Below are 266,975 nucleotides of genomic sequence, written 5' to 3'. Positions count from 1 at the left end.
CAAATCCAAGAACTCAAAAGAATGCCAGAGGCTGCTCGTGCCCATTGCTTCTCTACTCTCCTGGCAACAACTGCCTTGACTGTACATATGCTGTATGGTTATCTTGTTTGGGGATGCTGCTGGCCTTGAAACACAGCATTGGCCCCTGCCTCTGGGTACCACTCAGTGGTCCCAGCTGAGCAGTTACCTAATGTTTTAAAACTGCTCCAATCATCTTTGATGTATTTATAAATGCAGTGAGCATCTAAAATTAGGACACCTGTTCAGTCCAAATTCAGGAGCATTTAATCAAGTGTTTATGGTCACTGATCTTAAAGCTCTGCTCTCTGAGGACTATGAACAGCTCTATTAGTTTTCCAGAGAAGGCTTGTCAAAAATGTTTTGATAGCCAGCATCAGAATTCCTTTGAACTCCTGTTTGTGTGCTGGCAGTCTGATTCGGGAAACTTATGCAGTCTAAATTTCCTAGCAGTTAGGATTTGCCTTCTAGAAAATAAACAATCAAACTGACACTTCTGACCCAGTCTTCATCCTGTGCTTCTAAGAGCTTGGGGCAAGACAGGATGGCAGAGGTTGAGGAAAATTTTCCAGAAGCATCAGAACAAGCCACTTGAGATGCTGAATTGCTGGAGTATTGGAGGTCTCATTTTTATAGGTAAGTAATGCAAACAGGGATCTGACAAAAATTTTTGGTTTAGCCAGTCCGATGCCTTGATTTTCAGTAGGTTGGGAATTGCACTTAACCCATTCAGTCTTTTGCTACAGCTTAGCATGCACGTGGAAACATCTAAGGTGAAAAGGGGAAGATCTCCAGTGGGACATCACAATATCCCAACATTCTGAGTTAGAAGGGACCCACAAGGATGATGAAAGACTACCTTAGCCAAGAAAGAGAATGGCCTTTGTCAAGATGAATGTGTGAGAAGGCCACTTTTATTTACAGTCACTTTAGCTGTTCCCTGCTTGGGGTGTTCTAGTCTCAGGAATCAAAGCTTCTGGTTTTGTTTAGGGTGAGTGTCCATGTTGATGTTATGTAAATGAAATGCCTGATTTCTAGGTCAGTAATGGAAGTCTTACAGCCCTGTTTACTTAATTCTTTAACTGCAGGATGGGAGTGGTAGATTTCAGGACTTCCTGCTAATGGAAGACTGTCTTTTGAGAGAGTAAGTCAAGTGTGGTGGAAGTTAATGGCATGGGTCACGAACCTTTTGGCTGAGGTGCACTTGCAGGTGCTTTTGCAATTGTGCAACTGGCCTTGGGTCACTCTAGGCAGTTTTCTGGATGTTTGTGTGTGTGTGTAGGAGCACTGACATTTCAAGTTCAGCTTCTGACAGCTTTACAAGAGACAATCCATCATCCTGTCAAATAGTGTGGAGGTTCTCATGTTCTGTTCCAGCTAAAACAAAAGCCTTTGTGGCACAACAGTGCAATAGAACAGCTGTTGGTGTTCTAGTCCAAATTAGATAGTGAGGTGGGAGATCTTGGGCCCAAAGACTTCTCCCTGTGTAGGCCTAGGGATCATACTGATCCCTGATAGTAGGGAATGAAGACAGCCAGATTAATCTTAGTAGCATCCCTGGCAAGGGAAGATGGCATAGATTTGAAAATACTCTCTGAACAGGACAAAACACTTCTTTTACAGGAAGTGGTAAAACACACATGTGGAATCTGTACAGATTCAAAACCCAGCTGATGATGTGCTGGGCAAATGTCTCCAGCAGCTCCTGCTTTGGGCAGGGAGTTGGGCTAGGAGATCTCAAGAGGTTTGTGCAAACTAAATGATTCCAGAAGTGCTCCTGCTAGCTTTCCTGGGCTTACTGTTGTGTCCAACCCTACCTTCATCTGGTGATCTTTCCAGTGAAAGAGGTTCAACAGCTGCATGCCACAGCCTGGTAAGTTTTAGAGTCGGTCTCTAACTCACCCTAGTAGTGTTAGGAACCTTCAGGCAGGACTAAGACACTGCCTTGAGGTTGTAGGTGAGCCATCCTGAAAAAGCTTCTCATAATCACTTGTGGCTGTGGAGTTTTGATGGGGGAAATAGATGGCTGGATGAGTAATAGTAGTAGCTGGTCAATTTGCAGCCTGTTAGGATAGCATTTAATAAATTAATGATAGCTAATGGCTGAAGGAGAAGGTTAGTGAGGATTAAGGGCCTGCTAATAAGATCAGTCTCATTATTTGGGTGATACTATAGCTTAGACGGTAGACAAGCAGGTAATGCAGGAGTGCAGCTGGTGGCCCTGCTGCAGGCAATGCACCCTGGGTGTTCCGGCCTTCAGCCCTTGCGCTCTTGGGGCTAAGGCAGCAGTGTCTGCTGCTCTGGTGGGGTGGGCCGCTCTCGGGAATTGTTCGCCAGCAACCTGGGCACCACGAGTAATAAAATTACTGCTTTCCTGCATTTATGTGTGTCACTTCTGTGACTATACTGTGTTTTTTGGACTCAGTCCAGTTAAGAGAAAAACTGGTTTGCTAACTGTTGAGTAACTGAGGGGAGTTCCCATAATCTTGCCGGCCATTTCCAGTGGTGGTGGGTGGGAAATACTAGAGACACTTGAAAATTTCTCCTTCAAATACTGCTGTTAAAAATGGCTTTTCTTTGGAAGTTTTCATGCTGTAATAGACAATTAAGGAAGTTTAACTCAGTTTTTTAAATCAGACTTCTCAGTTAAAAACATTCAGCTCTGAAAAACTTGTGTAAAATTGAGTCTTGAAAAGTAATCTTTTTTTACCATTTTTTTTTACACATGAGATTAGTAGGTATTTGAGATGGCAGTGTGTATTGATATTCTGGGGGATGCAATGTAAGTATAAAGAAAAAAATGTCGTCTTCAACCAAAGGGGACAATTCTGAAACTTGTGGTACTATATTTTATACCTGTGCTTAACAGAACCTTGGAAAGGAGGTTGAATCGTCTTTGGGACAGAGAAAGAGATAACGGAGAATTTGAGAGTTCTCTTTTCTATTAATACCTGCCTTTTATCATTAGTACAGATGTGTGATTGGAATGAGGAGAACTAGCTTATATCTGCTCCAGTTTCTGGCTTTGAAAAAGAGTTCTCTCCTACAAGAATAGATAGCTTGTCAGGTTATCCATTTACTCTGTTTTTGAAGAATTCAGTTGTTGATAGCTGTGTATAGACTAAAAAATAAGGGGTTTTAGGACTTTCACTAAGTTTATGAAGAAAATACAGAAATTACTGGAGAAGTGATGAGGACCTTAGTTGTCCAGTTTCCTCTAAGGACAAACTGATATCATAGTGTCATCTTTGGATGATGTAAAATATTGAAATGGTTGACTCCCTTCTACCTGCTTCTTAGAAAAATAATTCCTGTGCATTTTCAAATATTAACTATGGAGAAGAGAGCATTTATTTCAGTGTCCTGAATTTGAGAGTCCTGAGATACAGTTCAAGAAATTGTGCAAAGATCAACTGGGACACCTTCAACACAGAAGATCCAGTAAAGATGATTTTAGCAGTAAGAGCCTAAAGATGAGGCATGTTCCCTGCACAACTTGGGTGATGTGACACAATAGCTCCTGATGACATTATTGAGAGTTTCAGCTTCAAGCTGTTGAAGAATGGGTCTGCTTTTAACTGGGTGCTATATGTCTGCAGAGTAGCAGATAGTTCCTGCTCCAAGGTCCTGCCATTCAAACAGGATGTCATGCAGTGTTCTGCAGCAACTGCACACTGGTACTTGGCTTTTTCAGGAGCTGAACAGGAAATTATAGTGAAAAAAAGGAGCTGGAAAAGAAAGGGGGTGAAAGAATATAAAATTAGGAGAACAGCATGAGAGGAAGACAAAAGTTTGATGCAAATGATTAATAATTGGTGCAAGATGAATCCACCACTATTTTCTGAATAATAGCAACAATCTAGGGCTGGAATCCCTGCCTTGTTCCTGCTGGGTGTTCTCAAGTGGCAAGGGTGGTAGCTGGGTTTATACATTTCTAATGGCCCCCAAAGTTGGAATGGAGAATTTTTAGATAGTTCCAATTGCATAATCTTCATCTTGCAGATCAGACCTTTGGGTAGGCACGTACTTGCTCAGGAGTTAAACTTGCCTATTAGTAAACCAGTACTTTTACCAGTAGCAATTGACACCCTGATCAGCAAACAATGCCAACTCCTCATTCAGTACCTCTCCCTTAAGTCATTTAGGTATCACCATCTTGTGCTGGCTGGTTCCTTGCATCAAGGCAACCCCTCAGAGGTCAGGCAGGTATTCCCCTTCCTTCCAGGTCTGACAGACTTAGAATTTGGATAGTTGCTGACTGTATCATCACTACAGCACATCCCTGGTCCTGTGGTACCTTCTTAAAAGGCACAGGCTTTTTGGCAGCCAGAGAAGTGCTACTAATGGCTCTTGAGAGAAGGAATTTCTGCTAGCTTTTTATGTGTCTGGAATTGCAGAGAAGTTGTCTCTTTCTGAAGTGAGGGCTAATTATTTTTTTAAACTAAGCAGAGAGGTTTTTTTCACCCGGCTAAGATACACAGCTCTTGAAATAAAATGGGAAAAAGAGGATCAACTCTCTCCCATCTTCCCACTCTGTCATGATTTCTGAACCATTAGATGATTTGCAACCCTGGAAAGGCTGTGGGGTTTCACAGTCCCCTCTAGTTTTAAAGTCTTTAAGACTCTAGGTACCATAATTTTTTTTTCCTATTAAATAACCACTCTTTTTCAATGACTAATTAAACCTGAGGCTTTTGAAAGACCTGTGAAGCTCCCTGTGTCTGAAGTGGAAATGCAGAGTCTTTTATTGCTGCCAAATTAGTCAGACAGACTAGGAAAATCATAATTTAAGGTCTACTCTAAAGCTCTGTGGTCAGTGTAGTCTTTACATTGATCCAAAAATGTCTTGAATATGCTTAAAAATAAAGCTTCTTAATGAATGGGGATGTGTGACAATTTCCAATAATTTGGAATTGATTCACAAAGCAATGTAATATGTCATTAGAATTTTTCCTTTTTTGAAGATGCTAGAATTAAGACACTGCATAATTGATTTGCATTTTCAACTCTGAGAATGCTAGGCATTTTTCCATGGAGTTAATAATGGCATTTATTTATACATGCATTGCACTTTAAAAGGTTGCCAAGATAAAAAGTATTAGAGGATTGTCTTCTGTTGACTCTCTGAGGAAGTCATCCCCACCAGGAAGATTAAAAGCCAGTTTGGAAGTTCATCTGAAAGCCAAGAGCAAAGGAGCACTTTAGTAATTCTTCTTGTCGTTTTAATGATTCATTATTCTACCAGCAGGACAAGTTCCTTCATTTTTGAAATGGACTGTGATGCCCAGGCTAATCATGAAGGGAAGTTACTCCTCTCTGCTAGCTTTTCCATCCCCTTGCAGCACAGCAGCATAACTGGATTGATGCTGTGGGGGTTTCTGCAGGCAGTAGCTGCCCTAAAACCTCTAAAATCCTTTTGTGGTTCTTTACTGGGTCTTGGAAGGAATGCCACAATCTCCTCTGTCAGCTTTTGCTTTCCCTTGAATTTGCCTGTGTTCTGCCTTTCCCCAAGGAAGCATTAGCTAAGGAGACACATCTCCACATACCCTGAAGAAATCTTCATGTGGTCCAAGCTGGAGGACCCTAAATTGCCATGATAGAGATTCATCATTCATCTGGCATAAATTGCACTTGAACATGAGTGTTATTGCCGAGATTCTGATAAATTCTCTTTGGCTACTGAAGAGACATATAAAATGCTTTTGCTGTTTTTCTCTTCTTAAAAAATAATCCTCAATTCTCAAGCAGTGAAACTGGGGAAAACAGGGAAAGGGGTTCATATGCATTGTCCTTGTTTTCTTGGCTGCCTCTATCTAAAGATAAGTCTGCTTCCATGTTAACAGTTAAAAAATAATTAAAATCAGTCATTTGCTTGTGAAGCAGATTGGAAGTATTATCAAGCCTGAGACCTTATTTCTCATCTGCAATTGAGAGAAAAGCACGTCCTTGCATTCTGTCTGTGAAGTGTAGGCAAGCAGTTATTGAGGTAATATACTGAGTGTTCTTAAGCAAACTGGCAGTTTTCAGAGAACATCTGATGCAATTACATTTTCTATCAGAAGCATGGGGAAAATTCATCCCCTATTCAAATGTGTATGTTTATGTCTTCAGCCCTCTCTTCTGCACTGAGCCAAAGCAGGCTGTTTTCACCAAAAATGCTGAGTTACATCCATTCACTGTTTGCTTAGCAGGATGAAAGGAGTCATGTAAGTGGTATCCTCCACTTCAGCTGGGCCTTTTTTCTTCAGAGGGGAAAGGCAGATTCTAACTTGCCAATCATCCCAAAGGGCAAAATTTCACTTCCAATCTAGTACAACTCTGAAGAATACTCCAGCCTGTTCGGACAAGAGGCTTGTCTCAGCTTTTCATAGCTCTGGATTGTTTTGCTATTTCAATAATTTTTTGTAAGAATCTACTTATAATTTCACTGATGAAACAATTAGGATGCCGCATTGGTTTGTGCTTCCATCAGCTTTTCACTAATTAAAATAAAGACAAATAGAGAGTTTCCATTTCCAATCTGCCTTTAGAGAAAAATCTGCACAAGAAACTCAACTTACCTGTTTCATCAGCCAATACTAATGGTAGTTATGCCATGTGACATTGCCTGCAAGAAGCCCAACTCAACAAGTGAAGCCCACACACAGTTTCAAAGGAGAAGGCAGAGGAAGGTTGTCTATCTATCTGTAAACCACGGATTTGCATCTTGCTACTAAGTGCTTCTCTGTGCTTTCTTCCTGTTTCTGGAGGTGTGACAGGGACAATGTTAGCAACATACTGGTTTAAAAGCACTCTGAAGAAATCCCAGCACCTTATGTTGTAAAGGTAAGCATTTATGCACAGATGAGAAACAGTAGCTGTGGTTCGCTTTCAGAGTGTAAGTGGGTGGAGGTTCTAGGAATTGTTATTTTGTGGCTAAATATGACCAGTAATGTCTGCTAGAGTTGAACTAGATCAACAATGAAATTCTCCCCTTTAGGATGATAGGTAAGTTAAAATCTGCCTATCCCCTTTGAGGAAAAAAGGCCCAACTCAAGTGGAGGTTACTCTCTGAGATTTAAAATATGTTCCTCAGAATATTTTGCTTTCGTGTTTTCACAACTTTCATGTACAGAAGTAGGTTGGCTGGGTTTTTTTAATTCCCCCAGGGAGATATTTGAGTGTTGTAGGTAAAGGCACGCCTTTTTTTTTTTTTTTCATATTAGTCCTATTTCTTCAGTTCTCACCATCAGTTTCCCTTTTGTGGATGCAAGAAATCTCCGAATAAATCTACTTATTTACTTTTTGAGTTTTTGTGAAAACCACAGACACTACTGCTACTCCCTCCTCTTGGTCTTATTTTCTATTCAAAATACAGAGCTGGTGTGTTTAATTGTTTGATGAACTCCAGCTATTCTGACCTTTTTGGGTCCACAGTCATTCTTGCAAGATTACTTCTGAACAGTGGAGTTAAAATGAAGTCTATCCTTGTGGGCAATACTCTGTCCTGAATCTCTGTGCTTGAGGACAGGAGACTGTCTAGTGTGACAGGTACACAGCAAAAAAGCTTTTCACCTCTTGAACAGAGATTTTATTTACCTCTTCAGTGAAGCTTAGAAGACTGTTCAGGGCACCTACAGAAGACTGCTGAATACAGCCTACATGAACCTGTGGCCAGGCAGAAAACAGCCCCATGTCAGATCCTTACTGTTGCTCATGGTATGTGTATGTTCTAATTCACTCATCACGGGGAGGGTCTATCTCCTCTGCTAACTTGCAGCCTCAAAGTAGATCCTAGCAAGGAAATTCTTTTCCAGGCTTACTTGTTTGGCACAGTGCAGCAATCTCAGTAATATGGAGAAGAAAACAAAAGTGGCATAAGAATTTTGAGCCATTCAGTCAAGCTCCCCACAGCAATAAATCCAACATTCTCAGCTCAATTTGAATTAACTTACCAAAGAGGTTTTTAGCTATTTGCCATGTATAATTCTTCTATTTTTGTTTGAAGACATAAGTCCTAATTTTTATCTTAAAGCTGCTTTTTTTTCCCCCCAAAACATTCTCTACTATAGTAGAGCAGTTTTTTGCAATTACTTAATTAAAAAAAGCACTTTAGAAAATCAGTGGAGCCTTAGCTTTATGGGGAGCTGTGCTTAAGCAAGAACAGAACCCTGAAAAATACCTATGCAAGAGGATTGGCCATACCCATGAGTCAATTTCTACCTTCAGTTCCACCACATTTTTCTTCTCTGTCATGTGGAAGTCTGGGAAGTAGCTTGAAGGTCCTGTCATCGTGCTGTCCCTGCTGACTTGCTTCCAGGATATTAACAGTATTTCATGGCATTAAACCCTCAGCTCTCTTCCAGCTCCTAGGTTTGCATGCAAGTAAATCAGATGAAAATTTTATTATAGGAAAACTGATTTATGTAGTACAACATTGAAGCACACCTGTGACTTCCCTTTATGTGCTTCCACTAAAGGCCACTGAAATCTCTTTTTGATTTCAGTGGTATCTGGATCAAGCCCTCAGTCTTGACCATCTGTGGGGCTGGTCCTGATACAGTATGTTCTTAAGGATATGCTTCATTTCATCCCCATTTAATAAAGCAATTAAGTGTGTGATTAACTTGAGTAAGAGGTGAAGCCTATGCTAAAAATCAAGCATGAGCTTTGCTGAACTGGGATATAAATACTAATTTGCTTTAGAGGCTGTCCTCACTCAGCAGCTGGAAAATAAGGCTTCTTCAGACACACAGCCCTGGTAGATATCACTGTGCATACAGATCTTTTCAGACCACAGCTATCTAAAATCCAACCATTTTGAAGAAAAACACTCTGGCTTGTTTGTGCCTTCTCATGTACACGGGTCCTTCATTTTACAGTAAATTTGGCTACACTGCCAGAGTGTACTCATAATGACAGCCAGTTATTTCAAAGCAAAAACTGGTAGAAATTATTGATAAAACAGAAACAGTGTCAACAGTGCCTTAACTCACCATAATTGCTTCTTTTTCAGTCCAGGTGGTTTGTTTTGTTCTGCAGTCCTGAGGACCTCAAAAATTTACTTCAGTAAGTACTATGCAAATGAATATTTCCACTAATAAAATATTCATGGACATCTGAAATGCAAAACATGTACATAAATTGCCGTGTGTTTGCTGAGGCATAGGAGCTCTATGTGTGACCTGAGCACATGAGAAGTAATTCAAATCAGCTTAGCACTAGCTGAGCTGGCAATCCAGAGAGCTAGGAGGGGCTGCCTTTTTTAAATAAACTTGAACTTGCCAGAGACTAGAGGCACTGCTAAATGAGATCCTGTGAATGGCTCTGTGGTGGCCTATGGAGTTATGTCCTCCACTTACTGACAGTCTTGGAAGTTGCCCCTTTCCACAGCAAAACCAGCAGAACAGGAGGTGTGCCCCACCCCAGCTGCTTTACTGCCAGTCTGCTTCTTGCTTTAAACTGCAGGTGAAGTGAAATTTTACCTAAACCAACAGACTTGACACTGAAGCTGTTGGGGCATTGAGTACATTCTCTTGACATCACTTTGAGCATGGCAACCACAAATATGGTGTTAGTAACTCCTTAAATTGTTGCAAAAAAGGTGTGATAAGTTCATCTATTAATACCCTGACAATCAATATCAACTTCATCTCAGCTGATGTGGGAGGTCCTGTTACCCCCATGACTTAGACCTGTGGCTTTTGTGCTCTGTGGCACGCCAGGGGATTGCTCTTTTAAGCACAGCTTGCAAAGAACTGTGCTGCAGGAATTGTCTTTTTAATTGCAACGAGATGACTGCCAAAAAAAGGGTAACTCATCAGCTCATGTTTATGGGATTTACAGCCAAAATATCTTCAGATGGCTACTAAAACACTTTAGTGTTTCCTTTTGTGATTGTTCAGCCTTGAAGGTTGTGCATAGGGAAAAGCAATATATGTTAACTATCCTCTAAAAAAACAGACAAGGTAAACAGTGTTTTATTTCTTCCCTTCTAAGGGTTTAAAAGAACTAAGAATATCTGCCAGATTTACAAGGAGGGTGTGTTTTGGTGGCGTGGCTAAGATGAATTCAGATTGTAGATGAGCTCAAAGGATGAATATTTCTGCAGCTGAAAACAGGAGTGAGTGCATTGGATGCATATCATGTCCGTGTGGCAGAAAAAAAACCTGTAAAATTTCCTTCTTGCTTAAATTACAATTCCATAAAATTAAAATGCCTTCAGCCCTTTCAGTATTGAGGCCAACTCTAATCTCTTCAGTACTAGCATGACTTCTCTGGCCTCTGTAATACAATTCCTGATTTACTGCAAGAGATCAAGCTCAAGGCCACTGCAGCTCCATTTTACTAGTCCATTCAATGTGTTGTGTATGTTGCTTATTAAATTGTCAACTATCACTGCACAGGCAATATCAACTGTGCGACTATAATTCCCATCTGTGGGTTGGGCACCCCACTGAATAGCCCTCTAGTCACATTCCTCCCAGTAAAAAAAAAAAATAGCAAAAATATAAAGGGCCCCCAAACCTGCAGCTTTGATGTATTCTCACTGAAGAATGCTCAAGTTACCGTGCCACTGGAGTGTTACAGAAGGGGCAATCGCTTCAGACAGAGAGACTGGGGTTTAAAAGCTGCTGTCTTCAGTTTACCTGACTGAATTTGCTAGATTGAAAGTGCATGTGTGACTGCAGTCTCTTCTTCCAGCAGAACTAGATGATGGGCCATGCTGAGCAGCTGGAAAATGGCAATGTCTCCAGTCATTACTACACTTCACAAAATGGACATCTGTTGTGGGCTGAGCTAGGCACCTAAGGGAATCCCTACATGATCTTCTGCAGGAAGGCTTAGGCTTTCTCTGCCCACATCCCAAGCAGGAGTGTGCTGCAGACTGGAGAAAACCCAAGCAGCCATGTTAGGAGGGCAATAAGCATGAATTAATATTCCCAGCCTCCCAGCAGCATTACTAGGTCAGGTTTGGCACTTTACTCCTGAGAACCATGCTCCTGGCTCCAAGCAGCTCATGTCTGGGAGACACAGCTCCACAGCAGCCGTGCGTGACACAGGTAGGACTGATGGAAGAGATGAACAAAGTGCCTGAACCAAGCGTCTCACCTCCCACACCCCAGAATGCTGTAGACTGTACATCCAATGCCCGGGTGCTTTGTTCTTTGTTCCCTTCATAGGGATGATAGGCACAGTGCCGTGAACAGCAGCGTTTCATTTCGCTTTAAGGTATGGCATCATCAGTGTGACAACATCCAAAATGGCACTAAATAACAAAGTGTTACTTTGGATCTTCCCCAAGGACCAGAATCTGACTTTGCAAAAAATCATATTTTGTTAGGAAACGTGTGCTAGGGGTCTATTAACCTCTCCACAGCCAACCCTCAAGGCCGTGTGTGCAGCAATTGGTTACAATGCCACTAAACCTGGTAATTTAATTATGGGATGCCAGTCCTTTCTTCTCTGTTGTGAAGTGAACATAGTCATCACTTGTTTCTATTTTTGCATGAAAATGATTCATAATGTAGAATGTACTGTACTACAAAAGGCATGGAAGAAAATAGTTCCATGATACATGTTGGGAGACAGAAGCAATGGCTTGCTGCTGTGATTCACGCTTGTACTGCCCAGGCATTCCAAAAATGCTTTTCTTCACAATTAGCCACAAAATCTGTAAACCATAAAAGGAAAACCATCAGTTTAACAGCAAGTGATTCCGGCTGGCTGCTTGAAATAAAGGAAGGTGATAATTCATGGAGCAAGTAAAATATCAAAATTAACTGGACATTTTCTCCTAATTAACTTTACAATCAGGCAGCCCACAGTGGCAGTCTTTGCTCTGAAACTGAAAAGACTTACTGTGCTTCAAGAATCGATACGGTCTGATGAGAACCAATCCCTGGTACTTACTATGGTGTGTCTGTGGCACAGTGCCCTCTGTGCAGCCGCCTGTTGAGGACAGGGGCACATAAGGGATTGGCTGGACTGCAGCCCTGCTCCCCTGCCCACATATTCCCTGTGGAACAGACTTGGCAGAGAGAAGGCAGTGAGTAGGCTGAGCCCTGGCAGATTGCTCTTCCCCCAGCACAACAAATAAGTGAAAACAACATTGCTGAGAGCACTCAGCTGGATGTCAGCTGAAATATGAAAATGTGGGTGTTGCTTCCCTCAACAAGCCTTTTTGCATTTTTGGGACCTCCTCAAGCCTGGCATAACTAGATATGTCTCAAGAACAACGTGCTTCTTTCAAGGTTTTTTATGAGGTCTGAGGACCTGTCATCTTTGATTAGGAGAAGTTTACAGTTACAAGACAGGGTGAACTGGAGCTATAGCTAATGATGTCCCTCTTAAAATTTATAAGAAGAATATTTATTAACACATGCCTCCTGAAAGGTTCCATGTACTTGGGAATGACTCTGGGAAAACATATATACAGCTATTACTACAGAAACATGCACAATTTATTACAGCTGCCAATGTACTTTTTTAAACCAGAATCAGCAGTGATAATGCTTGTGTGCATTCTGCCTTGTGCCTGCCATACCTAACTCAGCCATGGTCTTGGCTGTATTTATTACAGTAGACAGAGAGCCCTTTTACCTTTTTGGGCTAAATCTATTTGCTGATCAACACTCTCAAGGTGCCACTAACTACTAGATATCAGAAGAAAATGAGAAAAAGGGCTTCTATATCCCGAGTTATCTATGCCTTGCCATATTTATAATTCTAGTAAAATAGTATTTTTAAGACTTGAAATAAGCATCACTCCAGTTCCTCAGTGTTTGTTTGAAAGTATAGTAAAGGATTGTATTAATACCAATTATCATGGGACAGATGCTCTCATTTAAGTAAAAACTAACCTTTTATTTGGAAATCCTTTAGGATCTCATTAACTGCTCCATGCCAGGTAACCTATTTTGGTAGGAGAGCTGTTCTGAGTAAACAGCAACTTCCTAAATGAGTTACAAATACTGCTATTATACAATAATTTGCAGCAAACTATCTCTAACACTTCTAATGTTGTACTTGTAGCCTTGGAATTTCAGCCAGAATCTGGAGTGCTTTGTGGACAAACTAGAGCTGCTTGGCTGCTGATTTGGAGAACACATTTACACTTTGTGTTTATTTTGCTGTGTAGCTGTTTTGTGCCAGAAATGTTCTCCTCTGACCTCAAGCTAACAACCAGTTATAAATGGCATCTGTGCTGAGGTTTTTCATCGTATACCCTAAGTAATCTCATAAGCAACTGCTCCCCTTCTAAATTTCATCATCATCACCATAATGACACAAACTGATGCACTAGTGCAGTGCCACTGTGTGTGGGAACTAGCTTTTCAATTTCATAAATGCATGTCAGCATCCTGGGAATGGCTTAGAATACAGTTACGGTCAGTAAAAGGATTTTGTAAAAGCAATGGCTCTGTGTTCTATATTCATTCTGAATTATAAACATAGCAGAATATACACAAGTCCTACTTTCCAGATGTTTTCCTTATCCTGGTATTAACTGTTAGGGGAAAGCTCTGTGCTATTAGCAATCTCAGGTCTATTGCTAAATGTCAGCTGCTCCACATGTAAGAACTTTTCTTTGTCACTTCAACATTTCCAATATTCTTTTAATTAACCCCTCCCTCCAAAACAGTCCTTTAACAGTCACCACCCCAAGGGTCTGTGACTCAGGATTAAGGGCTTCTGGGATTTCTTTCTGGGGTCCTGTGTCTGAAAGGACCTTTCTCACCAATCACCTTTACTTAATCATCCCCAAGGCAAATTTGCTGGACTTAAAAATTAAGGGTCCAATCTTCTGCCAGCTCTTACTCAGCAAAGTCTCAGCACTCCTTGGTTTAGCTCAGGGAGAAGGATCATGGGCCTCCAAAGACCAGTCTGATTATGCTTTTCCCCTTCCCTCCTGCTCATCACTGAAAGCATAACCAGGTCTCTGAAGCTGACATGCAGTCCCCCTGCAGCTGCTGCTGAGGGTCAGGTCGGTGCAGCCCCAGGGGCTCAGGCTGCCACCATGCAGCAGGGACAGCCTGGAGCTTGGGCATTCAGCTGCCACTGTCGTGCTTGTCAGGCTCCTGCCTCAAGGACTCCAGCCCCCTTCTGCAAGCCTCTGAAACTTGTTTTTGCAGTGCTTGGTCACTGCAGTGTTTGTTTCACCACTTGAGTGGCATCGTGGCCTGTGGATTATGTCCATGGCTGCCTTCCCTCAGTAGCTCTGCTGCTTGCTTTCCCCAGCACACCAGAAACTTGAGTTTAGCAGGAAACCTTACTCTTCCTTGTCCCAACAGCCGAAAGTAATCTCCCCCTTGACCTTGCCTGACCATTTGGCCTTTTCTTTGATGAAGGAGAAGGCGTATAATTTACAAACCATTCCCATGTGGCGTAAAAACATCCTCTAAAAGGATTTGTTCCTATCTCCCTCAGGGGACCAGTACATTTGAATATGCCAAATGTATATAGAAGTGTTTCTGTGAGTGTTAGAGAACCGTGGCAAGCCTTGCCACCTCTCTGGGAGGCTGCTGCAAGCTGGTTGCAGTTGGTGGCTATCAGGTGTAGTATTAAGGTGCTTGTACTTTCTTATGTACTTCTCTTTTGAAGCACACATAACAGCTATTGCTAATCAGCAGCAATTGAACTCTTGTCCTGGAATCCCATCAATGAAGCAGTATTTGTAATGGCAGGATGCAACAGATGCTCACTAGCTTGTAGGCTGGCACATGCTCTACCTACTTCCACAGCCATCTAAGGTCAAAATGCCTCAAGAGCCAAGAGAAATCTATTAATATCATTCTAAGTGTCGTGGCTAAGGTCCAGGTAAGGAGAGCCTCAAGAAGGTATCTTTAGACAAGCAAAATTCTCTGTTTCCCATCTATATTATGACAACTCATAATCTGCTTTTATGGGTAGTCATTAAACGAATGACAAATCAGTTACAGTGTGGTTTACATGCCGTGCAAGTAACAGTCATGGTGGATGTGAGATAGGCTAAAACTGTGGTCTGTTTTGGACAGCTGACTTTTCCAAATTCTTTTCATTCATAAACCTGCTTTCTTTAGTCATCTGCAACCTCTGTCATTCTTTTCCCTTGTTGCTCATTCTTCTTTCCTCTTCTCTGTCTTGTCCATAGGATTACACTTGGCATCCTACCCACTTTTATTTCAAACATGCCAACTTTGATCTATCTGATCTTCTATTCTAGCTGACCAACACAACAAAAATTATGGCTCAAAACTTAGGGAAAATTCTGCTGAAGTTTAAGGAAGAAATCCAGTAAGCTTCCTTCTTTTATAATTACTTACTGTATTTTGTGTTTACTATTTGTCATAAGGTTGATCTTTAGAATGCAGGATTCTAAGCTTCCCATCCTAGATGACAGGAGTATTTGATGGCACAGTAATTTATTCAGGATGATGAAGGCTAATTCTTTGTTAGACTGCAAAGGAAAGACATGATGCAGATTTTTTACTGTGCATCTCATGACATTTTATATTTAAATGGGACTTATGTGGTTCATGAATTGGCCTTAAATCATCTACATGCTGTCACTAAGCATTTTCTTAACAGCTGTTCTTTCCTTTAGTTAATTACTTATCAAATGTCAAAATGTGATGGCTGAGTGAAATGTCCTGTTATCTGAGCAAACCCTAACTTAACAATCATTTTCTGCAGACAAACAAAATTAAATGCTACATGAAAAATCACAAGACATTGTGACTGCACAAAAGCTTCATTTTTATGCCTGACTAAACCTGACAATCAAAAAATAAGGGAGGAGAACAGGGAGAGTGAATAAATATACATTGCCCTACCTAATGGTTATGAATAGGCTCAGGATGGACCTCAGCTGTTGAAGAGCAAGTTGTGGGTTTTTTTCTGGAGACAAATATAAAATCCTTTTATGGAAGATTGTAATTCAGAATTGGCTGGTGGAAGTTGTTGGGGTTTTTTTCAGATGAGTATTCCAAAATCTGCTCATATTCAACAAAATGTATGTTTTCATTCAAGATGGGACTAATTACTGAAACTTCTGGAAAAGCAGACATGACTGTGATTACTGACTAGCATTACCTATATCTTCTGTGTCTACAAAATTATTATTTGGGTATGGTTTGGAATGGGGTTGAGGATTGAATTATCTGTTCAAAAATGTAAGCTTCAGCTCATTTCCCAATAAAAAAAAATAGCATAGCCATTAGAAAGAAACATATAAATACAAAGCAAATGTATTGCATAATATGCTAAGGCTATTTTAGTGTGCTTTTCCTCTTCACAGAGTTGCTATGTATTTTCTTAATGGCAGAGATCAACTTCCAAATATAGCTAGGAATGCCTTTTCTGGATTGCTTTTGATTGCTTCGATTGCAACAATTTCAAGTTTGGGCTTAAAATGAGGTAAGAATATGCAGAGGAAAGCTTGAGTTATGGTGCAGTTTGCTGTCAATGTCTACAAACAAGTGACATGGATAGGACTTCAGTTTCATATTAAGAGGAACTTCCCTAAATAATATTCCTTGTTAGTTCTCCTCTAACCCTGAAATGACAGGAGATGCTAAAATAACATGAGAATTTTATACCAGTGTCTATCAAGTCTAATCTAATCAGAAATAAGCCTTTAATGTGTCACTGACAAAAAAAAAAAAAAAAAAAAGAAAAAAGTGAGGCCAGAATCTTGTTATATATACCAAAGCATTTTAGCTCAATAGGATGAGTCTACATTTATTTTAAACCTTGCAGTTATTTCTGTGAATGAAGAGGGGGATCAGAGCGTCTCAGGAACGAAATCTCTGTTTGCAGCTCTGCTCTGGAAAGTGTGGCTCTCATTTGCCCATCTAAAGCCCACCGGATAAAAAGCTCTAGTGAAAGGAGCAGAGAGCCCTGGCTGAGCCCTGCAGCAGCTTGAGCTGTCCAGCAAACAAAGGCAGGAGGACCATGGTTAAAAAAAAAAAGGTGCCAGGCAGTGTTTGCTCTGAGGACTGGAAAAGAAGGTACGGGATGTGCTGCCTTACTCTGGGACTGTGTTAACTCACAAAACGTGAGTGTGACTGCCTGGAGAGAGAAAAGCAAGAAAGTAGCATAAAAAGGGGTTAAATCCCTACCAGGCATTCACAACACCAGGCAGGGGAAACTGAGGCAAGGGTTGTTGCCTGCAGCGCTGTCAGCAGCTGTATTTTCCTTTCATTCTATATTTAAAAAGGAGCTTATTTAGCACTCTTCTGTTAGCTCCTTTCCCTCCCTTCTTTGCCTGTTAGGAGCGAAGTATGGCCTATCATGGCATTTCAGGGAAGACATTTTCTTTTCCAATGCCCTGAGCAAAAGGAATTCTTTCTCCTTTTTGTTGCTAATTGTACCTAAGAAAAGAGTTACATCTACTGTTTATAAGCAGCAAATTATTCTGTGAAATCTGACTGCAGTCTAAACAATGATGAAAAATTTAGGAATTAGTAGTGATGTACTGGAAGATAATGAAGTTCTCAACTTCTTGTTTATATTACAGTATCCATATGTAATGTTTGATAATGTATTTGCTGTGACATTGACACGATTATCTGCATCAGTCAAAATGAGTGGTAATTTATAATCAACTGTGATTGGAACACTGTTCCATGGCAATGAGTTAATCTCAACAAGAAATGTTCCATTAATCAATCCAAGAGACTAAAGGGCAGGGTTAAAAAAAAGAAAAAACTGCCTACAAGTGCTAATGATGTTTTTAAGCAATTTTTTTTCCTGGTGTTTCTTAAAAATGCTCACTTACTTTGAAACAAGTATTCATGAGAAATTTCCTCCTTGTGCATTGCTTTCCTTGAAAGTACTTGCATAAATGAAAATAGAAATATATATTTATATACAAATATATAAATAGTATGGAGGACTCAAAAATTAAGACTGTTCTTTAAAAACCTCTTTGAAAATGGGAAAGACCCCTGAACAGAAAAATAACTGTCTCCTTTTACTCTAGGGACTGATGATTTGGCATATGCACTGCAGAATGTTTTTCCTCAGTTACATGCTCATTGTATGAGCTGCACCAATGACTTGCAGGATGTGTGGCACACTGCAAAGCCAGGCTGCTAGAAACCACTGCGTAAAGTGAATGTTCCTCATCAGCATCACTGCTCATTCTTCACTGCTTGATTGGGGTGATCTTGTGCTTTCCAAGTGCTATTATGCATGCTGTTTGTTTAAAAAATCAAAGCAGCAGCAGCAGCAAACTTTCAGTGCATCGAGATGATTCACATCACAGCTACTGGTGCTCAAAATATTGTGAGCTACATATGGTAAAGAACACACTTTAAAGGCATTTATCTAACACCAAAAATCTTCTGTTGTTGATGGGCAATGCAAGGTCTGTGAGTCACCCACCACACTTCATCACCATGTCTAATAATTGGAGAACAGGAGCTCCCCATGGAAGCTGTTGTGTAATGTTGATTTTAATAGCTCCTTGCTCAAGCCTACCCTTTTGCATAACGTGAGGGCACCTGGTATCTCTGCCACATGAATAACCCCAGTGACGTGACTGTGAGGGGAGCACGGAGTGTTGTGAAAGCCTGGCTCCACCAAAGCCAGCGGTAAAACCCGCCCTGCGTGCGGCGAGGACAAGATCTCACCTGCAAGGTCCCTCTGCTCGGCTCTGCCAAGGGAGAGACGAGAGTCATGGGCCCAATGTCCTCTCGTGTCCTCGCTAGGTGAAATGGGTGAAATGCTTGGCAGCCATGCTGGCACCAGTCTTGAACTCGGAGGTATTCTTTCCTCTCCTTGAGTCTCAGGTGCTTTGTATTCACTTTAATGTCATCTGCCATTTTTGTGTCTCATTTTTGTGTCTCTTTGAATCCTACTTTCAACCAAGTATTTCCACAAATCGGTGTGAGTTCCAATCCCTGCTTCAAATCTGTCAGTGCAGGAAGCAGATCTTGCAATCACTTTGCTGATGTGCAGAGGTGCCAGGTTTTGCCTAGCTGACTGTCCCCTGGACAGGGAGGAGGCTGTGTGCTCCTCCTGGGAAGGCTGGCATGGATGGGGCAGAGCAACAGCCGGGGCAGGATCCCTGCTGCAGCTCATTTGTAAAATTGGCCTCACAGTGCTGTGACTCAGCTGGTTTTATTTGTGGCAGAAATGCAAATGTCTGGGCTCCGAGGCAGCTGCTACACAAAAAACTTTGTTCAGCAAGCTTAGGAACACAAGGCTGCCTTGCTGTTCAGGTGCATAAGTCCCTGAGTTTAATTCAGATTTTACTCCTAGCTGGGGTTGTTCATCCCCTCTGTAAATGAAGACTTAATATCCTCTTGGATATTAAATCTTCAGCATGGGTAGTCAGCATGGTTTTAGAGCAGATCCTCAGGTTAGAAAACTTTGACCTCAAGTTTTATTTACAGTGTGGGACTCTCACGCAAATTGCAACACCGAGTGGGGGCGGGGGGGAAATACAACATCTGGTGGGGTTTTACAGCTTCTACTCTAATGCATCATGGCAAATCCATTTAAGTAAGCTGCACAAAAACATCATCACTTCTGCTTAATTATAAATCTGCTGCATATAATTTCGGGTTCTGAAAATGAATATGAATAAAGAGACTTACCTCTAATCTATATTGATCTCTATCAAGAGATGAACAGATGATGAACTTAAACCATCCAGTTCTATTCCAGTGCATTTCCCATCTGTACAGAAATGGAAAAATGTTTACTGTAATTAAGACCTAACACTTGAAGTAAACAAGTGAAAGATAAAAAAAAAAACCAAAACAGTAAAAAGCAAAACCACATGTGAGAAAATGTCACTGCAATTTGCCAAGGTCAGCTGGCACCAGAATACAGAAGGCAGGACATGTGCTCATCAGTTTGAGTAATGGGTGTGTTCTTCCTCTAGGCAAAATGCATAAAGGTGAGCATATTGCTTAACAGCTTTGTCTCCTCCAAAGTGGGGATAATAGCTTTCTAAAATGTGTCTGAGAACACTGGGTTGGTTTTTATGCTGATGCTGTATTAGTCAGAAGAGACAATCGCTCATCTTCCAGGTCTATCACTGCACTGGGAAAGAGACACAACTGGAATGCTGGGGAAGTGAAAAAATTCAAACTTATGAGTGGCAAAAAGGCAAATGACATTCATGATAAACTGCAAAGGCCAAGAGGGCATTAACCTCTGTTCCTTGTGTGAAGATTCTTGCTGACTTAGGTTTATAAGTATGACAACATCTTGAAATTTCCATCTGCCAGGAAAGTATTTACTGCTTTTAGTGGATGAAGAATCCCTCAATAGAACTGTGGAACAGTATGTGACCTGGTTGCTACTTGTGAGTCCTGTAATCTGTCACTCTTGTCTGCCTGGATTTGGAGAAAGAAGATCTCTATTTCCTCTACTTTCAGCTCCTCATCACGTGTCTGATGTAAGTTCTTTGGAAAGTGTCTGAACAAACAACTTGATTAACATGACGACCACAGGGATGTACATCCAGAGATGGATCTGGATGTACATCCAGTCTCAGTGACTATGGGCTTAGTCTACTTAGCCAGCTGTGAGAAGGACACATGAACAAGGATGAGACCATTTTCAGCTTAGCCAAGGATGAAGACATCCAAGACTTCCTTTTCAGCTGTGACTTGAATTATCACCAGTGTCTGGATGCTCAAGGTAGCCCTGGGATCAATTAGCATGTGCTGTATGTACTCCATCCACACCTCTGAATAGCTCTTCCTTTGAGGAATGTATTTAGAAAACTGCAAATCACAACCCAATGATTCTTTCTCCAGAAACAAGAATCATCACAGCACATTTATTTCTTCCTTGGAGAAGGAAATATATACACAGCTCTTTTTTATTCCTTCCATCTGAAGCAGCAGAAGATAATTATCTTATTTCAATGTCCTATTCCAATTACATCCTGCTTTATGATCCTATAAAATTCAAAACAACATGAAAAATCCTTAGATGCCTATATCGTGTTATATGTAAAACTTTGTGGGTTTAGAGCCAAAAAGTTTAAAAAGAAATCCAGTGTAATTTTTTTGTGCTTGCTTACTTGCTTTACTTTTCAGCTCAAATAATACCAATTAGATGGTTTCTGATTATTTCACATTGAATTTCACTGCAGGCTCCCTCTGCACCAGCACAGCTCTTCAGTGGTTCACTGGTTGCAGATCCTGTGGGGAGAAAAATTATTTCTTTGTTGAAAGATAAAGTTTAGTCTGGAATTGGTTTTAATTGCTGCTGCCTGCTGATCAATCCTGGACTTTATCAGAGACTCGTTAACATGTCAGCCCTGATACTTTGGATGGTATGGATGCCGTGGCAAACCTCAAACACAGATTGGAAATCCCTGTAATGTCAAATAATTAAATCCCTGACCCACTGAGTGCCAGGAGTGAGGAGTAAGTAAAAGAGAGCAAGGTTAAAAAGGTAAGTAACTGAAGTAAGAGTTTGGGTGCAGTGACTCAGCCAAGAGCCAGGGAATCCCACACTGGCTCGTGTTCAGGGGGTGGCTTGAGTCCCACTGGCACACAGCACACCATGGCCTGGTCACTAGTTCCACCAGGGAGGTAACAAAGGGCTGATGCTTTTTAAAATGAGTTCACTCTCAGCCTGGGTCTCCTACTGAGCCTGTTGCAGAGGTTGGTGCCCACTCTCCCTCTAAGAACGTGAGTTGGTGAGTTGAAAACAGAACTGTGTGTGCTTGTCAGTGAGGAAACTCCAGAGACCTTCCTGGACAAGTTTTACTGCACTTTCTGTTTGTTGGAGGCAGTGTGGCTCAGCAGTGCACTCGGTGGGGACTGAAGAGCTCTGGAGACCGTGGGTAAGTAATTTCATCCTTATGTTACTTTGACTTCCCTACACATCAGCAGAGATAATGACCTCTCCCCTCGGATGGCTGCTGTGGAGGTCACAATGACATTGGCTGCTCAAGGCATTAGTGCCATCTAGACATGGCACAAGGGAGGCTGGGCTCTTATTGTGATCTTTCAGACCCTTTTGCAGCACAGCATTCTTAAAGGAAGTCCTTTTCTTATAGCCCTGGAAGTTGGCCACTCATTATTCCCTTTAATACATTTATTCCATTATACCATTATTCCATTAATACCTTTATCTGGTATTCCTTGGGTTTGATTTGTGTGGGCAACAATAGGGCCTGGAGGCTGTGGTGGCTTCCCAAGCAGCAGGAACTCTTGCAGGCTGGTTGGGAGCATGTCATCTCCATCAGCTTGCAAAGCAGCACCAGGAATACAAAGGAGGAGGGCAATGCCACCTCTCTCCAGACACAATTTCTCACCTGGGGGAACCCTGGAGGGGGCTCAGGGGAGCTGCAAATGAAGAGGGAGTGAGAGGAAGTTGTAGGCCATGCAACTCAGAGGAAGAAAAAAATATTCAGGGCTGTGGGAGGAAAGGCAATTGAATAATTTTTCTAAAAAACCTGAACAGCCCTCTGGCAGAACAAGTAGAAATAAGCCTGAAAAGAAATTGCAAGAGGCTGCAACTAGGTAAATGTTAATCAGAAAAGAAGGGTCTAAACTTCAGGTAATGTACTTGTTGATGGCAATAGAAGAACGTGAAAACTCTGCACATTTTATTTTCTGGCCTGATTCTAGGATTGTACTTCAGTCTATGTATAATTTAAAGTTTTGACTTCAGTGGGAATACTTGTGTTCTGAGAGCCCTGCGTGTGTGTTATGTGTCTGTTGGAGCCAAGGGCCCTGGTGGGAGCAGTGCTTTCTGTGCTGGTTAAGGTTGCTAAAGTGTTTTTAACGCTATTTTTGCTCTTCCTCTGGTGCTTACTATTGCTTGCAGCTTTCTGAAACTTTATGTACTGAGCTGAACTCTTCCAGATGGTTTCCTTTTGAAACTGGTTTCATGCATGTGGGCAAGAGAAAAACCAGTTCAGCCATTTGAAATCAGGAATGGCCTTTATTTCCATGCACTGGTTTTAAATCGTTCAGAAATGCCTTCTAACCCATACCGTTGTTTCCAATTAGAGGTCAAACTTGCAAGGTGTAAGAACCTTCTCTCCTGAGACCTGAAAAACTGAGCACCTCAGTAAAGTTTACCTTTATTTGATTTGCTTTTTATTTTTATTTTTAATAATTTTCTTGAAGTAGTCCTAAAAATGCAGAAAGCATTGTTCATAAACTGATGCAGTGTGCCATGTTCCCAGTGTAGGTGCAGTTTTAGATTTCTGCTTAGGTGAGTGAAATAAATAACTGGGTTCTAATACTCCAAGTGAAGTTGGACATGGCCAAGGGAAACTGTGGAATAAGCTTTTGAAATTAAAAAATGGTACATTAATGTAGTTCTCCTCTATGGGAAACTGAGCAAAGTCCTGGAAAACTTTGTATTAACAGAGAGGGGTTGGTGAGACAGGGTATGTGTTGGCCAATGGCAAGCTGAAGCAAGCACGAACCTTCCTGGAGGTGTTTTATTTATGTGGTCCTGGTGATCCTCAGGCAGGAAAAGCTTTCTACATGGTGCCATTGCTCAGACTCACTCAGAAAACACTGAACTGCTTTTAAAAGACAGTCAAATATTCTGCTCTTAATGTGGCAGTGGAGTCTGCAAGGTGGCTTTGGTGCCCCATGTGTGACTGCCTCATCTGCTGATCGCTGTTAGCAGCACCTGTGCCGGGCTCAGGCACTGTGCCAGGAAGGTGTCCAGCTGCTGAGAGAGGGAGAATCCCTTGTTTCAGCTGATGCTTCACATCCTTCTCTGGTGGCACAGTTTCCTTGGTAGCAGTGGAAAGGGTCACCCTGGTGCTCTGGGTGAAATGGAAAGACAAGAAAAGTGGGTGCTGAGCTGTGCCATGTGCTCAGGCCACCATCCCGAGGGTGGTGCTCCCTTAGGAGCAGAAGGATGAGCATGGCCAGGAGTTGTACAGGGAACCTCTGTGAACAAGTTACAGCAACACAGAAACACTTCCCCCTCATTTCATTTGTCTCTCACAGCTGTCCTAAATCTTCCTCCCTGTGGAGTTTCTCTTGGCTGGCGTGATGATTTCCACCTAGCCAGGAGAGGAGGTGGGTTCCCCTGGTACACCCAAAGGAAAAGAGATACTGTCGTGTGTCATTGCTTTTCCATGTGGAAAGACCCAGGAGAAGGAAGGTGGGGCAGATGGGTGTGGCCTGCCTCGAAGGAGAGCAAGGCCGAGTGAAGAAATACGGGGCTGGGAGAGCCACCCTTATCAAACATCATAAATCGCTTTCCTTGTGACACATCAAAGCAGAAAGCTTTAATATCTTCTGGTATTTCTTGCTACAGGAAGGCTTCAGAAGAGTTGGGGCAATCCTGAGCAGACCTCCCCCAGCATGAGGTGGGACTGGTATCTGCTCTTGTCCCTGGGATGAAGGATGCCTTTGCATCCCGTGAAGTATTTGTAGTGATGTGATAGGCTCTGGTAATCAGTACCTAGCTAAGGCTATGAGATAAAATAGAGTGGCTTACTGCACTCAGCACGTGGGAGCCATTTCAGACACTGGCAGGAGCGTGGTAGAGCGCTTATCAACCACTCCTGCCTGTGCCCTGCTTACCATTTTTGCAGCGTGGTGTTCCTCAAGGGGCAAGGGAAGGGACTTGCTGCCGGGGTCTGTGTGCTGCCCAGCTTGCCTCCAGCTCTGCCCTGGTGTTAAGGCAATGCATTGTATTTCAGCCCCCTGTGCCCTGGTGCTGATCTGTGGACAAATTGCACTCCCATTCCCTGTTAGCAAGCCCAGGCATTATCTGCTTCAGCTGTAAACAGTGAGACAAAGCTCCTTGTGGCTTTACAGCCTCTAGCTCAGGGTGAATCCAGTCCTGAATCAGACTTTGCACTGTCTTGAAATTTGAATAATTCTACAGGTAACTTCTCTTGTGGAGGTTGGGAGAAACTTGTTCCCAAAATAAGAGGGCAGCTTAGGCAGCCATCTGCTGTGTTGTGAGCACTTGTAATAGAGAGACAGCCCCAGACTACCTTTTCTTGTCAGTCCCTGTAAGTAACAGATTCCTTTGTGCTCCATGTAAATGACCGGGACAAAGTGTGTGTAGAAGAGCCTGATTGTGCCTACAAGCTGTGTGCCACTCCTTAGTGCCAGGAAGTGCAAAGGTTTCTTGACTTGCTTTACTGCCAGACCTGCCGGGACACATCTGCCTGGGAGATCTTTTGCTCTTCTAGTACACGGAGAACCTGGAGGATCTTTCAAGAGGCATTCAGAAATGCTAGTTCAGAAAAGGAAATGAAGTGAGGATGCTGCAGACAGCCTGATCCTTTCCTTGTTTGCAGCACTGTTAATTCGGTGTGTTCCCCTGTGGTCAGCAGGATGTCAACCCCGCAGAGTCAGCAACAGCCCTGCTGCGGCTGGTGGCGCGTTCAACGGCCCAGGGAGCTGCTGTCCTTCCTGATAAGGGTCCTTGGCCTTTGTTTTCTAAGCAAGATCCCAAGATCCCAGTTCTGAAGCCCCCTCCCCCCTCTAACCTGCTTGCCCCAGGGTGGAGAAGTCAATGACCGTACGTGCTTGTGTTGCCACCAACACTTCAGCTATTGTCAGCTGAAGACAGCCCTTGACTGGTGCCCGGTTGAGGGCTGGCCTTTGCTCTCAGGTTACCCCCATGTGAAAGGATCTGCCGTGCCTGATTTAATGAGTGTCCCTGAGAAGCGGTCACACTGTCCTCTCCTTCCCTGAATGGAAGGAAAAGACCGATGAATAACTCAAAGCCGCAACCTGATCTGCGGGTTTGTTGCCACCAATTATGTTTTCTGCTACTGTAACCCTGGGCTTCCCCTTCCAGCGGGTGAGGCTGATCCCTCATCCCCCTCCTGCAAACGGCCCTCGTGGTCTGTGATACTGGTATTCCCACTGTGTAGGGAAAATACATCCTCTGATGGGTTTAAAATCAACAGATACCTCTCTAAAGTGGTGCTGAGTAGAAATTGATAGAGATTGATGCCGGTGAGCTTGGTACAATGAGCCTCCTTGTGTGGCTGTTTGTCTGAAGGTGGCTCCCATTGTACGGACGTGCCTGCCGGGTAGGCAGCAGGGGATGCATGGCTGAGTTTTCTTTATAGCTGCTTTCAAATATTTATCTGCGGGAGGATAATGGGAGAGCTGTGTTTCCTCTTGTCGTCAGAGTTTCAGAAGGGATTTTAATTCCCTGTGCTCCTGCTGCTCGTGGAGCCCTGACAAAAGTGGCTTGATGCTGCTGGTACAGGACTACCCCTCCTTCTTGATGGCCCCCAGCAGGGATCTACTTGGACTTGACAGACTCAGCAGCACAGAGGGAAACTTTTGGGAACTTGACTGAATCTGCTTTTCTGAGCCACAGGGTATAAGAGAGCAAATAGGGGCTCCTACTCTTTCTCCCCTTTTTTCCCCTGTGTTCCACCACTTCCCCTTTGTACTGGTGAGAAACTGAGGGAAGCTGGAGGATGCACAAGTCTTGACTCCAGTATGAGATGCAGGTGTCCAGCACATCCCAGCAATGAGCACCGATTTCCTTCTTGCCAGCGTGGCCATTAATGTGAGCTTGCCTTAAGATGATGTGGACCTGACTGCAGCTTTTGTTCCAAATGCTTATGACTTATGAAGGGTTTCAAATGTATTGTTAAAACCTGGTTTAAAACCTCAAAAGCTGCCACAGGGCTGGTATACTGCTCGGTTTTAAGTGAGATTACACTGCCTGGTACTCCTTACAACAGGTCTGTCCACGGGGACTTCCTTAACTTGCAGTCTGCTGATCCCTGCTAAGTGCCTCATATTTCCTTCAGTCTGAAGGTCTTCTCTTCCTTTGCTGTATCTCTGTGTGGGCAATTCAGGGTTTTATTGTGCCTTTGGAAGTAGGGAGCACTGCAGCAGCTGGAGCATCATTGTGCCTGGCCTTTGCCTTAATGATGGCGTTATAGGCTGTGAATAACAGAGATAAGGATCATGTAAGGTTGCCTTCTGCCTCCCCAAGCCCTCCGAGTGACAATGTGAGCTCTTATAACACCATAAAACACAGTTCAGCAATTACTGTGCAGCTGGGGGCAGAACCTGCAAGCAGCCTGCCTCTGCTTCTCCCTGCCCCTTTTGTGAGGCACAGGCACTGCAGCGATGCTGGGGCACAGGGAGCAGGGCATGCACAGTGGCAAGGAACAGAGCTAAGTGTGTATTGCTGCCTTGTGATACTCTGCAGGGGCAGCCACGTTTCCACAGAGCAAGTGAGAAGAGGGGCTGCAGCCTCCTTCCACCATTCCAGGGTTTTCCAGAGCTGCTGCGCCTCCTTTACTCAATGCATCCCACCCCTGTGCCAAGCGGGAAAGCCATTCTTCTCCCTGAGTCCAGACATGAAGTGAAATTCCTCTGACAGCCAAGGAAAGGCTCCTTTATGTGCAGAAAGCTGCTGTGAGCTCTCCCCTCAGCCTTCTGCAAAGCAGCCACCAGCTGCTGGGCTCAAGGGTGCGAGGAGAAGAGCAGGGCCCATGTGCTCACAGCTCTTTCCAGGCCCAGCTACCATCGAGCTGTGTGTCACACTGCTCTGTGGCTCACTGTGCCAATGTACAGCCCGGAGATGGGAAGGGAAAAAATTCCTCTGTGAGATAACTGGGCAGTAAAACCTTGGACTGTCAGGTGCAACCCAGTTTGAGGTACAATACTGGGGTTAAGCTTTGCTCTACTGAGTGCTTGATAAAATAGTGGGTTGATAGATACCAAGATGGTATCTAAAATCATATATAAGATTGTGTGGGGTTTTTTTTCCAAAATAGGGCTGTTCATCAGTATGTGCACAAGTAGCAGTGTGTCAGGGGAACACCTAAGGCTCTCTAGATAAACACATCACTCCTCTCCACGTGGGAGGAGCAGCCACAGAACTGCACCACACCGAGCCCTGCTGGGTGCTCCTCCATCTGCAGCCTGCTTGGTATGCAAAGACACCTTTCCTGCAGAGAAAAGGCTTTGATTCACCCAGGTCCAGATCACTTCATCAGCATTGCAAAGGTGCCGAGAGCCTACACAGCAGATGCCCTTCTGCTTGGTTTGATCATCAGCTACCTTTGTGATCCTAGCAGAGATAATCTGCAAAGGTGTGTTTATTGCTCTGCACTTAGCAGATAGGGATATGCCTCACACTTGCACAAACATGCCCTTGGCTAAAGTCTGTTGCTAAGCAATAGTTTAAGATAAGGAATATATACAAATTCCCAAATGTTCAAATTTTAGGGCTTTAGGTACTCATAGGAGAGAGGCACAGCAGCATCTTGCCTTTGTCCACTGCCCCCAAAAGGAATGTTCATCTTTATTAGCCTGGGAACAGCACTAAATTGTAAGGATCTGCTTTGTGTTCCCCCTCCTGCAGCCAGCTGCAGTGCACAGCAGAATAAACAGGTCAGATGAGTAACCACTGTACTCCTCATCTGAGGTGACAAGGTACAGACAAAGGACAACTCCTTCTCCCTGTGCCTTTATTTATGGCAAACTTTTGCACATGGAGATCATAGAATCACAGAATAGTTTGGGTTGATAGGGACCTTTCATAGTCTTCTAGTCCAACCCCTCCTGCAGGGAGCAGTGACATCTTCAACTGGATCAGGTTGATCAAAGCCCCTTCAGCCTGACCTTGAATGTTTCCAGGGATGGGGCATCCACAACCTCTCTGGGCAACCTGTTCAGTGTTTTACCACCCTTGTTGTAAATAACCTTCTTCCTTATATCTAATCTAATCTAACCTACCTCTCCTTGAGCTTAAAGCCATTCTCTTTGTCCTGTAACTCCATGCCTTGTAAAGAGGGTCCCCCCAGCTCTCTTGTACCCTGGAAGGTGCTGTAAGGTCTCCCTGGAGCCTTCTCTCCTCCAGGCTCAACAACCCCAACTCTCAGCCTGTTTCCATAGGAGAGGTGCTCCACCCCTCTGAGCATCTTTGTGGCCCTTCTCTGGACTTGTTCTGCTGGGTCAACATCTTTCTTGTGTTGGGGTTTCAGGCAGAGCAGAGCAGAGGGGCAGAATCACCTCTCCTGTCCTGCTGCCCACACTGATTTTGATATACCCCAAAATACGACTGGCTTTCTGGGCTACCAGTGCACATTGCCAGGCCATGTCCAACCTTTCATCCACCAAATGATGGGGAGGAGCCAGAGCCTTTCACTTCTTCTCTCTCTCTGTCTCTCTCTGCTTCAGTGCCTGCTGTCCATGTGGCCCTTGTAGCTACACCTTGGTAGTGTGTCTGTCACCCACACCTTGATCCCCTCAGCCAGAGAGCCACTTCACAAGCAAAGGGGAACTCCTCCAAGGTGGGTCTCTGCTGCTCACATCTCATGGACTGCGTTGCAAACTCGGGCTGAGTGCATCTGAAATTGAACCTGCTTCTGCATTCTCCACCTGCCCACAGCTTTGAGTCACTTCATTTCTCCTCATGCTCCCTGAACAGCTTTCTCTGCTTTATGGCCTGCTGTTGGTGGATCCAAGCAGAGCTGCAGGGTAGGAAGTGAGCCCCATCCCTGCCTTTCAGCAGAAGCCTCAGGGAAAGCCTTCTTGTGCTCTTCTCTGCCTGTTTCTCCAGCGCATGTGAGGAAAAGCGAGTGGCTGCAGGAGCTTGGCAGCAGCAGCAGCAGTGGGCATGAGCTGGACCGACACGCAGGGTGCAAATAGAGTCATAAAGTATATGTGGCAGTGTGATGCATATTAAAGCAATTTGCAGGGTAATGTTTCCCTGACTATATTCTTAGTAACAGAGAGAAGTGATCTTCCCACCTTCGCTGTGGGCATGTTACCATGCCAGCTCAGAGGCTGCAGAGCTGGCTGCAGTGCTGGCTGCAGAGCTGGCTGCAGGGCTGGCTGCAGAGCTAGCTGCAGGGCTGGCTGCAGGGCTGGCTGCAGGGCCCTTCAGAGCCTGGCTGTGCCTGGGCCCCATCCCTCATGGCCAGCCTGTGCCCTGCAGCTCTGCACTGTGCAGGGGCCCTGCGCCATAAACCCACAAGTGGGCACATGCCATCCCCTGCTCCTGTCTCTCAGCTGCAAATATAAAAACATGACCAAGAAATGACTGCGTTCCCTCAGGAATAAGGAAGGGCCAGCCTGGCTAAACTGAGAGGAGAAAACTGTATATCCATGAAGTTACTAACTCTTTGTTTGGGAAAAAAGAGCTGTTTGTCTGGTGCTTCTTGGACCTTTGGCTTAATATTTAAATGACCTTCGCACAAACTTTCTCCAGCTCCTTCCCAGAGAAGACAGCAGTTACCACTTCCTTTCCCTGGCTCTTGCTTCAGAGCAGAGATTCAAAAGCTGGGCTGCAGCTGCCCTCTCCAGTGAGGCCACAAATGGAGCAACTGCACTTAAGCTCAGGAGATTTTAACCCTTCAGACTGCAGGATGGGTCACTAAAATGCCAGCTGGCAAGAGGTCTAGTGAGCTTCCCTGCAATATATCCTACAGCAGGTGAAAGGTCTTTCTCTCATCTGCTCTTTCCAGGTCTGAGACTCTGAAACTCTGGCCATGGGATTGCCTTTTCATCTCCTCTCTCCCTCTGTGCCAGCACAGAGGGTGTGTATTGCAGCGGGGTGGGCATGCCCGTGGAACAAAGGAAAAGGAAGTATTTCCTTTTGGTATATCCACATGGTTCCTCCAAAAGCTGTTGCCAAACTCCACCACCACAATTTTCTGCCCATGGTCCTGCTTGACAAGCTTCCCTTTCCCAGAATCACAGCATGGTAGAGATTTTATATCTGGAAACCACCTAGTCCTACCCCCTTCTGCAACCAGAGCAGGTTGCTGATCTGGAGGGGTTTTGTCTGTCTCCAAGGGTACGGCCCACAGCCCCTCTGGGGAGCCCATCCTTGTGCTTGGCCACCCTCACTGAAAGAAGCTTGGTTTTATTTTTAAATGGAATTTCTGGTATTTCACTGTTGCCACCAACACAGCCTTGTGTGAGCTGGGCCAGGAGTTCCTGCCTTCACATATCTGCTCAAAGAAGGATTGCCCTCCTTTTTGTGCTGCTTCTGGGATGCTACATTTGTTCCCTTGTCAACCACCTGCCCTCATCTCTCCCAAGCAGAAGGAGATGGCAATATTTCCTTTTGGTTTCCAGTGGAATTAAAAGTCTGCTTACATGGTTCTTACAGGCATGTAAAGCTGTATGTGCAGAACATAATTTAAAACACAAGTTCATCTACTTGGTGTGTGCTTTACAGTCCCTGGCAGTGGTGTTCTGGACCACCTTCATGCTTTGCTGCCAATTTCAAGGCATTTTGAAATCGTGCCCTACCTTTCCTGCAAGTAACTTGTTAACCTGCTAAGAACACTATTATTGCACAGCCTCTAAAGCCCAGCACCACCAGTGTCTGGGTTGCTGCTAACCAACAGAGCCAGAGCTTTCCTGCATATTCTCCTGGGAGGGTTGATCATGGAAGTTACTTTTGTTATATCCAATTCCACTTAATATATCTCCAATTTTCCTGTCTCTACACCAAATGTTACATGTTAGGGAGCCTCGAATAACAGCTGCTGCCACTCATGTTAACTGAGAGGAGCACAAGACACTGAAGTGTCTAGTTTCTCATCACTTACAGGATGGATAAAAGTATCTGTTGTACTGACTAGTCCATCAAATATGAATGATGCAGATAGAGTGGCTGTTTACACACAGCGATCTATTTTAGTTAAATTGAAAACACACACAGGGGAGAGTTTCAGCTTTGAGGATAGAAAACACTGGAAACGTCAGGGGTTTTTTTGTTTGTTTGTTTCATTTTTTCTGTTTGCTGGTAACAATTAACTCTTAGGAGTGCCCAGTCCATGGCTAGGAGATGATGAGCTCTGCTCTTCTAGGACAAAGATCCAGATATCATTAGCTAGCCGAAGAAATCTCACAAAATTGAGGACAAGGTGCTTGCCTTCTTTTACCACTCTAATTTTACCACAATACTCAACTCTTTTGTACAGCATTAACATAAGCATTTACAAAGCCAGTCCCTCTGGAGGATGACAGCAATTGTTTTGCTTAATGTTTAATGGCTTCCTCTCCCTCTGGACTCTGTGCCAGGGCATATTCTAATGAACAAACTCTGGAAGAATATTATAGCCTCACTTGATCTATTAGGACACTTTACGTGGAAATTTATTTTGCTCTACCACGGATTATAGAAACACACAAATTAAAGATACCTACGAAGTAATGCTTGCAGAGAGCATTGTCTGCAGCAAACTCATTAGGAGAATAAGTTACTCTGTAGAAAGTCACTTAACCTTTGTGGATTTCCTGGTACTGTGTTTATTAATGCCCTTGCTTTATTTTGAAATAATATCTCTGTGTGGTCTGAAAACATACTTCAGATTTGAAACAATGTACAGCACAAAAGTTTCCTATAAACATGCTAATGGTATTGAAAACAAAAAGTGAGGTCTCATTCTGCACTCCTGTGTCCATGCACAGAAGAGTATGGATGTGCTCATACACATCCCTGTTCAAAGACTTTTGAAAGCAAAGCTAGGCAATACAGGGCTAAACTCCCTCAGAGGAGGAAAAGGAAAATAACAACAAGGCTTTGGTTTCCATGGGCCAACGTTAATTCCAGCGGAAGGCTTCTCTGAATAGCCTTTATCAGGATTTGTCCACCGGGCTCAGCGGCCAACGTTCTGCTGTGGAAAATATTTCTTCAACAGCAAATGGAGATGGAGAAAAATATCAGACTAACTGTTTGGCAAAAGGTCTGCTTCAGTTAGAAAAACAATGCTCAACATGCACGTGTTTCTGTCAGGAAGGCAGCTAGCAGGAACATGGCAGCTCTAGTAATTTCTCAAGCAGCAAAACCAGGATGTCTGGGTACAGAGTAACCCACACAGAAGTGCTTGGCTGCAGGAAGATGGGTGTGCAGAGAGCTGCACCTGGAGATATTTTCAGTGCCAAAGCTTCGCTACTTTACATAGTATTTTTGTGGTAAAAGAAGCGAACAATTAGTCACTGAAAATTTAAAGTGACCTTGGTAACCTGACTGCTGACTCAGTCTGCAGCCCATCTTCTACAGTGGTAGAGTTCCCAGGTAAGGGAGGAGAAGCTCTTGCAGATGCCTATCAGGGTGACTCACTTGCCATCATGTTTCTGACTGCACAGACATATGGGACTACAGAATGAAGGCAATGGAAAAATTTGGTTCAGTGGGTTTTAAGTCCGTAGCCTTATTTCAGGGACAAACGATGGAAATGAAAGCAGGTGGTGATGCTGTTGTGTGTTGGAGCAGATCTGTTATTCCTTAAATCCTGTTGTGGTTTGGGGTTTGATCCTGCTTCTGTGGCACAAAGCTGCTTCTGCCTTTGCTGTGAGAAGGCCTGGCACTGTGTGCATGCTGCATCATCCTTGTATCTTATACAGCTATAATTATAACCCTGCAGGCTAAGTCAGTAGAGAACAAAGATTCCTCACTTCCACTGGGAGCTTCCAGGTGATATTAGTACAAATAATAAAACTTTGGCCTTCAGGGGAAAGCTCCAGCACAAGGCTACTTGGAATAATTACACCTATCATACAAGCCATGGCGTTCTGAAATGAGCTGGCAAGCAATATTAACCTGACTGAAACTCCAGCCTCCTTACACGTTGGAAGCCCTGGAAATGACTGCAAAGGCATTGGGGTGGGCTGCAGGCTGGTCCCAGAGCCGTGTATATTTGCTTCTGCCCATCAGCAGCTACTGCTCTACCCTTTGCACATTGTCGGTTCAATATGGAATGGTGGCTGGCAGGGGAAGGAGCTGCAGATACTGGAATGTGGATGTGGAAGGTGCTGCAGATACTGGAATGTGGATGTGGAAGGTGCTGCAGATACTGGAATGTGGATGTGGAAGGTGCTGCAGATACTGCCTGCAAAGTAAGGAGGAGCCCTGGAAGGTGGTGGAGGGAGGAATGGATGTGATGGAGAGAGGAAGATCCGAACTCCTGCAGCTTCTATGCTCTGGTGTTCCATGTCCACCTTGGAAAAGGAAGCAGCTTGTAAGGAGCTGCTAATGCAAGATGGATTATGCATCAACAGCCTTCAGTCTCCCAGGAATTATATGAACAGTCTTATTTATTGCTGGAACTTACAGGAGGTTTCCCCTGCATATTGGGGCTGTTAGATTTCTCAAGGGCAATACAAAGCATTTCACACAAGGGCTGAACAACTGAAATGCCAAGTCTATAAAAGGTCCTCACCTAAACACATTAATTTGCAAAGACAAGTGAAGCAAGGTTACACATTTCTGGTGGAGACTTACAATAGGAACATCCCTTGTAACTATTTAGATTTTTCTGCTCTAGGAGCAAAGGGAGAAGGTGATGCTGAAGTCAATGAGAGGTAAGTTGTCCTTTTCTGTAAGAAAAGCCAGTGAATTTTAAAACAGTTCTTTCTAGTGAAACCAAAACTGCTCTGATTTTGAAAACAACTTCATAGTCCTGGAGCTAGCTCCATAGTCCTGGAGCTAGAGTACAATGATTTGTATGTTGAAACAAAACATAACTTTGTTTTAGTTATGTTTTAACTGACATAACTGATAATCTTACTAACATGATCTGATTACAAATGAGTGTTTTCTAACTGTAACAGTGAAATTCTACTCTTGAACAAAACCACTTGCTGGATATTGAGCACTTCTTTACACATTTTGCATATTGAAGATACAGGACCCACTGGATGAGGACGAAAATTTCTGGTTTTGTAGTAGGCTGGTAACATGTTTCTCTCATGTAGGATGATGGAAGCACAGCTCTCAGCAATTTGGTTTTCCTGGTACAATTATTACCATGATTGCAACTGTGCATACACAGGTTTGAGAAAATGGACAGACTGTCAAATCCATGGATCAGATGTTCAGAGAGATAAAAGTTAAAGACACTTTTCAATGCAATAAGACAGACAGCTGTTAGTCTCTAAATCAGTAGTGAATGGTGAGCCCTATATGACAAATCCTCTAACTGTTTCATAGCAAATTATTCATGCTCCTCATTTTTACAGATATTTGGGGGTTTCTTTTTTTTTTTTCCTTAAAGCTCTTCAACATGCACACATTCCCATCTTCCACCTCACTCTCCCAAATGCAATCATCTCTGTGCGTGATTGACCTAAGTGATCACCATGGTTTCCAATTCAATTCAGGTCCCCAAAGAGGTCTTTTAATTAAGAAGCTCTAATAGAATCTCAGAGAAAAGTTCTAAGTCCCCAGTCTTCAGGCTGTGAGCTACAGATCCCAGGGGCGTCTGTGGCCAACTAGTACGAGACCCTGAGCATGTCCTTTGTGGAAAGGTCATATTCCAAGCAGAAATTTGTGTTAGTGAATCTTACAGATGTAGACATCCCACTGAAAGTTCCTGGGGAGCACACCAAGCTGAACATTTCTATAGCAGGCTGTTGTTGGGTAGTGACCAAGAGAGAGGGGAGATGGAAGCAGGTGTGCATGGAAATGTCTTTATATGAAATTCCAAGTGCAGTTCGTGCCCAGCCCGTGTGAGGTGCTGAGCCTCACTGCCAGTGCTGCAGCACAGGGGAGCTGCTGGCGCTGCACCCACAGACCTTGGCTGTGCTTTGCTACATGTAAGAGTGCCCATGTTTTGGTAGCAGGACCCAGCCTATTTAAGAACCAATTTCTACCCAGAAAAAAACAGCTGCAGATTTTAATCACCATGACTGGCACTGCAGAAGTGTGATTTCCAAAACTGCTTGGGACTGGTCTCTGTTTATTTCAGTGGGGCCGATCCCAGCTTGTGTGCACAGGTGTGCCGAGCAGCACATGCTGATGTTTACTCAGCAGTTGGTACTGTTCTCCAGGAAACCACCTGTGCTTGCTGGACTGTGGATGCAGTGTTTGGCAATGTTATGCAGAAGCACTTGAGAACATTTTCACACCAGGAACTTCAGTATTAGGAGAACATGCAGGAGAACAAAAAGTGGAACTGGAAAACACTTCTAAACACTTGCAAGCATGGCATTGGCTGAAAAGTAAAGTCCCAGAAAACTGAAACCTCATATAGAACTTGAGATAACTTTGATGAATAGTTCTTGGCTGGAAGACAAAAAGAAAAACTTAAATGTTCTGTGTCGATTGTTTCAGGATTAAAGATCTTGAAGTTTTGTTTCAAAATGCTCTCCCTTCTGGCAGTTCTCTCAAAAGTTCTGGTCATATAAATCTCAGTTACTGAAGACACTGCTTGAGGAGTCCTGTCAGAACAATATTTTGTTTAATTGGAAGCTTTTTAAAGCTCTTTATTTAGTTGAAAATCTCTGAAGCTTTTCTTCAGGATGTAGCTTGAAATTATTTTTTTCAGCTTATTACCACTCTGTTAGCCAGATGAACAGAAAGGACTTTGCAAGTACCCATGAGGGGATGATGGGAGAACAGAGAAAAAAAAAAAAAGATAAAAGCTTTGGCTGTGATAACTCATCCCCTTGGCACAGCACTACTCCAAGGCCAAACCTGGACCACCTGTCCAGAGAAACCTGGTGTCCAAGGTACACTTCTGTACCTTGTAATTGCACCAACCTGTGTCTGATGTGGGCCACTCTGATGATTTATAGAAGTCATTTACAGTGCATTAATATAACAAGTGAGTGGAAACTTCCATTAACTCCTCCTCCACAGAAGAGACCTTGAAAGAAAAAGGGGTTTGAAGGAGGGCTGTGCCATGCTGTGACTAGGGTAAGGTAGTCAGGGGTGGGAGGCAGACTGCAGAAAGGAGCAAAGCCTGAGTCACCGTGAAGCAAGCAGTTCTGCAGAGAAAAACACCCCTCTGTCGGCTCCACTCCTGGCAGAGTTGGTCTTTCATCTGGTGAAAAATGGGGATGAAATGCCTCCCTTGCTACCCTTTGGAAGACAATCCAGTATCCTCAAAGGGGATTTAAAAGCAGCATCATTATAAGTGGGAAATGAATTGCTCTCTTGCTGGATTTAGCAGCTTCCTGTTTTGGAAACCCGAGATGCCATCTCAAATTTCTGTTTGTTGTCAGGCTGGAAGAAGAGACTCAGAGGCTGCAAAGCCTCTGGTGAGGCAGTGCTTCATTTGCTAATTGTCTCTGCCAGACAATGCCATTTACACTGGGCACAAAATCACCTCTAGCCTCCACTGACCAGAAAATCGCCATATCCTTAACTCCCATCCGTTTGAAACAGCACCCAGCACTGCAAACCCGGACTGCCTGTGTCAGCCCCTCTCACTGGACAACAGGGATAATTATTGCTGATTCATTCACAAACACCCTAGTTTCCAGACATAATTACAATATCATAAACAACTGCATTATAAATAAAGACGTTTGACTTGTCATGCATAATGTAATGAAGCGTTTGCTTTGAGGACCGTGCTCTTTGACAGGCACAGGACTGGCATCTGCCCTAAGCACGCCGTGGAGGGGTCTGGGTCCTGTGCTCTCTGGCTGGACTGGGGCCTCTGGTGCAGGGCAGGGGCAGAACTGAGGTTCAGAGAGGTCTTTGCAGTCAGGAGGCTGCTTGGCATCTGCTCTTACTCTCACAGACTGAGGTTTTTACATGTTTCTGTCAGAAAAGCTGGTAAAGCTGGGCTTTGCCTCTGTGAGAGCTCCTCAGCAAGGGAAACATCTCCTGTTTTACAGTTTTTATTGCTCTTCTGGTTTTTTAGGCCATGTTGCAATGCTTGCCACTTTTGCTGTACAAAATTCGGCTGTTCTGCCTACCTGCTTCTCCTCCTCCATTAGCCAGATGACCCCAGCAGCTGCACCAGTTCTAAACGGGATCAGACCTGAAAGTCGCAGCTCTGACACTCAGGACAATGACCTACAAGGATCTTTTCCTGCACTGTTTAACACTTGCTTAAGTTGGAGCACTGAGAAAGCCCTTGAATCTTGCCCTTCAGCTGGTGGATCTGCGGGGATGTTTTGGCTGTGAGATGTTGCTCTTTGTTTTGGAGACAACACAGCACAAGAAACTGGCTTGACAGCCACAGCTCACTTAAATGCTCTCGTGGCTGCTGATGGCAACGCAGTAAGCCGGTGTTGCCCAAGTCTATTTTCTCTAACACCAGTCTTTAAAGAGCAGCAGGTTATTTTTCCTTTGTTGCAAAGACTGGTTCAGGCACGTCTGACTGGGATGTGACATTTCCTGAGGGATGTGGTTAAAGACAAAGTGGGGCTTTGGTGACTCCGCAAAAATCTGATCGCCTGAGACTGTCATGGAAGAGAGCATCTGGGAAGCAGCAATGCTTCTCATCTCTTCCCTTGGGAAGTTTATGGGACTGCTAAATATCTGGACCTCACATGAAGCAGGAATATATTATATAACATTCTGGTGCAGAAAGAAGTGGAGGTATGAATCAATTATTAAAATTGATATAAAATATATAATAAATTATTAAAATTGATTAAATTATTCTTCATGACCTTTCAAGAGTATTGTGTCAAAATTATAACTGAAATGCAACTGGGTTCTCTGAAAGGGAAGCAGTGATTCTGTATTAAAGGTGGAGCCCCCAAACCAACTGGAGCTCCTTCCAGCAAAAATGGGGGGCAAAAAGGCTTATTTTCTTCCCATTTAAACAGAAAGGGAATATTAAATGTCTGTGTGATGCAGAGCAGGTACCAGGCAACGTACCAGCATTAGGTACCAGCAAAGATGAGTGGTCTCCTCAGAGGGCACTGAACAATGAAATTCTCCAGCCTTTGCTTGGGCTCAGTTGCAGGCCTCCAGTTGGGATACTGCTTGGAGGGGACATGGAAGTCTTCTCCCTCCCTGCCTCCCTCCCTCCCTGCCCCACACCAGTGCTTTGCTCTCTCTCCATATCAAGAGAAAGATGGGGGAAAAGATAGAGCCAGTATTTCATTCACTTCAATTTTCAATTTTTAAGACTGTATGAGCAGCTGAAGGACTTAAATCTGTTACTGCCACAGAGGAACCTCGTTCTGCTTGATTTATGCTGAGTACACTCATCAACCAAAGCAGCCACAGTTATGAAGAAATGTTCTTCAAAAACCTCATCCTTAATCTCATTTGAGTATGAAACTAAGGGATGGACTTTTTAAGCTGGGCCTCTTGAAACCTGCCCAAAAGATTAATGTGTAACTGCACAGAATGCTCTGGAAACTCTTGAATGGAGACATTTTATTTCCAAATAACCGCAGGAGTAACTGTTTGTAGCAAAAAAGATGATTAATGGCATTGTGGCCAAAGTAAGGTAAGTCCCTCAACTTGACAGCACAGTATTTGCATGTTACCTCGATGTTAGAGTTTCTCACACTACCTTTGTTTATTTTTACTGGATGAAGCACAAGAAAAGCATGATGCTCGCTTAAATCTCCACAAATCCAAACATCTGAAGCTACATTGCTCCATTTTCCTGGCTCTGTTCCTCTCCGAAGGCACGCTGCTTGCATGCTCACTCTCGTTTTTCCCATGAACTACAGGGTGTAGGCCAAAATACCCTCTGCAACTGGTAACTCCTAGGCACATTGGGTTCCAGTTAATATAACAACTGGACATTTCATAATGCTTGAAGCATCTGTGGCATGATTAAAATCAGCAGGAAATATAAGGAGCAATTTTTGTTTTCCACAGGGTCAATTTTATTAAATTAGGTGGAAATATCATACAATGACCAGAGAAGTTACATGGAAAACTGATTCTGCCACCTGTGACAACAGTATCAGAGGGGCATGTAGGACATGTTTGGATGTACAACAGCCGAGCACCTCTCTGTGCAGTGGCTCAGGGAGGTTCTTGTATCATCATGGGCTGCTACACAATGGTGCAGTGTTGCATCCCCATCAGAGGTTTAAGCCACTGACTGGCATGTGTTTCTGTGGGAAAACCAGCTGGATCTTTTAGAGCCCAGTCACTTGGGAACCTGCCTTGGTTTCCTGGAGCTGAAGGCACAAGCCAGTTCATTAGAAGCAAAGTTGAAGAACCCATCTTGGCAACTGCTGGGTCTGTGGTTACCTCCTCTCCTGCCTCACTGACTGAGGACGATGGACGATTCAGCTTTCCATTTCTGGGAAAACAACCTTCTGTCTGATCATGCACTGACATCCTGCAGCACTGAGCAACAACTCAGCAGCAAGGAAAGCGTCCCTGGGAGCCAGGCTTAGGGAGCAGTCTGAGGGTCACTGGGCCAGCACCAGTGACGGGTGCTGCCCAGCAAGACCCTTTGGGCTGGTGGCAGCAGCCCCCCTGCAGGTGGCAGGCGCCAGGGCAGCACTGATGGCACCCAGATGGGTGCCACAGCTGTCCCTCTGGGCACAAAGCAGCTCCCCTTAGCCAAATAAGGAGGGAGAGGAGTCTCAGCTCCACATGCCCATTGCATAATTGTCAAATATGCCTGTAATACAATTGAGTCAGAGGGAATTATTGCTGCAGCACAGTTGCTTTGGGAAGCCTTCCTCTTGTAGGCTGAACTGCAACTATCAAATCTCTGTTGGTTTGGCTGAAAAAAGATCATGGCAGTGATGTCTCTTCACTAAAAAGGACTGTTTCCCACTTTGCTTTCATTAAAAAGAAATACAAACTAGCCAAACTCATTCTTTACCAAGACTCTCTGAAAATGGAACACTTCTTGGACAAAATAACTGTAATAAAACTGCAGCAGCCAGTGCTGTGCCTGCTTTGGTAACCAGCCAGTGAATTTTCCAGTAAACACCCTCCAGGACTGTTCTCCATTTGGATTTATTAGTCATTACCAAGAAAAGATAATTAGCACTTGTGAAGCATTGTGATAATCAGCAGCACGAAGTGTTTCCAATAGAAACGGACGGGGTCCGTGCGTGGCGCAGGATCCGCAGCTCCGCCGTACTCCCTGTACGGAATGAGCGCAGGCTGGGCAGACCTCAGCTGGGGAATGCTCGGAACCAACTGCTCCAGTGGCGCTAATGACACTTTACAGGGGATAAGGCAAGGAGGGGAGCTGTTCCCTGGCCTGTTGGGCTTCTCCTTCTGTTATCCCGGAGGCAGAGTCACTTTTGTTACAATATGCAATCCTCCTTGTTGGTCAAAGGCAACGGCACATACCACTCCTTTACTGCACAACAGGAAAATAGAAGGTAATTATTTTTTCTTTTTGCATGCACTCTGCCAAAAACTGGAAAAGAACCTTGTGGTGGAACAAGAGGACCGTGATACTTTAGGCAATGATGTGGGCTTTTTATCTTCTTTCAAAACTAACGAATGAGAAAACTCTGTTAAGACTCAAGTCAGTGCTAAAACTTGCAGAATTGGTTCCCCAAAGTTATTGTTCCCCAAACTTTCATTACTTATGGTCTGTAATAATCATATGAGACATGGGATGTAAATCTTCTGTTCTTAAATCTCAAACCCTGAGCATTAAGCATGCCAGGCTTTCCTGCCACGCCTATTACGGAGCTCAGGAAAGTAAGTCTATCAGATTTATCAACACTGCTATCTAAATAAATACTACAATACATAGGCTTGTCTGAAGCAGCTGTCTTTGTTTTTTTTTTAATCTGGAAGTGTGAACAAAATCCATGCTGAGTGAGAGAGGTAGCATGTAAGTTTGGGAAGACTTCTGTTTTGCTGAGCATGATTAACAAATATAGCTGGAGGATTCACCCCCAAAGTATTTGTAAGTCTGCAACAACCACTCTCTTTCCTGCATTGTACAGAGCATTTCAAGCCAATACAATACCCTTCCAGCCAAGAGGTACTTTCCATCCTCTGGGAAGCATGCAGGAAATCTCGGGATTGAGTCCAGTACGTATGCAAAGTACTTTGTCTGTAATTGTTGCAGAGGCTGTGGTGTGGTGAGCTGGTAGAGGGTACCATAGCCCTCTGATTCCTGTTGATGATGGCCTTTACTAATGCACATCTTCCCTGCAATACGTGGAGCAGAGGATCTTAGGACTGAGATTCCATTGCCAGCAACACTCATTAATGCACATAAGATGGGACCACCCTGGCAACATCTGACTTGTTGATGCACTCAAAGTATTCATTAATGTTTGCCCCTCTTCCAGGAAGATGAGTGCTGTGCCAAGTCTGATTATCATCAGGATGAAGTTTGCCTGATCGCCACAACCGTGATGGGCTGGTGGCTGTTCACAAGCTACGCGCGCAGAAGCAAATGGATCTGTGAGTGTTTGCTTTTCAGCTGCTGCTGGGAAACAGGCACCCTCCTGCCAGGTCACAGCCCAGCTACGTTACAGACCTCTAAAAGCAGCTCCTGGGTGGCAGAGGTGGATGTGCAGCTTGCACTCCAATAGCTGCCCAGTACACAGAAGTTGCTATGGCAGTGCTTTGCAAATACACATCGCACAAGGGAGCGGCGAGGCGTGACCACACAGAAGGTTCGCTCCCACCCTGGGAACTGTGGGGCAGAACAAACACCAGAATATAATATCTATCTATATGTATCTCTGCTTAAGTCTATTGTCAGATTGCATCTGACTGTGAAACTGGGCTTAAAACACCTGGGTAACAATTTACATATTATGTCAACAACAGCATCTCTCCCCCTCCCCTTCTCTTTTTTCCCCCCCGCAGTGCAGAGTGAGCTGACTTCAGAGCATCCTTCGCAGCAAAATGCGTCTCACTGCATCTATTTGTCTTGAAACTCCATTAATTCTTCTACTTTAACACCTACTCTCTCCTCTGCTGCTGTGGTGCTATTGCAAACAAGGAATGTGGCTTGGTGGGGAACACCATCTCCTTGGAAACCTGCCCCAGGCCTAAAAAAGTCCTTTTGGGTGCCTGTGTGACACTGGAAAGCCAGAGGACTCATGGGCTGAGCACCTTTCACGGCTGGGCTGCTTTCACCTGGAGTGAAATCAGCCTACATCAGATCTGGAATCCCTCAGTGGACAGATAAATAAGCTGAGCGATTGCATCTGCATCATTTAAGGAGAAAAAATAAAAATATTGGCCTGGAGTGCACCAGGCTGCTGCGAGGAACCTGAGAGCAGTGTGCTTCCCTCGGGGCAGGCATCTTGAGGGAAGGCTGGGGGCGGGAGTTCTCCGATGGTGTGGGCTGGGAGCAGCACAAGGGCCCAGCTCTCCATCAGCCTGCAGATTTCCAAATAACTGTAAACAACACTGACTTCAAGTCTGCTGCCAGAGCCTCAGGCTCTGTAAGAAACAACACCATCTTATTTATTGCCTGAGGATATTATTATTTCCAGAGTGAACTAGTTGTGGATCACAATACTGGACAGAATTATAGTACAAAGTGTGCTTTAGTGCAAACTTACTAAATAGTCACAAATCTTTGGACAAAAATGGGCGCAAAGCCCCAACCTCTTTTTATTCTTTGTAGAAAAGTGCAGCAAATTGTTGCATCATCTTTATCTTGGGACTGGTCTGGTCAGGCCTGGCTCTCATGTGACAGCACAGTCCAGCTCCACCTCACTGCCAAGGCCCTGGGGAGGTCACACAGAGCTAAGGAGCAGTTCAGCAGGGGCTGTGCCAGCTGTGTCCCCTCCCTGGCCGTGCCAGCCATGGGGAGGCTGTGTGGATCAGAAGCTCCTCACTATTACACCAGATAGGAGATGCAAAATGGTGCCATTGAAGGCTCAACTCCGTACCTCTACTGTGAAATTTCTATGGACAATCCAAGGATTTAGTTTTAAGGAAGAAGCAGTCCATATACACACATACTGCCCTTTCCCTTTCCCTTAAAAGACCGCTGCCTTCTTTTGCATCAACAAAAGATGGACATGAAAATGGTTTGTGCCAGGAATGGTAACGTGGTAGAGCAGAGTTCAGTCACTATATACTGGTAAACACTATATTCCTTGCTAAACTGATGCAATAGGAGATTAATAAGAATGAAGCTCAGAGCTTATAATTAGTTACTTCATGTAAGGCCTTTCAATAAATACGTAAGTGGAGATATTTATGTGTTTTTAATACTAGTTCAAGTGTGAACTGATCTGGTCTTTGGTCTTGCTGCTTTTGTGAGTTATACTGCAATAGCAGCTTTATTTTTAAAAAAGTATTTTTCATTTAAAACTAAAATTAATTTTAAATTTATCTAGGCAAGTGCTACACTAAATACAGTGAGCATATACAGTATATAAAAGCAAGGAAGGAAAAAGGATTATCAAAATAGATGAAATAATTTTGTAAACAGCATATATTGTATGTCTATTTGGTGCAAGTGTCATTCTTGTCCCGTCAGATCTGTGGGGAGACAGCCACATACTTAAACACAACTTGCTCAAGTTAGTTGGTGAATTTACTCCTATTAAGAGCATTTCTGGGCTTTAATTCAGGGCTTGGGGGTTCTAGTTTCAACCAACACTGAAAGGTGCAAGTGCTTTGAACAGCTGTACCCTAGCACAATCTTTCTACAGTCACCTTGAACCAGCACTTTGAAATAAGCCTTGCTATTAACTTGAACAGGAGGTTAGCCAGGCACGTGGGAAGAAAAAGGCATTCTCTGTTCCTGCCTGTTGCAAATTCTTCTTCAGTTTGGCTTATCTAAGCTAAGCCTGTAGACCTGAGCCCCGTCCTGGAATTACTTAGCCCAGTTCCAGGTTACAATGGCACTTTTTGTTGGGCTTTTTCTTTGTTTATCTGCTTGGTTTTGGTGTCTGTCCAGGCAATGCAAGTGCTTAGCTGCAGGGAGCAGTTTCAGAGCTCCCTGGGTATGACAGTGAATGGAATGACAGGACTGCTGGATTCAAGGTCCAGGGCAGTAAGGAAACATTCGATGGCAGCTTCGTTTTTCCCCTGAGCCTGCAAGACCTCTCCAAGGCTGTTCCAGGCAGTGTGGCTGGTGGTCTGGATCCGGATGGCATCTCTGAGGACTTTCTGGGCCAGCTCCCTCCGCCCAAGTCGGCTCAGCACCAGGCCCTGCCAACAAACAAGTGATGAGCAGTTAACAACAGCGCTGAAGAGAGGAAGAAATGGAGCACCTCAAGCTCCCACCAAGCTGCCCTCTGAGAGCAGGCACAGGAGTCCTATGGAGGGGGCATCTCCACCTATTTCTGAGGAATAAAAGTGATCAGTTGTTAAGTTCTGCGGTTATTGATAGTGTTGTGCTCTTTAAATAGTAACTGTGAAAATAATTTTTTTTAAAAGCAGATTCAGATTCAGCTGTGCAAGTGCTCCTGCTGTGTGTTACTGGGAGAGTGTTTACTGGTGCTATACAGAAGAAAGGTTACAGGCCCTTTAAGCATCCCTCTCTCCTTGCCCAGAAAATATACACAGGTTTGACTACAGCCAGTCCCCGAATTCATTCCTGCACATCTGCAACACCCAGCTGAGGCTGAGGTAAAGCCTCTCATCTCCTACATCCTGACCACACTGACATCCTTCTTCCCAACAAACAGGGGGCAGAGGGATGTGGTCTCCTCCCAGCCTTCTATGGGCAGGCTGTATGTAACAGCATGGGATGCTGCAGCAGCTCTGTCCTCCTGCACTTCAGTGTAGATCCTAAAGCAGCGTGGGGGAGGAGAAGGATGCAGGAACCTTGTTTAAAAAGCTGTCCTTAGGGTAAGAAAAGACACAAGTGGGTGTAACCATCTGGAAGGAACGGGAGGGGGAGGATGAAAGAAGTGTTAGGAAGAACATGTTTTCCTATAGGGCTCTCATGGATGTGTCTGAACCCACAAAGCACCTAATTAGCCAGGATCCCTGTTAATTACACAGCAGTCAACCACTGAGCCCAGATAGTCACATGGGCTTTGCAGGCCACAACATATCCGTGGCATTTCTCTGCTTCCTCCTGAAGGTGCACACACCAGGATGAACTTTCCACCAGCTTCATCCAGGTGTGGCCTCTGGAAGAAGCAGCCAGCACTGCCATGTCACCTGCCAAGCTCTGCATGGCCTCTGCCCACATTCACCCATGGAAATGCTGGCGAGTGAAATGACTGCCTGACTTCATGCTCTTCCTGGGACAATGTAGCAGGTGGATGCATATACATAAGGAAAAGCATTAGCTTAATCTTTAATCTAATTGCTTTTAGTGCATATGACAAGTAAATTTCTGATGAAAGAATGGTGATGCTTTTAGAAATAGTGAAGGTTTTTCCTCTGTTTTGTTTTGTTTGCTTTTACAAAAGTACCATTAAACACAGGGTGCACCAGCATCCTTAAGGCCAGTGATGGTACCAATACCTACAGAAACACATTAATTTGCCTGAGAGAAATATTAAGAAACAGCCATTTAATCAAATATTGGTGGTGCTATGAAAAACTTCACTGCCTCCTTCTTGCCCATAACCTTGACCTGAATAATAACTCAGTATCAAATCTGATCATTTAGAGGTGCAGTGGGGGGTGTCTTTTCTTTAGGTTCCTCTCTATGCAGGAAAACGACAAGACAACAGGCTGTAATCTTAGGATCCCCCTGAGCGCAGGCATAGGTGGCCCAGAGGTTCCCTGGTGGGAGAGGCTGGTTCCCCTGGAGGTGGCTGTCTGGAGATGACTGCAGGCACGTAATGGCAGACTGCAAGGAATTTGTGCAATTATAATTTGAGTCACCAGCCTGACAGGGATAATGAGGCATAGAAAGGGCAAGAAGTGCGGCCGTAGCAAATCTGCTGCTGAGCCAAGAATAGACAGGAGCTATCTCAGCTCAAGTTTGTCCTCAACCACAAACCCACTCTTCCTAAAATCTCTTCCTGTTGTGCCGACCGAGCAGAGCCGACTGTGCTCTCTGGTGGCGGGGGAGGCAGCGCTGTCCTCACCCTGACACTAAGCAGCATCCAGCCTCTCAGTGCTCTCCGAGGGCTGCTGGCCCTGGAGGCACAGGAGCCAGCGAGCCCGAGCAGCTGCTGCCTGTCATCCCTCTCCAACGAGGAGGGGAATTCCCTGCCCGGCTGACATCTCGCGCCTCTCAACAATGCTGCAGTGAAATCCACCTCGTCGTAAACTGCTCGTGCAGCACAGCTCCCTCGCATGCCCCAGCACCCTTGCTGGTCAAGAACCACAGCCTGGTGTGGCTTCCCTGCCGTGGCTCCCCAGGGTTTGCTGTGCCTGTGCTGGAGACCCAGGAGGAGCACTGTGCTCTGCACACCCAGCTGCTGTGCCTGCCCACCGGGGGTGGATGCCCACCAGGAAGCGCAGCTCAGGTAAAAATTTCCTCTTTGGTATGCAGTGCTTTCAAGCTCACCAGTTTGGCTGAGAAAACATCTGTGAACCCTCAGAAAGAGCTATTCCAGGCTCCCCAAAGCCAGGGGAAGGCCTCCTGTTGATGCTGCAATATACTGCACAGGTGAAAGAAAAACTGCTCTGTTTTTGGAGGAAACATTTGCTAAAGGAGTTTGAGATTTTCACCTCCTCCTTGCTTGCATCACAACTGTTGGTGCCAAATGCTGCCCAGGCCTGTGGCCCTTCCCAGGCATGCCACCATCCTGCTTCCCCCTTCTGATGAGGAACAGCCCCGTGCCCTCTTCCTGCACACATGCCTGGACGTCCACGCAGTGTGGGCACATGACCCTGGGCTCCAGGCCTCAGCCCAGGTGGAGGTTGGGGTTTGGCCAAGCCAGGTCTGCCAAGGCTTCCCAGCCCAGCACAGAGCCAGTCCTCTGCCCAGAGTGAGCTGTGACAGATGGTGTCAGCCTTTTAGCGAGGCTTAACTGAAGCGGCACAAATACGCTGCTGATGTTTAAAGGACAGGTTGAACATCATTAATTCTGCGTGCAGGAGAGTTTCTGGTTTTGCATTTCCTCTCTCCCCTCCTCCCCACACCACTCCTTGCAAACCACAAGCATTTTGAGAGCTGGAGGCTGAACAAACCTCAAAGCCTCAGGAAGATGCAGCACTGAGCACTTGAGTTTTTGTTTCTCTGAGGTATTTGCACTTGAGAGCTTCTCCTCGCTACTGAATTTCTCATTTCCCCATGGAGTCTGGCTTGCTATAAACAATGCCTGCATGTTGTTGCTATGTAGGTCCAGCTGGAATCTGCCTACAGTGCAAAAGAAAAAAATTATATCTAAATTCAGAAAGCCACCCACTGACAGGCAATTTGCATTTTTATCTGGAAGATTTTTTTTAAAGAAGATTTTTCTAATGAAAGTTCAGCTCCTGAGTTTCTATGGAAACTCATCTGCTTGGTGTGCATGCATAATTTCATAAAGTCAGATCTCAGGAAGAGGAGCAATTAGTATAAATACAAGCAGGAATGTGATTAAGGGTTTCATCCTCTTATTCCTGAAGATGGAGGGTGGGACTGGATTTGTTGTCTTTCCTCAGTTTCTATTTGTCTTTTTGCCAAAACAATGCAGAAAGTGGTGTACAAGGTAGCCTGACTCCTCTGCCACCTCCTGGCTAGCACTGGCACTTCTGGTTTTGCCCAGTGATTTTCCTCCCAAAGATGACAAGTACCTCTAAGTATGGCCCTCTCTGTCAGTGGTGTTGGTACTGAGTCAGACTCTAAGGAGCAATGAGGACAGGCTTATTTTAAAACTCAAGCATATTATAAATAGTAAAAAAAGCCCAAACCAACTCAAAAGGTGAGTGGGAATAATTTTTCCTTCAAACTCCTGTGGGCAGCCCAGGCTCCTTGTGAGCCACACACAGGCATTTCATGTCCTGCTTGCACCAACACAGCTGCACAGTGCTGGGGTGAGAACTCGCTCACTCACTCACTCACTCACTCACTCACTCACTCACTCACTCACTCACTCACTCACTCGAGAAGGTCTGAGGGTAACCTCCACAAATTAATTTGATTTCTTCTTAAGGGCTAAAGATGTACCTTGGCTCTTGTAAACACAGGCAGAGTGCTGAGGGCAGAGCTCAAGCCAGACTGTAAAAGACAGGGCTGAGAGCTCTGGCAGAAGCTCAGCTGAGGTGAAGGGCTCAGCACGGCGCGACCGGGACAGTCTAGCAGGGGACGAAGGCTGAGAGGGGACAGCGAATCTGGTCTGCTGATTTAGTCTGCCTTATTATGACAGCTGGACTCCTGAATTGATGGTTTTTAATTTCAGGGAACAGAGGGTGCCTATGGGAAGCTTTTTCAAAAGTATTTTTGACCTCGTCTGCATGCAAAACAAACAAAACCTAAACCACTTCTATGGTGACACGGGGCTGGACTCCCTTGCCTTCAGTGATGTGATACTTAGTAACTGATACTTGAGTGAGGCTATTTTTGTTTTAGAATAGGAGAGCCATATTTCAATTTAAGTTAGATGAGAAAAAAAATGACTTATTTTCAATTTTCACTAATAACGAAAACATTCAATTTTCACTAATAAAGAACATAAGCCACACTTGAAGTCCCACTTCTAGAAGGTCATGAAATTTCTACCTGCGCCTTTATTTCCTTAGGGTTTGACAAAACCTCTTCAAATGTTAGCTCTTAAAATTCCCAGAAAATAGTGCAGGAAAGACATTATGGAAGACTACAAAATAAGCCTCATGTACAAGCTGAGTTTATTTTTAGTAAAGAAAATCAAAACTTCCTTTGCAAATGTTTAGTTCAAACACCTGATGAGCTACAGGGAGTTGTCTCCTTCCAAATAGGTGGCACAGATTAGCTCATTCTTTCCTTCAGGGCTTGTATTGGAAAGACATGTCCAGAAAAACACTTCATTTCATTCCTGGAAGGTTGCTTTTTGTTGTATTTGCAAGGTCATCTCATTTTTGGAGAATTTGTATAAGTGGACTAGACTCTATCCTTTACAAGGGGATTTTAATAATCACATTAAATGCAAATTCTCACTGCCTCTTTGCATAAGACTCTAATTCCAAAGTGAGGTTATCTCTGATGCTTGTCTCCATTTAGCACAGCATTTCTGCCTAATATTGGCTGAATACCCCAAGAAGTTTCCAGAATTAATCAGACTTTGCTGCTGGGCTTCCTTCCTTAAGTGCATTATTTAATTAATTTCAAGGTAAATGCAGTATCCTTACTGTTTACTCCAATCTGTAATGTGGACATGTCCCTTGTGGTTAGTAGGAGGGAAATCAGCAGCTGGCAAAAGCAGGGCATGCTGCAGAAAAGTGATCATTCAGAAGTGTGCTTATTCAGCAGAACCCTACAAAAAGCCTTTCAAGATGCATTTGGCATTTGGTGATAACAGTCTATGTAACAGAAAAATCCGCACTGCTACAGGGCAGCACACGCTTCTGTAATTATTTAGCAATCAGAGCAAGTTGTAAGCAAAATCTCTTGCATTAACCATGAAATATCAGTGTCCTTTTAGAAAATGGCAAAGATTAACCCTGGAAATCCTAGGTCTCCTAGAATAAAGAAACACATATAAGTAGCCAATTGCTCTGTGATTCTTTCCCCCTACATTCATGACCTTTACATCTCTGAAGAGCCAGGATTTTTTTTTAGTTGTGAGCAATGAAGTGAGTTTTTGTTGCACTGTCACTTAGTGACGCAGTGCCTGGCAGCGTAGGGTAGCTGATCACCCATTTTGCTGAATCAGTCCAGGTTATGGTGAACCTGAGCTATACATTTGAGCTCTGTTTCTGAGAAGACACTGTAGGAGTACAGGGAGCAATCAGGGTCCTCTCACTGAACTGAGTTAGAGGCCACATCATAATTTGTTGCCCTAACAAAGGATGACTGGGATTGACTCTGGGAGAAAGCTTGTCTTTCAGTGTTTCTGCTGCCTCCTTTGTTGAGAGCAGCTTTTCCTCCTCTTCCTTCCCCCCCCCTCCATCTCCTCTGCCCAAGCTGCTGCATCCCCTGTCAGTCAGTGACGCTGAAGTGCTGCATTTGATAAAGCAGAGGAGGGGAAGGAGAAGGGAGGAGAGGGAAGGCAGGCAGGGCCACTGCAAAACACAGAATGTGGAAAGGAGAAACGAAGGAACAGCACTGGTGGGGGGCAACTGGCAAGTGCTGGGAAAAGCAAAAAACCTGAGACTGCATCATGATTTGTAGCACTTGTACACTGCCTGTGGCTTTTAACTCAGTAGCCTGGAGACTTCAGCTCAGCCTGGAGACTTCAGCCCCAGTACTGCAGGCACCAAAAGGCAGCCTAGCCTTTGCTGTTTAAACTTCACTGCAGCCTCTTTGTGTGCTACAGATGAGTGTGAGGAAAGGGAAGAAATGAGACTGCAAGGAGGTATCAGGAGAGACAGACTACCTGAGTGTGAAAACAGCAACAACTAAAGCCCACTAGAGACCTGGGCACATGGATATGCTTTATCAGTCACAGTGAGCGTGCAGGGAGAGAAGAAAAAGCAGAAGAAAGAAAAGACCAAAAGTGGTGAAGTCCTGAAAAGAGGGACATCCCCTCCCTTAGCTTGCCAGAGTGTTTTCCAAGGCAGTGAGTAATTGCAAAGGCAGCATCTTGCCCAGGCCCCCTGTGAGGCCAAGGCACCCCCTGCCCTGCAGAAGGGAAGCATTGTGCCATGCTGCACACTGCTCTCTGCTCAGGCTTGCTGTCTCTATTGAGTTCATCAAATGTTAGCAGGGATGTTTCTACTGTGTTTGAAGCTTAAATGTGATAAAACATTTATTGACATAAAAAGCAAACCCTAAGGCAGCATTTCAAACCAGGAGGCTCTGATCTCTTCACAGGGAGGCTCATACAAGCCTAGGGAGAATGAAGAGTTTTTCTGCCTTGTTGGATTGTCGTCACTTAAGCTTCATGCAAAGCAGAATCATCTGCTGCATGCTGAATATTCTCTAGACAGTTCTTCCTTTGCTGAGACCTACATAGAGATGAAGCAGAAAGCAAGGAAACCTAACAGGATGCCTCAACCACGTATTTGAGAGAAACTAAATCCAGTATTTGTTTCACAGTCTCTTTTCCTAGGGAAGGAGAGATTTCTCCCATCCCTGATCTTAGCAGTTGTCACAGTAATGTTGCAATAGAGAACACAGGAGATTCAACTATGACTCAGGCTCATGGTGTCATCTGCAAAAATATGCACCAAAAGAAGGTTCCAAACTAATCATAAATAACAATTTAGAACACATAATTTATAACATAAGGTTATACAATTCTGCACTGTACTGGCTTCCCTGGCAGAAAGCCTTGTGGAAATTAGTGAGATTCAGCCAAATATATCCAAGTGTTTCAAAATATCTGCAGAATTGAAACTGATAACCATCAGCAAAGAGAGAAAAGGCATGTAACACACATGCAGGATGTTGAAGAGTGGCAGGTAACCTGCTGGCTAAAGCACTTGACTAGAAAGCAGTAGCTGCGCTCCATCAGCTGCTAATACATTTCACATTGAATAATTTGTCATTACTCAGGAACAATTCTGACAGCAGGGACAGAATCAAGGGACAAGCTTTGGGAAGCAGAAGTCCTGGGTTTAAGTGTTCTCAGGCTAAGGAGGCTTGAGAACTTGCCTCTCCTGTGCCAGGGAATACATGCTAACTTCTAGCAAATGTTTTTAAGAGGGTAGGGCAGCTGTTAAGTGCCCCCATTGCCCCAGGGGAGTAAAAACTCTGCCTTTATTTTGATAGTAAGCAGGTGCCTATGTTTTGTTGCACCTAACAAGATGTTGCTGCAGATAGCTGGGGAATGTCTAGGCTTAAGAATTGGACACCAAATTAATCTGAACGTCCACAGTGTGCTGTGGCTGAGGAATAGGGAACTTCTGCTTTCTTAGGTATCTCTCCGGTGCCAGTGCTGGATCTTTCCCCAGCTTTTAATGCACTGCCTTGCAACAAAGGAGGGGCTGATGCACACATCTCCCATGCATGTTATCTTTCCCTCTGCATATAGAGTACATCTTGTCTGAATGTGTGAGTCATGAACAGGCTCTCACAGGCAACAGCCTCAGCTCTGCCGAGGGTCTCTGAGCCTCAGTCCCACAGAACTGATGGCCAGAGCAAGTGTTGCATTTGGTATGGCACTGGGGAGGGGCACAGTGCAGCAAAGACATGCTGACAGAAGCACACAGCATGCCAATGTAGATTACAGCAGATGTCTCCTGAAAAGAGAGCCGGGGTATTTAAAATATCTTAATTTGCTTAGTTTTCCACTACTGGCAGTCTCTGGGAAAGCGTGTGATTAATGATATCCTGCACACAACTACAGCCGGAGCCCCCGTGCGCAGTATCGCAGCTGAGCGCTACGCTTGGCCCAGCTGCTGGGAAACACAGCGAGCTGGGCAGGAACACACTGCTGTGCTCCAGCCAGTGCCTCCAGATTCTGCTCCAGTGCCTCTGATCCCACAAGGAGGATGTGTCCTTATCGTCTGTCAACACAGAATCTCTCCTAAATCACAAACCTCCGTGTAGAAAGAGATTTTGCTGAATTACAGTTTGCTTTTTCTGTTACATGCTCAAAAGAGAATTAATGAAGACACTCCTTGAGAAAGTAAAGACTTGATGAATACTGCACATAACATTAGTGTAAATGGAAGCTCCAGCAACATCGGAGAGCTGTGATGTTTTCATGTTTCCCATTTGTTTGGCAAGAAGGGACTTCTGCTTCCTTCTCTTGACTGTGGCCAGCTTGGTATGTATCAGGATAGCTTGCTGAAAACCTGGAAGTCCTGCTAATTCCCACGCTCCTGTTTATGCAGCTGTGTCTTATGTACCAGGAGGCAACACACTCTGCTATTGTGCTGCACACTATTTTATTTACTGCATTACCACAGTCTATGACTCGGTTCTGTCCTGCGATAACAAGCAGCCTAAATAGCACAGAATTTAAACTAATTATAACCGGTTTCCTTGTTTATGAAAAATAGTTTTTGAAGGTTGAAGTATAAAGGGGATAGTCATTCCACCCCTTCTGACACTTCCCTGAGCACTCTCTGAAATACCATTTATGAGTTCAGCTGCAGACCAACCTGACTACAACAATTTCTAGGTTTTCATTTGATCTTGGAGCAAAGCACAACAGGAGGACAATACTGCTTACTAAAACTGCAGCGGTATCTTGAGGGTTGTGTATAGGAAACCATAACTAAGGCTAGTAATTACCTAGAAGATCAGGTTGGAGCTCAGTTGAGAAGCATCTGCTGCAGGCTAAGATCAGGCCAAGGATAATGTCTTTAGACCTGCGTGCAAGTTTTATTCTCCAGGGATGACTGAACCACCCCAGGATGTCAATGGGTTTAAGAAATGTATTGGGTTCTTCTCTCATAAGGTGTTACAAACACTTTGGAGAAGAGATCAGAGAAGAGCTGGGGAGTTCTGTCTTGCAGGATTTTACTGTGGTTTCTAAAATTATATAAACAGAGCCTGAATGTGATAATGAGCGCCTCAGGGACACGGAGAATAACTTACCATAACAGCGGAAAGCAAATGATTGGCACAGATAAACAGGAGCTACAAATTCCCTGGAAACGGGGATAATCCACCTCTGAGAAGCAGAGCACCAGCCCTCCCGCTAATGGACTGAAATCTCTGCGCTGTGCACTGGATCAGATTTGCTCCTTCCAGCGACCCCAAATGCCCCAGCAGGGCTGCCTTTCGCTGGTCCGGAACTGCGCAGTTCCCCCCGGAGAGGAAATGGCCACTCCGAGTGTCTAAGTGATGGCTTCGGTGTCAGGGAATCACTTATCACCCCGTTTGTGATGGCTTCACTGTCTCCCTGGATGGAGGAAGGAAGCCTGGTAAGTGCAGAGGAAGAGAATGGGCAACAAAGCAGCAAAACAATTCTGTCAGCTTCTGAGTGGTGCTCAGGAGCCCTGATCCTGCTGCACTGCCAGGGATCCGCTCCGGTGGCTGGGCTACAGGAGCTGCCAGCTAACCAACGGATTTGCTGTGAGGATGGCAGTGGGGGAGGGCGGTTTCTGCAGCAAACAGAAATGAGGAGAACAAAGTGTTTGCAATTCCTTGGACAGTGAGTGAGCTGACACACAAACTTATTAACGTGAACATGCAAAATGCTCATTTCTCCTCTGGGAGCCAGTGACTAGAGGCAAAGCCAAGTTCTCTCCCTTCAAGCTCAGCAGCTTCAACACAAAAAATTTGAGTTAAGAGACTGCTCTAAGGATTGCTTTTCCCCAAGGAGAGCTTAGAGCAGTTATTTTGGGATATCTAAAGCACAGGAACATTCCTGGGATTCTGCAATAAGCTTCAGAGTTGGGAAAACAGAATTTGCTAACAAGCCATGGCTCGGAAGGAGACTACCAGTCATCTCCAAAAGCCAAATGTTGCTCTACTGTTGTCCTTCTTGGTGGAGATGCAAAAGGTACGTGCTGGACAGGCACCATATCCATCAGGTGAGCTTCTCTTCGTGTCAGATGAGAATCAGTGCTGGTGGCTCTCTGCAGCCCAACCCATAACCCACCTGTGTGATTTTGCAGGGTACTGCTGGTGCACTGACAGGCAGAAGACAGCTGTCCTGATTTCCCTCTGCATGACTGGGGATGCTTCCTGCCACCACGACCTTACATACAACGAGCTGCAATCACCAGCTGGGGAATTCCAGTGGAGAGCACCATCCCACAGGAGACCGTGCTGATGGTCCACCAGCAAGTGCTGCGCTCTGATGTGCCATTTTTGGAAGGAGGTGTAACTAGCTATGTCACCCCGCAGAGCAGGCTGAAAATAGGATTGCACTCACAGTGCCATGTGGCTCAGTGGTATGTCAGGACATGTATTTTTAGGAAATTCCTCCTTTGGGCAGAAAGGGTGAAGAGCTTGGCCTGGTTTGCAGGCTGCTGGCTTTGCCCAGATCTTTCTTTCTAGAGTGTGGGAGCATGTCACTCACCAGTCAGTCTGTGGAGGCTTCTAGAGCGTGGATAAAGTGCTAGTCCTGGTTACCTGCTGATCAGGGTGGCTGTGAAAGGGAAAAAGATGACTGGTCTGGGGCTGTGCTTTTCTTTGTTTCAATGCACGCATGCTTGCTGTCTCTTTGCTGGTGCTTTCAGAGAGGGAACTGACCTCCAACAGAGTAGGGACAAAGAAAAAGGTAAGGAAGATCAATGTCTTGGGAAGAGTGTGGTCCCTGAGGAGGAACAATAAAAATGTGCTTTTCAGAATGAATGTGTGAGGGGAATAAGGAGCTCAGAGAAGATATCTCATGCAGAGAAGAAACAGAGGGAGAGAGAGAGAGAAGCAGATGGTAAGTAGGGAATTTGCCTCTGGTGAGGTACTTTCTGGGTGCAGCATAATGAAAAAATGCAGTACACCTCCAGGCCAGCCAGTTACTGATGCACAGACAGTGCTGTGAAAAGGACAAGGCAAGGCAGGGCTGGACTCAGAATCAGTGTCTGACAGACACTTGCTGGCTTCCTCTTTTACCCAGAACATCATTCCTATCAGGCAGCATGTGTTCAGCTCCAGCATCTGGGCTGTGATTTTTTGGCAGCTGCACAAAATCTCTGCTATTAAATCCCACCTGCCAGTCTCATGTCTGCTCCCAGAGACCTTTGCCTATTAGCAAATGTTTCAAAATCACACTGCCAGGCACAGCACATCATTCTACAATCCTACCTCAGGCAAAAACCCTCATGCAAGGTCTTCCTTTAACTTCAGTGGGCTGCAGAACGGGAAAGGCTAGAGGACAGACCTCTAGATAATAAGCAGAAATATTCATTTAGGTCATGGCTTGCACTGCATTCCTTTCAGCACTAATGTGAAACAGCTATTTTCCCCCTGAATTATCTGAATAATACTATTTTGTCTGTCACATTCTAAGAAGCTTTCTTTTGAGACACGTTCCGTGCTACAGCTGCGCAGAGAGAATTTGTGAACTTTGCTCACTGGAATCTGTTCATGTGAAGTTGTTCTTCCTCTCTTTAAAATTCTTCCCTTCCCTTTTCTTGCTTCTTAGTCCCAGATGAGCAATACCACCAGAATGATGTGTGCATACTCTATGTTGCTCCACTGGTCAAACAGTTCCTTAGTAAAAAAAAGGCAGAAATACAGCTTGCTCATCTATCTTGGGTAAGAGATCTACCCAGAGAAAATAACTGCAATTTTTAATTCCGCACAGGGAGAAAGGGCAGAATAAACTTCCACATAAATCATCTGCTGTTATATTTCACAATCTGATTTTCCCTGGCATGAGCCTAGGCAATGAGGCTGTGCTTCTGGTGCAAAGGACAACATCTCCTGGAGACGAAATAAGCTACTTGATTATGGTATCTCTAAAATTGCAAACAAAAGAGACAATCAGTGCTTTTTGATGTGGACATCTGTCAGCAGAGAAACAACTGCTAATTGTCATGTAATAAGCACACCAGACACTTCCATAGCAGTCATCTTTTTGGAAGTCAAGCATGAAAAAAATGTTACTCATCCAAGCACCAAGCATATTTCGTCTGAATCTGGCTGCATTTCTGCAACTGTTTAAAACTCCAAAGTGATACAATGCTTTTTTATAGACAGATACTTGAGATCAAAATACTTAGCCAAAATAAAGCAATCAGTAATGGTTTTTGTTGGAATGTGGTTAAGTTATCTAGCTTTATATTCTAATATTTGCATTTTAGTTTTAGAAGCAATGTAGGTGTAGCGAGAAGAGGTGCTGCTATCTCACATAAATATAAGCACGTGGGATTTGTAGAGAATTGGTTCAGCAGCAGAACTATTCAGTTGCACTTCATTCACAGGAGTCCTTGCTCCCACAGAAGCACCGTAGGAGCTGTCAGTTTGGCAGCTCCATGGCTCTACATGAGCTCTGAGCAACGTTAAAGCAGTGCAATCCTGTCTAAAAGCCATGTGAGGGGAGGAATAGCTAATTCTCTTTGTATGAAAGGATTGACTCCAGACAGCCTGCCAACTATAGAATCCATACACGTCATTTCCTAAAGCATCTGCACGCCTCCCTTGCAGGCATGGGCTCATCAGCCCATCACTTAATTGAAGAGAATGGAAAACATAGTTGAAACCTCTCCAGGAACAACAGGTAAGGGGATGCCTTCCAATGACTGAACCAGGTTTGAACCCACCAAGAACTTCTTTGGGGTATCTCTTGTTTAGAGGGCACCCAAGCTGCCTGCACTACAGACTGGCTGTTTTGGTGGTTCTGTAGTTTGGCAGTAGTCTAATGATGGATACTGTGTTTGGAACAAATTTTCTTGAGAGCTGCCAGAGAACTGCTTGATCATCACTTAAGTGGGTAATACCAATCTCTCATGATTTTCAGCAAACCAGTAAAAAACCCGACTGCCTAAACATAAGCTGCAATCACACAGAACCATACACATAAGATACATTTTAGCACTGCCCAGAGTCCTAAGCAAGAAAATCAAAATAACAAACACCATGAAATCTTTTTTACTGGTACAGAGTGAACAGAACCCTTACAGAGCAATAAAACCTCCAGCACAGTATCCATTCCCTAGTCTAGCAAAGTCATTTCATTTTAACGAGCTTGGTTTGCCTTTGTCCCAGGAGGAATAGCCATGGGTATATTAAATGAACCAGCCTGCATTTTTGAGGTACCCAGGGAGGCAGCAATGTGGAAAAGACCCATGGTGTCTGGGGAGCACAGGAGACAGAAAATGAAGAAAGGGGCATCTTCAGTTGCTGTTGTGTCAAAGGCTCAACAAAACACAGACTCCAGCAGCAGCAGCCCCTAATGGGGATGATGTACTTGTAAAACATTTACATTTTCAGCAGGATGTTTCTAATTAAATTCAATTGGTTTGCACACCTGCTGGGAATGACTGCTCTGCACCTCATCTCCTGCTTCTACTTGAGCACAGAGGATGCAACTGCTGAGGCTACCACACAACACTGTGTTCCTTTTGTGCAGACAGTAATTGAGAAAATGGATGGTAACAGCCTGTTATGTGTTTGCTATCGTTCTAGGAAATGCTTTATTTATTTATTTTTTTCTTTTTCCCTCCAGAGCATCACAGGTTTTACAGCCCTTTTACAAGAGTGGGTGTCTGACAGTGCTTTGTGCAGTTTCCTGACTGCAGGATATGAGGATTGATGCTGGTATTAAATCCCCCAGGTCCAAGGAAGGTACCAGTACAGATCCTGACTACAATCAGATCACAAGGCAAAGGATGGTACTGAAGCATACCATGATTGGTAGTGCAAGACAGAACAGCCAGCTGTCACTAAACTCCTCTTAACATTTATGAGCACAGCCTGACTCAAACATTTTAGGAAAGGGTTTTATTGATACTGTGTTATATTGTCTGAGGCATTTATGGTTTTGCCCAGAAAGGTCTGAGACAACCAAACCTTCAAGAAAGCTGCTAAAACTGTGGACAGTCAGCAGGACTTCTGGCTTATCACTGCTGTCCTAGGCTCCCTTTCTGCATGTTTAGGGAGCCAGCAGTTGTTAGTGAGATGTAAGTCATACCTCAAAAGAATACTTGAATGTAATGGCCTTGTTGTATTGCGGTATTGCCCTGCTGTGAAATGAGAAAAATGCATTTACTGTGCTGAGGCAGCAGGTCAGCATCCCAAATGTTCTCCCCTCCAACAAGCTCACTGGGTCAGAATAATTCTGTTTTGGATTGTACAGGACAGTCTCCTGGGTAACACGCTTCACAGCAATGCTTGGGGGGAACACGCCCTTGAATGCAAGGCAGTCAATGAGATTTATAATTACTGTGTTTTATAACCTCGTTCATTCAGGCAGGGAAGGATACTGCTGAAGAGAGCTCAAACAAGAGAAATCAGCAATCTGCAGCTAGGGAAATAACTGCTGTTAATGTGATTTGAATCCCAGATGGCAGAAGGCCCTCTTTTGTCCACTGTGCTGTCCAGAGTCACACAAAAAATGCACACATTAGTTTAAAACTCAGACAGCTGTAGGATGTGGAACTCTGACTTCAGCTACCCTCTCCCAGAGAAGGGGATGTAAAATCCACTCTGTATCACTGAAATCTTCTGACTGCATTAAGCAAGGTCTTGGCTCAAGGCCAGGTCCCAGCTGTCCCTGCAGTGATAATGACCACTCTCCCCCAGGGTGCTGGGCACAGGCAGAATCCAGCTGCATTTTCACACATGCACACATGTAAATTGTCTGAACATGGTGGTGTTAATGCTTCTGGGATGGCAGACTGAACCTATAGATGTCTCATCAACAGCGAGCCCCATGCAGAATGCATTTTATTTTTGGAAAAGCCTGGAGGTAAAAAAAAAAAAAAAATCTCCTGGTACAGTTTATCTCATGCTTTGTTTTTGAGTGTCCTTGATGCATAACAGCATGCTATCATCTCTAAAGATTAAAAACAATCCCTTCTTATTGCTCTGCAGGGTATTTTCAAAGAAATTCATGCACAGATGAAAACAAATAAAAACAATGCCCAGTGGCTCTGAAGAGATCCTGGGCCTCCAGTTTCAAGTAGTCTGGAGACAATTTTAAACATACACAGATCTACTAAATCCTTAACTATGGCTCCAGTGAGGACATGCAGGCAAAACTTCAGTAGCTTTAACAGGGTAAGGCTGGTTGAGGATTTTCAACATCATCTCCATTTCGTGGTTTTTAGGGTATAGCTTAACTAAAATCCAGAGTTTATCACATGCAACACTGGACTTTCATTAGTTCTTAAATTGGAGCTTCAAGTTAAATAACACCAACTTTGTTCAGGCTTGGTTTAAACAAAAATTCAGAGAAATCAGGTTGGTTTTCATGATGTTAGTCTGGGGGTTTGGATGGACTATGGCAAGGGTGAAGAAAGTCACCCTCTTAACATCAGTGCAGGACTGGGGCCCAAAATGACTGAATTAAATGCAGTGTAAACTGAAAGGGCCTCAGGCACTGATGAAGGAACAGTTCAGCTCGCTTCAGTTAACATGTCTTTTGCTTTTACCCACTTGGCTTCATTGTTCTGAGGATCTGGCCCATTACAAGAATGAAATCCCACCCCCAGCCCCTGTTCTGCTTCCAGCTTTTGCTGCTGGCTATCTCTGATGGACAGTTGCAGGAATTTCTTAAGGAGAAATCGATGTGGCACTGCTGCACTTAGGAAAGTCTGAAAACAGGCTTTTTTCTTTACTTCTGCTTTTGCACTGGCCTTGCTCAGAGTGGGAAGCACTTTGCCAAGCTGTTTGAGGGTTTGGTTTTTAATGGCTGGGCAAAATCATTCACAAAATCATTGTGAAGCAAAATAACTTCAGATGGAACTAACCTAAGATGTTTGGGCCAAACACATGAAGGTGAGTACATGAATATTGATTTAGGGGTGTTTGTGGTATGGAGGATAACAGAGATAATGCTGAACATAAAACCATGATCTCTTGATGATAAACAGCCCCACAATGCAGTGTATCACAATACACAGAAAGGAGGACACAGCAGGTCATGTTCAGATTATACCTACTGCAGACTTCCATTGCCTTTTTAGAAAATCCCTCATTTATTTCTAAATTAACCTTATACCTGCTACGCACTGCCTACCTTCTTTACTGCAGTTGAAATTCCTTTGCTTTTAAGTCTGTATGCTGTCTGGGTGTTGAAGCCACCCTCATGTTTTTGGACAGCAATATAAAAAAGTACTCCCATAGCCTTCCCTCACCCTCTTTAAGGCATTAGACTAGTTGCTTGGCTGTGTTTGTTAACCTTGGCCATCCCCAATGCTTTGCTGTGAGGCCAGTGCTGCTGACCACACTGCTGTTAGTTGGCTGCTTGTGGTGTAAAAGCACTACCAGCAGCATTTCAGATGTACAGCACTGCAGAGAGACAGGTACTTTCAAGGCTTCTTTACCTCTTCTGCTTTGCACGGGGATTACTGGAAGCACAGTGGCTTTGGTTAGGGAGAGTTAGTTTTATCTTGTCCCTGGTTTACCTCTTGAAGTTTTCCCAGCATACTGGGAGAGTTGTGGAAGCATCAAATTCTTGTGTTGCACGCAGTGAGGTACAGCAATGTTCAAGCAAGGTTATTCAGGCTTGTCAAAGCTCTATGCAGCAATCCTAGTCGCCTGGGGAAGGGGGTGGCCTCCACACCCACAGTTGTTTCTCTAACTCCTGTCCTTGAGAATTAACAACCCAAGCCTTGATAAGCGTTAAAGGCAAGCGATGGACATTTATTCCTTGCCCCAAGCACTGGGATATTCTGCCACAGGTACCTAAAAGTCATCGTAATTCCTTTTAATTTGAAAGGTTTCACCTTTCACCATCTATGGTATCTGAGCAAAGGAAGTCTCTCTTAAAAAGGGAGCTCTCTTCTAATAGGAGATGGGGAAAGGCAGTCCTGGTTCTTCTCAAACTGTGACAGGCTCTATGACCACTGAGATGGAAAAAGTTTGCAAATTGTCTAGTTCAAAGTATGCAAAAATAGCAGGGCTGCAATTCCAACAAGGCTGCTCTTCTGTCCCTGTTTGATGGCAGCTTGTGAGAGTGAAAACGAGTAGTGCAAGACTATTGAGACTTCATCGATTGTAGAATTTTAGCTGTATGAATTTGATTTGAAAGGATTTGTGCTACATGTATATATCATGACTAGTCATTGCTGCCTGCACTGACACTACACTATGTGAGCATTCTTATACCAGAGACTAGCTGCATTGATAAAATCACTTAGTACAGCTGACCAAGCTAAAAATAAATACATAAAAAATAGGCTGCCTTTTGGCTCAAGGATCTCACATATACACACCATTTTTACTTTGTGATGCTGCTATTTTCGATGCTTCTATTTTATATTTTCTGGCTTGGGAAAGCTAATTTCAAACAATAGGTTACTTGCATACCACTTCCTTTGATTGTTCTTCCTGCACTATTCAAAGTGAGAGATAAGTTAAAATGATACATGCTTCAAGTTAGTCTGGCTTGCTGTGTCAGCCAGCAAATAATATATAATATAGAATTTTTCAGAGAACACAAAACCTATGAGCTAAGAAAGTTTTCTAATCACTGGTGTCTATGGTGAGGTTAAAAAAAATAATTTCAAGTTGAAGAAATGTGAAATTAACAGCTATCTCAAATACTTCACAAACATTTATCATTAGAGGAAAGCAGTCTTGATCTTTCGAGGCTGCTTGGTAAACATATTTGTTGTATTCCAGGAACAGCAAGGAATGCTAAGGTGAGCGTTTCTGCTCCTGAAGCCTGGAATTCTCCAGGGCTTGTCTGTTTTACTGGCCTCTCTCTCTACATTTATTTACTTTTTTTGCTCTCAAGGCAAGGCAGTTTTCAGGCAAACAAGATACCAAATGGTCCATGAACCTAGTGCCGACAATACTGCAGGCAATTTTGCTCTTAATGTGCATGAAATATGTGTGGAATCTCTTACTCTCACTGAAGTCACAAGGAGAACTGGTATCTGCTTGTACTGCAAAAGCCTGTCCTGAACTATCCTCACATAAATAATCTCAGTTCAGAAAAGGTATAAATGCTGTGGGGTCTGGTTGTGTGTTAGCAAATCTATAAGCTCTCCTACAACATCAAGCTTTGAGCCTCACAATGCAGTGAGGGATTATACAGGACTTTAGAAATGCTTCACTCTGGCATTTGTTTAATGTGACTTAGCTTCATTTGTCTGTTTTAGTCACTCCTCGGCTCTGCTGAGCTGCAAGTGACAGCCTCAAAGACAGAACACCTCTGCTGGCCAATCTGCCACAATAACTACTATAAAAAGAAATTATATGAAGTACAGTGACATCTTCAGAAGCTCTATATATTTTGCTAGATGCAAGGGAATAATACTGCTCTCAATCCCATTAGAAGTGCCAAACCTGCTCACCATTAGCTGCTTTGGGAAACACTGGCCAGGGGAGTATTTACACAAGGATGAAGCTAATCTTTCTCCAGGTTTAAAAAACTGCCACAATGTTAGAGCAGCCTGAGAATTTATTTTAGATGCAATTCATAGTTTGTCCTTCACTACCAATTTGGTTTACCCAGGCTGGTACGTTTTGCCAAATGCGCTGAACAAGTGCTGCATTTTGCTCTGCGAGGCAAGAGAGGCAGTGGGGGGGACCTGTACATGAGGGAGTGGTTTGACTGCCTAGAGTTGAATGATGGTGATGATAGGGTTGAGTGTTCAGGGTGAGAGCCAGGAGGAAGGCCAGCATGGCAGATATCCTGGTGGGAGTCTGTTATGGACCACCCAATCAGGATGCAGAGGCACACAGAATATTCTATAAGCAACTGGAAGATTTAAGTCTTACAATCACTATGTCCTTCTTGTGGGGGACTTCAACTTACCAGATGTCCCTGGAAATACAACAAAGCAGACAGGAAGCAGTCTAGGAGTTCCTGAAGTAAGATTCCTTGGATTATTCAGGCTGGAGAAATGGAGGCTCAGATAAGACCTTATTACTCTGAACAACTACCTGAAAGAAGGATGCAGCTAGGTGTCTCTTCTCCTGAGTAATAAGTGATAGGACAAGAGAGATTGCATCAAGTTGTGCCAGAGCAGGTTTGGGTTAGATATTAGGAAGAAATTCTTCAACAAAAGGGTTGCCAAGCATTGGAAGAGGCTGCCCAGGGAAGCAGTGGAGTCACCATCCCTGATATATTTAAAAAATGTGTAGATGCAGCACTCAGGGACAGGGTTTAGGGGTGGACTTGGCAGTGCTGGGGTAATGGTTGGACACAGGGATATCAGAGGTCTTTTCCAACCTAAAGAATTCCACGGTTCAGCTGTATTCTGCTTCTTTAGTGCTGGTTCATGTCATGTTCAATGGAGGTGTTAAAGTCTGCAAGACACAGACAGACTTGGCAGGCTGTGGAGAAGGACAGGGACCTGTTGCTTGTAACACAAAGAGACACAGACCACAAGACTAAGTTTACCACTGAACAGCAACAGCACGTGCTGTGCTAAGATATGGAACAGCAGCTTCTCCTGACCCCAGGGGTAACAGGCCCAGACACACGAGAGCCAAAGCAAGGATGGCAGTCTCCCAGGGCCTGTCAGTATTTGGGTTACATAGTGAGGTTTTGGTTATGTGGGGGTAAAGGGGTGGCTAAGGTCAACTCACCACACTCCATTTCAGGTACCCAGCACTGCCCTCACTCAGCCTCCAACTCTAATCACTTCAAGATCACAAACTGCTTACAAACAAAGCGTCACTATTTCAACAAATGAGACTCCTCCCTCCTGCCCTCAACTGGCTAGTTCTGCAAGCAAAGTCTTCTTTGGAATCAGCTCATACTTTCTTACTCTGCACTATCCTGGGGCACAGCCCACTTCCCAAACAGCCTTGGGGTCCTGTCCCCTTTTCAAAGCACCAGACCCCAGCCACTCCAGTGTTTTCAGGTGATGCAGGAGATGCTCCTTCCAGTTAGGGTTTCATAACCAAATCTGAGCCTGCTAAAACCAGCTGGTATTATGCTTCATGTAGCTGTGATGTACACAAGCACATGTGTGTACACAGAGACACACACAATGACACCATGTAAGTTATGGCCCTGCTGTAGGCCACAGAGGATGACAGAAGCATTCTAGCAGCTCATCTGTTTATGAACAAACAACAAAAGCCTCAAATCACATGAGGGAGCGTCCTACCAAAGGTGTCTTTCTCCAACAGCTTTACAATAACTGGTGAATTCTCATAAGGCCTAACTTGTAAAAAACTCACAAACCTCAGCACTGTGTGGTTTCTGGTAGGAAGGACACTGTGAGTTACTGAGAAATTCAGTCATGATACCACAATCTCAGCATAACTCAGAGATGGCAGCTCTGTATCTCATTTAAGCATTGAACAAACTTAATTTTCTACTTATTCTGCGTGTAAATGTTTCACTTGCTGTAAGTGGTCAGTATGTGTGATTCGTGTCTGGCCCTTAAGAACACAGGTCTTGCTTGTCATTTCTGTGTCCCAGTCTCCCTGCAGCTTTAGGAGAACTGCATTTGCTGAACAGTGACGTTTTGCACGTCACTGGGATGCAATAGCCTCATGCAATTGTACAGGCTGGACACCACCTGGGGAGAAGTAGCTCTGCAGAAAAGGACTGGGGGATGTTGGCAGACAAGTGAGCCTGAGCCAGCACAGCACCCATGCAGTGCCCAAGGCTAATGGCTTACTGTTGCTGAATTAGGTAATGCACCACAGCAGGCTGAAATTAAGTATATCTTTCTATTTGCCTCACATCTGGAGAGCTCTCACCAGTTTTGGGTTCCCCAGTGATGAAAAGAAGATGACAAACTGGAGAAGGATAGGTGAAGGGCCACTGAGAGGGCTGAGGAGCCATGATACTATGAAGAATTTGAGAGAGGAACATTTATTAAGCCTTTCCCTCTCCAGGCTAAGAAGAGATTCAAATGCCACCTTCACCTATCTAATGAGTGACTGAAAGAAAGACAGGACCAAACTTTTCTGAGAGGTGCTCAGTTGCAACAGATTAAGGTTACGGCAAGGAAAATTCTGGTTGAGCAGCTATTAAGAAAAAATTCTTCTCAAGGAATAGAACTTCTCAAGCACCAGAACTTGTGCCCAGACCAGCGACGGAATAGCCATCCTTGAAAATACTCAAGGCTCAGCTGGACACAGCCCTGAGCTACCTATATCAAATACAGATATTTGAAGCTGACCCCACTGTGAGCAGGAGGTGGGACCAGATGACCTCCATAGCAAAGGTCCTTTCTCACCTGAATTCTTCTGTGATTCTAACGTGCCTCATGACATGTGTGCTAAGATATTAAGAGCACTTAATATATCATCACTGGTGTCCGGTATCAGCAACACTTTCATCAGCTGGAACACTGCCGAGCTGACTCAAATACTGTACATCTTGTCTAAATGCAATTAAAAAGGCACATGGCAGATTCTGTGTATCTCAATTAGCCTTGTACTGTGCACACTGACATTCAAAGTCACTCAGTTCAGAGTTTATGCAGAGCTCACCTGGTTCATTGTAAATTTTACTAAGGCTCTCAAAATAAGGCTCTCCTTCAGAGTCATATTAACCACAGTTTAGACTTTGAGGGATCAGAGCAAAGCTCACAAAGTGCAAACCTAGCGAATCAAACCCTGAAAGATTCATGTTTCTGCATAAAGCAGCAAACCTCACACACAGCTCCACAGACCTGATTCTTTTATTACTCTGCTCTTAGGATGAAAGAGGAGCAACAGGGCAGTGATGTCTCTCCACTTTGGTATCTATTATTGTAACGCTAAATGCCAGCTCCTATCACTCCTGGAATCTTGTCTGGGAAGTCCTGCTACAGCATTTACATTCTTATCTTTGTTTAGTCAATGCTGGCAAATAAAAGCATAAACAAATAATCTCCACTGTACAGCCTGGCAGTACTGAGATGCTGCCATTTGTGTTCCAGTTGATTTTTATTTGCAGTCTCTTATGCTGGTGACAATCTTGGAAAGCAGGTGCAGCCTGGTAAGTGAAGCAACTGAAAACGGATGTTTTTACGAGTCTGCCCTTTTTACTCAAATGCTGAACAGGTGAACACAAGCAAAGGGAGAACTGGGCTAATTATGAAAACATCAAAGCAGTAATTTCTCTGAAACAAGTCCATGTATTTTACCTCATTTCCTGCCTTAGGCCATGCACTAGGAGATACTCAACTGCCTCATATAATTTAAAGAGGCATGTGATCTACACAAACATAGGCACCCTCTTTAATTGCACAAATCTCTCTCTGTACCTTCAGGGAAGAACAGAGGGAGATTTCCACAAAGCAATGCAGAGCAGCAGCCTAACAAAAGGAGCTCTGCCCCAGTGCTGGAGAATCCCTCTCTGGAAACAGGTAGAAAGTGTGACCAACTCATCTACCTGAACCAAAGGCTGAGAACTAGGCAATATGAATTTTCCCCACATAAATCAAAATTAGAACTTCAGACTCTCAGAAGCAAAGAAGTACAAAAGTCTGCTGTTTAGTTTATTCCTTACCCAGCCAATGGTTGTTAAGTGAAGCATTACCCATCTCATCCATTACTAGTAATGAGGACTGACTTAGGCAAATGTTGTATTTGGCAATGCCAGCAAACTGCAAAACTCCAGAGAGTAACCACAAGGTAGAGATGCTCCAGCCTGCTTCTGATTAAGAAGCTCCCAGTTGGTATGCTGTGCCCAATGATTGTCTCCAGTCCATGCCCCTCCAGATGGAAGAAAGGATCGGCTAACTGGTCATAAATCTCCCACTGAAAGGTGATTAGCTTGAAAATCCCCTGTTGTTCTGTCAGGAAGCCATAGAGGAGAGGTGCAAATCCATTGAATTACATATGGCAGACACACATCTAAGAATACATGGCATTGGGTGATACATGGAAACTACCATGTTATACCTTCAGACAGCTCGTACGAGTATTTCTTTCCAAATTACCATTCTTGCCATCTAATTCTCATTAGACTCACTCAACTGTTCCATTAATGTTGTATTTTTCCTCCCAAGGGATTAACATTGATTTTTTTTTTTGTCTTGAGCACACACAGCAAGGTCATACTGTTTCCTACAGGGTGGACTCATTCAATGAAGAACTACACAATTAAACCCAACTTGATGTTATTGTCAATAGAGCTCAGCTACCACAATGCTATTCAAGAGAATTTCCATGCAACTCTCCTGAGTCCAGCTACATCCATCATTCCACTTCACAACACACTAGACACTTGACAACTCATTAAAAATATATGTAAAAAATGGAAGTCGGGGCTGCACCCAGGGAAGCCCTATTAACATTCAAACTCCACCTCTAATTTAAAAAATAATAAACAGCAAAATAATTACAAAATGCTTCTGGGAATAGAAGTTCTCCAGCAGAAAACGAAAACAGGAAGGCAGGATAGCAAGTAGGCCTGTAAAACACTTTTAGCTGGATATTCTGCATTTCAGGTCACAGGTACATTATTAGTTCAGCCACTGGTGGGCTGGGCAGCCTGAATAGGCAACCACTAATTTGGGTTTGGTAAAGCCCTACTTTTGGGATGATCCAGTCTCTCCTTCATAACTTGATCAAGCTCCAGTGTCAGAGGGGTGAGACTGTTTTTCCCACATCATGACCTAGAAGGCTGCTTCAGAACCTCTCTGCACTGGTGGCTGGGAACCCTCTTCAATCTGCAGTAGCAACTTAGAGCAGACAAAGCTGCATCCTCTGATGCAGTTTTCCTCTCCTCACAGCATTCCCCCTTTGTTCCCACATGGATCTGCAGAGAGCAGATGTATCCCTTCCCAGCCTTTGTTTTACTGTCTTGACAAGTCAAGCTCTCTCTTGCCCATCCCTGATGATCACAGGCCTTTCATTTCCCTGTGGCTTCCCCCCTGCCCTCCATCTTTTTCTAGCCAGAGATTCTCTCAACTACCTTGGGGAAAACACAGGCAAAAGTCATATTAGCAATATTAAACAGCAGGTCATTGATAGACTAGAGCTTTATAGAAGCATGAGGAAGGTCAAGAGGAAAGAAACAAGAGGAAAAAATGTTAAAAAAACCATAAAAAAATGCACGATTTTACATGTTGCAAAGAGCAAACAGGAAACATATAGTAAGTTCCTGACTCAGGAGCTGAGTTTTCCAAAGAGCTGAAAACTTCCTCCCAATTTCTTGGTCCTGGATTGTCTGTTTTGTTACTTTCAGATACTCCCTTAACACCACCGGAACAAGCTTCTGACCTAAGTTCACTTGTGATTCTTAGTGAATTTTCCCTTTCTTTGATAAAATAGTGAATGAAAAGCATTGAAAAAAGCCATCTGGGGCAAATCAAGGTTGGGTTCATGTCCTGCAGAGATCTACAAGGTGGAAAGAAATGAAAAAGGAAAAAACATCCTATGGAACAGCTAATGGAAGAAGAAAAAAGTGATTTTAACTGTCTCTGAATGGTCAATGCTTTACCCTGGTATTTTTAAAGTAAGCAGCAGTCTATGCTTTTTTCTGTCTCTTCTGTTCCTTCCAATTCTTTCCCCTCCCCTTCCCTCTTATGCACCTATATATCACCATCTGCCTGTTCTCCAAATGTACTGGAGAAATGCAGTGCATTGAACAGAAAAAAAAAAAGCAGTGAGAAAAATTGCTCACGGCATATAGGGACTTACCCACACTGAGGGAAAACTTATGGGGTGGGCTGAAATGCTTAAATGTTCTGTACTATCAGAGCAGTCCAAAAATATCCTACTGGATATTAGGACTTAGCAAATTCACCCTTGCAGTGTTTTCCTGTGCACTCCATATTAGGTAGACCTAAGAGAGTCCCAGTGTCCATAGCTCTCAGAGCTGCAGGGCAGAAGACGTCACTGGTCTTCCTCTGGGTGGCTCAAATCTCCTGTTGACTGTCACTATTACTTACTTAAGGAAGGAAAAGGAAAAAAAAAGGCACTTCATTCAAGGTTGCTCCATTTTTGGAATTGCTTGTAATGACTGTTATTCTAATGCTGCTTCTACCTTTAGATCTGTCATCTCTCCCTTAAAAATCCAAACCCTTTCTCACCAGGGAAAAACTGCAGACCTGTACTGGTACAAGGATGGTCTGCTTGTACTGAATTTGCAGAGCAGGAGGATACATTCACTGCCAGAGAAAGGAAGCACCCTCCCTCCCCCTGCAAAAAGCTATTTTTTGCAGGCGTTGTCATATCTTATCCCCAGGAAGAGGAGAGGGCTGTGCTAGAAAGTCGTCAGAGTCACATTTGCTTCTGTTTTACTCTGTCCTTCACAGCACCACTGTAACAATGTATCCATACAGTTGAGGGCAAGGCACAACACACAGGCACAGCAGACTCCTCTAATGAAAAAACTCCTTGCGAGAGGAAGGAAGAGCTTGCAGATCTGCCTCCTAAATTCCACTCGCATCACAACGATGTTTTCACCACTACTTTACAGTTAGGCACATAAGGCTACTCAAAGCTGTAAAGCATATCATTTCTGCTGAACAGTTGCAGTACTTTGTCTAAAATAATTTGTGGTCCAAAATCCCCCATGAATAAAGGCATCTAGACATATAATTAGAATAAATAAGATTTTGCGCTTACAGTGTGTCTGTCATCTGAAAGTATGTGCAGATATTAATTAAGCTCCACAAACCCCAGATGAAGTAGATTAGTAGCTTCATCCCTGTTTTACAGAGGTTTAGAGTAAAGTGTGACACATAATCAGAGCTGAAAGTGCAGCAGGGCTGGCTGTGCCAGCGATGGTGAGAGCCAGGGCTCCACCTCCCCTCCAGCCTCTCCACTGAATTGCCTTCAATGGAAAATGACGGAGTTGCAGCTCTTTGCTCTCTGGAAGAGAAAGGCACACCCTGTTGCACAACAGTAGCAAAGCCCCAGCGTGAAATGCTTTGATAAAAACCAGGAAGCCGTGCTTAGTTTGGGAAGAGAAACCTGGAGCTCGCCTGCTCTCCAACATTTGCTTTGGGTGCTCTGTGTCTCTCTTTCTGAGACACCAAGAGATGCCCTCTGCAGCAGCACCCCCACACAGCCCCAAGAGCACAGCTCGTGGCTGTTCAAGCCTGGAGGATATGCTCTAGGGAGTATCTGAAGTACTTAAACATGCAGTATTGGCTGGCATATTTCTGTTTCTATGCATTCTTGCTACAACTCATAAGCCACACCAACCTAGGATCACACATACAGACTGTAATAAAAAACTGCAGTCAATACATACCTTCAAACCTTAAAATAACTGTCTCTTGAAGCAGGTGTTTAATTCTGTTTTACATTTTACATCTGACACCATACAAAAATATTTAAAGTAATGAACGTAAAGTATATGTGTATTAAGGAAAAAAACCCAGACCCTTAGAAAGCATCACGAGTAAATCTTCAGTGGTTTTGTATGCTAAAGAATACTTTAAAATTTATTCTGCAGGCATTACGTACTGCAATTCAAGTTCTTATGACAGCAGTTTCTCAAAGATTCCTCTTAAGTAGTAGCTGTGATATGAAAACTATTTCTCAGTATCACAAAAGTAGTACAGCTGTCCAATTCCTCAAAATTGTCCAGTCCTTAACTCTGCTTACCACCTTTGCCTAAGCAGGAGCAAGGGGAGCAGCAGGAAGAAGTCTCTCCAGAACAGACAAAAACAGGTCATTCACTGTGTCTCTCCAGACACAATTATCCATCTAATTACACTCAGGACAAATGCACAGTTGTCCTAGCGACTGGGGCATGCATTTTAATTGTCATGTTCAATTCTCTGTACACAAATATAAAAAGCTGAGCAAGAAATGTCGCTAGAAAATGGAAACAGACCACAGCATACCTATTTACAAAATAGGCAACAAATTGGGTAAACTACACACACAAAGCAGCTCCTTAGATAAATAACTCCATTAATGTGAAAACTAAGCTCTTTTGTTCTCACATTTAAACATAGAATGCATTCCAATTTCAGTATTCAAGGTAAAAATGCTTTTAATTAGCATCCTAGCTACCTTACAAGACATATAGACCTTGGTATGATGGAGCCATGATAATTTACCCATGCAGAGAATCTGCCCTGTGATTTATATCACTACTGCATGGCAGCATGAAACAAATCCCCAAGGAAGTAACACATGTCATCCTTGAAAATATTAAGCAATCAAGCCATGTTTTATTACGTGAATGGATGCCTTTGAAAACAAGGATGCATGCACCATACTGTGAGGTAAAACGAAATAAATGAACAGAAATAATTCATTTCCATGTACTAATCAGTAGAAACTGTAGTCTTCAAATTACCCTGATGCTACCAAATGCGAGTCTGGAGACAATAGGGTGACTCTTCTACTAAAATGAACATGAAATTGCATCCTAAGTACACAATGAAGGCCAAATTAAACAGTCCAAGACTTTGCAAAGTCTTTTTCTTTTTATTCAGCCCTTGCACCCCACTGAACAATTAAGAGCAGAAGATTTAAATAAAGCATCATATAGTTTTTAAACACCCAAATCTAATCAAGAGCCATGCACTTGTCTTGGGCAAAAGGAACATAATCTATAAAAAAATCTGCTCTCAGTCAAGCTCTTCAGCTTCTAGCACTACCAGCAGAGCAAGATTTGTGTTCTGCCAGCTGAAAGGATGTCTCTGGCAAGCAAAATGAAGTTTGTATATATAGCTATCGAGCAAAGACTAGAGCTGCACACTTGCTGGCTGTGCTGTACTCACAGACTGGGACACCGACATCTCTGCAAGGACCTGAGACAGGTGTTACACTGCTTACTGCTATTATTTATAACCACACATTTATCAGAGATGCTGACCATTCAGAAAATAAAATCCAGCCCCTACAGGCATGAGGAGATAGAAACAGAGGTTTGATAAAAATCAGGTTAATACAAACCAGCTGAAATAGAACACTATTTCTAGTATTTCTATGAAAATGGATATAGATATAATTACATGAGTAAAAGACTAAGGGGTGGAGAGCGTTTTTTTAAAAACTGATCTAAACCACTGCCTTTGAAGCTAAGCTATTTTTCTGTAAATCCACTATTTGCTCTAGCCTGCTTATCTTAGAAACAACAGTAAGAAGTACAGAGAGAGGTAACAGCAATAATGAAAGGAATGGAACTGGTGACAGATACCTGCAAAATCAGTAATGGGAAGGGGATGAATAAGAATCAGCAGTAAGGTATGTCTTCCAAAGTGAGAATAAGGTGCAGAAGTGTGGCTAAGAAGAGCTGCATCAAGAACATTGAGAATTTGGCAGCTCTTTGTACAGCAGAAAAGACACCTGTGGGTCTCCTTGCCAAAGGGTATTGTGGATGATGAAAGCTCCAACACAGGCTCAAGACAAGCTCATGAAGGAAAAATCCACTGGGACTTACTATGCAAGTACAATCCACCTCTACTTTGGGATGTCCCCAAGCTAAATCCTAACCTTAGAAGTAGCACATATGCAAGCCCTGGCCTCCTTCTTTCCTAGGCACTTCTTTGCTGCTGCTGGTGAGAAGGAGTAGCTGAACCTCTGGCCTGACCTGATACAGTCATGCCAATGTTATGTTGAGTATGTACTTGCAGAAAAAATTCCTGGTAATAGCTTCAGATTCACTTTGGGGAGAGGGGGTGATGGCTGGATGAAACACAGCTTTGCAGAAAAGGACTTGGTGAACAAGCAGCTGGCCATGGGCCAGCAACGTGCCCTTGCAGCAAAGGCAGCTCACAGTATCCTGGGCTGCATTAGGAAGAGTGTTGCCAAAAGGCTGAGGGAGTTCATCCTGCACCTTCACTCAGCATTGGTGAGGCCAAACCCAGAGTACTGTGTCCAGTTCTGGGCTCTCCAGTACAAGACATGGACACACTGGACAGAGTCCAGGCAAACAGATCAGGCATCGAGATCAGCAAGAAACTGGAGCATCTGTCATACAAGGAGAAGCTGAGAACTGGGACTGCTCAGCGTTGTAGGAGAGAGGGGAGACCTTATCAGTACACTTAAATATCTGATGGTGAGGTTCAAAGAAGTGAAACCTCTTAGAACTTCTCAGAGATATCCCGTGACTGAAAGGGCACAAATGGAAACACGAGAAATTCCATTTAAACATTACTCAAAGGTTTGTTTACTGTAAGAGTGATCAAACACTGGAAGAGATCGCACAGAGGTTGCTCCGTCCTTGGAGCAACTTGCCCAGCTGGACATGGTCCTGGTACCCTGCTCTAGCTGAACCTGTTAAGGTGGGAGCTGGAACTGGACTACAAGATCCCTTCCAGCCTCAACCATTCTGTGATTCTGGTATGTGGGTACTATGTCCCCAACTGCATTTACCAAGAATAACTTCTCCCAGACAACAACCAGGTCTTCCTGTGGAAAGGCCACAATCTACACTAACCTTGGAAAACGATGGTCACCAAACAGCCTACAGTCAATTTGTTGGCCCAGCTTAGGTGACTTAAACCCAGTTTGTTTTTCCAACTTCAGCTGGAGAGTATTCTGTGACTGTGAACCCTTCCTGAATGGCTGCCAATCTTATGTTTCATGGTGCAGATGACAGCCAAAGAACAACTCTTATGATTAGCACAACCTTTGTTAGCTGTGTATTCCCTTTGATTTCGTTATGGAGCAAATCAAATGTGATCACAAGATCATGTTTTCTACCCATTCATGTGATCACAACAGACCACATTATGAACAGGGACACATTAAGAACAAAACCCAAAATACAGCAGCTTTGTTTTGCTATCAAGGATAGGGATGAGGTAGTGCAGACAGCTACACCACATTCTGGTACCAACCTTATTGCCCTTGCCCCAAGTTTCCAGAGAAATAAATCATGACAGCTTTCCACTGCATTCAGTAATATCCAAGTATGAGTCAAGCAATTTTTTTGCTTTGTTTTGATGGTAGTTTTTTATTGTTTTCATTAAATCTGGCACAGTGATGGAGATGAGGGTACCCATTTCCTTCCCTTTTAAACTGACGATTCTTTCTTTTCCCTGAACTAAAACATGTTGAGAATTGCTGTGACTTGACAAAGTGCTATGTGAGCTGCACACTGGGCAGGAGTCTTCCAAGTATCTCAGTACGTGTTTAGTTTAACTTGCAATATCACATATAAAGCCTTCAGACTCAAATCCAACGTGCTGGCATTGATTTTCTCCTCCTCTGAATCAAAAGCAAGAATGGTACTGAATGCACAATGGCTGGGAACTAACAAACTTCAGTGTCTTTCTCCAGTTACATACAGGTAGGTGGGTTTGTGTATGGCTTTAAATGGAGGTGTCATCTGCCCCAGCTTATGTTATATTTTCTGACTTGGTTGGGCGCATGTCAGTTTTGTTATCACCATCCCAAAGCTGTGTATTGCATGATGTTATATAATCAAATTTGGTACATACTGAAGAAAGCCACAGCTACTTGGTTGTAGAAATGTGCTGTCACAGGTCACAGTGTAAGAGAAGGATATATGGACTAAGCCCTCGTTTCCAGACCAGCAAAGATACCTGCTCAATAGGAACTCCATCAGCCCCCAGGAGGGAGAAATGCTCTATGACCCTTGCAAGCAGCCCCCAGAAGGAGCCCATGAGAGGGAAGAAAGAAACAGAGCTGTTCTAGTAAAGGAAGAGATGATAAAAATTTTTGAGACAGCATCAGGAGCAATGTGGAAAAAGAACCCTAGCAAGTTGTATTTATTAAAGAAATGATGGTCTCATAGGATGTACAATTTTTAGGGGCCAACCCAAGCTAATTGTTTCTGGCAGCAAACTGCTATCTAACCAAAGGAGTAGCAGCCCACCTCACCAGGATTATGCTTCAAATAGCCCCGAAAACTGGTTCTGTGTGTCTCTTTCAAATGAAAACCAAATTCCTCAACAAATATACTTCCTTAGATTAGCTATTAGCCAGTAGTACTTACTCTGTAAATGCCAATGGTGGATTCCTGATAGTGGCTTAAGGATCCTGTGACATCACTCAGAAACTCTAAGTGTTACAGGAAGCAGCACAGCTGCTGTGTGTGGTATTTTCGAAGTGCCTGTGGTTTCCCATCCCCAGCACTGGACAGGAAGTGCCAAAGGCCCCTGGGACGAAGCAGAGCATGGCACCCACCCCCTGGGACATGCTTGGCACTGCAGTGCTGCTGCATGGTGCTGCTCTGCCAAGCTGCAGCGTGCTTTATATGGAAAGCACACTGATTTGACTGCTATTGTAAACACACTACAGTCACAGCAAAACACAGCCATTTTCAGCTGCACAGAGACAACTTGTGTGTATTATGGTGATGATTCTACCCCGAGTAAAGGTGAAGTTACTGACACCCAATGGACTCATTCATTGCTAGATCTGTGCCCTTCATTTAAAGCCAGCAACACTCTTCAGGTTGGAATTTTCCAAATATAGCTTTGACAACCCAGTTCCAAGAGCCCAGGGGAAGAGACATGACTACTTTGCTAATTGATGCTGATACACCAGGGAGGCTCAGCACTGTCTACAGCAGAGCTCTCCCTTAAAGTGGACTAGGTCAGTTGGATGGCAACTGTACCAAGCCAAACAGTAATTCTCACAAGCAGGTCTTCTTTCTCTAAATTATTACATATCCACAACAGTACTACCAGAGTGGGAAAACAATGTATTCAAACTGGGGGGACCAGCAGAGAAACATGTGTGAATTCAATTACATCTGCCTGTGGACATGTCTTGCATCATTTCAAACCCCTTGGATCTAGCTCATAATCTAGTTTGCTCTCTTGCATAATCCAAGACATATATTTCTCTCTGGTAGGGGACTGAACATACTGTGCTCAAGAACTTGTATTTTTAATAAAAGTACAGCTAGTACTTGGCTAATACATACATTTCAGAAAGACATTCAGTTTTCTTCTGATGGCCTCGAGGAGATTCAGAATTTACCACTTGTCACATTACATTCTCAATTGCATAAACCCAGTCTTAAGTTCTCCATGGGGACAGTGTCTCATTCAGTACACAGGACAAAATCACTTAGCTAGCAGCCACTCAATATTTTATTTTCGCCCTTTTTATTTGATGTATAGGCCTAAAAGCCTTGTTTACTGCACATTATTCCAGCTCTATTCTGAAGGCAGAATGATTAATTTCTTTACAGACATTTCTATACTGCTCATCAGATGCTTCTAACTTGTTATGTGCAATTTCCTAGCTTTTGGAAAAGCACATAAAGGAATGCCATTATGTGGCACCATATAACTACTGCCATGATTCATATCAGCAGGGATAGACCAGACCTCTGCTATCTTAGCTAACAGGTGTGAACCACAGTCTGCCAGCAGGGCCAAGTTAAAGGAGGTGAGGTACATCTTAAGCAAGTTATTTTCACTGATATTTGCTGGCACCAGGATGGGAAGATTCAGAATCTTAAGGAGACTGAAGGGCATGGAAAGGAAGTACTCTTATGGGTTCCTGCCCCTTTGTCATTCTCCTAAGACTGACCCCTTTAATTCACTCTTTCCAGCATGCCCACCCCTCCATCCATGTGTCTTCTTACCTATCCAGTCCTATCTGGCGTTATCTATATGACCCTATTTTCTATCTATCTGTATGTCTCTCACTTTCTCAGTTTCTTTCCTCTTCCCTACTTGCTTACAGACTGGGTCTCTGCCCCCAAATTTCTCATCTTACTGTCTTTTTCAGCTCTTTGGAATTTTACATCCAGCCCTTGACTAAAACATTATAGAATACTCTGAACTGGAAGGGACCCACAAGAATCTCTGAGACTGTCTCTTGGTCTCACACAAGACAGCCCCAAGAGTCACACCATGTGTCTGAGAGCATTGTCCAATTGCTTCCTGAACTCTGGCAGGCTCAGTGCTGTGACACTTCTCTGGGATGTCATTCCAGTGCCCAACTATCCTCTGGGTGAAGAATCTTTACCTTATATCCAAACTAACCCTCCCTGACACAACTTCAGGCCGTTCCCTCAGGTCCTGTCACTGGTCACCACAGAGAGAGATCAGTGCCTGCCCCTCCTCTTCCCCTCATGAGGAAGGTGTAACTGCAATGAAGTCTGTCCCCAGTCTCCTCTTCTCCAGGCTGAACAGACCAAGTGACCTCAGCCGCTCCTCATCTAGCTGCCCTTCAAGACCCTTCACCATTTTGGCTGCCCTCCTTTGGTCACTCTCTAACAGTTCAATACCCTTCTTACCCTGTGGCACCCCAAACTGCCCCAGCACTCGAGGTGAGGCCGCCCCAGCTCAGAGCAGAGCGGGACAATCCCTTCCCTTGCCCAGCTGGTGATGCTGTGCCTGATGTCCCCCAGGACAGGTTTGGCCCTCCTGGCTGCCAGGGCCCTGCTGACTCGTGTTCACCTTGTCACTGACCAGGAGCCCAGGTCCCTTCCTGTGAAGCAGCTTTCCAGCCTCTCGTGCCCCACGCTGTACGTACACCCACGGTGGCCCTGGGACAGGTGTCCTCATGCACCCACACTGGCCATGCCCAACAACTGCACTGCCTTTCAGGTGTTTTTCCATACCTCCTGGAATAATGTCTATCATTTTACCAGTCACTGATGTGAGACTGACAGGCCTGTAGTTACAAGAGTCATTCTCCTGCCCTTCTTGAAAATTACTGGAGTTTGAGGGGAATAAGCATTCACAGACCCCTTAAAACTTTAAGAAATACTTACCTACTAAGCATATATGTGCTTTTTAAAGGTTACAACTTGGATAACCTAAGATTATGGTAAAAAGCACATTCATATGTTAGCCATTCCTGACAAAAGCTGGAGATAACAAGGCACCATAAAGAAGATACTGCAGAAGATTATAAGGTCTCTTCTTTAGCCTCCTTTTCAGAAACAGCAAAGCCATGTTGAAATGACATTTTCTGAAGTAAACTGGGCCAGAACATCTGAGATGTGCACCTTGGAAACTTTTATTCCAAGTAACGGTAGTTTCAGAAAATTGCAAGCAACTGAAATGTGAAGACTTAGAATGTGGTTATGTCCATAAAATAAGAAAAAAATGAGAGCTAGTAGTATCATGTTGGCATCTAATTTGATGGCTTCTCTGGTACCAGCAACTTCCGTTAAATTATGACAGAGCAAAGAACATAATTCCATCTAGCTTGGTTTTTACTGAGTGAATTTGTGAAGGCTGTATCACAACAACAAAGTTATATTATTGCCCCATATAAGCCTGACATGTGTACAGCAGTCTTGTAATGTTCTCCTGACATGCACCAGCTATACATTTGCTATTTTTGTACTGAACATTTATTATTATCAAATATCTTGCCCTTTGCCTGTAGGTTCTACTTGTTTTGCTAACTGTAACTTCACTTAATGTTCGATCTCTTGTACACTGATACCCCTTCCGTTTTGGAGTTGTCAGCAAACCTCATCAGGACCAAATTTATGCCAGGAGACACAAATATGCTAGCAAAGACACAAAGCAGTCACATGGATATAGAATTCCTGTAAAAATTACGTTACTCAAGACAAACTTCTAAAATTACTGAGAGACCTGGTAAGGACTACAAGTTAACAAGAGACAGCATTGATGAAATATGATTAACTGCTGAGATTTCACATGAGAACTGGTTTTTGGTCTTCCCCAAAGCTCCCTGTATAATTTTTATTGTTATTAAGCTCTAGGCCCAGTGTCTGGAAAACAGTTTTGTGCTTGGTGCCCCACAAAAAGAATACTTGCTGGGTAGGAGTGTTACCAAAAAAAACCCCACAAGGGTGGAGTCCCTGCCCCTACACAAGGCTGGAACTAAGCTGCAGCTTATAACAGTAACAGATTCATTTTATTGTAAACTCTTGGTTTATCTTGATTTTAGCAGACACAAGAAACCAGCCCAAGTTTTACAAACCCCATATCTTTCTGTCTGTCTATCTATCGTGATTTAATTTGGATCTTTCAACTTTCAAACATCAGTGTTTATTTAAAATGCACAACAGTTAGTAGGAAAAGCAGCAAAGACAATGTAAGTGAGCTGACTCACAAAAGTATCAGCCTTTGTCAAATAAAAACATTTTCTTGTGACACAAGTCCTAATTAGTTAAAAAAAATTCAATCCAATCTTAAAATAGAGGTTCAAACTACCCACTTCATTCTTGGAATGGTCACTTGCTCTCAGGATTAGGAAGACAACGGCATCCAGAGCAAGCATAATCCCTCTCCCCTCTTATTACAGTTAATCAGGAACATAAATACTATAATGGAGCTGAGCCCCTGCAAACTCACCAGGCTGTGCATAATTTCCACTCCAGCTGGATTCACGGTGAGAGCTTCATCATACAATTGCTTAGCCTCCTCCAAATTGCCTTTCATCTCTGCAAGCCTCCCACGCATGTACAGTACAGCATGAGATGTGGGGAAAAGACTAGCTGCCTCCTGGGTACAAAAGCCTGCTTCTTTGAGATGCTGCTGTTCCAGGAAGAGTTCAGCTGAAGGAAAAACAAAACACCAAGCCATAAAAATAAAGCAAAGAACACCCTGCCATTAGATGAAATGAAGCAGAGACCTTTCTTCATATTAATTATATATCATCTGACTTAAGCATATTAAAATATGAGGCCATGATCCTGCACAATGCTTAGTACTATGGTTAGTGCTTATTATCATGACTGGATTCACTGAATGTATCTTTTCCTAATGCTAAGGGATCTACACAGATGTTCATGGACACCTTTGGGTGGTGTCCTGACAAAGGCCTTAAGGATTCCTCCACTGGGAAGGTAAATAGTGCTGAACTGAGCCCTAAGGAGGCTACTTGGAGTCATCACAGTATTTCTAAATAATCTGGGGGAGAAAAAACAACAGAGTAAGCTATCACTGTCTACTGAGAACTTCAAAAGTGTCAGAGTAATAGGACACATCTGAGCTGGACACTAGATAACTTACTTAGGAGAGTACTTTCCCATTTAAAAAGACGACTAAAAGTGCTTTTCTCTTCTTATTTGGCAAGTTTATGAGACAACAGTCTCTTAATTTTTCAGAAACTGTTAAAATCAAAAGGCTCTTATAATATAGACTTATTTATATTGTGTATTCACCCATTTACATTCTCATACATTACAGAAAAACAAAACACAGCTCTTGGAAGAGACTGCTCACTTGACCTATCAGCAACTGTCTTAGTGGTTTGCTTAGAAAAAAATATGTAACAGGCATATTTACGTGTTTGAATGTCAACTTGTTAATAAAATAATGTCTCATGATAAATTTCATAACATATCTCATGGTTGAACTTTAACATTTCTCAGGATTTGGACTAGATAATTGTGGTGTTGGACTGGATAATTGTTGTAGATCCCTTCCAACTGAAATATTCTAATTCTTTCAAAAGGTCAAAAAGTGATACTCAGTTTTCAGTGCCAGATGTAATTGAAAAGGGAAGCTGTTTTTATATATATATACACATACACACACATGTAAGCATGTATGTAGATAAAATAACTCTCTTCATACAGGCAGGCATTGCTCTTTGGTCCATAACCTGTGTTCTACATGCTCTCACTGCAAAAACTCAGTGTCTCTCTCTTATTTTTTTTAACTGATGTCATGCAGTAAGTATTGACAGTTCAAGAGCCCAATTCAAAATTACTAATTCAGGCTCTAGATTTAGAATAACAATTCTGAAATTAGACACAACCTTAAATGTCCTGACTTTTTAAGGCAGTGAATATTCTTAGGAAGTCTCTGTGAGGGGAGAAATTAGTGTGAAAATTCCTCTTGAATATCTTTGAAACTCTGCAGTTTTGAAACACTGGGAGACTCAGATGACTCTGGGAACTTGGCTTGGTAACGTGGAGCTTGCTAGAGGTGAGCAGGGAAGCATCTCAAAGGCAGTCCCCTGTCTGACCACAGGAAGGCTCCACCTTGTCCTATGAGACTGGGATCATAAATGGCATTTCTACTGGCACACCAAAAATGATTCTGTAGTGAAATGACAGCATGGCGGAACACCCTTCCACTTCTGAGGTGACCTTTCTAGAAGAAGGGTGAGACACTGTTGAGAAAACACTTGAATATTTCTCAGCCATCCCTAGGTTGTGGTACAAGATAAATGTCATTCTCCAAGGCTGTCAACACGAGCAAAATATTAGTTCCTTCAGAAGAGTTATACTCTTTCAGAATGACTCATACACATTTCTTCCTGGTTAATCATAAAATCTCTGCATGCATCCCTTCCCTTGGCTCCAAGAGGCTGCAGCTATCTATAATAACAGAAGGCAAGGCCATGTACCTTGTCAAGCTGAATATGTGCACAGCCTTATGCAAAAATTGGTGGGAGGACAGTATTTTCCTTGCACTTCCAAGGAACAGAGTGTTTTCCTGCCAAGAGCTGCATAGCAGCTGACGCCATGCATGTGGCATTAATGAGCCTGGGGATGTGCAAAGTGACACTTCACAGCCTGAAGATGAACACTCTATCTCCAAAGTTTGCACAAACTTAGCAGCACAAAAGAAGGGGTGAAATCCTGGCAGTGTTTGAAGTCAGCAGAAGTTCTGGATACTGCCATACTCAAAGCTCTATTAGCAACTAAGAGCATCATGTGACTTGTTTCATTTCAGAAGAGAACTGGGAGCAAGCGGGTTTAGATGTGAAATCATGCATGGTGCTTCAATGCATGCAAAATAGAGAGGACTTATTCTTCCTAAGGTGCCTGTAAATCTTCTTCAGTAATAACAATTATTTAGAGAAGTACAGCAACACAGAATCTAAATAAGAACTACAAATTGTATTTTATGGTATGGTAATGTAGCATATTAAAGTTCAGTCCATTTCTTTGCAGGCTCAATAGTCAATAAAAATGATTTAATGGTGTGGGAGTCCTAATTTGCATAAAAAAGAATGAGAGGGGTGCCTTTTGGTTATGAAAGGAAAGGAGTGCTAAAATTTTTAGCTACCTAGCTAAAAATAGACATTAAAGGACATCATTTAGGTCTGCATTAAAATGTGTTTTCTGTAAACTCATTTTTCACTTCTATTACACATTCATTTTGTTTACAGATTAACAAGATATGCTTATGTAACATGGAATAAAAACACAGCTAGAGGCAGAAATCAAACTCAAAAAACAAGGACCTATTAAATTTACCATGGTAAAACTCTCAGTGGTACTGAAAGTACTGAAACACCTGCTTTCATGTTACCTGGGTTAGCAGCTCCTGACCACTGGATTAATCAGCCATCTCCTTATATAACCTAATTTTGCTGTAAATAACATCTAACCAAATTTGCAGCCCTTGTGAGGAAGTTCTGTTATAGAGACTTGGCATCCAGTTCCACTTCAAAGCAGAGAATACCTTCTCTTGCTGACACAGGTATCTAGGATCTGTAATTCTTATCCTGTGAAAGGGTCAATGCTTCAGGGAAACCATTTATGAACCTCTCATTATTGTACTAGATTGTTCTTGGTACTGACTTTCTTCAGAGCTTTGAATCGAAAACCAAGCTTCCTTGCTCTCTCTCACTTAACACCATCTCCATAAAAACTTCAATAAATTTACATTCTGTTGTGACCTAAAAGCTCTCTGAATGCCACTGAGCAGAGAGATGACGATCCTGCACGTACCACTCATCTATTATTCTCTCTGGAGTAATGATCGAAACTCTGAGTGTGAATGACATTAGGGAATACTTCAGCACTCTCACCTACAGGAAAGAGACAGTGGCATGGATGGGCCAAGACAGCTTGAATCTCTCCTTGCATTCATTCAGTTTTTGAAGCCTGTGCCTACCCTGAGACCACGAACAGCTGACTTCAAGGCTCAGCCTAGCGCGATTCATTCCTTTTTCAGATCCACTTTTTGTTTCCCATTTGTGCTCTCTTTTGCAATACTGTGCAAAATATTCTGCTGCTCTTCCTAACAACTGCTGTCATGTGGTTATGGCCTCTTCTGTCTGGACTTGCAGCTGGACTGATGCACCCATTTTAATGCTGGGCCCAGTCCCTGAGAGCAGCACACCTCTGCACTGAGAATATTATTAACTTCTATTACAAACTCCTAGTTCTTTCAGTTATTTCTGCTAGCATTTAAGCTCATCTACAGTGAAGATCCTTAATCAAGTGAAAATTGCCAGAAGAATATCATCTACTTGTTCCTCCAAAGACCCCTAACAAATGCACAGACCAAGAGCAGTTCCCAGAACACTGACTAAGCTGGGTGTCCTGCAGTCAGCCCCTTTATTTTGTCCAAGATAAAATTATTTGCAGAGTTCTGTTAGGGAGTCCACCGGGGTGTAACAGCAGTGTAATCCAGTCATGTCTGCATCGCACTGTTGTCTGAGAAACAGAGCTGTTCAACATCACCTTAAGCACTTACTCTAATCCCCATTTCAAAGCAGTGTCAAGAGTGAGTGTGCTTGTCACTGCAGCAACAATTTTAATCCTAGCCTAAAGAAATCGAACAGATTTGAAATGTTTTTCTGCAATGTGAACAAGGCAAGAGTTAAAATTTTGTTACTTGTGAACTATGTTTGGTATTATCCAAGTGGCAGCACTTAACTACCACAAAGTAGACTGCTCCACATCCCTTGGTTGTGGTGTGCCTGATGCATCTAAAGCACTCTGCTCTCGTCCACCCCAAAAATGTTACTGCGTGGTGACACAGCCAGGGTAACCGCCAAATGCCCAGCAGGATGGCACAGTGCAGAGCAGCCCTTCACACTCAAGAAGGTAAGAGCGTCTGTGAGGGTGTTGGAAGGTGATTTCTGTTCCACATCATCTGCTTCAGGAGTTACTAATGCTTGTCACTGCAGGAGACCTCAGCCCGCTGGAAAGACCCACCCTGAGACAACTCTGCCATCAGCAGTGACTACTGAGCTATTACCATGACAAAGGGTCCCCCCACTGCCTTTCCTTGCTGGCAGATGAGGTTTAGTCATTGTTCCATGCTATGACACCACCCTGCATGCAGTAGCTTGACAATTCGTGGCAGATTAGACAGAAGATTCCTCCAGGCATATCCTGACTACAATAATTTCATTTGATGCAAATGTTTGATACAGAAGTGAAGGACAGAAACTGCTGCTTGTTCCCATACACCTGAGCTCAGCCACTTGCTCTTTTGAATGAGGCAACAGATTTACACCCTCTCTTTGCCTGCAAATGGAATTCCAGGGACTGGCTTCAAATTCCCAAGCTTCAGGTCTCACAGGGCCTGAAATGACCACCAAGCTTCTTTATTTACAAATGCAGTATTAGAGTGAAGATTTTTGGAAGCAACGCATTAAGTGCCACATGCTACCTTCTACACTAAATGGTGCAGTCAAAACATGACTAACAGCCCAGTCAAGTAAAAATTCCTATTTTCTGTCTCTGGTATGAACAAATGTCCTGCCTCCTTCATGACTGTGTACATTTTATCATTTGTCCAAACTTACTGAACAGCTGAGGAAATGCTACTTTTTGGTACCCTCAGTCATTCTCTGGCAGCACAACAGGTTTCTCTCTATCTCTTAGCAAATCTTCTACAGAATGCTAAACAAAAGGCATTGGTAGCTGCTGCCTGTTTCCATCACAAGTGAGTGTTCAAGACACATGTGAAGGTCTGCATGTCCCAGATTCTGAGAAAAGGTATGTGCAAGAGCACATGAGATTGTCCATGCCAAAGAATTACCAGTCCACAAAGTTTCACATCCTGCTCCAGCAATGAGAAACAACCAGAAGGCTCAGGAATGGAGGAGGCAATCCCAAATGCCCTGTACTGACATAAGGCTGCAAGAATCCTTTTGTCTTTTAAAATTTATTGTTGACAGAAAATAAAATAAATCAAACTGGAAAATGTAGAACAAAACTTATTAATCCCTCTTGAGAATGTTCAGATGAAGAGAAATGGGGAATTTGGTGATCTTTAGTCTCTACTACAAGTCTAGAACAGACCTTGTTGTATGAGCAGGCTCAGCAGAATTACTGCTGGCTTGTTAACTTCATTTTCAGGGGACAAAACCAGCTCACTTTACCATTTCTATCACCAGCTGAAGTGCTCCTAATCCCTCCTAGTAAGTAAATACTGCAGGGGAGCAATTGTTGCAGGACGCTTTTATTCTCCTCAGAAATGGAAGTGTAATACAGGACTCTCCTGTTCCCCCTCACCAGGTTCCAGCTTTTCACAGTGCTTTGTGTCACGGTAAAGACACACAAAAATTAGCAACATTTATGGAGCTGAAGAACTCAAATAGTGAATGGGGAAGTTCTAAACTTGAAATTCTAAAATTTGGAAGCACTTAAAAAAAGAAATAAAAATAATAGAATTGGCTCAACAACCAGCGCTGCATTACAGGACAGTATCTGACCCAGCCATTCTGGCAATATCAATAAAGATGTCTCCCTCCCCTGATTAACACCTTTAATATCAGAGCTGATTACCTGGGGGGGCTTAGGACTGCTAAAAGCTTGGAGAAGAAGAAACACTGAAGTGCCCATGTGCAGGCTGTGCAAACACAAGCTGTGCTGGGTGAGCAGGGGGCAGCAAGGGAGGGCCTGGCTGCACCCTTGGCTGCTGCCAGGATCTGGCTCCATGGCATGTCAGAGACTTCAGCCCGCTGGCCCCAACAACACTTTCTCGTGGAACAAAGCCCATCTCCTCTAACACAGCTTTTTCCCAGGAACTGGCCCATATGGAATAAAATAAATAAATCACAAGTGTTTTGCAAAAGGGGAAAAAAAAGTTCCTGCTGTACATAACTCGGGGGAGCAGATGTTTTTCCATTAGCTCACTGTTCTCTGCTGCACTGGCTCTCTTTGCCTTTCTTTTTTGTAGCATGTTCAGTAGAAACTATTTTTCCTAGGTTAAACTTTAGCATATTACTGAGACAGCAGGTAGCCCACTCCAGCCCCACTGTGAGTACATGGAGTATCCTTGTCATTTTTCTCTAAACTCTCCTTTAAATTAGCCTTAGGGTCTACCTGGTGAGGTTCACAGGCTGAGCTTAGCAGGCATTTAGCCAAACTTAGATCAAATTACCAGACCTACTTTGCTGTGAGTGGCCATATTTGGTAAAGTATTGGGTTAGTCAAGAAGCTAAATTGTCAGATATAAACTACTAGTAAAGACAAACAAAGTGGACCTTGTAGTTAAAAGTAAAGCTTAAAATAATACAGTAACAGGAGCTAGAATATTAGAACTCTTATTAAAACTGGCTTGTAGCATTCTAAAATGCTCTGTATAAATAGAGCATACAGTAATTACTGCCTGGAAATGTAATCACACATACTTTGGATAAAAAAATCATTCCAGTTACCCAAAGAGCATATAACTATTACTAATACTGACATGCTTTGCTCTCTGGGTCAAAAGTGATCTTATAAAAATGCCGAAGGAAGGTAAATTTTGGTCTTAAATTTGAAGGATTTCAAGTACATTTTCTTTAGCCAAACAGCATGACTCTATTTTCTAAACAAAACGGAGGAGTACTGGCATGACTGTTAGAAGTACTAGCACTAGTAATCTCTAGGATTCCCCTTGCAGCTCTTCCTGCAGGAAGAGGGAGGAGTTAACAAGCTTTACCAGGGCCACCGAAGTTCCTTGCCTCTTCTCAAACTTGAATTCAAGCTCTCAGCCATGAAAAGCAGAACAAAGAGGAGAAATGAGCATAAGGATTGCATAATGAACACCTCTCCTGGAGCTGCACCACCACAGCATGTGCACTGTAGCACTGTTCCTAAGTACTCCCTGAAATGAGCTGTTTCTCAGACATGGGGCCAAGAATAATGTTTAGGCTCATAAATGTTAAAGTGTTCCGAGATGACTCTTTTTAAGCAGCCATTATATTCAAGAGGACTAAGGGGGTTATTGTTAAAAGGGACCAGACAAGCTGTGTTAACAATCTCTGCTGCAGAACACTTGGAAATAGAATATGCCTGTTAGTATTCCAAGCATGCCTGCTGCAGGGGACGTCTTTAGTCTTTGAAGACAGCACACTGCTCTTCCAAAGCTGTGGCTACCTGTGCAGAAAACAGGAAGATGTGGAAGCCCACTAAGGCAATGTGACAAGTTCCGTGCTGCAGATGACTGTACTCCCAGGTGGTCCTGTAAGAGATGGCTGGACATGAGATCAACAGTGAGAATTCAGAGTTTTATTTTGATGCTTGAAAGAGAAAGGACTCTTTCTAGAGAGCACAGATCCATCAAGCAGCTCTTTGTTTACAGGAGGCTACTAAAAATTACCTTGCCAAAGATCACTAGGCATGCTGCAGGGAAAGACAAGGTACAGCATCTGTTACAGTGCAATGCATTTCGATTTAGCAGCCGCACATCCAAAGATGGTGCTTTATTGTCTTCCCTACAAAACTATGTTGGTCACAAACCCAAAAAAATTACAGATAAAGTCACCAAGTGTATGCTCTTTTATGGGTGAAATAAGTATCTTTATCACAGCACAAAAGGGATTAACTATTTGCACAGGGTTCACAGCCTTCCCTTCAGCCACTCTTAAGGGAACACACATATTCTCATAAGCTAATTGTGAAACCCGTTAGAGAACAAGGGATCTCCAGCTTGGAGGGACTGAGGACACTTCTGCACAAGGCAGGAACTCCCAATGCAGCTGCAGCTGGAAGATGATACACTAAGGATACCCCTGTGTAAGCATCACTGGATAGGTACCACCCTCTAACAGTCCCTTTTGGAAGTATATGTGCTGGCATTGTGGCCTGGCCTGGCTGCTGGAAGGCTGTAAGAGCAGCCCTGTACAGCTGTGGAATAGCTGGTTTTGTGTGCCTCTTCCCAGTCTCACTGCACAAAGTTCTAACTGGACCAGCTGGTTGGTACCATTACCTTTCATGCCCTGGGATATGAGAAGGCATGGCAACTGCAATGGCTCTAATGGCACCCAGACACCACTGCAACCTGGCACTCTCAATCCCTACCTGTGCACAGACACACGGCCAGCTGTGTCCTGTGAGTGTCTGAGAAGCACGGATGCTTTGTTATAAATTCACTGTAGTATGAGGTTAGGAAATTGTAATAACTTTATCTAAGGATTTATGAGTCACACTAAAAAGGTTGAAGTGTTAATGACAACAAAAACAACAACACACAAGTCATTTCCCAAAGGTGGATTAATGTTTTTTCCCTTTGGAGATAGGACACTGAGGTATGAAAAAGTTAGGCAACTTGCCTGGAGTCACAAGATGAGTCACTGAAAAAGGACAAGTCCAAGCTAAACCTGATGAAAATCTACAGCATACTGATGCAGACCTTCCATGAATATCAACTGACTCCATAGCAGGCATCAGAATATTACACTAATTGCCTGTTGCTTTCCACAGCCATTAATTTTGGAGTAAGCTGTAATGTAAAACCACCTATAAAACTACCTCAACTTCCTCTAACCATGCATGTCTGTTTGATTTGTTGTCTATGAAAAATCTGTTTTGGAAGGTACTTCTTACAAATATGCTTGCTCTTCCTTTCCCCTCCTTTCAGATGGGAAAGATCCTAGTAGTGAAGGTCAGTGACACCCTTTGGATTATTCCATTCACTAATCTCAGCGTAAAGCCAACCCACTTAGAAGAAGTCCTCTAATTATTCAGGCACTGTGCCCTTCTCCACAGAGAGCAAAGATTACCCCAAATACCTGCACCTCTCTTCATCCCTCAGGATACCAGAATCCAGCAGCTCCCACACTACTGTGAGAAGAGAAGGGCCAGTACCTCAGCAGGAGCTCATTAAGCTCCATCCACAACAACAACTGACTTCGGTAATGAAATGACAAAGCAGTCACAGTACATGTTTTCAAAATATCAATCCTGAATCGAGTCCAGCTAAAACTAAGCATGAAGCAAAACAAAGGCTTACAAAGTGATAAGAGAGAAAAGTTACAGCTTATAAAAATAAATTCTATCTAAAAGAATTGATTAACACCTTTCACAAAGGCACTCTATTCACACTGAAAAGCAATCATAGCAATTCACAGGAAGCACTAGGTCTTTATTGCTTTTGTCTTTTCAGACAGCAGCAAAAATGTAAACTGCCTAGAGCAAGCTGCAGGATGATGGACAACAGACACCTGACTTCTCATCATAATAAACCCCATTCATTTCGCTCCCCACCAGCCCTCTCTGCAGCCTTAAATCAGGAGTATAAACTGAATAAAGCACAATCTTGCTGGTGATTTTGAAGCCCACAGCACATCACTGAAATTTACATCCACACAAGTCATTAAGGAGAACACATGTGATTAACTTAAAGGATGATGCATTCTGTAAGGTGACTTCTTTTGTTAATATTAATCAAATTGTAGCAAAAACAATGTCATATATTTTGTTCTAGAACTAAAGGCTAATTGGTAGGAAATTACCCACAAAAATCTTTGCTGCAAAGCAGGGTGAGACTGCCAGGTCTTATGTGAGAACTGTCAATTGCATAGATTAGCGAAATGAGAATTTGAAAGGTTCCCCTGCATGAAGAATAGAAAACTATCAGCAGCTTTCCAGGGGGTTCTGCTTTTCTTTCTGCATTGCAAATGGTGAGACATCTAACAAGCAATCACAGCACTCAAAGGTAATTTCAAGTGCGCAACTGTGGGCCCAGGTTATGGAAGAAAAATTGTGTCTCCTAAAAACAAAATTACAGGGTTGGAACTCTTATCAGTTCTGAAACGCTGGAATGCAAACAGCAGAATGTGCTGGGCAACTCTGCTCCTCAACAAATGTCCGACATAAAACCCCTCCATGGGTTTGGAGATTGCTTATGGGTAATCTCCAAACCCATGGAGATTTCTGTTTTCCCTTTATGTGCTCTGTTGCAGCATCTTTGCATTAGCGTCTCCAATTGCTACACAACCCACAAGACCCTGGGAGGTTCAAACAGTCAAGGACAGAGGGGAGAACATGCTCTTTCTAATAATTTTCACTTAAACTTCAGCAAAGATTGGAATGCTTAAATCACATTTAAGACATGGTTTGCCCAGTCTTATTCCAGGGAAGCATTCAGTAAAAGGAGAATGAAAATAATTGTCCTTATGAACTACCATTTGTTAGTGAAGAACTACCTACCCTCTTTTTCAAAAAGCATATTATAGTGATGACTAAAGTTTTCTGTGTGTTTTGGAAAAACAAAAGTGAACTGAGAAATCACACTACTACAGTATTTTTTTGGGTCAAAATTAAATAAGTGGTGTTTCAAAAACCATTTGGGATAGGGAGATTTTCTGCTGGAATAAAGTGATTTTCAATTCATTATTTCAACTACTCTGTTAAGACTTATGTAATTTGATTCATCACTGGAGGGAAAGAGGAACTCCAGGTAGCTCAGGACTTACCAGCTTGTAGCCAAATTTGTTCAAGAGTTGTCCAGAGCTTCACAGGTCCCTGCTTCATTGTGCTGCTCTGCATAGTTATTTCAGACATGGCCTGTTCCAGTCTTGATGCAGCAAGGGAAGAGGCTCGTTGTGATCCTACAAACCAAACAAACAATGATATTTTATACTTACTTATGATATTTCCTTGACTTGTTAAGGCAGCGGGTCTGATCCTCCACTCACTGCATTGGTTTTATGTAATAAGAACTCAGCTGAATTTTGGCATGACAAACTGGAGAAGTATGTTTTATAAAAGGTTAATTTACTGAAAAAAACCCACTAATTATCCAAGAGCTGCAGCTCAAACAAGCAAATTAAGAGACAGTAATTTTATAAAGGTCTGCTTAGCATTCATCAAGGAAGCAACCATATTTTGGTTGTTTAGGAAGAAGAAGTCTAGCATCAAATATTTTCCAAAAATACCCATTTTATAAGCACAGTCATCATACAATTACCAAATGTGCCCCACTAAGGTAAAAAATTCACACAGCATTACAAGGTAGCTTAGCCCCATTCACAAAGCACACACATTTTAAGTGACATCAATATTGTTCTACTGATTTAGAGGCAGAGTTGTTTTTCATTTAACCCTGGGGAGCACAGAGTTCACAGCTTTGACTATATTACCCTTTAGCATGCACTGTAACATTTACACAAGAATAAAGTATTTGGTGCCCACATCTCTGGGACAAAACATCACATCAAAAGCTTATCCCAGGAGGGCTGCATGGGCAGAAATCACATTCTCCAGTACAGCAATTGGGATCATACTGGTGAGCCAACCTCTCAGAGGAGTATCAACATGGTGGTAACAAAATAAGAAGCTACGAATTGAAATTTCAGAGTTGGCTTTGAGAAATAAATATTGTAATATACATAGGTTTTAATGTGATTTTATGGTTGATAAGCTCTTTCTCTGGAGAGCTGCTGGGACTGAAGCACTTGTGTTGATTAGCATTACTCTTGAATCTACCCTTGCAGGCTGACCTCATAAACCACAAGATCCTAGAGTTAAAATCCCGCTTTTTCTCTCCTGCAGCCATGGGGCACATGCACTTAATAGTCTCTCTGAGAGGGACAGCATGCTTTTCCAGCTGGAGTGTGCTCAAGAGAGAGAGGGCTGCCAAACCACACCTCCTCACCAGCAGACCAACACATCACGGTCCCTAGCCATGGTCTCCTGGCCATCTTCACTCCGGAGGCTGAGCAGGGACCCAGCCTCCCGGCAGGCATGAGGGGAGGCTTTACTCTCCCATGCCAAGCACCTGTGCTTTGCAAGGCAGGACATGGCTGCAGCTTCTACTTAACCCGAGGTGAGCGTGTCACGGCTTGGGAGAGACCACAAGTGCAACTCCAGGCTCAGAACTGCGAAGGGAAATATTTGTCCTATTATCTCATCGCTAACTAATGTCATTCATTCAAAGCAGGAGAACTTCAAAACAGCCCTGCAGCAGGCGCCTCCCACGGCTCCCTTGGAAAATGCAAATGTGTTCTTCCCAGATGCATTTCTTAAATTCCTACATATTTGCAAAGACATTCCTGATCTAATGTTCCAAGAGATGACAGTGCAGTAATATAGCAATTATGGCTTTAAGGGTATGGGCAAAAGCCATTCAGCTTTGCAGGAAGAATTTATTGTATTTACCAGTTTATTTAACTGATCCACCTTCAGCCTGTTTCACTGCACGAGATTCCTCCCCTGCCTTTCCCACTCCCACTCCTCTCCCCCATCCCTATCTCCACTAGTGAGAATTTCACTGAAACTCCCAGAAATTTAAGTCAGACTAGAGCCATTTGACACAGGCAAAACTACCAAGCATTTATCCCCAGCCATCTAAAACTCAGACAGCTTCTCTGCAGTGCAGAGACAAGAAAATGGACACATGAACAGCTAGTGATGTTATTAGCAGAGCTCTGAAGCTAGGGCAGACTTCTTGCCTTCTAGACTGGCAAACCTGGAAAAAATTACATGAACTTTGTGGATTGTGCAGTCAGCCTAATGAGATTCTTATATTAGCATGCTTTGAACGCAACTTTCAATACCACATTTTCCTGCCAAGGTTGCCCTCTCCCAGAGAAGCTTTGTGGAGCTGTGTTTCTTGCAAGCATCCAAATGTAATGCTGGGCTCTTTGCACTGGGTGGGCAGATAGGCTGGTGTCTTATTCACGTCCTCACAGAGCTCAGGGAAATCCTCTTTTCCTTGCAAATCAATCCAAGAAAACTAAATTACCTTTGTGCATTTTGGAGAGGTTCACACGCTGCCCAAGTAGATCCAGTTAGAATCTACAAAAGCATCCTTCCCTCACAGAGCAGACTTCACAGGAATATAACAGCACAGTTGCTCTCAAAGAAACCCAAGTTAGCTGCTCCTCATCTTTTTTTTCATTAGCTCAGTAGCTACCAAGAGGGGAATTTGAGACTGATCCTGCCCAGTGCAGTGGGCATCTGCACAGCTGGACAAATGAGAGCCAAGTTACTTAGCAATTTACATGGAGGCTCTTTTCATTTAACATCCCTTGGCATTCCAATCCTTTGATGTTTACTTTCTTTTCCTTCTTTTCAGGCCTACAAGAGGAAGAAAAATATTTTAGGCAGAGACCATGCCATCCCTGCTCAGCCTCAGACACAGATACACTCCTTGCTCTGGACACGTACATGCCAAAATGATCAGGCTCTCTCCAAATGAGCCCATACTCCACTTTAGCCACCACTGTTCTTGCCCATCTCTGCTGGGATGCTCAACAGCAGTTCTCCTTAAAGCTTGCCTGACCAAATAAACTCTGTAAGAGAAGATTTTTGCCAGCCTGGTCCTTCTGGACTGAAAGGGGCTCAGTCACACTCTGAATCTCAGGCAATCAATACGGTGCCCCTGGGGGAGGGCTGATGGCTACTGCAGCCACAAAAGAGTTTACCTCTAACACACTATATCCTGAGAGGGGAGATCAGCATGTGTCACAGTGGCAGGACTCTGACCTCAGGGTGGTGGGGGGAGATGGAAAAACTTCAAGCAACATTTAAAAAATTATCTGAATGTCTCATTATAAGCTATCTCCTCCTAAAGAAACGTGCTAAAAAAACCTCCCCATAAAACCTGTCTCACAGAACTTTAATGTCATGCTTCAAAATACATGCAAATGTTGGCATACGAAGATATCATATCAATTTGTTATTTTAGTGCAGCCTCTTTCTCTATTTAACAGCTCTACCAGACAGAATATAAACTTCACATTTTACAAAAAAACCCTCCAAACATTTTGGAAATAACTCATGAAATAACAAACTGATTTTGTTGTCATGAGCTCTACACATAAGTCCTATAAAATCTATCTAAATAATTTTAAAGTACTGTTCTGGGGTGTTTTAAGACCAAAAAGACCAAGTTTAATATTTTGCATTTATGAGAAAACTGCTATCAAAATAGAAATGTAGCTCATTAGATTTACTAGGCTTATAAGAAATACAGAACTCCCAAGCCTAAATCACTTCAGGCAAAAGCATTATAAGATAAGACTAAATCAGAGAAAGAATGAAACAGCAAGGCAGCTGACTGATATCAGTGAATTTAGTTAGGAACGCTGCTTCAGTTAGGAGAAGATGAAGAAAATAAAAAGGAATTAATCTTTCTGGCAGCAAACCTAAAATTCTGGCCCAGCAAATAATCTTATTGTGGTCTAGCTGAGGGAGAGGCCAGTGTCAAAGCCAGCCACAGTGAGTGCCACCCTTCAGTGATGAGCCCAGAGATGACAGAGCGCATGCGCAGCGCAGCGATGCTGCTGCATGCTCCCGGGGGACTGCACAGCAGACAGCACTGCCTGCTCCACAGCAATGCAGAAATATCCGACCTCCTCCCTCATTCAAAGCAGGCAGCCCAAGCCTCAGCTCTGGGGAAGCACAAGGGCAAGAGGGGGTAGAGCTGTACCCTCCAATCTCACCCACTACTCTCCTCAAAGAGGCTCCCAACAGGGACAGCAGACCCAGCTGCTTCCCTTCTGCAGATGGAGAACAGCAGCACCCAGAGCCTGCAGAGAAGGGAGCCACAGAGCCCTGCTGAAACCAGCCAGTGCCAGCCCCATACTTAGGTGGGTGGTGTAATTTCAGTACCAGCTCCTTTCTTGCATTCATTGTGGGGGCAACCACGTTAGCATGGAAACCTGGATTCTCAAAGTGGAGGAGGAATATATTTCTTGGCTGAAACCAAACTGCATTCAGTGCAAATCACTTTAGGTGCATGAAAAGCTGATTCAAAGCTTGTACTTTACATTAATTGGCCCTTTCTGGCAGGCAGCACCATGGCATACAGCACAATTAAGACTCAGACAAATCCTAATTCCCTAGAGATCCATGAGATTTATATGTTAGATTCTTTTCTTGTCCATTTTCTGAGTTTGAGGTTCACTTTCTTTGCAAGTGTTTCACCCACATCCACAAGCATAAGCATTTGATTCCCTAAAAAACCCTCCAAATTAAAAGGCAAGTTTCTCACATCATCATCTGATTTTGAGCTAGGGTTTTAAAGAAGTACCAAGTATCACGAGACTTAGAACAAAAATCACAAGTCAGCAGCGCTCTCTGAAAGCTTCCTTTCCCCTCTACTGCCAAGATCAGCTTTGATGTCTCAGTTACTTCCATCTGACTGTATCTGGTACTGTGAATATGTATTTACCATACAATAAAGCATCACAAGTTCTATGCACAAATCCCAAAGCAAATCACCATCTAATAGGAATTGACACTCTCACTCAGCTTTCCAAAACCAACAATAGCGGCTGGCTTGATTAGGACATCTAAAAAGAATTAAATGAGGAGGCAGGCTGAGGGAGGGAAGGAAAAAAAATTAAAAAGAAGGACAGAATTATACATTTCAGAGAGCTTTGTGAAAGAAAGCAGGAACTCCTATCTGTTATGCATGCGGAAGCCAAGGTACAGGCAAACCACAGGGACACATTTTACAGCAGAGTTGGCCACAGAGGCAGACCTGGACCTCCTGACCAGCAACACGGACATGCACAGGCCCACCACCCTCTCCAAAGAAAACAAAATATTCACTTCTCACAAAAGCATGTGTTGAGGACAGGAAAGCACAAACCTTGTTTCCTTACCAGAATCAGTGTCATGAGCATCTGGGAGAGTGAGATGCAGTCCATTATGCTTTTTGATTACTGGTGTTTCGGTCACACTACTTCCTTTCTCAGAGCCACTGTAAAGAAACAAAATTGTGTAACCTGGACACGTCTCAGTGGAGAAACGCTCCCCTCAAAGCAGGCAATAGTTTAGCTGCCATGGGAAATGAAAAATCAAGGTTTCCAGTTGTGAGAAATGAGCTTATTGAATGTATTAACACCTGCCCCACTGTCACTGGACAGGAAGCTCAGAGACCGCCCAGGAGGGGCTCCAGGGCACACACTGGTATTACTTTATTTGGCAATAGGGAGTCTTTACAAACCACTGGACAAGAAACATGTTGGCAGCTACAAGTCAGACCAGAAGAGGCCCACTAGCAGACCCAGACCCGGCAAGAACCACCATGTCTTGGGCTTTTCTGCAGAATAATTTGTTCACAGGTCTACTGTGCTGATCCTTTTGAAACAGACCAATTACCACCTTCCACCTGGGTGCTAATTTCTTCATATGTTCATTTCAAAGGGCTTATTTTCTCCCCTTCCTCCTTTGTTCTGTTCAAATAGAGAAGGAAGATAAAAACTACCAGATAGCACTGCTTTATAAAACAGGTCTGTATATTAAACTCTGGTCTGTTCTTCTACTGGACTTCTGTCCTCACAGGACAGCCTTACAAAGAGAAACTCACCAAAAAAAAAAAAAAAAAAAATCATGTGGCTAACAAAAAGTCACTTAACACAGGTCTCTTGAGCCTTCCTGTCACCACATAGTCTGCCATCCCCCAAGGATCAGTAGTGATGATATCTCCTCTCATCATCCATTAAGGGATGAAATACCAAAAGGAAAAGTGACTGCCCTGGCTACTTTTTCTGGCACACTTCCAAGCCTGCAGCTCAGCCTTTGGACAATATTCCTTCCAGGAAGCAAGCTGTCAGAGAGACATGATTGGTGTGGATGCCCCCATCTTTCAGTCTGAGGAGTCTTTGGTAAGGATTGCACAGAATTCCCTTGAATCTGCATTGATCTAGCAGAAGAATTAGCTTGGGACTGCTTTTTGGTTTTAAAAATTATTATTCTGTTATCACAGAAAACAACAGCAAAAGACAAACCAAGTCTTGTCCTTCCCAGCTAACAACCTAAGACTGAAAGCCACTTACTATCATTCATCATAATAGCAATCATATTTACAGCAGCTAAATAACCTTTTACTTGGGCTTTAGGATCAAGCATAATGGTTTCTGTTAATGCACTCTGAACTCTTGGGCACTGGACTGCACCAATCTCTGTCTTTGAGTGGGCCTCCCTTGTCTTCCATACTGGTTTCCACACTGATAATTCATTTGAGCCTATCACATAGTGACAGAGAGAAGGGAAAATTAAATTATCTGTCCTATGCCTCAGCCTTACCTGGACAGGACTGACCCAAATGCAAGTGCCCTGGCCAGAAGTTGCTGGTGGAACTGTATGGACAGCTCAGTCTTACTCCTGTGGATACAGGAATAAGACAGCTGTAGTTCCATATATTACTGCCATAAGGCAAGTGCTACCTTAATGCAGCAGCCACCACCATGGAATCACTGCTCAGGCACATGCTGAAACACTGACTAATACACCGTGCTCCTACTCTAAGGATAGGTGAAGAGATTGGAAAATCCCAGGGTGAAAACCCAGTGTAATGCATTGTGCAAAACAGCCACTCCCAATGGCTCTGTTATCCCAGAGAAGGGCTGAAAATGAACTACCCTTTAAAAGCTGCAGTACAAAGCCTTCAGCCAGGAAAGCTTTTCAATGCATCACGGAAAGGACAGGAGCCAGATGATTTGCTTTCTACATACAGCACTGGAAAGGTTGACAGTAGGACATCTGCTGCCCATGTTGTTGAAACGTGGCAGAGACAGTGGACAAACTGGTGACAAAAATGCTGAGTGGGACACTTGGCTGTGAGACTGCAGAGGCACCAGTTTGTCAGAGAGAAGACAGGGGACTTGAACAGGGCATATGAATAGCTGCTGGGGATAAAATACTGTGCCCTGAAAGACTTTTTGGTCTGTCAGTCACAGTAATATAGTAAAGCCAGCAAAGAGACAAATGCAACTGAAGTGCCATTTAATTGTGTAGGCAATTATCTACTGATTGAACCAGTAAGGAGTACTGGGTGCAACAGCTCTCAACTTTGTGTAAATGTAACCTTCTCTTTTGCAAGAGGCCCCAAAAAATGCCTTTGTCCAAGTCTCACTGATAAGAATTCCCCTTAAGTTCCTCTGCCAGCCCTACCCAGAATACTTTACATATTTGTTAGCTGATACTGCTGCAATTTGCTAAATACACGGGGCTTCCTGGGTCACTGAATCCAGTCTAAAACTGCAGGTACCAAGTTGATTCTTGTTACCTTTCCGGTAGCATTTCCTAATAAAAAATACTTTATTATGAGTTTTTTGAAAAAAAAAAAAAAAAAAAGCCCTGCTGAGAATAGCAGTGAAATACACACTAGAGTTTTTAAAAGGAAAAGCAAAGCAATTTGTTTTGTTTAAGATTCTATGGCTAAAGCTTATCAAAAGCCTCTAAAGCTATCACATCTTGGGTTTTTAAGTATAAGAGCCAAAGCACAGCTTGGGATCCAAATGCAGTCCAAATGGCTGAACTAGTTATTTGTCTGTTTTCCAATGTACTCTCTACAGTCTCAGGCTTGGAGGCCCCCCTTGCAAGAGTAAATCTTCCTCAGTCATAATTGTTCAGTGTGGATTTGATCAGCTTCATGAGGACTACTCAAGGGTATAAAGATTATTCATGTCAGAAGTACAGGACTGAATCCTTAGCTAAAGATACTAAGGCCTAAGGAAATCAATGATTCAAGTTTGTAAAAGACCACTGCTGCTATGTAAATATCTTGATTTTTTGTGTTTGGTTTGCTGCTCATTAGCTAAACCAACAGGAATTACTAATAACCCCTCAAGGACAACTTGTACATAGACATGCACCATTCTGTACATATACTTCTGGTGTTTATAAAAATGCATACAGAAGTTGGGGAACAACTCAAGTTATATCACGCTGTTGTCTTGATTGCTGCCATCAAGCATGTTGTCCTTCCCATCAAACACAATCCCTGTGAACACTATGGGCAAGGGATCTTGGTATAATATTCCCAAGACACTGTACACTGATACCTTTACTATGGCAATATCCTAAGGGTGTGGGAAGGAAGAAAACCCAACTCAGTATCTTCCACACTTTTTCAACTTTACCTTTCAGTGGGGCAGCAGATGAAAGGGAGGAAGCAGGGAATGTAGCATTGTGTGAATGCAGATTTACTAGGAAAAGGAAAGGGTGAAAGATGCTACATCCTTTCTTTCTTTCCTTGCCCAGTTAGCACCAGGCTGTGCAAGCAGTGTGCAACTACAGCATATGAGTTTGGCATTGCGCCTTTCCTTGGCGTACTCACTTCAGGACTGTGTCACCCCCACACATTCCTGGGTGGTGCCAACTACTGCAGACTGTGAACAATAGCTGATGAAAGCTCAGCACTATTGGGGAGAAAGAAAATCTGTCCTCCATTCTGGACATCCAAATATGGATAGAGATGGTTAGACATTTGGTTCAGAAACCTGTGGTTCAAACTGCTTCTTCAATATTAAAACATTGAGGTTTTGGTTTTGTTGTTTTTTATTATTATTTTAATAATGGCCATTAAAATCTTCCCTTTTTTTTTTTTTTTAAATCACTGCTAGAAACATTACTTATCTTTTAAACAGTATTGTTTATCAGCCTTCTTGAAAAATAACTCAAGTATCTAGAAAATTAAAAGAGATAACCATGTTATCAATTACAAATCTGAACTTGCTACAGTGGAGAAAGCCTACCTGTGCTGTAAAACACTGTATACCATCTGCCACATCTGCAACATATGTCTGCATGTCACCAGAGCCTCTTCAGGTCCTTTATGTATCCATTCCAGTTTTACTTTGGTGAAGAGTAAGCTGCAAGATGAAAAAGAATAACTCCTATTTTATTGGCATCTCATAAAAGTAGAGAATCAGTATCACTCCGGCAAGATCCTGGCAGGCAGCATTTTTACTTGCTTTGTACGCACAGTAATAAAAGAAAACACCATAGCACAAAACATTTCATTTGGCTCAAGTCTGATTCCCCACAAGGAGATGAGAGGATTAACAATATTCCTCAGCTGCAGTCAAATTTGCGTCACAAAGCTGGCAGGACAGTGTTAAAAGCAAAGCACTGCAAAGCTAACAAGGTGAAACATAAACTGAATCTCATTTTATTTTGGACAGTATTAAAACCAGGAGAAACCAGAACTGCCATAATACATATGCCCAGGCTGTTTTCTTAGTCTGGCATCTCCTTATAGCACTGGCTTATATAATGAATTTCAGACAAAAACCCCAGCACACTTAACATACACAGATAATTATGTAATGCCTCACAGGAAGGAAACACTTTTTCTTAACCCCAGCTGGCAATCATCTCATGCCCCTAGGCAAGACAGCTGATAGTCTTGTACATTCTTGTTCTAGGTAGTGGAACTGCTGCTACTATTCTTATACCTAGAGAAGATGTACTTGCACAGAGCACTGGAATTCAGCAGAATTGGGTCACACAGAGGTTAGAAGACAGATTTGGCAATGACACAAGCCACCACTTGCTGCCAGCATGGCTTTTAATACCATCCTTCACTACACCCATTTTATCTATATTGTGAAGATGATATAATTTATTTCTTTCATATTAGTGAAAAACTTACCTTTGCGCTTTAAATGTTTTCATGAAGTCCAATATCAACACAATTTTAATTCACTTGATATGGCTAGCAATTAATCCACTGGAAACACATATGTGTACATACACGCATACAACAGCTGAATGTTAAAAATCCTAAAAACAGGTTTGTGAATGTGACCTGCAGGCTCCTGAGGAATCCAAACTACGTCAGAAAGAGACAAGAGCAACTGCATATATGATGTTAGAGAAGAATTCGCAGCTGAGTAAGAGATCCTTCACTTGGAATAATTAGAACTCTATTGCCAAGACTGTGTAGGGCATATCTACAGGAATGTGCTAAAATGGCAGTTCCATTTGACACTAACAAACATTAGGGTGGGCATTTTTGGTTTGGGCTTCTTGTTTGGTTGGTTGGCTTTTCCTTGGGGGGCAGGGATGACAGTGACCAAAATGTAGCCCAACTGTATCAACTGCTATAGTGAAGTCTGCTCATGGCTGCTGCTACAATTTGACCTGGTAGGACAAGCATTCCACAAAATTCCTCAGGTACAAACTTTGACTGGCAAAGGCAGATCAAGATTCATCATCAAGGGAATTTGTCTTCACCCTTTACTATTTTACATCCCTACTCTGTATCTTTGATTTTCTTGTTACTGGTGTGAGCAAAACAAATACTGGTAAGAACATAATCTGCTCTTAGACATGCTGATCCTCTAACTTGGAGGAAATTCTTTTATGATTCAAGTATTTGAGGCTAAAACACAGACTGATCAAAATTTTGCTGGGACAAAGATGTAACAGTGGATGTATGCACTGTTAAGAAAAAAGTCTGAATTCAAAGGAGTGGTTAGCAATGGAACTGGCCAGTGACGCCTGCTGTTCTGTATTTCTTGTGAACAGGGCTCATAAGAACAAAGCCTTTATCAACACAATAGGATATAGAATCAATCACTTGGATATAAGGAATACATATCACACCAGAAAGATGGGAAGTTACATCATGGAGTGCAATGGTATTAAAGAAGACAGCAAGTTCTTGAGCAACAATGCAGTTAAAAGGTCAAACAACTCTTAGCATCCCTATACAGAAATATAATCAGGTAGGAAGTAGAAGACATGGCTATTCTTGATCAGAGCATCAGTAAGACATTTATTACAATCCTGCTTCTTGTTCTTGCTCTTTGATTCCAGAGGATGACTAAAAATGGGATATGGTTCAGAAAATGCTTATGCATGGTGAAGTGAGGGCTAGAAAAATATATTTCATCAGAGGCTTGATAAGCTCAGTTTATTTGCTTTAACCAAGAAGCAGCAAAGAAATTGTTTTGCCCCAGCCTGCAGGAATCTACATGAAGTCTCTCATTGTGGGTCTTTGATGCAAAAGAAAAGATACACAGAATCTAAGAATTTGTTGGAAGCTGAAATCAGTCAAATGGAAATTTCTAAGTAAATGCATTCACGTAACTATCAAGGAAAATAATCTTTGCAGCAACTACCTTGTGAGAACAGTAAATTCTGTAGTCATTAAAGCCTTTTCAGCTAGGCAGGATAACATCTGGAAAGCAATGGTAATGTACAAACAGAAGCTGTGGGTTTGATGCATAGGCTCATGAGTGATTTTCTTTGGGCTGCACTGTGCAGAGGGGTGAGACTGCATCACCTTCCTTCCAGAAGTTACCTTATTCAAAATATTCTTCTAGTCCCAGAAGCAAGCACATTGAACAATCTATGCTATTTTAAACAAACAGAATAATTTTTAAACCACTACAAACTTTCAAAATGAAAGACCTTCTAAAGCACTCCTTGCAGCAGAAGAACAGTGGTCTAGAAGACCAAGGCCCAGAGACCTGTTGTATTACATCCCAGAATAAAGCCAAACTTCTCAACATGGTAAGATACCACTCTGTATTAATTAAATAGACAAACCTATTAGCAGTCAAACTCCAGGACAGGATGGCTATATTAAAGGGTCCTGCTCCTTCTTACACTAGCAGGGACATAGATGGCTTATCAGCAGGCAAGTAAAATCACTACATAATATCCTTATACATTGCAGTTAAACATTAAAAAGACAAAGCAAGCATTTCATCACTCTGCTGTTTACTGCTTACAGTGAGTATATCTGCAGTCATCTGCTCTGGATGAAGATGAAATGTTCTATCTCAGGAGAGAGAACAACTAATGAAACCAGGGAAAAAAAACAAGTCTCTCACAAAAACATAATGAAGCCTCAGCACAAGCTGTTTGTGGCAGTTCACCTTGGGAATAGTGTTATCCATGTTATTGTGTAGTCTTACAATGAACTAAACCAAAAGACAAATGGGAGGAATGTAAGAAGCAAAAGGAATCAACCGTACCAGTGGCAGTAGCAAACAATGCAATTAAACATGCTAAGTAAAAGGTGGAAATACAATCAGGGTCTCAGGCTGCATGTGCTATACACTGTTAGTATTTCTCAGCTTTTAATAACCTTTGTAACAGTGAAACCAGATAAGTAAATACATAGAGAAAACAGTGAGGTAGTATCATGTATCTCAAGCTTATAATTTTATTACTGAGCTAGCACTCCTACTACACATAAATCTAATGAGCATTGTGTCCTATCAGTGTCTACACACAATTTCAGGGCCATAAATAAGAATTACTTACGCACAGATCTCATTGTATTGTATTTCTTAATATCATTGTACATTTGTATGATGATTGCAGTATTAAGCAGTGTAGACTTTTAAAAGGATTCAACATATAAAAATAGCCCCAAGATTATCAATATAGTCATTGGTAATTCTATTAGCCTGTGAATATGAAAACAGATTTGGGCTAAAGCAAGTGTATAAATTGCTACTACACAAGCATAAGAAAACAGAGCTAAAAAATCCACAAATCATTTTTGTAATGTGTATGATTTCAGGCACAGTACCAGTGGAAAATAACCAGTACTTGGTCTTGATACGAGACTCTAAGCTCCCTCTCAGAAGAGGTTTTCTTTTGTGGTGCATGTGGACAGTATGCAAAGGCTTTTGTTCTCTAATGGAACATCAGGTTACTGCCCAAGCAAACACACCAATCTCTCACTCTATCACATTACTCTGGCAAATTAAAATCCAGATACAGCTGAATTTGGTGAGACCTTAAGTTCTGAAAATTCAAAATGAATGCATAATGAGGTTTCCCAAGCATCAGAACTTCAGCAGTACAAATTACCATTTCACTGTAATATGTCACACCTTGACAAAAAAGGTAGAGACTGGAATCTTGGAAGACCTACAAAAATTTTCAGAAGCAAGCAAGCTACTTCGGTTGATTTCAGAAGGCATTCAACATTTGTCTTCATAAAGGCTGATTTCAATTGTTTATAGTCATGATGTCTCAAGGCCTGGCCAAATACACCTATCTAGCACTTCCAAAAGTCTTCTAATGTTACATGGCTAAGTGCTCAGCCTTTAAGCTCTTTAATATTACCCATGAAGAAAAGAGGCAATTCTTTCCCACCCCTGAAAATTTAATTACTGAGGTTTAATAGCAAATATTTATTATCAGAAGATCTCACAAGTGCATCTGTACACCATAAACGCTTATGAGCACATCTGTGGAAGCTATAAGTTGCTGTGTATAACAATAATCAATTGAAGCCTTTATGGATGCTCTAGGACTTTATAAGATTTAATAATCAGTAATTATTGGGATTTTTAAAACCTGCTTTAAAATGGAGTTCTAAGTATCAAATGTAGCCCTTGTAATACACATTTATACAGCATCACAGTGGGATCTGTGTCTTATCACTTGACAAGCAATAAATAATGCCAGTACTATAACAAACAAGAACATCTTCAACTCATTTCAAGGTTGAGAGACTAAATTAGGACTAATGAGTATTATGTAGTCATTTGTCTACATATTTTGCCATTCACTGTCTGCTTAAAACCCCTCCAGTTTTTGAGAGCTTGTCAGCAGCTTCTCGAAGATCTACACGTCTTTGAGCTTTACCAGATCGGTGCTGTCATTCCCCAAAATCTTTCATTATTCACCCAGATTTGTCTACCTACACACACAGCTGCTGGGTTATTTTGGATTCTGAATGTAAAAGAAACAAAACAAACCACCAAAACAGCAGTGTATCTTAATTCACCAGACAACTGTGTACATTAGCATGAAGCTCCTGACCTTCTGCAGTGAATACATGTGTTTTGCTCCTCTATTAAAGGCTGGGATGCACGTGCCTGCTGGTTTGTACAGACATTTGCTCAGAGATGGAAACCAGTGACAGCTCCAAGAGCAGCAAACGCAATTCCAGTGTCTGGGTGATGGAGGTGGACAGCAAAGTGCCATGGAACAGCAAAGACCAGCTCACCCTATCACCTCTCTGAAGTCCAGATTCCACACCAGAGACAACGAAAACAACAATGCCACAACCTGGATGGGCGGAGGACCTGAGTACGCCCTCTGACAAACTGCAAGGTGTGGATCCAAACCCCTGACACTTTGATCCTCTTGAATCAGTTTCTCCTCCTTTAAGGTAATGGATATAAGGGGAGGATACAGGTGAATACAGGACACAAACTGATCTAACAGAGCTTGAAACAGGATGGAAGAGACAAGAAAAATGATCAAAGTTTTGGAACGCTTTTGATATATAGAGATAGTAAACAGACTTCTCAGCCTGAAAAACAGACTGAAAGAAGAGATGACAGAATTATAAAATCATTAATAGCATGAAGAAGATCAGGAAGTCAAAGCAATCTGTGTTGTTTCAATGAAAGAAAGAATATCCAATAAAGCAATCAAACAGTGGATTTAAAATGGGCAAACAAAGTGCTTTTTCATACAACACAAAACTAAAGTGCAAAACCCATTGCTGCAGGATGTTCTGGAGCAGACACAAATATGTTCAAAAAGGGATTAGAGGAGTTCACAGATGACAGCCCCATCAGGGGCATTAAAGACAATCTAATGTAACCTCTGGCTCCAAAAGCCTCTGAGCCAATCTGCTGACAGAAGCAGGGATCACATATGAGGGGTAGGATCATCCTACTGCTAGGTTTCTACACGCTTTTCCCTATGCATTCACCAGATGCCCTGCTGAAGCCAGACAAGCCCTAAGTTTGATCAAGAATGGCCACTCTTACATTTTGATATGGCAGGAACATGATTGCAAGTCCATATTCTTCTTATAACCCAGATTGTCTAGTCTTGTTTTATCTGCCAGTGGAACTGCAGTATCTTCACAAAAAATAAGTTACTCAGTTTCCCAGTTATTGAGTTTAGCTTCAATGGTGAGTCACCTAAACAACTCAATTAGATAATGGATATTCTTTCACCATAACTGTTATGGTTTCATTAACCTTTCTACAATACCTGCTAATACCCTAGTCAAATTATGAATAAGAAAAAAGGAAGCAAAATTGGGGAGCTGCTTTTAATCTCCTGTATTTTTGTTGATAAAAATCAACATCAAAGTTGCTGTATTCTCAAATAACTCTGTGCTTCTTGCAGTCTCCTGACATTTAAGGGCACATTCTCTAGTCAAATTAATGCCAGCAACTCTGACTGCAACCTCCTTTTATAACTTCATGCTGGGCCATGTTATCTATCACTCTCCCAACAAAAATAAATTGATCATATACTTTTACAGACATACGGTACTAATTTTTATGGCTCCCTGCCCAGTTAGCCTCCAATATGAACAAAAAAATAAAAACAAGAAATCTGTCACCATGCCCAAAGAATTACTGACTTCATCTTCCTAAGCCAGGGAAACTAGCGAACTCAGAGCTGCCATCTCCTCCTTTATAAGAATGCCCTGCTCTGAGACCAATCCTGCATGACAGCAGCAATTTGGCTAATGTTGCTCCACAAACAATGACAGCCACAGCACAGGGTGGAAACAACTTACAAGGTGGTAGATTCTAGGCTATTTAAAAGTTAACACAATGGAGACAATTTGCTATGTTCAGCCTCTTGGCACAAGGCACCTAGAAGGTCTTGCTTATAGAGGAGGGAAACAGAAAAAGAGGTGATCAGAAAAGCCAAGATTGCAGCTGAAACTGTAGGAGGAGACTGCAAAGCAAAAGCAAGGGAGGAGCCACTGGATTTTTTTTCTTGTACTGCCTCCTCCTGCAAGCTGTAGCTTGCACCTAACAGCAGAAGGGCCTCCTGTCTGTCAGGTGAAGGTCCTGCCTCTGGACTATGCCGTGTAACTCTGAACAGACCCAAATGCCTCTTCCCAAGACAACCATAGGTGTAGCCAGTCCAGCAACCTCATGCACTTATTCAGTATTCAGGTCCATCAGATTCATTTTGGATACGGAGACCAAATATGATACCAGGAATATTTATGTGGTCCATTCAGAAAGTGCCCCTTAGATCAAAAGGGCATCTTGTAGCAAACCTCCTTTATCTACTAAACCCAGGCTGGTTGTCACTTAAATGAAAAGCAACAATTAACAAATAGTCTGTAAAAAGCAAGCTGATTTGCTTGGAAAGGAAAAAAAACCAAAAGACACTGAAATTCTTCTTTATCTTTACTTGTCTTCAGTATCAAACCATATCTAGCCATACCCAAGAAAAGAAGACAAAAAAAAAAAGGGCGGTAAGAATTATTGTCTACGTTCCTTTTACTTAAGTCATTACTTTTGAATTCCAGACTTGTGGTATTTTTCTTTTTATTAAGAATGTAGGAAGCAAATTGTTCGTAGATCTGATAAAAATGCTTGTCTCACTCGGTTCATAGACTCCTTTGGGCAATACACCTGAAAAGAGTTTTTATCTTCTTCTCACCCTGATGAAGAATTGCCGACAAAACAATTTTGTACTATCACAAATCACCTGTATTTCAGTCCGTATCTTGCCTGAATAAAAATGCAAAAATAATTTTCACAGTTTAAAGTTTTACAGCAAAACTTGAGGAAAAAGTTCCCCGTTTTTCTGTGAAGTGTATTTTCATCAAGCTTTTATTTGCAATATAAAAATAGGTATCCTCAGTACAAAGAGTGAATTAAATTTTATGTTGTAACACTTCAGAAGATTCACAGATTTATTCTGCAAGTCTCCCCCAGCATTGTTTTGTGAATTTTTTCTTCTCTGACAGTCTCCACTTACATGGAATATTCCCCATTGCGCTGGACACTGTTATGAACACATTTGAAAACCAGAGCCAGGTCTTGGACATTCAAGGCTAGGAGCTTAGAGGTCCACCTCCTTATTTAATTTCAACCATGAATTCAGTAGGAGTTCAATGGATCCAGCAGACCCAAGCCCTCACACTTGAACTCAGGTGACTCTGTGGTGCAGAATCTCATTTCTGGGTGCCACCTACATGGCAATGCCAAATGCCAGTGCGATCTCAGAGGTGTTCTAGGAACACAGTCCACTGTATTCCACCCCACCCACAGGGCAGTGTGGCAAATATGCTATGGCTTGGGCTGGGGCCCTGGGAGAGCCAGGCTCCATGCCTTGCTGCCTCGCATGGCTTCTTGGCCAGTTTTGGGCAAGTCAATCCAGGCCGCTGTGCTTTAACTCTTCCAAAGGCAGAGCGGATAACGGGAATGACCTTTGCAAAGCATCCTGAGAACTAGGGCCTTCACCACTGCCTGCCCCATATCCTTTACATTTAATCTCCTAATAGGGGAGCCTCTCAACTTCAGAGTTATTTGTGGACAGGAAGGAAAGCAGGTTGAGTTCCTCTGTAACTGACATCACTTTTAAAACATATTCTCATCAGCTGGGCCTGATTCTTTAGAATTTCATCAAATGTGCCTCCTGAATAAATTCAGCCAGCCCTGATTAAATTGGAATTCACTTGGAATGGCAGAGCTGAGAACTATCATCCTGCCACAACCACTGGAACAACTTTTGATTTATAGAAACAAAAAAGGAAACCAAGACTAGGGTGTTTGATTGTTGAGCAGAGATCCTTCCAGATGAGAGAAGAGCATTAACAGACCACGCTGAATATTTAACATGCTGCCGATACTTCCTGTCCCGAAAGACTGCAGAACTGGATGCTTCACTTACACTTCTAAACTGTTGCATTTTTATAAAAGCTTCTATTATGTGTAGTTTAGGCTGCTTTTAGAGGAAAGGATACCAGGACTCTGGCTTGCAAAATAACACTCAACACCAACCTTTAAGTCACCTCAGTACAACCAATAACATAGCTTCCTTTTGGAAATGTGTGTCTGAATCTTGATCCATGTATTTAAAACAGAGTGAAATACCTCCTAATTAACCTAGTGTCAAGGTAATAAAAAGTGATAGTATGCTCCTACTATGGATCTATAAATTGTGCAACAAAATACAGTAAAGCAGAACCCCGTAACGGATTAATAAAACATTTCTACCCAACTTGACATATTTATGAAATCTTAAATGTTACTGATACTTGGAGTCAACACTCTGAAACTGCATCATGCCCCCACTGTATTAGTAAATTAGAACCACACAAAATTTGGCTTTGCTATATAGACAATAGGCATAAAATAAGCTTTTCTTTTTCAAACTGCATTATGCAATGTTCGTAAGACCTCAATCTTTTCATTATTTTAATCTGGAGCAATATAATTTATGCCACCTTGGCACTACTACAGTAACACACATATAAGAGGTCTTCTTTAAGCACAAGTCCTGCTGAAGTCAACAAGAAAACAATTATTCCTCACTTTAAAACTTAGTGTGTGCTTAAGAACCTTGGTAGATCCAGCTCTTTATGAGGAGAACGATCTATGAGATTCTCTCCTAAGTGCTTAACTTTGCAGAGGACAAAGTATTAACATGAGTAACATGTTAGGAAGGGCCAGAGTTTGCTGATATTCAGCACACACTGACTGCACATCTCAGCAGAGCTGAAAAGGTGGAAATCAATCAGTCAAACACTGCTGAATTTCACTATAGAATACTGGTTCTGGGGCACATAGCGGCATGTTTCAACCTAGGTTCTGGCTAAGACAACCTAACATACACTTATGACAGTTCAGAGGCAGTGCTTTTTAGAAGATGAGCTTGTTCTGCAAGGTATGAAGGAGCAGGTTAATATATGTCAGCCTGAAAAAGTATAGGGAAACACATGATTAAGAGGTGGAAGAAGTGACAGAAATGAAGACAGACAAAAGCTCCTTCATTTCTGAAAAAAACCCTAACAAATCCAACCCCAAAAACAACCTCCAGGAAAATGCAAAAACCCAAACAAACCCACAGTATTTAGAACAAACCTGCATTTTGGTAAGTAGACAGAAAACTGGTGGCTTCACCAGAGAAAATTCCAGAGAAAGAAATAGCTATTTTGCTACTGTTACCATCAGGAATTATATTTGCCTAGGCCTGCAAAGCAAAACCACGATGTAACTGCAGCCTGTGTCAGCACCAGCTGAACATGGTGAGTGTAGGAATAGCAGCAGGAAGTCACAGGAGCACAACCTTTAATGCAGAGCGAGGGACCAGCATACAGACCCAGGTCTGCACTTCAACAGATGTGCTGAAGACCAGCTACTGCAGTTTCACTCAGTCCTTCACTTGCACAATTGAGCTAACCTAGCAAAACTGGCGTTACCAACTGGCTTAACAGCACACTGACTCAGAAAAATCAGGCAGACAAAACTGTATTCATGGTAGTGCTGGGCTGCATTTTCACCACAAAGAGTGTTTTGAAGATGCGTTAAATCTCCTTATAAAGTTCTTACTTTATAGTTCCTTTTCACTTTGTACAAGGCTAATTGCAGAATCAGGACTTGTAGCTCCTAATCCCTGTCAGGTTTGAGACCTTGCAGATTGGCTTTGGCAATGGTAGCACTTTTTGTCACATTGTTGCCTCCCCACCACTAAAGATTCCCCACAGACCTTAGGCCAGACAGCTCAACTGATACTGTGATAGCTCCCCTTTACCATTACTCTGAGATAAAAACTCAGAATATAACTGTGAACAGCTAGGTTTGTTTCCAGCCATTTTCTTCCTAATAATTTCCCAACTACACACATCAACCCAAGGACACTGCTGACTTACAGAACCCAGTTCCACAGCTTGCATCCTTGACTACTATTCCAATGTCATGTTTTCCCATCAGAAAGCTGTGTACGGTTCAGCTGAACATGAACATAATTCAGGATCTTGCAGGCTGTATATTAAATGTGAAGCTTTATTCCTTAGCTTTGCTGTAAATTTGAACTGCACTGTTGCACATATGACTCCAGCAGGTACACCTTACACTGTATAAGTAAGCTGAGTCACTGCTCACGTGTAACAATCAGCAGTCTCAACCTGTCAGATACCTAACAGATTTCAATTAGAGCTGCCAACAAAAAATAAAAGCCTTGAAAGGTGAGAAATATATATGCATAGTAAAGAAAAAAAGAAAAAATAAAACAAATCAAAGTAAAAAGAGAATCCACAGCAGATTGAACCTAAAATCAGATTAATGGATTATTTTTCTGCAATATAGTACACCCCAGTGTGACAGATCTTCCAGATGTGCTGAGAGAAGATGACACAATATTATACATCTAAAGCACTGCATATGTGATTAGAGAAAATCCTTTGAGAAAACATGCATAGTAATTACATTTTAAACATTCAAAAATATTTGGCCTTCTTTCAATAACAGCCTGAGAAAAACACCTTAGTGTAAAATTGCAAATACACTTTAAAAGCTGGCTGGAATTAACCCGGTCTGACTGCTGAAAAACAGGTTTCATTTTACAGCATAGTGCAGGTGACAGGATTACTGGTTTTTGGTTTACTTTTATGTTCTTCACCCACCCACAGAAGGCGGGTTTTTTTTTGAGACACAGTCCAGCACTTAGCAACCACTGACCTTTACAAATTTTTACACAACAGTGCTTTTAAAACTTGAACTCTGTTCCAAAATTTAGAGCTAACAGCTGCAATGAAACAGGTAAAAAGAACTAAACATTCAGAGTCTGACAGTCAGCTGAAGGTAATCAGCTCTGCTCAACTGAAATGAATGGATTTTTTTCTTTTTAAACTCGCTGAGATCTGGCACTTAAGCTTCAAGTCAGAAAAGCTCAGGCAGCTTTAACTCCCCAGAAATGAGCATGCATCAGATAAACACAGAAATGAAGTGCAGGGTTAGTGCAGTTTGATCAGCTTGTATCAGCTGACTCCCTACTTTATGCCCTTAAATAAATGGTTCATTTGCAGAATTCTAGCCTTCCATACATCCACAAGGATTCTGCAACTGAAAAAAAAGAAAGGAACAGAAGTGGTGATGCATAGCAAGCTCCAGGCTTTCAAAGAGAAGAGTCCTATGCTTTCCTTTCTCCTCTGTGGGGAGAAAGCCCGTGCAGAAATACCTGGCTTGCAGGAGCTGCCCGTGTTGACTACGGAGAGCACAGCAGCCTGAGGCCAAACTGCACCTCAACATCTCAGCCAAGGGGAGGGACAGAAAGAGGCTGCACAGAACTCATTGAAATCTGAACACAATGAAATCTCCATGTTTATCCAGCGTTACATATTCTGTAAACTCAGTGCAGAGCTCTCTGCAGAATTGCAGCACTCTAGGATAAATCAGAAGAGTATATTTATAATCTGTGCCTTCTGATAAGTTAGCAGCATGTACCAGTTTTTTATTGAAGTAAATCAGAAGGGAAAGAACAGCTATCAACCTGAAAGCATTAAGAATATTATAACTGTCCTGTATTATAACTGCTTACCATTTACCACTAGGCATAAAAACTGCTATGCATTTATGTATGCTTTCCCCCCCCCCCTCTTAAAAGGCCACCACACAAACCAGCTGCAATTCAGAGCTCACAGTCTAATTTCTGTTTCTTTCCTTTTCCAAGCCAATATATCCAAAACACAGGTAGAGTGCTCTTCTCCCTTCACACCACACTGAGGGCATTGTATTTTCATTGGTATGTCCACACCCTTACTTAAGTATCTCACTGAAAGGGTATCCAAAAGCCACTGTGCAGAACTAAGCACCCCAAGGCAACTGCAAGTACTTGGGCTGTCTGCTGACCTGATTGACAGTTTTACCTCCAGAAAGCTTAACAGAACCTGTCATTTTGTATGTGATATATCCCACCATAATTAATTCCTTCAGGGAATGACATCCAGAGGAAGCATGGCTCAAATACATAGCATGCACCAGAAATTTGACATTTTGAAACAGATTACCAACACCAAGATGCACCCATGGAAGACCTGATAATTTTTTTTTTCCTTGACTGTAGATATATGGCATAAACTAAATCTTGTCATAAAAAGACTGGCTTAAAAACTGTTGAACCATACAGATAAAAATTGGTGTCCTTTGCTCTTGAACAGATTTAATGATTTAATTCATTAGAAATACAAAAGGTGTTTAAAATTACCACATGCCATTTAATATATGATGAAGTAACAGCTTCCTTCAGCCTTAGTCAAAAAGCTTCAGAGCTGTAATCCTTTTTCAAATAATTACCCTGTTCATCAGGCTTCAGCACAAGATGACTCCAAGAAGAAGTAAAATGGCAAAACTGACTATGAAAGCCTCAGTATATACACATACCAAGCTGAATGGCAATGAGAGCAGTTTCCAAGTGTTTGTCAAGTCACAGGCCCAAACTGGGCTAAAATTAGAACTGGGAGGGAAGAGCATATGAAGTATCAAGCTCATTGCCATATAAAAGGGTCTTTGAAGAAGAAAATGTAGGAAGGGTGGGTAGGTATGCCAAATGAATGAGGCAGCTATAGTGAATTACTGCTTTCACACGCACAACCTGTGGTTTGCTCAGCCAAGAGCTGTGCTGTGTGGCTACCCAGGGAAGTGAAGCCACATGCAGAAAAGGGAGAGTTAGTGGCTGACACCAAGAGCTAGCATAGCTTGCTGCTACCCTGCCTCAGGAGGCACGCACAAGTATCCCGCCTACGCAATTCCAGGACACCGCAACGGGATCCTTCCTCAGGATAACGGCAGCGCTTCCTACCCACAGCTCAAGGGTATCCTGCACCAGCTTGCATCAATGGTTCCTTCCAACAGAAACGGCAACATAAAACTCAACGTGCTACAAAACAGTACTGCAAATTACATCCTTAAGGTCAATTCTGGTACAGAGTATTCAGAACAGCACTCAATAAACTTCTTGGACATCTTTTTCCTGGAGGCCCTAGGGACATTAGTAGAAGTAGAGACATGTGAGTTGCAGTGCACTTTTAACATAGATGAGACAGAGAGGGAATTACTTTGGAGAAACATCAGCTCTGTTGGAAGCTGACGAATTCCTAATGCATCAGATTTGTGACTGCTTATTTTTTTTCCCCTGTGTTTTTCCTCCATTTTGTTCCTTATTTATAATTAGGTTCTACAGTGGTGACATTTGGCAGATTTGATAGAGATACTGGCTTTGTCATTAAATTTTCCTCAATCCCTTTCTCCTCCTGTTCTAGGCCAAAATCACAGCTCTATCTGTCAGGTCTCTCCAGGTCCAAGTTTATTTTTCATGTAATACCTGCATTCAATCAGTGTCAATGCATGGTTTTTCATGTGATTCCAGCTACCAAGACAGCTTCACTTCTCCACTGAAAACTAAATAATAATGTGATGTGCTTGATTGACCCAAATCTGCAGAAGGCTGCTTCAGTAATCCCTGCAGATTTATGTACTTCAAATTGCCATCCCTTCTGAGCAGTTTGCTCTTTCCAAAGGACACAAATTCTAGTATTTATGTTCAGGACTACAACCAATGGACAACTGAAGTCTCAAGTACAAAAATACCACTTTTGCAAAGCTGCTGCATCATAACCACCACAGAGTATATAATGCCCAAGTCCATAAAAGCTACCATGGAGACACTATTAATGTCGTAAAATACATCATCTACTTGGTTTGCTTCATAACACAGTTCTATAGGAGTTAACCCAGCAAAGACTACCCAGGGAAATTGATTAAACCACTGAAACATTTTGCCTCCATGTAAGCTGTGTGTTCCCTCTTGTTAAAGCAGCTAATTGCACTGACAGGGCAGCCTGATGTGGCTTGGTACAGCTCCATTCCAATTAAAGACACCACATTCCACTGTGGGCAGCATCTGCAGCAGCACACAGAGGCTCTGCTCACATGTACAAGCCCTCCCTGGATAAACAACACAACTGTGACACTCCCTATACAAGTGTGAAAAACCAGCCAGGGCACTGGACTCATCTCTTCCTCTCCTCTCCCACAGGCAGGGCGTCAGCACACATCCACTTATCAATTTTTTTTTCTGCTGCCATAAATAAAAGTTAAACTTACCTTGTCAAATGAGTCATTCCATGGTTTATTATTGCTACTCAGGAAGCAGGCCTAAATTACAAGAGTGGAAGAAATGCTATGACTGCTCTGAATTGTGTCTCTGCTTGGATCCTCAGACAATTTTTCTTCAGTTTTACAGCACAGACCAGTCCCCTGGTATGTATGAATGTATGAATACATTTTTTATGAGCATAGTGGACTGGCAGAAGGAGAAAGGAACAACCCTAAAAGCAGTGATTTCAGCATTTCAGGCCCTTGTACAAAGAGAATAGAGCCACACCAACTACTGTATTGCTATCTGCTTTCAACACTACCACCATCCTGCCAGGATCTGTGATCTACAGCTTTGGGAATTTTGTTCTAGAAAAACCCAAGGGATGAACCTGTCCAATCCACAAGCATTAGTTTGTTGACCACTGACCACAAGAACATTTATGCAGAAGACACCATGCAGAAACTGCTGAACTCTTAGAGCTACTAGACCACAACATAAAGTTAAATGCTCTTGGGAAAACAAAACAGTAGAATGAAGCCTGAAACTTACTGCCTGCATGAACTCACCCTATAATTAATTTATTAAAACAGAGACAAAAGCAAAAGTTCTTCATTAATAACCCTAACCAGAACTGTGCAGCAGAGACAGAAAAGCCAGCCAGTTCTACTAATTTTAGAATGTTCTATTATGGGATTTAGTGCTGTAGCTGATTTAAAGGAAGCCAAAAAAATTCTTTCCAATTGCAAATGCAAGAGGTAGATTGATTTATATATGGCCAGCTTTCCTTAACACTTTGAACTAAATTAGTCTTATTTAGAGCTTTTAAGATTACATTTGTGCCCTAATGATTCAAACATCTTAATACCCATCCCATCCCTTGTTAGGACATTATTTTAAATTAAATCTGAAAGTCTTAATTTATTGATGACATTAAGGAACCTAAGGCACATTGCTCACACAGGTGCTAGCTTATATGACATGGTAAAACTCCAGCTCTGTTCTCCATATTCTCCTTCTCTACAACCATCTTGTCAACTTCAATTTACAGATTATTCTTCCTAACTTCATGGTCTGATCAGATAGATACTATTGGTCCCTGTTACCCAGCTGTTTTACTCTTTCCCAATCACAGCTGCATTTCACTGGTGTATAGATTGATTACAAAATGTTTGCTGCATCACAGAGCTCCTTGGAAATTCAGAGAGTATCGCTGCAAGGAGTCTGGAACTGAAATGGTTTACTACAGTTACCATTACAGTTACAGGAAATGTACTTTTGCAAAAGAACAGCTTTTTGCTCCCTGTCTGCCGTTGGAAAAACAACCTCTCACTATGCAGAAAAGGTGAATTACCCAATTTTCTGAGTTACAGGAACAGCATCAAAAAACTACATAAAAGCTTCCGATGGATTTTTCTACCTTCCCTCAACTCCAAATAACAGATTTTCAGTTGTCTTTTACTCCTTCCCCTTCTATTTTCCTGACCTCCATTTCCTTGCCTGGTGCTCCAAATACTCTGCCACCAAATGGCTAAAGAATTGGTAGGAGCAAGTAGCTGTTGCTGGAAGGAGGAAATACAGAGCAGTAACAAATTTAGTTTTACTGGAGGCTCATAATGTAAATTGGTGTTTCACGAGCCATTTGAACAGAAAGTAGCTCGTGAAACACCAAACTTTAGACAAGACAATTCACAAACAATAGAAGAGAGGATTAGGGATGACTTAAAAAAAAAAAACACTCCTTTAATTTATGATGCAAGCACAAGGAAACCCACAGGCAGACTGTCCAAACAATCACAGCTTTGGGGCCATTCCTGTGCTTTCAGCTTGCTTCAGCAAATGCCATGCTTTCTTTAAAAACATCTTTCTGCTCCTCATAAAACAACTGTTTGGCAATAGAAAAGTTCTCCACTGAAGTTTTACAAGACATTTTATTAATAGAATAATAATTCTTTCTGCTGTTATTTAACCAGACTGCCACTTTCAGGCAGAAATTCCGTGAAAACCTTAGAAGTACCATTCCCTGGTTTCCAAGAGAGGTGCATTCCTGCAGGCCTTGCTGAGACCCAGCCTTTTACCTCACCTCCAACTTCTACTCCTGTAGAAGTTTTGTTAGGATATGCTGATTACCACTTGCAGCGTTCCTCCTTTCCTTCCTTACTCATTCTGCTATGATTTGTTACACATGCGAATGAGCAGATTAGACACAGAAACAAACAGTATGCACTTATATAGTCTTCACTTAAATGCCACAAACTGTCCTTTCCCAGGTGGTGTGCAACTTCCTACAGCTTTGCATCCTCTGCACCTGTCTCCAGCGCAATCTGTCTCTGTTTCCCCCAGCCATGCCTTCTCCCCAGAGCCACCAGCCCCTGGCAGTGCTGCTACCATGTCCCTGTGTGTTGTCCCCGCTGTCCTGCTGGCTGCTGCTAACCTTGGTACCACATGGCTCGGCTCTGCCTGCCCCCTCCAGCCTTGACTCAGCAGGCTGCTTTTAGAAAACTTGCAGAAACTTATCTTCAGGACTTCCAACACACTGTCAAAACTTGTTTTAAATCAGCCAGTATTTCCAAAAGTGTTCAAGGTATAAAAAGCCCAACTGCATAATCTCTATTTCTTTAGGAAAACAAGTTAAAAAAGCAGGAATATAATTAGAACATTTCCATTTGAAGGCAAAAGGAGCAAGTCCCTCCATAGGTTTTAGGAAAAAGAGGGGAAAAAAACCACACCAAGAGCAAACAAATGAAAATTTCTAAATACGTTTGAAAATACAGTAGTAGCTATTAAAATAGCATTGCATGCAAAACTGATAAATAAGCATATTTCAGGGACTGGATCAGAAACTGATGTCCTGCTCACTGGAAATGCTTCTTCACTAGCTAGAAACTTTGTTTTGTTACTATAGTTACTGTCACTACAAGTGGCCCTGACTAAGGCATGAAGTATTTGTTATATAAAACCTCGCCGCAACTGCAGCCTTAAACTTCAGAAAGTACCAGCTCTGTGCTCAGTCCCCTTTGCAAATTCTATTCCAAGCCCAAACTCAAAATGCTTTTGTGCCAAATAGGGCACACTCTTGAGCAGCAGTTTAACAGCCCTATTTAAGTGCTGAGAACATAATCAACATTGTTCACGATACACAGCACAACTGTGAGGGAATTTAGATGGACTGTGCACTGTGCAAGGGAGCAGCAACTTCCTCCCTGGAAAATTAATGCTCTTAGCAGTGGCTGTGAGGTACAAGAGAAACTGGCAATCAACCTTAATAAAATTTGCTGACTGACCATTGAACTTGATGGGAAAAAATGCCTGGAGCCAGGAAACGCGCACCATGTAGAAAACACATCCTGCAGCACTGCAACTTTTTTACTTCATTATATTTTCATCAGCTTAGTTTGATGAGGTTTAACATCCATAAGAAAAAAAAAATATGCTCTCTTTCTTGGCCTTTAACATATCCAGGTTTCATGTAATTTTCTTCTTGTTCTTGTGGGGGATATTTTCAGCCAGACAAACCGCTATTATGGATAATCTTGGAAAAGCAGCTTATGAGATCCCCAGTGAAAACAGGGAGATGACAGAACCTCACTTTTTAAGGTAGTCATCTGATGCTGATACTCCAGCACAATGTGCCAGTCTGCTTCAGGCCATCTGCACCATTCTCAGCTGTGCTTTTTTTCCCCTACTTGGGTAGGGTGAAACAGCCTGGCTTTCCTTCTCTTCAGCTCGAAATCCAGACACTAAGCATTTTCTTAAAAGGCCAACAGCCCACACAGAACCTGCCTGCCAGTGACTGTAAGCACTAAACGAGTGCCAAGGTCAGAAAATACATCCGCTTGTACACTTGCTTTCCTGCAGTAAGCATTGCTCAAGGTTTGGGTCAAGCCAATGATCAGGGATATTTCTACTACAGCACTATTTAGTTAACTTCTGAAATGCCAGATGTAGCCATTTATGTTACTTAGCTTAAGCTTTAAGCAATTTAAATGCTACAGAAGACTGGAAGAGAGTATCTTCTCTTTCCCTTCCGCCCTCAGAGCTGACACCCTGTACTATTCTTAGTTGGTGTTAATTTCAGAGTTCACACATCAGAGGAAGCATTTCAAATTTATTCATTCATTTGTGAGAACGTCTACAGGGCTTTGTCCTTAATGACTGAGCAACACATTTTTTTTTTTTTCTGCTGTGACATTATTTGCAACCAGTCTTACAGCTTATTACAGCCTCATAAGTGCTTAAGGGCAAACCTGCCCTACCCTGTAAGAAACATGATTTCCTTAAGGTGCTGTTTAGATACAGAATTGCTTCATCGGTTCTTCCCTGTAATAACAGTGCTTACAGTGACACCTAAAACCATGATTTCTGTCTCTTCTATGTCTGGCAGCTAATCCCAGACTAATGGCCACGTCTATGTAGGCAAATAATGAGTACCTGCTGGAATACATAATTTGTGAGTACTGCTTCTATCTTTTTGTGGCACTGCAACTTTACACTGTACTGTTGCTTAGACTGTCTTAGAGAAAAAAGAAATGATAGTTCAACTATGATATTTTTAATGCCCAGAATTCCTGGGTTCAAAGTGCAAGCTGCTAAACCACATAAAATGAGACATTTGCTCTGCCATGTGCAGAGGCCAATTAGATGAAATAGATACTGCCTTATCTCAAATACAGCTTTTGCACCAGAAGTTTGCAGGAGATCTAGGTGGAGAAATGAGTAAAGTCTAAGTTAATAACTGATGAATATCAATTAAAAAAACCTTGCAAGGATTAGGCATGTTTTGAGCCAGTGAGGCATCTGAAGAAGTTATATTTTTCTTTTAAGACTTGACTGACCTCTAGAACATCAAAAATCTGTACTAGAATTCCCTATACACTTTTCAGTGTTGCTATCACAGCTAATGAGCTGAATAAAATCCCATTGCAGCAGCTTATTTAGATACTGTCCTTCACAGTATCATCACAGGGCTTAAATAATAAACTAACATTGCAGAAGTGAAACATGTTTGTTTCTAAATCACCGCAGAAATTAAGTGAAAGGGTAAACCTTAAGTTAAGCTTGCTTTGCTGTCCTTCTTTCCCTGTGTATCAGTCAAACCTTTTAAAACAATGTCTTGATCCAGATGATCCAGATGTATTTTGCTCTTTTTTTTTTTTTTTTCCCAACTGGAAGAAATGTAATGGGGCTTCGCTCAAAAGAAGTCTTACACACGGGGGATAAAATCTGTCTGCCAAAACCAAGGAATACACCATGTCTAGGGTAGTATGGAGAAGGAAAATAACACCAAAGATCACAGGCTTTCGAATGCCAGTTTTCCTGCCCTGCACAACACACACTTGGACATCATTATCCTGCAGGATCTCCCTTCCTGTTCCCCACAGGCATTTTGCACAGGACCATGCCCCTGCTGTGGAAACCCTGACGTTTGCAGGTGGCCAGTGAAGCAGCAGGCAATTGCTGGTTGCCACAGAAAAAGAAGCAACATAATTCCAGAGTTGCTAGTAGAGCAGGCTTCAATCCCTATTATGTTTGAAAATCATCTGGTGTGAAGGCTCCAGAGAGGCCATATATATTGAATATTATTTCCTTAAGTGGACTTAAAAACCAAAAACCTTGTTTCAGTTGGCATTTCCAAACTGAAAATGTGGAGCCTCTTGATTAAGATGGGACATAGTTTATACCCCCGGCAACAAAGGAGACTCCAGACATTTCCATCTGCTTTAACAGCAGAGCAATGAACAAGAAAATGTACCATCCAGTTTGGTTTCAGAAGAATGTTTTTCATGATAAGATAATTTAGTACATGCATCCTGACTTTTACATATAAATGTATATGAAGTAGCACTAATTCATATAAGCACTCTGGATGCAAAGAAAACCAAACAAACCACAAATCCTTCCAAACAATAAACTCCCAATATTATTGTGCACAGCTTCCAACAAATCCTACTACAGAACAGCACTATAGTGGTAGCTCAAAGGCAGCTAAAGTCTCAGCACTCCCCCTCTCAGGAGCCATTCTTTCTGGAGATGTAGGAAGAGCACAGATTAAAGCAATCCTACATAGATTAAAAATCCTCCAGGGGTGAGATCAGCACAGCTGGATGGCAGCAACATGATCTACCCTAAATGAACACTGGCCCCATGCCACCTACCAGCAGCTTCCTGAGGCATTACTGCTAGCTTAATTTTAACACAGTACATGGGGCATCTAAGCCTTGGAGACTGCTTTGTGCAGGCCAGGAAAATCCCTGATGCTCCTGCTCTCAGAGTCTTTGGCTGCTATGCAGTGCTATTTATCACCAGTGCTTTGCCTGCTGTGGTGGAGCATCCCCATCTCTTTTTGAGGCTGCACTGTGAAATCTGACTGAAATCAGACTGCATCTGAGAAATCTGGGTTGTACTGATACCCTTGCTGCTGCTTTTTTAAGCTGCCTCAAGTACTCATTCTTAACGCCTGCCTTGCAAAAGCTCAGAGATCCAGGTTACTCAGTGCCCATCTGTCATTTCTGTATCTTTGTCTGGCAGGGAGTCCCACTTCTGGTGGGGCCCCTGGCATGTGCACCTGAGGGTGGGAGATGCTGTATATTCTTCTCCTCAAGTGCTATTCTGCAATGCTGCATCACACTGGTCTCTCAAAGCACTTCTGCTGCATTGGTCTGTGCAGGGCTGGAGAAGACCTAAAGCTGCTCCTCACAGCTGTATTGTTGTATCCCTTTGGATCATGCTGGGTTACATCATTCCTACTGTGCACTACTGCACACTTAAACATGACTGAAATGTCAAGAGGAAGAGTTTTCCCTATTTCTTCCCAGCACACAAAGTGCCTACATTTTGAAGATCATACAAAATGGCTGACTGATGAAACTCATGGGGCAGGAGGCAGAGCTTCCTCTTCCACTCAGGAACACAGGTCCTTGCCAGCTGGTCATCTCTCCTGTTCATTACACAGACTGCAGAGATATGTATATTCCCAGCTGGGTTCAGACCCCCACTGCACTACATACCCTACCATCAACGGAAAGACATTTATCTTGTCCTGAGAAAATACAAGAAAAACTACAGGAAAATCTCAAGTCATCACAAGCACTCAGATGGCAGATACAAATGGCCAGACTGCAGAAGGAAAAAATAAAATAAAAAAAATAGTATTAAAAAATGTCCAGAAGTCTACTCACTATGAATTTCAATTCAACTGCTTACTGGTATGAACTTGACTTGAGGTGCTAGATATCAACCTCCTGCCACTTCTCCAGCTGATAGACATATGGAATAGAGTTAATTGCAATAATTTCCAACAGCTCACAAGTCCAGCCACAGTGCTCAAAATACAATTCTATGTCATCCTTGCATAATTCTAGGTTGAATTTTCTGTTGGTATATGTAAGAAAAAACTCTGCAAACGACTGCGCTGCTTGATTAGGCCATTTAGCACTCCTGATATTCCCTCTTCCTCCTAAAATACAGCCTTGTAACAAATTTAATGCCAACCTACACACATAACAGAAAGCTTCAATTCAAGGTACAAGTGAATAAGGAAAAGTAAAATTATTCATATTATCTCTTTCCTGTTGTAAAAATGTTAGCATAATAGGAAATATGTCATGATATTTTCTAAGACATGTCGGTAACACAGCACTTTCTAAGTTACAATCTTCCTCTCCATGATAAGACCTGCATTCATTGTTATCTTTCCTTTACATAGAGACTAAAATATTAAGTAACATCAGTAGTGACAAATATCAAATAGTATGACTGTGCCTGTTTACATATTTGGTTCTGCAGAAATTAATGACAATGGCAAGAAAAGCTGACTTACCATCTAAGATGCAATTATTGCCAATTATTGCAAATATTTCTAAGACAGTGAAGAGCAAGGGCTTTCCCTGTTTTCAGAAGGTAAAAACCACATCTGTGGCTCAAAAATTACCATGCTTAGTTTGTGTTCCCTGGTGAGTTCTTCAGAATATCTGAATAAATCCCCCTCCCTCTTCTTTTTGAAGAAAATACAAATCAAAACATTTTGTGCTCTTCTCATTAGATAAATAAATACTCCTAGGACATTAGAGCAGAAGTCACTCAAGTCTGAAATTTCCAGCTGGAAATAAAAAAGCCACCCCTTTCACTGAGTGATCAGAGCATTATACTCTACTCATCTCAAGACAACATAGCTTGACTGCACTGCAGACTTCTTGGAAAGTCATTTCCTGCACTAAAAAACAATTTGCTAAGCATAACGTCCATGCCTCTTCGTATTTCAGAATCTGTTTTTCAGTAATGATTATAAACAGTAATTCTCAGTGAATTCTAATTTTTATTCTCAAAAACCAATTCCCAACAGAAACAACAACACAAAAAAAGACTCTTGATCATCCTTGCATTTGAGACTTTTTAAAGGTCTCAGAAAATTCAGAAAATATTTTCCCATACTTCCCTGGTAATCAGGGAAGCCTGATTCTGAGAGCCTCAGGAAACAATTTCAGATTATTGTATCTGTTTGTATGACAGCAAACTTTTCGAAGCCTTCACCTTCACCAGATGTGAAGCAATGAAAAAACAAGACAAGCTGGGTATTTTGTTTATTGACAGTGCCTTGAAGGAGTTCAGGAAGGCTCCAAAATCCTGTTTTCTGGCAGAACTGCTATCTGAATTTGCTAACAAAAGCTGGCACCCCATTCAGCCTCACTGAATACCTGTGTAGCCCCACAGCAGGTGGGGAAAGTTTAGCACCGGGCTTCCCACACCAACACCACTTTTCTTCTTTAGTTCTCTTTTTGATTTCCAGGCAGCAAGCACACTTTAAGTTATCCTTGGGATTGCCATGACCCAGGTCTACCTTTGGAGGTCACAAAATCACCTGGTAGAAACACAGGGATCTCAATCACTAAGTCCCTTCTCACCCTGGATAACCCCTACATGCACACACTATGGCTAAACTCCATTTCTAAAAGTTCCTACTGACAATGACTCTGCTGCCCAGATAATACACACATGCTATTTTTCAATGTACTCTGGTATCCAGGGTAGACAGTCAGGGCTCCTAAACACTACCTTTGAATATAAAGCAGAACATACTGTTCTGCTGTTCAAAAGAAAATGGTCCTTAGTAGGGAGCAAAGTGCGTGTTGGGGGGACTAACTCACTGGTAAGGCAGATATACAGAGCTCTGAAGAACAGACCCCCATGGCTTCTAGCTCAAATGAACCATACCAGTCCTGCATTTTTGAATCTATTCTTAAATTCCTTATGTCTGTATTTGCATAACTAGTGTTACCTCTGCAATGCCAAAACAAACATCTAGAAGCACTGCTGCTCACTATAAAGGCCTTAAATACATGGAGGCAGTAGCCATTTACTCAGACACTAGAGAAAAAGTTATTATGAAATAAAATTGACTTTTCATCCAGAGGAGAGATTTGAACCATTATTGTAAAGGCTGGAAAACTGCTTATCTGTTCCTTCCTTTCATATCATACTAAGAAAATTAGTCTGCAGTAGGTTTCTTCTCTAAGCTCCATTTAACTCCCTTTATTGATATCCTGAACCCTATGCTATGAATGGAATGGGAATGGAATTCTCTCCAGTTACCTTTGAATCCAGCCCTGTAATTTTAAGATGGATTGATATGCACACTAACACAAATCCATTCCTGGCACAAACTGACATTATCTAGGGGGATATTTCTTTCCACCACATCAAGCTGGTGAATAAAAGGCTATCATGCTCACCTGCTGAATTTTTGTCTTAGATCAGACTACGACCCTTAGAGAAGCATGCATATGCCAATTTGAATCTGCCAAAAGAGGAATCCAATCTTGGATACTGTAACTCAAAATTTCATTTTGTTTCTTCATCATGGGGGGTGAGGGGGCAGTGCCAGAAGTGTAAAAATAAATCCAAACCAGAAAAAAGCACCCTAGAACTTCCTAATTTTTTTTTTTAGCTCTAGGTTATCTGTGTTACCTTCAATGGAAGTCAGGAGACTACCTTAAAGCTCCTCCTTCATATATTTGCCATACAAATACTCGATATCATTACTAGTTCTACAGAGTATGGTCTCAATTATTGCAATAATATCACCAAGGTTTTTTAAGGTTAATTCTATAAAAAACAGAGAATTGTAACATGCCAACAGAAGCAAACATTCATGGTTACTACTGCAAAAACCCCAGCTCAACCCTACCTTCTCCACATCTCCCTTGCTTTAGTGAATCACAGAAGCCTAACATATTTTGTATCCTTGTAGCACAGTACTGTTATATCAAGTACATTCTTCCATTTTTTATTACTTTGTATTATTGTCTGGGGCATCAATAAAGAAATAAAAACATTTTTGGGTCACTCTCACCAGCCAGGGTGTGAACACACCACAAGAAGAAGTCAGCTTACAAAAGCTCCACCCTTAAGAGTTTTGAATATCCTATTTATAAAAGTTGTCTAGCATGATCAAATGCTACAGCCAAAATATTAATCTGTCCTTGCTTTAGATCTTACACCCTTGAGGAATTCAAACAAAACAGTATTCTGAGAATTTTAGCAAGCTGCTCTCTTATCAAGATGTACTGACTTCATTGCCTCCTGCCTAATGATGAACTGGAATCATATAAATGGGCTGATCTGATTCTCTAAGGCTAAGAGTCCACCACCACTTCCATGAGAAAAGTGGTAAAACCATTCCAGGGCATGCACAGCTGTAATACCTGGGGGTGAGGTGGGAGGGGTAGGGGGCACAACAATCTTCACTTAACAGTGGCAGTGTAGATCAGCCATAACACAAAGGTGGGAAAATCATTGACTGAGGGACAACTGCTTCTGTGTTCTCCATGAAGATTATAGGCAAGAACACACATCTACTTTACTGCTGTCAACAGCACTGCTGGACTCTACCAGTGCCCAAAAAGATATGGCTCAAAGAAGGCATGAGTTGTTTATTTTCAATACACAAGAAAGAGCTTGACAAGCAATGGAAAGAGAATGCAAACTAGAAATTAGTTTAATCCTGCATTTTGAGACCCTGATCAGGGTTGGAGGGGTTTTTTTGAGGCAAATGGAAGCACCTGGTAAATGGCTTTGCTTATATAGCTCAGAATAGGTCTCCCCACAGTAAGTCTGCACCAGACTATGACAAATAAATCTTGCCAGACGATTACTTCACATGGCCTTAATGAAATTAATGTAGCAGTGATGGAATCAAGGACATTTTCCGTCAGTAAACCACTTCTAATCTAGAAGAGAACTTTATATTTTGAGGGCTGGCTGTAACAAATAAACCATTTCTCCTAAAACAACACCAACACCAAAACAACACGCACAATTCCCCAAGCAGAATTTACTTCCTTTTTTATAAACACTTTCCAAGATACACATTAATATTTATTGGCATTCTGAGCCTTTTTTTCACTCCATTTACAGTAATTACTCTTGTGCTAGCTTTCTGTAGAACAAAAGCATCTGCATTTGACACCTACATTGCCCCAGAATACCAACCCACCTGTTTCTTTTTGAGTCTTGATGTGTAAGAACAGCAGTGCTTCCCAGAAGTTTTGTTATTTCTCTTTGTAACTAGTTTACAGACTCTGAGAGCAACAGAATAGTGAAACAGAGTACAGTCTAGAAAGAGAAGGAATATTAACATCTGTTCATGTAAGAGAGTTACAACCCCTGTGCAACAAGCAGAACTGCGACAGAGACACGATCATTTAACAAAATATTCACCATCACATTGGGCAGCAATTAGATGATGTGACATGTTATGCCAGAGGACTGTATTGTTCTAATATAATGGGGAGCCATCCAGGAGACAGGAAACTACCCAGTGAACAACAGAATAGGTTTGGATAAGCAGTCTGGGAGCAATAGAGTATCCATAAAATTGATATGCTATTTCCAACTTTATACTTGGTATAGGCATTCATTTTTTTCCACTGCTGGAAGCTAACCAATTAAAGCTAAAAGATGACCAGAGAGCAAAACAGTAATCTGGAAGAGGGACTGAATTAGGAAGGCAAAAACACTTTTAAACAAGCAAAACTGTAAGGAGGAAATATTACTAGCTGAAAATAAAGGAGCATGTTAAGCTCTGTGGTGGATTTTGCAGGCTACTAGACCCACGGGACTTCTGCATGGAACAGTGAGGTGGATACAGACTTTAAAAAGCAAAATTCTTTCTAACTAAACAATGAATAACTTCAAGAAGATCATCTGGAGGGCAAAGGAGTGTTCACCAACATTATTTCTTCCCTGAAACAAGCATGTGAAGGTAATCACTGCCAGACTCAGGTAGAACACTGCCCAAAGGCTGGCCTTTGAGTTGGAAAAATATTACAGGAACCCATCTTCAGAAAGGCTTATGATTAGCATTACTGACCTGGAGGGGAGACACCTGGTGCTAACAGGAGTCTTCTCACCCAAATGTGCTGAAGATCGTCCCTTCAAAAATATATACCAAAGCCAACTGTTGGTACTACATTCATTTGCTTCTTTTAAAAGCATACCATTATTGACAGGATGTAAAATCACTAAGTTTTATCCTGAGCAGTCTCACCCCACAGAGAGGTGTCAGCAACTTTTCAGATGATACCTTCCATGTAAAGGATGCTATTTCTATCTTTTATGGTCATGGCAAGACAGTGTATTTCTTCTGGCTCAGCCCAGCTTGCAATATGTTCAGCATAGTTGGCTCTCCTTCTTTTATGAAGTCTTCCTCTGTCATTTCTTGACAGTACATTCAAGTGTTCAAATTCAGTCATTCACTAACTGGAATGTAATGAATTTGTTACTACATGCCACCTTTCAAGAAGTCATCTTCCTAGGTTCATTTTGTGCCTTTTGGATATCCAGCTCTTCAATAGCTCAGTCCAAACCACTGCATCTTTCACAGTGCCTACATTTCACATCCCTGCTCCCTGAGTACCACATCAACCTCTGAAGTGTGCAGTAAAGGTTTAAACACATGAACAAGGGGTACTTTCAGACATATTTGGGTCAGTATCATGAAGTTCATGCCAAAGGATGTTTCTTGTGTGTTAGCTAAGCAATGCAGTATATTTTTTCCAACTGCTTCAGCCAACAGCCAACCACATGAACTATCCTAAAAAAAATTCTTCTTTAAAATTTGTAATGAAAGAATTTAATATAAAACAAAGAAAGCAGCAACTAACTCATTTTAATTATATACAGAGACCAGGGAAATAGTATGAAATGGCTGTAGTTTGGGTCAGTTAAGTCTCTAAGTCCTTAATTTTTTACATCTTATGCTTTCTTTTATTTAGGCTATACATCTAGGTAATGCTTTTGGGGTTTTTCCCCTGCCATCTACAGAGCCCTAAGGTCCTTTAATGTAGCTTTCATCATCTTTTCTTGATACATGCCATCAAACTGTGCTTCCAAAAAGAGATGTCATTAGGAAGGGAGCCCCCAGGCACCACATTACACAGTTGCCTGGTTCATATAAATGTGAATTGGGAAAAATAATCAACCACTTTTAAATACAGCTTTAAAATCATGCAGTTGAACTTGCCTACACTATTTACATGAAACATCTTGTACTCATTCCATACAGTAGTAAAATTAGCATTTTTCTATAAGGCAGTAGCAACTGGAGATACACAATAGCATCAGGTCTTTGTCCCTTCAAAGAGGTTTCACAAAGCAGTAAAGCCCTTCTAGCATAAACTGCACTAGAAAACCTAAAATGGTTTCAAATTTGGTACAAACTATAGATGTACTCTTTTATTTTTGCTTTCCCCCTCCTTATTGGATTCCCATTCTTTTTTTTCAGAAACACTTGTTTAATTCTATTTTTTTAAGCTTTTTTTTTTTTACTTGCCTTGCAACTCTGACATTCTTTCTCCATTCTCTCACTCATGAGTTATTTGCTGGCTGGTTAAGAGAAAGACCCACATGGAGACAGGGCAGTCACACAGCAGAGGCAGGAAGCCAGCCCCTACTCCTCCATCCATGCATACCTGTGAAGGAGTCTCACTGTCAGCCTTGTTACACACCCCTGTGCATGCAAGGAGCAAAGAGGGGCCCTTCTAAGGGCACACACTTTAGCAACGCTGTGTCTAGGAGCAAGCATGAGCCTGGGCCTTCACTACCAATACTAACTGTTTCTATCAAAACCAACCAATTCTCCAATTCTGCTACTCCTTGGCAAACGTCTTTGTGCACATCAAAATTTGCACCCACAGAAACATAAGAGATAACCGTCTTTTCAGCTTTGGGGAAATCAGATTACCAGACAGCACAAAGGAACCCACCCAGCAGCCCTCCAAGCTCCTCTGCATACAAGGCTTGCCGTGTTTTGTCCTCCGCTGAAACATAAATCATCAGTAACTGCTGGGGGAAAGATCCAGGACATGATGGACCAGTTGGTCAATCGGACAAGGCAAACACTCTTCTCCTGACATAAACAACCTCTTCCTCTGTCTTGTGTATCTTATGTGTTTCTGTAGTCTTCAACAAACATCTGATCTCCAACTGTACAATGTGACCTTTGACTGTATGAGAGGTTTTTACTTTGTTTATTAATTTAAAACCCTAAAACACAATTCAGCAGCCACTGGGCTATTTCCTGCTTCAGTCATACCTATGTTCACAATCTAAAGAGAAGAGCTGGCTTCATTTTAAGAGTGTTTCCATTACTAGTTTCCACTTCATTGTCAAAGAAGTGCAGTGAGTTAGAAGTAACTAACATCAAAAACACAGGCAGCAAAGCTATTTTAAATGGAAACATGTAGTTTGCAATAAAAACATTATATACTGATACAACACTGAAAGATCCTAAAGCATTCACGCTCACATTTACACAGCTTCAATCTTTCTATGACCTGCCTTTGCTCTGTTTAGACAATATTACACTCAGCTTCTGGACTAAACCTGTGGAGGCTGCTCCCTCTTGCTATTGAGAATGCAGGCTATGTAAAGGCAATGATGCATAGGTTTAGAACACTATTTAAGCACAGGCAATCCCAAATGAAAGTTGGTTTTCCAGCAATGCAATAGAATTTTCTGCAGTTTGGCTGAGAAACTCAGCTAGTATGAAATCACCAGAGAATACTACAGTAGTTTTAATTTTTGCACAGAACAAATTCACTGTTTTGAAAGGTCATGACAGTAAATTGCATGGAATTCAATTTACCTCCCTCAGATGGATGAGGGTCTGAGTCAAACACAGAACAGTGGAAGCCTTTGGCTCCAAGAAGTCTGTGCTGATTCAAACCTACTCCTAGGCAGGCAAATTGTCCTTCCCTTCAGCTATACATTATCACAGCTTGTGATTTTCAACTGATCTTTTTCCCCAGCTGTCATATTGCAGCAAACTGTGTCATAGATGAGCATCAAAACAATGGTCATGGCAAGGAAAAATTTCTTTTTAACCAGGGAATGACCAAATATAAAATTACTTGTGATACGACACTGTCATAGTTGTCTCACCCTCATTTCTCCACAACTAAAGTGAAATACAAAAAACTACAGAAAACAACACCCTCAGCACAATACAAGAAAAGAAAGCAGGTGTAAGGATTACAGAAAGACTGTGAAGACAGAAAGTAAAAGAATACCCTCCCCAGGAGGGGAGTGACACACCTGTAACACTTGTGATTTAACAGGCTCCTTGTGTATAACTGAGAGCAACAGCTAGTGAGCAGTTCATTCCTGACTGGATGCTTGGAACCAGGCAACAGCTCTTACCTAAAGCTTTCTGGGTATTCAACAACAGCCATGTTGATAACATCCAGTGCATGCTGATAGTGCTTCTGAGCTGAAAAGAGGAGGGCCAGTAGATGAAGCGAATTCATGTCATCTTTGCACAGTTGCAGGGCTTCTTGAAGATGGTCTATAGCATCTGAAATCTAGAAGGAGATGGGATAGAAATAACAAGAGAACATATCACTCTTTCAGTCCTACATTATACCTCAAAAATAAGAATAGAGTAAACAGAAATTCTGAAGAAGTTCTGCTTAGGCACCTTCTACTATCAAAACAGGCTGCCAAAATTAACAGACTGCACCGCTTGGAAAAAACCCACACATTCTAGAGAAAGAAGTCTGCAGCATTACTAAATCACTGCTTATAAACAAGAGCAGCAGACCTGATCCCATCAACCCCCTCATCCTTTGGCATGGTGATTCTATGATGTAGACATATCCACCACAGATGCCCAACTCTCAGCTTCATTTTCTAGGATGAGTGGCTGTCTCTTTACCTAGGGGTGAGTATTGCACATGTCTGCTCCATTTTGTCTCTCATAATGGCTGCACAAAGCCTTTCATTATTTGGATCAAGAAAATAAAAATTAAGTTTGAATGTTCAAGGGTAAAAGAGTCAAGATTTAAAATGCTGTCAGAAAAATAAATATATCTGCAAGCAGTGATGTAAAAAGCAGTCCTGACAGTCACAGCAGCAGCATGTTATTAGAACCAAGTCTCACTTGGCCGAAAACTTAACATCTATAATGAATGCAAGTCTATCACACGCTCTTTGTGATCCAGTACACTATTTTAGGCTATCTGTTCAAAAGGGAACTTCTTAGCAGATTTTCTTTCATTTGTTTACTGGTAAGTTTTATGTAGAGGATTTTCTTTAAGATTCTCTAGTGTCTGAAATTACTACTACATAAATTACTGCATTTCTGTGGTTCTGGAAGTCTGCAGAAAACAAAGCATAAAAGTGTATAAATTTCTTTTCCTCATGCATGCTCTCCTGCTCCTTCTCTTAACAGATGGAGAATGTAGTTCCTTCTTTTCTACTATGAAAACTTCCCACTTAGCAAAGCCTTACAGACATTTTTCTACCCTGACATACCACCAGTGTCAAATTCCCACCGCCTCCACAGACCTCTCACAAAAACAAGTACCACATAACTAAGGAAAGCAACAATGACACTGCCTGTAGCTGCTACAGAGGTTGTTGATTACCTAAAGCCCAGGTATCCTTCTGGGAGCAGTGTATATTCTGTTCATAGGAAAACTTCCTCCAAATGTCCAAGTGACATTTCTCTCTTGCTGTGCACCCATGAGCCATGGTACTTAACTACTGTATTACTGGTGACTCCATGCAAGCCTGGAGATCAGTGTGACTGCTCCAGACATAACCCCAAACTGGCATCTGGCCCACAGCGTCAAAACTGCTGAATGTCCTGGCTTGGATTCAGACTGGGATACATGACTGACTGCTCAGCTCTAATGAATTACTGCTTGTCAGTGGAGCTACTTTAACTACATGTGTTATTAAAGCCTACTGCAAAGGTAAACACGTTGGCTTAATCACCCATGTTCCCTCAGCAGTTTACTAGAACACATTTTCATACAATATAAAAATTCTAGCAATGACAATACAAGTAGGAGCCAGGACCAGACAGTGGTGGGCCCAGATCTGCTTGTCCACGAAGTTCTTCAGTAGATATACCAGAGGTATATAAAATTGACTAGCTAAAACAAAGCTGCTGTCAAGACTTCTTGCACTCAGAACTAAAACCCCCTTCTATTTATTTCTATTTCTCTGTCTCAGAGCTGCACAAGTACTCATAAAGAAAATACAAGTTTGGGGAAAAATTCATTAGAAGAAAACCTGCAAATCAAACAACTGGAGGAGACTTGGAGCAACCTGTTCCATATGATCCTGCTTTGAGCAGGGATTGAACTGGGTGATCTCTAAAGGTCCTCTTCAAATTATTCTATGATTAAGACTTGGGAAGGGAATCCTAATTTGCTAGTATGAATTAGGCAAAGAATAACACTTACAACTAATGCCTTTACTGAGGGACTTCAAAACTGTAGGGACACTTGACGTACAGTTTGCATATTCTCATGTGAGAATATGCAAACTGAGACTTCGCTTTACATGTTGAAGATGACTTAGGATCAAACTGCAGGTAGGTCCACTCCCCTAACAGAGGCTGGCCATCCAAGAAGCCCTGTGACTCTGTTGCAACATACATGAAATAGAGCAAAAAAGTGAGTTGTGGTCACGCCTGCAAACCTGTGTCTGCTGGAGAGGCAGCCACATACTGCTGGAAGAAATGTTATCTAAAGCAATTCTGTTCTGTAGCATAGGCCCTGCAATGGCATCGAAGTCACAGGCAATGGCTGGCTTTGAAAATTAATCATGCTTCCCTGGCACCTAATTTATTAACTTGAGTCCAAAAAGACTCCTTAGTGCTGTAGCACCATTACTAGCCTGCACAGTACTGCTGCATAATTAGAAACAGTGGACAATAATAATATGAACTCTATGCCTTTACAGAAACCTTTATGTGAAACAACAACCTGCAAAAGATCAGATGCAATGAAACACAAACTAATTTTATAGCTCAACAAAAGCAAGATATTTGGCAGCAGTCAACACAAAACTTCTTTTGAAAGATGTATTTTTATTTAAGTAACTATATAATTTGAGAAAGACGGAAGCTGGTGCCACCCCAGATGGCACCCTGAAATGTCAGGGCTTTATCAGAGGCAGGCTGCCAGTTTAAAATTCCCTACAAGTACTGCACTTGAAAATAATCTTATTTCAGCTGGACTGCAAGTCTAAGTAGGGCCTACACTTAGAAGAAGTTACAGTTTCCTGATTTATCATTCTGTTAACAAATATACCACATGTTTTGCATGGCACACAGGTATCTTCACATCACACTGATTAGGAAGCAAAGATGCTGCAGTAGGCCAGAAATAGCATCTTGCAGCATTACCAAAATAATGCTACAATAAGGACTGTTTAGGCTGCCTCTTATATAGTAGGATTTATTTCAATTATGCTATGTGTCTCTTTAAAAACAATGCTGGTATGTCACAATTACAGGTATAAAAAGGAAAACAGAGTGAGTGTAAAAAATACTTCATAACAGCAGAATGAACTTGGATATTTTGAATGGTAAATGAAGCAGGAACCCTTAAAAGGAGTTTTCAGGCCTTATAATTTCACATCAGTTGACAGTTACACTAAATTAACCATTACAACTACCCACTACATCTCTTTTTATAGCATGCAAAGGAGAAAGCTTTACTGACTGGCAAGAGTTTCCATTGAAAACAGACTTGCCACAGTTCACCAGAACCTCAGGAAAGTAGGTATACACCTATGGGTTATGACTTAGTTCTTCCTACAAGCCATTCTTGATCACCAGAAACAATCTAGGCTAGGATGTAGGCAGAAAAGCAGCATGTTGCTGTTCAGCAGAGGAGGCAGTTGGTGATCTGGGAAAAAGACAGTCCAGAACTACCTACATCCAAGGAGTCACTGAAAGAACCACCTCTTGACTACTTCCTAAAACAGAGCTCCTCTCTTTGGGCAGACAGCAGCCTCTCCTCCTTGAAACCGAGCAAAAACTGGGCAAAACAGGTGAAATATTTTCTCTGGTCTCTTAACTGATGTTTATCGTAGCTGTACATCCAGACACTTGGGAAGGAAGTAGGTGTTTTCTGGATAGTGCCACTTGAAATTTGAGGTCTCTTGGAAGTCCACAGGAAACTAGTGAGACTTACAGTGTGCAGCTGCTGACCCTTAGCCATCTTTCCCTTCCCGTTTTCATGAAAAGAAAGGTTAGATCTAAACAAGTATTAAAATGGTATGATGCCTATATATGTTGTTTTTACATATTCAATACTGATTTACATGGCAGTCAAGGTCACAAACACCACCACCCCCAAAAAAACCGGATTCAACACTTAAAATTAACAAGAGTGCTGCTGACTCTAGAGAGTCATTTCCATAGAAACTGGTCTGCTTTTTAAAAAACAAGGCAATGCATTAAAATCAGTGAGCTTTAAAATGTTCATTCTACCTTGTTTTTGCTGATCCAAGTGCTGTTACCACAGAAACAGGGGAAGCAGCCGAACCAGCCACTGTGAGTGGGGAGCTACAAGTCTCACTTGTCACTGGGCTCTGCCATCTGCCAGCCAGGCACTGCAGGTGGAGATAGCCACTGCAGCAGGTACAGACCTTGGCCTCCAGCACTTCAGCTCAGGGGGAAAACCAGACTGAGAGACCCTCCTTACAGAACAGGTTATTCTACACTGTGTTTGGCTGAAAAAGCCCCTAAAACACTCTGGGGCTGGTGCAGACACTCCAAGTCTTCCCAGTGACTCCAGCGGTCTTTAAGACACGCAGACATACAAAGCTCATTATCATAATTTTTTATTTTGGTTGCTGGTGGTTTCAAATGCCAACTCTGCATGAACCTTTTATAACCATTTCTCCTCTGTCACATCCTCATCTCATGTCAGAGGGATGCCTATGTTTTTCCATTTCCCCTTTGCCTTACCCAGTGGTGACAGAGACAAGTGCTATTGGAAATATTTTACAGCCTTCCAAGGAAGATGAATCGCTCCAGCTTTGCTTGGCACTCTGCTGGTCAGCTGCCTCTCTTGCTTTGTTCCATGAAACCACTCTCTTATCTATGCAAGCTGATACCTATATTTTTCAATGCTGGTTACAGTTACCTCATTTATTGACTCTGACTATGGAAACAAAAAGGCCTATTTGTTGAGAAAAAGGTCGAGGTATTAAAATATATTATAACCTACTATGTAGAAAAGGCCTGATTTATTGGTATTATAGCATTGCCTGATGAAAGCCCTAACTGTGATGTTCAATAGTTAATGCAATCTATCAGAAAAGGTATAATTTATCTTTCAGTTAATCAGAAAGAGAATATATTAGATACTTTAAATAATTAAGTATATTAAAAATGCATTACCAAATGTTTATCATTAAGTAAACTGGCAAAAGAAGAGTAGGGTATTTTACAGCAGTCTAAAAATAAAGACGTCTCAGGTATCTCCTCTCGGTCCAAGCATGCATTAAAGATTTATATCTCACTTGATGGGAGAAGAGCAGGAGCTCCATGGCAGGGGTCAGGCTGACACTACACAATACACTGAGATCACACAGCTGGGAGCAGAGGCGACTGGCACAACATCAAGGATGAAAACACACAGGTGAGCTAGACAAAAGAGGAAAGTGAACACAGGGACAAGAGACTGAATGGAAAGAACAGGAGGGAAGGGAAATGAAGCAACAAGAGAGATGAAACAACATGGCAATGATGGGCTACAACCAGAAAAAAAAAAGTAATGAGTTAAAATGCCAGAAACAGTGAAAAAAACCAAAAAAAATCAATGACTACAAAAATCTTCATTTTATTTTTCAGCTGAAAAGCTGTAGTTCTTTACTCATGGCAAGCAGAAGAGGCAGCAAATCAGACCATCTCCCTATGAGGCAAAAGCTGTGAGAGAAAAAAGGGTAGCTGGGTGTTTTTTAATGAAAGACCCTGAGCAAACTGCATCATAAAGCAGCTAGTAGGCAGATGAGAAAGTTAAATAAGCCATTTTAATGATCCTTTCTTATTGCAGGCTCACAGCACACTGCTCTCATTATGAAAGGGTTACAAAAGTGACATTATCAAGAGGGTGCTCTCTTGGAACAATTAGTTTAACCTAATGAACACACAGCTCACCTAATTAGCTCAGGAAAGTAAGAAATACCCAACTGTTCAACTCTGTAGTGTAGACTAAGGAGAGAAAACTGCAGCAAGCAGAAGGCCTGCCAAAGAAAGAAACTACAATGATGAAATTTCAAATCTAGCTAGAGAGGTATTTAAAAAACAGAAGCTGTTCCAATAAAGACTTTAGCTTTTAAACAGAAAGGACAGCGAAATACAACACCCCAATTTTAAGAAGAAGGGGCAGAAAAATAAAGCACAACCCAAGTGGTTGGTTTTTTTTTTTTTCTGAAAGGCAGTGCAGAGCATTTTCTGATCAGCTTCATTTTTATGAGTTAACACCTGCAGCAGCATTCAAATGCCAACTAATCCCACTCGCTGCAGAGCTCCAGCACACGTCAAAGCCTGGCGTCAAACGTGCCCAAGTTTGGAATAAAGCAATCCCAGCGTGCGATCTGGCACCATACGGAGCCGGGCACAACGGGACAGCCTCTGGAGCAGCCTGCAGCGGGACACCAGGGAGCAGCAACAACCACACCTCCTCATCCCACACACACAAGGCTGCCCCAAAACTGCTCAGGAGGTAGAGCTGAACACATTCCCTAGGGAAGGCCATTCCATGTGCTACAGAATTATTTTTAGAGTAAGAATTAAAAAATATTTTACATAAACATATTCTGACTGCTTGTTACCAGTTACAATGCAGGAAGGAAGGGACCCTGTTTAGCAAGCCTGGGTCTTGTTCAACTGGACTGCCCTTCCACTCTCCCATGGCTCAGTGATTTCCAAATATTTCACATACCTGTCTGACAAGAGCCAGCTGCAGTGACAGGTAGAGGATGATCTGGTGATCTTCAGGGGCCAGGTCATGTGCTCTTTAAGGATGACCACATAAGACAAAAAGAAAAGTGACTGTTAGATTGCAGTTTGCAGAACTCCTTCACCATGAGTCACGTAAGCACAGAACAAAACCCAGTCTTCCCCCACAGAAAACTAGTCCAGTAATGGGGGAGCACACTGAAACTAGACGAAAAGCAGAACAGTGCTGGCCTGGCTAAGCCAGAATCCCAGGAAAAAGTAAGAGAAACACAGCTGCCAGGATGTTATACAACTTACATGCTCCTTTATTAAATGCCACTTAATATTTTGGAACTTAGATAAACTAATATGGAAAAAGTAGCTCCAAGCGCATAACAAACCTATCAAAGCACAATTTTAAGTAATTCAGGTGACAGACATAATTGTCTAAGTTGTTGCTATACTGCCACTTTTCAAACATTAAGAGAGGGTTAGATTAGCACTGAAAAAGTAGTCACTAGGAGCATGTAGAAGACTAAAGATCAGGAGCCTGTGACACAAGCTGGTGCTCAAACATACAAAACATTCTCCACCCTGCAGCTTCTAGTTTAATTTTTGACAGCAGACTCCTAATTTGGAAAGGGAAGACACAGAGGGAGGAATGATTTGATGACAGGAGCTGTGCCTGGACCAACACCAAGGCCCTTACTTGTCAAGCTTGGACTCTGAGATACTCCCTTCCAGCCCACAGCAGGCAGCAGGCCATACACTGAAGTGAAGCCTTGGCTAGAGAAGGCTACAGTGTCTCCAGAACCAGATGTGCAGGCCTTTAACAAGTCTTGTACAAGGCAGGGAACAGGGATGGACAACCTGGGCAGAACTGTCCCCTCTCAGACTGTGCTAGGCATGAAACTGCAGTCTGAATTTGCTAGCCTCTGGAGAAGCCATTAACCAAGGGAATGCTGGGATAGTGTCTTGGGGAACCCAGTCTAGGAGGAGAGGTGGGGCAGCAGCTCATGCCACCTGTCAGCCCGCTCCAGGAACCAGTGGATTCTCCCCTTGTGACTCACAGAGCTCACTCCCAGCTCTGCAGCACAGGGAAGTCATTTCACATGGGAGAAATGGGGAAGAGGAAATTCCCTCATAGCCAATTAACATTTCCTGACCTCTTTCTGGGCTGCATTCCAGGACACCAGGGAAACCTGCACCTGCACTGCCAGGCCCAAAGTGAGCACAATTAATGTCCTTATGAGGGAGAAACGACAGGCTGACAATACTGGTGGTTAAAACCCATGCCAAAACTATTGATTTGCTAATAATGAACAAGTAGCAATAAAATAATTCCTTCAGGAAACAAACCACACACCATTTTAATGGCAGCCACTTTTCAAATACCATCTTGGCCTGTGAGCAAGAAGATTTTGAAGCTGATTTTTATAACTAATGGCTCTAGAACAAATTAATTTAGTATGGACTGAATATGTCCTGTAACTCCGTAAGTCAAGGTGGCACTCAAGTATTCTGAAGCAACGCCAAAGACATCAAGGTGCAATTAGAACAGATGAGTCACTAATTTCTCCTTCCTCTTCAAAAAAACACAAAAAAACACCCAAACCCAAATAGCCACAACCCCTCCACCAAAAAAAATCCCCAACCTCCCAAAAAATTGCAACAAACAACAAAACTCCACGAGCTAGAACCCAGCTTTGCCCTCAGGTGTTAGGGTGAGCCACATCTTTACTAAGGGTCTCTTGTGAAACCTTCAGTAGCCTCTCCAGCAATAATTAATAGGAGAAAGTTCACAAGAGTATAGCAGATGAAATTAATGGTGCTTTTGGAAAGAAACAAAGGATTGTAACTTTACTGCTCATTTTCCTCAGAAGGAATTAGAAAAAAATTTGGTGCAATCTTCCAGCTGAAAAGGCCCCTTACAGAGATGACTACAGGCCAAACTATGGCCTGAGAGATCATAGAGGCTCTTCAAAAAAAAAAAAAGGCAAAAAACAAGGAAGGTACAAAAAGGAAAGAAACCAAACTTAGGCATTTAGAAAACATTAGTAATCAGTTCACTGTCACATTGCTGTTGGCTGATGTTTGAATAACTAATGATGGGCTAGAAACTTGTCTGCCTCCTAGGTAGAGTTAAGACACCATGAAAACAAGTCACAGCCAATGGGAAAGGACAAAGGATAAAAACCAAGGAAGTTAAAAAGCAGTGCAGCACCACAATTCCCAAAAATTGGTCAGCAGTTAATGTACGACATTGGAATCCACAAACTGGTGTGACTTAAAAGTACACTCCTCATCCAAATAGTGAATGAATAAATGGCTTTTAGAAGTTTTCTCCCTCAGACCTCCATAAGGTAAATACCCAGAATTCTATCTGTGGTTTCAGTTCTTGTACTCACTACAAAACCAGTGTAAGACAAACATGCTGGGCTCCTTCTTGGTCAGCATCAGCAAAAAAGCTAAGATCCTTTAACATTGTTCAAATTGTTAAACCTGTAGTTTGAGATACCAGAGATCTTAAGTTTTCTTCACTTATGTAATTATGACCACAATAAACTCAGAATTAGACCCTTCAGCCCAAGACTCAGACCACATAAGCTTCTATTTAATTGCTATCTATAGTCTGTAGGCATCTACATTTACAGTGGGTTGTAAATTGTGAATGTAACTGTCCAAATGTAAATAACTGCCTGAACACCACCTAGTGTATTTTGGGTAGAGTAATTTAACCATAAGAGAGTCAGGCAGCTCATATCTTAATGCTCTACCCCACAGAATGGACAAAAAAGGGTTTTAAATCAAGCAGTTGAACTTAAGGTCTCAAGTGCAGTTGCACAAGAGTGTAATTCACAGTAGCTTCCAGAGTGGAGCCATTGTATCAGTTTTCCCCAGAAATATAGGGATGAAGGAGAGGTGAGTGGTGCCTGATTTGTACCACTAGCTCTGGAACCTCCTCTTCCAACAACAGCTGATGTAAACACTCATTAGGACAGCAATTATTCTCTCCCCTAGGTGCCCTGGTGCCAGGTCACCCCATAGCTGCCTACACCCTGATGGTGGAGGTACTTTCCCACCATGACGGAAATAGGATTTTAAGCCTGCTTCACACAGGAATTGAGACAAAATTAGCTTTTCACGTCTGCCAGCTGGCATCATGTGAGGAAGCTGCATCTCCCAGCACTGTAGATCTCATTGCAGCTAATTTGGGGCTAAGGTTTTTTTTTCTATAAGGTGGCAGAACAGTACTCTTTCCTTGGATAGTCAAACAAATAATCACTGCATTTAGCCATCACAAAAATGTTTTTGATAGACTACTGCTGAAATCTAATGAACTGTTTTCAAACTTTCCAGCACGGAAGCCTTACACAGAGGAAAAAGAAACATAAAAAGAAAAAGTTTTCTAAATTAATGAAAAAAATGCACAAAGCAAGTATCAGCAAAATTCCTACTCACCTCTCCAAAGTCTGTAGTGCTTTCTTGTTTAATTCATCCTGAGTGGTCTTCAGAGTAGCTGTAGGACAAGATACAATTGCCATTTAAGCATTAATTCAATGTTTCAGATCAAATAAATAAATGTATAGAGTACTCAAACTGGGAGCATAAACACTATGGAAATCTGTGTGTATGTGCATGTACTGATTTTGACTTGAATTCTCAAATTCATTTTTATTAAAGATTATTTTAAGTCCTTTGTTCGAAATACTGAAGCATTTTTTACTTACATATGCCACTGAGGGGGGCTGAGAGAAGGGGTCAAACACTAACTAGATACTAAGAAGGTAACAGGCCCTCAGTCAGACTGCTGCAAATGCTACAATGGTGGTGGGTGTGTACATTCTGTACACATTCTGTACCTGAATCACATTCTGATTCAGGTACAGAATGTGTACAGAATGTACACACCCACCACCATCTTCGTAGCAGGGTGCTGCAGGTTGAACAGGGAACACCAGCAGCCAAACTTACAGCTCTGTGACAAAACACCACCATCTTTGAGACCCCAACAGACTTTTAGGTTGCTTCAGATGTGGCATTAGCCACCAATGCCCTTCTTCCATGCCTCTAATTGCCCGACTAATGGATCCTGCCCAGAACACACATGTACCACTGTATAAATTAATTCCTAGCTAAAACCAGAAGAGGAAGAGAAGAACCAAGCTCTTGTTATACTTGGGTATCATAAGATATCAAGATCAACAGGAACAGAGGAATAGCTTAAAGGAACATGGCTTTCTCAGATGCAAACATCTGGAAACCTAGTGATGTTTTTTAGAAATGCATTGGCTTCTTCTGGTTCTTAGGTTTTCCAGTTTTGCATAGCAGTTGTTTCTTGTTCTGCCTGTCCTGAAATTAAAAGCTATTGATCAACAGCATAAGGAAGTGATGAGTAGTTAATCCATCAGCAAACATCACCCATGACTGTTTTTGAATTGATACATCAAGTCAGTGTATGCTCCAAAACAGAAAGTTACTAAGTAGTATATAATAATGCAACAAACCCAGCAAAATCCAAGTATTCTTAAAAGCTATTAAGAAGAAAAGAGATGTGTTTTTCTGCAAGACCTGCAAAGGTAACAAGTTTCTTTGCACTCTGCAATATGCCAGTGAGTGAAATTTTGTAAATAAATTATTTGTTGCAGTAGCTATAGTGATCAGACCTTTTGTATTTCTTCCAACAGTTCTTTGGAATTCAGGTTCATTTGAGAGGAATAGCAATCTTCCAGATTGCCTAATCATAAAGATCAGCACTTGCTTAGGCCACAAAACCTACTCTAAGATAAAAAACTTATCCAAAAATTTGTATTTTAAATAATAAATTCTAAGACATTGACTTTCATGTAAAACGCAGCATCTATTAAAAATACATCACTCTCTTTAAGTAGCCTTAAATCAGGCTGCAAAATACTGGATAAAGGTAACAAAAGAAGAAAGTTTAGAAAAAAAATAAAGAACCAAGATTGATGTAAAAAAAATGCTTGAGGAGACATTGGAAAGGATTTGATCATACCTATAAACATCCCTACAGGAAAAAATCTGATATTCTGTTTCTCATGGAAACTACCATTCTTTAAGTTACAGAGCAATTCTGAAGATGTCACACAATAAGAAAGACTGAAAGAAATGTTACCATTTGTCCCTCAAATTAAACACCAAATGAAAACCTAGAATTTTGAGCTTCCACCTGTTAAGACATTTGACTAATGCTCAGTTTGTAGTCAGAAAGAACACAAAATATGTTGTGGAAATGATGTGATTACTTTACAACTAGTCAGCTTTGCCTCTGCATTACTGGGAAACAGCATGTGACTCCCACCTCCCACAATATGGGCTGCATCTTCAGCTACCACAAAGTTGGAATGCTGTGTGCAGCTTGGCATCCACAACAGAAGACATGGTTCCATTGGAACAAATCCAAAAAAGGGCCATGAAAATGGCTGGAGGGCTGGAAGATGAGAGTCTCCTATACAGAAAAGTCGAGAGTTGGCATTTTTCAGCCTGGAGAAGGGTCAAGAGAGGCCCTCTTAATACTTCAAGGGCGTTTTAAAGAAAGACAGAGGTTTTTTTTTACCAGGTCCTATAAAGACAGGACAAGGGGTAATGGTTTTAAACTAGAAGAGGGAAGATTTAGACTATACACAGGAAGAAATTCTGAACTAGGAGGGTGGCAAGACTCTGAAAAAGGCTGCCCAAAGATGTTTCAGATGTCCTACACCTGAATTATTCAAAGAAATCTGCAACCCACTTGTATCACTGAGAAGTTCTCATTTCAGACAAAGAAAAGTTTGCACTAAGGAAACAGAACCTGGTGGGTCTGACTAAACTTTTAAAATTTGTGCTCCATTCTCCCAGGTCAATGGTACCAAAGAATTCTCCAACTTTACTTCCTGCAAGCATGGCTGCTGCAGTTCCATAAACTAAAACAAAATATTACTTATTACTAAGATTAAAATAAGCTCCAAAAGCAGTCTGACCAAGGGGAGAGTGGCACAGGGGGGTTTCCGAAACAGTAAGAAACAGTACTTTTGCAAATGTCTTGAGCAGCCCAAGATTTATTTTCTGAAACAATCTGGGTTTTTAAAGCAGCTTCAGCCTTACTAAAAATCAGTAGGTTCTTCAGCAGTATTTTGTACCTAAAGACAAAGCTCTGGATCACATTTAAAAACAAAGGAGGATAAGTTCTGTCTTAGTAAAAGCAGCTAGTGCACAGCAGGAGTAGTGAATGCATGGAATGAAACACAGTGCCAAGAATCAGAATCAACTCTACAAACATGGGGACAGGAATCTAGTTCTAATCTTGTCCAGTGGATTGAGCACCCATTAGCAGCTGAAGCACAGTCAGGTCTATTTATGTAAAACATTTGTTTTGTGGGAAAGGATTCAGTTTGTAATGTGCAAAACTGTTCCTGTATGTGAATCACAATGTAAGAAGTGGGGATGACAGATAAATGGACTTCATAAATTAATTTCTGATCCAAACTAAAACACTGACATATGTGCACACCCTTTTGCAAATATGACTGAGTTTCAGAAATTATTCCCTTGTGTTAAGACACCTAATATGGCACAATATACAATTTTAGCACCCAGAATTATAATTATAGATTGCACGCACTGTTATTTCCAAAAGCAAAGACTAAGTTTGTTCACTAATAATTTATTCACTTCTTAGTGAACAAATTGGAGGGGGGAGGAGGCTTAACATTAACCAGTGCTGTCAGTACATTGACTGTAAAGTCCACAAAGACTGACAGAATGAGTTTCTAATTCAGTCCCTGATCCATGACCTTCTACCAAAATTCTAAATGAAAACAGAGATACAGCACACTCATCTCTGAAAAAAGAATGAGGGACTGTTACATCTACCAAGATTTCACAATCTATGAGGTGGTGATGTGAGGTAAGAAGAGCACTTGTATTTCACAATACATTCTCAACCTAGTCTTTCCTCTTCAGCCTTTGGTAAATTCATGTCACCTTTCCCTGTCTTCAGTGAATTCTTCACCAGACCTAAGGGAGGAAAAGTCGACAATACAGCTCATGTCAAAACTGGAAGTATGGGAGGAAGAGGAATGGTTTGCTGTTGGCATTGACAACTGACATTGGAAATTGATCTGCAGAAAATGGACATTAACTATGCACAGGAGGCTTGGGCTTCTAAGACTGAGGCAAAAGTGTAAAAGTGTCAATGACTTCCTCTGAGGACACATCTTTCAGCTACTTCAATGAGACTTATTTCAAGAAACATGTAATTAAACATTAAGAATAAGGAAGCTTTCCAGCATAAGTTTCAGGAAATCTTACTTCCTATGGAGCTTTTTGCAAATCACAAAGAAAAGGCTTTAATACGACTCCTCAGTGCCTTTGTCACACAGGAGGAGAAATAATTACTAGAAGGTTATATTAAATAAGAAAGTCTAACTTGGATGGAAGGCTGAAAGCTCTAGAAGGCAGTTGGTCAAATGTCTCTGAAACACTTAGCTACTATTGAAAATACTGATTGACTAAAGTCATCTCAACTACAAAGTTACAGGAATCTCATATATACACACACACATAGATGTTTGACTTGTCTGCATATGTCAGTAAGGACTGGTATAAATAAAATCAAACAAGATTGACAACATGAGGCAGGATTACATCACAGAACTGCTGTCTTTCAGCATGTTCTAGCTTTGCTTCCTCACTGTCATATGCTATTTTTTAACAATGTTAATGAAAAATGTCTTGCTAGTGCAAATTTGACATTTTCTAGTGAAACACAGTTCCATATTCATGACCATCATATGCATGCTTTTGAAGGTCTTAATCCATTTTATTAAAATATAATGTGCAGAATGGAAATATACTCTTCCTACTTCCCTCCAATAATTAAGTGACTTGTCCTGTTGCCTTAAAGGCTAGAGATATGAGAAGGCAGATATATTCCACTGTTTCAAAACATAAATCAGAGGCTAATCTGAAAATAATCCAAGGCAGTTGTTGTGAAGACTGTTTGTTTTACATTAAAAAGGATACAATATTGAACTAGTCTCTTGAAAACTCAGGAGGTTTCCAGAAAAAGAGTTTCCAAGTCACATTTTGCTGAGCCAAAATATTTTTAGAGCTAGAGTACAGTACATGCCTCTCCATTCTTTAGAAACCACCTTCTTTTCATATTGAAGTTTACAAAGAGATCATAAGGGGTTGACATAGAAAACCTTCTATCCCTGAAAATAGTCTACGGGATCTTGTATAGCTTTACAACAATTTAAACAACATCTAGGCAAAATGCCTTAAAAACTAGGCTGTTAAGTAGAACTCTAGTCCTAGTGGACTTAAAATACATATGTAAGACACAGTTCAGGGTAGGAAGGACATACTTTTTGACATGAACTTTCTAGGGAGAACTACTCTGAGACAAAGAAATGGAGAACTGGAGACAGTTGCAGTGCCTGTTAGCCTCCAAGATGAAAAGCAGATCTCAGAACAGCTGATCAGGTATGGCTGGCTGAAAAACTACACCAACTTGTGCTATTGAAGAGCACAAGAACACTTTCTCAGATACATGCCTTGCAGAATTCTGGTGTAAGTTGCAAGGCCTGCATATTCCATGATAACATGATAGAGTAATTTTTGCTTCGATTCAGGTTTCTTTGCTGAATCAACTTTGAAGAAGTTGGTTTTTTTCTATGGAACATCGATGACAGAAAAGCCATTACTTGCATGAGGCCAGGACTGCCAAAATGATTAGGAAACACACCAGCTCAGCCATTATTGAAAGAAAATGTGTTAGAACATATGTTCTACCCATGTTAGAAGTCACAGAATAAACAAAGACTGTTCCCACCTGTGAGCTTGATGAAGGTCAGAGCTAGAACTCTCCCAAACACTTCAAGCCCTTCTAACTACAAAGCACCAAATCTGCAGGAGCCCCTTGTCCACTCATTCAAGATCCAAGTAAGCAGAGTTAAAATAAAATACTTCTTACATTCAGTGGTCTGTTTCTAGTCAACATCCACATGTACCAGTGAGGTAGATATTTTTATCTTGTTTACTTCTAAGTAAAAGAAACGACATCACAGAGAGGTTGAATCTCTGTGGGGAATCAGTATCATGCCAGGAACTGAAGTAAGGCATTTCTGACTTCAGTTCTTGGATTGTATTTCTTTATGATTTATGAGTGGGTGACAAAAATATGAAAACAGTTGGAAAGTTTGACTTTTTGTTGTGTAAATTAAGTGAAAAAAATGTATTACAAATATTCAAGTAAAACACACCAAGCATTGTCAGCTACACTCAGATCATCACCCCTTAAGTAATGACCTGCATTTCTTCCTTCACCTAATAACTTCACTTTTATTACCACAGAAGAAGCTCTCTGAGCATGTGAACAGTTCCCATTTGTCTTGTGATCTGATTGCTTTTCATGTCTTGTCACCACTGAAGGCAGATTTTCTAATAAATTCCCATTGCTTGCACTGATGACTTTGAACAAATACTCTCCATAGAGCACACTTGACAAAGAAGTAACTCACCATCAGTAGCTTGAAGGCTGTATGTCAGGCCCAGTGCCAGGTAACCCTTTGCTAGGGACTCTCCAGCAGCCTCACCCAGCTCTATCACCATTTTAGCAAAGTGCTCTCCTTCTTCCAGCTGCAAAAGAGGTAGGTTGAGACTTATAGGCATTTCCTCTATATTTGCTCCAATAAAATTCACCATTAGCCTCACCTGCAAGTGGTCTGAGAGCCATTCACACAAGGGCTTTCAGTGATCCCAGTGAACACTCATAAAAAGGACAATGTAGAAGGTCAGATTAGCAGACCTTGGTGCACATGCGCAGTTTTAAGAAAAGTTTGGGTTTTGCACCCCAAACTCTTTCCAGATCTCTAAGATTAATCAAGGACATGATCTTATTTTATAGTTTCCTTCAGGCACACTTCAATCATGCAGCCTAAAATGCAAATGCTGGATCAGCTGGACTACTTATATGATATCCCAGTAGGGCATTGAAAGGTCTAACAGGTTTCTTCCTTCAAAGGAAAACCATTCAGTTTTGCTCTCTGATTTTTTTAAACCTTAGCAAATTTTACTTTCTTTTGAAACATTTGAATAAACCAAGAAACCACTAACTTCACTGAAAGCTCAGCTGCTGCTTGAAGTTCTGCTGCCACAGGAAAGCAGAAATTTCAGGACACAAATTTTGATCTGAACTAACTCACTACCTTGGCAGTGTGGCTGCACTAACCACTTTCTGCATCTTTTGCAAAGACACCATTTCCTTGAAATTGTGTTATATATTATAGCTAGAAATTGGAGGAGAGAGCAGTCACAATCTCTCAGTATCAGCCTCCAAAGTGATGAAATATGTAAGCTGGTCTCTTCTACTACATCACAGACTGCTCTCCACTGCCTTCCTTTCGACACACGTCTATCAGCTGTAAAATCTGAGTTACTGGCAATTTTAAATAAAAAGATTAAGTTAAATATTATTACAGAATGAGTGTTTCTCATTTCTAACTTTAAACTCTCATTAAGATCACTCACCCATTTTAAGTAGAAAAGACAAAGACCTGTACACTGTATATACATTGCAAGGTGTAGGTTGGAGAGACACTGGCAAAACTTTTAAGTAATGCCTGAAATATAGAGCCTACAGGAAGATCTCATTTCTGTACAAGACAGTATGCAGATCCTGTCACCCATAATCAGAGTCATCCCTAATCAAGAAGCAGACACCATTACACTATCTGACAAATCCTCCCTTTGGAAACTTTAATTACATCACAACTGACTTTATGGTATGGGGTTGTTCAATTTTGAGAAGGTCCTTTTTTTGTTGGAAATCCAGCTAGTTTAGACACAAGTACTGGGGATGTGTGCCCCCTTTACACTCAGCATTGTAAGACTTCAGCACCTCATGGCTCCTTAACATCTAAAATGACTCACCCATAACAACCTGGAATTAAAATGCACCACCAGACAAGAAATTCGCCTTTTGCAGTGATCTGTTAATACTCTACCTAGGAACAAAATCTACTTGACTTGATATAGCATCCTGTCAATGAGCCTCCTAATCCCATCACTTGAAAACATTCAGGCGACAACATTAACTAATGGCTTCATAAACAAACAACCTGGATTTATTAGATGATATCAAACATTAGAAGAAAATTACTTTTAACATAAACCTGAAGAAAGTCTGAAAAGCGCAAGTGAAGAAGCAAATCTCCACTGCTTGGACTTCTTCCCACTGCTGCAACTCCCTGAGACCACAGAATTCAAACCAGATATAGACCAATTATACCCCAATTTCTGAAACCTCAGATCAGTCAGTCCAATGACCAACACTTATGTTACCATCAAACCCTTTCCTGAAAGCACTATGAAAGCATTAGTGCTGCTCATTGCCCCATCAGCTGTGACTGGAAGCCACTGACACAGGAACACCTCCTGCAGAATACTGGGACTTACCAACTAAACTGCAAAGCCTGTCTTTGAGGGTATAATCCAAAGCCTACCAAATAGTTCCACCTACTTCAGCAATGTTGAGATAACACCCTTAAAGTCTGATCACATCAGGAAGACTGAGATTTGTTTCAGATTTCTTAACCTGTCAGTAGCCCTACCAGCTTCCCTGCCAAATACTGAAATGTGTCCTGGACCAGAGCCTAGGACAACGGAAGAAATGGGCCATGACCTGCCACATAGAAAAACCCCCCAAAAAAAAAAACCAAGAAAACCCCAAAAAACCAAAAAAAAACGAATGAACAACAAAACCCCTCCTGTATTATAACTAAATTCTTCATCTCTCAGAAACTTTTACATAAAACATGAAATCTCTGCAGCTTGAAACTCATTATGTACCTCTTTGCCACCATGAACAGCTATATTCCCACTCTCTTTCCTTCTTGTTTCTCCTCTTCTCCCCACACCCTTTCATCCAAGAAGTCTCCATTAGATGAAGAAAAGAGCTCTGTAAGGTATTCTAATGACTAGTGAACAAGAGTAGCGGTGGGTAGAGTGTATGGAAAAAAAGACTGAATGAAAATTTTGAAGCTGAAATGAAGACATGTAAAATTGGAGAGATTTTCTTCCATTGTTTCTCTGAATGGTCACCTGATGGTAATTCCAGTTTCTGACTGGAAATACCTATACTGCACAAATCAGTAGTGCACCATGCAGCCTTCCTGCCTGCCAGTTACCAGGGCCACCAGTCAGTATCAGATTAATCTAATGAATTAAAACCATAGCTCTTCAGAGTGGCTGAAACAGCACTTCTAGAACATTCTTGTGAGCATTTATTCAAACTAAACACTAATGGCACTTTGACCAGCCACAAAGATTCTTATGAATGCAAACCTAGGTCAGCTGAAGTCTGCTTTGAAAATAAGTGGCCTCACAAACTCGAGTACAGCTGGTTCTGTTTATGAGAACATTTACTTTTCCTTCTTACAGCACTCAGACACTTCTCCTGCCAGCCCTGCTGTGGCAGCCATCTGCCCCCTCTCCTCCCATTCTCCTACTCTTCAGTCATTCAGGGCAAGTGTGAAAAGCCAGACCTTTCACTCACATCACCCACTGTGAGGTTTCAACTCTCCAGTGCATCAGTCTTGCAGATGGCCTAGTCAACTGTGAATCTGGAAAGTACTACCTGAAACAGGAACAACCCCCTAGGACACTTGGGGTAACCAACTAAACTGCAAGGACTACCAGACTGCAGTCTGGATAAAAGTTCCCTCTCCATGCACCCAAGTGAGGGACCAGCAGTGAGCCTGAGCCAGTGATCTGCCAGTAAAGCTGTGTCTGTGGGGGTCCTTAAGGATATGGGGTGTCTTCAGTCTGTTCTGTGGAGATGAGAAAGGGAGAAGGAAAGGCCTACCATGTTATTATCTTAGAAGCAACAAAAAATGAAGTCTCAAAGCCTTCCCTCCATCTGGCCCTTACTGTTCTAACATTTTTCTACATACTTTGCACTGAAAAGCTGGTGGAGAGAAAGCTCCCTGCCTCCAAAACTTGCATGGAAGAAAGACAACTTGGGGGAAAAACAACCTAAGAAGAACTTTCTGCATTTTGAACTCCAGCTATATAAAGTGTCAGGAGGCACCTGGAACCACTAGCTAAGCAACCCCTCTACCACAGCAGAAAGAAAACACCTGGCACCTGGAGAGAGACAGGCTGCCAAACTGTGAACTGACACCAATGAGATGACAATACTCTGGGGTTGGTTCGGCTTTTTTTCCCCTTTCACTTCCTCCTTCATATTTGAAAGAAAAAGAACAGTTGCTAGCTGTGCTATCCCTGAGGGATGATTCCCCTGGTACAGAGAGTGGCTGTTCCAGCCACCACTGTTATTTGGCCACAGGTTTTGGTGTGTGCTCAAGCCAAGCCCGGAGGCATACTGACAAGGGAGTGGAGAACAGCAGGTGCTGTCCCCTGGCTTAATGCCACCCAGCTGGTGTCCAACTGCCACCCAGATTGTTTTTAGAAAAGCTCAAGCCCTACCCCACTGAATCAACAGCTTGCAGGACTAAGTAGAAATTGCACTTCTCACCCGCACACATTTAGAGTAACTAAGGACAAACAAATCAACGATGAACACAGGATGAAAACAGCGTTTTATTGTGCCAAAAAAGAGAAGCACACCAAGGAAGAGGCAGGAAATACATCAAATGACACTGGACTTAGGACAGCAGACAAGGTTCATGAAGCAGGTGAATTTGGACACCCATGACACAGAACAATACCCAAGCACTTAAGAGATTAAAATCCTACAGAATGGGTATGTATACAAAATTACACATGATGTTATTTAGTTGAATCGACCCCTTCTTAGCATTTTAATTACACTGGGTTGTAGCTATAGAGACCAATTCAGAGAGAAGAATATAAATATAGTGAAATGAGAATGATGCAAGGAAAAATGCATAGGAAGAATGTGGTCCATAAGGCATAGTCTAATGAAAAGGTTTTGTCCCAGAGCTGTTTACAGCACACAAAGCCAATCATGTTATGTATGTCAGAAAAAAAAAATCCTGTGCTTTCTATTGCTGGTCTAGTCAGCATTTGCTCTCTGTGTCACCATTGTTAAGCCCACCAATTTAGTCTGTAAACTCAGCCCCCAGCACTTAGGAATACTCAGGCCTTTCCTCCACTGTAGCTAAAGTGGTTTGTTCACAAAGGCGATGTATTGAAGACAAATGTCTAAAACCCATGGGATTGCCCCAGAACAGCAGTGGTGATGTAATCAAGACTGTCTTTTAAAAGACAGAAGAAATACCTAGTAGCTCCTTGCCCTTCCCTGCTTTCTCAGCAGCCTCTCACTCTGATGATGCTGATCCTCTCAGATGTCTGTCAGCAGGCAGAGTAACTCCAGTAACTAGGTCCAGATTTCATCTTTTAATATTATTCATACTGCACTATGACCCAAGCATTTCCAGGTGACTCCAGGGCTCCTAAATGACTGGGTACCAGCACATGCACAGCATTTATTATCTATAGTGGCAGGGTCAATGTCAGACAGAAGGGGAGAGAAGCACTCTCTGATTAAGTGCTCTGTGAAAGTAATGAATGGTAAGCTGTTACCTCAAAAGTATGCAGCTTAAATCTACATCCTGCCAACCCCCCTGACACACACACACACACCGTGACGTCCCAACCTCATGGCAAGTCCCACTCAGTTTTTATGACTCCATGCACAGTCTGCCCTGGCCCAACACCACTTCTTCTCCCTATCCCTGACTGATGGCATGAACTCTGTCTTCCCAGCAAAGTGCTGCAGTAGAGCACTTGGCTGTGCATACTAGTTCAAAGAAATTAGGGAGATATGAGGTACAGCACCATCCTGTACTTGTCCCATGGCAAAAGCTGTACTGCAGCTTTTGCCATGGGACAAAGTCCTTTGAAAAGCTTGTATTAGCTGATAATACTGGCATCATTTGATGCTACACAAGTTTAGCACACCACCACTATTGCTATTATATCAGCTGTGGAGCAATTAAAATGATAGACATGCCTCATGTCTTCCTGCTTTTTGTCACAGCAGAGTTCTAGAAGATTCAAACCTATCCTAGGACTACAGTCCATTTTGCTCTATGTGCATTTACAATATTTTCAACATGCCTCCATTGAAATCAATTGAGTAAAAGGCAAAAGAAAGCATCAGGGTAACCCTAAACACCTCAAATAAGGCTCCAAAAAATGGAGAAATTCAGTATTTAAGGCTTGATAAATTTTTAGTATTTTCACAATACCTGCCATAACAGCATCCTGGAGAACCTAGATTAGTAGTGAAATTAACAGAACTGTACTATTAAAATATTAAAAACAACAACTCATACTGCAACTCAAAGTCATTGCCAAAATAGGCAAGTGAGCATTCAGCTGAGACCATGCCAGGGAAGGCTGAGTGAAATAGGAAATTGCAGCAAGCCTTTTAGTGAGCAGAACTCTGAATTTATAGTGGAGCAAGGCAAAGCAACCTCAGTATGGACATATTCCAGTGCAAGCTACCTCAACTCTTCTGTGGAAATTTAAAACAATACTCTGACCTACAATAGTCAAAGACTTCGCAGTGCATTCTGGAAAGCTAAAAGACAGCTGCCTAAACACAAATGGGTTTTGTGATTGCTTGATAGAATCATCCACGTGCAAGTCCAGCAAACTGCTGTGCCGAAACCCCAGCAAGCTGGAAGGCTTAGCAGCATATTGCCTCAAAAGTAATTCTGAGCCTACTACAAAAACATTTAAAGCACCTGTGTAATAGTTTAGATACAATACAGAAGTTCCAACTTTGCTGTACAGGCTTGACTGCATCCTGACCATACAAATGTGGTTTACATATGTGCATTCGTTTTGAAGCTTTTCCGGTCCTTCAAGTCTACTGGCTTAAGCTGTAAAATTAATGAAGTACTGATTAATTGTTTACAGTGGATTTTTTAAATTTTTGTTTTTGAAAATGTCTAATTCTGAAAAAGGTAGCCAAAACACTGCTTATACCACTCAGTGGTTTACTGCAGGCCCAATCCTAAAAGCTAGCAGTTGATGGGGCAGATCATCTGATGTAAACCAGCATGGTACCCCTAACATGCCGGCAGAGTACTGCCAACTTACATCAGTTAATGATCTAGTCATACTGCCACAACAGAAGCTGGGGGAGGCTCAGCTCTTTTCTGCATCAGGCTCTGCTATATATTGATTTGCATGGCACTGTATGAATGCATCCATGTTTTCACTTTGATTTGTTCTGCACTGAGAGATTATTTCATAGATGTGATCAGAGCATCCTAAATGCTGTAAATTATTATAGTACATTTCAATTAATTTTCTGTTTTCCCTGCTCTTAAAGTATGCTGAGACACCATGTACAAAGCCAGCAAAATGACTTAAGTAATCAGTAGATTAATCATGAAAGAAACTGTTCTGTGCCTCTCATGACATTCTGTAATTATCCATCTGCATAAATGTTGTATTTTGCGGGGTTTTTTTTATTGCTAGTAGCTGCAAGGAGACTAAAGTACTGCTTGCTCATGGGCTATAAACAAACTGGCTACAATACTGCACCACACAGTAGACAGATGCAGGATATAAATTAGCTGTTTCATTTGGCTAAATGGTGATCTGATTTCACCCTTTTCCTACCTAGCCAGCAATCAAGTACACAGATATATTTCCTAATTGAAAAATTAAACATATTTTATATGTTCTGAAAAGGAAGATGTATTTGAATATTTGTAACTGCTAATATTTGTCCATTAGACTGTTCCTGTCCCATGTCGATCTTCCTTTCTATTTATACTGGCATTGATCAGCCTGTTAAGTTCCAGTTTAAATTATTCAATTCTGATTTGATTGCCATGTAATTTAAATGCAAATAATTACTGTAAGGATGACATTTAGAAAAAGAGCTCTGCTAAGCAGGAAGGTCTTTATTAGGCACAGGAGTCTGCCAGTAATATCAAAAGCACCCCTTTGACTGAGAGATGTGGGAACCTATCATTTCATTTCTTTTAAAAGATGATCTGATTTCCCTCAGACTCCCCTTAATTAAAACCCTTCCATACCATCATCAAGTTTGCTATGAGGGTAAAGCATAGGCCACTGACTGAAAGGAATGGAAGAAGGAATATTTTAAATTTGGTTTTAGTTCATAAGGCTATGCTCTAGATAACTGCAGTAAAATTGCCCTATTGTGAAATCATGATTTTATTTCATAATACCCCCAATTTTGAGCCAGGGTCTGATTGAATAACACAGAAAAGCATTTCACACAATTAAAAAGCAGTACATTGAAGAAAAAACCCTCTAGTTTTGAAATAATCAAAACCAGCTCATTTTTCCCCTCTTCCATTGCCTTTCCTACTTTTTAGGGTTAGCCAGTTGTTTTATCAGCTCTGTCATGTATGAGAAGTCTGGACATACTGTATTGCCCAAGGTGGAATTGAATTACAGTCTCATTGTCTTTTTAAAGTAACGAGGCATTTTTATATTCTAGCTGTGCGTTGAAAACTTCATCAGACATAGTAAAAATAGCACTCAACACAGCTATAATGCCTCACTTTCACACTGCTTTAACATCTCTAAGAATCCAAAAGAACCTTATTTACTTTATTTTAAAAAATAATATTCACTGCAAATCTTTTTATACATCACTGAATGACTTTCAGCCTTCAAAATTTAGAGACTGAGCTGTGGGTACAAGAGAGTTAAACTGCTCCAAATGTAGAGCAGAAGTAGGTTGTGCAGTTCAGCAAGGATTCCCTGGAGGTCCTCAGATTTGAAGGTTTTTCCTAGAAAAAGATGCTGCCCAGCTTTTGCTGACTCACATATAAGCTTAACCGTTACAGTTTGAACAGTGTCGTTCTTCCAAAAACATCCATAACCAGACACCCTCCCTGAGGGTGGTGTAAACTGATGCACAAGTTTAGCTGAACAGCAGCTTTCATCAGACAGGGATGTAGAAGGTGGGAAGGTGGGGAAAGGGAACAACACAACAGCAAATTGGCTTCTACAACTTTTCTCCAAGATCTGTGCAGATTATTCTGGTATTTTCTTTCATGTTTTCTTGCATCTTGTTTTACTTCTGTTCAGCAACTGTAATCCTTCACTGACTGCAGGGACACCTCGTGGTGAGGACAGGTGAGAACAGCAGGCTGCCATTCAGTTAATTAAACTAAGTAGAGAAAGAGTGACAGATGTTTCTGCTCCTTTGGATAATCAGAATTTCACGGGCACAACTTCCACTCCCACTCTGCTTCAGGGGCGTACATTAACACATCCAGAACACAAAACATTGACACAGCAACTTCAAGAACAAAGGACTGAGTTGTCCAGCAGAGCTGAACTATCTAACAGTCCACTTAAAACTATTAACTTGTGTCCTGCAGGGGCTACAAGAGTGGCTGATTCAATGTGACACTCAGATGAAGCAGCAGTCCTCAGAATGGCTGTTATGGCTTTCTCCCCTCCTCCTTTCTTCAATGTGCCAGCAAAATACATTTTAATGACTCACTGCAAAATTTCTTGCAGAGATTTTCATTTTTTATAAAGGGCACACATGTATGTATGATTTTAGCAGGGATTCCCTTTCTCCCCACTGCAACTACACCGTGGCACTGTCACTGCAGCACCTAATCTGTTACATAATAAGAATTGCATCAGCTTGCTTACCCAGTGCAGTGACCCAATGCAGACCTTGGCAGCCAGAAGAGGAACGGTGGGATCTGTAGGTCGCAGTTTAGCACACTCTTTGAGCACTGACACAGCATATGCCGACTGGAGGAGTGGGAGAGAGGAGGAGGAAATAAAAAAGGCTGATTAGACAATGCTGTTGAGAGTCCAAGCAGAACATTGCAGTGACATGTACAAAGAAGTGCTATGGAGAAAAGAATCCCATGTCAGCAACAAGTCAGCAACTTTAGTCCCACCTCCACACGCAGACATGTGTACACACACGCACACAAACCACAAACACACTCTTCCCACGCTTAGAGGAAACACGCCAAAGAGGCAGCCCTGTCTGTGCACTGCACAAGACACAGTTTTCTTAGCTATCAATGCACTGGTTATTTTCACTCTGCCCTCCCAATACACAAGAATTCTGCTGTAGTTTTCCTTGCATATAATCATCTTCCAGTAAGCCAGAAGAGATCATAAAGAGCTTATCCTCCAGTACATTCGCATTTTAGGCCAACTTCATTTAGAGAGGTTTGTTCAGCTAAAGTAATCTGCTCAACAGATTGTTTTGTGTCTTCTCCAGTTCCAGAACATACAAGAAACCAACTGGGACCCCACCATACAAAGGGTGGATGCAGCTCAATACACTGTTCACTGGGTGGTCCAAGCACATGTCAGAAAGAAAGCCGATAAAACTCTTGCTATCTGGTGTTAGGTTTCCATTAATGAGGATGTTTTCCAAGATTAGCACTTGCATAGCCCTTTGGATCTGATGTGCTCTGCAAACATTGTGTTTTACAGCACACATTCACAGCTGCCACATTTCAGATGCTTTAAAGGGGAATGAAGAAAGCTCTGGTCTGAGGCAGTGATGAAAAGGCCACCTCAGACAGTAAGAAGGTGACAGGAGTTGCCCTACCAGAGACTCCCAGCCCATTCCACCCAAACCACAGTGGGTCTTATGTTTAAACCTTCCTCACTACTGACCCTAATCCACTCAAATTTTCTCATACTTAAGCTCAAGGGGCATGTTGAAATTTCTCCTTGCATGCCTGTTTCCTCCCAAAGTCTTCCACACAGTCCCAAGACACAATGTTCCTGCTCAGAAGCACGTTAAATAGTCATGGCCTTTCTATATTACAGAAGAACGGCAACAGAAGCTTGCGAAGTCCAATGATCTGCTATTCCCCTCAGGTCCTGGGCATCTCCTCCTGACTCCCAGGGGCTCTCCCTACCAGAACTCTGAGCTACACACAGCCTCTTGCTGCAATCCCATGCAGCAATACTACAGCTTCACATTCCCACTGTCCATCAGCACATTCCCCCCTGCAACCACACCAAAGTGGGCTGTACCTGCCAGCTCCTTCCTCCACAGAATTGAAGGTCCACTTCTTGCTACTGAATTAAAAAGCTTGATTAGGAATTTGCTTGGAAGGGAACCTGGAAAAATGGAAAGCCAGATGTACACCAGCCATGCCCACCTTAAGGCAAAGAGGGGTTTCATAACCAATGCAGCAGGGAGCAAATCCTCCTGCTTGGAAAGCTTGGGTACCCAGCTTGTGGTCTGAAAAAGAGCAGCAGCACACCCTATGTTCTTCAGGTTGCTTCCACTTATGTAGAGCATCAGGCATGATCACTAAAAGTGAGGAAGCACTTGCTAATTTAAAATCCAAAATGCACAATTTGCCTAAAACCAGAAGAAGGCTTGTCTCAGACCAAGAATGGAAATCACTAAACTTAGTCCTAGAGCTTGAACCATTACTTCATCCCCCTGAGAAAGAAAGATGTGTAATTCAACCCTGAGGTCCAGGAACAAACACACTCCTGTGCTCTGTTGCCACAAGGTGACTAGCATCCCTCAGAATGAACCTCCCTGACACCTATTTGTTCGGAACAAGTGGTGTCTCAGGTTTTAGTGGCATCTTATTTCTCTCTTTCACAAAATGCACTGAAAGCAGCTGGTATTCCCAGCAGCATGATGGATGTGTTGGAAATCCAAGCATAACCCCCATAAGGGACCTGGGCTGGATATCATCTTCTTGCCCTCCTACCTGTATTCCAGCCCCACAGGTGTTTCCAGAAAATAAATAAACATGACAGCAGGACAATGTGCACCATGACAGCCATTATATCTGCAGCTGAATCCCACCAACCCTTGTCATCTCAGCATGCAAAAGTGAACTGCAAAGGCCAGATATGTAAAAGGCCATACGCTGTCCAGAGCCAACGCTTGCAAAAACAAACACAAGCTCAACCCAGCGGTCATTTCTCAGCCCCACTCCAGGACTGCAGCTGCAGGGGAAAGCAGGAGGCACCTGGGAGCTGGTGGCAGCTCTCCTGTGGATCAGCAAAACCAGCATTAGCACAAACCAAAGCAGTGACAGGCCTGTTCTAATTTGGGCCACAGCTGTAGGACCTACAGCAGAAGAGAAGTGACACAACCCATTCCTTGCCAGTTCCTCTTGAACTCTGCTCCCTCCCTGTCTGCAGGACAAGCCAACACCACAGCCTCCAATAGCCAGCCTCAAACCACAGAGCCCTTGCCGTGTCTGTCCTGCCCCAGGCCTGTTCAGAAGGCCACTGCAAAGCAGTGACTACTGAATGCTGCACAGGAGAAGGTGCCAACACCCAAACACCTCAGGTGTCGAGTCACTTTATTACATATGCACTTGAGAGCTTCTGAACATGGATTTACAGAGCAACAGGTGCATTTTCTGCACTGCTCCTAAAACATTTACAAAGCAGTTTATAAAATTTGCAACTAAACATATGGAGTAGAAGTGGTTTTGGAAACAGGGTGACATGAAGCCTTTCTCCCCAGCTGCATTTTAAAAATTCAAGAGATATTATATAATTTCACCTTGAAAAATTTACTCAGCAGAGATTTTATACAGATGATGAAAACATTAGTCAAGGAATGACAGGAGAAATAATATCCCACTCCCACAGTGACCTTACTTAGAGGAGACTGGCATGACATGTAATATCAAGGTTTCTTAAAGATACTAATTACAGACATTAATAGCCAGGGAAAAAATAACAAGCACTCATTATTGAATATCATTGGTTTGTAAAAACATTTAATATGAAACAGTGTTTGTGCAACACTGAAATAATCTGGTAATTAAAATGTACATATTCTTTCACTTAGTGTGGGTGGACCAGGCAGCCAAGTGCATTGTTTGTGAGATTCACTGCAAGGCAATAATGATTTGATTTATTGGTGAGGCATGTTTTGAGAAGAGCAGAAATTGAATTCCAAGTGAGCACATGCTTCCCACTCATGAGTCTGAGCTTCAGAGAGGCTCACATAATGATTCAAGCCAGGATTTATGACATTTCTATTTAACTTGCTAATTGCTGGCTTATAATGACTGCACTAGCATCAGTTCCCTAGGACTTCAGATAGCTAGGTCTCATTTGGCCTCTCATCTAGAGCAAGGAATCACAAGGAAGCTATTGGAGAAGGATGGAGAAGAAATCTCCCCCTGCATAATTATGGCAGCCACTGTTTTGAATGCTATAAGGGAGTAAAATGTAAAGAAAAACAACTATCCAAACACAGAACACAACTCCCATTCCCTATTTACTAATTCAATAATGAAGCATGGAGGCATACTCCTCAAAGATGCTTCCACACAAGCAGAAGTGAACCAAGAGCATCCTACAGTTAATCTTCTGTCTTCCTTTTCCAAATGGCTTGAGAGAATTTGGCATCAGTTATGGTGAACCCATAAATGCTGCCCAAATGGTTTTTCTGGGTTACTCCAATACAATTCCCATTCTTTCCCCTCCTTTGCTCTCTCACCCTACCAAAGCAACCAAAGAAGGAAATAAGAGAGCCATTTAATATTTAGCAGATAAAGAAAACACAGATATAAGTAAAAGGAAGAATAATTTCCAGACAGTAAATAATGCCTGACAGACTTCTGACATGCCATGAACAGTTGCTCTTCTCTTGCACAGGTTCCGTAAACCTCCCTAGTTTTTTGCTTCTTTGCTACTTTTCAGCCAGCAGGAAAAATGTTCCTCAAGATGGTGGGTTGGTAGACAGCCTCCTTCCCAATCTACCTGGCAGTTTAGCACACAAATGAATTTCCACAGCTAGTGCTGCTGTATTTCTTGCATCATCCTGTCTAAAAACTGCACTATTTCAAAGGGATTGTGGGGAAGTGAAGGAAATATTTCATCCCAATGCAAGAATTATTATTCCCTGTGTCCTGGGATTCACAGCCATTTAGATATAAATGACCTTGAACTGACATAGAAAGATGGCAGAATGAGCAAGCAATTGAGAACTCTGGAATCAGTAGTTTTGCTGTTAGCTTTCCACTGAATTTAGAGATTTCTGTGAATCTCAGCATGAACATTATTCCCCTAAGACATTTACTTCTCTTAACACAGGAACTGATTCCCTCCCTTTTCTTTTACCTTGTGTTTATCAAACTGGGGCACTGGAGTTAAGCAGCTTCAAATACTTCCTCTTAAAAGCACCTCTTACATTCTAAGATCTATAAGCACACTTTTGTACTTGCTAATGTGACAAACACCTCACTTCACACTTTCTGTCAAGAAAAGAGAGTTAAGCCTGAAGGCAATTATATAGCCCACCCAGGTATTCTGCTCAACAGTCAGGCATCTTAGGAAATTTCCATTTTTTGTACTATCTACAGCACACAGACAAACTCCCTTCTAATCTTTCCTTTGCACCAAAGGAAACCAAACTATTGAATATCCCCAAGATAGCTGACCTTTGTAACAGGATCTTTAACCAATGAATGTTCAATATTTTAACTTTCATTCCCCAGCAATGCTATTTAAGGAGCCATCCGAGGCCTCTGCTGCTCCCAAGGTTCCTGCCTGCAATACAAAGAGAAATGTACTTTTTTTTCCCCAATGTCAGTTGCCTAGCAACCAGCCTAAGCTTTTGCAAGGATACCAACAGAAGGAACAGCCTAAATCATAAAATATGTCTGCTGTTGCTGCAGAATTATGTATTAAATATATTTTTAACTTTCCTTCTAACCTTCTGGAAAGCTTTATGTTGGCAATACAGGCATGGCTGAGCCAAATTTGAAGCTCCTTGAAGCACTTAAGAGACATCTGCTTTTGCTGCACTGCTTAAATAAGGTGAAGGATTCCTTTTTTTTTGGGTGCAGCACAGAAAGGAGCAGCTCAGACACTAGCTTGTCATTATTTGGCTATGACCAGTGTGTATCAGCAACTTGCTAAAGGCTCCAAAATCAGAGTTCATGTCTGTGTAAGACTGGTTTCAAAACCTTAAAAATGCTGCCAGCACAAGCTTTGGGCAAGACTGCAGTATCTCCAATTGCTGAGCAGCCAAAGGGAGCACAGTGACACTGCAAGATGAGCTCTGGGAAGAGCTGGAGTCCCTCAGAAACACAGCTGAATGACAGATGCCAAGAAGGATTCAATTACTTCCCTTTGTATAACACCAGACACCTCCTGAAGCATTACATGATTAAGAAAACCATTCAGGTAGACATGCATGATTTTTTCTTCCCTGTTGCCTTAAAGAGGAACAAACATAATGGCTAAGAGCAGAAAGGAGCATTTCGTGTAGCTGAAAGCAGCTTTAGCTGCCTCATTTTGCAAGGTATCATGCTTGGAGCATCCCTTACTGCCAGGTCAATCCATCTACATGGCAATGCTGACCATTGCTCCTGTGTTGCCCTCAGTATGGGCTTGAGGGGGCTGGGGAAGGTCAGCAACAATGCAGCAGTCTCTGAAGTCACACAATTGATGTCTTCAAGGCAAGCACTGAGCTGCCCATGTTCTGCAGGGCTGGAGAGCTTTGTGGCAGGCACCAGAGGAACACATAACCCCCATCAGCAACCCCAGCACAAGGCCTGCCTCCCAGCACAGTCCTTGCCTCCAGGTAGTTGCTTCCAGCTCCACTGAGCTCTCACAGAGGCTTTTCCCCACAGACCCTTCAGTTGCTCCCAAGCTCTTCCTTTACTCACTCCTGAGGTACTTCAGCCTCTCAGTGAGTACACAGCTGAGGGGTGAGAGCAATTATCCTCTTCTAGCAGATACTCCAGCCTTCCATCAGCTGGCCTAAGGCTACATTACCACTCACTCCTCCTCTCCAGCAACACACATCCTAAAGCGCTTCACTCACCAACCAAGTTGTGTTGTGGGGTTTTTTCAGGCAGAGACATTGAACACAACTGTGAAAATGTTCCCATGCATTGCATACACTAACAACAATAAACATCCAGTGTACTTTAAAGATTAAGACTCAGGAGAGTTGAATGGCTCAATTAGGGCACCCAGCACTTTTAGACTACAAAGACGCCATTCAGTGTTCACAGAATAATTTCACTGCTATCCTTGAAGAATCCCTCCCTCACTACCATTAGGAAAATGGCAAGTTAGTATCACTAAACACAAATCTTGTCTCCTTGTAGGGTAGGCAGAAGACAGGCATCAAGGTTGCTTCATGCTGCCCAAGGCATGTATTTTAATACCCACAATGCAGATCTAGGAGACTTCCTTAAGTACCATAAATTTAAGCTAGAGCCTACTCACTATGCACTTCTTCTCTACTACCAGGGAGCTCCAGTGAGACTTTGGGACACCCGGGCTCTGCCCTCTGTGAGGGCAGTAGGTGTGGAAGGGGACAGAAACCTGAAAAAGGAGCATGTAACTGATCCAACTGGTCCAAGGCCAAGGAAATGCTTGCAAGTGCACAAGGACCCTATTACACATCCCTTGTGCTTGTAATATATCATCTAGACACTATGATAATTTTGCCTCCAAGTTCAGAAATGCTGGTAGAGCTAACCCTAGTCTGCAGGAGAGCTGCGTGCTGGTAACCTCCATGACCTCCAGGGAAAACTGTTTAGCTGGAAAGCAGCAGCAGAGAATGAATAAACCCCAAGCAGCTCCCTCTCTTCTCTGCTGCAAAGACTACCAAGTCTTTTCCACTCTGTAAAAGCGAGTTTGGTCCTTCCTTTCCCCATGTTGCTCAATACTGGTCACTTTTTCAAAATCTTGAGACGAGCAGATGCAACTGTCTGCACTGGTTTGACTCTGGCAGCAGGACAGTGGCTTGTCTCACTGCCTGAGGACTCTGCCAGATGGCACCCAGCTATTACACCACTTGCCACTCAGCCTCCAGCCTGGCCACGCATGGCAGCTGAGGCAGAGAGCTGCGACGCCCACTCAGCCTCCAGCTGATATTACCACACAGCCGAGGTTATTACCAGCAGAAGCAACTCAAAGCATCTGTGAAGAATTCAGCATTCAGCACCACAGGAACAGGGCTACTGCATTAGAATGATTTAAACCTCTCTGGCCTATTCAGAACTGCACTAGGTGACAAAGGACATCTCCCACCACATCTCTGCCATTGTCTAGGTTTCCCCAGCGCTTCCTTTCCCTTCCCATCTAAATTTGCCTACAAAAGTATTTCAAATGTGATGGTGGATTTTTGTCATTTAGATATACATGCCTCTCTTGTTCAGTGAATAGAGCTCAATATAAAAGGCATTTCTAAAAACGGATTAAAAAACAACCAGACCACATCATCTCTCTTATGATGCAAGTCTCTGAGAAACACAGGAAAGTGAAAATGCTACCACTCCATTATTTCCACCACTTAAGTGGATAAAAGACAGACAGAAAGGTTATGCTTCCCTGAGTTTTTTCATTTACCGTTTTAGGAAACCCCAAGGCCTGTAGGAACTCACTGAACTGATGTGCCTATTTTTGTTAAGACACATGCTTTTCAGAATAATGTGTAAACTCAAGCCTACGTGTGGTAATGAGCCAAGGTGGCTGGCCTGACATTCAGATTGATCACTTGTGCAAAATGACAATCACTATTTGGCAATTTTTTGTCTGGCAGAAGAAGAAACTACACTGAAGTTTGACTTGATTGACTTAATCAGAATTACAAATAAAAAATACCTCTAGTCAAATTCAGTGTAGAATAGAGGGCAAGATAGGATTTTATGGCACTTTGAAGAAGGTCAGAATTGAAAATCCTAAAAACATGTCAAAAAAAAAAAAAAAAGAGAAACCAAAGTTTCCAGTATTTACAGGTTGATAAAAGTGTTCCTGTCATGCCCAGGATTTATGAGTGCAATTTGCTGTACTGCAGAACAAGTAATGCTGCAGGATGTGAGGTTTCATTACCAAGAAATGAGATCATGAATTGGCTGTGCCTGAGACAGGTGAAAATAGATCTTCACCTATAAAAGCTCAAGTGTACTCTGCATTTTGCAGTCTAGACTGACCATACTGTTTTCTCATCAGCTCTTTCTGCTACACTGGAGCACTTGCTTGTAAATGAACTCTGTCCTGCTATCAAGCTGCAAAGCAATATAAAAATGTATGCCATATCTCCCATTAGCAAGATGACGCATTGCAGAGTATATGACAGGAATCCTCAGGGAATACTTTGGGATTAGAAGTGAAATACTGCACAGATGGGATTGTTGGGTAAGGGAATTCCCTCTGACCCATATAGGGATCAGAACATTTAGCACTTTTACATCAATGAGCAAGATCAGGACATTTTACCTTGTAAATATTTAAAGTACAGGCAAAAAGACATGATGTACTTGAAAATCTGAAAAGACAGGACAGCTATAAAGATAAAAAACATTAAAAAGAGCAACACAAATATCTAAGAAACAAATATTCTGTAACATGTAGGGAAGGTGAAGAGATATGCAAACACAGAATGGACAAGAATGGAATTGCCATTCAGGTTGTTAGAAGCTAAAGACCAGGCTCCACTTCTCCCAACCTATGTTAACCTAAGACTGAAGCACAATTATTCTCTGCATATGCTCACTCTCAAACATCAGCAGTTAAAAATCTTCCTTTGCTCTCCAGCAGATTACTAGAGCTATAGCATTGTCTGCTGTTGAGAGTCAGGTGACAAGACTTGTAAAGCCTATAGAGCTCCCAGATAAACCCCATGTTCATTGTAAAATTTTGTGCCTTTCTGTCATGGCCTGTGTATCATTGCTGTCCTTAGTATCAAGGGTTCAGGTACCTGCAGGATTTTCAAAGACACAGAGGGCAGGACTGTGCTAACTCCAGCTGAATTCCAAGGTGAGCTGGACACAACATGCAGGCCCCCCCAGTTGACATAGGTCAGTGCAAGGTATTGGCACCATTGGCACCAAGCTCATTGTTTAAGTATTCCACCAGTACCTTTGGGTTTCCTTACACATGACTGAATCTAGCCTTGTTTTCAAGCTTGGAATTGGATTTTGAAATGCTTGCAATGAACTTCTGTAGCAATCTGTGAGGCCTCCCTGCTGATCTAATATGCATTGCCAAAGCTTTGGTATCTCATAAATCAGCCAGATGCATTATATTTAAAAGGAGACAATGATGGAGTCCCAGAACAGAATCAGAGTTTGTAAGGTCCCACAGAAGACAGCCCTGGTGCCTCACAGAGGGGTCACTACAGCTTTGCCTAGGTTGTTCCACAGATCCCCAGTGATTTAGGCTCCACACAATCTCCACAGGGCACTCTTTTTCCAGTGTTCTGCTATCCTTATTTTTTTGCCTCTTAATAAGAAACATGAACTTGTGTTGTTGCAATTAGATGCCATCACATCTTGTCCTAACTACCACAGACAAGATTAACCCCTCCTTTTAAAAGCTCTTACAGACTTCTCTCAGACTTTTTCCTCCCCTTTAAGGTGAAAAAATAATTTCAGTCTTTCCATAGTACTGCTTACTATACCCTTAGTTACATCTGATGCTCCTCACTAGACTTTCTCTCCTTGTTCTACCATTTTTTTGAAATAGAATGCTGAAAAACAGACAGTCTTCCAAGATAAGGCTTTACCTATGCTCACGAAAGTGAAGGAATTTCTTCCAAGCTTTGCAGCCACTTATACATCACAAGACAATCTCTTTGCAAGGGCAGAGATTCATCTCATGTTTCATGCCAAGGCCACTGTTTCCAGCTCAGCCTACAGCCATAAAAGACCAGTAGTAGCTGGAATTTGGCAAATGAGTGCTAGTTGGTGGTCTCCACTCAGGTCCACATGGATTCCTGTACACTGCATGGACACAGAATAAAGGACCATATTAAGTGGTCTACTACTGCACAGCATCAATTTGCTCATACCTCCCAAACATGTAGGTGGAGACTCCAGAATGTACTGGCTACATTTTGTACCATCTACGTTTCCTACAGGAAGTCCACTCTTTTAAGACTAATAAAGAAAAGCTCCTAATACCTTTGCCTACTTTTCACAACCACATTTCAGCCATCTCAGTGGTTTACTGATGACTTTCACAAATACCACACTAATTTAAAAAAACCACTTATGCTGAAACACATGACCATGCCAACATTCACATTTTCTTTTTCTAGTGCACATTTTACACCAAGCACTTAAAAAATATTAAACTTTACAAGTTCTCTATGAAAAAACACTTACGTTTCCTTTAACAGATGGAAAAACCACAGCTTAACTCAACTGCCCAGAGACATAGAGTGAACTGATGGCAGTTTTAGACATCACTCCTTTCTTATACTAAGCCCATTAATGTTGAACCTGCAGACAATGGACAGCTGTATAATGCTTTTCAACCCACAGCTATGCACAAAATCCATTTTTCTCCTTGGTAATAAGAAAAAAAAATCTACACAGAAAGAACAGTACTCAATACCAAACGCACACCCCTCATCACCAAGTGCAATCACAGATTAAAAGGAGAGCACTGTCCTTTCACAGACCTGCCTGCTGGTACCTACTCCCAGACATGACTCTACACATTCAAACAAGTAATCCAGATCCACTCTTCCAGAGGAAAATTTGCTGTTCCTGAGCCCTTTGGTTTGAACCTTACCTTTCCACAAGCTACCATGGACAGGGCAAGCTGGTACCAGAGGTGAAATTCATCAAATGCAAACTTCATGGCTCTCTCCAAGCACTGAGAAAGAAATTATAAATTATGAAAGGAATATCAGACTTTATTTATTTTCCTCCTTACACTTTTATCAAGACTGCTGCTTCGGTCAGGAAACAATCTGTTGTGGCCCTGGAGACCCTGGTGATTTTTTTTTTTTTTTTTAAATGACACTATTTACACTTCTCAGTTAATGAGACTTGCTAGTGTACATCATCACTTCAAAAGGCAGGCACTTTTTTCAAGTGCCTACACATAAATTACCTTAATGTCTCGAACAGTTCTGTGTGCCTTTCTAGCCTGTGCAGCCACAGCTCTGTAGCTGTTTCTGCTGATAGCACTCCCCACTTTCACCTTCCCCGACAAGCCACCACAGAGAGGGGCTTTGCCAGCGTGTTTGGAGGGGCAGAGGCCAAGGGAGGTACCTCAGACAGCATCACATACTGCCCTCTTCTGCCCAGCGTGATGCTGAGGAGGTCGTAGACTGCAGAAGCATCCCGGAGGCTGACAGCTCGGTCATCCTGCTGCTCTGGGGCTCGGCTGATCACTGCGTCCCGGTTCGCCTGCGCACACACACAAGAGAGGCATCAACAACCAAGAGAGAAAAACAAAACTGACTCCTCCATAGGAAGCTACACCCACCACTCATTGCATTTTGTTTAAAATCATCTGAAGATTTTTTTTTTTCTTTTAAAAGTGTATCCCAACATAATGAAGGTGCTTCCACAGAGCTGGTTTCTACCCACATTAAGGAAACTCAAGAAGATAGCTGTATCTACAGGAAGGAACTGCTACACTTATCTCATCTGGATTTGTGTCACAGAATTAGAGCATTATGAAACAGACCTACCAGATCCCATTTCCTCAATAATTAGAAATGCAAGGCCATTCTTAAATCATCTTCCTTATTGTCTCATTAATTAGAAATTCAAGGCCATTGTTAAAGCATCTTCCTTATTACTTCAATTGCCTGCAACTGTGATAACTGCTTCCAAGGTTGATAATTTATCTTTCGTGTCTACACTAGATTTCTTCACAGTATCATCCATTTTTGTTGTTCTTTTTTGCTACTGACCTTTTATTGTTTAATTTGACCAGGTTGCCTAAGTAATCAGATTGGCCTGTCATCAACTCAAAGCAATTAAAGGTTTGGGCAATGCAATAACAAATTGGTTTTCTCAAATATATAAAATATGTCTTAATTTTGCTAATCTATCAGTACATCGCTAGGCCTAGATCAGGAAGAAACATTACTTTTGACAGAAACAATCAGTTAGGCAATTTCTGAGCATGTCCCAAAATACCACATGCCACAGATTCAGATTTACCGCCATATCCCAGCCCTCTGTGCTTTTCTGAGCACAAAGAGGGAGCTTACAATTCCAGAGTAAACAGAAAAGTCCTTCTGATTTCCAAACACAGAGGGCCTCACCCAGACTACCCAGCCTCTGGGAGAGGCAGTGCTGGATGCCACTGAGCCTGAGCACCATCTCATAGCACAGACACACTGCCCTGGGCTCCTCAGCTGAAAGGGGTACAACATCAGACACTCAAGTCTAGACATCTGAAACATCAGAAAAATTAAGAAAATTGCCAGCAAATTCACCTTGAGCAAAGGCAAACAAAATGTTCCCTTCCTTGAAACAGGAAGGTTATGAGATTTATTTGACAATACAACTATAATCTTACACCTATTTCTAATTGTGGTGAGATTTTTTTTCCGTTAAAAGGTTAAACATGGGAATTAAGCATAATAAAAATTTCCAGAATATGCAGCCCTTAAAGCCCACGCATACTTCATTGTGATTAAGCTGCAGCTGTTTCATCATGATTTTATCTGTGTAATGCCCCAGTTCCAAGCACTCTTCAACACAGCCTCCAGCCGAGACTGCAAACAAAATTACTGACAACTAACACAATCTCATCTGAGAGCTAAATGGTGACTGCAGTTGAAGGCAAGCTGACAGATCAGACCCAGTCGTGTTTGCACAAATAAACTTACAGCAATTCCTGCAGCCACAAAGGCATTTTTCTTTTTCATGCTACTGCAAAAGATGCAATTTGTAATTAAAAAAATAGTTCAGAACAACAGAATGCACGACAGAATGAAAACTACTTGAAAAACTCTACAAGAGTACAGAGGCACAGCTTGTCTATCTTTATTAGCAGAAATAAAAAAAATAAATTTAAAAATACATGTTTAAGCTCTGTTTGGATTTAACATAAGACTGCTACTTTAAAAGGAAAAAAGGAGTTAAGTAAAGTCATATACTGTATGATCCCTATTGCCAAGTGAATCCTCCCACATATATACAATAGCATTAACAGTTTTTTTCTGCACCGGCTACATTGTTACGACAATTGTTTGTAGCAAACAGTTACTGAGATAGCATCCCCATGCTCTGTAATCTCATCAACAACCTCCCATTACAGTCAGCTACAGCCTGATGCTTTTTTGAGTATCCATCAAACACCAAGCTATGATTTTTAAGTGGATGCATTAGCACAGACACAAAATTAATCAAAACTCATGACTGTCCATCACGTTTTGCCACAGATACTGATACTAGAATGAAGAACACACCCCAATTATGCAAAAGCAGGAATACAGGGCCTATTGCAAGGATGCAACATTTTAAAATTGCAGTATGATATACTGTATATATCATACTTTACCCAAGCAGACAACAGTAAAATGCAACATATGCATAGGCATGATGAATATTCTTTCCAAGAAGGTCATAAACCTGCTGATTTTGTTCAAGCTTTTAAATCTCAAAGCCACAGAAGGTCTTTGCAATCTATCACTCTCTATGCTTCCATGCATAAAAGTTGCCACTAGCAAATTCATTGTTACTTCTATCTCAACAATTTCTTCAAGACTGAACCTATACCCAATTGCTAATTCCAGCTGCTCTAAAAAAAATAAATCAAGAGCCCACATTATAGTAGAGACATAAAAACCCCACAAACCCCAAAACCAAAAGGCGCAAAACTCATAAAAAACCTGACTGAACGGTAGCAAGAATATGGATTGTGCCTAACACAATAAGGTAAATCACTGTCCAAAGTAAGGCTCAAGATACTACTGTAGTGTACAGACAGAGCTCAGAGAAGGGAATGTGAATCACTGTTTCCTGAAACCCACTCAGGAAACTGGCATGTCTCTATGGCCTGCCTTTCACAGAAGGCAGGCTGCTGTCCCTCAGATAATCATCAACCTTTTTTTTTCTTTGCCTTTGTTTATGTTTTTGTAAATATTAATTTGTCAGTGAAAAATCCTGACAGTCACTGGCAAGTACAAGGGCAAAACAGTTGCAGAGTTACTGCCATAAAAAATACACCCATTCTGTGGGATGGGGTATTTTACCTATTGAAATGTACACAGAGAGACACTTCATTTTGCATTTGAGAATGCAAAACAATTCAAAGCTATTAACACCAACATTTTTTCAATACCTGTATTTCTGTTGTTTCAGGCCACTAGTTTTCCTGAACACAATCAGGAAAAATACTGGTCTCAAGCAGTGTATCCATAACATAAGCAGCAATTTCAATTTGTCCTACTGCATTATTTCCTCCCTCTCCACCATTAGCAGGAGCAAATGTAGATACAAATACATTTTCAACACCCCCCACCACGACTATTCCCTTTAAGCTATTCCCATTGTCACACAGACATGCCTCACAGCATACAAGCAGGATGGAGAGAGATGAAAAGTCACACCTAGAGAAGCTCTGTTCAAGGTGGTTTTGTGGGATGGGGAAGGTCACCAGTGCTACCAACACAAGTTTCACCACTGGGAATTAGCATAACTTGCATTATAAAGACAAAAATATACAGTAAATGCCCCTTTTTATGAAGTATTCCAAGGTACTTGAGCAACCCAGACATGCACCACATTTGGAAATTGTGGGATGCATAAGGCACAATTAGCTGTGCATGTAGGTGGCTCACACATGACACCAGTCTTATCTGGGGAGACTGGACACATTTTGCAGTCAGCCCAGACCTAGGACACTGAGAATCTTCAGCCCCACTTTCCACAGCCCAGCAGTCCCACATACACCCAAGGGGCTCCAGCCCAGGCTGGCAGCGATGAGCTAACTCAGCATTCAGCCCCTGTGGTGCCTCTGAACCTGACAGGGCACAGAGCCTGGGGGTCAGCAGGACTTTTCAGTCTGGCTCCAAACACAGCAATGCCACCGTAGGGGACTTTCAGACCCATGCTGGCTTTGCCAGCTCTGCCTGGCTCTGTGGGAACAGCTCTGCCTTTCCGAGCACCTGCAGTGCTGAGCTGCACACAGCTTGGGCCTTCCTATCCACACACACAGGACACTCACCTGCAAACAGATAAGCCCCCCAACCACAGAGGATTTGCTGTACATCAGTGATGCTTATTTATGGCTTGTTTATTTCAGGAAGGAAGGAAAAGAGCCACAGCAAATCCAAACAACCATTACCTCAGCAGTTATTACGCACACAGTTACACTGCAGAAAATTAAATTTACCACAGTACAAAGATGTGTTTCTTAATAAAATGTCAAGTAATCATATGAATTACAATGGAGTATATTCCATGGAGCAGCCCCTTCTCACAGCAATTAGCTATGAAGTATCCTTTAATTGCTCACTTTGAAACATGGCATCCCCTGCTTTTTTCCAAAGAAGAAAAAGAAAGCAATTAAAATCTTTAATGAGTGCCTGCTGCCTGCCCCCTAATTCATGGGCATTCGAATGTTCAACTTGTGTCTTTTCATAATAGACATAATTGCCAGATCCACTGCAACCCATCTATACAGAACAGCAGCATGTTTTACACAGTGTACTGTAATAATGTAATTGGTGTGATTCAATACTACCATTAAGAGAGAAAAACAAATGCCGTGTGTGCAAGATTGACAACAGGCCTTTAAAATCATGCAATTGATGCCTTTTCTGCTAAGAGCTGGGGAATATTTAGCCTGTATCCTTTGGGTCTTTTTTCTGGCTGTTTTGCCAGTACTGCCAACAAAATAAATTAAATCTTCACAATGGCAAGAACCTGTTCAATGCAAGAGGCTACATACTTTTTGCCTAAGTTATTGATCATCTCTACACAGCACCTGAAGGTTTCCCTCACTAACATACACAAAGAAAATATTAAGGGTTGACTGCACAGCTGCTGTGAAAATGGCATGTGGGTAGAACAGGGAGGACAAAGCATGCCCCAGGAACTCACAAAACATCTCTCAGAGAGACGCTACAACTCATTCCACTTCAGACCAAAAGCACAGCAAACAAAAACTTACTCCCTCGTGAACCACATGGCATCTGTCTCATTTCTGGTAAGCAGCAGACCACAAGTTACTGGTGCCCAATTCAGATATCAATTCATCAAAACAGCCTCTTATAATTGCCTATTAGCTATGACTTCATAGATATATATTACATATTTCAGGTGCATTCTAACACCTTGTACTGTAGCAGAACTAGTTCTGGAAACATCACTGAAAGCAAGACAGACATACACCCCCATCCAAAACAGCCAAACAACCTTACAGAAAGGGACGATAGAGAAGCAGAAAGTAAGCAAATTTGTTTATGGATATTATCTTGGGTAACAAGTCATCCATTTGCTAACAGTTATCTGGATTTAGAAAGCTATCTTCCAAGAATTTACATCCTCCTTGCAAGTTTGGAAACAAAACTTACTACTGCAAAGCAGAAGAAAAAAAGCTTTCATACCCTGTTCTCTAGCAAATCATATTAGAACCATTTAGTCAAGAGGTAATTAGCAGAGCCAGTGTATTTCCCACTAGAAACATTCTGCAGTCCATCTTTGCAGGTCCCAAACACCAAATAGTTTTGCCTTGCAAACCAGTTAAGAGACAGCCAGATTTGCTACTGTAAATGCACAACTGTGATTTGGCAGGAACCAAGAGAGCAGGCAACCTTGCCCCCAGTTGTCTCTCTCAGCTGCCACAGTCCAATGACCCTCAGAAAAATAGTCATGATGGCCATCCAGCTGTTGTATCATCACTGGGCTTGGTGCCATTAAAAAAAGGGAAAAAGGAAAAACCAACCTACAAAAGCAACAAGACCAATCCATTTGTTGGACAGCATTAATTTATAAAACAAGGAACTGAAGAGCTAACAGGTTTTATTTATTTCTCTGTTTAAAAATACATGGGTTTAATGTTATTTTGTTAAAGGCGTGCTCTCAGCCAGGAGTTTGTTCTCACCAGTAAAAAGAACAGGACAAGTCCCAGTATCTTCCTTCCCCCTCACCATCTGTTTCATGCTCTCAGGCCCTCCAAGGTCAAATCGCCTTTAGGGATTCAAATCAGAGATAAGATGTGGATGACATTTCTAATCTTTGTTACACAGGCACAGAATTTATTAGTTTTGGATATGAGGAGCTTTATTTCCAGTATGAATGAATACAGAGCCAAAAAAAATAAACCATGTTACCTGGTTTGTCTGGCGGACCACATCAGCCAAAAGCCCCAGCTGTAAGAGCCAGCATTGCCAGCACTGAATAAAGGCATTTCAGACTATGTTGGACCTCAGATTCAAGAAAGGAAGGTTTCTAAATGCAAACAAAGAACCTTTTCTTTCTTCTTTTTTTAAACCTCAAAAGTAAACACAAAAAGTAATACTAAGTGTTCCATTCCCGGCTCTGAGAAGCTTCTGGCTAACTTTAAGGGCAATGCAGTCAACTCTGCACACTCTTGAGAAAAGCTATTAAAATAAACAAAAACGCAGCTAAGGGTTAGTCATGCCAAACCTCCTCTGTCTACACCCTGCAGCTCAAAGCACCGAAGTCCCTGATGGCAGAACCAGTCCTGTTCCCATTGGTAGGTGAAGCAGAAAAATCACACTGCAGCAAGTGACAATATGTCTTCAGTTCTCCTCACAATCATTGTCACTGGTTTAGATGGGTTAAATGAAGTAAAAGAGAGGACTAGTGGTTTAAAAATAGGCAAGGCCATGTTTCTCCAACATGTGATAGGAACACATCATTCTGCCACAGCCTGAGCTTGTAAAGGCTGTCACCAACTGGCCTCCTTGGTCTGAAGGAGAGCATTTTTGTCCTCTCAGAAACACAGCCCATCCATACCATAACTTAGGCAATACAAAAGGAATGATAGAGTAGCCAGGAGGCCACAAACACCCATAAAAACAGCTTTGACTGTGGCAATCTTCAGGCTGCCTGATTTGTTTCACTAGATTCCTTCATGAGAACTCTACAGCCAAAGGCTGTGACTAAATAACAGCTGGCACAGAGAAGGAACATTTGCCAAGCTCAACAACCAGGATTCTTTTCATTGTTTACTGAGATACCTCAGCTTATGAAAATAGGTTCCCATTTTTAAGAGGACATAAAGAACACAGGAGGCAATTCATAAGATGCCAGGGCAAAGCAGGCTACAAGCTTTCACTGAAAGTGTTAATATATCCACAGAAGCATCTTCAGAGCCATGAAAGAGGATACCATGTTATTTAGCCATTTGAAAACCTTTTACATTCTTAGGCTCAACGGCAGAGTGAAATAGTGAAGGAACTGTTAATTGCCCCTTTCAAATATATTCTCATTTCATGTCCCCAGAATATGCAAACTGAGTCCCTTGCAATGCAAGGGAAAGGGATAAGTAACCACAAGCCAGAACTGTCCACTTTTAAGAGCCAGGGAAGGTTCGGTGAGAAATAGGCTCTGGCTTTCAAGAATCTCCAGGCAATTTCTTGCTCTCTCCTTCACAGGAACAATTCTACTCCCCCATAACATCTTCTTGGAAGTCACACAGATCCTGGCAAAGCAGATGTCAGCTTCACTTTAGGAAGGCAAGTCAAATATAAAAACAAAGTTGATTTCGGCAGCAAAGGTGTTCCAGGTGTATACTTCTTGAAAAAGTACCACATCCCCTTTTCAGCAAATATTTACTTTGAGGTTCTCTGATGATTTATGCTCCTCCCCAGTTAGTCTCTACTCTGTGTCCCCTCCACAAGCTGAAATTCTTTTCTATGTCTCCTTCCCCTAATTCTGTCCCTCTTCAAGGTAATTTTAGAGTGGTAGGAGTCAGGAACAGGTACACAAAGAAGCCGTTTGGCTTTACAGTCCTGTAAGAGAGTTACAATGGCCTGATTGCTTTTGTCTCTTTAAAAATCAGAAACAAGTAGCACCCTTCTGGTCAGTTTTGCTCTGACAGACTGAAGCATCAGAGAAGCCAATGTAATTGCTTACGTCTGCTTCATTTTAAGGGGGTTCACAATTGTAAATACTAGAAGAACACCTAATCCAGCTAAAATCTGGGAACACCAACCATGTTGCTCACTAGCCTACAGAAACACTTACCATTGGCATTGTCTCCAGGAAGTAAAGTATGTTTTATTCAGTTGTTAACATTGTATCATTAGGGAGAGACCTCAATTACAAATTTGCTTTCCATTAGCCCATTTCATGAGCTTCTCTAAGTTATTTTTTTAAAGAAAAAAAAATACACAAAACTAAAAACCGAAACTTCAAACAAACAACAAACCTGTACATGATAAAACTCACTAGCCTAGAGCAATGCTGTTAGGGAAACATGTCATGTTGTAAGTTAAACTAAATTTCCCCTTCTAAGTGCCATAATAAAAATGTACAGGAAAGTATTTATGGATTACAAACATATGTAAGAATTAGATTGCTCCCTCTGTGCCTTCACTTAGGAAGAACATTCATGTGATTCCTAAGTGTATTTCTATACACTTGTCCTGAATTTTAGTTAGAACAAACTCGTGGCAAGGCTGATACAAGATGAAGGTTCAGATGTTTCATTTCCTCAAAATCAGAAATACAGCTACGTGGCTCCTACAGTGCTCTGCTAAAAGAGCTTCTTTTGTTTGTTTTATATGTAGCAAATCAAAGTGCCTTGCATCTTCCTCCAGGAAGTTCCTATATATCAGAAGCAGCATTTAAGCATACACCAAGCTTACTTATTTAACCTGGAACTCAGCACAGCAGTTCTGTTTCTACCAATACCATTTTCACACTACTTCATCCATAACTTAGCTACAGGATCAGTTAGTTCACCATTTTACAGGCTATTAGATAGGGATAACTTTTTCCTGATCAGCAGAACAAGATTGTGGAGTTGGAGGTCCCACGTGGCCTCTCTAACAGCAAGTCCAATCCCAGAAAGGCTGGAGCAGCCAGTTTTGTCACTGCTCCAGACCCCAATCCTCCTCCTGCTTGGATCAGCCCCAACAAGCCCCACTGACATGAGTACTTCTGATTTTAACAGAAGTGCACATGATATCCTACAAGCCCTCACTCCTGTAGTCTCCACTTCTAATTATGAAAAGCCCTTCTGACTACAGAAAAATCCTTGAAAACACAAAGCAGATGTGCTGAAGAGGTTTAATCTAGAAAGCACTGAAAAGCACAGAGCAACACTCAGATGCACATGATTTTGAAGTCAATTTAATATTTTGTGGTGGTTCCACCACTTCAATTTTTCCCTAAATTTTGAAAGCAGACAATATTAAATTGCCCTCTTCTGAAGAACTTTGTGGGAAAGGGAAAGAACTTGTGCCAGAAGAACCAGACAAGAAAAACTGAAGGAAGCAAAAATCAACGTTTCCACGGTATCTTTTTTCAATTTGTCTGAAAGTTATTAAAAATTTTCTAAGAAGGTTGTTGATGTTCCAGAATCTCACTTTGAGGTACAAGTGACCACCCTGTATTTAAAGCAAAGTAGACATTATTTACACATTTTCAGAAAACATTTCTTACATGTTTTCTGTGCATTTGCATCTTCTCAGAACATGAAAATTACTGAAGGTCACCATACAGTTATTTTTCTTACAATTTTCTGCCTGCCTCTTAGATGGATTTTTTTAAAGCCCCCAACATTATAAATAGAAGAAATCTAATTATTTCACTGCAGCTTATTATGAATGTTTCTGCATGTCACAAGATTTCCTGTATCACTGCATCCGAAACTGTCACAGATCACTCCAGACTGAAAAAACCAACGACTGCAGACTAAGGCATGAAAGCAGAGTACTGCATCCTGCAATTCCAAACAGCAGGTACCACCATCATGCCTGGCCTCTCATTCTTGATCCATAAATCCACACAGATATTATGAATGGAAACATCTGTCCACTGACAATGTATCTGGATGTCAGAACCTGCATACAGCTATGGTGAATGCAATCAATGTCTCTTCTTGACAATTCCCAAAACTCTTCACTGAAATTCCACTTTTTTAAAGTGGTGCCACTAATAAAAGAATAGATAGCATTTTCCACTCAGCATCTGAACTTTTGCTTCTGTTTATATAGGGAAGATTCTGTAAACAAAACCGACCAGGAGACATGGAAATGCTAGATATCCCTTTGCACTATTAATACTACAAACTCATTTTTGGCTTACCATGGATTCACTGATTAGGAGGAGGAGAAGAGCCTCTTCTACATTGTCTTGAGGGCAGTACACACTGAAAGACAGAACACATTTTTCTAAGGAAGATCAAGAGTTATCCTACCAGCCTCTTTCTCATTTCACAAGAGAAGCAGTAACTTGAAACATCTCATGCATAATTCATTTGCTAGGCAATACTGTCTTTGCAGGTTCACACAATTAAAAGCTCTGCAATATATCTTAGGTGAGCTATGCTGAGCCCTAAATAGATTATTTCAATTTCATAACAAAGACAGCCCTTTGGCTGGACTTGCTTCTTCCTGGGCTGGGGCGGGGGAACCACTCAAAGTTTAATGTTTTATTTTTTCAGCAGACTTTTTAGTGGGAAGTTGAAAAACAAGAAGGCACAAAACTACTACATGAATCAGTGACATAATTAGTAGTACTGAAGAGTGTTCAAATACACTCCTTCCTCCTTCCAATAAACTGAAATAAAAATGAACACTTACTTCTCTTCTGAGTACAGCTCAGGCCTCCGACAAAGAAGATTGCTAACATAAGACTGATATTCCTTGTTCATGAACTCAGGAAGTGGATCAGATAAAGGGCTCCAGTAACAGTCTTCACTGAGGGAATGGAGAAGTACTTGAGCTAACTGTTTGGCTGCAGTCTAGAGATCAGTACAGAAAAAGACATATCAGTGAAACCTTCTCAACACAAGATTCACCCCTCACCATGTTCCACCTTGGGAAGGAGATGTACCAGTGTGACAGCACCACTCTTCAGAAAGCTGGACTAGCAAAATCAGCTGCTAAGGTCTACAAAAGGGTCAATTTCTTCCCTCCTGAGAAAAGACCAAACTTCTGCATTTACATGGTCTTGTTACAATGCTCTAGGAAAAAAGTTATCAAAAAGGCCTGACAGCAAGGGATGCTTTGGTGAACAAGGATAACTGATTGCCACATGGACTGCTGAGACAATCTCACAGTAGTTACTATATAGGAGCAGGAGGACATGACACTGTGTTCTCAGCCTCAGAATTTTGTATGCAAGTCTCAAGACCAGAGGCAACTTTTGTGTTAGCTTTAAAAGATCAACCTTTTATCTGTTAATGTCACTCTCCCTTATAGACTCATAGCTTCATCTTGGTACTGCTTCTCTCTTCCTGTTGCAGTAAAGGAGGGAGGAGAGAAGATGTTTAGGAACTTTATAGTGGGACAGCAACAGCACATGTACTTTTTTTACCATCAAGCAGCCAAAGACCCTTCAAGAGTTGCTTTCCGCTTCATATGCACAGCTGGCAAGCTGGGCCCAAAAGGAGGCAAGTTAACTCCACTTAGCTACAGTATCTTTGGCATTTACCCTTGCCTGATACCCATCAAATCTCTAATTTCTTGCACTGTACATATATGAGCCTGCAAACAAGCTCAGAGGCATCACAATGCATGGTGTCCTCCGTGAATTCTAAGCAGCACACCACTCTATGCTGTAAAGCAAATCCTGCACAAAACAGAGGGTGGGCTGAAACTTCAGCCCTTCTGTTCTAATACATGCAAACAGTATTTTGCAATTTCTCTGACTACTGGATATGTATTTTACATGAAATGTACACTTAGAGATGTGTTATGAGCCCACCAACAGTAATTTTCTTTTAAATATCGGGACACATGTTATAGATGTCATACCCCAAAATCTACGGGATCAAATAAGCCACACTTAGGTTAAAGTTCCTATTACCGACTACAGCAAAATAACTTGTTTTGATGCAAGGCTCCTGTTTTTCACCTCCCTCATCACACATGAATTCACTGAATTAGTCTAAAATGCAACCACAGTACCATGTCTTAAACATCATAAAAGGAGACTTCATTGATGGCAGTGGTCTGAGTGTACAATGGTGTCTCAAAAAAATGTCACCACGTGCAACTCCCTGGAAACCCTAAGACCTTCCCTGCCTTGCTACTGACAAGTTACAGAAAGCTCTGTTTCTAACTAAGATTTCCTATGCTTTTTATAGCAAGTAACTATGAGCAAAATGGCCTAGGGCCCTGCAACATTAGCCAGTATCATTTTATCATCTCAGTGTGTAATTATTTAGTCAGTTTTCCCTGAGGAGTCAACTCTCCTCTATTTTTTTCCTACAGTCTTAGAGTGGAGGGAAAATAATTTGCCAGCAATACAAAGATCTCTACTGGTTCACACAGAAGTAGGAGTACAGTTTGTGGTAAGCCATTCAGAAGGCAAGCAACAAATACTTAGAGTGTCTTTAATTTTAACATACAGTACAGTAGCTGAGTAAATTAGCTTCACTCTTGTTTTGAATAAGACCAAACAAACCAGAAAAGGCCAAGACTGTGATTTATGTTATTACTGCCTTTGGCTAAAAAAAGCATCATTATGCTTGAAGAACACTGCGATCCCACAAATTAGAGGAAAAAAAAAAATCATGTGTTTTACTTTCATGCTTGAAAAACTTGTTTAATTAAGCACAATCCTCCTTTTGCCCTCTTGACGTCTTTTTAAAAATAAATAAGAAAATGAAAATGCAATTTCTAAATCTCAGGAAAAACTATTGAATGAACACCTTGAGAGTGTCCCTAAGGGACAAATCAATCCCCCAGGGGCGTTGTACAGCTGTCCCCAGTTGCACAGGGACAGGAGCAATCGAGCCACGTTCTGTCACAGTCTAGGAGCAGCAGATGGTCAGACTCATTTTGGCAAAATGATAAAACAAGCGAGCACAAAAATACTGCTGAACCCTGATCTCTGTTTGGAAAAGGATGCAACCATTTGAGTGGACAATTATTTAAGTCATCTCTTCTAATTTGCTGGACAAGCTTCCACATGCATCTGTATTCTCAAAAACAGTATACAAACCCATGCCCACCTCCCCTGCCCAAGTTCTCTGGAATGACAAAAAACACAAAGCAGAATCAAGTACAAGTTTAGCTGTTAGAGTATCAATGCTTTTAGGGCTGCAAAGCTTTCATTCCCAAGACTGTTATTCTGCAAGCTGTTGACCTTGTCACCTCCTGAGTAACTTCAGGACAAGATTTCTCCAGGGAAGAACCAGCTAAAGGTCTAAGAAGTTAAACAAGCACATAAATATTTCTTTACCTGAGACATTCAGGATAAAATGATGCAAAGATGCAGAATGCCAACACCAGAAAGAAAAATTTAAAACAATTAAAATCACTCTGTACTGTATTGAAGAAGGTTTTTACAGAAGGAACAAAGAAAGATGTCAGTCTAAAAAAGCACTGCTTGTTGCAAGAGACAGAAGTACTTAATGCTTCACATGCAAATGCAGAAAGGTGTGCATGCACACTGAAACTGAGAACAAAAACAAGACAGCTTCACCTGAGGACTGCATGGTCAAACTAATAATATCTCTGTTTCTACTAGGGCTAGAAAATTCACTGAAACCAAGAAAGCAAAACAAACAAAAAACAAAACACAAACCAAACAAAAGTAACCCATATGCCCAGGTCCAAAAGCCTGAAGGTTTCAATTGAGCAGGTCTTTGAATTAAGGGGATCACTTGACACATCACTTCCAAAAGTTGAAAAAAGAAAAAAAAGGAATAAAAAAAATAAAGCCAGCAATCAATCAAGTGAGGACAAATACATTTTTGTGCTACAGCACTGGTCAATTAAGAGAAGTCCTACATGCCAGACTGCCCCACCCTCCAATCTCCCATTCCCTTACCATTTTGAAGGTCTGAGTAGCTTTTGTTTCTACAGTCCGTAGTATTTCTCGCAGACTCCTCATTCCTTTCACAATATTTCTATGGGGAAGACAGAAAAAAAAAATAATGAGAAACCCCCAAAATCAGCACACTGGAGACGGAATATTTTTATGATGTGCCAAAGCTCAGCAACACACCTGAAGTTCAACCAACTCCTGAAACAATCACTAACACTGAGTGTGCAGTAGCGAGACAAGTCACTCAGAGGCACAGACAGGACAATGGCACAGAGCAAGGCAGTGACTGTAGCATTGCCTACTCCAGATGGCTTCCTAAGAGAAGATCACATTCACATTTGATGAACAGAGGGGACATTTGGAAGCCTTTCATAGCTCGTATTTATAAAGCAGATGCCGCTCCTTAGAAGCATCCACATCTCCTCTTCATACACACAGATTGTACTTGTTTGAATTATATTGAGCTTACATGACGCTTTTAAATGACGATTTCTTTTAGGTGGTGCTTAAACGCTTTGTGTCTGATGGTCCAGGCACATGATGAAATTACAGTGGTTTAAACAGTTAATTATCAGGCAGCTAAGTTGTAGTAACTATCTGCAAGCACAGCTTAACCCACAGTAAAAGGGTTAGACTAAAAAAAAACCTAATTCAAAAAAAAAATCATATTATTCTGCATACACCATGAGCAATTAAAGCTGACTAGTTGCCAAATGCTATCTTAATCGTGGCTGTGCACTCAGAGAGATGCAGAGGAAAGATTAAACACCGTACATATCAGTTAACACACTGGCAGCCTATCAGCTGTTCAAGGCTAAGGACATGGCCCCACCACCACAGTAACTGCAAAATGGTTCAATGCACATTCATTGCAGGGTCAAAGCTACCCAAAAACATACAAGCTAGCAGAAAAGAAGCAATGTTGTACAAGACAAAATAAGCAGTTGTATTGGTACATTAACTGTCACTTCAGCTTATCCAGGAGAATTTTCTGTGCAGACGAAAGCTAAATTTCATTTATAAACAAAGCCATAAAAACCTTTTCTGTCAAACTGATTAAATTTTGAAGGTAAGCAGTACAAACTGCACTTGTGCCTGCTTGCATGCACTGCAAACCTTCTTGCACTCCAGAATCAACAGCAAACATTTGATGACAACAACAACAACAAAAAAAAAAGGTAATTATTTTGGAGGTGCATAGATAAAAATGTCATCACGTTTACCATGAATATTGGCTACATAAAATGCCACCCTAAAGCTTGTAGTCACCATGGCACAGAATGCAAATGCATATGGCCTTACTTCCAAGCAATACCCATCTCAGTTTCAAATTGTGAGGTAATCTGTAGACTGTCTAATCAAAGGCACTGTACAGGCAGGCAAAAATGTAAGACAAGAGCAAAAAAGCTGAAGACTTGTAGAGAAAAGTCAGATGCTGTCTTTTTTCCTTCCACTTTCTCCAAAGTAAAAAATGTGCTTTGATTTTATCAAGAGGAAAAAAGGTCAAGAATGTTTTTTTAAGTTGGACCTAAATACTTCAGCAAGCACTCCAATGACAGGGCCAAGACAGCAGGAGCATTTTTGTGGTTCTAGAACAGAATATACCCATGCAGAAGCAGTTCTGGACCTTATGCACAAGTAGTGACCAAATCCAACAGAACTGTTTACATGGTATTTACTATCAGATAGAAAAAATTAATAAATTCCCCCATCAAAACACAATTCAGCAGCCCAACTACTCTTCCTGATTACTGAAAACTACCAGTATTTTCTGTTCTTCCATGGTCTCCTTAGGAGGCTGGACAGAAGAGTTACGGAGTATAACACTTCTACAGCATTTTCAAAAATGCTTTTATTTAGGTCTCTTGTTAGCATAATGATATTTGTCTTAATAAAGTGCCAATGAATTGTATTGACCAACATCAGTAAGAAGACTAGTGACCACTTGCAAAGCCCAATAATTTAACATTTGGTACATACTTCCGAGAAGAAAAACCTACCAAATGTGTTAAAATGAGAGTTTTGCTCCTAGAAAACTAAGGCAACATTACAGTTCAACATTTTAGACCATAAAGGCTATAAAAAAAGTTAAGTCTTCTGGCAGAAACACCTTGCTCTGGGGTGGGGGGAAGGGGAGGGGAGAAGAAAAACAAGGTACAGACACACTGAAGTGAATGAAAGAATAAATGTCAAATTGCTGCCCATCTGTCAGTAGTCAGGGCTGGAACCATGCAGCACATGACAAATACTTAGGAACACCTTCAACAGATGGCAGGAGTGCAAAATGGGTGGCACAGGAGGAGCACCCAGCACTCGCCACCTCCCAGACAGCTGCCTGTGTGGTCAGGATGTATCAAAGAGCACCCACTCCATCCCCTAAGCTCTCAGCAATACCAATTCTACAGGACTGAGGATTTGGTTTGGCAGCCTTTGTTTTCTGAACTTTATCAAACATTACTGAGCTGTGACAGGAGACAGAGCACACCTGCCTGCAAACGCAGGAGTTTGTCTTTCCACTCTACTGTTCCAAGCCAGGAGAGCATCTGAGCACATTTCATTTTGAGCATATAAATTGCTCTGTTCATAGCAATAAAGAACTCACTGTTCCATTAATATATGCCCTTCATATACTAAATGTGCAATTGAAGGGATTTTTTTTTAAAATTAGGATCTTTAGAAATTAACAAAAAGAAAAGTATGTATTTGGAACAGAAATACCTGCTATGTAGGTGACTAGATGAGGATGCAGTCATAAAGCCTCTGGCAATCGATGGTGCAAACACTTGATCTTACTTAGATTAGAGACTAAACAATATTGAGCCTCTGCAGGAGTTGGATACAGGACTACCTGGAAATCCCAGGTAATGTTGCCTCAAGCCATGGCATCATAAGTGAACATTAGATCATGGAAATGAGTTGGAAGAGTCCATAGGCCCCTATTATATTGCTAAGAGGCCAGAAAAAGAAATGAGGAAAAACAGGGAGGGAAAAGGACATGATCATTCAACTGCCTTGGTTTTAGTTTTAGCCACAGTTGTGGTCAGAGCACCATTTGAAAAAAAAAAATGATGAAGAGCAGTTCAGGATTCAGTTACAGCTAATCTAATAAAAATGAACACAGACAACCATGGGCACAAACTGTGACAAAGAGCAACTTTAGAGTCCAGTCAGTCCAGCTTGGCATAAAAATTTGTTTTGTGCATGTACCATGTTAATATAGATTAATTACCAGCCCATGAATCAAAGCAGTCAAGAAGTCATATCAGAGTTATGTCATACAGTTTGTTTAACACTACATAAAATTCTAAGACACTAGAAAATAAAGAAGTACACTGTTTTCTATGCAAACTGCTGGGAAAAATACTGACAATAAAGGAGTGGACTGAGGATACAGAGGTTTGCAAAGACAGTCCCCCAACAATATGGTCACCAGCAGATCATGTACTTATCCCTACTCATTTACTGCTAAAACAATCAGTTGCTGACAGATAGAACAGACCATCTTGAGATAATTACTTGGTAGTTTGCAGCATCACCTCTCCAGAGTAAAGCAGTACCCAGAGCACAGGAACAGCAGCCACATCACTGCCTCTGCCCATCTCCTTCTCCATCTTTGCACCTCACCCAGGTTTCTAACAAACCACATCCTCTCCTTAAATAGCTGTTCATGCATAGACGCAAGAAGAAAAGGCAAAAAGAAATGAGCCTAATATTCATATATATGCATCAGAGAAAAACCAAAACAAATCAATCAAAACCCAAAACCTAGTGGAGATAATAACCTTAAAACAACTGGCTGCCTCTTACAGTATGACAGCATCTGCCTTCCTATGTTCTGCATCCACAGCACCAACATTCCTCACTGGAGGACCAAAAGAAAACTTTCTTGGGTTCCAGCATCGCAAACAACTGCAGGAAATGTGTCTTCAGCAACACAATGTTTTTACATAGCATCTTGTTAAAAGCACCTGTGACTTCTACAGCTTCAAAACTTGCTGTTTCTTACAGCTGGCAGTTCAACACCTAAAGGGGAGACTGGACCTTTCTTTTATATTTGTGTCTTCTTTTCACTGTACACTGCAAGAGAAAAGGGCATCCCTGACAACACTCCGAGAAGAGCATTTCTGATCCTGCCAGCAGGAACAAAAGCATAACAACAGCACTTGTATCCCTGAGCTCTTCTGCCTGTTTTATGCTGAGACATAAAACACTCACTATTCCTTTTGTACACATGTAGCACTGGGGAAGGACATCCCACCTGATGGAACCTATACCCTGAGAGCTTGAGCAGTCATCATCCAAGGTTTATTTCCTACCTGAACACACTGAAAGAATAAGGGGAACTAAAGTATTTCTTTGAGCTGTTCAGTATCAGGTGGAGTAATCTACTATACTCATGAAAGATCCTAAAAAGCTTCTTCCTATATCCCTCCCCTTTCCATAATATAGACATACCAATGCTGCTTATGCCCTCTCGTGGCAGAAACCACACATTAGTATCAGCTGCGGGGGCAGACAAGTTGCCACATCCCACCAGGCTCCTTTTATCCCAGCAGACTTTCTAAGACTGGCTGAGTTTCTCACTTGCTCTGCAGGAGGTAAGGAGCCCGCGGGATTCCACTCCCATCCCAGCTGCAGGAGCTCCATTGCTCTTTCATTAGGAGACAGCTACAGAGAACATGTTGCTGCTATTGCAGCAATTCAGCTTATAACCAAAGCATGGCTTAATTCACACATGGATTTTGCTTCAAATTGTGTTCCTGTAGAGTTTTTTGTTTGGGATTTGGTTTTTGTTCTTAAGGCTATCATTAAAATAACATGGGAAGGGAGCACGCAGGGCCCACAGTAATGGCCAAAATATCCTGCTAGATATAATGAACTCATCACTGATGAAGACTGAATTTACAATGTTGCTGAATAAAATGAACATGAGTTTGATATTTGAAAGGTGCCTGGAGGACATCAGTGCCATATGTTCTAAATGGGATTTTATTTTACTACATAGTTTATGAGCTGACTGGCAAGACCTGAGCTTTTTGTTTGCCCAGAGAAGGGCAGAAGGTTAGGAAAGCACATACTGTGCCACAGCTGGCCAACCCCCAGCTCACCTGGGAAAACCACATACCAAGCAGATACTGAGACTATGCTTTACAAGTTCATACTTTGCTTTATGCATAAACTCATACTTGCCTAACTAAAGAGGTCATTTTACAACATCTGAGCTATGTGTTTTTGAAGCCACCAGGTAAAAACAAGGCTTACCTGAAGGCACATCTCATGGATATGCTTACAGATACAGCTTTGCTCTACACGCTTGGAGAACAGCAGCTATTCACAGTTGCATTTAAAGTCATCCTCAGGGGATAAAAAGGTAGCAAAAAAGCCCTAAAGAAGAAGTAAGCTCCTCCTCCAGCAGAATCAAAAAATAGTATCTGTTTTCTACAGAAGGATTTAAACTGATTTCTGCTGGGATTTTTTTTCCTAGTTTTCTTCTTTTCAATCTTCCCTATTTTTTTATTTTTTGCTTTTTTTTCCATTCTACTCAGCAGTAAAAGAAGTGAAGAAAATGAGAGAAAGTATCTTTCACTGGGGGTAAAGGCAAAAAAAGGACAAAATTAAATATCTGTGAACACAGTTTGTAGTGAGAAACCCAGAATCTGATTCCTTGATAATAAACAGGAAAATATGGTGCAAGAAGAGGACTAAGGAAGGACAGAGTCTTACAAGTACTGTTTACACACAATGAAGAGACTCTCCTACATAACAAAATCTCTCCGTTGGATAACCAGAGTAAATTATATGTTGAAGATGTGGCCTGGTTTAGGGAACGCCATGTCCTCACCAATGGCCTTTGGAAGTGGGCATTCACAGCATCTTTTCTGCTGATCTTGAGAAGTTTTTCACTGTAGGCTCATAAAATTCACTGTAGACTTGTAGATATTAACTCCTTCTGCCCTTCTGAAGTTCATTGGGAGCTGTATTTCAGAGGCATAATAAATACCCTGGGAGTAGCACCATTCCCGCATACATTCTCCAGAGTAAAAACACACAGATTTGGAGCATTGACTGGCATATTTAAGACCTTACACAAACAAACAAATAAATAAATGAAACTACCTGTGAAGACTTTACTGAACTCTAGGCCAGGTGCTGAAAATTTTAAGGGCACACAGCAGTGTAAATTCCACTCTCTCTCTACAGTCAAACTTCCCTTGTCTCCACAGGGAGCAAAGCTGAGTCAGGACAAGAATATTGTTCTACCCCACCTACTTGTAGGTCTGGAAAAATGATGTTTAAGACTCTAAAGAAAGATAGAGAGACACAAAGAAGAAAGGGAAGGACACTGGGGAGACTTGAGGTGAGCCAGCAGCCAAAAGTCATAACAGAACATATGAAAAAAATTAGTCTTCATCTGAGACAAAACATGTGATATTATCTAATTTTATTAATACCTGCATCCACCTACCCTTTTTTTAACTGAGTCACGTAGGCACTCTGTAGAGCTGCTTCCAGAAAGTAGGAAAGTTCAAACTCAGAGTAAGTCACATTGCTGCCCTTGATAATCCTTGAATGTGTGTTGTTTAAAGTCTGTGAGGGAAAAAAAGAAATATCTTGGAATACAGATAACTGTAGGAACTAGCTAGTAATATCTTCAACAACATTTATCAGCTATTCAAAAATGTTATAAAATCAATTTTAAAATAAATTATACAATCACTTCCATGAGATATTCTGCATGCAATATGAGTTTTGAAACATTTCCAACCTTTAATAAAATAAACAGAGAGCTGCATATTAACACCAACAGCTTGGGAAATACCACACAAACTACAAAGATCCAGTATGTTGCACAGAAATACCAATACAATGTTTGAGTAGGTTTATCTAGTTCAATATAACATAAATATTTGTTAAGAGTCAGCAAGCCATCAGGACTCCTGATGGAAGAATCTTAATCTTTCCTCTATTTGTCCTATCAAATCTTCCTTGGTTTTGCTTCCTTACTGGTAACAAGCCGCTTCCATTGCTGAAAGCTGCCTCTCCAAAGCAGGGTTTTTCATCTAGGACTGGAGAATGAACTTCTCCTGTGTCTGTCATCACCCCTGCATTTTTGTCTCTGTGTCCAGAGACAACTATGCAAAAAAAGGTTGTAGAGAGGTGGGGGGTTGGTCTCCTTCCAAGTAGCAAGTGACAGGACAAGAGGAAATGGCCTCAAGTTGTGACATACGGAAAAATTTCTTCACTGAGAGAGTGGTCCAGCATTGGAACAAGCTGTCCAGGGAAGCGTTCAAAAAGCCATGTGGTGTTGGCACCTGGCAACATGGTTTAGTGGCAAACATGGTAGTGCTGAATTAACAGCTGTCCTCAGTAAATTCAGAGGTCTTCTCCAACCTTACTGATTCTATGATTTTAAGTGAATGAATTACAGGTCAGACCTTTTTCCTTCTCTGCAGACCCAAACTGTCAGTAAAAAGAAATTTACAGCATCCAGCACTGGCAGGAACTCATCCTTCAACAACGGAAGAACAGTAATAATTTCAATGTAAAGACTATTCCATTTCTTTTTCTACAGAGAAACAGAGCAGGCCTCTTCTCAGTTGGCTTTTTAAATGAATTTTAAATGAATTTTTATACATGCACTAAGTTCATTTTTTTCTTGTTTCAATGCAATTAAAAACAAGACCTGACACAAAAATACACCTTTGTTACTGAGAAGAGCAGAAGTATCTGGTCAGAAGGTCAAAGGCCTTTCTTTAGGTTACAGGACAGATAACAATGCTGTTAACAATCAGTACTGCTGATGTCAAACATAATGTGTGGTATAGGAAGGGTATGGAAGCATGTGGTATGTCCTCAGCTAGGCAAAGTTTGCATGTGCCCAGCAAGTGGCACCTATTACCTGCATGGCTCAGTGGAAAGCTCCCAGTATCCATCCTACCAACCACTGGCTAAGCAGCTAGTTACTACTAATCACTGAATGGTTTGGTTTGGAAGGGACCTTAAAAGATCATCTAGCTTCAACCTCCCTACCATGGGCAGGGACACCCTTCCACTATATCAGGCAGCTCTGACCCTCACCCACCCTGGCACTGACCACTTCCAGGGATGGAGGACCTAGGTTCTAATGATCTGGATTCCTCAAGGCTCACTTGGAGAAGGCTAAGCACAGGTAATTAAATCACTATGGCTGACCCAAAAAGGTTTCTTTCAGCTCATTAGGGATCTCAATAGCCACTGCTGAGCATCATTTACATAGCAGTTATGTAAAATGTCTTGAGTTCCTTCACACCAGCACTTGCCTTGCAAAGTTCATAGTTGCTCTTTAGTAAGGGCTAAACTTGAGATATAACTTGCATATCTCGAAGTATTTGGTGCTTTACCACAGGCAGAACTTATTTCCAGACCTCATTCTCAGAAGAAATAGGTAGAGACCAGCTAAACTGCCGTTTTGCAAATGATTTTACTGAGACACCTCACTTCTTCCAATTTGTTCTCAGACTCCTTGCTATGATCACTTGACATTTCTCCATTTTTTCATTTTTTGCCGTCAAACCCCTAGAAATTTCACCCAGGCCATACCCTATGCACATTTCTTCTTACCTTCTCAAGCTCCTGCAAGTACACCTGGGCAATAACACACGCTCTCTCAAAACAAGCCATGACTTCCTCCTCCCTTTCACACAGTCGAGCACGTGAGGCAATTGAGTTGGTTGAGCGCTCCAGTGACAAACCTGCAAAATGGCAACATTAACTGAAGCCTACCAACAGGAGTATGGCCATATTATTCTTAATTTACCAGCTGTCAGGAAGGCTTTTCCACATGTGGTTTCCCTCTTGATTTGACGACTTTTAGGACACTACCCCCATGAAAATACAACTCCTACACATGCAAGGCATCTTTGTCATGCTGCTCTAACACACAGTGCCACTGCACACTGCTACCATGTCTTTCAAACACTTTATGAAGGTAGGACACAAAATCCCTCGGGCAGGAATCAGCAAACAGAGAAATTAAGGCCTATATTTCCAGAGATGTCTACAGATCTTGGGTGCTTCAATTCAGTGCCAGCCTGGCACTGAATTTGATCATTTCTAGGCATCTGCTGCTTCAAGTAAAGCTTTCAATAAGCAGCAGTGTTGAGGAGAAAAAATAAACAAAAAAATCCCTAACTGGAAAATTATACAGAAACAAAGTAGGAAAATCTGAGGCCTCTCTTGGAAAATCTGAGCACATGCAGATTGCTCATGGACACACAGCAAAACTCTTGGCAAGGCACAAGAGACTCTTAACCACAAGATCATTCCCTTTCCAAAGGAAGGAAAAAACCCTGGGTTTTGTACTACTGAACTTCTGTCTCGTATCATTATCCAACACCACCAATAAACACAGAGTATGCTAACTGAAGATAAACAGCTACTGCTCCTTACATTAAAGACTTCTATCAGACCCTTGTCTGGCATCACACTATGACCATCCTTTATACCCTTAAATCTAATTGGATGGGCTACACATCCATATACCAGTTTTATTCTGATTGATACAGGTTCTTATGCCACACTGGATCTCTACAAGACACCACTGCTCAAAAACTTGGATCTTCACCAATCACAACTGCACCGACAGCTCATAGCCCAACATATGTTACAGAAGGTTCAGCACATGCTTTTCAATGGATTTTATATATAACAACATTCCCTAATAACAATGACAAATATGTAAGATGCAATACAAAATTCTAGTGTTCCTGACACAGATCCACAGAGGTGACAAAAGAAGAAAATAATTCAGCTGTCCAGATAGCTCTCCAATGAAGTCATTTCAACTGCTGCAGTATGTGGCAAGGGATTTGGGAGGACCCACCACAGGCACCAGCCATGCTTTCCTGGACTTCCACAGTTCAAGACACACAGCACCTCAGTCTGCTCATTCCAGGAGTCTTGGCAACAAACTGCTGTAAGGCAGCAACAGGCAGCCAGGCTTCCCCATGATGTATGATACTCTGGGCGCTCATGCTGGAGGAGCCTGAGGTTCCTAGGCAGTCTTAGCTTTGTTTACTTCTAATGTTCAACATTTGTTCTGTCCCCTTGGTTACTCCGTCAGGAGTTTCCTTATCTCATGTCTTACATTTGAGCCAGACATAAGCAGTTAGTTCAGTGGGTTGGGAAAAGGCCTCCCTCATTCAAGCTCAGGAGGTGGCCCCCACTCCTTCTGTCCTCTCCCAAGTCAGAAGTACACAGTGTGCTCCCTCAAAGATCTGTATCTTGAAGGAAGACACATTCATACCTTTCACCTCTGAAAATACAGACCAGAGTAGAACAGGAGGACTGAATTTACTTCAGACTGACAGGGTGTGTGGGACAGGGATGACAATCATTTTGCTGCTTTTAACTAATACCCAATCTGTGTTTTCTTCTTCCTTCTGAAGAACACCTTGTACAGCATCCAGATATAACAGATTTTGTCTCTAGTTCATCTATGAATTCTCTGTCTTTATATCATGGGTTGTTTTCCTATTATTTTGACGCTTCCATTTTTCCAACCCTGAAACTTTGTAACGAGTGAAGGAAAAAAATGCTCATTAACTCTCTCTACAGGAAAAGAACAAACCAAAAGTATCCAGCACTGCAGTCAGAACAAATAGTCTACAAATATTCTTCTTACACCTGTCTCAATTTTATCTACCTCTGAATTTCTAGTCATTTCCCTTAAGTGAAAAAAAATTTTAAGAAGTCTGCACTTCAGAGCCATTTCCCTTAAGTGCAAAGTAGGGCTGAGGGCCCTGCAAAAAACAATCCAGTACAATCCACTGACATTCATATACAAGCAGCATTTAATCAAACTGCAAGAGCCATCCTAACACAATCTGTATGGGGGCGTTTATCGTGGGAGATGTCACACAGATGGAAGAGGTTGATAAAAAGCCATTTACATACATGCTACAGCCCACTGCAAGGAGTTACTACCTCTAAGCTCTGACATGGGGGAGGAAAGCAAGCAGCCTCTGCCAGCATCAGGTACTGACAACAAACATGCCCATCCATGCAAGTCAGAAAAACAGAGCTGGGGCTGATCAGAGACAGGGGAAGGAACATCTCCAGAGGGATTCTTGCCACAGTAACTATCCAGCAACACCCAGTGAGTTAAAACAGATACTATGCTACACTGCACTACTTGTAAAGGGCTAGAAGGAAAAATGACCCACATGATGCGACATTAGTCATGGTTCTCTCTCTGTTACCATATGCACTGACCTGATGTCATTCAAGTACAAAATCTTCTACAGAATCCAAACAGGAATATTCTTTCCTACCACAGAAATGCAATGAAAAGAAAAATTAGAGCAAGCAGACTGCAAATCCAGTACACAAGGGGAAGAACAGAAGAAAAACAATGTAAGTTCCCTACTCTTGCAGCCACCAATTCAGTTCCCACAGTACAAAGCACCAACAAAAAGATTTGCTTAAGATGCAGCTGGGAAAAACTTGACAAGCCCACCAGCACAAAGAGCACAAATTCCACTAACTCTTGTCCATCCTCCAGTTACCAGCACAGAAAAGACTTTGTAGCACAACACACAATTTAAATTCAACTCAGTTTCCACAACGTGTCAGAAAGCCAATAAAGTGCATGTTACTTCCACACTGGATTTAGCAAGAAAAGTAGAGCAATTGCCAAGACAGAATTAGCTTCCAAGTAAATCATAAGGCTACATGCTTTCTTGTTAGCTGGTTAAGGTAAAAGGACTCAGGTATTTTTCACTATCAGCTGTGGTAAGAGAATACCAACTTAAAGCTTATCTATACTATGATTTTTCTCATATGAATCAGGTGCCCAAGTTTAAATAGATACATTCCTATATACTGTAGTTGTTTACCATCCAGTGCAGACAGTTTTCTAATAGAGTATGGCCCAGGCTCAAGATTTCAAGACCTGTTTCCAGATTATCCATCTTTAAAAGAACAAATTCTACCCACTTCAGAGGAAGTAACTTTCTATGTACAGAAATGCTGCTTTTCTCTCTTGCATAAAGGCAAAGCTTCCATTCACCTCCTCTAGTTCTCTCAATGATCCATCTCTGGCTCTTCACCTTTCTATAATTTTTGCCCCTTCTTCCCTGCCCCCTAAATCTAAGCTGCATTTACATAAGAAAAATCCCAAATCCATAAGGTTTGTAAAAAGTACCACTGAAGTAATCTCTTCCTTGAGTTGAATGCACTGCCCTCATATATGGAAATCTGAAAGGGGGAATTTTATGAAGATGTATTTCCACTTTCATCTTAGTCATGCCTTGCCAAGGAAAGACATTGATATCATATGGCTCCAATGCTCTGAGGTGATATTACCAGAACTGGAACATCTATGTGCACATAGACATGTGGTGTCAGAGTCTCAGCAACATAAATGGGATGAAAATTCATGCTGAAAGGAATCCTTGAAGGTATACAGTCTGACTTGCCACACAAAGGAGGGCCAGCTAAGGGCGTTACCCAGCTTGGTCTTGAAAGCCTCAGTGCACAGATGGAGACTGCACATGGACTAGGGAGGAGATGAAGGTGGCTTTACATTTCTATGGTTCATAAACTAGCTCACCAAATAGCATCACTCCTCCTTCCAAGTACAAACAATGTATCAATCCTTTCCTTTTTACACAGATTTCAAGCTTCCTATACTTGGGTGAATTTAGACAACCAGGGAATAGGTGCAAGAATTCGGGGTCATCACTTTCACCAACAGTGCTAGACTGCAGCTGCTAAAATCCCATGGTCCAGGAGCATCAGAGCTACCTGGCAAGCTGAAAAAAAGCAACAGCATGAAGACCAAGCAACAGCATGAACCCAAACTCATGTGTTGCATCCCAGTGCTACGTGTTGAACACATTATGGCAACCTGAAACAAAAAACATCTTAGTGTGGCACTTACAGCCCTGCCAACAGCACCAGCCCCAGTCTGCAGAGCAAGGTTCCACTGTCTGTGCTCCTGGGCCACACAGACAGGCTAGCCTGGGCAGAAGACAGTGTGATGCTAAGATAAGTGCATGCAACAGTTTTACTCTATGTACAGGAAGATAAGTCATTTTTCTTGAGGCAAGCCATGTACAACAATACTGCATGGCAACAGCTGCTGCAAGGAAACTGGCTGTGTGCACATTTCCATCCTGGAGAATGCCCGGTCATTCTGGGTCACTGTCCCCAAGCAGAGGATGCACTTCACTTCTACCACATGGCCTTCAGTCTAGTTCAGAAATGTGGCTCCAGGAAATTAATTAGCATTGAAACAAGACTATTTTTAAGACTTCAAACATAAACATGTGCATGCTGACTAATCAACATTAATCAGAATACCAAACACTTTTCAGAGACAAAATTCAAAAGCACAACCAAACCACTCTAGAGATGGTATTACAAGCAGTTTGCCGTGCCAGCTAAGGTTTGAACTTAAGAGCACAGTCCTCAACTAACCTATTCCATTACAGTGTCTTGGAAAGCAAAATAGCCCAAACCTCAGCAAGCAGCAGTTGGGATTAGTTAGACATAAGCAAGACCCAGCACCATGCATTATTTCTGCCACAGTCCACAGCAGTTTAAATAACTCACAACCTGGTCTAGACACTTTTCTCTCCAGCAGCTAAGCTATGATTTTTTTTTTTTTTTCAGCAAGACTTATTTGCAATGAAAATAGAAGAGGGGGAAGAAAGGCCTAGAAGCCCTTGATTTTGAACATATTGATTCATACTGCAGCCCTTGAAAGGTGGGGACAAAGAGACAAGTTTTGCTGTTCAAGAAAGCTGCATGTACTTCTTTGACTGCTGCTTCCTATTATACAGGATTATTGAAAATTGCTGGCAATCTGTTACAATCTTGAGGTATTTTTCATGTAAAAGTCTCAAAGGTAAAAAGGCAGAAAATTCCAGTAACCCCATGTACAATTATCTGAAGACCTTTCTAACTATAAGCTGTGAATGAAGCTTAAAATTTAAGCAACCTATGAAGGCTGCTCAGTCGCATCAATGCAGAACTCAAGACCTCCTTCTCCCCACCTTCCTACGAGACACAATGAACCAACATTAACAATGTTACTCCAATTATTTTCAAAGCAAGAACTCTATCTGGTTAGACTTGTAATTACAGCTCAAGTTTGTTGCTAAAATCAGGACAGCTTTTTGATCAAGTGGCTGTGAAGCCAGAAGGCAGCAAGCACTCTCCTGAGATGCAACCTCAGGGCCCTGCCCTCAATCAATACTTCATAGGCTCTGCATCACCCCACATACCCTACGCATAGCAGAAATCAGCAACTTTAATCCACAGACACTAGTTCTTTGGAGCATATCCAGACCTGCTCAACTGGCTGTTCTTAACTTTCACGGCATGTCTTTTAATCTTTGCTTTAACCCATAATACAGAGGATTCCAAAATTCCATGATCATATTAAGAAAAAAAAAAATTGCGCATGCATACTCAACATATATGCATATAGCTATATACAGACATTGCTTCACAAACTATTTATTATACATTTATGTGCTTATTTTTTCAAAAATACCTGCTAGATAACATGCTACTGACAGCTACCTGCCAGCAGAGAAATGCCCTGCAAATTCAGAACACTTGACTTTTTGTAAAAGCAAAAAGGCAGTAACTCATCTAAGTTTGACAACTACTTTAACCATTTTGCCATTAAATAACTACTGAGCTGCAGTGTGTACAGATTTTCATGGTCATTTCCCATCTCATTACAAACCAGATTCTATTTAAGTCTTGTGTTTATAAAGTCAACCTCACTGATGCCATCCTACAGCACTTTGTGCATTTCTGGGCCAAACTGTGCTCCTAAGTAGCTCTTAATGTATTTCATTCTTGAATCAGAACGTAGCAAGCTCCTTAAGATGAGATATGTTAGAAACATTTATACTTCCATGCTACTACATACCAAGCCTCCCACACTGTCCAATTTCTTCTAATACCTATTTTTTCAAGTCTCTGGCAATGTCTTCTGTGTCTCTTTCAAAGAAAAGCATTTTAGTTTGCTGTCATATAGGTTTTGTTTTCCATATTACTTCAGCCATTTTTCCACAGCAGGAAGAACAAGTGTTTCTCCAATGGTATATTTTTTTCATATTTTGCTTTTACATAAGAAAGCTCGAGAGGCTTCTAAAAATTTAAGTACTTAATTGAGTATCATTAGACCTCATTGATTAGATCCAATCCAACTGTCACTGCTTTTACCTGAGTGAAGAGCTCATGCTAGTAATGTAAGCTCTGACATTCTTACCATTCACTTGTACTCCTATTTCTAGCATTACCGGAAATCTATAGGTTTTTGAGGGAACCTTTAAGCTTCATGTTTATTTCATAAGGGTTAGTTTAATTAAAACTAGACAATATACTACATAAATCCACAGAAGTAGGCACAAGTGAGCTGCAACATATGAAAGTGAATGAACTAGTGAGGATGCCCTTCTACAGTATGAAACATCCTGTTTTGCAAGACACTTTTGTAGGCTCTACATGACACAAGACCCTCTGACACACAGAGGGAAGTCAGGGAACCACTTTCAATAAAATACTCAAGATTTATTTCAATGTGAGGTGCTTTTTTTTTTTTTTTTTTTTTTTTTGCTGGTGGATTTTTTAAGAAAAAAATAAATATAAGCTATAGTACTTTCCTTCTGCACCACAGTAGATCGCCTTGCTCAACACCTGGGGCACATGCACCACTTTGGGGATCACTGCTATAACATACTGATTGTCCTGGTATAAGAGGCCACCTCCATTCTGTGATATCAAGATACATCTACTGGAGCAGTGCTCTGAGGCACAGCAAACACAGGGGTGATCAGCAATCTCTTACAGCCTCACATCTAAAGACTTTGTCAACACCATCCACATCTATAAATTGTCATGGCATACTGCAGAATTTACTCTTTTTCCCTGGTCTAACTACAACAGGAAGAAGCAGAACAGAAAAAATGCTAAGTTGAAGGGTACAAGGGAGAGGAGATGGTACTGATGAACAAGTACTGGAATTTATTCAGCTGGAGTTCATCTGCACAACAGCTAAGCAGCATCACCAGCAAGAAAGTTCTCTTCTAGTCTGAATCAGACTAGCCCTAGAATCCTGTTTTCAATTTTTTTGGCACCTCACTACAAGAAAGACCCTGAGGTGCTGGAGCATGTCCAGAGAAGGGCATCAGAGCAGGTGAAGGGTCTGGAGTACAAGTGCTATAAGGAGCAGCTGAGGGAGCTGGGGGTGCTTAGTCTGGAGAAAAGGTGTCTCTCTACAATTACCTGAAAGGAGGGTATAGCAAAGTGGGGGTCAGTCTCTTCTACAAGTACATATCAAGTAACAGGAAAAGAGAAAATGGCCTCAAGGTGTGCCACGACAGATCTCAACTGGCTATCGGGAAAAATTTATTCACTGAAAGCGCAGTCAGGCACTGGAACAAGCTGCCCAGGAGTCACCATCTCTGGAGGTATTTCAAAGATGTGTAGATGTAGTGCTTAGGGACATGGTTTATTACTGGATTTGGCAGTGCTGGGTTAATGGTTGCACTTCATGATCTTACAGGTCTTCTCCAATCTAAATGTTTCTATGTGCAGAAGTGAGAGAAAGGAAGGGTAATTCATATTTTACTATGTTGATTTGTATCAAGCACTCAACACAATTTTACTTAAAGTTACTAGAGTGGACAGAGCCTGCAAGGACTAACAGCCTTGTAGCCTGGTTACTTGAAAGTCAGTCAGAGGCATTTGAAGCTTACTCCAGGGCAAACCACCACATGGAAATCTTCCCATAGCCACTGGACACATACCATGCTACACAACACAGCTAAAAGCTACCTCTAGGTTAGGCCATCTGCAAGTGTACGTTTGTATTGATTCTCTTCTAGTGAGAGTAAGTGCAGCATGTTGTTTCATTTAACCCCAGAAACCTTGTTTCAATTTCCTCAGAAAAGCATGGGCAAATACTCTTCCACTTCCTGATGCTGATAATCCCACAGGTTTAGAGAAGTCACAGAGCAGAAGGTAGAGAAGGTTTCATGCATGTGGGCAATAACCATCACCTGTGTGTGGGGAAGTGAGCAGAATAACTAAACTTTACCATTGCAGAAACCAAGTCACATTAACAAAAGGAACCAGAAGTTATCTGCTTTTTCCACTTCCCAAATTTCAGTAATGTGCATTTAGTGGCCTAACTCCTTGAAAGTCTAAAGTAACACCCATGCTGCATTTGTGCATAGCCTACTGTGCTAGAAGTGCAAACTAATTCTAGAATGGTAAACCATTAGATCCAACACAGAGAAAAGCTCATGGAGCACTAAGGAAAAGCCTTTGTGCATCAAAGGCTTAGAAAAGCCTAAGTGCATCAAGAACACCAAGGCTGGACTCGGCAACTCTTTCACACCCAAACAGGAAAGCAGTGGCACAAATGCACACAATTCACCAACATGCAATAGGTTCAAAGGCATTGTCACAATGTAAGGGCAACTCCAGACTCTTAAAAATGGTTTTCTGAAACCCCAAATAAAACATACTAATACTAGGTCCTTTTATCAAGACATCAACATCTACAAAGTGGGGCTTTTCAGACAGCTACTCTGATGCCAGCATGAATTAACAGCAAGCTCCCTGTCTTGCTGTCAGAATTGTGAAAACCAGCACCCTGAAGTGCATACCAGGTATAGAAAAAAGTCTCTCTTTCCCTTTGATGTGGATTAACATTCAAAAGATGCATCTTTTGCCAAGCAAAAGTGAAAACAAGTTCTGCCGATAAAATGTCTTATTTTAATTTTAATGTCCTGTTGTATCATACATCCTTTTGGCTGGGACTCAATTTTTCTAATGGTCAGGCAAAGAAACTAATTTTATTATTTAGGTTCTGTTTAAAGGAACCCATCTCCCACAGATCTCAGTTCTCAGAGAGACAAATCTCAACCTTTTGTAGTCATGAGAGGATTCCAACAAAGGAATTTGTGCCCTGACCCTGCCAGACCCTTTAAAAAAACAAACAAAACAAATTAAAAAAAAAAAAAAAAAAAAAACCCATACACCAAAAAAAAACCACCAAAAAACCCATCCCAAAACAAAAAACCCAACACAAATTCTCTTGTGACTTCTCTTCTCTTGTGTTCACTCTTCTGCTGTGTCCCACTAAGCTCTACTTAGTCACATCAGCAGCTGAAATTACTGACAACACTAACCTCAACAAGGAGCTAGTAATAGAGGCAACAGCAGTTAAATAACAGAGAGAACTGCAGGCATATATATAATCTTAGAAGCAGCATGAAGGTTAACAGTTGCATGCTGGCAAGTGTTCATCATCCTCATGAAGCCCATTATGACTGAAAAGCTAAATCTGTATATGAAAAAATTAAATCAAAGTTTTAGGTAACTTTCCCCCGAACTATTACCCAAACCTATGCTCTTCTCATCTCAACTCTGTGCCCAGTATAATGCTGGCTCTTCATGATCAACAAGCTTTCCTAAAGCCAATGAAAAACAGTGGTGTTGTCTTTAGGAAGGTTCTAGATACCCTTCCCAACACTTCAATGAACTCAAGTGCCTCAGTCAGCATCATCACTTCCAAGGTGGGCAGGTTCCAGGCAGTAGTGAATTGGGATCCCTGGGAAGTCAAAACACATTAAGGCAACAACCCTTCTGGTTTAAACAGGATTATTAAAGTATAGAAGATTTAGACTTTCAAGTAAAAGCCTATGGCACACATGCCATAATGTCACCAGTCCCTAAGCAACACGACACCTGACACTGAAATTAATGGAGAGAGACAGAGAGGAAATTCAGGCTCAGGATTTTTTCCCCTGTACCTTACAACCTGCTGCTCATTTCTGCTAAATGCACATCATAGCACACTGCCCTCAGGTCAGACAGGAACAGCAATGCAGGCAGGATGAAAACTCAGCTTCTAGGGAGGGTGGGGCCAGCTGTGCTGCAAGGAGGCGAAGATCTGAGTTCCCTCTGCTTTTACCACTCGCAGATTTGAGTACTTCCCTTGTAGCCCTGTGGCGTCTAAACAATACAGAAATGGAACATCTTTATCTTGACATGAGCAATTGCAATATGCTTTTACTTCTCTCCACTAGTGCTTAGAGAAAATATAAAGCAAACTACTTAGTTGAACATGGAAAAAATGTCTTCAACCTTCCATTAATCCATTTTCTGCGCTTGTCTCGGTGGACTAGAAAAGGTATTTTCCTACATAGTAAGATACACACACACACTCACACAATCTCTTTTTAGGTATTACAGGAAAGTTTTCTTAAGAAATTTCAAAAGCTCTTAAAAATTGCTCTGTAGTAAAAATCTCAAGCACAAGAGTATATATAACCACTAGGAGGGGGTTTTTGTCATACAAGAAGTGGAACAGTATTCCAAACACTGTCTGCAAAAAGACGACATCCTGAAAAGTGCTATGCCCTCTGAAACGAGGGACAAACTAAGAAAGTACATGTACTGTCCATTAAGAGGTTTATAAAACATTTCCTGAATTAAAAATGCTTCTGGCAAAAAGAAGCTAGAAGTGTAAGCTCACCTTGAAAATAAGCTTATGAATTAAATTATGACACTACAAAACTATATGATATTTCTAAACTCAATTGATTTACACCTGAAATTGTTCAAACTAATGGTACTCAAAATCACTCCACACAGTTTGTATTCCAGAACCCTCCACAGTTTTGATACTAGATCTCACTAAAAACAAAGTGGACAAAAATCTCATTCCAGAGAAGCTAACAGCATACTCTAATTAAAAGTAAGGCTGCATAAGTTAAGACGATAACACACAATAACCCATTAATGTTACTTGAGTGGAATACATCTTTGCACCATCGGATTGGTAGCATTTTGTAAAGAACTGAACTAGAAAAGTCAGTAGCTTAGGATCTGAAATAAGAGTTTGATGAAGTACTGGAATAGTCTTTAAAACAGAGATATTCTCTTGTTGAAGAGCACCAAAAAAAAAACCAAAACAAAAACAAACCAACAAAATAAAAAACCCCAAACCCACAAACCTTACCTTCCTCATTTCAATTCTCTATATTATTTAGTTCAATAAACCAACAATGAATGAAACAAAACCAAACAGGAAAGCTTATTTTTCCCCTTTTAATTGATGAATTTTTAAAAACATACACATGACAAGAAATTTATCAGCTTATCAGAAACACTGACTTAAATAAATTCATGTAGTAAACTAAAAATCTTAATCAAATTCATTGGAGAGGAGGGAAAAGTAGATTTATCAGAACATAGCTTTGCAGTAAAGCTGTCTTTAACACTACATTTTATTCTCATTTTCAAACTGAAAATTAGCAACTCAATACAATTCTCACCTAGGAAATTATTCATCATGTAGAAAACCAAATTAGAAAAATGGATGACACACAAGCAAATGTCAAAATTAAAGACTCCAATTAAGCATACAAACAAGTGTGTGATACATCCTCTGATTAGCTAGAGTGAACAACTTTTAATACCAAGCTTGCATTTACTGTATGCAAACTTACTGTTTTTAACAGTAGTACAAGCCAACAAAATAAAAAAGTAATTAAGAGAAGAATCATTAAGAAGTTTAAAACAGTTTATTCCAATTTTGAGGCTCCACTTGGTCAATTTAAAACCATTATTAAAACCAAGCAAATAGTTTTCAAACCTGCTGAGTAAAAGGTCAGGTTTTCTATTTATCTCTGTGTGATATCACCATTCTCCTTTCAGAACACTACCAAAATCTCCAAACAACCACTTCCAGTATTGGAAACCCAAGACAATCATTTCACATGGGCAGAAAGCAGAACAATATAGTTCAAAGTATACAGACCTCATTACCACTGAATTTTTAGAAGATACAACCACAAGAGAAACAGGAACACACATAAGATCAGTAATTTGTTCTAAGACTGATCAAAAACAAAATAATCCAAAACAAGGTGTGCTGAACTCAGGATGCTGGAAGCAGGTTCCAGTCTTTTTATCATTATCAAACTCAGGAAAAACCCCTATGTGGTAGCTTCAAGGTTTTACTTTGAAAAATATCACTCACAGATCTTAGCAGAGCTCTAAAGCTCAGTGGCTCAACCCAGCAATGTTTGTTTCAAGATTTTATCTTTGTTTTTTCAAATGTGTCACACCACAGATCTTAAGCATGTTTAGATGACTAAAATGAGTCCAAGAATAAAATATAGATAGCTCTGAACCACTAACAGTCTCATTTCCTTGTAGATATGACTTGTGGCTGGATTTGTTACAATAAAATGCAGACTATGACCAAGGCTTCTTACAGGCACATTATCACCTTGTTCTCTTCCACACCTTTCCGAAGATCTCAAAAGACCAAGCTCACATTGCAGCCTTTTGATAAAATGGATGTCTTTTCTAAAGCTAAAAAAAACCGCCAAAAACTAAAGAACAAAACCACTTAGAAACAAAATTACAAGCAATAAATCTCAATTTAGTCTGCAGTTCTCTCTCACAGTCACCAGAGGCTCTATGTACACCACCATTCACATCAACTGTGTCAGATGCCATTTGAAGAGGTGATGAATCACCCCAGAAAAGCCAACTTCTGACTCAGAGAGTTCAGACTGAAGCCGCACAAATTAAACCCACCCTGAGCTGCCAAATGGCCAATAATAACACAAAAATGACTAAATTACAAAAATTACAGATGGACTGGGAGAAAAGGAGAAAAGCAGGTGGTGGGACTTTTAAAGCTTTAACTCCCTAGAAATCCATTTAGAAACTAGATACCATGTGCAATCCTATGGCACTGCTGCACAACTATAGGCAGGCAGCTATCTCCAGGCTACCCACTCCAGGTGGAAGAAGTCCAGTGCCTGGCCTGACAGACAAGGGAGCCCCTCAGCACAGGGCTAACTGCAGCAGCTCTGACACATCCCTGACCACAAGCTAAAACCCCTCTCAGTCATTACAAAGACAGGACCCACAGAACACATGAGCCCTGCCTGACTCTCCACCACAAAGGCTGGCAACAGCCTGCCTCACTTAAAGCAGTTCTCGTCCTCTCTCAGCAGCACAGTAAACATTGCCACATCACAGAAGTCTCTTTCTTGGAGCTCAGGTGTGCTGAAGCCCTGGCTAGAGCTACACAGTGCTTTGTAAGGCTTAGATAGTAGCCTAACCTAGCACCAGGAAGATGTACTCCTTTCAAAGAGGGATATGTGCAGAGTTTCTGCACCAAGCACAAACAGAGCTCTAACAGCTACACAGTTTGTTCTGAAGTCTTTTTTGCTTGCTGTTTCAAATGGACACCACCAGGTAACAAAGCCACAGTGTGTCCCAACTGAATTAGAAGCAAAGTTTGCTTACTCAATACTGTTTTATGCAACACAGAGCTGGCTTGCATCAGAGATTACCAGCAGTAATATGAGCTGAGCAGAAGTAAAATTTTAAGGAGGGATTAACTTCATGGAGGATGGGGAGGAAGGAGACAAGTACAAACCAACCACCTATTAACTAACTGGAGAGGTTAAAATTAGTCATAATGAAAAATCAAACAATCATCAGAGCTCCACTCACAACGCCCACAAAACTTGTCTCCTCACAATGCAGGGATTTAGAAACAGAACAGGAAGCAGCAGTCAGATGAGACACTGGAGAATCTTGCTCTCTGCCATTTCTCCTGTGACTTGTCAATTGCACAAGCCCACATACTGATAAAGATCTTCAAAGTTTACTTCTTGAAACTCGCCTTGTGTGGAAGTTCGGTGAGAAGACAAGCAAGAAATTTTTTCCCTGCTCAACTTCTTCAATCCAAACATAAGGGTACAAATCCATACTGCCTCTTATCATAATATGAACCACTACATGCTGTGGACCTCCAGAGATTTAGTTCAACATCCACCTTCAGTGTTGCAGAGGTAAAAGGTGCTCTAAGGAAGGAAACTTGGTTTTGCTGGATTTCTACAACTGGTTTTATCTGTGCAACTCCTCACACATATCCCACGTTTCTTGTTACATTTTTGTTAATTTCCAATATTAAAAGGGTAGGTGTCAACATTAAAAAAATAAGCCTTTTATCTGACTGTTCTTTGTTCCATGACCTTTCCAGCCTAATCCTGAGTGCTTGAGAACCTATGCTGCCATTCTGCATACAGGCATTACTCAGTAGTATTACCTACACAAAACTGAGGCAGTTTCAATTTCACACTACGAGGTGATAAAAAGTTCTGCTGCTTTTAACTAATGCTGGATGAACAGGGATATTCTATTAAACCAACAGCTTTCTCCCACTTCTGAAAATGTGAACAAGAAATTGACCGGGGAACATAACTTCTGCCCTGAAATAGACAGGACTGTGGCTTTCCTGGATGTTTGCCTAAATGGCCACTGCAAAATTCTACTATGAGCAACATTCAAGAGCATCTTTAAAGAAGGCTTCAGACTGCATAAACAACCAATAGCTCAACCAAAGGCAGCAATATAATATGAATGAACAGAATTTCTGGAGAGATACCAAATTAAAAAGGGGAATAAGAAAAATCTATGGCATAAAGTATCAATGAATTTTAAATAATTCAACTCCATATTGTTACTTGCCCTGCAGAAGCAGCCTGGACACAGGCTGCTTGCCACTGCTATTGCCATAGCTACCTGAACAAAGTGCTAACATAAGAGTGGCTGAGGGAACATGGCATGAGGGAACAGTGATCCTAGCAGCGAGTGCCCTCTCCAAACTCAGCTGGACAAGCTCCACTCTGCTGGACTTCTTTCTGCCAGCAACTTTGGTAGAACACTGAGTGATTTACTACACTCTTGATATCTTAGCTAATATGAAAATAATCATCATGAAGTATAAAGACTGCAGAAACATTGCACAGAGGTTTCTCTGCAACGGCAGAGACTCCATATGGTTTACAGGGCAACACAGTATTTACATTCCATGTTAAACCACATGGGGAAAGAAACCAAAAACATTGCCTGACGCTCTGAGGCAAACGCCTCCAACATCTCCATATATAAGTTAGAGGTCAACACAATACAAGGGGTCTTATAACAACAGGCTACTCCATCAGTTTCCACACACACATTATCATTACACTCACACCTCACCAAGGGTCATATATGGTTCCCAATAAGGACAGTGCATCTTCTTCAGACTCTGGGGTGCACCAGGAGTTGCTCTCAAATACACTGCTGAAAATGCACTGGCAACTACCTGCTCCTCTGCGCCATGCAAGTGTCAGCGTGAGGCACAAGTAAATTAGTCCTGCTCCACAAAAGCTCATTAATGAAGCAGATTGAATCAGTACCACAGGAAACAAAACTCAAAGCAAGCAAAGCAGCACAAACAGGGTTTCAAAAAAAGCAGAATGACTTAAATTATCAGTAATACTAGCAGCCCAGTCAAACAGTATTTTGGGTTGATTTGGTTTCACTCTTTTACATACCAGTTGAAGGTATCTGATCATCAGAGTTCTCATTCACCTAATTAGCTGGTGGACATGCTGAAAAGAGTAGAAAGCAGTAGATAGGTAGCAGTACTTCAGCAACATTTATAAAGGAACCGAAAGCAAATGAAGGAAAAGATTACTGATCTTTTTCTCCCCCCAAGTCAAAAACTGACAAGGGTCTTTCCCCCACTCAAAAAGGAAATGCAATTTCACTACCCACAGAGGTAGTTTTTATTAGAATCTCTCAAACAGTGCAATGTCTACAGAGTTACAAGGGGGAGGAGAGATTCCTGTTTGTACATAAGATCTGATACTGTGTGACATGCATTGCAAAAATATACTACCTGCTTTGAAAGCACATATTCTGTTAGTCCAAAGTTTAAAACTTGGAGACATCATTGTTGTTTAATTCACAGAAATCACAGAAATGTACAAGTAGATGAACTCTTTCTAACCCAAAGCATAGGCCCCAATTCAGCCAAGAGCTTGATTCTTGATTTAGATTTTCCCAAAATGGACACACAAGCTCAAGCATGTCGCTGACTTACAGCCAAGAGTTACCACAAGATTTCCAATTTCAAGCTTTTCTTTACAAGCCAGCCAAGTTTAAAAACCATGGACTAAGACTCCATAATGCCTTCAAGTCTGAAACTACACAGACCATACCATGTAGGACCTTCTACAGCATACATCTTTGCCCTAATCCTGCTCCAGCCAAATCATTTGGAGAAACAGCTTCAACCTAAAACCAGTATATTTCAAATATACATACATGGTCATTTACCTTTAATAACAAAGGCTTCAGTGATCAAACGCAGCATGTACAGAGGTTCCTCTTTGGTTGAAAGGTCATCAATTCCTGCTTTTGCATACATGCTGATGGCATCTCTGTAGCATCCCTCCACATAATGAAGCTTCCCTAGGATCAGCATAGCTTCTGTCATATACTTCGGCTGAAATGGAGCAGAGAGAGAAAAAGTGTTCACAGGGTGAAACACCTGACAGGAAGAATTAAGTACTCCACAGCAAATTAGGCAGGTTCAGAATGCCTTCCTCTCACAACTGCAAAGGCTAACCTCATGAGAGCAGTAGCCAGTGAAGGTCAGGCAACCACTTTGGAGCTCAGTTTTGAAATACAGTTTGTAAGCCAACTCTTTGGTCTCAGCTGACCTGCTCTATCGATTCACCAGCCACAAAGAGCACATAAAATGCTGGCACTGTCAGAATTACCTACACGCACAAAGAAAAACCCCTGCATGTAAACTAGACAGTAAACATCACTTTTTAGACAAGTGCTCCCCTCTCCTCTGTATATTTAATTAAAGAGTGAGAAAAGTCTCAAATTTTCTTTAGTTGTCAAAGAATTTTCATAAACAGTGGAAAAAACAGAAGGCACACCTGCTATTTCTAAGATTCATTTTATTTAAGGATTGAAAACAAATGTAACAGAACCTCAGTAAAACACATCTGTTCAGACCCTCTGGAAAGCATGAAAAGGTTCCTAAGCGTTCATACCCATTTTTTAAATACATGCAATCAACACAAGGCTAATACTGCATCAGTAGCTAAGACACCATTAGCTAAGAAACAGAAATGCCAATTCATGCAGCGAAACTAAACACAAGGAACTGGAAGAATTCAGTAGTTCTGACTGTTAATGGGGTTAAACTATAAAGAGGGTTGGACAGATTCCCCCCCCCCCTTCCTAACTCTCTCCATTTTATGCTCTAAGTAGGCTGACCTTGCCTATTGGAAATTAACATGGTGAAAGTATAATATACATTTCCAACCTAACTAAACTAGCCTGGCAATTTCAGGACCAAAAGTAATAGGAGTCTAGAGCAGACTGTTTTAATTCATTTACATCTAAACACAGTTATGCAATTGTGTGTCAAAGGACACCAATGCAGCAGCAGCCATCAAAGCAGAGTATTAAAACCCTCCTCAAGCTCTGCAACGGAGTCGACAAGCAGCTACTGGCCACACACCCAGATCACAAAACAAAATAAGAGCATTACTTCTCTAATAGACACAAAAGGCAGTGCAAGGCTGCAGTCCTCCCAACACATCCCTAAGTTCCTGACAGCAGCTTGTGGCACATTTTTCTCCAATCAGGAGCTACCAGTTGTGCAAAATTCCCTCAGATCTGGAGCAGCAGGAGGTCACTCCGCTGTGCTGGGCTGACAGCACCGGTATGTACCCACACCCGACCACCCGAGAGCAATTCTAAGTATTTATCTTGCTTCTTTCCAATTAAAAAAAAAAAACAGGATATGTCCTTGTAGCACATAATTTCTTTGCATATGAAAAAGCAAGTCACACAACATAAAACCCTGCCTAGGGGAATTACCAGTCTCTTAGTATCACCTACAGTACAGCACTGTATATCCATGGACATGAGCAGGCAACACCCACACCTTCTATCAGACTAATAATCATATGAAAGAAGTATCCAGTTGGCAGGAATTATGATGATAGAGCCCACTTACTCTTAGTTTCCCTCTGCTTAAGATATTGGTCAGATACTGTTTAGCTTCACTCAGTCTGGGCTCACTCTTCTCTGATAGTGGAATGGAGTCCTTCAGTTTGGCAAAATTTTCCTTCAAACATTCCTCCAGCAGAGCCTCTGCAAGCAGCAAACTCCCATGGTCCTCTGAAAGCACAAAGCAACCAACAAGAAACATTGCTTATTGCCATACTGATGATAAACAGAATTACAAAAACAAAACAACACACCTTTGAGACAGACAAACTCAAATGAGGGGATAAGGAAAAACTTAGAGACAAAAAAAAAGTTCCGTTAACTTTTATCTAGTGGAAACAGTATGTTTTGTATGGAAAAACGACACAACATTTTGTTGTAACTTGAAGATTTTCCCTCCTTAATCCTTTAATTTTGGCAGCACCATTCCTTCTTACATTGCCACGAATATAACAGTTAAGAATTTTTATCACAAAACTCAGTTTCAAAAGTGTAACAACAAACTTTCCAAACCTTTCAGTGGATGATTTTTATTTACAAAGGTAGCGTGATATGAATGCTTTAGACTACAGAGAAGTGATAGCAGTAACTGCATCAAAAACTTTAACAATTTTCCTGAAAGTATACAGAAAAAAAATTTAAAAGATAATAGATGTGTAGAATCTGTATAATTTACCAAAGATACACAAGGATTGATCCTCTGCTGTAATTAACATGCCACAAAAAACTCTTTCTACATTAAAATCCATCCCTGTTCACAGCTCCACAGAAGAGACACTTAAACACAGGTAGCAGCAATGGATACAGCATGAAGCATCATGCAATATGGCAATCATGCTGAAAAAAAAGTTTAATCTGCCAGAGTACTCAAGAGTTCTTAGACAACAGGCCCATTTCTGCAGTTCCTTCATTCATAACAACAGTACTTCCATCAGCAGACTAGTGGGTCAAGCCAGGTAAGGGAATCTTTGAATACCAAAAAGCCCAGCCCTACATTTCATATATATTCCATGTTTCAAAGTCTGAAATTTGAGAATGAGTGGAACACAGTAGTGTATCTATTTTTGTATTTTCAGTCCAGGAGACACCTTATGCCCACTTTCCAGCTATACACCACCGCATTTAGCATATAATAACTGTGTGGTGGTTTAGACTTTCTTGTTGTTGTGGCCTAAGTGTTCAGCTACATATCAAATTATAATCAAAGCTCTTCCTGCTCATTTGCAGGTCTGCAACTAAACAAAGTACAGATACATAAAATGGGAAGTGTAAGTGTTCAAGTATATTTCCCCCCAAACTTGCATGCCATCATTTCTACACACTAAAGTGCTTTCAGGTAGCCATTAATCTCTTAATCAAACTTAAGGAATTAGTTAAGATCATAGATGATTAAGAAATAAATATACACAACCTCACAAAGCAAATACTACTGTTAAATCCCATCCAAACACACAATCATTTCTAGAAGAACACAACCTGCTGAAAGAAGTTCTGTAGCAGTAACAAAGCATTACTCTTTCGTAACTAACAAGTTATGATGACATGGCAGCAAATTAACAAATCATGTTTTTACAGCAATCATACTGTTGTTATACCTCTTAATTACAAGGGAAGAAACTACTGTGAACTCTTCAACTACTAATGCCCCCAAAGTTCATGGTGATCTCTGCACCTGGGAAAACAAAGCTGAAACCAGACTAAAGTTCAAAGGTTGACCGTATGATTCTCAGCACAGGATTCAATCTGCACCATGTAAACACTAGGAAAGCCTCAAAAAACCCCAAGTATTAAGCTACCAGCATCTCCCCCATCATGGTTCCCACTTTGAAGTTTAAGGCACCCCAAAAAGCTTTAACGCTAGGGCTATATTCTGGTCACAATCCCCTAAAGAAGGGGGTTTACTCCCAGAAGTAGCTCTTCTGACTTCAGTGGCAGAAACCTTTGTACCACTATCGCGGGTAGGATCAGGTCCTGTTCACAACTTACTTGCTGACCTCAGATTGAGTTATGCTGCCTCCCTCGTTACAAAAGAATTCATTAAAAAAAAAAAAGGCACCAAATTAGTGTGTTGTAACAGGCAAAAAAACCCAAAAAAACCTAATATACTTGCTATTTAGGAAATCTGTTTTACATGTAAAAGCCTTTAAGTAAAGCAGTGCCCCTCGAAAACGGGGAGAGAGAACACAAGGGCACCCACCCAAGAACAGCACTAAGCAGGGGGCAAGAGGGAAGCAGTATGGCACGTATCGAGAAGCTCAAGAGACCTTTCCAAACGGGGGCGGCCCGGCCGCAGCCCAAACGGGCCGGCGGCACCCAGGGCGGGCTCGAACCGGGCAGCCGCCACCTGCGCCCGGCGCTGACCGCGGCGGGGGCAGCATCCCGAGCGCTCGGCAGCCGCCCCCTCGCTGCCCGGCGGGCTCGGCTGCGCTGACACGAAAAGGAAGCGCAGCGTGATCGTCCTGAGCGCCGCTTTCTGAGCTACCGCCGCCTCTCCCAGGCATCCCTCCTTCCCGAGCGCTGCGGAGCCGGGACGCAAGCACGGGACGGCAAACGACGCCTCGCAAGCCGGGGCGGCCGCAGCCCCCGCCCACGCCAGCCCACCGGCGCGGGGCTGCCGAGACCGGGCAGCGGCAGGGAGCGAGCAGCCGGCCCCGCCGCCGCCCCACGCCCGGGCGAGTCGGTACCGGCGGCCGCCCCGTCCGCCCCCCGCCACCGCCGCTTACCCGCGTCCTGCGCGCCCCTCGCCGCCTTCGCCTTGCGCGGGGGCCGCGGCGGCAGCAGCTGCTGTGCGAGGTGGCGGAGCCGCCCCCAGTGCCCCTCCGCCCGGCACCGCTCGATCTCCGCCTCCAGCTTCACGTGCGAGTGCGAGGCCTTGGCCGCCATCTTAGCGCCGGGAGAGAGCCGCCCCGCCCCGGCCCGCGGGGAGTCCCCGGCGGCGCCTCCCGAGCTCTGCGGCCGGGGCTGCGGATCCGCCGGGTGCTGGGCGGCGGGGGCGGCCGGGACGTCCTGCCCGAAGGCTGCGGTCGGGGACGGCGCATACGCCATGACCACCACTCCCTGACGCCTCTCGCCTGACACCCGGGCACGGAGCCGCGTCCTGCATCAGCGGCCGCTGTGCCGGGTGTGGCCCCTCGTTCCCTTCCTGGGCGAGTATGGCCGGGAGTGCCGTTCCCCCACCGCCGCCCTCAGAAGTCACCCGAAGCCCAGGGCTCTCCGCCGGTTGATCCCCACGGCCACCGGCCCCGTCCAGCAGCCGCTTCCGCACGAGACCCTCGGGCGGTGCGTGAGGAACGGGCCAAAAGCCGCCCCGGGGCCCAGGTTTGTCCGAGGACTGTGACCCCAAGAGGCCGAAACTGGGGTGTGTAGGTCTCGAGTATGGAAACAGCGGGACCCGTGGTGTGAGGGGAAGCACAGAGCACGGTCAGCAGTGGGCACTGGGGAGAGGGTACAGCGGTTCCCACTCGAGCATCAGGGCAAGAACCATGACGGTCCTTCATGGATGCGGCTGGAGGAAGCACCCAGAACTGGGGCAGCCGGAGACTGCCCTAGGAGTGGGACATGTGCTGGCCCTCAGTGCCACCAGCTCCGCCATTGCAGTCCTTCTAGGTTTTGCCTAGGGTATCACTAATGGGATCCCTCCAATGCGTCCTCTGGGAAGGAGCTCTCTGCATCAAAGGCTGTGGTTGTCAAGACCCCACAACACCCAGAATGGGCCAGGTTGCAAGTGGGTCATCTGATCCAAGCTCCCTGGCTCAAGCAGGGTCATCCTAGAGCACATGGCACAGGATTGTGTCCAGGCAGTTTCTGAATATCTTCATTGATGGAGACTCCACAATGTCTCTGGACAATCTGCTTCTGTGCTCAGTCTCAGTCACACTCACAGCAAAATTGTTCTTGGTCATGTTCAGGTAGAATTTTCTGTGCATTAGTTTCCTATTGCTTCTTGTCCTTTTGCTCAGCATCACTGAGTAAAGCCTGGCTTCATCCTCTTGGCACCCCCCCTTGTATACACTACATATATAGATATACAGAAACTTGTATACACTGACAACCTCTCTTCTCAGTTGTCTCTTCTCGAGGCTGACCAGGCCCAGCTCCCTCAGCCTTTCCTGGTAAGAGAGATGTTCCAGTCCCTTAATCATCTTTGTTACCCTCCACTGGACCCACTCAGGAGGTTCTCATCTCTCTTGTACTGAGGAGCCAGAACTGGACACAGCACTCCAGATGTGGCTGCACCAGGGCTGAGGGGCAGGACCACCTCCCTCGACCTGCTGGCAATGCTCCCCCCAATGTACGGCAGGACAGCAGCCCCGCCCTCCCTGGCCACAGGACAGGCTGGGGCCTCATGGACGGCTTATCAACCACCTGGGCGCGCGCGCCCGGCCCCGCCCTGCCCACGCCCCGCGGTGGGCGCGGCCACGCCGCACCTGCGCCGCCGCGAGGGCTCCACGTGGAGCTCCGAGAGCGGTGACGTCACCCGCGAGGCGGGGCGGGGCGGGGCCGAGCAGAGCGGCCAATGGGTGGCGGAGGGGGCGGGGCAGCGCCGGGTCAGGGGTGATCCCGGGATGGTGTGCCGGGAATGGTGTCCAGCCCGCGCCCAGCCCGGAGCCCGCGGCACGGCGGAGACCCGCCCGAGGGTACGTAGTCTGGCGGCGGCGGGGCCTCTCCGCCCACCCCGAGAGCCGCTGCCGGAGTGGGCGTGCTGGGGCCTGGGCGGGGGGCCGCGGGCCCAGCCCCATCCCGCTGCGGGGGCGCTTTCTCGGGGATCCAGCCGGGGATGGGAGCCTGGCGGGTGGCCAGCGCCGTGCCGGTGCAACCGGGGGTAGCTTCAGCTGGGGCCGGGAGAAGAACCGGAGCGAAAGCCGCCAGCCCGCGACTTGTCTGCCCTCGTCAGCGCGCCCGGCCCCTCTCAAGCTCTGCGCCGTCACCTGCCCGTGAAGTGCGTACATGCCCGGCTGCATGGCGGCTTCCGCGCTGTGCGCCCCTTAGGGAATCCAGTCTTAACAGAGCTACTCATTAGATGGAGCCGCTTCGGTGCCGTAAGCGACCTTTGCTCCCATAGCTGTGGGGCAGGTCTGCCTGAGGCAGAGGGCATGGTTGCTTGTTTGTCTGGAAGGTATATGAAAACCCAAGCATGGCTAAGGTGTGCAAATAGCTATAAGAGGAAAAAAAAATAAAGAAAAATTATCTGAAAATTACTGCATAATTTAGTAAAATAGGGACCCTCATAAAAACTCCAAATTGGAACTCTCTGGTTCTCTGCTTGCCAAGAGTTTCCAATGCAACAAGTTCTTCTATTCTGAAACTTAATGGGGTTGTTTAGCACTAAATCCGCTGAAAGTAGATCACATTTTTCACCTGGTTTTTTGGGGGGGTATGTTTTCCTTTTTGTAGGAGATCACAATGGCCCAAAGGATCTTTAGAAAACATTTGCTATTCTGCTTTGCTATGGCTGCATTCTTCATCTCTGCCCTAGCTGAGGAACACGTAGGAGAGAGTCAACATCCAAATATTCGCCTTGATAAGAATTTGGTACAAGATAAAGAGTACGTGTTCCATGGTCTAAAAGTGTAAACTTTACTTCTTAATTATTTTCTTATCTCTAAAGTGTTATGCGAGTTGGACTTATGCCTAGAGCACCCTGTTTTCTCAGAATGTTGTACAGTGAGTTAAAGCCAGATACGAGACATGCTTGCTTGATACATTTGTAGAGATGTGAGACCTAGAAAGGCTCTCTCTGGAGCCTTTAGCCCAACTTATGCTATAAAATATTTCTTACAGAAATCCTGCTTATCCAAATCAGTATACTTTAGACAAAATCATATTCCTAATAGGTAGAGTTTATTTTCTCATTTGCTTCTTCATAAATGCAGAACAGTTCTAGCAGCAAATAAAACTCCCTAGAACACTTTATGGTTGACTGGTTAAGATCTTCCTCCAGTTCCTGTGCTTTGGAAGACAGCCAAAAAGAGATTTTGGGCTCTGCTTCAGTTGTTTTGATAGCTTGTTAAGTAGGCCAGAAGAAATAGAAATAGTTATCTAAGGTTTTAGAGGCCTCTGCAGCCCCTCTAACAAACAACCTTTGTGTTCCCTTTATCTTGATATCAAACTGTAGCTTTTAGTTGTCCAGAGTGCTTTTAGAGGTACAATTTTTGATCAAAGATGAAATTTGCTGTAAACAGAGCATTAAATATTAACTGATGAAAATGTTGTGGGTTTTGTTTTTCTTAGACACATCATGGAACACCTGGAAGGTGTTATCGAGAAACCAGAATCTGAGATGTCTCCACAAGAGTTGCAGCTCCATTACTTCAAAATGCATGATTATGATGGCAATAATTTGCTAGATGGCTTAGAACTTGCTACTGCTATCTCACATGTCCACAAAGAGGTTGGTGTAGTTACGTAAGGGCCTATGTGCTTGGAAACAGTTCTGACTCTAAAAGCAGCAGAGCAGTTGCAACACATCCTCAGTGCAGTTACAGTTTTGCCTTAAAATGAAACTATTTTTCTTTTGATACTTCTGGTTGAATTTATAAATGTACATTATCACTGCTTTTCATGTCGCGTTGCTGTTTTTAGGAAGTTTCCATCTTAGTTTAAACTCTAGAATCAGGAAGGGCTCCAGAGTGAGCAGGTAGGGATGGGAGAAAGGGAAATCAGCCAAAATGAGGCATGAGAATTTGTATAAATATCATGATACAGCACTCTTTCCAGCTTCAGACTGTTACTGCTGTGTATACACAAACTGTAAAAAAAATCTTGCACAAAATTTGTACTAGAAGAACCTGCTATGGTCTGTCTCTTCTAAACTGAATTTCTCTTTCCAGTCATTAGGAACACAATAGAAACACGTTATCTCATATTGACCTTCTGGAAGTTACAATTCAGAATAGTACTTCCTGCTAATAACCTGTGGCAAAAAATAGTGAGCAAAGAACAGAATATGAGTGACTGTTTCTTGTTCAAGGGCACCTCTTTGTGTCACTAAGAATTTTAGTGACACTAAGGGGTGTCACTAAGAATTTTACTGACTTAAGCTACGCTGCTGAGTTTTTTCACTTCTGTGTAAGGTATTTCTGTAGTGTATAGAAACTACTGTGTCTATACTACATCAACATCCTAATTAAGAATACATTTATTAGATGATTGTCCCTCATTACACATTGTGGTATTCAGCTTTTGGAACTTCCAACCAAGAACGTTGTCTCTAGAATGCTTGTTCTGAATCCAAAGAACTTTGACTTCAAAGCTTCCATCTGATGAAATTTGCTTACATTGTTATAAATGATTACATAAAACTTAATACCAAATTAGGCCCCAAACATGAACACCTTTGTAAAAAATCAGTTGTCAGTAATCTGTCACACGTGCCACTAGATGAGAAAGACTGCTAAACTGTTCCCTGTGGTTTTGCTTTTGTAGGAAGGTGGTGAACATACCCAAGCAATGAAGGAAGAAGAGCTGATTAGTCTAATAGATGATGTCTTGAGAGATGACGACAAGAACAATGACGGATACATTGACTATGCAGAATTTGCAAAATCACTGGAATGAGGGTCTGTTTCTCCTCCTAACCACATGAAAATGTGAACCAGCATAATGTGATTCATTACTGTCTTGTATCAACCTCTGTGCTGTGAGAAGTAGAGGTGTACCAGTTCCACCTAAATTTATTTGAAAGTTGTATGTGTCAAGAGTTTTGCTAACTTGGAGTGAGAGCCATGTTTGACTAAACATAATACACATTTGAATCATGAAGCATGGAAGTGCCAGCAGTACTCACACAGGGTGCAATGGGTGCAATGGCAAACTCCGAAGTAGCTCTGTATGAATACTAAATAGAGTCATTAGCATCTAAATTTCAGGTTTTCAGTAATTGGGTTTTATAGTTCTTATTTGCTTACATCTTCTATTTAAAATTATACCTAGAAAGCAAGAAATAATTACTGCATATAGTTATATTCCAAGGGGGAATGCCTTTACCTTCTCTCTAATTTACAAGAAAATCTGTAGATAAGTACAGGTGCTTGAAACAGCAGTTGTAGAGGGAAAGCATTTGAGTGTGGGTTATGTTTGAGTTCCACATGACACCATATGAACTTTAAAAGCCTTTGAATAAATTGAGTATTTTTAAATATATGTACTTCCTAGCATACCATGACATATAAACATATATACATGTGGTTTTCAATTTTTTGTCCTCTACAAATTTACTTTTTATATCTTAATTTACTGGGGTTTTTTAATCTACCTTCCATGTTTTTTTAAGAAAATTGAAGTATTTTTATTACATGTTGTGTTAATGCTGTATAACATTTGCTATAATAGTGTCTGCTATCTGGTTTTGAGTCACAGAATGGCCTCGGTTGGAAGGGACCTTACAGATCATTCAGTTCCAAAAGCCCTGCCAGGGTCAGGGACACATTTCCACTAGACCACATTGCTCAGGTGTTCCCTCTGCAGGGTTAGGGCATCTACAACTTCTCTGTGCAGCCTGTTCCAGTGCCTTTCCACCCACACAGTAAATAATTTCTTCCTAACATCTAATCTAAACCTAGCCTCTGTCACTACATACTCTTGCAAAGAGTCCCACTCCATCTTTTTTGTAGGCTCCCTTCAGGTACTGGATGGCTGCAAATAAGTCATCCCAAAGCCTTTTCTTTTCCAGGCGGAACAATTCCAATTATCTCAGCCTTTCCTCACAGGAGAGGTGCTCCAGCCCTCTGATCATCTTGGTGGCCTCCTCTGGACTCTCTCCAACAGGTCCATGTGTCTCCTGTGCTGGGCCCCCAGAGCTGGATGCAGGGTTCCAGGTGGGGTCTCAGCAGAGCAGAGGGGCAGAATCCCCTCCCTGGCCCTGCTGCCCACACTGCTTTGGCTGCAGCCCAGGACACATTTGGCTTTCTGGGCTGTGAGAGCACATTTCCAGCTCATGTCCAGCCTCTCACCCAGCAGCACCCCCAGGTCCTCCTCGTGGCTGCTCTTGATCCATTCATCCCCCAGCCTGTGTTGATAGCAGGGTTGCTCCATCCAGGTGCAGCAACTTGTATTTGGTCTTGTTAAACCTCATGAGATTCCTGTGGGCCCACTTCTCAGCTTGTCCAGCTTCTGGATAGAGTCCTGTCCTTCAGGACTGTTTTGAAGGTCACATTAGCAGTAAACCAGTTTTAATATTAAAGCTTTTGTTCATTTTGGGTTTTACAGTATTAGCCAGCAGGAGTGATCAAGTAATGCTGCCTTGTTAAGCTTTAAGTTCATATTCCTTGACACTTAAATTATGGTATTACTTTCAGGAAGTATTTCATAATTTAACAGTTTCAAGCTACTTGAGTGTTTTCAAATTATCATGGCTCTAGGAATGTTTTCACTGTCTTGACTCAATATTTGATAAGTCAAGCAATTTAAGAATATTAGAACTGTGATATATTGCTGTGTTATTGATGTTTGGTGGCTGAAACATAACTGAAATCCTAAATTGCATTCAATGAGTTTTCATTAATAAAGAATCTAAATGTTAGCCTATTTCTGTAAAATGTATAAAGAGCTATTTTCTATACAAAATTATTCTTATACAAGAGAAACATATTTGTAAAAGAAATTATTTCCTCTCTTTAAATGTTTGTGCAATGAAGCCTGAGTGTTGGAATTTTTTTCTTGTACTAATTATTTATTTTGAAACGTTTGTGGCCAGGTTTGTGCTGGTTGTACCAGCAACAAAATTAAGCTGGGGTTTGTGCATACTGATAGGTTATACAAGGCTGGAAGTGCTAGTAAGAAATGTACCTCATTTGTTGATGTGTTTTTAAGCTTGTCTCTGTTACTCACAGTCATCTTAAAAGAAAATTCTTTCACTTACAGTTAGGGGTTTTATCGGGGGTTTTTTGGTGTTTTTTTTTTTTTTTTTTTTTTTTTAAATCTCTTCTGAGGCTCTGAATGATCTGGAGCAAATGTTGAATTGGAAAAAAGTGTAGGAAATGCTTGTGGCTACGAGGGCAGAAGAGGTTAAGCTGCTCAGCTTGAGCACTTAAAGCAGGTTGCCTGTAGCCCTATCAACTCTTATGTGCTTATTGCTCTTGTGGTTTAACCCCAGCTGGCAGCAAGGGACCACAGAGCCGCTCATTACCCCTGGTCAGATGGTGGAGAGAATCAGAAGGGCAAAAGTGAGAAAATTTGGGGATTGAAATGAAGATAGTTTAAAGCAAAAGCCCTGAGTACAAGCAAAGCAAAATGGGGAATCCCTTCACCCCTGTCCATGGGCAGGTGATCGTCAGGAGAGCAAGGCTCCATCACATATAATGATTGCTTGGGAAGACAAATGCCATCACTCCAAAGAGACCCCCCCCCCCCCCCTTCTCTTTCTTCATCCCCCTTAGCTTTATATGCTAAGCATGACACCATATGCTCAGGAACATCCCTTTGGTCATTTGGGGTCAGCTATCTTGGCTCTGTCCTCTCTCAGCTCCTTGTTCACCTTTCACTGGTGCAGTGGGATGAGAGGCAGAAAAAAAGACTCTGTGTAAGCTCTGCTCAGCAATAATGAAAAATCCCAGTGTTACCAACTCTACTTTCAGCACAAATCCAAAACATAGCTCCATACTAGCCACTGTGAAGCAAATGAATTCTTTGCCAGCCAAAATTAGCACAATACTTAAGGCTCTAAGTTTTGAGTTTATTTGAGATTCAAGGGCATGACTCTTACACATGGTTTTCTTATCACATGCAACTACCTGTAAGTCTATTTATATACATCTGTTGTATTCATGTGTATATTTATTAACTGCTGTTATTGTATGTGGCAAAAGACATACGTCATACAAGCTTCGTATTGGAAATCATAAATGCTGGTAATATGAACATTATTTGCCAGCTATTTAAAATTTGTTTTAAGGGTTCAGAAGTATAAATAGAAAAATTATTTACTGAAAGGGGAAAACAAAATTGGCACCTTTGATATGCATGAAGAACATAATAAAATTTCTGCTTTCCTATAAAGAACAGTTTAAGAAAAATTACCCAAGCTGAAACCTGCATTGTCATGTCTTTACTCAGCCTCCTAAAACAAATACACATATGTAATTAGTACAATTAAAGATAAGTGTTTTAAGAGCTGTCTAGGGAGCTTTCTCAGTTATTAAGTAGAAAAGTGCAAAATTGCTGAGAGTGATGGTGAATCAGACTTCTTTTTTTGTCAAATATGGCTGATTTGTGTGCTAGTTGTAGCTCAGATAATACCCCTAAATGTGCTGGCACAGGCCATATATAAATACAATATTTTCTGTTTCATATATATAAGATATAGAAAATAGGGCCTTTACAACAGTAGTACTCATTTATAAAGCAGTTCTAGCTTCCATAAGACAGTTCAATCTCCATTTACAGGTAAATAACAAAACAGAAGGGCTATTTGTTTTGCTGAAGATCCCTCACATCCCTGGCAGAAACAGAAGATCAGGAGAATGCTATTGTGTCTGATCTTCACATCTTCCTAGTCCATGATCTCAAGGGATAAAGATTAGCATTCCCCATTGGAGAGAACACATCTACCCTTGCATTACTGTCTACTATTTGCTCAGTTTAAAATGTTTGGATTATTTGCTTTTACCTCACAAAATATTGCAGAATCTAGCAACCAAAGAAGATACATAAACTTTTTCTTGAAGTACTACTAAACTGACTGGGGTTTTTAGTAATAAGTAGAACAAAGTCTGTACAGAAAAGAGAAAGATCTTAGCAGCTTGACTAGTGCTTGTCATAGTTCTGTTAATGACAGGACTGACCCCCTAGAAGCCCCTTCCATCAAGAGTTTTGCCTGCACGTTCACACAAGCTTTGTGACCTTTTTGGTTTTCTTCATTAATCCCTTAGGACCTCAAAATGTCTTAGATTCATTAGGGAATGGTTATAGACTCACAAATTCCAATTTTGTCTAAAGTATTTTTAATCCTGCAATTCACAGGTGAAAGAAGAGTAATTTAGGGGCAATGTCATAATCGACAGAGCCACTAGATAGCGTATGGACACTGCACATCAGTTCCCTGCAGTTTGGAACAGTGATTCAACAACCTGCATTTCCCTAAAGTGTCACCACTACTCTGTCTACAGGCATGGCTTGCTGCTCTATCTTAGACCACCACATTGACTGCATGATGCCTGCATTTTTATTGGTTTATGGCTGTCATAAAAGTTGACTGCAGATGGGACTGGTTACTGGTAATTAATCTTCATTATTTACAGAACCCAAATTAACTTGAAGTGATAGTAAAGGAACTCTTATTGTAATTTTGTCAGTAAAAATAATTGTGTAATCGGAAGGCTTTCTAATATAAACTTCAAGCTTGGTCTGACTTCTTGACCATCTCTAGTTTATCTGTGAGAGGAGCCATGATGTATCTACAGTGGTCTCAACCAACATTAAATAATGTTGGAGGGTTTTAGTAGCACGTGAAGTTTTACTGCTTTTGCGTTAGTTAGAGCTTTTTGTCACTGTCCTTAAAAGGCAGAGGTCCAGTATGGTCTGATCAGCCATTTCTGCTTAAGGTGAAGTTTATTGCCTTTTTTCCTCCTCTCCCCCATTACATGTAAGTTTCACTGTCTGTGCATTGCAACATGAAATCACCACATAATTGTCTAAGCTTTTTTTAAACTAGATAGAGTGAGCATCCTGCATACCTTAGTCTGGAGTATTTATTATCACAAGGAATTTGTGTTCTAAACACTTCATTAGCACAGATCCTCTGTCCACATTGACTAAGATTCATTACAAGGAAAGTTATTAATACCTTACAGAAAATTTCTCTGAAGTTACATTTTTCTTCTCATTCTCTCTGATAAATTCTGAAGAGCAGCCTAAATCTTAAGCCCTAAATACACTCTGTAATTGTCACAATGTTCTTCAGCTGCACCGCAGCTTTGCTCGTAGGTAGAGGGCAGTGTAACATACAACTCAAAGTCTGCTGCCACATCGGACATTTTACAAGAAATCAGCACTGCAGTGAACAAAGTGTCACCTTCTGCCATCTCATCCAAGTGACCAACAGCACTGGATTTCAAGAAGGCTGATGTCAATAAACTCAGAGAATGGGTAGGGGAGATCTAATAAGAAGTAACTCTAAAGGAAAAACAGATTATGGACCACTTCAATTCATTCAAGAAATGCTAGTAAGAAACCAAGTGCAACTATGGCATTTTACAGGAAAGTAAGGAAATGCAGCAGAAGTCAGCTAACTCACAGCCTTTTAATAGAAATCAGCTGTAAGAGAGATATCTGTATAATAGACACTAGTACAGCTGCTTGAGAACCCAGCACAATACTCCATTCATGGGAAGGTGTAGAGGGGGTGTAAACAGTTACTAAAGATAAAATGGACTAGATACAACTAGCAAAACTTATCAGAAGTAAAATAAATTTTACAGCTAAGAAGAGAAAAAAAGGGAAATTTGGACCAGTACTCTATGACAGGTAAGTGCAGAGGATGTTAAGGAAGTGGAAGTGTTTAATGCCTTTTTTTTCCTCCCTTTTTTATCAATCTTACTTAAAAGATCAAAAGCAACTAGAGAGTGCAATTATTTAGGGGGCAAAATTTCAGCCTAAAATATGCAAAACTTGCCTTAGAGAATAACATATCACATTACATGTTTTCCAGTTCCCTAAGCAATTTCACTCTAGGAGTCTTAAGGAGAAGTTGAAGTACTAGCTAGAGATGTCACATAGCTTGATTTTATTTTATATCATTTTTTGCAAGGCCTGTAGTGGTATTTCCTATAATATCCTCGTGGACACACTAGTGAATGGTGTTCTGAATAAAACTGCTGTGGGAAGGGGCAGGAGGTCAAGTCTAGTTGGATAATTTTACCCACAGAGAAATTCCATCCTAACATCAAAATGTGTATGTTTTGTAAGGAATTCCGTGGGCCTTGGTCCTATAGAAGGTTTTATGTTTTCAATGAAGGCATAGAAGATTGAATATGAAGTATGAATATGAATCTTGCAGATGGAACAAGGAAGGACTGCAGATGTTATAGATACTAAAAAAGTCAGAATCTAAAATGTTCTTCATATGACTTTGAGAGATCATCTAAAATGGACGGAATACAATAGTGCAAAATGCTTACACAGAATTACTCATCTGTTCTTGCAAAACTATCTAGGTTCACAAGAGAAAATACCAGGGATTATGTTGGAACAAGCTGAGCATGAAGGGCAAAGCCCTCACATCAGAATGTTTAAAGGGTCTTAAAGATGTGATTTCTTCAGTAGAAAGAGCCCATGTGGGCTGATTCCCATAGGAAAAGATTCACCTGGAAGACCACAACCTGTTTAGTGTACTGTATTTCAAGTAAGAGATGAAACAGCATGGGAGATCAGCAAAAATTGACAGAGGTCCAGAAAACATGAGGAAAGACTGCAAGAAATGTGTTTTTTTTCTCTGAAGTAACAACATGTTAGTTCCTTATTCTTTGCAACTAAAAAGTTGTTGCAAAGAATAAGGAACTAACATGTTCCTGATGGAAAGATCAGGAAGAATAAACCATGAAGAAGCATAAACCAAACAGCTTGGGAGATTTAGATTAGACATTGTACAAAACTTCTGTATCAACAATAAGGTATTGCAGCTTGGGGTGACATGATTGCAACTTGGTCGTGGGATAGAAAGGTGGAGTTAACAACTTTTCCAGATTTCCCCCAGTGAAAGCCTATCTCTGAGCGAGTCATTGACTCCCAATATCTGTGTGGACTTGATTTGGGAGTAGAAATCCCTTAAGATGGGATCCACAGCTAAGAGCTGAACACAGGACCCGAACAGAGGGAGCCTGTGCTTAGCTCCAGGTCTCAGAGAAATCTTCCCCAAGATCACACAGACTGTCCCACTCTCTCTCTCTGTTGTAAGGCCTTCCGCTTCTCTTTATCATCTTTGCAGACTATCATGGAGCCAGCCATACTCCAGTTTTCAACTAATCTATCTTGGTATCAGTTTTGCATCTCTTCTTACCATCATAACCCATTTTCCTTCTTGAAAATTTTCTCTAGTAAACTTACTCAGTACTTCTGCCTTCCAGTCAGGCCATTTTTCAGTCCCAGAAGACAATCAGTGAGACAATCCTGCTGCACTCAGTTCCTGTGCTGTATGGCAGAGCAGTCTGCAACCAGCAGCCCCCTGCTCAGTCCTGTCAGGGTATAATCACTGTCACCGGCATCTAGGTGCAAAACCCTTCCCAGTTTCTACTGAGCACATTCAAAATGTGGCTGTCAAGAGCCAGAAGTGAACACTTTGACTACAAGGAATGCTTCATTTGGGATTCAAGTCCTAGCTCCAGAGCACAGAGAGAAAAACCAGAAACCCCTAAAGAAAACAGTTAAGACTGTTAAGTCTTTAAAATTATGAAGAAAATTCCTAGACCTATTTTCAACAAATAGTCACTATTTTTGTTGACACTGAGAATATAGTGTAAGAACATCCATACTGAGTCAAAACCAAGGTCCATCTAGCCCTAGAGCTTACTTCAAATAGTGGTCAATAATAGACACTGATGGAATAATAAATAGAGAAAGAATGATGTCATACTTCTCCCAAATACTTACAAGGTTCCAGTACTTTGTAGATTAGGGACTTGGTTTCAACAACAGTGAAACCAACTGAGGTCCAGAGCTCAGAACGATCAAGGTTAAATGTCAAAGTCTGGGAACATCATTAAGCAAACCCAAGGTCTGATGGAACATGTTCCGTGTCCCATTGTCAATGGTACGTGCTGGGCAGACCTTACTGTTCACATTGCCCTGCTATAACTTTCAGTGCAAGCTAAGGGAGTCATCCAGGGAGACCACATCAGTGCAGCGGTATAGCAGAACTGTACTGTTTGCAGATGTCACATTCTTCTTAACATGAGGGATGCTGAAAATAGTCTAATGAATGTTTGCCTGTGATTTTGGTCATTCTTCAAGAACCATATTTAAAAATTTCACAATTAAGAGAAAGTTCTAAGCACATATTTTGCAATGAATTCTCTTGAAGAATAGAATATTATGCCTCAGAACTTACTTTGTCATAAAACCACAAATAAGTCCCAAAACACTTATGCTAAAAAATAATATTGGCTTAAGTCTCATCATGTGTGGCTTGCAGCCATATTGGCACAAATCATTGCAGGTATGAATTTTTCGACCCAGTAAAAACCACAGAGATGAGTAGACTGAACTTTGAATTCTGTTCCCTTTCAAAAAGGCCTCTAGGGAGTGTGCAGAAGGGTGTCAAAACCACGCTGTCAATTTCAGGTGGATTGCAGTGGGAATCAGGAAACACACCTGAGGATTTTAGACCGCAGTAGCTGCAGACAGGACCAGCCTCAGATAAGGAATGTGTCTGTTCAGGATAGATGCAGAGTTGTTTATAAACCTTATATTGCTACCATGAATTTATAAGCATATTGGTACTGACTAGTTGAATTAAGATCTCCAAAAAGCACATAATGTCTCAGTGAGGGAAGTTGGGACACTCAATATGAGAGTTCAGCAAGCTTCATTTATTGATTAGAGCATCAGACATTTAAGCACAACAAGTAATAAACTCATGCATATTCTTTAAGCTAAGCAATCTATTGGTTATTCTTACTTCCTCGTTCTTTACTTCTTCTTCTCGTGTCTCTCTCTCAGCTACAGCATCTTGTTATCATAATACAGCTATACTCACAGCCACTGCGGCCTTGCAGGTGCAGGGACTCAGATTAGCTGGGTCAGGTACTTTTCCAATCCTCGGCTATCCAGAGCATGTCTACGTGGCCTTTGTCATGTAACCATCATCCCTCCACAACAAAACACATGGAGGCAGGGACCACTTTCAGTAACCAAATAATTCTGTCACCAGATAGCCTAAAACTATTCAAAGGCACCATTTTTAGCCAAGAGCAACAAATCTGAAATTTTTTTTGAATCTCTAGGCAAATGAATTTTCAGGATGTTACAAGCCAAAAAGTCTTTAGGAAAATCTCCAAGCAGATGAACTCATTTTTTTTAGCCATCATCTCTCTTAAACACCTTGACCAGTTTCCTTCAAGTCTTCCAAAAAATCTGTCCCATAATAAGATTATTCTTGTAAAGCTGTAGGTGGATAGGGCTAATTTTGGCAAAGGGAGGAATAGGAATAAAGACAAGTTTATAATGGAAACTTAAAGATATTTGCAGCATGCTGAATACTGTTCTGTGGGATCTATATAATACATGATCTTTCCATTGCAGCAAAAATATAAAGTGCTTTTATTGTCACTAAGGGAAAAGACTACTTCCTCCAAACGAAGTCCTACCTAGGAGACAAAAAGACCTGTCACGTCATGCAAGTATTTTTGCTTCCATCCATTAAAATGTTTATAGGATCCAGATTAATTTTCTAAAATCTTGGCTTGAGGATCTGTGCAGTGTATTACACCATGCTGGCAGTATAGAATGATGACAATTTCTCACTACAGATGTGCCTCTACCACAGACCTTATTTAAACTGCAGCATGGCATTAACACACCAAACTAAAGCATTAAATTAGCCAAGGTACTGCCATTATAGATCACACCATGCTGCAAAACCCACTCTGAAAACAGAGCTCGGTCAATGGCCAGCTGCTGGTGGCAGGCCACCCTGAACCATCTTCCTGGGAAAATGGACCCAAGCTATCTAGTTTAATGGGAGTTCGGGTTTGTCAGAGGTCTAAATCATATGATGGTCCAGTAGTGAAGGTAGTTAAATGAAAATATTCTTTGTGGTTATAAAGTCTCCCTCTAGATAGTTCCTAGGCAATAGCTTCTACAATTCAAATTGCCCAGTTTGGGAAAACATAGCCCACACGGTTTTTACAGAGATCTGAAAACTTTCTGGTTTATGTACTGGTTAAGGGAAAACTCTCCTTGGGGACCTTACATTGCCCTTTTCAGATTTCTGTGACAGGTAGAGGCCCTTTCTAGGTCCTTGTAAAGCTCAAAATAACTCTCTGTAGGGAATGGGAAAGGGTTATGTAGGCTGCAAGCACGACAGCACATTTCCACCCAGTGTGCAATGGAGCTGTCAGGTGCAGATATTACAGAAATACACACAATTCTCAAAGATACTTTAGGACCTCTAACCCCAACCCACCCCTGACCCACACCCATACCACTTCTTTCTGGTGACCAACTGTCCTCCCAATGGCCACCTCACTAGGGACTACTCATTCTGAAAGCTCTTCCTCTTGACCTTCACAGTACTGTTTGGAAATGCAGAGGAAAATGTACCAACATTGATTCAGTGGGTCAAATAAAAGTCATTCTAAAAACTGCTAAGCTAAGTCATGTCTAGTAACTTGCAACTTCAGATTGGTACTCAGAGCAGCACGGAGATTTGAAAATCTGTTCTTAATCCTATATGACAGGGATTGCTGGTCAGAAATACAACAACTGGACCGCAGTAAAGAACAAAAAGATTGAGCAGAGGGGAGCTATAAAGCCATCACACATATACAAACCTGACATGTGCTCAAAAGTAAACCATTAGATATCCTCCCTGGTACCATAAACTCCTGTCAAAAACACAGAAACAATATGAAACTAAGTATGTCAGTGGACAAAGTACAGCCTCAAAAGACACTGCAAAAGGTTAAAAGAGTCAAAAATATCTAGCAAGTTGAAAGCCTTTGACATGGAAATTCTTGCATTCAGGCATTTTAGATGCAGTGCAAAGAACCAAAGAGGCAAAAAGTAACTTTGCAGATGTTGCAAAACCAGGGAAAAAAAAAGGAGGAAAAACAAACTTGGAGGGGAAGTTATAAAAGACATAACAAGGATACTTAAAAAAAAAAAAGTAATACAAAAATCATGGCTATAATGAAAGGAATCAAAAGGCATGGGATGCCATCAAGTGCAGGGACAGGCACCAAAGCTTGCCCAATTGATCCTCATTGAAATGGCAAGATTTTGTTTCCCTTCCCCAAAGGAAATTTCATTTCCTTTGGGGAAGGGAAACGGCAGCCTGCCAAACAGAAAAGAAAGGCTCTGGAAAGGAGATATGATCCAATGAAATGCAATTGGAAAAAACCGAGAAAAATGGAAAATCTGAAAATTTAGTGACTACAAGAAAATAGACGGGGATTACATCAGGTGCAGTGCAAAGGACCAAAAGAGGCCAAAACATACTTCACAGATGTTGCAAAAGCAGGGAAAACAACCAGGAGGAAGAACCAACGTGAAGGAGAAGGTATGAATGACATGGCATGGACATCCAAAAAAAAACCCATGATATTTCCTTTGGGGAAGGGCAACGAAATCTTGCTATTTCAATGAGGATCAATTGGGCAAGCTTTGGTGCCTGTCCCTGCACTTGATGGCAGCCCATGCCTTTTGATGCCTTTTACTATAACCTTCTAGGTTTTTTTTTTTTTTTTTTTAGGTGTCCATGCCATGTCCCTCATGTATTCCCCTCCAAGCTGGTTCTTCCTCCTAGTTGTTTACTCTGCTTTTGCAACATCTGTGAAGTATGTTTTGGCCTCTTTTGGTCCTTTGCACTGCACCTGATGTAATCCCCGTCCATTTTCTTGTAGTCACTAAATTTTCAGATTTTCCGTTTTTCTCGGTTTTTTCCAATTGCATTTCATTGGATCATATCTCCTTTCCAGAGCCTTTCTTTTCTGTTTGGCAGGCTGCCGTTTACCTTCAAGGCCTTCTAATTGAGGCTGATAGCATTAGCTATTGGGCCACTCTCATCTTCACAGCCAGAGAGTGATTTAATCTGTCAGTTATGTGAGCGCTAAGAGTGATGAATAGGTCTTTGTATTCATTCACATGAAGTATGTACCCAGACTGGCATACAATGTGGGGGTTCTTTTGTCTGGTAGTCGACTGGATCTCTAAAGAGCTGGGAATTTGCACAAAACAGCAAAGCCGTGCCACGAAGGATGCCACCCATGTTCAGAAAGAGGGATTCCTAAAGTGGTTGACTACTGCCCGTCTTCTATGGGGTTTGGCTGTCTGTCTCTGCCCCCACACACGCTTAGGATGGTTCTTGCACGCTGGGCCTCACAAGATGAGTCTGGACTCTAGGCTTTTTCGGTCTTCAGAATTGTTTATTGTTTCTTATCTACAAAGTCCTTTCTCTGCCCGAAGGATCTGACCAGCACGGCAGCTAAAGGCACTCTGCCCGCTCCCAAGGCGGCCGCATCTTTTATAACAAAAACTACATATATCATATTTACTTTTTATCCCCAATACCTATCACCCCTGTCACCAAGTACACCCTCACTCTAGACCAATCCACAAATGCCAACACAACAACAGAAGATGGAAGACAAGAAGAAGAAAGAAGAGCCTGGTGAAAGCCCTGATTCCTCCATCTTGTCTCCACACCCCCCCTGTACCAAAACCCCAAAATCTGTGATTTACCCTTTAATGATGTCTTCCCTTCACCATTTAAACCTGAGTGATTCTCACAGGTTCCATCTCCTCGTACATCGGTGGCACATCCCTAGATGGATCAAAATCAAGCGACCAAGTGCTTTTGGCAACATTCCAAGACTCCCAAGGGCCCTCCCCCCCCGCCCCAGGATTCTCTCGGTAGCTCTGGACATCAGGAGTGATGTGCTGAGCTCCCACAGTCCTCCATGACTTAACTTGCCTATCATTACCTACACAACTTAAAAGTCACATTTGAAAAAAGTATTCCAGTTTTTCACCTCAGTTTTAGCCATCCCAGGTGGCCACATTTAAAATCAGGGTGGCATAGGGGCACAAGTGCAGCTTGTCCAAATTGCCAGCAGCTGGTAAGACAGCAGCCACAGGGCTCCTCTGCAGAGCCAAGCCACTTAGACTCTGCCAGCAGCCCAGAGCCTTTGGGTGACCACACTCCCAGAGGCTCTCAGCTATGCTGTCAGCATGAGGAGCAGAGCAGGGTCCTGGGACTGCCCAAGCCAAGCTGCTCCTTTACAGAATGACTTCAGACATTATTGGTGAGAGCATTTCCTGACACCTTTCTTTTGCTGCAACAGCACAAAAGTACAAGAATTGGGCTAACAACTCATATCATGTTTTTACCTGGTATAAATGAGAGCAGAGTAGGCTCTATCACAAGCCTTTATAAATAAAGCTGGTCACAGCTCTGCCAATTGGAGATTGCAGTTTACTCTGCTCCAGCAGCTTCTTGGGCTGGAAACTGACTGGAACAGGACCACAGGGGGACAAGAGTGAGGTGTGTCTTCTGATCAAGGTCATTTATTATCTTGGCTTTATAATTCTTGGGAAGCCAGTGGCAGCTAGTCTTAAGCCAAACTCCTTCTGCATTGCCATAAAAAAAAAGTTAACGCATACAAATTCCAGTAAAATTAAATCATCATAAAGCTTCCAAAGATATTTCCATATTCCAGCTAAAAACTCTCTGAAAAGTCTCAGTTTGATACTGATTATTTCATACTTCCTCACAACCCCTCCTGCCAGGACAGGTACAGCTTCTCAACTTCCCTCTGTTGTAACCAGAGTGAAAAGCTGGAGTCTATCACCGGCCACATTTCAACACATCCCATTACATTTTGGCATCACCCACAAAAGTTATTTCTACCATTCAGATAAATATGGCCTATTTATTTTTCTCTTATCCTTGTGATCAGTTATTTCTTATGCCCTTATCCCACTGTGGACAAGGTGCTCAGACTTTGTTAGCTCTGTCACATCATCAACAAGATGAATTATGCCTTCCCCCCCATTTTCACTTTCTGAGCTGCCCTTAAACATACTTTTAAGGGTGAGCTGATCCTGGGAGGAGACACAGCAGAGAAGAGTGGGTGTGGGTGACTAGAGATGATGGCATAGGATTTGGAAAGGATGTGCTGGCAGATTGATATATTATGGCCACAGCATAAAGGCTTGACACCTATCGTGCTACTGGGGTGGTCTGCTCTAGCAGAGCATGGTGCTACCAGTAGCCACAACTAGAGAAAGAAGGGGGAATCTTTCCTTCTCCTATTTCCCTTTAGGTCAGGCCTAGGAGAGCACCTTTCCTTAATCCTCAGTGAGCAGCTGGATCTCAGGCTCCATCAGTCTCTATGTGGGATTATCATGAAAGGCTTGAATGGCATCACTACCAGAAAGCAAACCATAGCCCCAGGCACAGGACTGTCAGGGCTGGCTCCTAACTTTTATCTGGCCACTGCAAAAGAAACTGTTAAAGTGCTGGCAAGCCATGAACTATGAGTAGGCACTGAAATCCATCTCTGTGCCATGAAACCATAGGAAATTAAGTGCTTAGAGCTGTGTGTTTAAGTGCTCCACTGAAAGGCATAAATCTTGAACTGAGACGGTTTTCAGAGAATATGAGATAAGGGGAAGATGAAACATTCACCTACAGCCATTTCATCTGCAGACACATGAAGAGTCCACTGTCCAATGAGAACATAGCCAGCTGCACTTGGAACCACCAGGCCAGAGATAAAGTTAAACCAGGACATGACACAGGGGTAGCATCTGCCATTTAAGCACAGCAAAGAAAGACAATACAGTCTCATACCTGTAAAGATACAAGTCACTCCAGGCAGTTAATAGTTTCACTGAACAACCATAAACCCAGATAACTAGAGAGAAGGCACCAACTTCTCAGAGTGTTGTGCTCTCTCCTTTTGATAGATGAGTCCCAGAAGCCATGCATAATTTTCATAAGGTGAGATAATAAGCTGTCAGTTGTAGGAAGCCTAGAGTTAACCACACAGAAAATCAGCAGTCTGAAAACAAGAAACATGTCAAACTGCAAAACAGATTCTTTTTTTAAAAATAAAATAAGGGAGTGATTTGAACATGAAAGCTTTGGCTTAGAAGTAATATTCTAGCCATCAACAAAATAGGAGTAAAGAAGTAAATTTTTGTGATTCCTGAGTGATTTGATATGAAACATGCTGAAATTAACTCCTGATATGGATTTGCCTGTCATTCCTTGCTTTACAAGCTGCCTCACTTCATCCCCAGCTTTTCTTCTTCCCTGTAGATACCAAACTAGAGGGGAAAGGGAGATTGCAGGACAGGGAGCTAACCTTAGAGTAACAATATAGAATACTTCTGTGAGCTTTATCCCATATTTCATACACATGGCTTGACTCTCGATAAGTATACTTATGTGTGTACTCATGCAAATGACAGAGAAGACTTAGGTGGTCATGGCATCCTGTGAGCAAAGGACATCATCTTGAACAGAAAGCATGTGGGAAAACTCCTGTAACCTACAGCCATTGCCAGGGCACCACATGAGCTATGGTGACAGGATGGGATGTGTGTCCGTCTCTGTGGGGCCCTGGCCAGGCAGGGCTGTGGGCAGCTGGAGCCTGGCCCTGCAGCAGCATCACTGAGGTAGGTGGGCTCAGGGAGCTGACATGGACAGCAGGTCCTTGGGCAGGTTGAGCAGGGGGCTGGGTGGGACATTAGAACCCCTTTGTGCCTCTGAAGCACTGGCAGCCATGGATAAATGCCAAAGATATCCCAAGGCCTTCATAAGGACACATAAGTTAGAGGCAGGTTGTGCAGATACAGCTACCTCCAGCTGTTTTGGGTCAAATTCAATAATGCCAGCAAAGGGCAGACATAAAACTCCATTATTCTGATTTACACGGCAGAGCAGCTCCAAGCACCTCTATTCCTACCAATGGCAAAGGACGTTTTTTCATAGCCAAGACTGCCAACAGAAGAAAGGACCACCAACCTGAGGCAAGTGCTGTCATCCTCCCCTGCCCACTCTGTGACTGCCCATGACAGCACTTCAGAAAGGTGTAGAGGAGGAGGAGGCTGGAAAAGCAAGGCTGTTGCTGCCTTCTCACACCATATTTGCATTGAGGAGGACCTAAACAGACACCCAGGTTTATTCAGGTGGAATACTTTGTTTGAGGCCTTCAGGGGTTTTTTTTGGTTTGTTTTTTTTTTAGCAGAGAGACTAAAAAAACTCGTCAGCAAGTGGCAGTTTGGGCTGCTGGGCTTTAGTGGTTTTTAATTTTCTTCTTTTGGTGATTTGTGCCAACTGTTACTTCACGCATATGGAATATACAACTTCCATCCTTTTCTCACTGGTGTGAAGTAAGAGTTTGGCACGTGCTGAAAACAACAAGCAGAAATTAACTTGCTCTCTCTCACCTTTAATGTCAATACACACCAGTAATTATTTGGAGAATTAAACATGTAGTCGTCTTGCCATCACCCTAATTCTCCACATTAAAAAGGGATTATATAACAAATTAGCCTGATTTTGTCTATCTTCTACAGACTTACCCACTGGTTCACTCTTCTTTATTAATTTAGCAAAGAAGCTTTTGGCTTTCAAACATGTTAGGAAATCCTTCCCAAAATGAGACCACCAGTGCTAGGAATTGCTGAAGTGCTTAAACTGCTCTGGAATCACCTCCTTGGAGTTTACAGAGCCTGAACTCCAGATGACCCACCACACCACGAAAACACACAGGTAGACACTTGTAATCTGATCTTCTGACATTGACCCTCCAGTTTAGAAAAACCAATCCCCCAATTCATAGGGGTCATAGAGTCTTCAGTCTCTTTCCTGTGCTCATTTAAATATAGCCCAGAGTTCAGGTTGGAGGTATGTGACAATGGAATCTCTGCTAATTCTTTCTCTGGTGATGGCTTAGCAGGAAGCAGCAGTTGCAAAGCAGAGCTAGATGTCTCTCCACCAGTTGTGCAAGAACATCCACATCGCCTGCAGTGACAGGGATGTCTGCTGGCCAGAAGGGTGAGTTGCAAAGACACAGCATGTCTTATTCCTCCTCAGCTGACTGTATGTTGGAGAACTAGTGCTTCTTTCATACAGAATTACACAGTATGAAGTCTGCTGATTGCCAGTCATCTGAAGGCCTGATGCAATGCTCACTGGAGCCAAAGGCTGTTTTTTCTTCTGCCTTGATAGGCTTTGGATTATTGCCTTACTCAAAACACTAAACCTTTGAGCATTTCAAGCTGTAGGGTCAAACCCCCTTACTTTCTGCATTCTTCTCTCTTAGCTGTAACAGCCCATGTCACCACCACAATGACAGCATTGATGGCAAACAGATCTGTGAATCAATACAGAAACAATCATGTACTCCTGGGTTTTCCCTCAACTTTCTCCAGCCTCTCCCTTGAGGATATAAACCCAGCTGCTCCGGATAGGCCATTCTCGTAGGAATTGTAGCTTATTGATTTTAAACATTAATTTTCAGGTTTCTTATTAAAAGTAATAAAAAATCTTATCTATTTTAAAGAAAAATATCCTGATGAAAACAGAAAAAAAAATTATTCTGATTTTTCCAAGATTAGACAGTAAATCTGATCTCCTGTACCCACCTTCTCATTAGTTTGAGCTGCATACCTTTGAAGCCTCAATAATCAAAGTAATTAGGTCACCCAAATTTGAGACTGAAATCTGAGATCAAAACTCTACTTCTTAAGGAGTGATGGCTTACAAGCAGTTAGGCCAGATAAACAAAACTTTAAAATCCCAGCTCTCAAGTGACAAAACACACAGGTAGCAATAGTGATTCCTGTTGCCTCTGGAGATCTTCACACCGAGAAATTAAAGCATTGCAGTAATTGTCCTCCTAATCATGCTATTACATGCAGTGTGAAAATAGTGTATTTCAAAATCCCTCCCATCAAAACTGAAAGCTTCTATGCATTCTAAGTGGATCTATAAAAAATTAGTCTTTCAGAAATTGACAGGTATGAAGAATGTATGTAGAAAGGATTTCTACACATACCAAAGTAATGACTCAGTATTTTGATAATGCAATTTTTTTTTCTCATTTATTAACACATTTTCAGGATTTTACCATGCCGACTTAAACATCTTCAATTCTCCAGCTGGGTTTAATGTGATCTATATGCAACATATCCCACTGGTGATATGAACTACATGCTTCCTCTTTCCAATACACACAGCTTCAGCTCCAAGTGCAGCAGCTTGTACTTTTCCATATAGTGTTTCTGCTTTGGTCCACCGTGTCATGCAGTATTGTAAAAGCTAAATGTAATATTGCTAATATTACACTAAAAACTTCTCCTGCTCTATAGAATGTGCTAGTCCTGTAGATGTGAAACTGCTGGAATATTGATCACTCAGCAGAAGGCCAAACAATCAGACATGGGCAGTTTCTGCAGAATATTTGCAAGTTTTGTTTTTTTAGTCCAGCAGGATGGACAGAGTAAAATTGCATTGGCAAGCACACAAACTTGTCAAAAAATTTCAATCCCCCTCCCAGTGCAGTTCCATGGGATTCAAAACACCACAAACAACTTCTGACCTCTCTGAGCAATGATCATCCCCAAACATGACATTCTGCAAACTGGAAAACTATACAAAGAAAACTAAACTAAAGGAAACTGGTATTATTAAAAAAAAAAAGAAAAAACAAAAAACAACCAAAACCAACAAAACCAAAACAAACAAACAAAGCAAACCATGCATTCATTATCCACTTAAATATCTTTTCTGCAATATTTCGCTTTAAAAAAAGAGAGGAGAGGAGCTGGAGATTAAAAAACAAAAAGCATCCTAAAGGGTTGAAGTACATATTGTTCAGTGAGAGATGTACTCACTGAGGTTTCATTGAAGTTCCTCACATTACCCCTATTGGCAGCAGAACTTGTGTTGCAGGGCTTCTGGGTTTGGATCTATGGGATGACTACAGAACACCAGAGCAATGTCCGCAGCAAGAACATAGAAATGACCCTAGAGAACATAGAAATGAACCGAAAGAGAATTACAAGCAGATTTTAAGAGCAAGACATCAAAAAGAAGACAGGGATGCTGAAAAAATAGAAATAGAAAAACCCTTCAAATTTATAAAAACCTTAAAGAGTCATTCAGAATTGTCTCCTCAAAAGCCAAATATTCCTACTGCCTCACTTAATTGACAAAGACATTTCCATGGGGCCTGGAATCTGATCTGGCACATAGAATTTACAGAAGCTATTAAAATTTATTTACTGTAATAGCACACCAACAATGATATACTATGGATTTTAGATGAGTATTTTATATTTCCAAAGAAGTCAGTAAAGTCGTGCCAGCAGAAAACTTGGCTTTACATGCTTATAAAATATTTTATCTCAAAGAACAATAGAAACTCTAATCAAATTGAATCATTTCATATTGTTACAAACCGCAATTAATCTGCTCAGACTGAAAAGCCATATGAATTTTTGACTGAAAGGCATGTCATTAAGTTTCTCAGTTGTTTACATGTAATGCAACATGACAGGAATTTGTATGGAGATGAGAGAAAACGAGCTATTTGACATTAACTGTTTGGAACCCTGTCTATGGCTGTTTGCAGTCTGCAGTGGATTGGCAAGGCTGATCACGTACATAAGTGCAGGATTTGTGGGAGGATTTCTCAGACTGAGTTGTTCTTTAAGGAACATTTGGTGAACACTCACAGTGTCTTTGGGCATTCAAGCCTAGGGAGGAAGTGAACATTAACATCACCATTTTCTAGCACGAGTAAATAATAAATCTACAAAAAGGAAATACTTGATTTATATTAAGCAGGACAGGTAAAAATTAATGTAATTTGTACCTCATATGTGAAGCATGGAAGTTACCTCCCCCAGTCCTTTTTTCCATGCAATGTTGAGACAAATGATGGAAACCTGCAGAATGCCTGGGCAAAAATGAGCAGCTGGGCACCACAGGGACTGAGTCTTGATCACAGGAGATGCTGTGCAGAAAGATGAAGATTTGCATAAGGCAAGTACAGAAGAGTATTTGCCACCTCACTTGTACAGTGACTAGTTGGTGCTGGCTGGGACGTAGAGTCAAGGTGAGTGTAGGCTCTGGTCTCTGTGCTTAGGCCAAGGCTGTAGGCAAAGATATTTATATAGTCAAGTTCCTTCTGTTGTGCAAGATTTTAGCATCTTAACCTAGCTAGTTAGTTAGAAAGCAAGGGGAGACAGAAGTCTCTCTGTGAAAAGAATTACATTGAAAACACAAATCTGGAAAGTTCAGAGAACAAGAAGCAATTAAAAAGAGCCAAGTATTTATTCATCTGTTTGTTTAAACTTTATGCTTGGCAACAGTCAGACAGCCTTCTGAACTGGGGCAGAATTAGATGTTTGAATGTCTGAGACATATTTTGGGAAAAAAAATGAATGATGGTCTTTTTTGCTAATTTAGGACACCTCAAATAAATAGCATCAGGGACTAGAGGGCAGCTAATCAGCATTTGTTGCCACTTTACAATGTTTTGAACTGAGTACCTGAAATATTGAGAACCCCATAACTATTAGGCATTTCCAAAATTTTCATTTAAAACTTTGTCACAGAAGAATAATTTTCCTTCAGAGATGAACTGTCCCATCCTCCAGAAAAGTGCATTTGATGACAGGAAAAGAGGAAAATTCATTAGACTAATCAAGAAGGCAGTTGAAAAACCTGACTTCATTCTAGAAAAATGAATATGTTCATGGAAAACCAGCCTCAAGTAAGGGCTTCAAATGAATCAGTTTTGAAAGAGGAAGAAATTACATTACTGGCATTAAAAAGACAAGTCTTGAGACACATGTCATAATTTCTTCCACTGGCAAAGAGATGATGCTGAGCAGTGGTGAGAGTAGTCACCCTTGGCGGGTCCCACTCCCCTGGAAAGTTTTGTGACTGTTCTCAAGCACAGAAGGATGTTGTGGTGTCTCTGCCCAACCCAGCATCTCAGCTGCCTTTTACACAGGTGCCATAGTGCCTAAACTGCTGGTGGACTGTGCCTAGTAGCTTTGCTGTGAGACTGGTCCAGTCATCAGCACACTAAGGGATTTGCTCAAGACACAATCACTGCCTGCCTTCATCTGGGAACCCTCACGGCACAGGGCTGAAGGGTGACATCAATTTACTTTCATTGGTTGTTCTTGGAGAACTGGATTAGCTACTGGATTTTTTCATGGATCTGCTTTTATTGACACACAGCAGCTCTTGCTCACCATCCTCAGCAAATGGACTCCAAAGCACACAGTCAGCTTCCTTAGAAGATGGATAACCTCATTAAGAAAAAACACAGAAATCTCAGAAGGAACCACAGAAAGAAACAAACCACAGAGCAAAAATTCTGTTCATCTCTAAACTAGTTGTCCCTCAATTAGGTAATTAGATCTGTAAGAGACTGAAAAGGCCTCTACAAAGACAGTGCAATAACTTTTCACTATGTCTGAGATGATAAAGAAGACAGCTTCATTAACGCCAGTGGAAAATTATTAATAAAAGAGTTGATTTATGTGCTACTCCCGTTTCTCTAGTTTATTCTTGCTGTTCAACTGACCTGAGTTACAACAATTGGATCTGTAAGTATAAATATTGCATTTCTAGCTTTCATGCCCATTTTAAAGACTGAGTCCAGAAAGTGAGGACCAGTGAATCTATAAGGGATATTCAGGTTAGCCTGTAAGACAAATTTATGATGCTCTGAACCTCTGGCAAGCATCTGCACCTCTTCTATTTACTCAGGTAACACAAGAGAGGCCACACTATGAAAACACATCATAAATGAGTTAATAAATTAGGTCATTCAGCCCCAGCATTAAGACTGGTAGTGATTATATATTGGTTTATTTTATTAATGTGGGCAGTTACCTCTCCAATGGGACTCAGATGAGGATGTTCTTACCAGTAATGAGAAAAATAATCTTTTTTAGTTCTTACTGTCTGCTCCCTTCTCACTATGTGTCTAAAATGACTGAAATCCAGTGGCTTCAGAAAATGTAATCTCTAAACTAGTGCTTTCTTGAAAACAAATTAAAAAAAAACCCAATGAAACAAAAAAAAAAATCCCCAGACAAATTAAAAACACTTGAATTGTACAAAATACCGTGAGAAAGCTTCTCACTAAATAGTTCCTCTGGCAAATACAATAATGGAAGGAAACAGAGTACACTGAATGAAATCTATCCCATGTTAACCATGTTGCTTTTTTCCCCCTAGGAAAGACTGTATTCTGCCATATACCCAACAAACTGCTGAAAATTAAAATGTGCTGCAGAGCTGAAATCTTGTTAGGCTCTGCTTAATGTTTAGCCTTTCACTTGTGAGCTGGGAAGATATGGCAGTTCATGCAGGAAACAGCACATCTCTGCTCGGCTTTGCATGACAGGAGTAATCAAACTGTCTGCACACAGGGCACACACATGCACTTACTCATGACAAGACAATGAAATGTTTTTTGGGGTACAAACATAAAGGCAGCTACTGCAGCAATCTGAGGTACTGCTGCTAGTGCCTCCAGCCTCCTTTCTATGCTATGGAAATGCAAATGAAAACGTCTCCATTAAATTCTGTATTTTGAATATCGCTGAAACTGGGATTTTTGACCAAATTAAACTTCTTTTGCTCTTTTGTTGGTGGCACTTATCTAGCTAGATAATGAAAAGTTGTCTTGTTCTTCACTTATAAAAAGCTGCTGTAAGTACATAATATGGTTAACAAAACACATGCATAACTAAGCTTAAATTTAGAAGTTGTCAGTCTCAGTTTTGAAATGCTCTGTGACTTACCAGAGTCCTAGTCATACCATAGTATGAGTTATGGGCAACACTGGCCGTGTTCCCACAAAAATAAGATAAAATATCAGAGCTGCTCCTTGAATTTTGCTTTTCAGCAGAAAATATTAATGTAAACAGCAATCCATCAACTCACCCACTGCAACCTAGAGCATTACCATTGTGATGAAGTACCAACAGACATCTTTGTCCCCAGAGCATCCCTCAAGAACAGGGTGTAGCCAAGAGCACTTGCTTTGATCCATCCCACTGCCATTTGCTTGACGTTTTTTCCCTGCAGACCAAGCTTTAGATGAGGAACAGGAGGGTTGGAAAATTTGGCCAAAGAACACCGTTGCCTTTTCACAGGAGCTGGGCTCTTTGCCCTGGTCCAAAGCATCATGATAAGTTCAAAGGGATCATCTGACAGTGCTGGATAGAATAAATACCAGCATTTATTAGTGATAATAAGTCATACTATAAGAGTCATATGATAAGAGTCAGCAAATAATCTCTAGCCTTGGAAAGTCAAAGTTTGTAGCTGTTGGTTCCCCACAGAATTTGACATTCTGTCACGAAATACACTGAATTCATGAGTGACTCCAACTTAATAATGAGTCAGACACGCACACTGCTCCATCCTCATGCATGATAGCCAATATCCTTCTATTACAAGCTGTAGGATGCAACTCAGAGTCTCAGAATAATTCAGGCTGGAAGTCACCTCCATAGGTTATTTTGGAAAATTACTTGCTCAGAGTAAGGCCTGCTGAGGTCACTTTTGTCCAGTGGAAAAAAAATAGTAACAACAAGCGAGGATTTCCCACATTGTGTTTGGTGTCTCTTTTCCTGTCCTATCACTGCTTTCCTCTTAAAAGAACTTGGATTCAACTTTATACAGATGCTATTTTCTCTTGCTGCTACCAAGTCTCCTGACATCTTAATTCTCAGAAAAAACCTCTTCCTCCAAAATATTCAGTGAAGATGACCAGATTCATCCTTGCCCCCATCCTCGTTCATGATTTGCAGACTTTCTTCATCCCTCTTTGGAGCCACTCCATTGCCTAGACCAGTGAGTGAGTACAGCGCTGAAACAGAGCCACCCTTGTCTTCTTTTAAAGAAGTCAGAGAGTCAGCAGTGCTCTACGACTAGGCAAGGCTTTCTGAAACAAATGCATGTGGCCAGTCCTTCAGGTAGCAGGATCCAAAATTCCTCAAGCCAGAAGGCTCAGACCAAAGTCAATTAAGCCTTCAGCAGGAGAGGACATACTGTTTTCTTAGTATTTTCTCCTCCAGGTATTTTAAATTCACTCTTTTCTCTCTTGTGATCCCTGTAAACTTTTTCTCAGCCTGTGTTTCCTAGGCAGCTCATGCATGTGGAAATAATTTCTGCAATGTCAATATTCATTTTTTGAGTCTGCCTCAGTTCAAGACAAAAGAGCGTGGCTCTATTCAATTCTCAAAGGCTATTCTGCACCACATTAGACCAATACAAATAATCTCATGTTTTCATGTCTTTCAGCATAATGCAAGGCTCTTATCATTTCCTCCTGTTATAAAAATATATATACAAATGCTGCGAAAGAAAAGCAAGCCCAGCAGTATGAAAGAACTACAAAACATCCTCATATGCTGTGTATTGACAGTCTGGTCATGGTCAGGTTTTGATGTACACAACAGGGAATTTATATGTATCATAAAAATTTATTTGTGGTGAATTTAGAATGATTGAATTTGTATGTCTTAAGGCAACAAGCTACTGCAGTAATCTACTCTGAGATTGGAGTGTCACGTCTAGCAAGTTCAGGCCTAGTAGAGACATCAATATACCGTGAGATGAGCAATAGCTACCCAAAGGGCTGCTACCAGTCACTGTACCACAGGTTTACTTTGTATCTAAGCCACTAAGATTGTGTCTACTTTATTGCATTTTACATAGTGACTTCATATTTTTTAAATAATTTTTCAAGAGGTAGAATTTTCCATTCTCTTATTTTTAGAACTAGCCTAACTCATATTTTGGTTCAAGAATGGTAGGGCTTTTTTATTTTCTATCCTGTCATTAGAAAAATATTTGAAAAAAAAAGTTTGGTCATTTCTAGCAGCTAGGAATTGATGACAGTAATCAACCAGCTTCTTCTTCTCCTTCTTCTTCTTATTATTATTACTGGAAATACCAATTTAGACTATAAGTCAAAGCATACAGTACAGTCATGAGGATGCTTCCAAGCAGCAAAATTCTGGAAAGCTTTTAGGCAGCTTAGTCAATTTTCCATATGGCTCTGGGTAGTAGATATTAAGGAGACTTTACAACCTTTTGAAAGAATATTGCATGTTCTCCCTTCTCCTCAGAGTTCCAGTCTGTGAGGTTCCATGATTTAAGCCTCAAGTCACCCCAAATTATAAGGGAATCACATGCCATTCTACAGTGACATCAAGAACCCATTTCACACAGAGGTTTTGGCTGGTGGTGGGACAGAGGTACAAGGGCATTGCAGAAATCTAGTCTGAACCTTCTCCCACTTCAGCGAAGCCCATTTATGTGCTTTACTGAATTCTGTGAGTTCAGAATCATCTGACTGGAAAGTACATGGAAACCCACAGGACCCAGAACATCCACTCACCATAACTAACCACTGAAAAGCTCACAAAGGACTGGAGTTCCAAGGGTCTGTTAAGGCTCTGCCTGCTGGAGTGCTCATAAGGGTGCTCTGAAGTTGAAAATCTCCAACAACTGAAGTTCAGGTTCCCTTCACCTCAGCTTGGGCTGACTATCAATTCAGTTGGCTCTTGACCAGGTCAGAGCCCTTTGGAAAGTCCCAAGATACTTACAAGGCAGGATCTGCATAATGCTTTCTGCCAGACATTGGCACTTGAAGATCAGGGGGCGGTGGGAAACTGCACAAACTATCAGGAGCTCATAACGCCACAGGGCAGCCTTCAGGTAGTAGTGTGAGCAAACTGCTGAGCCCTGAATCTATCAGAGGCACAAAACCCAGACAGATTGAGATAATCTCCTGCACCTTCACTTTGCAATCAGGTAGATTTCTTCTTCCCATTTCTCCCACTGGCTTGTAACTGCTTCAGCAATTAGAAACCTTCTATTTGTCAATATTCTTGTATTCCTTTTGTGTGCATGCTCTTTGCTTAATTAGGTCTGGTGCAGGGAGGTTGGACCAAGTGACCACTGTGGTCTGTTCCAACCTTACCCATTCTGTGATTCTTCCCCTCAGATGATACCTCTAATATTCTCTTAGCATCTGACCTTGACTTAGGCAGCTAATCCCAATCCTCTCACTCTGCTGTAGACAGAGTAGAAATTCCTCTTTTCCTGTGGTCTCCTCAATCCCTGATATTGATTCTGGCTCTGAGTGCTGCCCTCTGCAGTGGAGACATCCCTCCAGGAAGAAAAAGAGAGATTCAGTGTCAGCAAAGGCCAACATTTTCCTGTCCACTAGCCCCATTAGGCTGAGATCCTCATTGCAGTGCTATGATGTTTGACGGGTGACATTTCTTCCCTTCCCTGGGAAGAACAGTTTCTTCTTGGATTCTTCCTTCTTGCCTAAATAGAACACACATCACCAAATGTTGCTTATTCAGGGAAAATTGCTATTATTCCTTTAATATGAAACAGATCGATATACCAAAGACTTGGAGCAACTGAATTAGAAATTAATAGGAAAAGAAACCAGAAGATGGAGAGAAAAAACCCCACACAAATCACAAATTAAGCAACCCTTGCCCTCAATTTTATACTTAAGCCAAGAAATATATTAAAACTTGGTTTTAACTTGTAACTATTGGCAAGCAAAGTCAGTCCTAGAGCAATCACAGAGGAATAAAATAGCAGCTATAAAAACCAGACTGGATATTCAGAGATAAAATCCTGCACACCCATTTTCACAATAAATGCCAGAATTACTGCAATTCATTAAGGAGTTGAAATCAAAAAATAAATCAGTCCGCAGCCACATGTTAAACAAAACATACCAGTTTTAAAACATAATTGCTGAGTGTGGCATTAGTAATTGTAAATTACTAATTGCATGTTGTAGGTACAGATGCTTACCCCTTTGGGTTGCTCACAGTTCTGCATGCACGTTTTGCAGCACCATTTGGTCCCCAAAGGTGTCACAAAGGTGTTACTTATTCCCAGTTGTATTACAACTTGCTGATTCCCATGTACCTACTTGGCCTGTTTGCTCAATGGACTTGAACTGTATCATTTGCCCAGCAGTCACATACACTGCTAGCAGTCCTTCTTGGAGTCTTAACAGAAAGAGAAGGTTTTCCAGGCTGCAGCATTGAGGTTCTGTGCTGATAGAACAACTTCCAAGTACCATTGGTTATTACAATGACAAAGCAGAACACACGATTCCTGTTCTCAGGGCTTTAGTATGTGTAGCTGTGAAACTCAACCTTTGCTAAAAGTTTTACTTACATTGCACTATTTCATGCTTACAGTTTGTTCCACAAGAGAAGGAATGCATTTCATCCAAGACAGACATGCAGTTGCTGAGTGTCTGTGATAATTTGCTCCAGAACAGATGTGGTAAGGGTGGGGCAGGGGCCATTCCTGTTTCCCTCTCTGGTTGCTCATGGCAGGTCTTGCATATGGACTTTTTATCTTCTTCATCTCTTGTAACTTAGTGTAGACCTTGGATGTGACACAAGAAAATGTTCAAGAAATTAACTCTGTCATATTCACCTTGAGAGGAAAAGCAGCTCCCTCCTCCCTTCTTATCCATTGTAATCCTCATGCAGACTAAGACTGAGGTTTAGTGGAATTCTTGTGTCCCTGCATTTGAGGTAATCCTGCTTCAAAAAAAGGAAGTCCCATAACACATGCAATATTCATGCACCATGGGGGATTTTCTTCAGCTTCACTGAGCTTTGGATTAAGCTTCATATAACTTGAAACTTTCCCCAGTCTCAGACCTCATTGGTTTTGGCCTTTCTGCAAGCCTGCATGGGACCCAGGCACACACACACACACCACACATCCCTCCCTCCCCACCTCAGCAGGACTTCACTTAGCTCCATCTCCACCTTAATTCACCAGTTGACCTAATGATATTTTGACTGAGGCCAATTCCACATTTGCTCATCAATACTGCATCTCATATCTCAGCCTAAGATTTCTGTATTTATCTTGCCTGGAGGACATAAGGAGACTGTAAGTAGCTTGCACTATTCTCCTTGACTTACAAAGGCTTCTAGTATGGAAACAGTGCTAGCTGTTTGTAAATGAATTTGCAAAACAAACAGACATACAGACAGACTCATCAAGTTCACATACAGTATAACATAACATATGATGATATATGATTGATATGATGATAAATTGCTGCAAAATATTCTGCTTACATTTCTTTACATAGCATGTAGTATTAAGATTCCTGTCCATGGCAAAGTGGGAAGTATCTTTCTACAGGATTTTCCTGATGAAAATATGAAGGTACATCTTCAGTGCACATCTACCATGAGGAACTCTTCATGCATGCCATACAATTATCTCTGTTTCAGGTGAAATCTATGGGACACTGCCGAGGGCTTGAAACACTTAATTCTACCTCCATTTCCTTTGGGATCACTCTGGATTATGCTATCTAGTTACTTTGCCTTTATGATTCAATTTTTAAGCACTTACTTGGACAGCTATCAAGTATCCTTTAGGACTCCCACAGACAGAGAAGCAGACTCACTGTAACCATCTGGGGCCAGAACTATGATTAACTTTCAAGTCAATGTGCCTGTAGGAAAGAACTGTAAGTTAGATATGATTCTTCCACTTCAACCAGAAAAACAAAACAAAGTTTAAAAGGGGCCCCTGGACTTGGGTGCCCAGCATGAGACTTTTTTTTCTCTTAGGCATGCAAAAATCACGGACACAAAATTTTGGAAGCTGGTGGTCTTCTGTCCCTAAACCAACAGTGATCCTCCTTCCCTTCCTGTCAATTGAGTTCCATTCACAACTCTTATGGACAATATTCATTTGACACATGGCAATAGGGTCTAAAATCATAAAGTCCTTTTGTAATGCTGTGACCAGCCCTTCCTTCTGTTTTTTGCATCATTACCCTTCAGGTTTTGGTTCCATTGACTTTGTTTGATGTTTCAATTTACAAGGAAATTACACCAAGACAAGCACCTCAATTGGAGAGTTTCGGATGGGTAATTGCTCCTCATTTGCCTCAGAAATTCTCTAGCTGTTTCTGTCACTCTGTAAGACTGTCTGGAGACATCCAGGATGGTGACCTATACCTGAAACCTTTCCTGATCCCATGAGCCAACAGCTCCTTGACTCCAAAAAAGCAGGATTTCTTCATTGTTTGACAGAGCATCTCCTAGAGTGGCAGTCTGCATGGGTTCACCCCTGAACACCTCACTGCTGACACCTCACAGACATCCCTCTGGGCCTACCAATACTCTACCACCAGCACCTACTCAGTCACTCTCACCACCAGCAATCACATCCACTTTAACTTTCAGCAAAGCACCAAAGGCACCTCCTTCCCTACTTCCCCCTGCCTGATTATCACATTTCATTGCCTTTTTACTTCCTGGTGCATTCAGAGGAAAAGAAGCTTCACAGATGGACGGTGAGCATTCTATGAACGAAAATGGGCTGGTTGAGGTCCAAATAATGGCTTTGTAGTCACAGGTAGACCAACCTGTGGTTCTTTGGGCTGTCTCTGGCAGAGATTGGGATAAAGAACTTCAGTTAACATGAAGTAGATGAGCTTGTAGACACATACCTTCTCTTGCAGAGACTCTGGCAAAAGTATCAGAGTGTGTAGAGTATCATATTTTTCTCTGTAGAATTTGCAGCCAACAATGTCAGACTGATTTGTAATCTTTAACTAGTGAATCTGAATTATTTCTGTAAAAAGGAAGGACTACACAGACATTGATCACTTCACCCCAGCCTTGGAGCATAGTCACCACTGGAGTACAGCATCAGCTGGGCAGTATCATCTTCTCAAATTCAAAAGAAAGTGAAGAGAATCACCTGTAGTTCATTTTCATGAGGAGGGTGGGAGGCTCAAGTGCAAACTTAAAAGTGAAGCTGTGTGCAAACACTCAAACTGGACCTGGTGGGGCCAAGACTTGCTTTGCAAAGCAGTTGTCATTCTGTCACAACAAAAATGCTCAGGACTGGAGTGATCAGGGTAGCAAGACAGTCTACACATTGTAAGAGTTTTGGTTTTTCTGTCAATAACAGAATCAGCCTGGAAATAAATCTCAAGAAAAAATCCCCAGCAACCTTCTAGGCTGCTGGAAGCCCACACGGGCCCAAGAAGCCCTTGTTTGCACTGTTCTCCATTCCTTCCAGTACATCTATGCAGATTTCCAGGGTAGGAGCAATCTCTGGTCAGCTCTTCCCTATCTAGGGTAATATCTAATCCCGTGTTTACCTGAAAGCCATTTCTGATGCTTGTCCTTGGGTCAATAATTTCTGTAACAACAAGAGATGAAAACACACAAAGACATTCATGAAATCAGCATTCTCTCACATGATTGATAATGTTTCCTTTTCAACAGTCAGCAGGTGAAGAAACTCAGCAGTAAAATTCTTCAGCACATAAGGACCCAGAATATGACAACTCCTGCCTTAACAAGAGAGCATATGTATTGAATCAATTGCTTTCAGTGCAGGCAGAAGGGAAAGTGTTAATTGTTCTTTGTGGGATGAATGAAATGCACTGTACAATTAGCACCTTCTGTGCTCCTGCCTAATGACAGGCTTAACTAAAGAGAATTCTCTGTACTGTCCTACGTATCACCTTTCCTCTGACATTATCTTCCTTTTCTTGGCTCTCTATGTAGAATTTTAATGAGACTTAATTGTTTTTCCATCAGCTGCAAGGATTTCAATCCCAAGTCGTATGTTGGTTGTCATTCTACAGAAGGTGGTGTGGGGAGCTGTAGAGATGTTCTCCTGCTAAAACGGAGCAGGAGGCAGCCCCCACACCTCCCACTGCATCCCAGGGAAGGGCTGTCTCTGTGTTTCCAGTGCAGGCCCGTAGACTACAGCTTTGTATTTCTGCAGTTACGCAGTGGGGACAAGAAAAATCAGTCACACAAATGACTGCCACCACCTCCCTGCAACTCCACTCATTGCAAGGAGGCTTGAGGTGCTGGTTTCTGCCTCACAAGGGTTTGCACTCATCACAGAGGACTTGCAGGTGCCAAATGAGCTGTACATCAGCCTATTTTATGTCCTTGGCCATTTACTGGTCACCTGCACACTTTTGTCTTTTGTTTCATCATTCAAAGCCTCTTCAGTAGTACAGCACATTTAAAACAGATTTACTTACTTCTCTTAAACAAGGGCACTTCTGAAGATATCAGAGATTCCCTGAAGCATCATGAGGAAAACAGGATGTTGCAGGAGCAGCTGGGTAGAGCTCACTACATCTGCTGACAACAGGGAGCACAAAGGGTTCCTTGATATACAGACCCATGATGCGGTACCATTACAGAGAAAGATGCTACGTGCTAGGATTGCTCTGTATGGTCATCAGTTTGCATGAGGATAAATTCCAGATTTGAAGAGGTGCTGTCCTATAGTAGTTACTAAGCCATTTCAACAGCTGACACTGCCTGTGGGATCCTGGCACGAGGTGTGAGGGTGAAGGGCCTGGGAGCAGGGGTGGCACCACAGCAGGCAAACCCTGAGCACCAGGGCTCTGAGGTTGATGGGAGAAGTCACAGACACAGAAAGGGAATTTTGGTCTCTATACCGGGCTCCCACAGGGCTGCAAAGTCTGCTATCACTCAGCAAAGGGCCAGGAACCTAAAAAGTGATGATTAATTAATATCTCAGACTTCCATAATACTCAGTCCTGTGTCCTATATATAGCTTATAATCAGTGGTCTGGAATTATGTTAGCAAAGAGCAGCATTTATGAAATGAGGAAGCTGAGGCACTTGTTGCTGGTCTGAAGGATATGAAATCAGAGAAAAATACAATTTGAGGCCTTAGAAAACAGTAGTTTCAGGTCCAGGAGGACAACCTCACCTTCCCACTCTGTATTTTGTGTTCCTCAACTGGACAATGTGGCATAGGCTAGCCAGACATGTTTAATCAATACTTACATATTTTTGTTAGTCATCCATGGACTTGATATTTATTAAAATATTTCTCACAGCCTTGTTCCTGCACACTACTCTATTTCGGCATGTGGAGCATCCAGTGACAGTTTCCATGTAGCTGTCTTCTGTAATCACATCTTCTGCCCTCCCAAAATATCTCTTTCCCTTACGGGAAACAGCATGGAAGAAATAGCATCTTTTATGTCATAGCTGCTGTATGACAACTGTGTGGTTTCCATCTACACCTTACACTCATTATAAATATTCGCTTTTTGACAGCTAGAATCTTCCCTTTGGGGCTTTGGTGCCAATCCAAATCCCAGGAAAGTGTAAGAAAACAAATTATTAGCAGGCACTGGAGAGTGTGAATGTTGCCCAAAGGTATACATTGGCAACGAAATATGAGAAGCCCATGATGCTTATTAAGTGACTTGAGCTTGGCTGGTTGGCAAGAACACAGCTCCTGCACCAGAGAGCAGTGGGCAGCTCTGCAGCTGGAAGCATTGTCAGAGCCCTGAACTGCTTCTTCCTAGCTGGAGCTATCTCCTGCTCCACTTAGGGGGGACATCAGGAAGCCACCTTGGATTTGAGGTAGGTGCTTTATATTTGATCAGTTGGTATAAACAAGACAGGCCAGAGTCTCCACATTAACATGCAAGGCTGCAAGATAACCGTACAAAGTGACATCCCCTCAGCAATGAGCAGCTTCCCACGTTGGCATCCACAGAGCATGGTGGCCACTCAAACAGGGCTCTAATTTGGGCCACTAATAAGAAGATGCAAGTAAGCTGATGAGACCCGAAAAACTTTGTTTACTCCCTCTTTCTCAGACTATTTTTCATTAACCATGAAAAATATTAAAATTAAAGCAAACACTGCAGATATGAGGGAATCTTTAATTCACTGACAAGAAATGCTGCCTTCAGGACCTCTTTCATGACCACTATAAATAGAAAGCCATAGCACTGCAAAACTAAAATCAGTGCTGACAGTTCAGCTCTTGCCTTCTTTAAAGAAGTTGCCAAAATGTGCAGAAATTGAAGCATTTGGAGAGATAATACACTGTTTGCTCAGTGCACCTCATCTATAATTTACAGATTGTGAATGCTGGCATCACTTGAACACTCTACTCTTCCTTTAAAAGTGTGTCCCTTGCCTAGGGCTTTAGACAAATCATCTAATTTCCCAACAAGCCAGTAACATTCCATTGAGTGCTAGAGCAGAACAAAATATGTTCCTGTTGTGTCATAAATGGAGAACTGTTGTGTTGAGAACTCACATGTCAAGGTGCAGGCAGGGGCTGATGCATTTGTCACACCTTACATTTCTGGATGAACTCCTCTTTCAAAAGCATAACTATACCTCTGAGTATGGGAGATATGCAAAAGCAAGCAAAAAGATGGCTATACCAGCTCTGGCCTACAGCACCAGATACTTCCATCCCTCATTGCACTAGCTAAATGTAATACTCATGTAATAAGCAAAGTCCAAAGAATGTAAATTTAAAAATTCCTCTGAATGTCATATGTCAGCTGTGTCTTAGGTCAACACGTTCCCCATTCTCCTCTGTGCTTCTTGCTCCCTCTCCCAATTACATTTTCTGGTGTCATGTATCTTTTAACCAGGAGGAAAGTTGTTTAATTTTCTCTACATAAAAAACTCTCAGCAATCTTCTGAAAGCAGATACCTTTAACAAACAAATTAAATTGCAAGAGTCCCACTTAAAAAGCAAGCATGCAAACAAAAAATCCATAAAAGACCCTGAACAAGCCCCATCTTGAGAGAGAACTTGAGAAAGAGCCCTGCACTGGGCTGACGGTATGATTAAGCACTGATAACCCCAGAAACTGGAAAGTTTCCCAAGGGCTTAAGAGATCTTTAAACATAATTCCCTCTGCAACCAAAATTTGAACTCAGTTCCTTGGAAGTGAAACTCGAGCCTATTCATCCCGGTAACCCCACGTTAAGGCACCATGTGAAGTGCCTGGCTTTTCAGGCTAAGGCTTTTCTACCTCTGCTGGTGGAGAGCTGCAGCACAGCCGGTGGAAGGAGGCAGTCAGCACCAGGCTGATGCCTGCTGATACCTGCACGCTGTGTGAAGGTGAAAATGCAGGGAATGGGAGTAGAGCAAGAGCCCACACACATAAGAAGGGGCTGTGAGTTACTGAGGCATGGACAGCTGATGGAAATACCCTCTGCAGTGCCATGATACACTCCCAAGGCACCCATCCAGCTGGCAGGGCTTTTGGGCCCCTAGGAGAATCCATCCTCAGGAAACATAGAGACAGATGATGTGTGTTTAATGACACAACAGAAATCTTTCTGGCCATGCACATGCATGTATGGAGTCCCCTGACTGGGGAGGAAACTGGCATCTATGAATCTCATGACCAAACAAGGTTATGTAACCTATATAAATGCACAAAAGGTCACATGTGCTTTCCTCACGGTCTGTGCCTGTGTCTTACCTGGATTTGAGAGGTGACATCAATCAGTTTGAGAAAATGCTTGGGATCCTCAACTTCCAAGAAGGGAATGGATAAAATCTCCAACAGATCTGGGATTTTGGAAAGCTGCTAAACTCACCTGAAGTAAAACACAGAAAGTATATAATGAAACACTGAATATGGTACTTTTCTTCCATTATTTCTGAAAAGCGTAATTAATGTCTTTGCCTGTGCTGTAGAAAACTCTGAGACAAATCTGTCCTTCAGGTCACAGGAAGTGGTGATATACAGGCAAAAATAAAATCAATGCTGCATTCAGTTTACATCTGTGTGGTTCCCACTGCTAGAGCCAAGATTATTTTTTTTCCTTTCATTTTAATCATGCCTGCAGAAATGAGAACCACATAGCACACTCCTTCAAGCCAGAGTGCAGATACTCTAACTCCTCTTCCCTACCAACAACCTTTTGGGGCCATACCATCCCTGACCATTCCAGAGCACATCTTCACTGACAGCATATACAGCTTGACAAGTAAAAAGTACAAGATGGTGAAGGAATTTTCTTCTCTCCCCACCCCCACTTTCTAGTAGCACAGAATCTATATAAACAAATGATATCACTGACTTTGCCAGTAGATTAGCCTTTTCATCTGGGAATACTACTTCATTTAAAATAAGGGATTGGAAACTCTTCACAAGAGACAGGTAAATTTAGCATAGACACATCATTCCCAAAAATAGCTAAAAAAAAGAAAAGAAAAAATCGCAAAAGCCAGAGATTAAACAAGGGACCTACAAGGGCTTTTTTTTTTTTTTTTTTTTTCATTTCTAGCTTCTATGGGCGTTCTTGGAGATAAATAGTTGCTCCCAGAAGTGAAGGAAACCCTGGCTTTGTCCTGCCTTGAAGCTGAGCTTAACTGGAGGGGTGAAACAACTTAGAAGAAATACTGATTGCTCTCCCTGTTAATTAAAGTATGCTGGCCTACAGGGGCCCTCTGCTGCTCCTCAGCAGCCAGGGCAAGGTAGAGACAAAAGTGAGGGGAGCAGAGTCAGGGGCAATGCTTGACTTTCCCTAGGGGTCCCACACTGGCCAAACCAGCTGCTGAGGAGAAGCAACACCTCACATTATCCCCATTGCATCTCTTGCAAGGAGCACAGTGGGCGAGCAAGCAGCCTGTCCAGTGGGAGGGAGGGAGGGAAGCTGCCTTAGTCAGCGTAGCAGGAGCCAGTGTTGCTCCCTGCACTATGAGAGGATGGAGGGAGAAGTGTCCCCATTCTGTCTTGGAAATAAAATGCTTCTCTTAATGATTCCAGTATAATAATAAAACTTTCCACTCAGGCAGAGCATACAAGACCTCTCATATGCTCTTAAAACTTCTTCCTTAGATTTGTTGTGCAAAAAGGCACTAAAAACTACAGGTAAATCCACAAGTTTCCCCTTGGTGCTGGGAGCCTCACTTCAGTGAATTCCCACTTGTACTTTACAAACTGCAAAAACTGTTTTCTTTTGTTTTTTCCCAATGATGCCATGAATCCAAGACACCACAAAAGGGCAACTAACTGCAAATATCAAGCTTCAAAAGATAACAGCTTATATGATCTCTGACAGGTTTCTATAGATATTTTGTTTTCCTACCGTTTAAACCCACTGCAGAGTCCCTATGCATCCATATAGGTAGTCCTGGAGTGGATTTTATGGGGTAACACAAGATCCCCAAGACAGACATGGGCCACCTTGGGCTGACAACAGAAAGGGGAATATAAAAGAAGATGTCAAGGTCATTTCCAAGCCACTAGTAATTTTTTTCTGCTTGCCAAGATACACTGATTAAATAGTCATATCTTGATACAAACATTACAAAATTTTCTGTTCATAACATATAAACTTTTATTAAAGTTCAGCAAAAATTCATGTGGATTCAATCAATGACCTGGAGAATAGGGGGAAAGGAGTATTTTTTTTTTTTTTCACCAGTAATTAGTATAAATTCAGCAAAAAATTGCATTTTACTGTCAGTCAATATACAAGTCCTTTGTATGACTGGGGGTGGCATGACACCCAAATTGCCTAATTTCACTGATTCAATGCAGCTTCTGCCAGTCAACAAGAGCTTTCAGCCTAGACAAAGACTAAAATAAAAGCCATGGACACATAATTGTCATTTCCAAAAAGCTTCTTTCAGACCCAGCTTCTGAGAAAACTACCCAAGCATTAACGCCACTGCCTCTCAGGGAAATTAATTATGATTTAAAAAAAAAAGGGTTGGTGGGGGGAGGGCGACAGGATGCAACCCACATGTCTAACTGAATATATAAAGGATAATTGTGTCATTAAAACCAATAACATTTGAGATGGCAAAAGAACCACAAGGCAAGAATGGATGTGTTGGACACCATCAGGCTCCCATCAGATTATTCACATAAAAATGCAGCCATCACCAAAAGAATGTAACCCTTGTGTGCTTCCAGTGATACGGCTCAGATGTGCACGCTGGTATTTCTGAGCTCTTGCAGAGCTGAAAGTGTCAGCAATTCATTGTTTACTGACTGGACTGAATTGACTCTTGGAGCTCCTTAATGATACACAGGCAGCCAGTGCTTCATCCACCAAGGCATGCTGATTGCCATCCAAGCAATACAAGCTTCCCCAGAGTTCTAAAAAGCAGGGTCCTCCTCACATCGTCCAAGGAGCTGCTCACAAAGACTCCATTTAATCACTGCAGCTCCACCTTTGTGGCACAGCAAGACAATTGTCCTTTCAAGAAGAAAAAAGTCCTGGAAACAAGGAAAGCCAGTGGGTGCTGCCAGGAAGGCAGCAGCAGAGGGTAGTTATGCTTTCTGGCCATAATTTATCACGAAAAAGAGTTGCTATCTCAATCAGTGCAATTGCACAGCCCCAAAGAAATCACGAGAGCATATTTTCTGAATAACTTCAGTCATTCCCTCGTCTAACCTTGCCAACAAAAAGCTCACTAAGACAAGTTTTTCTGTCAGCAGTTGAGCTAATGAAACTCAGCTTCCTATGGATTTGTTACATAACCCCACAATACTGCTGAAACCGGCTTCCTACCACCCTGTTACACGTCTGGGTTTACTCTGCACCCCCCACTGACAACATTCTCAAGTTTTCTGATGTTTACTCATCCTTCAAAAATAGTCATGTCCCTTAAAACTGACAGTGAATGATACCTTATAGGCACCCCTCCCTTACTGCTGTCACCTAGTCACCCTGGCAGTCTCACTTATTTCTATTTCCCGTTTGACACCCTATAGTTACTGGCTCCAGTGACATCTTTGGCTCCCAAACCCTTTACTTTTCCATTGCTTTGAGGCAAGGAAGAAATAGCCTATGCTCTAACTGGTTTAAAATCTTTCACACAATGAGAGGGCAGATGGCTTTTGTACATTTGGGACAAAATGGAAGGACAATGGCTGAACGATCACAGCTTTACCTTGAGGTGGCATTAATCAAGCCTTTGGAAAATTTCCACCAGACTTCATGAAAATCATAAAAATGGTAATGTCTTTGAGAGGTTTTCCTTTCTTTCCAGATTGGCTGAAATTTGCTGACAGTTTGAAAAGTTACATGGAAGAGCGGGGGAGACCAACAGATGGACAGACAGCCATGGCAACTGTAAAACCCTCATTTCTTCAGAAAACCACACTAAGAAGAAAAATACTGTGGCTGACAGATTTCATTAACATAAACATACAAGGTTTTTATTCCACTTGCATTCTGACTGGTCTAACTATTGCACGAGAGGTTTAGTTGCCATTTCTGATAGAAAATAACTCAGCTGTGCAACATTCTGCCTGGAAAGAGTCCCTCAGACTCTGAATTCCTAGGCCAAAGACACCCTCTCCTACTGCTTCTTCACATTAGTCAAGGGCTGCCTCTAGCAGACACAAAGCAATCTCTTAAACTTGTCTTGTGGATTTTTTCCTTCTCTCTGTTTATTGGTATTTCACTTGGAAGGGCTGCAGACCAAATGCGGATATTAAGACTCACATTTGAAACAATGTGTTATGTACTAAGAGAATAAATCAAAGTCATGATGTCAGTGGAAAAACTCTCATTAAATTCAATCAGTTTGGAGTGCCAGCTAATAGAGAGTAGAAACTCCTGGTGAGAAAGTATCAGAGCATCTCATGTGACTGAGGTCCTCCAGGCAACAGAGTTGGGCCACCCTTTGTGTGCTGGGGCCAGGCAAAGTAAATCCAAGCAGCCCAATGCAGTGACTTGCAGAAATGCTAACCTGAAGAAGCCCTCCAGCAATACAGCTGTTAGGGCTGTTTCTAGCATTAGTGCAGGTTGTGACACCTCTTCTTTGAGGGATACAGGCTAAAAAGGCATGCCCTCATAACACCTAAAAATTAATAAAAATACTCCTTTGCTCAATCTCTAATTTTGGGATTAAATTTCCTGAGTTATCCATTCAGCCTAGCTAGGATGTTTTGTCTGAATGCTGCCTTCGATTTGTAACACCCTGACCCCAGATCAGATACATTTTTCTTCAATAATTCAACACAGCCTTTAGGACACTACTAGATGACACACTTGAGTCATCTAGAGAGTTAGAGAGACTTGTCCAGATAAAGTAGAATTTACCTGAAGGAAAAGCCACTACAATTCCATCTAAAATTCACTTTGGAACATCTTTGATAAGTGGTGAGCAGATCTTGTTTGGGTAGGAGTATGAAATTAATTCTATCTAAATATCAGAGGTGCTCATTCCACGGGATACTGATATATCAGACACAAACACAGAATGAGCAGGTTTTGGTTGAACCATTATTAAATTTTTCAGCTGTGTGACGGCAGCAGGGCAACTAAGAGACCATGCAGGTAATTGCAGCAATATGCAAGGATAGCAGAAACTAAAATCATTACAATTCATTTAAATCTTCTGCCTAAGGAAATCAATGTAATATAAAAAGATTATCTGAGATAGGATACTGTTGGGAGAGTTCAGATCTTTTTTTATCTGCTGCTCTGCTCCAGGCAGGCTTTTTTTTCTCTCTCAACTCATGCGGTGCAATCATGGTGAGGAGTTCTTGAACATTGTGTGACCCTAAAATTTTCCCCTTATTTGGCTTTGCAGATTCTATCCCTTTACAGGGTCCCTAGCCTTCCCCAGGGCTATGGACAGACCCACAGAGACTGTGAGATTCACTCTTGCAGCCTCACTGGTTGGGGTTAGCACCCTGCCAAATGACCCAGAAGAAAACAATCACCTCCTCCTTGTGTACACCAGCATCTACATTCACTTCCAAAGTGCCAGCTCGCAGCCCTCAAAGCAGCATTCCTCAAAGCTGTCTCTCTGCTGCTTCTCCTGCAAAACATTGTCTATGGGAAAGGAACAGACAGAAGTCAAGGTCAGCGTGACTGACAGTCAACAGCTTTTACTTCTCCCTTGCTCACTCTTGCTCTGTTACTGACAGTTCAGCCTTTCCACAGCCATTAGTTTCCTTGACTGCTACCCCAGCCACGTATTTCCATTGTGAAAATCTGAAGGCAGGTCTGTCTTGCTGGTTATTTGCAGACCTTCAATGCACACAGACACTGCAATGACACGAATACAGGTCAGCAGCCAAGTTAGTGACACAGGACATTTTGGAAAAGGAGTTCTCATGATATATGCGAAAAATTCTTCCAGAGATTTCCGTGATAATTGATAAATTCCATCTCAGCCAAACCACCTTCTGCTGTGAGTATTTCAATGGCATGGAAACTTCTGAGAGGGCTTTTGATTATCAAAAGACAATTTGATATTTGTCACACCAATCTGATATAAAATCTCGCACTTCCTTTCTACAAACTTCATGACACAGGAAGGAAGAAAACACAAACATCTGAATTACTTGTGAGATCTGCCTGGAAGAGTAGATGAAGAAAAATCAAGAGCTAAACCTAGCTATGGAAAAGGAAACAGACTATAACTGTTGTCAGGTGCAGCAGAGCCTCTTGGGAGTTGTAAGGATTTGGTCTTTCCAAAAGGAGGCATGCAAGTAATTACAAAAATAGCCATAAAATTATTTATTTTCAGGGAAATGGATGAATCCTCAATTTTACAGGTTGAAAAGACAAGAGGAAAAGACATCTGTATGTTTTCATAGCTTGTGTTTGGGTAGTTACTCTTCAGAAAAAGTTAGAGGGTTCTGGCACTGTGAGTACACCATAAAAACTCATTTTCCTCTTGCATCCCTTACAAATAAGCATTTCTACTTTCCTCTTTCATTCTCTGGGTTGTAAATAAGGACAGTAGCTATTCAGGAAGAGCATGAAAATGGCAGTCAAGTTTGTGTAGCAGCAGCTGAAAATTTTCTGGTTGTTCAGAAGAACCAAAATCTACTTAGAAGGCACTCAGATGCTGGACAGGAAAACAAGAGGTGGAAAGGAGCAAGAGGGGAGCCTGGTACCTTCAGAGATGTACTGCTCCAAAAGCTCCCTGACAAAGCTCTGTAACTATTCAAGAGCCAGAAAATACTAAAGCTGAAGCAGAAGACAGCATGGGAGGAGGAAGACCTTAGCACTGTATGGAAGTAGACACTGGATGATTTCACCAGAAACCTCACCACATTTCTCCCTCATTAATGCACAGACCAGCTCTACAGGAAATACTGTAAGATGAGGCAGCCTCTAATTTTAAATGATTTTTACATCAAAATGTTGTCTTAGCATGGGTTCTAACATCATTATAGCGCAAGGATTTCATATCACCAGAGCTTCACACCTCCTCAATGTTTCTCACAGGCAGCTCCTCCACGCACTGACTAGTCCTGGTCCCTGCAGCAGTCATCTGACCCCTCTAACTCCAGATCCCACCAATCCACTCTTTTATAGCACTTGTTCTTATTGGCTACAGGTGTGGCCTGTTAAGATCAGGCCTGCTTCTAATCCTCAGTAATTGGTCCAGCTGCAACTCATTGGGGATAAGATTACCTTCTATACCACCTTCATTTACTCATACTGTATCCCCCTACATCAAAATCCCAGGGAATGTTGCAGGACTACAAAGCCTCTTTGAGAGCCCTTACTGAAGCAGAAATTTTCACCTCACAAGAAAGCCAAGAACAGGAGTTCCTGAAAAAACAGGCCAAAAGCAGTTACCTTGTAAATAACACCAATATCAGAAAGTCTCCTGGACCTCAAAGAGAAACCAGTGGGCCAAGGACCTGGTCACTGGTCTGTACTGGTCCAAGACACACTGCTCAGAACATGAATCATAGAAGCAGGACAGTCACATCCTGTTCTGAGTGTGCTGTTTATTTTTCCTCCTCCTTCAGTCCCAGACATCTCTGCTGTGCCTGCCACCAATGCTGCCAGCTGCAGAGGTTATAAGGTGCACGACTGTCAACAGGAACTGAACTACAATCACAGCAGCTCCTGAAGCAGCCATCAACTGGCAGCCAAGTTCAGAGAGGAGCCAGAAATCTATCAGTCAAAAACTTTTCCTTAAACTGACTGGTTTTTTTCTGTCAATGGGAGTGCAAAGCATGGAAAAGTACTGTTCTGACTCTGTTATCTCTTCATAACCACTTGCCTTACATAGAGGTAAATCATTGGCCAAAACCAGCAGCTGAGGAAAAGCAGGATCCCTACCTGGCACACACCAGCCTCCAGGCAGTTTTGGTATGTAAGATCAGTTAATAGAGAAGACCAGCTCTGCCTCCATATCGGTCCTCAAGACTGTGTGATAGACTCTGAAACAACAAACATGTTCATTTTACACTGAGGAACTTTGTCTCTGACTTTCATGTCAAAGACAAGAGGGCAGTGACAAGCACAGCATTAAAACTGCATGACTCAAGGGTAGAACTGTGGCCCCCCTAGTGCTGCTCATCTCATGCCCCCAATGAAAGCCTAAGCAAGGAAGCCCTGGCTAATTTAAGCAGAGTAGGAACTTTACCACTGCCTTCCATGGGAGGAGAGTCTCGTTGCAGTTATACTGACACCCACCCAGCCACAGCATTTTTATAGGATGCCAGCAGACCTAAGATGGGTGATACTATTTTTCCAATGAGTGCCCTTATTAACAGTGACAACATGGCTTGTCCAGACAACACACGACTGTGCAAAGGTCACCTTGAAAGGAATTATACTGAAGATCCCAGCTAGAGGATGCAATTAAAAGTGTATTACTTTAAATAACTCCCAAAGTCATGCCCTCGTTGCTGCAGGATGTTGGGAAGGCAGATATTTAAGGGACTCCTTCATTTGTTGAGCTCATCACAAGAAATGTTATTAATGCTTAAAAAGGTTTCCTTTGTGAAATCAGCCATTTAGGGAAGAAAGGCAGTGGAACTTACACAAGCATGTTCCATCAAAAGCAAATCTTGGGTTAATTAGCACACACAGCAGAGTGCCCAATAAGACCTGAGCTTCTGTATGAAAATAATTGTACAAGATAGCCCCTATGATACACATTAATATTCAGTCTTCCTGCCATTAGTGCAATTTTCCCTGACCTCAGCAGCCTTGAGCCCAGAGGATGCACACCTTTCAAAGTCCTTTTCCTCCCCTTTCTCCTTAGAATACAATCAGCCTAGGTGTTCAGAGAGCTCCTGTGACAGCTGTGGCTTCCCATAGGACCTGGGTAGCCAGGAGGCAGGGAAGTGACATAACAAAATACTACATTTGTAGTAAGCCAGAATCACCTTGCCACCACCTGAGACTTCACAAGCATTTTATAGAGGGTGACTTGTCTTTTTGTCACTCTTGCTGTCTCACATGCTAGAGCTACCTTCTGGAGCTATGACAGATACAGCAGTCCTCTGGGAGCACTCTGCCCTTAACAGGGTGAGACCATAACACAAGGTGGAAGAATGGTGTGATGAAGAAAAGAGTTGTTTTTCCTACACACTCCAGAGAATGCTCTTGAGCATAAGTCAGGGTTGAGCATCAGTTTCTAAAATCGTAGGGGTGCCTGTGTCAGGAACAGCACCTTCACCCACACTGTCAGCTTTTTCAGGCCAGTTATGGTTTGTAACATTGTAAGCAGAACAGCAAAATTTTCCTAGCCCCGTCAGTAACCTAACAAAAAAGCCCCAGTGACTTTTGTCAGGTCATCTTCATATCACTTGAAGAGTTGACCCAGGATGGAGTGAGACACTTCCATTCGCCCAACTGAGCACTGGTCCAGCCATTCCCAAATTCAGGGTTATGATCCCATTTGTGCTTCAGGAATTATGAAAGTATTTACAACTAAAGGTCAGTTGCACCTAATATCTATGCTAGTGCTACAGACCCAGAGTCATTCACATCCACTTCTGCTTCCCATCCCAGTGTTCCTTCATCTTAGTCTTCTTGCTGGCTTTTCAGCAACGAAGAAGAAACTGGCATAGTAATATTGCATTTCCAGCATCTACTTCTCAAAATTTTAGTTACCATGAAAAAATTCCCCAGTTAGTCTAGATTCACATCAGTACTGCCTTCATTTGAGCAAGTGCTTTACCTAAGAAAATAGAGTGAAAATGGGAAAATTTACCTCCCTTGATACTGTTAATATAGTTGAAAAACTTGGGTGGTGAAAAAATAGTACCTCTGCCAGTGGCTTCATAGATAAAGTAGCCTCTCTCAAATTACAAGAAGTATACATGTTATTAGCAAAAAATAAATACAATTTCCTTCTCAAGGAGCTATAGAACTCCTCTCTGAAGCAACTTGTCTGGGGCCATATGACAGCAATCTACTAATGTACTAGCAATATGCTCCAGTGGGAAGCAGGTAAAACAAACATTAGACAAAGGATCAACATGTCCCTGCAGGAACTTTCAGATTCAACCAGAAATTCTTTATGTTCCAGGCCTGTGAAGAAAACACTTTTTCTTTAAAAACACATCCTGATAACAGCTTCATGCTAAATAATCCCAAAGCCTGTAGAGCTGCCCTTCACACCCTGCCCTAGCAAAATCTCTTTATTCAATCTATACAATATAGGTATATTGGTGGTATAGAGAAATGCAGAAACAGGGAAGAAAAAGGAAAAAAAAACAGAAAAAAAAAAGATGAAGGATATTTATGCCAGCTGGATCTGATATTCCCTCTGATTAAGGAAGTCACAGCACTGCAGGAACAGCATGGACAAAAAGTCCCCAAATCCTCCTGTCTTTTGCTGTGTGCTTCAAAAAGTTGTTATTGACTTTAACAAACACAGGTCCAAAATGCTTAAGTAAAATTGTCCCTAAAACTATTCACCCACTTTTCTATGTCAGCAAAATAGCTATCTATGCTAGTCAGTTCTTTTTGCTCAAGGATCTACCTGGAAGACAGGCAAGTTTGATTTGCACCTGCTTCATGGATGCCTGAAACCACTAGGATGCTTCCATGTGACCGTGCTAAAAGGGATTTTACTGTGCTCCTTAGAGGGGAAGCAATAAGGAAGCCTTGGTACAGCACTTTGTGTTTATGAAGGGATTTGTCCATGAAATTGGTGATCATGCTGACACTACAGCTAAGAGTCATCATTCCTCACTTTCTTCTCTAATTTGAAATAATTCAGAGCAATTATACATCCTAGACAGTTTCCACCATGTTTATAATTTTAAATAATTTCAAGTATGTAAATAACTAAATTAGAGCCAGAAAAAGGGCAGAATGCTACAGTGAAAGAAATGCTCATGCTACTCAAACAGGCAAAGACCATCCTCTCCATTAGCAATGGTGAGTGACACAAATTTGATGCCTCATCTGCTAAAAACATAGATTTAAAGTAAATTTAGGAACAGTGGTTGGAGCTCAACATGTGCCTCAGCACAAGGTTCAGACACAATTCTAATGTCCTTTTTAGTTCTAAAACTCACTCATAACAGGGCAAGACAAAAGGAGAACTGCAGCCTCTTTGAGATTATATAGGACAAACCATCCTGGAATTACCCTGGAAAGAGACTGCTGTGATCAGAGCCAAGGCAGGCAGGAGTTTGATGGTAATAGCTAGTCCAAAAATGAAAATATAGAAGATATAAATCAAAGATCAGTGACAGCTTTGGAAATCAGCTAGTACATTACATGCTGCCAGTCCAAAAACCTGCATCTCTTCAAACTCAGAGGAACTGTCAAAGTCATTACTGAATAACTGAGGGGAACAAAATATTGACTCAAAGTCCTTTGTGCTCATAAATCGCAGGTTTCATTTTTCAAGCCGCAAGTTTCCTCACCTATGCAAATGCAGTACCTCAGGAAGTCTTTCCCCACAGTTTGTTCCTATCCATGTCAAAACAAATTACGCCTGTTATTTAAGCTTTCTTTGGCAAAGCCCAATTATTTTTCTTTACTATTGTATCCACTCTCCAAAAAATAATCAACCGTAACAATTATCTTCCTATTAATTTTGATTAATTCTGATCTTCATACTCGTTTCTGGCACAAACACTCACAATGAACAAATGATAGCAAAGTACTTAAAATCCAGGCTCATATAAACACTGGTGCAAATCTTGGGCCCAAAGGCTAAAGTATTGCTCCAGCAAAAACCTCCTGGGATTTTATTGCTGGTTTAAAGCACAGCCTGCAGCATGAAGGTGACAACATTGGTAGTGGAGACTTGGACAAAATTTATCTCTGAGGAACCACAGATGAAATCTTAGCAATGCAAAAGGTCTTCTTGTACTTATGGTAAATTTGTTCTGTGATACTGATTTAACTTCCCTTGGAGGTTCAGATAACCATGTGGTATTAATCAGACGATTCCTTTGACTTCACCAGAATTATAATGCTCCAAGCCAGTTACAGATCTCACCCAGTGGCTAAGGAATAACTGCTCATTTTCACTTAAAGCTGGCAAATACTGATAGCTTTAAGTTTCAAACAAAGGCAAAGATGAACTAAACGAAAAATATTCTTTCCAAACAATGCAAAAAAGGAAACCTAGACATTATTTCAGGTCAGTTTAAACATTTAATTAAAATTAAATAAACAGGTTAGACTTAAAAATGACAAACAAAAATTAAAAACTTTTCTTCAAAAACACCCCAGCAAATGGAGGCAGGGCAGGGAGCACAAATATCTATGCTTCAGAGTAGAAAGTCAAAACAGAGAGGCAGCTTTCTGTCAAAAAATTAGAATTATTTCTTTTAGGAAACAAGAAAGAAAACTTGAGTTTTAAAGCATGAGAAGGCAAGTTCTACTCTCTATGATGCATAATTCTTCAAAATCTCACTTTTTTTCAGGCTCTGTATGACCTGATCAGGGGAGCAGAAATCTGTCCTTTCAAGCAGTAGCTAGTTTGTCTTTCTGTGACAACAGCAGTAGAATAGGAACCTCACAATCTCATTTATCTCTTCTGCTGTCTTTTCAGAGCCTGGCCAATGCCTTCAATACCTTTCTAATGTGCATAGTCTGGTACAAGCTAACATTAGCAAATCTAAGGACTTGGAGAGACCTGGTTTCCTGCTGCTGAGCTGTGCTTGGCACAAGGGAGAGACCAGTTCCAAGGTAACTGCACAGGAGCACGTGTGCTTGGCTGTTGCACTCCCCTCTTACATCACCACCTGGTTCACCAGGCCCTTGCACACAGCGCTCAGGATGCAACAGCCTTGGCACAGTGGTGAACAGCTGGCACCAGGAGTTGGGCTCAGTCTGCACACCTGGACGTGCAGGTTCAAAACACAGGAGGTCCAGCATCAAAACACAGCCCCTTCTAGTTTGGTACTTCTGGGAACAGACCATTATGTCTGCCTAAAGGCTATCCCAAACCATTTAGTAGCTGAGAGGGACCTGAATGTCTGGCTCTTTCTGATGCCTGATGTCCAGACTTGCTGCTCCGGAGCAAGTCTGCCTTTGAAAATTGTGTTGAAATTGCAGCCATTCATTCAGCCTCTGTGCTGTGCTCTCAGTTTCTGCTGCCTCCTGTCCCCTGTGCCACAGTCAACACAGCTCATTTTCCCCTCCCTGCCTCCCCATGTACCTCCTCAGGACACAGCCAGATGCTTCTTCAAAAACAGCTCCTGCCTGCTCCCCAGTCTTCCCCTTTGCTGCTCCTTCCCTCTGTCAACTAATATCTCAAGGATTGGATGTCCCTACACATATCATGGTTAATACAGTTTGTCAATATAAAAATGCAACAACTGCTGTTGTTTAAAATGAGGCAAAATTTGGGAAAGACAATCTCTCGCCTTGCAGAGACTGCTATGGATTCTCTTGCAGAGTGAGCTCTTGCCTCCAGAGAAAATGTATCCAGTGCTCAAATGACTTGCAGCTACTCCTTGGCATTTCTTGACAAAAGTTTCACTCCTACCAAAATAAGATTTCTTTCAGCACATGCTACATAGTCTGATGGCAATCAGGATGAGGATACTGCACAGTCCCTGGATGCGTGCGGCCCTTAAAACCAACTGAATTCGGCAGACAAAAAACCCCAACTGCAGAAATAGCAGCTTGGCACTGCCTATTTCTTTTTAAAAGTAGAGTTTATTACCTTCTCACAGCTGGTGCCTGGGTGGCATCAGCCATCTGGAATTTAAGTTTCTCTCTAGGAACTTTGTTTTACCAGTTACATTTTCATTTGCTCTTCAGAGTTAGAAAGCAAGTGAAAATTAAGAGCAAGTACACTCCAGGATCCTCTGAACTGTATTTTCCAGTTGACTGCTGGACTCTAATCTCTAATTTTGTTGCCTGGCATTTATCTTCATAATGGATGGATTTGGTGTTACCTTTCCAGAGCTGTTTTCTGACAAGGAATTTTAATTTGAGGTGACTTGTGCAGAGTCCCAGCAGGACTGATTCTGAGAAGTGCTCATTACGGGTGTGGTCAACTCTCCTGGAAGAACAAGACTATCATATTTAATATGTGAGGCAGGAAAGGACAACAGCACCAGCCACTTGGCCTCAGGAGACTGTGATTTTTGGTAGAAAACAAGTAAAACTCAGCATTAACGTTGAGACATAAAAGTAATATCTATTAATTCATTAAATCCATTTCACATTAAAATAAATGGGAATCGCCTGAAGGCTAACAGGTTTGTGTTAGCTGGACAGTTAGAAGAGACCCTAAATTTCCCCTTCCTTTTTTGTTTCCTGGGCTGGGTTTTGGGTTTTTTTACCTATAAACTTCAGACAATGGCTCACCTGTGGCCCAATCCATTCTTTAAAATTATCTTCCAGCATAAAGAGGTATTTCAAATCCTGAATGTAGAGACTGGAAAGGAAAGGAAATCTGAGAGCACTAGAATTAAAAAAAACCAAGGGGGTTGTCATCTAACAAACCTTTCAGATAGATAAACAAGCCTCAAAAGCAATATAAACTCAATGTCTGTCCTGGCCTTGTAAGATATACCCGGATTGGGAGAATTAGTTTTACTACCCAGCTTTCAGGCACAGGTGGCTATTCCAGCAGTATGCAAAGGTTATCCAGCAAACATCTGCTCACCTGGGGAATAACATCCCCAAAATGCCTGATCTCTGTGTGCACCACTCACCGAACAGCTGCAGAGTCAGTCCTTTTCCAAAAGGCTGAAGCAATGAAACTCCCTGTCTAGTTCTCCTACCTTCAAATCTCATGTCTGTAGTGTTTCTGGTCTTTTTTTACCATAGTCTTACACTTTACTTCTTCTGTGAAAACTGCCTTGTAAGTATTCTTACCACCCATTTATGCAAAGGGAGACAAATGTAATTCCCTTGCAGTTGTATAATCTCATCTGTATTCATAGCTATATGAATATTGATGCAAGTTTTTCCCTATCCCTTTGCTTTTCCCAATACAAGGATCCTGTAAGGAAGAATCCCAAGGAAAATCTGAAAATTTGTTGTAGTGACTCACATTTATTATGCCCCAGCCAGACTTTTCTTATATAAGGCTGAGTCACTCATTAGCTGAACCTTTGCAAAGAAAGAAAAAAAATAGGGACTTTTTTTCCAATACTCTAGTCTCATTTTTTTATGTTACAGCAATATGGATTATGGCTTCACCAGAATTTTTATTAAATTTCCTGTGACTTTCCTGTTTTTCTTTTTAGTATTTTTTTCATACAGCAGCATCCTTATGACTCTTAAACTGACTTGAGTCTTGGGTTGCCAGGCAATACACTTCCAGGTGAAACTGGTTCTCTTGAAACTTCTTCTTCCATTTCACATGCTCTGGATGTTTCATATTTACTTTTCAAAGCCCCAACAACACACCTGTGACCGAGATGTATTTGTCTCCCTGTGCCTACAAATGCAGTTGTTGAGAGGTCATTCCAAGTTTATACCTTAGAATTGCATTGTCTTATATACAGCCCTCATCCCACTGGCTGCCCAGCCTGCCTGCTTTGGGGAAACAGAGCAGACCTGTGTATCTGCTAATTTCTTGTCAACCTGAACAAGCCTCCTGGTGACTGTGATGCCTGCAAAACTTCTCCCCAGACCTTTCCCGCTGGTCTCTGTGAATCCAACACATTTGAAACAAAATGCCAGGACAACTCTCTTTCTGACCAAACATTAATGTAGTCAATTAATTTAAGTGAAACTAGAGGAAATTGGCATCTTCACATAACTCTTAATATTTTTTTGTCTCTCAGGTACAAAGTACCCATATTTTCACATTAGAAAAGAAAAACTGTGGTCCGCATCCAGTTTCCTAGGCTTCACTGGCAAATCTTGACTATGATATTGGTGGGTACTGTCTAGATGGCAAAAAACTAAAAGAGATTTACCAGATTTTCCCCAGAACAAGCCTAGGAACACCACATGGCTTCAGCTACCCTTAAAAAGATAAAAACAACCTGCCTTGACCTTTTACAATTACATAGTAAAAACCAACGCAGTGCTTTTGTCCAGTAGGAAAATAAAGTGAACTAAGGTGTGCTGGTCAGTGACTGACAACTCAACAATACCTGGAGAAGTGTAGCTTGTATCTTGCAGGGATTTGATGCCCAGGTTTGTACATTTACTGCTCAGCAGACAGGAGTAGAACCACAAATTTTTATGTATAGCAGCTGCCAATGGGCTTCAGATTTATTTGGAGGGGAAGGTCTCTGAAGTTAAGGAGAGAGTTCAAGCCCCATATTTGGTTTGGCAGATGGCTCCCACACCTCTGAGATTTCCAACTATCACATCAGATCCATCTTTCTCCAAATGAAAGCTGTCCCAAAGTGGCTAATCACTGTCACGTCCTTTCTCCATCAAGAGCCAGTCAGGGATTTCACATCTAACTCATTTAGACAACTGTATCAAATATCTCTGCTGATAGATTGACACCAAATACTTGGCTTCAAACACAGAGATGCTTCAGGCAGAAACACAGTGAGGCCACAATTTCATAGAGACCTTAAACCACCCCAGCTCAGCCCAGCAGACACCTCTCATTCCTACCCCTCACCTGCCCCTTTGCTGGTATTGCCTCAAGTATTCCTACAGCTCCACAGTCCACAGGGTGAAAGAAGTGATCCAGTGAAAGAAAAACTCAAAACAACAAAAAATAAAGTAAGTCTTAACATAGATGGGTGGTCTAGCCCCCACCAGTACATGACCCCACAGCATGTCCAAGGCCACCAGAGAGGAGGAGATAGAATGGGGATAGACTCTGTGAGTAAGCACAGAAAGTGGGTAAGATTGTTCTTTGTGGTGACCTGTGGCCACAGTTAAGGAAGGAAAGCAAAGCCCCCAGCAAGGGATGAGTCAGGAGAGATCAGCCAGGTGGCACAACAAGAACTCTCAAAGGTCCAAGCATGTGTGCTGGGTTTTTTCCATTTAAGACTCACGCAAACAACTGTGACTGATTTTCCTACTGTGCATGCTGTAAATAACTACTTCTGCTTACATGGTGCTATAGTCTAACTGAAATAACAGTGATTTTCACCACAGATAGCTGACATTTCTTGTCCAGAAAGGATAGTGAAGTGTAGTGGACCTGAAAACTCTAGATGAGAAAGCTCA

General features: G+C 42.0%; 2 protein-coding genes and 2 long non-coding RNA genes across 8 annotated transcripts; 1 reads left to right on the top strand and 3 right to left on the bottom strand.

The window, feature by feature from the left end:
* Nucleotides 1–4,452: 4,452 nt before the first annotated feature.
* On the bottom strand, nucleotides 4,453–19,680 carry LOC132324759 (uncharacterized). Its single transcript, XR_009485730.1, has 3 exons — nucleotides 19,584–19,680; nucleotides 8,994–11,671; nucleotides 4,453–8,366 (listed from the first exon to the last, which is right to left on the bottom strand). It is a non-coding gene; the product is annotated as an uncharacterized LOC132324759 (long non-coding RNA).
* Nucleotides 19,681–42,959: 23,279 nt separating this feature from the next.
* Nucleotides 42,960–211,162, bottom strand: TTC7A (tetratricopeptide repeat domain 7A). Of its 3 annotated transcripts, XM_059841216.1 has the most exons (21): nucleotides 210,818–211,156; nucleotides 208,102–208,265; nucleotides 206,397–206,565; nucleotides 189,786–189,916; nucleotides 187,651–187,772; nucleotides 181,188–181,266; nucleotides 177,989–178,149; nucleotides 177,492–177,555; nucleotides 167,514–167,651; nucleotides 167,029–167,112; nucleotides 156,172–156,276; nucleotides 147,042–147,159; nucleotides 140,980–141,037; nucleotides 137,522–137,594; nucleotides 130,971–131,131; nucleotides 100,181–100,297; nucleotides 97,728–97,805; nucleotides 96,302–96,399; nucleotides 91,163–91,297; nucleotides 80,131–80,333; nucleotides 42,960–44,715 (listed from the first exon to the last, which is right to left on the bottom strand). In XM_059841216.1, the coding sequence occupies exons 1-21, from the start codon at nucleotides 211,137–211,139 to the stop codon at nucleotides 44,494–44,496; spliced, it is 2,802 nt and encodes a 933-aa protein (XP_059697199.1). In that variant the 5' UTR covers nucleotides 211,140–211,156; the 3' UTR covers nucleotides 42,960–44,493. The 3 variants fall into 3 exon arrangements, with proteins under 3 accessions (XP_059697199.1, XP_059697200.1, XP_059697201.1); XM_059841217.1 differs by lacking the exon at nucleotides 97,728–97,805 and having other exon boundaries at nucleotides 210,818–211,147; XM_059841218.1 differs by lacking the exons at nucleotides 177,492–177,555; nucleotides 177,989–178,149 and having other exon boundaries at nucleotides 210,818–211,162.
* Nucleotides 211,163–212,578: 1,416 nt separating this feature from the next.
* MCFD2 (multiple coagulation factor deficiency 2, ER cargo receptor complex subunit) lies at nucleotides 212,579–217,728 on the top strand. Of its 2 annotated transcripts, XM_059841219.1 has the most exons (4): nucleotides 212,579–212,731; nucleotides 213,489–213,640; nucleotides 214,326–214,485; nucleotides 215,520–217,728. In XM_059841219.1, the coding sequence occupies exons 1-4, from the start codon at nucleotides 212,660–212,662 to the stop codon at nucleotides 215,649–215,651; spliced, it is 516 nt and encodes a 171-aa protein (XP_059697202.1). In that variant the 5' UTR covers nucleotides 212,579–212,659; the 3' UTR covers nucleotides 215,652–217,728. The 2 variants fall into 2 exon arrangements, with proteins under 2 accessions (XP_059697202.1, XP_059697204.1); XM_059841221.1 differs by lacking the exon at nucleotides 213,489–213,640 and having other exon boundaries at nucleotides 212,596–212,731.
* A 10,976-nt stretch (nucleotides 217,729–228,704) lies between these two features.
* On the bottom strand, nucleotides 228,705–257,346 carry LOC132324750 (uncharacterized). 2 transcript variants are annotated; one of them, XR_009485724.1, is made up of 7 exons: nucleotides 257,235–257,346; nucleotides 250,145–250,262; nucleotides 245,996–246,036; nucleotides 245,336–245,460; nucleotides 244,228–244,330; nucleotides 234,654–243,234; nucleotides 228,705–233,131 (listed from the first exon to the last, which is right to left on the bottom strand). It is a non-coding gene; the product is annotated as an uncharacterized LOC132324750 (long non-coding RNA). The 2 variants fall into 2 exon arrangements; XR_009485723.1 differs by lacking the exons at nucleotides 250,145–250,262; nucleotides 257,235–257,346 and adding an exon at nucleotides 246,899–248,702.
* Nucleotides 257,347–266,975: the final 9,629 nt, after the last annotated feature.

The sequence above is a fragment of the Haemorhous mexicanus genome, chromosome 3, assembly GCF_027477595.1.
Source record: "Haemorhous mexicanus isolate bHaeMex1 chromosome 3, bHaeMex1.pri, whole genome shotgun sequence".
NCBI lineage: Eukaryota > Metazoa > Chordata > Aves > Passeriformes > Fringillidae > Haemorhous > Haemorhous mexicanus.
This window is presented reverse-complemented; position numbering and strand designations above follow the sequence as displayed.

What these genes read in the sequence shown, in the direction of transcription:
- TTC7A (XM_059841216.1), bottom strand. Translation starts at nt 211,139, where the DNA reads ATGGCGTATGCGCCGTCCCCGACCGCAGCCTTCGGGCAGGACGTCCCG. An exon ending in TAAGCAGAGGGAAACTAAGA is followed by an intron (nt 206,566 to 208,101) that starts GTAAGTGGGCTC and finishes GCTCCATTTCAG; the next exon opens with CCGAAGTATATGACAGAAGC. An exon ending in GAGCTGTACTCAGAAGAGAA is followed by an intron (nt 177,556 to 177,988) that starts GTAAGTGTTCAT and finishes TCTGTCTTTCAG; the next exon opens with TGTGTACTGCCCTCAAGACA.
- MCFD2 (XM_059841219.1), top strand. Translation starts at nt 212,660, where the DNA reads ATGGTGTGCCGGGAATGGTGTCCAGCCCGCGCCCAGCCCGGAGCCCGC. An exon ending in AATTTGGTACAAGATAAAGA is followed by an intron (nt 213,641 to 214,325) that starts GTACGTGTTCCA and finishes TGTTTTTCTTAG; the next exon opens with ACACATCATGGAACACCTGG. An exon ending in TCTCACATGTCCACAAAGAG is followed by an intron (nt 214,486 to 215,519) that starts GTTGGTGTAGTT and finishes TTGCTTTTGTAG; the next exon opens with GAAGGTGGTGAACATACCCA.